Source organism: Periplaneta americana, chromosome 4, assembly GCF_040183065.1.
Source record: "Periplaneta americana isolate PAMFEO1 chromosome 4, P.americana_PAMFEO1_priV1, whole genome shotgun sequence".
NCBI classification, from domain to species: domain Eukaryota; kingdom Metazoa; phylum Arthropoda; class Insecta; order Blattodea; family Blattidae; genus Periplaneta; species Periplaneta americana.
In genome coordinates, this window is record NC_091120.1 from 37,418,674 (window position 1) to 37,707,031 (window position 288,358).

The 288,358-nt window shown below is 35.0% G+C and overlaps 2 protein-coding genes across 3 annotated transcripts in view; one reads left to right on the forward strand and one right to left on the reverse strand.

The window, feature by feature from the left end:
* The window catches only part of LOC138697713 (uncharacterized), a 36,864-nt gene extending 33,532 nt beyond the window's left edge, over positions 1-3,332 (forward strand). For both annotated transcript variants that reach the window (XM_069823193.1, XM_069823192.1), the window contains one exon: positions 2,278-3,332. In XM_069823193.1, coding sequence (XP_069679294.1) covers positions 2,278-2,457 — 180 coding nt within the window. In that variant the 3' untranslated portion in view covers positions 2,458-3,332. The remainder of the gene's footprint in view (positions 1-2,277) is intronic.
* A 12,598-nt stretch (positions 3,333-15,930) lies between these two features.
* LOC138697714 (uncharacterized) lies at positions 15,931-158,187 on the reverse strand. The gene is made up of 4 exons (XM_069823194.1): positions 156,980-158,187; positions 86,405-86,625; positions 49,154-50,142; positions 15,931-25,094 (listed from the first exon to the last, which is right to left on the reverse strand). The coding sequence occupies exons 1-4, from the start codon at positions 157,833-157,835 to the stop codon at positions 24,953-24,955; spliced, it is 2,208 nt and encodes a 735-aa protein (XP_069679295.1). The 5' UTR covers positions 157,836-158,187; the 3' UTR covers positions 15,931-24,952.
* Positions 158,188-288,358: the final 130,171 nt, after the last annotated feature.

A 288,358-nucleotide genomic window follows, 5' to 3' on the forward strand; every position in this document is an offset into this window, starting at 1 on the left:
CCCCACTTGGGCTGATTACCTGGTTGGGTTTTTTCCGAGTTTTTTCCCAACCGTAATGTGAATGCAAGGTAATCTATGGCGAATCCTCGGCTTCATCTCGCCAAATATCATCTCGCTATCACCAATCTCATCGACGCTAAATAACCTAGTAGTTGATACAGCGTCGTTAAATAACGAACTAAAAAAATTCGGGTTGTATTTACAGTATACATAGTACATATTTAGTTTATGAATTGTCAAATCATTTATCATTAAACGTATCCTTTGTAGATACAGGTATTTTAACTTACTGAATATCTCAGATTATGATATGAAAATGACACAGTTGCTAGAGATGGCTACAAGCCATTCTTTCAGCACCAAGGCCTTCTCTTCCTCATATGGACTACCCCTACTTTGCCGCGAACATCTATCCCTAGAGACAAATGTCTTCCAATTAGGATGACACCTATTGGCAGACCGTTGTCAGCAAAGCCGTACAAGGATAGGCTAACGTCATAACGTATTTCATCGGAAACTAAAAGAGCGCCTGTCAGCTCCCTTCGTGTAGCCTTCCTTCTCAATTCCCAGTACACATCAGTAATGATACAATGTACGAGTACACGGCCTTCAGGTAGCTCCCGCCATCTATTCGATTTTAAGACGACAGACACCATTGCAAGATGGCCTATCTTTGGGAATTTGTCCTAGTCCTTTTGGGATTAAATTATTCATCATCATCATCATCATCATCATCATCATCATCATCATCATCATCATCACCACCACCACCACCACCACCACCACCACCATCTTCACGGTAGGCCTTACAGATTTGTTCTGGCTCAGAGAGAATCTCTCCACTTGGTTTCAAGTCAGCTGACATCTCTATATCCCTATGTTATGCAAATTGAAATTTGTTTCATTATTTTATTAAGATTCATTCGTAATATTTGATACTGTCATTTTATTTCATTTACAATCATTTTTTCATGTAACTTATGTTAAATAGTTTTAACCTTTTACTAATTCCTTTACTATACACTTGATCGAAGAGGGTAAGACCAGCAACTCTACTTAGAAATTTTATTTGACTTAATTCAATCTTTCTTCCGCCATAATTATTTAAGACCCAATTTTTGAATCATACATCAGCACTTGAACGAATTCAAAATTTTCTATTGTTGCTTCAAACGTAACGCCAAAGGTCGGAATGAGACAAGTGACCAACAGGCTTGGAGCTCACATAGACACTTCTCAGCCTCAATTTCCCTTGCAAGGATACGTTTCCGCTTACCTTTTAAATGTTCTCTAGCTAATTCATTCATACACTTTAGACAGCATGAAGGCGCATGAGGGTACATTGGGAAACATTGCATAGAACTCAACGAATGAGTGAGTGAATGAATTAGTTAGTGAATGAATGAGTGAGTGAATGAACGAGTGAATGAATGGGTGAATTAGTTAGTGAATGAATACGTGAGTGAATTAATTAATTAATGAGTGAATTAGTGAATGAACAAATGAGTGAGTGAATTAATGAATGAGTTAATTAATTGGTGAATGAATGAATGAATGAATGAATGAATGAATGAATGCATTAGCGACTGAGTGAGTGTGTGAGTGAATGAATGAGTGAATAGATGAATGAGTTAGTGACTGAATGAATGAATGAATTAATTAATTAATTAATGAGTGAATGAATGAGTGAGTGAATAAATTAATGAGTGAGTGAATGAATGAGTGTGTCAGTGGGTGAGTAAATGAATGAATGAGTGAATGAATGCAGTAATATGCCGAATTAAATTTAGCAATTCAGTGAATTAAATCCGGCAAATAAGTCCCTAGCCAGTTGCTCTACCAACTGAGTTATCCGGTAGGATACCATTTCAGGTTTTAAAAAATATATGGCGTAATTACATATTTTATATCTTCAAAAGGAATGCTATTACTATTTTTTTTATTCTTTGAAATTCCATAAAATAGATCGTTTGTTGTTTTATGACTTTTATTTTTCCAATACTCCACATCAAATTTCAGTTCAAATTAACGCTTGAGAACATATTTCATGTCCGATGTCAAATTCAGAACATGAAGCAAAAAACAATCGCCTGTATAGACGTGTTCGCACAGTGTACACCTCCTGGCCATGCTTTTGTTCGTAACAACAACCTCTAATCATGTTTTTAGAGCTTCTTTCTGGTGCCGTCAGCCCAAGTTTAATTATCTTACCGCAGAGTCTCCTTTGTGAAGAATGGATCTACAACGGTGTGATGCAAATATTCGCTTCTCCCTCAGGACGAGGACGTGCGCAGTATTCCAGTACCGCTGCCCCAGCAGGACGGAGGACATGATCAACTACGACGCCTTGTGCCTGTGGAGAGAGATGGTTCGATGGCTTACAATCCACGTCATTGCCAAGGCACATTAATGCATTCTAAACGGACAATCTGGCAAACTATTTTCTACCCTGATTAGTAATGGTAAATAGAGCGGGTGACATGAGACGCTCTGGTCTCCGAGGAGAGAATTAAGGCTGTACTGTGCAACGTTCCCTCTAATATGCCCGGTGAGCTGTGGCGTAATAGGAACTTTAAATTTGGAAGCACAGCAGGAAGCTTTTTAAACTGCTGCAAATTCGTGAAGTTGTTTGAAAGTTATCTTCTCGGGGCAGAAGCAGTTACATACTGTTGTAAAATAGTACAGTGAATAATTGTCTTATGTCACTCATTCTATTTAATTTGTACTTTTTCGAATTTCTTAAATGTGAAACATGTACCTATTTAATTTTTTGTAAATATATCACTAGAAATTTCGTAATTTGTAGATGAAAAATTCTTATATCAGGCTATGAAAAAATGTATACAAGACAAATTGAAGTATGACTAAAATAAAAAAACTGTAACTCATTAAAAAGTGACAACAAAGAAACCTTATGGAGTTCCGTACTCTCTTTCTTTATATTGTTAAATAAAATTATAGTCCACTTCAACTTCTTTCAAAATATAAAATAATTTGATTTTTATCATGTATTACAACATACTTCATTGATCGTCCTATTACAGGCCAAAATTTTAAAGAAAAATAAATAAAATAAATAATTAATCACATAATTTCAATAATGTTACAAAATGCTCATATATATATATATATATATATATATATATATATATACACATACATACATAACACACACATACATAGGGTAAGTAAGATACTAAAGTCATCAATTCAAAAAAATGGGTTACAACTGACCAGAAATATGGACAATAATATTGATCTATTAGACGTTGATCATTTGTAGCCTTTCCTATAGAATATACGTTTCAGAAATTGTAATTGTGGTAAGGTTTTACAACAATACAAGTAAATAAAAGTATGACACATACTGGCGCTATTACCTGCAGTGAAGGTAATAACGCCACTTATTTTTTAGAACAAAGAAACATGTTTATAAGCAAAAGTGACAAATGTAAGATTATGTTATACAATTAAACAACTATAAATGATTAGGAACAACAAAAAAGATTCAATAATTATTACCACATACCTTTAAAAAATACAATCAAGGTCACTGTCATTGAGTGGTGCACAATAGACACCGGCAAATCAGACAAGACTCACGCCCGTAACTGCCTGCCATCAGGCTTGGGTTCCGGTGAAGCTACAAAGCAAGTTAAAGGTTAAGTCTGGCCCATTCAGTCCGGGATTTATAAGTCCCGTCCAGGCGGGACCCGAAGAAGTCTGCCTGTTTGCTCATATTATAAGGTAGAGTGACTTGTATTCACGGAAGCCAGTCTGCGCTGGTTAAGACGAAACAGTACTAGTTTGAAATCTATGTTCGTTGGCTATTTAGTCACTTTAAAAAATCGCAAAAATCGCGAGATCGCAAGTTTAATCTCTAGTAAGGCTCATTTAACAGTTTTGTGTTAACAGTTAAACTATATTATTGATGCAAGTCTTTAGAAAATTTCTGTAAAAGTATCATGCAGTTATTTAATTAAACTTATATTTTATTATGTACAGAGGTGTGAAAATTATTAGAATAATCTTAATTTTAAAGGTTTTTTAATAGTCCCTTCACAAATATTCATTGAATTGATGAATCTTGGTATATAATATTACTATACTGATGTAGGATATATTTACTACTAACAATGCCGGAAAGCATTGTTGTGCATTGGTATTTTTCTTATTTTACAATTGTTATGGGAATTCAGAAATTATTATATTATGTATTATGTTGGCGGAATTGGAAACATCAAAAATTAATTAGGAAATGCTTTAAACAAATTGTTCTTTGCGTTTACATTGATGTGAAGGTTCAAATGAACGTATACATCTGTTTTGTGCATATAATTTTTTATGTTTCCAATTCCGCCAAAGTAATATAATAATTTCTGAATTCCCGTAACAATTGTAGAATAAGAAAAATACCAATGTACAACAATGCTTTCCGGCATTGTTAGTAGTAAATATATCCTACATCAGTATAGTAATATATACCAATATTCATCAATTCAATTAATATTTGTGAAGGAACTATTAAAAAACCTTTAAAATTAAGATTATTCTAATAATTTTTACACCTCTGTAAATGCTTTACGGTTGTAAAATAAGTTATGCAAATTTGATATTTTTACTGGTAATTATTAGTTATTTTAGTGTTATTTGGGAGATCAGAGGGAAAAAGACCTTTAGGGAGGACGAGACGTAGATGGGAGGATAATATTAAAAGGATTTGAGGGAGATGGGATATAATGATAGAGACTGGATTAATCTTGCACAGGACAGGGACCGATGGCGGGCTTATGTGAGGGCGGCAATGAACCTGCGGGTTCCTTAAAGCCATTTGTAAGTAAGTAATTATTAGTTTTTTTATATTATTCTGAATAAGGTTTTAGCCTATAAACTGTAATGTTTGTATATTGAGCATGAAAAGTATTGTTCACTTAGCTTTTATAGTAGCCGATATAATATAAATTTCACTAAAATTTTGCAAGCCAATGGTGTTCCTTCCCATTAAAAACAATAATGTTTATAGCTTAATATGTCACTTGATTTATTTACCTATGTCTCCGTGAAGCGATAAAAATTCAGCGAGGTTTCTAATGAACGCCAGTGAACACCAAATCATTTTCGCAAGAGTGTGATATAAATGTAATTCATATTGTACAAGAGTGTCGGTTTTTTTTGTTGTCTACTATTCTAATTTTGAAGGAATGAAATGAAATATTCTACATTCAAAGCTTCTGAAAGCAATTAATTTAAAATTAATACCTCAGTTCTTTTTATTTTGAACACCTATGGATTAATATCTCAGTTCTTTTATTTTGAACACGTATGGAAAGCTCGTGAGAAGAATGTTCGGTTAAATTTCAATAGCGATATTTTTTAATTTCCGGAAACAAAAGAACGTATTACAAAGCGATATAAATCGTTTTTATAACGTACATTACAACAAAGACCTTTTATAATTTTAATTACGCACAAAATTAAATTTATAAAAGTTTTTACCTCTCTTTCGTGTTGGTATTTTCTTTCCAACTTCAGCTAATTGGCTCTAATAAAAAAAATAAAACCTATAATTTATTAATGCATTAATATCAGATATAAGTATTTTAGACAGGCGTAACTTTGAGCGTGTGAAATGGTGGATGCTGGATGCTTCAGATTATCTTGCGGTCGATGTAATTAGTCGAAAATTAAAACTTCATTACACTGGGAACTTTCTTTCAACTGAAACGAAATGCTTATTAAGGCTGCAAATTGACCAAGACATCGCCTTCAAGAGCAGACGTCGGCGTTGAATGAATTATACACCAGATTCTTCTCAGGAAGAATAATTACTCCGTTGGAAGTGAACAAGACAAAAGATAACGTAGTTTGATGCAAGTTGCTTGTTATCTAGCTTATTTAATGTTAGTCAAAGTGACACATGAATTTAAACTTCGTTTATGACTAATTTAGCATTAATTCATTTTTGAGGAAGTGTTGTAATCATAATATTTTAAATAGATTAATATTTTCGTTAAGAAAAATACTGGGCATCACGCTACGAGACAGAATGACAAACGAAACACTGCAAAGACTGACGAACACTACTGACGCAGCAGAACGAGCCACGGCAACGAAGTGGACCTGGGGGGACATGTGGCGAGACTACACCAGGCAAGATGGACCCATGCAGTCACGATGTGGGACCCCTACGTCGGAAAGAGAGGACAGGGAAGACCACGGCTCAGATGGTCTGACATGTTTACCAAAGAGGCGGGGGAACAATGGTCGAGGCCAGCAAAGAACAGAGTTTTGTGGAAACAACTAGGGAAGGTCATTGTAAATAGATAACGTAATCAGTAGGGAACGGAATTTGGAGCACTAAAAGGTAGTATTGGCATCTACACAGTCACTTGTTTACAACCCTTTATACCAAGTCCTCCCCTCCATGAGATACTCGCAGATCTCTGCACGTCAACAGCAGGTGAACGGGACAGTTGTTGCATAAGAACTTCAACGTGCAGGTTTGCAGTTCAGAGTAGTGAAGTGCGGGTGCAATGCCGAAAGTGAAACCAACTAACAATACAAAATTGAAATACTATATTTGTAAAAGCTCAGATCGAGTATCAAAATTCAGGAAACAATTCCCCAAATTGTCGCTTTCCCCATGCCCAGTTCTTAAGAGATGGGGGTCATGGTTATAAGCTTGCAATTATTACGCACATCACCTCCAATCTGTGGACAAAATGGTCCAGTCTTTCGATACCGATGACGCGGCTGCGATTCAAATACACCAGGAACTGCTAAATGATAGAACAATCTAAAAAGAAGTCATGGATATTAAGTCAAATTTTTTATATTTACCGGATGCCATTGTTCGATTAGAATAGTCAGGAGTAGAACTAGTTGAGAAAATAAATATTATGAGGACTATTGTAAATAAACTGAGTGCAGTAGAAGGTGAAGTAGGTGAAAAAATAAACAGAGTTTTGATTAAAAATGATGGGTACAGTATTCTAGGTCGGATTTCAGATGTACTAACAAAGACGTGTCCCAATGACGTCATTCAGCATGTGAATTTAATTGACGTGTCTTGTTTCAAGTACTCTCCAATTGTCTCTGCAGATGTAGAGCGGAGTTTTTCCATGTTAAAAAATTTGCTTCCTTGCAACAGAGCAAAATTGTATTTTGAAAATGATATTTATGATTTATTATAACAAGACACAGTAGGAATAATTGTTTCATCAACAAAACATAACATTAATTGAAAATGCCATTTCGTTTGGTTCAACATTTTGTTCAACATTTAATGATACTGTATTAGGCTAGTATGTTGCAATTATTGAAGTATATTGCATATATATTATAAATACTGTAGTATAAGTTGTATACGAGTATATATTATCATATTTCATGATATTGTAAATAAAGATTTTAATTTAACACGCTCCTGACAGAAAAACACACATATTCAGAGGCGAGTTCCATACAGAAGACAACTCTCTATCAACCATCACATTTCCATTGACACGCGAGGAGGCAGAGGTTGATAATTAATTATGTTTATTTGTAATGTTGTTTATTGGAGTCTTGTGCGTTGCCACGAAAAACACATGTAGTTCAAAATGAAATGCAGAGTATGTATGTAGGCCACTATATGTCATTAAACTATTCCATATGTTTATTCTGCAATACGTTTACAGAACATTGCGTGTAAGTTTGTATGAAGTGAACTGTACTCGTCCATGTAGCTCGCTTGACAGTCACTGAGCTACGAATATCTATACTACGTTTCACCATTCGTTATAATACTCCAAATCCCTATCCCTGGTAATCAGTGTTAAGATATTGTAAATAGTAAAGTCAGTATTAGTGAAAGTGTAAGATAAGTTTTGTAAATAGTAAAAGTCAGTGTTGAGAAGTGTCAGGTAAATAGTGTAAACAGCAATCAGTGTTTGTCAAAGTGCCAGTGTCAGTATAATGTGTGTAATGCAAGAAAAAAAATGAACAAAGAACAGAGTGCTGAGACTAGTTAAAGTTGAATAGGGTTATTAACCATGTCCCAAAAGTAGTATACACGACAAGCTCGCCTGGATTGGCTCACCAAGCGAGTACACTTGAGCCATCCCTGTCGAGGGGGTTCTAACCCCATCACAGGAGGCATGTGTCTAACATGGGACATCATTCATTCATTCATTCATTCATTCATTCATTCATTCATTCATTCATTCATTCATTCATTCATTCATTCATTCATTCATTCATTCATTCATTCATTCAATATTTTCGTTGCTGAAAATCGCCTGTTTACACATTGTAAATAAATGTTTTCAATCTTAGAATTCATCTACGCAAAGGACAAAATGAAGAATTCACAATAGCAAAGGAATCATTCTGAAGGTGAAAAGAACATCTTGAAACTTAGCCTAATAAAAAATGTGTAATAGCAAATTCGGGAAATAGTATGAGGGACAATCCTCCGTACAATGGAAGATACTGAAGCAACTACCGGCTGTAACTAAATTCAATACCCAAACTTCTAGTAAAAATTGTGATTTCCATACCTACGACACTCGTAACAAAAATAGTTTAACTATTCCAGCTCACCACCTTACAAACACTAGTAGAACATATATGGTCTTTGGTATCAAAATATACAACAGTTTGCCTGATGACATAAAATATACAAAAAATTCTCTGAAATTTAGGAATTATATAAAAACGAAATTAATAAAATTGTGTCCCTAGAGTCTTGAGGATGCACGCATGGGCCGTTGAAATGAATAATGTTTTTTTTATATTTGACTTATTTTACATTAAATTGTAATTGTATATATTTGAGCATGTCCATGCATACATTATGCCATCGACAATAAAGTTCTGTCTGTCTGTCTGTCTGTCTGTCTGTCTGTCTGTCTGTCTGTCTGTCTGTCTGTCTGTCTGTCTGTCTGTCTGTCTGTCTGTCTGTCTGTCTGTCTGTCTGTCTGTCTGTCTGTCTGTCTGTCTGTCTGTCTGTCTGTCTGTCTATCTATCTATCTATCTATCTATCTATCTATCTATCTATCTAATGATAGAAGAGACCAAAACAAATGCTGAGTCGTTATATTATTGTTCCAATCTGGTCAACAGACCCCAGAGATTTTAATACCGAAATAATTCCGCGCTGAATGATCGCTAAGCGGACTGTTAATTGCCCATGCTATTTTCGTACGGCGCCGTACTAATCGAAACCTGTTTTCACGCGTACACATGTTACATAATGATAAATTAAGTCCTTTTAAGAGTTTTTATATTTCGAAGTAGCCTAAAATGTGCATAAAATATTACAATGAATATTAGAAACGGGTAGTATTTAAAAAATAAGCATAATAAACGTTGTACAAATTGTAGTAGATCACATTACTCAATTTCGCTACGTCAAGTACAACACTATTTAAAGGGTGTAATTGATATTTTGTTATTTGAAATGTTGTATCAGTGAAGAAGTGTGTTGTGTCAGTGAAGTGTGAAGTGTGTAGTGTCAGTGAAGTCTGTTGTGTAAGTGAAGTGTGTTAATGTCAGTGAAGTTCTATAGTTTATAGTGGCAGTGCAAAGTAACTTATTTGAACAGTGAAATGTTTTTGAAGTGTTAGTGAAATCAGGACAGAATCAGTGTAGTGAGTGTATTGACAGCGAAATAAGTGTAGTGCTGAAAGGTACTTGTGCAGGTATGAACATATCATACTCGTGGGTTTAGTTCGAACTTGGGGTTAAGATACAAATTAGATTTACTTTAAATGTTATTTTAAGCGATCGTGCTTCATTTAATTTAGGATGCTCCTTGTTATTATTATTATTATTATTATTATTATTATTATTAATAGTAGTAGTATTAATTATTATTATTAATTGTCATTATTGAGTGTAATTAGTTACCACTGCCACCGGGTATATACCCATTTGCAGTGTGAATAAATACATACACTTGCTTATCGCCTATTTATATTGCAAGATAGGCCTAGTAGGAGTGTATACGGTCTGCCATAAAACAAAGTTTACCATGATATAAAACATTGGAAGAGAAGCTAGATTACCCCTTAATGACACTTGATCTCTTGTTTTATATGAGCTTGGAAACACCTTAATGGACGAAGAGAACAGAGAATCTTGGAGAACTTTGGCTTGTTGTGCACGAACACGAAAAGTTTGTCATTAAGCGAGCGAACAGCTGCCGTGTTAAATAAAGTAAGTTATCGAAGATCGAAAGCAAATACGAGAGAATATCTTACACAGAATACAAAGAATTTAACATCCCAAAACAATGCAAGTTGTACAACACAGTTCACTGAATGTAAAATTATTGTAACTTTTTATTCTAAACGTAAACGTTGACAAGACAAAAATGTTTATTACAAGTCTTATAGTCATCCAATTTTAAAAGCGTATAGTTAGAAATATTATTTATCTGAGTAAGATCACTGTATATTACGGTTAATATTTAACGAATTGCTAGCAGGAATGGTAGCATTAAATAGCTGATATCAGTTAGTGAGGGTGTCATTGTTATTAGAAACAGATATAAGGAGATTGGTGGATTTTCTATTCATGAACTTCGTAAGATTTATTTCTTGTCAAGAAGAGATAGCAGCACTTCACTTCAAGAAAACTTTCTTGTACTGTACAATATTATTTTGTTGGCTAATCGTAAGGATTAAAATACTGTTCTCCAACCAGGAGCTCAACCGTGAAAGGAATGTGCTTACTATTGCGTCATCTATTGGAGCGAAGTAGATATATAATATTATCGTTATAACGTCAGTTTAAAGACCATGCGCTCTCCTGCATATGTATGGAGAGATTGAAATACCAGGAGATTAACAGTGATCTAATTTTGTAACTAGGGTAGTATAAACATGTGTCTGTCAATGTTATTGTTTGTGCTGTGAGAGCTAGCCAATAGAGAAACGAATATCCACGTGTGTGACCTTATGACATCAACATTCATTCACAGCATCACCCCCCTGCGTTTCATTCCGGAAAGACTTTCTCGTGGTTGGAGCACAGTAGAGTGGGTTACCCCAGGAATTATTACAATCCATCCTAGAAAGATGATATTTTATAACATTAAAAAGTGTGGGATAAAACAATATAAGTATATATATTTATTCACTCACTCACACCTTTATTTATTTTTCTTTCTTTATTTCTTATCTTTCTTTATCTTTTATTTATTTATCTATCTGTCTGTCTGTCTGTCTGTTTTATTTATTTATTTATTTATTTATTTATTTATTTATTTATTTATTTATTTATTTATTTATTTATTTATTTATTTATTTATTTATTTATTTATTTATTTATTTATTTATTTATACAGAATTAATAATGAGTAATGTCATTAAGATCTGGGTTCTTTAAGATATTTCGAAGAAAAGAGTTTAATACAATTGTGCTCGTTTTTGCTTCCTTTCCGAGATGAAAATTGTTTTATATGAAATATTCCATAGCGTGTTTTGGGAAAGCCATTTTTTTAATTCCGAATATTCTCAGTCATTTTAAGAGAGCAGTGTATTACGGCAATAAATGATTGAAAGAATTTGAGTTTTATCCTTTAAATATGCAGAAACTTAATCTGAACATACGTAACATTTTAAAATCGGTGTTATGAACGAAAAATTACATTTCTTCGGTTCAGATTTCTGCACTACTAAAGGATAAAACTAAAATTCTTTCAATAATTTATTATGACTATTACACTCTTACTACGTCATACTACTTTTGACCAATAAAACGGTACGAAAGGACGTATTTCAACCAATCATGGCTGCTTATCGCACAATTTTATCGCGTCCCTAGCATTTGTTTAATTTTATCGCGTCCCTAGCATTTGTTTAATTTTATCACGTCCCTAGCATTTGTTTCTTTGTTTGCCAACATTTGAAACTGAGCTGGTCTGGATGTCAAAAATATATATAAAATTACAAATCACTCCAGTCGATGCACAGCAGTTTCAAATATGACTCGCATTGGCATTCAAGAACAAGAATTAATAAAAATCACTGATCATACCTATGCATCTTCTGAAATCCGATTTACAAATAAATGAAGAGCACCATTCGGAAATCCTCAATAAGTTGAATACACCATGTAGGCCTAAATCAACGAGTTCCACTTTTATTATGCACACGTCCCATATAACATCAATTGAACCACTAACCACATTCAAATTTGAAAATTGTACATTCAATAATTATTCCTTTTAAAATTATTCATTCGGAAATTCTGAATAAGTTGAATACACCATGTAGGCCTAAATCAACGAGTTCCACTTCTATTACGCACACGTCCAATATAACATCAATTGAACCACCAACCACATTCAAATTTGAAAATTGTACATTCAATAATTATTCCTTTTAAAATTATTCATGTTTATTTTTTATGTCATCGTCGTTAATTAAAACTTTTCTAACACTTGTGCATATTAGTTAGGTTATGTTATAGCTTCTGCTCTGAGAGGATAAAAAGAACTTCTGCTATATGATATTATGGATAGTCACGTATGAGAGATTGTTTAATATTAAGATTTATTGAATAGTAATCATTACAGTGTCTGTATAAAGACACTACTGCCATCTAGCATGCATCTAGCGTAATATTTGTAATGTTGAGATGGTACAATAATACATTTGAAGACAGTTGTATTTTCGTAAGTCAATTAATATTTTATTGTATTGGAGTACTTCGTTACCTCTAATCTTTATATACTTTCTTCTAATCATGTAATAGTCAATTAAATCCCACTCGAGTTTTGATTTTCTCTAGATAAATCTGCTCGTGTTCCACTCGCAGATTTATCGATAAAGTCAAAACGTCTAGTGAGATTACTGTTGATAATACACTGCTTTCTTAAATGTATTTGACTAAGCATATTGGGAATCCAATCAATGGCTTTCCCAAAACACGCTATGAAATGTTTTATATAAAAAAAATTATATGAAAAAGAAAGCAAAAACAATCGGAATGGTATTAAAATTTGTTTGAAATTTATCAAAGAATAACCCCCTGTAATTAACGACATTACTTACGGTTCATGCTATATATATTGTCTGGTATTGTTCAATTAATTGTGCCTTATCACAGTTATTTATTAGTAACCTTATGGCGTATACACCCTATATTCTTACGTCACTTCATCATTCTTGTCTAAATTTTATTACATCACTTCATCATTCTTATCTAAATTTTATAGTTTCTGCATTTTTAACTTTCATGTTATGATTTTTACTGAAAGATTTATTAATAAATTAATAATTTAAATAAATACAATGAGATTAGTTGGGGACGCTCGAGTTTTCGTCTAGAGCCGGCCAACACATTGATAGCGGGCCGGCTCCGAACAAAAACCCGAGCGTCCCCAACTAACCTCACTGCAGTAACACAATGATACACAATACAGTGCATTTTTCTGATTGCTCCTCAAGTTCTTTAATTAGAGATATACCTAGTCAAATTCCATGTAACAAACATAAACCATACTGTGATTACAGTGTTTACATTACCGCTTGCATCTGTTATCCTGTATCCAGTACTTTGAGTCTAGGTTTCACCAGTTCTTGTTTGTGCACCGCATTGAACCGTCAAAGGAACAGGCTTCGAATGAAATGTCCTGAAATTACATTACTCTGTTAAAATCAAAATAATAAAATAAATACATTGGAATATATCGAATTAATTCGCTTACCTTCACTTAAAATTGTTTTTGTGAAGAATAAAACTTCATTATATATGCGGACCATTCTTCTTAATTAAGAGAAGAACTTCCTGGATGAAACGCATGTGAGAACTGAATATTGTGATCTTGTCCAGGGATAACTTCTCTCTCACATATTCTTCTATGACGGCTCTAGTTGAAAGTCTAGTGAAGTCCTTTTGATTTCAATCAGGAAAACTGGAATTTCTCGTTCTCTCTCCCCTATGTGACCTGGTATATGTCCTTTCCTAGAGTTTGTGAAACAAAATCAATTAATAATACATTTCAAAACTATATTCATTTTCTTACTCATTTCTTTTCGGAACAATAGATCAAAGGGTTCACATTTCAAGCTGTTTGCAGTTTTGAACCTTCTCAGAACATTGCCAGATTGGAAGTTGTAGTAATAATACATATTGTGTGTGTAATCAATGCCTACCCACTTCACTTGCGTGATTCGGGTTCCGCATATTGCTGATAGATGGCAGGACTGTGACCCATTTTCTAGTTGTACACCACTTCGGCGGCTCACACTGATGTGTGTACGTGGAGAGTTATGTCGTGTACTAGGGTGAGTAGTATGTGTAAGTGTTCGTATAAGTGAAGTGTCTGGATGATGATGAAGATGAGGAAGGGAGAAGGGGAAACCCGGTGCCGGCACGTAGCCTACTCCTGTCGAATAGCACCAAGAGGGCCTTCAGGCTTAACGTCCCCATCCGACGGACGAATCACTATCAACAGTGACATATGCCTTCTCTTCATATGCACTGCGGAGAGATTTGGGATTTAACTCAGGCATATTGGTGCACAATCTAGTGATTAGAAGTTGTGCATCGCTATCTCTCCTAGTCCCTAGATAGAAATTTTTTCATGAAAATTTTTTACCTCGCCGGGAATCGAACCCGGGCCAGCTAGTCTGGAGGCAGACACGCTACCATAGAGCTAACTCGGAGGACTATAATAATACATACTTAATAAGAAAAAATTGTTTTGCATAGAAACACTCAGTATTTCGAAAGTTATATTTATGAAGCAAATATCAATAACTCAGCAGAAGAATATATTGAAAAATGTCTTGTTAAATTTCGTAATTAATTTTATCAGTATAATCGAAATGAAACAATTAAACTCAGCTTAATTAAGAGGTGAATTTAGGCTTTTCCGATGTTTGTGTTTCGGAGAAGGCTTTTCTGTATTGCATTGTGTGATGGAACCTAATTTCTCCAAAGTTTTATGAATGTAGGCTTATATGGGTACAATTCCATCTCCAGTACAGTTCAGCACAAGACTGTCTGATAAATCAAAGTAAAACGCTGGCCAGATATTCTCGAAAGCTATAGACGGGGAGACGAGACCAGGCATATGAGCTGTGAGAGAGGGGAAAGAATAAGCTATCATAAAGAGGGTTTGTTACATAACGGTTAATATTATACGAATCTACTGACACGGAAGTTCACCTCAGACTAAAGTCTATCTTCTCCCTCCATACCCATTGATATAGCCACGGCACATGATAAGTTCACAGGACAGGTCTTGCCTCCTCTGCTGTACTTATTAGTAAAGCGAGTGAGGGAGGGGGAAAAAAGAAACAGAAATTGGAGTGCGAGTGTTGTCCGATCCTCTGAAATTCGTACAATTTGGATTCATGCATAATTCGTAATATATCCAGGATTATATATTTTACATACACAAAATACATAAACTAACAACAAATATATCCTCCTTCATTGTTTTAAGATTGACTCCGAACGTTCTGGCAGTTTCTCGCCTGAAGAAACCCTGTAGTTTGAAGTTGAAGAAATAATCAGAACAATTAGAGTTTCCCCAAAATTTTTTTAATAGAGAGCGGGAAAGATGAAAATCTGAGAAAGCAAGATAGGGTGGCTATGAAATAGCCTCCCAACCGAGCTCTTGGAAAACCGCTTTTGTAACTTTAGCAGTATGCGAACAGGCATTTTTAGGTTTCAAATTCACTTTTTTTTAGTCTCCCCGATCGTTTTTCTTAAAATGCGACCTCCAGGAGACTGACTTGTTAACAATAAATCTCAGCACTTGTGGTTATGTTTCTCGGAAACAATTCACAGTAGATGACGCACTATTTGTTCCACCGGATGCACAATATTTAGCTTACGTGGATGGACATCAGGTCCTGAGTTAGTTTTGTACGTGATGGAACCAAAATAATGCTTATAAGAAGTTTTTTTTTTCTGTAAGAAATAAACCATGCAATAAAATATACTCTTATATTCGTTACACGTCACACAATAATTTATTTGTTATATTATTTTAAAATATTATATTAATTAAATTCACACATCTCAAATAAATAAATATAAATACATACTTTCTTATCTATGACACATGGTTAGAATGGATATAACCCATTAAATATTTGTTCAACATTCAAACAATGGAATATAACTTATACATAGATAAAATTCCTTTCACACACTACCACCTCTTCTTTTCTCCCTCCCATTCCTGTATCGGCGCTGTAAATAACTCCTTTGGAATAACTACAGCAATATGTTTCCGATTATATCCAATGTGGACGATACTTTGATGTAATACAATAAGTTAATAACAACAATTCAACAATTCACCCAGTTACAAGCAATAAATCACACAATTGCTCCCTTCCTACTGCCGATAAATTATAAATTTCATTCTGATTGCATAGCGGTGTCAAGTATTTGATATGTAATGAATTGACAAACAATTATTTGAAACTCTCAGCAGAAAAATTGTTCAGCGTTGCATTAATTCACTAAATTGATCCAATGGTCTGTTAGCACTTTTAGTGTATGCAATGACACCATTCCCCTACATTAAGCTTCATTACGTAAAGCTCAGTTTATGCTTTAGTCAGTAATGTACAAACACAATAATAAATATTTAGTTTTTAAATACAAACTTTAAATTATCTCTGAATATAATAAGTTATAAATAAAGTACATATGTACAATATATAATTATGTATTCTAATTACACTATATAACACGTTCTTCTATTAATAAGTTTTCATTGAGTATTCACATCGATTTGATTAACGTATTTAAACTTTCATGAAAGCGAGGATCGAAAACGATCCGAGTCCCAAGGTCGATATAATGCATATCGTATTCAAAACGATCTCAAAACACTAAGCGCGTTTCACATGCCAGCTGTTTTACCAACAGCGAGCGGAATTATGTTGAAAAGACGTGTTGTAACACATAATAATATTTTGTATTTCCTAAAAGCTATTAGGCCTATTACCATTCTTCATTAACAGCCAGAATATTAAGTTTTCATGTCCACACCTGTGGAGTAACGGTCAGCGCGTCTGGCCGCGAAACCAGGTGGCCCGGGTTCGAATCCCGGTCGGGGAAAGTTACCTGGTTGAGGTTTTTTCCGGGGTTTTCCCCCAACCCAATACGAGCAAATGCTGGGTAACTTTCGGTGCTGGACCCCGGACTCATTTCACAGTCGTTACCACCTTAATATCATTCAGACGCTAAATAACTTAGATGTTGATACAACGTCGTAAAATAACCCAATAAAAAATTAAGTTTTCATACGCTTCATTAAGAAAACTCAACGTTGTTTATAACCAATGCCTACAGAGTGGCCAACATGCTAACATGTCGATGACATGTTAACCAACATAACTAGGCCTACTTTCGAAACTTCAGCTTCCGTATTAAAATAGTTTTCAATACGTATCGAAAATTGCATGAAAACAGTACGGTAAACGTATTCAAATCGATTTCAATACTCTATAAAAACGTAGTAGGTATATTTTATTGAAGGATATCTAAAAATTTTAAATTATCTTATAAGAAAAATATAAATTAAAATTGAAATATGTAAGACTCTGCTTTTAAATTAATAGTATCTCTATTTTCATGAAGTGGTAAGAAATATATTACACTTTATTTTAAATTTATGTAGATATATAACGTAGCATTATACACTATATTTCCTTTCCAAGCGAGCAATTGTAAAAATAGAGATTCTTTATGGTATTGGCGATTCTGCTACTTTATAAATAGGGCAAACAAATTTCCCAAGTTTAGGTCTGAAAAACGCGATTTTATGATAGATAGGTTAGCAAATAAATTAATCGGAACTTTAGAACCCTGAGTTAAAGCATTTAGTAATAATTAAGAGACAGAAATATTCGTGCTTCTTAAAATCAAACACGAAATGTAATATTCGCTGAAATTGTGGTTGAGGTTTTATACAGAATGGAAGTGAAATAGACTTTACAGATTTTCAGAGTGAATAGTTCATGTTGTATGTAACAAAAACTATAACATCGTATTGGTGGGAAGGTCATAGTTTTTCCCAAATGTTTAACCACCTCTTATCCGGTAACTATTGCGAGTAGTATCGTGATTTTTGTCCATATCAAAAGGAAAATCAATAAAGAATAATTTATCTCTCTGGCGTATTTCAATAGTGTGGACGGTTTTCGTGTAAATTTAATTTAAAGAACCTCTAAATTCAAGCCACTGCACGATGTCGATTTACGCCCCATTTTCTGGCGCGAAAATACGACCAATCAGAAGTTGGAACGCGGAAGGATTTTGCGTTGTTTGCTGATACCCAGAGCTTTCTTGTACGGAATGAAGGATTAATTGCAATGGTGCTATATTATTTTATTTTCAATTATTGAAACAATAATTTTATTGTAATATGTGAAACATATTTATTTATAACGTATACGATATAACGTATATGTTAAAATTGCAGTGTGGATAACAGGTATGTTTACACATTCACAAACCATAAACATATCACGAAATATCGCACCCACATACATAGTTTATTAAATAAAACCTAAAAGAAATTCTTAAAACTTAAACATTTAAAAATATTAATTCAAATTCAGTTACGCAGATAAGCCTACTTTCAATAATTAAATTAAAAGAAAATTTAACAACAAAATTAATTAGTATATTATTACGATGTACCGAAGTACATATGATATTTCCGTGCATAAAATCTGCGTCATCATGTAATGAAGGATGAGTGGAACGGAGAAAAATTATCTCCGGCACCGGGATTTGAACCCGGGTTTTCAGCTATACATGCGCACACTCTATCCACTAAGCCACACCCTAATAATATTTATGATATGCGAAAAATAATCACTTAGTGATTAAAGACGGCGCTTACTCAGTCGGATCCCGGCCACTTAGTCACTCATAACGAGTGCACCTCTGCACATGTGTGGACATTGTGCATTGTCATACATCTATGACGCAGTGCATGAGGGTAGGCCACTAGAAGGAACCCAAGAGGTGGAAATTAAACTGAGAGGATTCGATCCGACATCGGGATAAGAATCCGGTGTAGCTTAGTAGAGCGTCAGCACGTAGAGCTGAAAACCCGGGTTCAAATCCCGGTGCCGGAGAGAATTTTTCTCCGTTCCCCTCATCCATCATCATAAAACTAATTAGATTATGTTTCGTTGACAATAATTGTTATTGGTGCAGCTTTGATAGGATATTATTAATTTTCAATCAAGTAGGCCTAAGAGTTCAGCTTCCAGTCAGAAAATGAGTCACTGGAGGCCGGGAGCAATTATTATTCATAGTTGAATAAATAGCAACAATTTCGACAGCGACATTTTCAACAGTAGTCTTTAAGAGTGTCATTTAAGGAACAAACTGTGAAAACCTAGCATGTCAGTTTTCAGAAAAGACATTTCAGATACCAAAATCTTATATCTCTGCAATGAATAAAGTATTTTCTGTGATGAAATATTAAAAATTACTTATCTTGCTATAGATCCATATGAATTTTTACCACCGAAGAATCTTTTTTGCGCTTTCTGAAAATGGAAATATCATGTTTTGAAAGTTTGCTCCCCATTTACAACACTGAGCACTTTTACCGTAGTTATTTGATTTAGAAGCGTGACATTTCCAACATGACCTGCAGGCATGTGACACAATCCGGTTGCTTTAATTTGGCGATTTTATTTTAAATAGTACTGGACTAAAAGGGTCCTACACACTCCCATTTAATTCCAATTACAGCTAATGACACAGTCGGGCATTTACGGTCAGAGACTTAACCTGCGCATGATACCCAGATTACGTTCGGAGCAGCGCACGGCCGATTGAACTTTGTAGGCTACTGCACTACGAGTATTTGTAGGAAGGGGGTGGGTTTATTTGTGTTTGTCAGTACTGTTTGTGTGTAGCATGCTAGAGCGCTCCGCTTCTTGTACAGCTTTAGGAAAATGGAACTTCTTCTGAAAGTATATCTACAATCACAACTATGGCAGGCTTAGTACACAACAACATCAACCATGTTTTCACTCAAAATAACTAGATAGTAATAAGCTACCCAAATATGAATAGAGATATTGCAATAACATTTACATCCATGTAATACAGGGTGAGCCGTTTGGGAAGACAGAAATGCTGTGACATGAGAACGGTTACTATTTATTTGTCTGTAATCTTTAAATATAGAGCATTTATTTTGCTAGGGCCCGCTCGCGGAAGCTCAGTATATGCGGCATTAAACGGCACAGTTGCGCACACCCGGCCCGCTGAGCGATCGGCTGTGAGAGGACACGCGAGATAAAACGTGGAATATAAAGACAGTTTTTTTTAATTCCGAAATTGTAAAAACGTTTACCATTTCAAAAGACGATATTCAAAGTGTTCCTCATTTGCTGCGAGGCAGGTATTGTAAGGTCTAAACACATTTTGAATCAAACGTTACATTCTGCTTCACAAATTTTCACTATTTTATTCTCTATGATGTTTCATGACGTCTTCGATTTGATGTCTTGTCCTATTCTGATCCCGTAGTTTTAGTTCATGCCCTTTTTTATGTAAGTTATCCTATTACGTGAATCAACCTCAAGGAATCATTCCTCTCCAATTCTCTATAACAATGGTCAGGTGGTTCGCTTTTTTTTTTAATTATAACAAATTAAAATTATTTTTTCGGCAACGAATTTTAGAACCACGTCGCAAACAGTAAACACAAACAGAGAACTGAAAACGTGCTGCATACATCTCTGAGAGCAACTGGCTCATGCGTCATGCTCTTTTATCCATCCATCTCACAAAGCTAACATTTTATAACATTAAAATAAAAGTGTGGGATTTCAATTTAAAACTTCTCACTCTAAGTAGCTATATAATTTAAATTGAATTTAATTAAACAATACAAAAAGACGTCAATTTAGATATTGAGGGGAAGGTTTAAAATCAGTCTTAGATATTGAGGAGAAGGTTTAAAATCAGTCTTCATTGCATATTAGGTTTTGCCCCCCTCACCCCCAACCACCTCCACTTTGAAATTTCAAATGGCACTTCAATCTCGTAATATTTAAATTTGAAAGAGTATTGAATTGTTTGTCCATCTTATTCATTTATCCTCTTTCTGGTCAGATACTGTCTGGAATAGTAGGTTTAAGTATCAGATAGTCTTCAGTGACATATTAAGCAATGGAAAAAATTGGAAAGCAATAAAAAACAATATCTAGTGACTTCTTTTTTACCACTTTGTATATTAAAATCGACTAAGTTATAATTTAGTGCTACACAACGTATCAAACTAAAAAAAACCTTATTATGGATATTACACTTAAAAATTGAGATATTTTAAATAATGTTAGCAAAATAAAATATTTTAAGTCGACGGGTGTAGCTATTTTCTAAACCTTTTAAAAGTGGGAGAAAAAACTTGCGAGATCTTTCTACTAATCTACTGTCACAAATGTCACACTGAATAAATATCTTTGGTATACTATAGCTATCTGCATTTAAGTGAGATCGTCGCTGAGTCATATTTACTACTGCTGGAGATGTCACTGTCGAAAATTGCACTACAGAAGTGGAACGTCACAAAATCAATAAAAATAAAACAACAACCAAAATATATTTTGAATTTCAAATGTAATACAATTTTCTATATGAGAAATATCTAAAATATCTGAAAATAATTGTTACTTCAAGATGTGGAATTATTTTCCATGGATGTTAACTATTCTTTTCACAGAATTAAACAATTTTATTCAATTTATGTGGAACAACTGATCATTTCAAAAACATTATATAAAGACATTATCTGTATGTATATGTCATGATAGGTTTATAGTGATAATGATATACACCCTACAGACTTTCAGTTCTGATAATCTCTTTAACACCTTACTTGGTACAGTCAATAATATCGTGGATCGATGGCCTTGTGGCACTGCTGTACATTTTAGAATATGTACAAGTGTTTTTTCTTGAAATTCTGGCACAATCCGGTTCTCCTGGCAAGGTTTCAAGTAACAGTTCCGAAATAACAGCTTGAAAAATTAACTGTGAGGTAGAATTTTCGGGTATTCTGATTTTGTAAATATAATTTGTTATTGATTTGATGGCTATTCACTAAAAAAAAGCACATATTAAAGTGAATAAATTTGTAAAATAATTCAATGCAATAAAAAAAATATAATGTTCTATAACATTTTCTATTCTCTTCCAAATTTTACAAAATGTAGTAAAATCATAAATTCAGACAGTTAATAGCAGCTGTGAGAGTGGAATGGAGACAAACTCTACATATATAGGAAAATCATATTTTGCCATCATTTCTTTATAATGTAATGAAATTTAGTGAATTTTGTTGCTACTTGTGTATATTTTAAAGCTACTAGTGTAGCAATATTACAATCTGATTAGATTAATGTGTTCAATAAGGAAGAAACACGAAAATCTGTTCGAAGCAGACTCTTGTTTCCCAATAAGATAACTAGGCTATCTGTTCAGAAATGTTATTTTGGAACAAGTTGTTCCGATCATATTTTCCGGATTTTCTCTATTTCTGCAACTGTTTCTAAAGGACTGATCGAGTATTTTCCTCATATCCAATCTTCAACAAAGAAAAGTCGTTACCGTACATTTGCCGCAGTAACTAAATTCATTATGTTAGCATTTGAGAAGAGTACTAGAATTCTATAGAGAAAAAAACTATGAAACGGTAACTATAATTGTAAAATGCTTAAAAAAGTATACGTTGATTAAACTATAGTTCATTGTTAAAAAATGCAAAATTTTCAACATGTTAAGTCGTCGAAGATAGAAAGCAGCTCTCTAGATATTTCGAACGACTTTTTTCACGACTTTCTAGAAATTGTACGAAAACTGGCAGAAGATTTTCATAGTTGGGGATGTACACTTCGGATGTATATAGTCCTATGCACAAGGTGCCACAATTAAATCTACTTCGATTGTAGTCCACGAAATTGTTGACTGCCTAAAATATTAGTAAGAACTAATGGCATTCATAGTATTAACGCCGTTAAGGTTATAATTCCGAAAATACTATTAAAATAATTAGTGTTTAAAGATAAATAGTGAATATTGGAATATAGTAAAATGCATGAGGCATACTTAAGGCAGAGACTGTTTGGCATTAATTCATCACTATACATTTATTATCTGAGTGAATAAATAAATAAATAAATAATTCATCTTGTGGTAAAGCAGGAAGTGTCTGTAAGCACTGACTTAAACCTTACAAGTAATAAGATGTTGCCAATGGCAACTACATGCCGAATTATAGTACAAGCACACTGTGATTCAGAACAGGGTCAAGTTCGACTGCTCAAGTAAAGGTGTTGTCTCACTTCCTGGCCTGTTTTTTACAGGGCAAGGAGAACAAAATAAGAGGAACTTTATTAATCACATGCGTTTGTCAGCTATAGTTGAGTCACCGTATTTTCCGGCACCCAATCAGTAAGCGATGCGAGTCAGCTGACTTGATGCTTGCGTGAGATTCGCTACTGGTGACGTTATGTTGTTGGAAGGAGTTACAGCATTGTCACATTTACTGATATAAGGTCAACAAGCAGCTTTCGCGTACAAATCAAAAGACTCGACGGCTACCGCGCAAATTCGGCAACCATGTAAGCACATGGTGCCAGCCTGTAACGACAGTGCGGTAGGCAGAGCCATGCCGGAAACTATGGCGACTCTATTATATATATATATATATATATATATATATATATACAAGCATTCATCCATCCAATGTGTCGTTCTGTACTGTACGTTTAGTGTATTGAACCCTATAAAGTCAGATTATGCTTTCATAATCAAGTTTTAAAAGAAATAATACATGTAATCTGTAGTAAATTTGGCTTACATGTTTCAAGGAAAATGTTTTCAGCTCAGGTAATATGCATATTGCATTCATAGTGACCAGCCGAGCAGAGACAGGAGGTGTGTCTAAGGGGAGTACTTAAATCTAGGACCAGAAAAGTACAGCATCATCATCCAAAACATGTAGACCTATTAGACCAGATGGTGTGTTACGATCTCACATCAGTCCATCTCTTAGCCTGGCGACTTACGAGACTTGAAAGCAAGTAAAATTCCTCCCAATGGTATGCTGGCCAACATCAGCACGACGCTCTAAGTAAATGAGCTATCGGGCTGCAATAAAATTATAGTATAGTGCCAAAAATCTACGGCACGTGAGCCACACTTTTTTTTTTCAGTCTCTGAGCAAGTCAAGCTAAAGGTTTTACGTCCTTTAAAATCCATCACCTTGATACGTTAAAATACTCATCTATTGTTGGGAGAAAAATATGCAATTTTTAAGGACTCTTTTTTTTTCTATAAAACATTTTTTTATTATATATAGGGCTACTTTCAACTTATCTGAAATATTAACCTCAATACGTATTTTTTTCCTGATTACTTGACACAACATTAAGGATTTTCACTCCAAATTAACCCCTCAAATATTTTTAAAGCAAAAACTGAAATTAGTTTGTTTTATTCCATGGCCCACAGATTAAAAAATTAATTTTGAAATTGTAAATTATTACGCCACAATTTTGTGTAATGGACACCCACATTTCTTCGAATAAATTTGTTGTTTGGATTTTAAGGAATTTGGGGAAGAAAAGATATTTACAAAACAATGAAATTAGATACCAGCTTAGAAAAATGCAATTCGGCATTAAATGAGAAGGAATGTGATATTTAAAATCTATCCCTATATTTGATTATGTTTTAATGTTCTTAGGCGATTTAATTTCTCCAAATAAAAATCATTTAAAATGTGGAACTGAACGAAATTAAATCGTACGACGATCCTGCTCTGAGTGACTTGTACTGTACTATGAATCGGCACGTATTCTACAAAAATGAGTGCCTCGAAGTTTCACTTGTGGTCCCATTTTTGCAATATTGAGCACATACAGGTGTCGAATCCTCCCCTAGGTTCCTCTCATTCCGTCTTGACCGTGCACGCTGGGTACAGCCTCAAGCAGTCTTTATGATCCTGTCCGTCTCTCGCTGCCTGCACGTACCGGTGGAAGCGGACGGACGCCGAGTTGGGTACTGCTGGCTTCTGGAGCTCACGAGAATCCCTGTAGAAAAACATTAAATAGAGTTAACACGGATAAAATATAAGTAGCACTAGTTTACGACTTCAAGATGTGAGTAATAACAATAACAATAACAATAATAATAATAATAATAATAATAATAATAGTGTTATTATTATTATTATTATTACCGTTCTTATTGTTGTTAGCTGTAGACGGAGATAGAACAATTTCCTTGGAGAGGGGGAGCACAATAGGATGATAAAACGAAATAATTCACAAATACATACTTTTATCATTAGCATACGAATGAGCCTACACGCATAAAAAGTAAAATATATACATAGCCTATACATAGACAATGAAAAATAAAAATTCATTATGCTCTCTGAAACCTATACCTAGCAAGGTAGCCTATAGAAAAATGAAGAGTCCACTGCAAGAATGATGGATGTCACTTTCTTGTCGAAAATGAACCAAGATTGTCAATGCGTAGCTTAAGACATATTGAATGTACATAGAGAGTTATATGGCATTAACACTAATAGTCATTGTCCAGTAATGGTCGAAAAATCACAGTTAAGCTTTGAGCGCTAAGCATTTCAAACTTTCAATTGCTTCTCCTGAAAAATGTATTCCAAATGACATCCAACATTCTTGCAGTGGACTCTTCAAATGTAATTACTAATTAGTAAAAAATAAATATTGTCATATACATCTTGATTACACAACTTTTAACACTATATAACTTAGGAATGCAATATATGGTGATTACTATTACTTTCCCTTGTTAATATTGAACTGAGTTTATAATTGCCTAGTTGACTAGTTCCAGCTTGGGGGCCATCTTCAGAACCAGTAAGGTCCTTGCGTTTTCCGATATGGCCCTCAAGTTTAAACTAGTTAACTAAGTAATTGGATACTTTAAAGTAGAAAGGTGCAAAGTGCCAAAATCATAGAAAACGAAATTATTACGCAGAGAAGTGCAACGTGCCTAGGAGGTTGATGTATGAAAGAGGTTACATCCAGTTGTGTTTTATAAAAGATATATTTAGATGTTACGTTGCCAGCACCATGCAGTTTCAGACGGTAAGCGCCCTCTTGAGCTGCATCATAGAAGGGCAAAGTGTGACAAAATATTATGAAGACTGACGCCAGTCTTTCACAGTTGCCTGATAGTAATGCTTGTTCCCTTGCAATGGATCTTCAATAGGTCATGTTTGTGCTCACACTTACACACAGCGAAATGTTTTGCAGACGTCAGCTTTTGTGTTATAACTTTGGAGTTTGTGTATGTGATACAATGCAGTCTTACATGTGTATGTGGGATGAAAGCATCGCGAGTAGAGGTGCCAATGAGATTGCCTCGTGTCTGCTGATTTCGCTTTGATTGAAAAAAGAAAGAAAGTGACAAAAGTCTTAAATCCTAGTGATCTACTTAAAATCGTACAAGACACTCAAGTTGTAAAACCATTTCAAACAGTTCCAATGCTAGAGTCGGATTTCCGTGATATCCAAGATGTTGCTGATCAACTAATTTCCAAAAAGAACTTGAATATATCTAAGGCATGTTGCATTCAGTATGATGTTAGTAAAGCAAGTAGTGTTTCTATGAAACAGTCCCATGATAATGAAGCAGTGCATACTGCTTAAAAGGGGGAGGGGAAACATGAAATGTGCAGTCAGCGTTTCTTCAAGTTAAAGTACAAAATAGGGAAATTACTGAAGAAAAGAAAATCAATGATTCCCAACCTTCCAAATGAGGAGCATAGGCAGTTCTACAAGCAGATATGTAAGTAAAACTTGCTCCAGAATAGGAAAAAATAGGTATTGGACTTTGCACCATTCTACTGCAACTGTAACCTTACTTAACCCTTTTCGCAATTTGTGTTATATAATTAAATCTGGAGAAGTAAGGTCTTTACATACCACTGTTATTAAAGAGTCAACACTGTACTATTGCTGTTTTCTATCAGTAAAAAAGACATGACACAAATATGTGTACAATTATTCTTATAGCTACATTTGTTTATCTTATCTCCAATGTTTCATTTTGGCACTTTGCACCCTTCTACTTTAAAGTATCCAATTATAAACTTATTTCAATATTAATACGTGAAAGTAATTTGCATGATATATTATCAATTTCTGTATATCTCAACTGCATATTTTGCTTAATTCTCATTATTATTATATCTCACTGACTGAATTGTTTATGCCTTTAAACTGAATTAACTTACTTGCTATGTATTATACTTTATAGCTCAACTGATGAATAATCGTTTGCGTTTGTAAATTTAATAATCTGATTGTTATGTACTGTATATTTTTAGTAAAGCCATCGATGTAGCTCAGTCGGCAGGATCGCTGGCCTGCTGATCCGGAGCTGTGCTCCGGCTTGGGTTGGATCCTCCCTTTGGTCTGATTGGTTGGTTTCTTCCGAGGCTTTCCCCAGTCGTGGGGCGGATGCCGGATGATCTATGGCGAGTCCTCGGCCTCACTTCACTTCATCCCTGTTTGGTCAGATTACCTAATTCGGTTTTTTCCGAGGTTTTACCCAACCATAACACAAATGCCAGGTAATCTGTTGGGGAATCCTCGGCCTCATCTTATCTCACTACATTTCGCCAAAAAATTGTAATGTTGTAAAATTTTTACTTGTTTTACATCTTAAAGCTTCAGTGCTAATGTAAGATTTATGGAATAGAATAAATGAAATGAAATGGAAAAAAAATATATGTTGTATTCCTAAATATTGTCATCTGCTTCATATTTTGTCCATTTTGCCATTTGTTATCACTTGTGTGGTCACTAATGGTTTGATTCCAAAACCTGCCATTTTGTTCAAAAGTCGATTTTTACTCAGTAACATTATATATATATATATATATATATATATATATATATATATATATATATGCTATCTTACACTGTGATTCCAATAGTAAAGTTTTTTTTTCTTCCAATTCCTGCTATTTGTCACTGAAAATGATATTTAAATTATTTTTTTTTCCAAAACCTTTTATTTTATGTTTTTTCAGACCAATACATGCTATCTTATATTTTAATTTAGAAACTATGAAATATTCTAGTACATAAAGTATATACTATTGTAGGCCTATAAAATATCTGTAAAATAAGGATAAATATCTGTTTTTCAAAATTGGATCGTTTGTTTTAAAGCTCCTTCCTGTAAAAATAACTGAAAGTGAAATGGCAGGTTTTGGAAACAAGCCATTCAATTGTAGGTTCAGTGCCATCACCCGCAAAAATAGCAGGTGCACCAACACTTACACTATTATCCGTAGTATTAGCAGGTTATTCATTATTACTAAAATAAACTTATTTGTTATAACTTCTACTTCGAAAAGAAACGGATATCTCGCGAACTCATTGTTACATGAAATGAACTTAACTCTCTTTAGAAAATGTTCCAGACTTCTGCTATTTTTTTCTTACCCATACTTACAAATGGCTTTTAAGGAATCCGGAGGTTCATTGCCGCCCTCACATAAGCCCGCCATCAGTCCCTATCCTTAGCCAGGTTGATCCAGTCTCTACCATCATATCCCATCTCTCTCAAATCAATTTTAATATTATCCTTCCATCTACGTCTCGGCCTCCCCAAAGGTCTTTTTCCCCTCCAGCCTCCCAACTAACACTCTATATGCATTTTTGGATTCATTCATACGTGCTACACGCCCTGCCCATCTCAAACGGCTGGATTTTATATATGCCGTATCTTTCTCAGAAGTACAACGTCGCTCTTAAACAATGGTCCGTCACTGGTTTGCTGTTTGGCAGTAGAGGTTCAATCACAAAATTCACATGGAATTATCTTAAGGAACTTCACATTCCTTTTGATTATGTAATGTCTATTCTCATAAATATTATCAAGGATTCTCTTCAAATATTACATCATCATCTCTATTTCAATTAATCAACTTATATTTGCCGTCAACAATTAACTTTGTTTTTTCTTTAATGTATCACATCACATTATTGTACATGTTTATTGTATTCAGGACCCTTGTGGTCACTCAAAATTCTTTGAGCTGATGTCTATAATTTATTATTATAATTTTATTAATTCGCTAATAAAATACTTCACAGCCTTAATATAATCAGTTCATACGTGCCCTTTTATGTACCTACTTATTAACTTTCTTTATTACTTCAAACTGGTTAGGCTACATCCATTGCATTGCCTTCTTGACCTTACAACTGACTTTGTATATGGAGATGGGGCTATGCAGGTCAATGGCATTGACTGTAGGCCTACCAGGGTACAGTGATCCTTTATATGGGACTATTACAAAGTCGTCATAGCACAGAGCACCAACATTCTCGGTGAAAACATATTTGGCCTTTCAAAATTATTTCTGTGTTTATTTTTCAATTTATTCACTAATTTGTCTTGGAATGGAATACAAAGTGCAGCTTCTCGTTGACCAAGTTTTCAAGTCTTTATACATCATAGTGTTTCACTGGAATATCTTGCATTTCACTGGAATATCTTACTTTATCGCATACTGTCTTCCCTCTAAGCATACTTTCGGCCTCCTGTCTTCTAAAAATTTCAAAGCATTATGGAAAGTCAACACAAGTATAAAAATTAAAACAGCAGTTGATTAAACTAGGTCAAATAAATTTCATTAATAAGCCAACTATTCGGGATCTATTAAAATAATTCCTATATTTAAAAAAGCCGCCCTAAATAAGGGTTCGAATAGATCAGGCTACTAATCAATTCATAAAGAATAATCATTAAAACCAATTGTGTGACAATTTGAATTGAAAAAGAAAACATTAAGATAAATGATACGAAAACATAGGAAATCATGTACAATAAATGTTTGTTGGGTACAAATGATTACTAATTATAGCTAAGGATGATTTTGACACATGAGATCCTATGGCATCAATTGTTGCATCAGAAATTTTAAATTGTTTAAGTTGATTTAAAGTTTCTCGTGGAATCGTGCCACGGGCAACGAACATGAGTAGATCTAGTAGTTACATTTTGTCGCATGTTATTTAATAATTAATTATGTTTATTTATGACCAAATTTAAATGCTTATAATATAATCATTGTTATCATACAAATTTTGTAGCTGTACAAAGTAGCTTAACCCTGAAATCGAACCAAAACAGCACTCTCAGATTAATTTTATACTTTACAAGACATATGATTATGTATGTCTCCAGGTTATTACTGTATTTTAAAGAAGAGATGATAAGTATTAGCTTACTTACTTACTTACAAATGGCTTTTAAGGAACCCGCAGGTCCATTGCCGCCCTCACATAAGCCCGCCATCGGTCCCTATCCTGTGCAAGATTAATCCAGTCTCTATCATCATATCCCACCTCCCTCAAATCCATTTTAATATTTAATATTATCCTCCCTCTATCCCTATAAGTATTAATATTTACAAAAATTGTAACGGAAAGGCAAAATTTTATAATTACAATATAAAGTTGAAAACCGTTCATAAATAAGCTACTGTAAACAGAATGTAATATTTAAATACGTGGAGCCTTAAATATTCTTCAGGGACCGGGCATAATAGATAGAAAGCAAGGCACAGAGATCCTAAGTTATGGCGATGACCTCAGTCCAAAGATATCACACTTAGGAAATGTGAAATTAAATATTTTAGTAAAACTGGAAACTAGTACAAAGTTACACTGACTGGCACAAAGTTACCCCAAATGACTGTAGGCTACTATCCCAAATTCGACTGAAGGGACTTGAGAAACCACGAAAAAAAAAAAAAAACATAATGAATGATACTGGACACCTGAAATAGAACCCACGAACCTTTCGAGTACGAGATGATAACCATTACTCAATCATGTTTCGCAAAACATCATACTTCTCTTTAAAGAAAATGCACAAAATCAGCTCCTTCCTCTTAGATATAACTTTTGCAATAAAACATTTTTCTTTTTCCTTCTCCTGTTTCTTCTTCGCAGAAAAGGCAGTGGATATTAAAACTGTATGTAAATAATATTTTACTCAAATTTCCCGACTCTACTTTGTTTATGAAGAAACTGAGTTCAGATTAATTTTCCCAGAAATATAGACTGTTGCCGCATGAAGGATCTGAAGAGAGATAGCCACCAAGAAAGACTTCATTACGTTTTACCTCGAATGGGTAACGTAAGACAAAAATACTTGCAAAGAAATGATCACGTACAGTATTGCCAACTTAAGGTCCAGAAAATCGCCAAACAGTATTAACTACTGTTTGGCGATTTTCCGCTAGATTCCTTATTATTAATATATAAAGTATGATACTATGTTAATCATCATTAATCCTCGACTTTTAACTGATTTTAACATGTGATTTTAATATACTTCTCAACTTTTATGAACTTATTTACGACCGCAACATAATGATAATGTGTCATATACTATTAATCTATCAATCTTCGGTACACAACGAACTTCTACGGCAATGTGAGATTGACAATAACAACTTGATATTATCCATCATAACGATACTTACTTGTAACAATTTGACTTTATTTAATATTTCAACCTTCACAATAGTGCATATTTACAACATATTTGTTTAATAGATTATCACAGCGTCACTTAAGTTTATATAAACTACATTTAACATTCATTTTATAATTCCAAACCTTTCGCCTTCAATCCACATCCTTTCTATTTACACCAACTTCAATTTAACAGTCAACTAGGACCCCTTACACCTTTCTGACCTTTTTTGATTTTTTTATGATTTTGAATTTTGATGTGTAATATTTTCATGTGACTTTCTGTTAAAATATGCACATTTAACCCAAGAGTCTTATTGTTAAACATGTATTCACCTTTGAGTCATTTATACAGTTTATTGATCCAATATAATAACTCGTTCGCTATCTCTAGCTGTTATGAATGATTATAATATGACATTAAATATGCATATTTATCATACAGCTACCTTTTGTTGCTATATTTTTAGTGTACCTTTTTAGAAAATGTTTCTAGTGTATTTATAAACTTCCATTAATTGTTTGTAGAATTTCAATATGTATAATGCAATTATGTACAGATATAGTTATATATAATAAAAGTAATATAATACAGTTATATGAATACTTTTTAATGACTGAATAAAATTAATAAAATCGGTTAAAAACCATACATGTTTCGGAGGAATGCTCCTCCATCTTCAGTGGTAGTACCACGACTAAAGATAAAACTTGTAATTTATATTAATAAGTACAATAAAAACTGAGTAGGAAGAATGGACAGAATTACAATCAAGATATTGAACTCACCGCTGGTGATTGTAATTGATTGTAATTCTGTCCATTCTTCCTACTCAGTTTTTATTGTACTTATTAATATAAATTACAAGTTTTATCTTTAGTCGTGGTACTACCACTGAAGATGGAGGAGCATTCCTCCGAAACATGTATGGTTTTTAACCGATTTTATTAATTTTATTCAATCATTAAAAAGTGTTCATATAACTGTATTATATTATTTTTATTATATATAACTATCTTACTCATGAACACTGTTGCATCTGACCTAACTTATGTAATTTAATCATGTGCAGATTTCTTTATGATCTGAAGATGCCCAAAATGGGCGAAAACGTTCACAAGTAAAATATTAAAATGTGTTAACAAACATACTTCTGGGTTAACATTAAAATAAGTCAAGACGGAAACAAAACTAAAATTATATTATTTCTTCATTATATTCGACTTATTTGACAGCTTTATTAAAATGAATTCAAAATTCAAAATTATTTTTGTCGCTACGCGGTGTTGAAAAAGTTTCTAAATCCCTATTTAAGCAATAGGGATATCTTATGCGAAGTTTTACCGTTAGATGGCAGGAGTGTTCCATGCGGTACAGGGCTCTATTATGTTATATGCTACAGTTCATTACGTTCTCCCGCTTCTTGGTTTTCTGTGCGTGTCAAAATTATATTTATAATTATTTTGTATAACGTAGTATACTTTAATATAATTCATTATTATCTTACCTCATAATTTAATTTAATTTAATTTACAATAAATAATAGCATAAACTTTTAAAATAGTAGTATTTAGTAGTATTTATTTATTTAACCTGGTAGAGATAAGGCCGTCAAGCCTTCTCTGCCCCTCTACCAGGAGATTCCAACTACAATATCAACAATAAAATTACAATTAGTATTAAATTTACAATTACAATTACAAACAATATTACAATTAGTATTAAATTTACAATTACAATAAAATCAAAGTACGAAAAGATTACCTGAATAATTAAAGCTAGATAATTTATCATAGAGAAACTAAGAATATTTTATATTTACTGAATTACAAATTAAATCTAGAATAACAAAATTGTATAGTGATGAAATACTGGATATTGAAATATTTTGTGATAGATTAAAGAAACTATTTACAAGTAATCAATTACTGACCAAGTGCCTAGTAAGTTTTCGTTTGAATTCAATTTTATTTCGACAGTCCCTGATGCTAGCAGGTAGCGAATTCCAGAGTCTTGGCAGGGCTATTGTGAAAGAAGATGAGTATGAGGAGGTGCGATGGGATGGTATTGTTAGTATTGTTTCATGACGAGAGCGTGTGTTCAGATTATGGTGGGAAGAAAGGTAAGTGAAGCGAGACGACAGGTACGAAGGAATAGAAGAGTTCAAGATTTCGAAGAGAAAGAGAAGTGAATGTAAATTTCTTTTCTTATCTAGTTTAAGCCAACCTATTGCTTCCAGGTATGGGGTAATATGATTATATTTACGAACATTGCTTACAAAACGTACACACAAATTATGAGCACGTTGAAGTTTCATTTTGTTGTCGCTGGAGAGGTCAGTCAGTAAAATGTCCGCATAGTCGAAATAGGGAAATGCAAGTGTCTGCACAAGGGACTTTTTTAAGCAAGAGGGGAGATGAACATTTATCCTTTTTAGCACATGGATAATAGAATATACTTTTCTGCAGGTTTCTGTGATTTGCATGTCCCAGTTGAGATTATTATCCATGTGAATGCTAAGATTTTTTACTGAAGAACTGAAAGGGATATGCACTGTACTTACTTTAACAGGGGAAATGTCGAGGTGTTTTACAGCGTCGGTTTGCCGTTTGTGTCCTAATATAATTGCTTGTGTCTTTCCAGGATTGATTTTAAGACGGATTTTCTTTGTCCATGTCACAATCGAGTCAATGTCTTCGTTCAATTTATCTATAGCGTCATTTACTCGGTCTAAGCGGGAAGAGATGTAGCATTGAAGGTCGTCAGCATACAAGTGATAGTTACAATGCCTTACAAGAGATGTAATATCATTGACATATATTGTGAACAACAATGGTCCGAGTACCGACCCCTGTGGTATACCTGATGTTATGTCAAGCCAGGAGGAGCTTCGATTCCCGGATACAACACATTGTTGTTTTTCCCGTAAGTAGGATTCGAACCAACTCACAGCAGTCTCTGACAAATACATATTTCTCAATTTATGGGTGAGCAGGTCAAAATTTACAGAGTTGAAAGCTTTGCTAAGGTCAAGAAGTGTTAGTATTGTTACTTTATTAGAGTCGATTGCTTCACGAATGTCTTCGGTCACTTTAAGTAGAGCAGTGCTTGTGTTGTGTCCAGCTCTGAAACCTGACTGATACTCGTCGAATAGTTTGTGTTCGTTCATGTAGTTAGTAATTTGTCTGTGTACGATTCTTTCCAGTGCTTTTGAAATGGCTGGCAGGATACTGATTGGTCTATAGTCGTTCGGGTCGGTGGGAACTTTGACTTTTGGAAGAGGAAGAACGAAAGCTTGCTTCCATATTTTAGGGAAAGTTGAAGTGATTAAGGAACTATTGAATATATGTGCAATCGTAGGTATTACTATCTCTTGTATTTTCTGTATAAGTATTATGCTAATGTTGTCCGGCCCTTGGGCTTTTGTCTTGATGCGTCGGATGGCGATTCCTCAAGAGGTGGATGGGGAAATCTGTGGTATTCAGAATATAGATACGAGTAAATGGAATATTCATGAACTTAAACGAGAACTTTGAGAACGAGATCCACGAATAAAAAAATAAGTAAATAAATGGGAACTTTGTCGGAGGTGAATATTACCTTTTTAATCATTAGTATTGTAAGTACCGTATTCTAAAAACAAGATATGCAGCCACCATATTTCATATTAAAGTAATTACCCCCAAAAGTAAATTCAGCTTGTTTTGCTATTAGAACTATGCAAAAGATAGTAAATATCAATACCTTAAAAACAATATACTTTGCATACGTCTTCCACTCGGTAATGAGTTTTGGAATAATATTCTGGGGAAATTCCACAGATAGTAACAGTATATTTCTATTACAAAAAAGAGTAATTAGAATAATAGTAGGTGCCAAATCTAGGGAATCTTGTAGGACTATTTTCAAAAAACTACAAATAATGCCCATGGCTTTTCAGTATATCTTTTCATTAATAATCTTCCTCGTATATAATCGTGAAATCTTTGTAACTAATTCAACAGTTCATAGCATATATACAAGTCAAAGAAATGACTTTCATACTCCTTCGGCAAGTCTATCGTGCTATCAAAAAGGAGTGCGTTATATGACAGTAAAAATTTTTAATAGCCTCCCTATCGATATAAAAAATGAATCTCAAAACATAAGATTATTTAGGGCCAAATTAAAGAAGTACCTAATTTCTTACGCCTTCTATTCTGTAAGTGAATTCATGACATTCAATAACACTTCATGAAATTGATACTAAAACTATGTGTTGTACTAGTATACTATATTGTAAATCTCGTCTGTATATATATTTCATCTAGGCTATGACTATAAATTAAGACTTTATAATAGTAATACATTTTTTGACTTGTTCCATATTCTAGCTGTAAAGCAATGTATGAATACCATGGAATGTTAATAAATACAATACAATACAATACCAATGTGTTTTTATAGGGAAGGGACTATCGAGATTGAATTCCTCGTATTTTTTTCTCTAGTTGCAGAAAGATTAAATGCAATGTTTGATAAGATGATATAATATGATCGCAGTAGTAGGCCTATCACGATTATTCCTGTGTTTTGTAGGTTAAGGATATGCAGTTTTGAATACTATGTAGGATAATTTTGAAATTTTGAAGTAAAAACATGGTTTTAATAATTAATCTACAGCACATTAAAAACATTATTCATGAAATGGATTTCACTACAGATAATAAACATCCCAGTTAATCGAGAGTTTATTGCAGACATAAATTGCTGATGTAAACTTCGGAGACTCCTAGAAGTACTGAATATAATCTAAATTAACACAGCTTCCTGTAGAGGTTGCATATATTTTTATTAATTTTTCTTTTCCCTCTTTCAAAATGAAACTGTAGCCAGCAATTCCTTACTTAAAGTAGTTATTTTTGTTTAATAGCTAGCACTTTCGAGGCGTAATTTAATTAGTTAAATTTTTTTAAGGTTTAAAGCATATATTCAGAATATTTCGGACTTGAATGAAGACAAAAGGCTTTTCCTGGTTTTTACATATAGGAACACAATAAAAATTTAGCATTTTGAGTTGTTCTTAAGAGTATTTAATGTACTAATACACTACGTAAATCCCCAATGTTTATATACCGGAAAACAAATCCACACGTAAAGCGCATCCCTCAAAGTACACGCGCGCTATCTGTTGGTGCTAGTTCAGGATATCCCTATAGAAAGCATACAAGAAATTTTCGCCGAAAAACACCTAAAAATCGCAAGATTTAGCAACAAAATCACTAAATTGGCAACATTGATCACATAGGAAAAGTTTCCGTTAAGGCTAATTCACACGGGAATAGTTTACATGAGTCAAGTGCTTGGAGCAAGTCGACTTTCCTTCAACTTTCCCCGTGTGATATGGTCGAGACAGTCAAGTTGTGACTTCGCGGTCAAGCAGAATTTGAGTCAACTTTTGTGTCCACTTTCCCGTCACGTGACCAAATTGACTCCACCACTTCCCGCGTGTGAATGCGAACTTGTAGCAACTTGGCAAGTAGTAAGTTTGTAGTTTTAGGCCTATTGTCGAAGTGGAATTCCAACGATATCATAAAGTTTTTGGAAGTGTATGAGAAGTCTATGGAATATACGTGACAAAGAATACCTCAATAAAAACAAGCGGGAATTATTATTCCAGAAACTAGTCAGTGAACTCATGGAATAAGGTTTCGAAAACACAGATGTAGAAGTGGTTCGAAAAAAGTTAAAACCCCTTAAAACAGGACTCATTCTGAGATGCTTCCTGTATTCTGCAGGATCTTCTTCAGCTAATTCTTTCAACAAGGTATTAGATGCACCGTGCATAATTCTTCTACGAATACATTTCTTAACCCTTGTTCTCTTTTCCTTTTTTTTTTTTCAAGAATATTTTATAATTCATACAATAACAAGGCGCCAATTAGCTGCACTCATGCTTGAATATGTTCTGGTGGCATCTTCAGTTTCACCAAACTAAAAATGTCAGTTCACTATTGATTTTTATTAACTGTAACAGAATATAAGAATTCAAACACCACTACGAATACAACATTCGGCGCGCGCTTTTTTTCAAGCACGGTTTCAAGTTTAATGTCTCCGTGTGATCACAAATACAGCATCAAGTTTAGAGGCTTCAAGCACTTGACTCCTGTAAACTATCCCCGTGTGACTCGGGTTTTACGTAACGCATAGGTACAAACACCACATCCCATTGCTTGAATTGAATTAAGCTTTCCTACTCGTTTTGCGCACAAACGGGGCGGATTGCTAATTACGAAGTCCTATGACAACTAGTACTGTCATTAACCGGCAGTGTTGAGGTTTATTCATTCCGTGTCACTGTACTCTCAAGGTTACGTAATTCCCTTACGTAAATGTTTTCCCCCGGAGGTGTTTTTAAACAGCTTGTTTGCCGTAACCTCAATCACGTTCATCGTGTTTGCATATGCGGCAATTCCTGGAAGCAAACATATCGTCCGAGGCAGGTAAGTAGGCAGTCTGCACTACACGATAACGGAACGCTTGCTTTTTGTTTTATCTGTTCGCAAGGATGTGGAACTGGGTTGCTGGGTTTCTAGACGTGCAGCAACCTGTAATTCTATATGTGTCGATGGCAGTGTCAGACTGCACAAGGACGGGGCACCATTCACAATCTGCACCTCTATTAAATATATTGTAAGCTTTTGAATGAACTGTAAATTAACTTGAGAAATGTGGAGAGGAAAAGACATAGCGTAGGCTCCGGTTGCTTTCATTTACAGGTGGCGAAACTTTATCAGCTCACGCAGTACGCCTATATGGCAGGAAGTGAAAAGAAATTCTTCTCTAGGTGCTGGGAGATAGCCTACGTGTTTGGTGTATTATTTCAGTCTCCATTGCTTTTTCATCGTGAGTGAAGACAAGATGAGCAAAGAAAGAAAAAGTCATTAAAAGAAACTTTAGGACTGCCACTGAAGAGCAAGCCGACGCTCTAGTTCACAAAGGAACTTCCAACAGACTATGTTTATTATTAAGCGACTCCGTATTTTAGTGGTTGGAATTTTATAGAGAGCTATATTGACTATTACACTTTTACTATACGTCATACTACTTTCGACCAATAAAACGGTACGAAAGGACGTCATTCAACCAATCATAGCTCTTATCGCACAATTTTATCACTTCCCTAGCATTTGTTTATTTTATTGCTTCCCTAGCATTTGTTTGTTTTTATCACTACCCTAGCATTTGTTTCTTTATTTGCTAACATTTCAAACTGCAAATTCTTTACGGTATCGTACTATAAAATATGCTTTGCGGTAGTCATTTGTTTCTCGCATAGATAGTCGACTGAAAATGGCGGTTCCGTTCAAACATTTTGGTGAAAGTAACATTAGTGAAATAGAATTTTAGTAAGTCAATTAATATCTATTTTATTGTATTAGAGTACTTTATTTCTTCTAATCTTTATATACTTTTTCTGTTTTTATCACCTACCTACTGTTTGTCTCTTGGTTTGCCAACATTTCAAATTGCAAATTCTTTATGGCAATATAAAACATGCTTTGCGATCGTCATTTGTTATCGCATACACAGTCAACTTAAAATGGCAGCTTCGTTCAAACGTTTTGGTGAAGCTAACATTAGTGAAATAGAATTTCAATAAGTCAATTAATATTCTATTGTATTAGAATATTTTATTTCTTCTAATCTTTATATATTTTCTTCCAGGATTGTTCCTCTTGAAGGCGAGAAAGATTAGAACTTCATCTGTTGAAGTTTGTGACGCGAACTGAGGAAGGGATAATAGTATCCACCCAACTGTACACTTTTATGTCTTTTAGGTTAGGATATATTATATAATGTGTTTTATTGTGCCATTTCCATTTTAATATATGTTCTTTGAGAGAGGAGTTGGATGTAATCATAGGTGGGGGGAAACCTACAAAGGAGGACTTGTTTTGGATACAAAGCACGTACGGTCAGGAGACCAGTGCATTGGATTTTAGACAAAATTACGATAATATAAAATCTGAATGTATAATATTACTCAATAAATCCACCTATCTATCTACTTTCTTCCATCGTGTAGTAGTCAATTAAATCCCACTCGAGTATAAAAACCTGTAATGAGATTACTGTTGATAAAACACATATATAAACCACGATATCAGTCAATTAGTTCACTGCAAAAATGTCTATCATCATTAATGATCAGTATCAAAAATGTCCCCAGGCACTAAATGTCCAGTATAAAATATGTCGGGATTTACTTCCAAACCTACTATCTCCTTACTTGCTTCAAGCAAAATAAAAATATCCCCCGTTTACACATTCAATCATACATGTATAAAAATTTATAATTTATATTTCCTTAGAGACAGAAAAAAATAGTTTCAGAAACAGATTAAATATTCGAACTACCACATGCGTCGTGCATGAGTAATGAGTCAAATTATTACTTTTCTCTTAAAGAACAAAAAATTGAAGGGTTTTTGAAAAAAGAACCATAGTCCAAAAATGCAAATTTGAAATATTAAGCATATGGTGAGTGTATTGTAGCCGTCATCTACTGAATTAGTTGTTAAGGAAAAAAACATTATAGACCTATGTTATAAGAGTGAAATTTTTAGTGTTTTCATAAAACAACCATAGTCCATGAATATTTTTTTGTGAAAACAATCTTTGTCCTGCTAGGAAGATGGTAGTATTTATAAATATCCCATTCATATCATGTTGAAACATTTATCCATGCAATTTTAAATTGTAGTAGATTCGCTGTACTGCTTCTTACTTACACGACAAAAGCCACCGCAGGTAAAAATACTTCAGCACGTGAATTTTTGTATTAGTTATGGATTCATCTTTAGGTGCAGAAGTAACTCCATGGAAGAAACATAAGCAATGAAAGGAGAAGAAACAGATACAATAAAGAAAAAGAAGATTAAAGTAGAGGCACACTTCAGCTACAACAGAGTATTTTTTTCTTAAAACAACCGTTGTCCACAGTTACCTACATTTACACATGTATTTCTATGAAGCAATTTAAGATATAAATGACCTCAGTTTTTCCAAGTTTCTGCAACACTTTAATAAATGGCATGATGAATTTCATACTTGAAGTTTCAACAACACTCATGTCAGATAATTTCTTGTTTCTCCTGAAAATTTATACATCCTGATTACACAACTTTTAACACTGTATCACTTCGAAATATGTATGGTAAGACTTTCCTGTGTTAAATTTCAACGTACCTCGCTTACATGTTTCGACCTATTTATGGGTCTTCTTCAGAACTGGTCGTTGTTGGTCTTGGCGCCACTTGTTCTGTTTCCTGTGAGGGTGTGTTCCTGTGGTATAGTGTAGAGTCAAAGAGTGTGTGTGTTTCTGAAATTGAGTTGTGTGTTGAGAATATCGTTGGGGTGTGTTTTTGTGTGTCTATATATTTCATATTATTCTAGTGTGTTTAGTTTTTGGCTTTTTGGTTGGATGTGTATTATCTCCATGTCTGTGTTGATGTCTCTGTGGGTGTGGTTAGCATTTGTGATATGTTCTGCATATGTGGAGGTGTTATGTAATTTTGTTATGTCTGTGATGTGTTCTTTGCAACGTATTTGAAACGATCTGCCTGCCTGTCCTATGTAGAAGTTGTTGTAGGTGTTACATTTGAGTTTGTATACGCCTGTGTGGTTGCATTTGTTTGTTTGTGTTGTTTGCGTGTTGAGATGTTTTTGTAGAGTGTTATTTGTTCTGTATGTGATGTTGTAATTTAATTTCCTGAATGAGGTTGCAATTTTATGTGTGTTTTTGTTTTCGTATGTTTTTGGACTATAATTGTTAAAAAAAAAATCCTTCAGTTGATCAAGAGATAAGCTAACTATTGAAATACAACATTTGTCTTATATGAATCAAGAAGTGAATTTGAATTTTGTTAGAAAGAAAAAATAGATATAAGAGACGAGTAAAATATTCGAATCGAATGTACAGAATTGAATTAAACTTTTTTTTTTTGGAGTTGCGGAGAGGAAGAATAATTAGCCCAGGCATCAAATTCGTCTCGCAAGTGTAAACGTATGTAGTTGAGTTGGATTGTAATGACACCCCACTGCAGGAAATCCGCCAGCGCTCACGATTTGATATCTTTAAAGCATGTAAAATATCACGGCTGTAATAGCCAGGATCACAATTAATATCTGGTTCTCGAAGAGGCTGTGTCTGATGTCTGCCGAGGGGATAACGGTGATGGAAATTTTCTAGTGTTGCGATTAGTTTCGCAACTCGATTTGCGTCACGCCTGGGGAAACGGCTCGCTTCGCGGCAGATGCTTCAGGGCGGTGCCAGGTGCTTGAACACAGCTCCGTGTCAAGGTTCAGGGAGCTGCAACAATCGCCCCGAATTTGTGACACTCACACTCACACTGCAGTCTGTCATTGCACAACACGCCGCAGTAATGGCTAATTCTCAAAACAGGAAAAACTGTTTATTTATGTTTAAACGACGGTTAAAACTACCACAAAATTATTCATAACGAAAGCTCACCAAGTGATAATGGATTCACAACGATTTTCCCCCCATACGTTACATTTGATAAGCTAAATGGCTGTATTAGGAGATACCTAGGAAAAAAACATGAGAACAGAAGTAAAGTTAAGGAAGTATAATGTAATCTCAAAACCCGCCCTACAATATGGGAGTGAAACTTGGGTTATGAGGGAGGAAGATAAGAGACGGATCGAGACTACGGAAATGAGATTCCTGAGATCAATACTTGGTGTAACACGGAGGAATAAACTAAAAAGCGAAGATATAAGGAAACAACTGATGTGTGAAAGGATGGTCGAAGAATTCAGAAGTACCAGAATACATGGTATAACCATATCAAGAGAATGTCCCCTGGACGTCTCCCGAGGCAAGCATACTTTTATAAGCCTACCGGCAGACGAGACGTTGGCCGTCCAAGAAAGAGATGGACGGAACAAATATTCCTTTAGTTTCGGAACGGGATAAAAACCCAATCCTTGAAAGGAAGAAGAAGAAGAAGACGTTACATTTGAAATAAGAAAGCTACTTCCAAATTTCTACATTCGGGGAAAGTCTAGTTTTCGAGATATAATTTTTTCAATTTCTTCAAACCAGAGCTATAACGGATAATGCAAATATTGCTATATGGTAGGCCTAAACGTATCAGGCAATAAATTTATTTATTTATTTATTTATTTATTTATTATTAATTTTTTATTTATTAATTTTTTATTTATTTATTTACTTATTTATTTATCTATTTATTTATTTATTTACTTATTTAATCCGACTTCATTAAGACCATAAGGCCTTCTCTTCCATCCTACCAGATAGCACATATAAACACAAAAAAGAACTGCAGACGCTGATGAAAATAATACAAAATAAATCTCATGTAGTTGCATAACATACTGTCAAAATCTCACTTAAATAATATTAATTATGGAAATGACATACCAGATACATAATATTCATGAAATTTATTACAGAATAGTCTATGAAGGAATGATAAGGAAATGTAAATATATCTTAAATTACTCACTGTACTGATCATAGCAGTGAAATCGTTGTAAAAATGCTGAAACCACAATGGAACTTTATACCACGGAAATTTCAGAAAAATAAGTCGCTCGCAGTTCTGCATATCAACGTCAAAACAAAATTCTACAAGAGTGACGAATTTATCAGGTTTGTTGCCAAGGTACCCGCCGACTTTATACCAGCCATATTTAAACTTATGGCCTATTCACATATCTAGGAGATGAAAACTCATTATGTGTAACTGATTACAGTATGTGTTGAGGACTGCAATTTTATCACATTATCTCTCTGATGCAATATAGGCTAATATTCGTGCCAGGTAACAAAACACTGACAGAGAACTTCCAAATGAAATTTTTCCAAAGCCTAAATCCATAAACTTGAAGAGGATGAACAATCGAAGCTGTATGCTTTTATTGTTAACACTTCCACCGTTTTATCTTCTGAAGTTATTCTTTCTGTCTACCTCGGTAACTGGTCCACGAATCTATCAAAAGATTGCTATGGTCACTGACATATGGAAAGTATACTTCTTGAAATAACTTGAAGAGGTGAGTTTTCATAAGCTTCCCTGATTTTGAGGGCAATGCATAAACATTTGGGGGCTTAAACATTTTCTTCTTCGCTATTATAGTGGAGATATGTGACATATGAGTGTCAAGCGATTATTAAAAAAAATATATACTTGAAGACTAGGCCTTCTCCGAATGTAGAAATTTATAAGGAGGTTTCTTATTTCAAATGCAACGTATGGGGGAAAAATCGTTTTGAAAATCCATCATCACTTTTGACTTTACGCATACTTTAATTCATTAAAATAGGTGAAAATTAATATCTAAGGAACTAATGCATGAAATTTCATTAAAATTTGTACTATCATTTAAATGTACAGATGCACCAAATCCACAGACTTTGAAAGCAATTGGTCAAAATCTTTAGAAGCTTCAAATCTCAGTTCCAGAGTCCCTTAAGAGAACAGCGTAGGCCTATTATGATAATAAATTATTGAAATAATTGTAGTTCTGTTCTTTTAAATATGCAGAAATTTGATGCGAACAAATGTAACATTTTGAAATTCCTTTTCAGAACAAACAGTTATATTTGTTCAAATCATATTTCTGCACATTTAAAGAACAAAATTAAAATTGTTTCAATCATATTTTATTTTCATATTACATTGCTATCTTAAACTAACTGAGCATATTGAGAATTGAATCAATGGCTTTCCCTAAACACGTTATAAACTATTTCATATGAAACAATGTTTACCTCGAAAAGGAAGCAAAAACGAGCAAAGCTGTTTTAAAACTTTTGTTCGAAATATCTCAATTCCAGTGTTGCAATATCTTAAGCAAATCTATCTTGGGCGTTGGATCGGTCGTGGTGGTCGTTTCTTGGCCACCGAGGTCTCCTCTTTTCCTGCCTTTTTATAGTCTCTGATGGAGTCAATATGAAGGTCCAGAATGTTGGATATCTCTGAACCTATAATACAGAGTGTAAAAAATCCCTCTCAGTATTTTAAGTAAGATTAACATTGGAGAGACTCCTGTGATATTTTTGTTATCGATTTTTTTAACCTATTGTTTACATTATTTCTGTCATCTTTACAGTCTTCTCTAGTTTTATTCTATTTTGTAGACTAAATACGTAATTACACGTAAGAACGGATATATTAATAGATTTTCTTTTCAAATTGCAGAGTCCTTATCTAGCCGTTATTCACCCCGACTCTAAGAACGTGACTCATAGATGTCGCCAGTGCCGAAAAGCTTAGACCACTTAGTTTGTCAGAGACTATCCAGAGTGCACCACAGACGGTGGGTCTACGTTGCTCTTGTAATGGATGATGATGATGATTATGATGATGATGATGATGATGATGATGATGATGATAGAGACTCGTTGAGAGGTCACAGAGGGACCCGAAGTACCCGAGAAAACATCTGTGTTGCCAGGATCACTCTCCTGTCCAACGCAAGCTATAAATTCAGGTTGTAGCGGGATTTGAACCCAAGCTCCATAGGTTATATGTCCAAAACACTAGCAGTGAGCCACAGAAGCGATTATGATTTTTGAAGTTAAAACAGGTGATATCGTCTTTAAGAGAAGTTGAGTTATTTATTTATTTTTGAAAAGCTGTGATTAAAACGCTGGATGTTATTCGTTGTAAAGAAGCCCAACGAGACGTTTTCAAATCATTTCTAAGGAGCTCTACAGAGGCACAAGGTATGCAATATTGCTGTATCATTTGTTTTCTGAGTTTCCAGCAAATTAGAGACAAGTAGATACTACGAGAAAAATAAAATGAAGACAAGAGAATTTAATCGTAGAAGCCAGGGGCATAGAAGTTGAGAAATTACATACATAAAGTACAAGAAAGAGAATGTCTTCCAACTAATGATTCAGAAGATGTAAAATGCATGCCGTAAATATAAACTGAAAGAAAGCACGAGAGAGTTCAAATTAAAAAGAAAACTAACTGTTGTGTATTCACAAACCACTTAATTAAATAAAAATAATAAAATGCGTGATGATATAGTGTCTCGAGAGGGTCAAGGGCAACCAGCCGACTGCTGGTATCACGTCCATGTGATACAGCGGAGGTGAACGATCATCCAACCAGGACGGAGGTACGATAATCTCTCCAGCCATTATAGCTGGATTTTGAAATCGGATTTCTCTACCTATCGTAGGTCCCCAAATTCATCAGTCATCACGATGTTGTGTGGACACCGGTCTCATACACTGGCCGAAATTTCATGAGGAAATTCTTTCCCCAGGAGCAGTTGAACCAGCTGCAGGTGCTGCAGATAAGGAAATTGAAGACGCATGGGAAATTAAGAGGCAATATAAGAGTGGACCAAAATGATAAGTCGAAATATCAGAAAGCAATATAATAGCAATAATAATAATAATAATAATAATAATAATAATAATAATGATAATAATAATAATAGTAATATAATAATAAAAATAATACTTACTTACTTACTTACTTACTGGCTTTTAACGAACCCGGAGGTTCATTGCCGCCCTCACATAAGCCCGCCATCGGTCCCTATCCTGAGCAAGATTAATCCAGTCTCTATCATCATATCCCACCTCCCTCAAATCCATTTTAATATCATCTTCCCATCTACGTCTCGGCATTCCCAAAGGTCTTTTTCCCTCCGCCCGCCCAACTAACACTCTATATTCATTTCTGGATTCGCCCTTATGTGCTATATGCCCTGCCCACCTCAAACGTCTGGATTTAATGTTCCTAATTATTTCAGGTGAAGAATACAATGCGTGCACTTCTGTGTTGTATAACTTTCTCCATTCTCTTGTAACTTCATCCCTCTTAGCTCCAAATATTTTCCTAAGCACCTTATTCTCAAACACCCTTAACCTATGTCCCTCTCTCAAAGTGAGAGTCCAAGTTTCACAACCATAAAGAACAACCGGTAATATAACTGTTTTATAAATTCTAACTTTCAGATTTTTTTGATAGCAGACTGGATGATAAAAGCTTCTCAATCGAATAATAACAGGCATTCCCCATTTTTAGTCTGTGTTTAATTTCCTCCCGAGTGTCATTTACGTTAGCACGTCTACCGCGAAACCAGGTGGCCCGGGTTCGATTCCCGGTCGGGGCAAGTTACCTGGTTGAGATTTTTTCCGGGGTTTTCCCTCAGCCCAATATGAGCAAATGCTGGGTAACTTTCGGTGGTGGACCCCGGAATCATTTCACCGGCATTATCACCTTCATCTCATTCAGACGCTAAATAACCTAAGCTGTTAATAAAGCGTCGTAAAATAACCTACTAAAATAAAAAAAAGTGTCATTTATATTTATTACTGTTGCTCCCAGGTATTTGAATTTTCCACCTCTTCAAAGGATAAATTTCCAATTTTTTATATTTCCATTTGATACAATATTCTGGTCACGAGACATAATAATAATAATAATAATAATAATAATAATAATAATAATAATAATAATAGGCTAATCCGTGGCGCTATAGGCCTTTAAGGGCCCGGACTGACTAGCCGGCTGCTGGCCTCACGTCCACATGCCGAAGCAGAGGTGGACGATCATCCAACCGGAATGGAGGTATCGTGTGATTGGGCACCGGTCCCATACACTGCACTGGCCGAACATTCATTAGAAAATTTCTTCCCCCATGAGATCTCGAACCAGTGTGCATTCCGTACCCAGACAGGATGTTTTAGACCACAATGCCAAAGCACGGGACATCGGACAGCAACACAACCGATGAAAGAATGGGTTAATAGACGAAGAGAATAACAAGGAAATATAGAATTGAAGACCTCGGTGCAAAAACCGGTGAAATCTAATTTTGTTTTGTTTTGTTTTTTTGTTTTGTTTTGTTTTGTTTTGTTTTTTTTTTTTTCAAAATCGACATTTAGTATGTACTGCATAGATAAATATATGCTGCATACTTTTGTGCAAGAATCCGTCAATTGGGAGACCTTTGTAGTTTCTCTCATTGCTAGATCCAGACATAATTAGTCTGCTATATGTCCAAATTCGTATCTCCTTAATTTGACTTCGCAGAACCCTACTTCCGGTCTGAATCTCAAAATAACTGGCACCTCCTTAAAGAATTACCCCAAGAAAGTTCCAAATTACATTATTTTTAATGGTTTATGAAACAATCTTTCCTAAAGTTAACTTCCATATTTCTAATTAGCCTTTAAGTACTACTAACATATTTAGTTCTCCAGATTTATTAATAAATATCACGCAAGTTGAGACTGGAAGACGGTTTTCAATTTCATCAAACTTCTCGTCTATTGGCGTCCGATTTCACCGTTTACATTTTAAGAGTAATTTTCCAAACGGTGCTAAGTCATTTATGCTATAAACATTTTTTTTATTTTATAGGTTAACGTTTTTATTTCCCATACATCTATACAGGAATACACTTGAAGCTTTTTAAACGGTGTTATGTTCCGTGTTATTCCAATTAAAATCTGATCGTTTTTTTTCGAAGTGTGCTAAGTCATTAGTATGAATGTTCCAAACTGTGCTAAGTCATTGTGATGTAATATTAAAATGATTGTTATTAAAACATTATCTACTTCCAGTTTTATATGTAATGCAAAATGTTCCAATAAACATACATAACTATTAAACAACATGTTTTCAAATTGAGCAGTGATAATAATATAGATTCTATTATTTGACACTCTATTATGTAGTATTAGCTATAAACATATTTCTTTGTGATGTAATATTAAAGTGATTATTATTAAGACATTGCCTACTTTCAGTTTTACGTGTAATGCAAAATGTTCAAATAAATATATATAAGTCAAGTGACTTAGCACATTTTGGAACATATCAAAATGTTTAACAGCAATGTTACCTAGCACAATATCAATTTCAAAAACTTAAATTCTATGAATAAAGCTCACATTCCATAATGTTTTAACTGCCAAATTCTCCTTTCAGTACATTCAAAATATTTTCATTTATAAGAAAAGTAGCTTTGTTGACTTAGCACCATTTGGAAAATCATTGTTCATTTACTTGTGTAAAATAGCCTATATTAGAATATATCGTGTTATTCGAAATTATAAGTAGGCTTATGGTGGACTTATTGAAAATGCGGGTGTTAGGAAAGTTTGTTTCCAGCAGCACAGTTTTTACAAAAAAATAGTTGATTTCCTAATAGGATATTTTACAGCATATATTTTGTCATTAAACTCTTGTTCCCTCTTTTGGACCTACCGGTACTATTTCTCCGATCCCTTTTCATACAATTTGGATTACGATTTTGTGGTTTCGTGATGATTTATTATATATATATATATATATATATATATATATATATATATATACATGATATTTGAACTATTACGCATGATATTTCTTTTTATCTAAATCTGTGTATGTAAATTATTAGGAACATCAGATAAAACTGAAAAGCCAGCATGTGAAAAACAAATTGCTTATTTCTCGAAAGGAGATACATTTTGGAGAATTTCACTACAGATCTATGACCGAGTGTAAGTTAGTTCTTAAAAGTATCATATTCATACCTGCTAAGCTCAGCCGATATCAAGTTGCTGTGTGGGCTGAACCTGGCTGGAGTCTTGTACATGCTGCAGACGAGTCTTTCCCGGCATGCTTCTTCGTTGAACCCGAGCTGGACAAACACGTTATCCATCTTCTGTAAGATCGGACTGTAGAAGGGGTCATAAGTGACAGGTATAGTGGTGCCCTCTGTGGGAGGTTTCGGTGTCAACGGCTTCAGCTTCAGAGGTTGCTGTTGCTGCTGTCTGATGAGCTGTTGACGCTTTTGTTGCTCCAAAAGTAATTGTTGCTGTTTCTGTTGTAGAAGCTGTTGCTGATTTAGCTTTTCATGGACGATATTCTGCGTTGATTGCTTATTTGGTGGCCCAAGTGATGGACCTGCCACCTGGATTACTTTCTGTTGTTGAATTGCATTTGGTACCGCGAATTGAACATTCTGTTGTTGCTGCTGCTGTTGCTTTTGTTGATGAAGGAGGAGAAGTTGTTGCTGTTTACGCTGAATTTCCAGATTTTGTTGTTGATTATTGACATATATTGGTGAAGGCTGTTGAAAGGCGCTGTTTGTCTGATATCGAGCAGGGGATTGTTGTTGTGATGGTGGCGGCGGAGGATAAAATATTCCTGTGGCTTCTGTCACAGGTAGTGCGCTCCTAGATACCCGCGGATCTTCCAGCATTTGGTTGTAGGAATTGTAAGCAAGTGAATGGGAGTTTGGATACATAGCTGCAGCAGGAACGTGAAAGGCTCCCTTCGACATGAGTCCCCAACTCTCCAGCTCGTTTTCCTGGGCGGGTGTCAGATATTCGTTTCTATTTGATATGAAATCGGGTGCTGATGTCTCCCAGCCTATACCGTGGCCAGATGGTCCTGATGAGCCGTAATGTTCAGGAGGCGTTGACGGCGGATGTGGATGGTCTATGTGGACTGTATGTGAGTGGTCAACATGAACTGGAACTGGCACGTGTACTGGTACATGGTGGTGGTGATGGGCGATCTGCAACAAAGAAAATCAGTCTCGTGAGTATAAGTTCCTAATATGTGACTGTAAATTTGAGAAATTTGAGTAGTTAGTGGTTACGGAGAGGTCATTAGCGAAATCTCTTTTAAGGGGTTAGATACAGCTTACAGCAGTAAAATTTTGGAAATATTCAACATTTTTTTCCTCTATTACTGTATCTTGTATGATAATGAAAATTAGTATTGTAAGACACTGTCCTTCTGCTATATGAAGAAAATATTTTTACAAAAAAAATATATATTTACATTTTTTTTTCAAAATTCAGTTCACTGTTGAAGCGTTTTCCACATAATTAAAAAATTATCCAACGTTCGGTGATGACATTTTTTGTTTGTATTTATGCATGTCATATTATCTACAATATGATGCAAGATCACTTGTCTGCCTTTGATAGATTGTCTGATAAAAAATAAATTCATTTTAAAAAATGGTCAAATATCAGTTCTTTCTTCTAACACAAAATAAAAAAATATATATTATTTATTAAGGAATGTAGTTGAAAGAGCACGATATTGTAAACATGACTTTCAGCAATGAAATAAAAGAGAGAATACTTGAAAAAGTTAACTAGTTTATGAGTTATGAGGGAAACGCTTCATCACTGCACAGTGAACTGCCAACATTTTGAATCCCGAAAAGAAAAATATAAATAATTTTTTAAGTCATAAAAATATTGTTTTCATATAGCAGAAGGGCAGCATTTTACACATACTAATTTTCATTATTGTACAAGATACAGTAATGGAGGAAGAAAATGTTGAATATTTTCAAACATTTTACTGCTGTAAGCTGCACCTAACCCCTTAAAGAAAGTGTGTCACGATTAAGTTACTTCTGTTCTTACTATCATTATAAGAACATTATAAATAAGTAATTACACACAAACTCCAATAACATACATAACCCTCTGCGGTAGCTAAGTGATCAGACCTTCGGCCTATTTTGCAGGAGGTCCGGGTTCGAGATCCAATGAGGCTTGGGATTTGTTTCAAGTAAAAAATCTGTTGCGACACTTGTGGCAGACAAAGTCGCAGTTAGTGTTCCTCTCGGTTTTCTCCCTTATCCCCATATTAGGCATCTACATCATTCCATCAACATTTTGTACAGGGTCATCAATTTATTTTTACTTCAATTTTTATTGTACCTGAGTTTTTGAATGTACTTCACTCCCACCCCTTCTACTAATGAAGTTCAACCGTTCTCCACACAGATCTAAGACCGCATATACAGTCATAGTAGCCTTACCGTCACAGTACGTTCCAAAAATATGTTCGCGTTTTCCAGTGACGAAAGAGCTTTCAATATTGCATCATTTTCCCACAGGTACTGTCATCCATTTGCCTACGTCGCATTCCGGTTTTCCCCACCAGCTTCTATTCGCCTCTCTGTAAAGGCTGTCTTAGCTCTTTTCTGAGAACATTAATTTCTGTTAGGAATTGGACATCTACGCAATATTATACAACTGTTTAAAATAACTTAAATAAAAAGGCCTCGTTAAGTAATTAACTGTCACGTGATTCCCCCACCCCCTTTCTACGATCCTGCGACATAACCACTTGGACGGACAGTAGATAGCATGTTTGAGTAATTTTATCTTTTCGGATCGAGCAGAAGTGAAGATTGAATTTACAGTACGTAAGGTACTCTTTTACAGAGTAGGTACAGAATTATTTCAACATGAGTTACTAGTACGAAGGACGAAATTGGCAATTGGAATTATACACATTAGAACTGAAGCCTGTATCGAAATGAACCGCCACCATTTTGAAAAATGTGTTTAAATATCCATATTATGATTATTTTTCAATTTAACTTAATTCTCTATAGTGTACGCTAATGTGCTGTAGACAGTATAATATACACTGAATAATGAATACGTCCGTATGGACAGCTCAGTTGGTGAGTAAAAACACTCATTGTTAATACTGTACTGTATTCTGATTAAACAAAAACCTAATGAAAATTATCAAACTCAAAAGCGTGATATTTCCTAGTTTACGTAAATGGATAAACTACTTTTCTTCCCTCCTATACCTAGTAAAGTGATTTGTTTGTATATTAAGCCATCGAACTCCAGTCGGGGAAGGGGGTAGCAACCGTTGATCCAAAGGTATAGCCAGGTTAATATCAGAAATGTTAGTAAAAATAAAATGATGTCCCTGTACATTCCGCTATCATTTCTCAGCATTCCCCGAACATCGACTGGCGACACACGGAAGGGATGGTATACGGGCGACTGGGGTTACCTGCTCAAGCCTGAGAATGCAGAGAACCTTAGTGTAGTCAACCGGTGTAGTTTGGGAATGCGCCTAGCTTGAGGGTTAGCTCAACAGATCTTGTAAGTTCGTAAAGCAGGGTCGCAGTACCCCTCCCGGAATTAATTTCAATTAAATTAAATACGGTTTTAGGCAATTTTTAACGGTACGTTCTTTGTACTGTTACTTCTAACACGAGTATATTAGATTTTCTACTTATACCGACGACAATTCTACAGTGAATTCAGAACAACTATGAACATGAGACGGGGCCAGAAGCGGACACTGTTCTACAAACAGTCACTGGGATTGCTGCAACCAACGAAACGGGCTAGTTTGATGTGACGAAGCCTTTTTATTTCTTTCTATACTTGTCTAATATGTTCAGTAAGACGGAGAGAACAGCTATTGCCATCCGTCTCTCTTGCTCTCGTTGTGTTGCTATAACTTATCTCTTTGGCAACAGTGCCCCTTAAGTAGCATTTCATTGCCTTATCCTATGGTCAGAGTTATAGATTTTAACTTTCAGATACATACATACATACATACATACATACATACATACATACATACATACATACATACATACATACATACACATATCATTACATAATATAATATCTTGATTATTTAACGGCGCTGTATCAATTACTAGGTTATTTAGTGTCGATGGGAGTGGTGATAGAAGATGAGGCCGAGGATTAGCTATAGATTACCTGAAATTGGTCTTACGGTTAGAGAAAATCTCAGAAAAAAACCTAACCAGGTATCGGCCCAAGCGGGAATCGAACCCGCATCCGAGCGCAACTTTGGATCGGCAGGCAAGTGCCTTAGCCGACACAGCTACGCCAGTGGCTATCGTATCGTATCGTATCGCATCATATATCATATCATATCATATCATATCATATCATATCATATCATATCATATCATATCTTATCATATCATATCATATCATATCATATATCTTATTATAATCTTGAAAAAAAATTACGGAATTAACTAGCATCGCCGAATTTTTTTCACAAGTGGATAGGCACGCTACTGTACAGCACAATAAACAATTGGATATTACGTTTCCAGTATACCTTATTTTATTTCAAGGAGTGCAGTTCGGGGTTCAAAGAAGCCACCGAACTGCACTCCTTGAAATAAAATAAGATATACATTCGTGAGGGAATTTATGCGCTAATCGCGAAAAGAATTTATTTATTTATTTACTTATTTATTTATTCACTTATTTATTTATTTACTTAATTATTTATTAGTTTACTTAGTTGTTTAGTTACATATTTATTTATCTATTTATTTCTTTGTTTCTTTATTTACTTATTTACTTAGTTATTTACTTATTTATTTACTTAATTATTTATTCATTTACTTAGTTATTTACTTATTTATTTACTTAATGATTTATTTAATTACTTAGTTGTTTATTTATTTATTTACTTATTCATTCATTCATTCATTCATTCATTCATTCATTCATTCACTCACTCACACATTTATTTATTTATTTATTGACTCATTTATTTATTTGTTGACTCATTTATTTATTGACTTATTTATTTATTTGTTGACTCACTTATTTATTTATTTGTTGACTCATTTATTTATTTATTTATTGACTCACTTATTTATTTATTTGTTGACTCATTTATTTATTTACTTATTTATTTACTTATTTACTTACTTACCTACTTACCTACTTATTTATTTATTTATTTATTTATTTATTTATTTATTTATTTATTTATTTATTTATTTATTTATTTATTTATTTATTTATTTATTTATTTATTTATTTATTTATTTATTTATTTATTTATTTATTTATTTATTTATTTATTTATTTATTTATTTTTTGGACGGTCAAAAGTGAATGTTGAAAAGTAATGAAATATTTGACTCCTGCTTAATCTGAAGTACCTTATGCAAATATTACGTATCATTCTGATTAAACTTCAAAATCGACATTGAACAGTTATGCAGTTGGCCAAGTTGTCAGTGAAGCGTGAAATGAATAAGCCATGCTATTAGTTTCACCTCCAGCCGACATTGTTTAATGCCCATTATCGCTATTATGTAACATTAATTATTTGCTGTCAGTTATCTGCTTGATATAACGACATGACGATGAAACAAACTACACAATTAATGTGAACTATTCTTTTCCGTTGATGGAAAGTATTTTCCGAATTCGGAAACATTGTCTACTCACTAATGCTGTCGGAGTGGATATCAGCATAGCCTGAACTGTGTATTAAATATCAGGAAAATCCATTCACTGACGCAATGATGCGACTGATTTCATTATAGATTATATGCTTCCAGCTCCACAAATTGTTGCATTATTGATCGGAACTGGGAATGCCGGGCTCAAACACCAACCCTCACATGCTCTAAAAATTGTATAACTGCATACAGGTATTTCTGTTTGTAATCCCTTAGGGAGAACTGGAATTTTTGTGAACTAAGAATAAAAGAGATCCCTGAAGGGAAAATATACTGAAAAGAGTAACTTCCACATTTTTAAAGCTATAGTCCCGTTCGCTCTAATTTCCGGCAGCCAATCACGTTGCAGGTCGGCTACATTTAAACGTGTGCGTCTTGTGATTCGCTGATGGAGATGTTAAGCATTTCCTAAAGCTGGATAAATACTTGTGTATATATATATATATATATATATATATAAAATCGCCCGCCATTTTGGCTCTTTCGTTGGCGTTCGCAGAAAGCACACGAGGACGTTATTTGTCGCTCATTATTTGCTGAATTACAGTGCGTTTGGTTTATTATCATAGGAGCTACGACATGATAGTGTGTAACGGTGTGGCAAATAGATCCCTCGTCTGGTAGCTCGGCAACGAATGAACAAAAATGGCGAAAGATACTACCTACCTAGACTTCATAGAGCCTTGACTTCCTAAGACGTAAGCAAAGAGGAGGAGTCACGCCGGGAATAACAGCGTCGCGACTTTAGATTCACCGAAGTTTAGTCACTGAATTATCTAGTTCAGTGGTTCCCAAACTGAAGGTCGCGACCCCCAGAAGGGTCGTGGAAAGAGCCGAGTGGGTCGCGAGAACAAAATGAGGCAAGAAACGCTGTATTAACATACACTTACTCTGTGTTCAGAAACCTAAACAACATAAATTCAAAATACAAATAAAGTTTTAGTAGTTATACACTAAAGTGAAAAATAAAATTATTAATGAGACAAATGTGCCTCTTTTTCAGAAATTAGCTCGCAAATCTGGTCTCTGTAGGGGAAAGGCCCCTATATTGAACCATTTAGCCTTTAACACTAAATTGTGGCAATAATCTCAAATCAAAGTTATCAGGAAAATTTGCATTACATTTCCAGACTCTTTGGCTATACATAGCCTCAACACAATTGTTAGTTAATGTTGCCATTATTTAAATAAAAAAATAAAACGAAGAAGGTGCGAAATGGTCCAAATTAGGAACATGGTCCTTAAATTGGACCAGCCTTACCTTAAAATGAACCACATCATCTTAAATTCAGAAACATTTTTACTAATATAAAATATAAGTATTTTTGTCCTATACTTAAAGCAATTATTTAATTAGCAACAAAAGTTTAAAAGAAGTTTGTGATTATAATGTCAATTTCTTTGAAAACTGGAGTTTTTAGATAATAATAAAAAAACACTTTCTTTTTAGAACATTTTCCGTTTAGCACTAATGTTTACACATTTTTAGTGAAGCCATATCCTACATTTCATGCACTGGATCATAGGCCTATCCATCATTTCCGACAATTCACACATTTTGTAGTACCAATTCTTGTCTTCATTTTCTGGTTGACCATATTGGAGCTTTCTCTTTAACGGTTTATTTCTTGGTGTCGATGTAGGCCTACCTGCTACTTTCTTGTTTTGTTTTTCCTACAACTCATTCTTGTATGGACTGCTTGTGACGATTGCAACCGACGTGGTTTTTTTGTTTCCTTCTTGTGGTAAGTTCACGAATAGCAGCTATTTCAGCAATAGTGTTAGGCCTACGCCTAGTCATATTTGGAGATTTTTATGGACAGTGAGGATTGGCCGTAGAAATGTCTTCAGAAGTGTAAGGCCTACTCGATTGAAAAGAGGAAACTGAATTTTGTGAAGGTGAGTTTGGAACACTTGTGTTAGGATCATTCTCATGGTTGATAGCAGTAGGAGCGAATTCGCTGTTTCTGTCGAGTGCCCAAATTCCAGTTTTCGCAAATCCACTCGTTGCATTTACCACTGTAGAAGCTTTATCATAAGCTTCTCCTATTAAAGCGGACACCTGAACTGAGTTATATTTCAAGATGGGTTACTTCGAAGCCATTTGTCTGCAGCCTGATTGTGGTATGATGACAAGGGCTTGAAGAAAGACACGTCACATGATTGAAGCCTGTGCGCTGTAGTATGTGCCGGCAAAGAAAGCATTACAACACCATTTTCCCGAGCAAGAATGATAGCTTCTACATTCTTGGTGTGGGTGGAATTGTCATCAAGTATAAATAACACTTTGTTATTAGTGCTGGGCTTCACTATGGCGATGACACGTTGTAACCACTTAAGAAATAACTTGCTAGTAATCCATCCACTTTCAGAACATGTGCATATTGCACCTGGTAGTGCACTGGTGTTCAGTCCATTCTTAAATGTCAGCCTTTTGAAGATCAACATGGGAAGAACGTAAGTCCCTGTTACAATAATGCAACACACACAGGTTGTGTTGGTGCCTCTTTCACCACTCGTCAGGTATATCTATTTGCAAGAGATATTCATAGTTGGAAGCTCCTAAAACAAAACAAGGTTTCCTAAATTGGACCAGTTCAATATATATGGTTCAAACGCTGGTTCAAATTACGGGCAAAGCCATTTCAGATTATTTAGTAACTGTGAAACACGGAAACGTGTTGATTGAAAAAGTTTATGCATGGATATTGTTGCTGTGTAACTACTTCACAACATGCAATAGATTAAGATTACCACAGTCTTACCTGATTTGTCGTACAAGCTTAACTAGGAGAGTCAAATATTACATCAGAAGCACCATAATCACACAACACTTATTACAGCTGAAACCATTGCTCCGAACGCAAGGTCAACTGTACCCAGCATTCACTGCGCTACACAGTACTCGTCTGCTTGAACTGTGGTGCACTCTGTCGAACAGTTTGGGAAATAACCGAGTGTTTCAATTTAAGACACGGTTCAATATAGGGACCTTTCCCCTATATGCTGTACACATAATGATATCACTTTCAACTTCACTGAGAGTTCTCGTCTTCGTTTTTATGGGAATCACAGATGAGAAGTTTATTTTGCATAAACATGACGTTCAAAATGTTATGAAAAATTAAGAGCTTCTTTTGCAAGCTCGGAGTAGCTATGCATTCTTTTAATCCAACTATTTACACTTTGAGGAAAATCCTAGCTTCAATATTCCATCGTAGGTATGTAGGGTAAGGTTACCTAATTCCGTGACATATTTAATAAAGTCTATACTTACGCCAAAATTGTAATAAAAATTTTCAAATAACACCGAAATGACGTTATTAGGACCTTTAGCTACAGTTTTTACAACATTCAGTGTCAACAGTTTCACAAGTTTGGTATAGGGTAGTCTAAACATTGGTAATTTCGTGGCAGTGGTTATTTCGTGATACTTTTTCTTTGCTCTTTCGTGAACTAACCAATGGTGTTACGAGATTCAAATTTCCGACAAGGGATTGCATATGTTGTCCAGTTTCCAGAAACATACAGCTACGCTTTGTGTGACTATTGTAGTTGCTTCAGTGAGCTTTTATGTTTGGAGAGAGCAAGTTAGCGTCGACTTCTCAGGCATACAAATTTTGTGAATGTTTGTAATTACATTACAGGCTTATTACTAAAGGTAAGCATATGATATTTGGTACAAAGATTTATTGTATCTTCATGAAATTTTAGGAAATGTTTTTGGAATTTTAGATACAGCTGTAGTCGCCATATAGGCTTAGCTTCACTGATAGAAATATTAGCTGTTTGAGGCGAAATTTTTTTGACCATTAAGCGTTACATTTTATACTATTTTAAAAATTGTATTACAATACGAATTTTTAGAAATCTGAAGATAAGATGTGATAACAAAAAAGAAAAGGGGGACGCAATGGGTTCAGTGTAGCTTCTGTTTATTTGTTATCATGCTAAGTGCTAATGATAAGTGCTAGATGACTTACTTTCAAGAATTGTGACAGAAGATGAAACATGTCTCCACCATTTTGGACCGAAGACAGAGGCAGACAATGGAGTGGCATCATGCAAATTCACCAAAGAAATAGAAATTCAAAAGTACACCTTCGGCAGGAAACGTAATGGCTACTGTGTTTTTCGATTCAGAAGGACTCTTGCTTGTGGACATCATGCCACACGGAATCACCATTAATTCTGACCCGTATGTGGCAACTCTCAAGATACTTCAAGCTCGACTGAGTCGTGTTCGACGACACTGGGAGAAGCAAGATGTTCTGCTATTGCACGACAACGCACAGCCATATGTCAGTCTCAAGACCACAGACCAGATCAGAAAATTCGGATAGACAACACTGAAACATTTGCCTTACAGTCCTGAACTGGCACCGTGCGATTACCATCTCCTTGGTAAACTCAAGGATCCCTTCGCGGAACGAGGTTAGAAGATGAGTCCCTTGTGCACGCTGCTAAAGAGTGGCTCAGACGTGTTGGTCCAGACTTTTACCGTGCAGGTCCACAGGCCCTCGTTCCTAGGTTACTTAAGGCATTTGAAAGGAACGGGGGATTATGTGGAAAAGTCACATTTTGTTCCTAAAGGATGTATCTACATTCTGTGAAAATAGCAAAGCTGTAGGATAAAAATATAATTTTTAAACATTCGTTATGCATTACTTTTGGAGTTACCCTAGTAATATAGGTTATAGTAAAGTCCGTAATAAAAGTGTTCACCTTTCAGGGCAAAGAATATCCCTTTTCAATTTCAATTTTCACTTTGATTTCATTCTTATTATGTGTTGATATGTATTTCTATGTTTTCTTGCTATGAATATTAGATGGAATTGCTATGTTTGAAGTCTTGTACCAATAAATGAGACTTTCATTTGACTTTAATGAATTTTTCCACATTTCTTCTGCCTCTCACGAAATTATCAATGTAATATCACGAAATTACCAAGGTTATCACGAAATAACCAACCTTTTAGCTCAAGTTGTAAAAGTGGTTTTTGGCATTTGTTCAAGAACGTGTCCAATCTTTTATGTCTCCAGATATGTACAGCAAATTATCGTCTTTCAGATGAAAAAATCGGAATAAGGATACATTTACACATTTGCATTTTAAATTAATTTTCATGAAATTATCACGAAATTACCAATATTTACCCTATAATATATGATTCTTCATTGTTATACAGTGGCTCCTAAATCCGTGATAGGGATCCAAATTCCGTGATAGTGGTTTCCTAATTCCGTGAGTGATATCCTAATTCCGTGATACTAAAATAATCCTCATTAACTCCTCACAAAACAAACGTGTATTTGAAAAAACACATTAAAGTCATGGTATATTGTTTTAATCTGGATTAAGCAAGAAATTACAACATAAAAAGTGCCTAAGTGACAAACTGAACTGAAAGTTGAATTCAACACAAGATTAAATTTGAATAAATTGAATTAAACACAATTATTTCTCATTATATATATTCCTAACAGCAGTAATTAAGTTAAAAATATGCCCTATTATTTTATTATAATTATAACTGATGTTTTCTATAACTTACTTTTATTATTATTTCCACGAACTATTTTTCTTTCATAGACATTAATTTTTACAATTTAGCGTTGGCATCACTGGTCGAGTGAGCCAGGCAGGAGAAATATGAAAATAAATCCGAAAATGGGAAAGCTCCTGTAGCATTGTTATTGTCTCACAATGTTTAAATAATTATACACATTGATTCAGCTGATTATAATCTACAGTAATATATCATCTTTATAATGCTATATTAATTCTTACTTATAATATAAAATATTTCTTCAGGAGCGGTCACAAGAGAAAGAAAAACTTACTGGTCCACCATCTTTCACTGAACAAAAGCTTCTGCAGTCGACTGCTTCTATTCAAAAGGCGGGTAGTCAATAGAATTGAAAAGAAGACATCTCCTGGCATCTGTTAGGTATTTCAAAAACTTAAAAGTCAGAGACCACAACTTCATGGCAGTCAATTGAAATTTTATCACGGGGTTAGAGGTATCACGGAATTAGGCACCTTTATTCTACTTATTTAAATTAATTTTTCCTTCACATTGTTTTTAGAATTTCAGCCAATTCAACACAACTATCTAAAAATGGATTTAGTGTCCATCTGTGGCTGTAGTATCATTTTGAGTGTTTTCCGGAAAATACAAAAAAAACTGTTCTTTAGAACTGTGCAGCGAAACGATAACAAAATAAAATAATAACTCGACCAAAACTCGAACTCACAACCTTCGAATCATTAATCGAGCACTCTACCGCTGCTCTACGACAAGCAGATACCGTACGACTCCTTAGTTCCGAAAGTGCTTCTACAATCGTATGCATCGTGTAACATCACCATGACCCGAAGTGGACTTACAGTAGAAAATATTCGCTGTTCACGAGTGCGGCCACTTTTTTTTTTTTTTGACAGCTGTACAAGGAACTTTTGTTAGCTATTCAAATTCGTATATATATAACATCATCTACTGTGAAATAATTGTATTACATTCATTAAAAGTTTGTGCTACAGGCTCATGTCAGTAGATTTACTGGCATGTAAAAGAACTCCTGCTGGACAAAAATTCCGGCACACCGGCGACGCTGATATAACCTCTGCACTTGCGAGCGTCGTTAAATAAACCATAATTTAAATTTAAATTTAATTTTTATTAAAAATTTGTAAACAAAAGTGAAACGAGTAATTGCATCTCGACTTTTTAACGTTAATTTTGTTCACCCTTGTCTTTTGGTAGCTTCTATTTGTACAGCATATACTACAACTGCTGCCAGGTAGCACGGGGAAGAACCTAAACTCGTTCCCGGGCTGTTTCTTATACATCCCTGTCTTAGTACCTTCGTGTTAAATTTGATTTTTTAATCACACTTCAGAAAATGAAAGTATTAACAGAGAATTCTTAACTACATTCTATCTATAAACAATATAAAGTGGAACTGAATAGTTTATCGAAAACTTATAAACATAAAAGGAAGTCCGTATACAAGTTTTTATACTATAACATAATAGGCTATATTGCTTCTTCTTTTTTATTGGTTATTTAACAATCCGTATCAACTACTAGGTTATTTAGCGTCGATGGAGTTGGTGATAACGAGAATGTATTTTGCGAGATGAGGCCGAGGATTCGCCATAGATCACCTAACATTCGTCTTACAGATGAGGTGAACCTTGAGAAAAACCTGAACATATAATCTGCCCAAGCGGGAATCGAACCCACGCCCGAGCGCAACTCCGGATCGGCTGGCATTCGCATTACCACCTGAGCTACGCCCGGTGGCTTTTTATTGTTTTTCTATGATATTAAATAAATCTCGCAAATTTTGAACACCACAAATAACAAATAACAATATATGGTCGATTTTAAGTTTCCTTCTTCCACATCCTTCTAAAGATTACTCAATGATTAAACAAAATTCATTTTTCAATTTGAAAGTTGTATAACCTGTTAATATGTCCTAGAACTCTGTCAATCGTCACATGATGAACGGTATGCTTTGACAAGTGGAATGAGGTTTTTAGTTATTTGAACTTCTCACAGAAACTCAACACGCCTCACCCAACAACGTTTGCAAACTTTACGACTCAATACATTATGAGAACCTAGATTTCAGTTTGGTGTTAAACTGCCACTCATAATTACTTGAACAAACACAAATGTGTGCTGTGTTAGTGTGCCAGATTTTGCTGTAGATTTCCCACTTCCGTCACAGTAAAAAAAGTAGATAATTGCCACATGGCATTCCCTTTAATGAAAGAAAATTGTAAGTAACGAAGTCTAGCAAAACTGTGACTTAAAAATTTCATTCCTTAATATCCGTAGGTAGGTACGATATGCAACAAGAAAAAGCTTCGGTGCAGAACAGGTGTCATTAAAAGGAGGGGGAAGAGTGAGATATTTCCCAACCTATAATTCTCAGCTATTTTCTTTGAAAATAAAATAAAAATAATTAATTACTGCATGCAAATTGTACTACTTAAGTATCACGTGTTAATGTTATAGTAAAAATGAAATGAGATTCCAGGTCATACTTTGACTCCGATTGGCGATTACTGATTCTGCATGCAAACTTGCGTGAGGTGGGGTAAAGTAAACGGACATGCTTTACGGTAGTTCTCCGTCATAATTATTTTTGTATGTGGCACACGTATAGTAACATAGAGCCCGGACGAGAAGTTATGGCATCGGCGCGAGGGACGCATTTTAGTTCGTTTGCTTGGACTCGCCCTCACACTCAACTGGAGGGGTGTTGGGTTAGTTGGTTACTAGCATTCCGAGTGTTCAGATCGTTCTGCTACTACCGCTATTGCTAATACTGAAAACATTGTCCTTCTGAGCGCCCTCATTATGGCATTGTCTAAGGTGTGAAATCATAGAGTAGTTCATAGTCAAGGACATGAAATAGCATACAATGTATGGAAATTCATGTCAGAAGAGGCTGTAAACGGAATACCAATCCCATTGAAAAGCGTGTGTGCAAGAGTACTGGCTGCCACTGGTATTTCAAAGCGAACCTTGGCAAGAATCAGGAAAGAAGGGAAAAATATTGAGGCAGGAACAGCAGATTCTTTCTCCAGTCCGGAAAAATCACAGCCGAAGAAGAAGATTGTTGCAGCTGTAGACAGTTTTGATGAGGAAGTCCTAAGAAGACTCATTTATAATTTCTACGCTACGCATAAGCAGAGGCCGACTCTGCAATCGCTTCTTCCAAAAATGGATATCAGTGTATGATTATGTGAAGAAAGTAGAGATTAATTACATTGAAATTGAGCACGTGATGGACAGTATTTTTTAGAACATTTCCATAAACTTAGGGACATCTGATTCCAGCACAGATCAGTCGTCTGATTCGGACGGAGAATAAGAATGTAAAGATGGAATAGCGGGCGTAATTCCATTAGGTACCTTCGGACTCTTGAGTAGGAAAGTGATGATACTAAGGTAAAACTAATGTTTTTAGAAAGAGATGAAACGGATATGCCTGTCGCTCTGAGCTTGAGAACCGTAACCCAAACAACCCCCACTCCTCTACCCTGCTGGCCGGCAATTTAAAACTTCGCGCATGTTGGTGCCATAACATCTCGTCTCAGCTCTACCTGACTAATGAGACTTGTTCTTCCTCTGTTATACATGAGTATCATCAAGAAACTGTTTATACTCGTATCTTCAAAATTCAAGCCCATTTCTTTAAAACATTCAGGAAATTAATTGATGATCTAGTGGACTTACTCGTGTTAAATATGTAATATTTTCCGGCTTACAGCTGTTTCAGTGCATCACGCACCATCATCAGAGCCTACTAGATCGAGGCGTCATCTCGAACTTCTCTGCCTGTTAGGAGGGTGTGTTTTATTGTTGGAATGTGTTGGATTGTCTGATGATGGTGCGTGATGCACTGAAACAGCTGTAAGCCGGAAAATATTACATATTTAACACGAGTAAGTCCACTAGATCATCAATTAATTATATTCAAGTGTTAAAAGTGGTGTACGCAAGATTCAAAAATGGATTCAGGAAATATTAATTTCGTGCCTATATATAGGCTACATACGGGCTTTCATGTCAAAACTTCCAGTCTAAATAACAAATTATTTAAATTGAATTAAATTTAAACAAAAAACATGTCAATTTAGATATTGAGGGGGAAGTCTGAAACCAGGCTTAATTGTATTTTAGATTTCACCCCCACCTTTCAGTCACCCCCACTTTAAAATTTCACATGGCACCCCTATATTTTTATACTTAAATATGAAGGAGCATTCAATTTTTTATACACCTCATTCATTTGTTTTCGCATCTTTTGTTTTCTATCGTCGCCTGGCAACCTGTATTTTTGTTATTGTCAGTTGGTTGTAGGTGAAAACACCGTTTATTTTGTGTAATTTCCTAAATTTAATCAATAAGGATTATTTATGTTTTCTCTTGAAGGGTATACACCATTTTAAAATAATTTAATACACAAACACAACTAATATATGAAATGCTCAATAAGCTTTTATAGCTTTAACGGTCAGCGCGTCTGGCTGCGAAACCAGGTGGCCCGGGTTCGAATCCCAGTCGGGGCAAGTTACCTGGTTGAGGTTTTTTTTCCGGGGTTTTCCCTCAACCCAATACGAGCAAATGCTGGGTAACTTTCGGTGCTGGAACCCGGACTCATTTCACCGGCATTATCACCTTCATTCCATTCAGACGCTAAATAACCTAGATGTTGATACAGCGTCGTAAAATAACCAAATAAAAAACTCTCTTCAGCTCTAATCAGCAATAACAACAATCCAGGTTGCCAGGCGACGATAGAAAACAAAAGATGCGAAAACAAATGAATGAGGTGTATAAACAATTGAATGTTCTTCCATATTTAAGTATAAAAATATAGGGGTGCCATTTGAAATTTCAAATTGGTGGCGGCTGGTGGTGGGAAGTAAAATCTAAAATGGAATTAAGTCTAGTTTTAGACTTCCCCTCAATGTCTAAATTGACGTTTTTTTTTTTTTTGTTTAAATTGAATTCAATTGAAATAATTAGTTACTTAGACTGGGAAGTTTTGAAATGAAAGCCTTGTATATAGAGGGCTTATAAGATACAGGCTGGAAAGAATGTCGATCCATTTTTGAGTAAACGTTGTAATTGCTTTATTGTTTCAGACTAATCTATTAGTACGCTGGGTATTGAAGAACGGGTGGCTATTGTCGGTGCCCGATTGCGCGTTTTAACATACGCAGAGATGCAACAGGAGTCTACACGTAAATTCCGAAAACCGACGCCAACACACAAAAAAAAAAACATCCGACTCCTTGTCAATAAATTTCAGAGGACAGGAAATGTTGCCGATGAGCCACATTCTGGTAGACCTTCTATGTCCTAGCAGATTGCGGAACGTTTTCGAGAAGCCATCGAGAGGAGATCTCAAGCATCGAGTTGTAATTTAAGTAGCCATCTAGATGTGCTAAGATCAACTGTTTTGAAGTTCACACCGGAAAAACAACTTATCACATTCAGGTGTTGCACGAACTAGACGACACAGATTATGCAGTTCGTAGGCAGTATGTTATGATTTAATTGAGGCCAAAAGTAAATATATGACTTAGATTCAGAAAAACCACTGTTTATGGTCCTTTCAAGTTCTCAGAAGCTAACATTACAGGCAACACTTACTTGGACATGCGGGAATAATTTCTTGAGTCATAGCCAGTGTTGCCATACCTACTGATTTAGCAGGAGATTTCCTGTTTTTCTATTGAATCTACTGCTCTACTGATTTTTTTTTGTCAAAAGTCCGAATTTCTCCTGCCTTTTTGGCATGCTGCAGTCACGTAGTTCTACGCCCGGATTTTCAACTCATTACTTTAGCGCACATATATTATGTCATCATGTCTTATTTTTGCATCTTATACACAAGTCAGTGTTTTCATTTGTCTCCCTGCTCATAATGCGTCGCCACAATGATGTTTACAAGAAGCAAGGAGTCGCCTCTCGTCTGGAGTCCAGCGGCGGATTATGATATCAGCACACAGCAGGTAAATACAAGGTTTATACACGTGGCTCATAGTTACGGGTCTCTCCAATCCACTCGATAGTCTAAACATAATTACAGAATGATAGAAAACGAATGTTTGAAACCATACTACGAAAGCACACACACACACACACACACACACACACTTTCTCTCTCTCTCTCTCTCACACACACACACACACACATTCACACTCACACTCACACTCACACTCTTCATGCAACGTTAAGCATGTGATAACTGTCGTCGATTTGCAAAAGGAGACATGTCGAAAAAAACACAGTGTTGGAAAATCGCAAAAACTATAAGTTAAATTAAAATGTTCATATAATTTTTTCTCAATAGATCACTATAGATACAAACATTCAGGATTCGTGACATTTTAATATTTTAAGTCTGTTATGATTTTTTATTGCCATTTTCCAACACTTTGTTATTTTGGACATGTCCCCTTTTGCAAATCGACGACAGAATTAAGTTATTTCATTATTGTTTTGGGGACTCGGGGAACAGAAGAAGAACGAAACTTATTCAGTAGTGAAGTTTGTTTCTGATTGCGTGCACGTGGAACAGTGAGAGAGTGAAGTGTAGGTAATGGATTTTTGTTTGATCTTTTAAAATGAGTGAAAGAGTCCCAGCAAGAAAGAAAAGTAAATAGGCTACTCCCAGAATATCAAATCAGAATGGGAAAATGATGAACAGTTTAGAGGATAGTTCTGTAAAAGTAAGAAAGGGAATAATTTTTCGTCTGTTATAGTCGCAGCTAATGCAGTACTATATTTAACATCACCTTTAAAATAAACCTCGTTGTATCGAAAATCTTTTGTGAATACACGAAAAATTCCTGATTAATACATTTTGATGCGACACATTGTCAATAAGACGTTACTGTGTAAAAACAAAATTTCATGACTTAGTTACGTAAGCTGAGTAGAGATGACAGTAATTATATTTAGCAAAATTGTTCCATTTCATTGGTTAGGGATGTGCTATATAGTAATACAACAGTATCATCTTTCTTACAGTACACTGTTTTGTAATTTAATATTATAATACAGCGAGTAAATTCATGTTTAATTAATCTACTGTAATCTCCTTTTTTTTCGATGATTTTCTCCTGATTTTCGTGAATAAGTCGTGGCAACACTGGTCATAACTACAGAAGGATGACATTGTCGATACCGTTAACTTTCAGAAAAATGGAGCATCCCCTCATTTTGCGTTAGTTGTGAGAACATACCTCACAACTAATGAATAGGTAGAGGTTCGACACAAGTATGGCCAACACGTTCACCTGATTTTACATCCTTAGACTTTTTTGATTGGGGGTTATCAAATCAGAAGTGTACAAAATCAAAATAAGAAATCTACAGGACCTAAAGAATCGAATTCCAAAAGCATCTGCAGCTAATTCTGGCGACATGCTTACGAACATCTTTAGGGCTTCATTCAAACGCTGGGCACAATGCTGTGAAATGGATGGCAGTCATGTTAAATTACGATGAATTACGTATGTACACACTGTAGCAACAGTCCTATATGAAGTTCATGTTCGAATAACCATTATTTCGTCCATCGTTGTGGCTGAGGGGTTAGCGAGTTTAACTTCGAACTCAGCGGTCTCGGGTTCTATTCCCGGTCAGAACGAGTTGCCTGGGTGAGATTTTTTCGGGGTTTTCCCCTCACTCCTATGGATTAATATCAGGTAACTGTATCAGGCTATTGGAACCGCACTCATCTTCGACACTTCCTTTCCTCCCTCATCATCCCGTTTCTGGTTTTTCAGATCACTCTACCGGCGGTCTCCCGAAGCTGCTGACTCTTTCGACCAGCCTCCGTGGAATGTAGTTCAGCGACGTTGGATGTGCTTCTGCAATGGACCTACTCTGGGGAGTAGTTTCGCCTCGCACCGACAGGGGGGCCTTGGGGGAATTTGCCGAAGCATATGGATTCTGTCGGCTGTAGGGACAGGTTGTTAAGGGAGTCATGTGGTTAGGACGGTGCGCGTAGGGGATCTGTGGTGCGCAACTCATTCCATATCGAGGGTTAGCTGGGCCATCCATGCCCCCCTCAGTTAAATTCTATTTCATTCTACCGTTATTTCATTAAAATGGGTCGACACTTTATGTCCATTCTGTACAGAGTGTTTAAAAAATACGGGGCATAATTTCAGGTATGTATTTCCCACATGTAGACAATCAAAATAGTTCATTGCAACATGTGTCCGGAAATGCTTTATTTCCGAGTTATGGCCTTCACAACATTGAAATTCACCGGAACGTTTTTCTTTCCGCAGGTCGTTGCCGTCAAAGGAGACATTAAGAGGGCACTCTGACAGTTCATTCCGAGGCGAAGCTTACATTCAGTGTTGTGTAGGCGTTAGACTGTGCGACATGTATTCAAATCAAGAGCAGGCAGAGATACACTTCATGTACGGTAAGGCGGACGGCAATGCTGCGCTGGCTCGTCGTTTGTACCAGGAGAGGTACCCACAGCGACAATGTCCAGATCGGAAGACATTTGTACGTCTCCATTACCGTCTGTGCGAGTATGGAAAATTCAACTCTCCTGGTTTGGGAAGGGGACGACCAAGATCTACAACTCCAGAAGTACAGGAGGAGATTCTGGAGGCTGTGAACATGACTCCTTCTATCAGCACACGAAGGGTAGCGTTGCAAGTCAATGTTCCTCATACGACTGTCTGGAGACTGTTGAAAGAGTATCAATTGTATCTTTATCTTTATCATTTGCAACGTGTACAGGCCCTGTCACCAGTAGATTACCCTGCACGAGTTAGATTCTGTCAGTGGTTCTTGCAGCAGTGTGGTGTAAATCCGAACTTTCCTGCCTTAGTATTATTTACAGATGAAGCACAGTTCACACGAGATGGCATAACAAATTTCCACAATCAGCATGTATGGGAGTATGAAAACCCACGTGCAACTGTTCCATCTCATCACCAGGTGCGGTTCTCCCTCAACATGTGGGCCGGTATCATTGGTGATCGATTAGTTGGACCCATGTACTTGTAAACAGACTTACGGGGCAGGCATACACAAACTTCCTGGAAAACATCATACCTCATGTTTTAGAAGACACTCCACTGATCAATCGTCAACACATTCACTTCTTGCATGATGGCGCTCCTGCACACTTCAGTCGTACGGCTCGCCGGTACTTGGATCGAAGGTTTCCTGATCGATGGATAGGTAAAGGTGGCCCAATTGCTTGGCCTCCACGCTCACCTGATCTGAACCTTCTTGATTTCTACTTGTGGGGCCATTTAAAATCATTGGTTTATTCGTCTCCGGTGCCTGATTTGGAATCCCTTCGGAATCGAATTGTGGCATGTTCTGAGGACATACGCAATACTCCTGGAGTTTGGGATCGTGTTCGCAGGTCAATGAGACATCGATGTGAGGTCAGTATTCAAGCAGGAGGTGGACATTTTGAACATATTCTGTAATGACAACGACTTGCGGAAAGAAAAACGTTCCGGTGAATTTCAATGTTGTGAAGGCCATAACTCGGAAATGAAGCATTTCCGGACACATGTTGTAATGAACTATTTTGATTGTCTACATGTGGGAAATACATACCTGAAATTATGCCCCGTATTTTTTAAACCTCCTGTATATAGAACTACAAATAATTATAATGCAAACCAGTTTAATGGTTGAAAGTCTGTGTTTATGGGGACGTGACAAATTTTACGTTGCATATGCGGGAAAACACGTTTTAAAATCGTAATATAAATCTGAAACTATCATGTATATCTTTAAAGAACAAGGTCCTTTAAATCAAAGTCGTATTTACTTCTGCTTTAAGTCTTTAGAACAGGTACATGACTTGTTGCCAAGCAACCGCTATTAAGGAAATGTGTCTACTTTGATATTAGCGAACTGTTTACGGAGTGCTTTGATGCGGAGGCAGAGATGAGACGTTGGCTTAATCCAATGCTGATTTTGTAATTTGGTTGAGTTCGCGAGGTTCCATTATTGTCTAGAATCTTCCTTACCCCACTTATCTCGTCAACAAAATATCACTTGCGATATTAATGCTACACACAAACTACCTACCTAATCTTACAAGCAAAGTCAACACTAGTGACATATAGTTATTAAGTGACAGTAATTACAAACCCGCTCTTCAATTTATAATCTTAAAGATTTGCGGTGGGTGATATTAACCACGATGGAACTAACTTTAGGAATGTCGAATGTTTAATCCTCCAGTACTCGCGCGACATAAATCTGTAATCCACTGCTGATCATTACGTCATCACATCTCCGCTTTCAATGTTGATACCGTGAAATTTTCAGGACCTTCCTGCTGCAGTTGAGCTCTGATTTTTGGATGTAATTGTGACTTTTTTCTGTGTATTTATATGTATTTAGAGTGGATTCAAAATGTAATCCGCGCGAGTGCTAACGCCAGTGATTTTAACAGGAGAGAATACAAGATAATATTTTCAATTTCCTTATTTGTAATTTGATTTATTCCTATAAGTCATTCGTAAGACATTTTACATCTATTTTCTATTGTAGTGATTATTTTATCCTACAGTATGAATGATTACGTGGCCATATTTGATAATACTCGTAAAACAATTACTTCTTTTCGATTGAAACATGTACAGTAGTGGCAAAAAAAAACCGGACCGACCCTTGTAGCTGATTTCAGAGCCTTGTTCACTCCAGAGCACGATAGACTGGTAACTAAGACTTTCATGGTTCGAATCCTGCCTGGGCAGGAAACTTTTTTTGTTCCTTATTAAAATTTATTCCCAATACTTTTCGATTGCAGCGATATTTTACTACTTAATTAACTTATTATTCCCAGAACATGAATGGCGGGCGATTATATTAAGTATTTATCGAGCCTTAGGAAATGAATAACGTCGCCATCAGCGAATCACAAGTCGCACACGTTTAAATGTAGCCTACCTGCAACGTGATTGGCTGCCAGAAATTAGAGCGACGGGACTATACCTATATAAGGAAGTGAATTTGAAGTTGCTGCAATTACATTCTGAAAACCATAAACGTAAACCTAAAAGTTCCTTAAATAAATTTGGCGGTTATTTGAGATGCTTCCATACCACGCAATACGCTACTTCAAACAACGTAACTTAATATCTGCCGGATGAAAACAAAACCTTTGAAATGCATAGTTGCAGTCCCAATATAGTAATAACAATAATGGGGACACAAAGTGTTGAAAACTCAACGTACATTGTACCGCATTCACTGCCGTGTCATTTTCAGTGCACGTTTCCATGGCTTCATATTTAAATTAACTATTCCATCAGCTCATAATTACATACAAAGCATTAATAAATCGATTCTTCACGTTCCACTAAATTTTAATATCTGTCATATTTCAATTTAAATACCCCTCAAGCTATTAAAATGTTTGAACTTGCCTGAAGCTATCGTGTAAATTATAGGACGGGTAAATCAATATTTCACAATAATCGATTTAAAATAAACACTTCCCAAATATTCTGAAATTATAACACATATTGGCATCAATAATCCCTGCGGACAACGTTGTTTGTTCGATAGATAATAAAATTACAAACGTAGAGAGGTGCTGGACCTTGACATTTTCATTCAAGCCTTGGTTTTTCTGAACCGATGCGTGCGAGGTGTGAGGTGCGAGGATCCACTCGCACAAACCCGGACTACACGAGAGATAGTGAGTGGTTTCTATAGCTGCGAGGTGCACAGACCTCGTACCTCGCAGCTATAAAAGTCTCTCGTGTAGTCCGGATTTGTGAGAGGCTGGCCTCGAACCTCGCATGCGTCGGTTCAGGAAAACCAAGGCTTAAAAGTAGCCGCGAAAGACTGAGAAGAAAGAGACGAAGATCCCCGATAGCTGATTACTAGAGAACGGACTTATCATTTAATAAATTTGGGTTTGATTTCCCCCATTTAATGAGGTCACACTTTTGACAGATAAGATCAAAGGATGACAGTTTTCTTTGGGTTGTTCCGTTTTCCTCAACGTTACAAAATATCTTTCACCAAAACTACATTCTAACACACTTTCTCCTCAATTCCAAAATGGCCTATTATTTTATAACATAATTGTACATTATGCAACGAGCCTATAACGATAGTAATTAAGAAGCGAGTATGGATGTTTATTTTCATACGAGCTTCTTAATTACCATTATAGGCGAGTTTCATACCACTTTTTATGCTCGACCATATTTCTAACTTGAAATTATTCAGATGTATACATTTTATTTGTATCTGACAAGATCGGAAGTGATCTTGTTCTAGGTCGTGAATTGTGAGATGTGGGCAGACGCGAAAGTATTGATTTTTTCCGAGGAACAATAATGTCATTGACCTTGATGTAATCCCGTTAAACTTGATATAACCTTGATTATTGAATTCGACATTGAAAAACGAGATGACAAATTGAATTTATTTGAATATTATTTACAATTAACGCTAATTATTATAGTAACAGAACATAACCTTCTGCGACAGTATTGGATTTCCAGCCTCCGTGACTTTTCGCTAATTCTCTTTCGATTGCATATCCGAGAATAATAGATACTTGCGGTTTTATAACGGTACAAAGCTGACTTGTCATTGGCTGAATGCCTGTAAGCTGAGTTGTCATTGACTGAACACCTGTACTTTAATGAGTAGGTGTACTTTAATGACATGCATTAAAGGACTGCTACTAGGTGTATAATTACTACATTTCGGCATGGTCGAGCATAAAAATAATATGGTACCGGTATTCTCTTTTTAAGTTTTGGGAGTTCTCATAATTACGTATGTATTTGAATAGGCCTATTGGGCTGTGTGAATTCCAGGAGAAATTTGTCGAAATTTAGCTTCTATGTTGAATTTCGATATTGAATAAACTCTGCAGTTAAAAATCGATGTTAAATAAAACTTTACTCGATGCCTGACTACTTCGTACATCCAATCTACAAGAGATGTCTTCCCCTATATTTCTTCTAGATTATGGCCTTCTTATTTTTTATTAATTGTGTTTATTATTAATTGTCATTATTGAGTGTAATCAGTTACCAATGTCACCGGGCATATACCCATTTGTAGTGTGAATACACACACACACACACACACACGCACACTCACTCTCTCTCTCTCTCTCTCTGTGGTGGCTGAGTGGTTAGTACTTAAGCCTGTCGAGTAGACGGTCCGAGTTCGAGTCCCGGTCAGGAATGGGATTTACGCTGCGTCCTAACTCGGTCCCGTTACCATGAGGAATAATTTGTAAACAACCCATCTCGGTCCCATGGCATGTATCTCAGTAAACCTAATTCGACCCCATAGTTTCGAGTGAAATGATTCGACACTTCGAGGAAATTTTTATTGTAACTTAACAAAAATCGATACTGTTGAGGGCGATGTAGTAACTTTGAGGGAATTAATTAACCGAGAGCCCGAAGCTGGTATCGGAAAATACAATACTGTATTTGAATAGTGAATATCGGAGAAAGTCTGAAACGGGCAGATTTTTTTAGGTTGATTTTCGACCTTCCTCGTCTGGAACCCAAAGATGTAGATAATATCTTTACTGATGAAATTATGCGGTTTCTGCCCCCGAACGACCACGTACTGTACTGCTGACTCTTGCGATTTTCTCCTTGACAATTACATTGCTGAAGATTCTGGTTTCCCTTCTACAATTTGGGCTGAGTACATTTCTTCATCATATAGAATTACAAAGAGTGTCGAATCATTGCAGTCAAAACTGAACAGTATGTTTTATTCCCCATATTCCAACATTATTTGTAGTACCGGTAGTCAAGACGTTTCAAAATATTCAGCGCCATTCTTACGTGAAATGTCGCACTCGCATGGTGAAGAGGAAGAGAAAAATGATAGATAAAGAGGATCTTTTAGGGAATTTATCACAAAACATGACACTGGCTTAATTTCTAAATTTGAATATGTTAAGACTGTTCTAGGAAGTTCTAGAATTAATTAATGATTTCTAATTGTGACAACTATTAGGCATATTATTTTAAATTTTGCATAAAAATCTAAATTGCGTAATTTTTAACCATACCTGTACACTAAAATCTTTTAAAATTGCGGAGGAAATTTATGCACTCTAGTATATTTCCCCTATCAACAAGAAGGACCGAGTTTGGTTGCGTAGGGTGCTATTCATAGACATTTCGCAGCACGCGCTACGAGCGTACTAAGCTAACCCCGGCTGTCCACTGGTTACTAGTACAGAATTCAAATCATATCCTATCGCTAACACTGATTTATGAATACGAAAAACGCTGATCATCCACCGGAAACCCGCGCTAAAAATGTCTATGAATACGGCCCTTAGAGTTTTCAAGGCGGGACTGGCATGTTGTCCCTCTCTTGGCAAGCGGGACTGATTTGGGATTTGAAACCAAGAAATGGGACCGAATTGTTCAATTAGTAGTAATATAAAGAAGCGACATTACAGGGCATTACGCTGAATACACAGGCATAACAGGTATTATTATTATACTTACTTACTTATAAATGGCTTTTAAGGAACCCGAAGGTTCATTGCCACCCTCACATAAGCCCGCCATCGGTCCCTATCCTGTGCAAGATTAATCCAGTCTCTATCATCATATCCCACCTCCCTCAAATCCATTTTAATATTATCCTCCCATCTACGTCTCGGCCTCCCCAAAGGTCTCTTTCCCTCCGGCCTCCCAACTAACACTCTATATGCATTTCTGGATTCGCCCATACATGCTACATGCCCTACCCATCTCAAACGTCTGGATTTAATGTTCCTAATTATGTCAGGTGAAGAATACGATGCGTGCAGTTCTGCGTTGTGTACTTTCTCCATTCTCCTGTAACTTCATCCCGTTTAGCCCCAAATATTTTCTTAAGCACCTTATTCTCAAACACCCTTAACCAATGTTCCTCTCTCAGAGAGTCCAAGTTTCACAACCATACAGAACAACCGGTAATATAACTGTTTTATAAATTCTAACTTTCAGATTTTTTGACAGCAGACTAGATGATAAAAGCTTCTCAACCGAATAATAACACGCATTTCCCATATTTATTCTGCGTTTAATTTCCTCCCGAGTGTCATTTATATTTGTTACTGTTGCTCCCAGATATTTGAATTTTTTCACCCCTTCGAAGGATAAATCTCCAATTTTTATATTTCCATTTCGTACAATATTCTCGTCACGAGACATAATCATATACTTTGTCTTTTCGGGATTTACTTCCAAACCGATCGCTTTACTTGCTTCCAGTAAAATTCCCGTGTTTTCCCTAATCGTTTGTGGATTTTCTCCTAACATATTCACGTCATCCGCATAGACAAGAAGCTGATGTAACCCGTTCAATTCCAAACCCTGCCTGTTATCCTGAACTTTCCTAATGGCATAGTCTAGAGCGAAGTTAAAAAGCAAAGGTGATAGTGAATCTCCCTGCTTCAGCCCGCAGTGAATTGGAAAAGCATCAGATAGAAATTGATCTATACGGACTCTGCTGTATGTTTCACTGAGACACATTTTAATTAATCGAACTAGTTTCTTGGGAATACCAAATTCAATGAGAATATAATATAATACTTCCCTCTTCTACTAATGTTACCCGTCCTGTTCTATAAAGATTATTATTATTATTATTATTATTATTATTATTATTATTATTATTATTATTATTTATCAGCAAGTGTTAGGCGTACCATTATTATTATATATGTGCCTGACTATATAAAAAAATATGGTTTATTTAACAACGCTCGAAACCGCAGAGGTTATATCAGCGTCGCCGGTGTGCCGGAATTTTGTCCCACAGGAGTTCTTTTACATGGCAGTAAATCTACTGAGATGAGCCTGTCGCATTTCAACACACTTAAATTCCATTGACCTCGGCCGGGATCGAACCCGCAACCTCGAGCATAGAAGGCCAGCGCTATACCAACTGCGCTACCGAGGGCGACTCGAGTGAGGATCCAGCCGGGATTTCTCACTGAAAAATCCATAGTGACACTTGTGGCTGACAAAGTCGCAGTTGTAGTTTTTCTCGGGGTTCTCCGGTTTCCTCACATTTGGCATCTCACTCTGTCACAATCCCATAGTATTTCCCAAACGCCGGCTGGCGACGCAAGGAGGGGGCTGGCCTAGGGACGATTGGGCTTGCTTTCTCGAAACCTGGGTACGCAGCGAACCTTAGAGGGTTAGCACAATAGATCGTGAGAAGTCGCAGTGCTGGGTCATAATCCCGCCCTCCTGAAATTGCACCCCATGGTCTTGTCTCGCTGATTCTGCTTTCCGTCTTATTTTATGTTTTGTCTGTTACACGCGGTGATCTGTTCGATTCCATACTCGACATTTTATCTGGGGTCACAACCTACTAGAGACTGATAAAATTGACAGTATCATAACGTTACAAACTGTTGTGCAAATAAATGGGTACACGCTCGATTCAGTTAATACTGTTTAGTAACAACTCAACCCTTAAGATAAGAGAGACTGGTAGCACAAGCGTGGTTCATCTTTCGGTTTGGCAAGGTGATCAGAATACTCGTTACTATCTACTCCCACACACCCCGGCACCCACATAAGTATGACCTACTTGTGTTTAGCGGTTTGTAGAGGACGTCATAACATTCCTAAACAAGCTCAACTTAAACGCAGAGTTTCCTTTTCTTAAATCGATTATTTTACGACACTATATCAACTATGAGCTTACCGACGGTCGGTGGAATTGTTGGGTCTTAGGATTTTCTATGGAATTACCTGAATTAGCTTTAGAACTGAGGATGATTTCGGTTCTGTGGAATACCACAATAAAATAAAATAAAGTAATGCGTACCTAGAGTAATAGGATTACCCATACATTTACTCATACACAATTCTTCAAGCAATAATTTTCATCACAGAAATTATCTTTTTCCAGGTCAACTCCATCTATATTTGAAGAAAAATAATAGACTGTCTCTTTAAATTTTTCTCTTTATGTAGAATAACTCAGCAACATACAGTAAGCTTACATTCAATAGATATTTTATGTAATCATCATATAGATAGTTATTAAAGGAGAAAAATTAGTTCCAGCATCCAGGACTCTCAGCTTGGTGCGATGAGTGCTCTTACCATCTGAGCTATGCCGAGATCCGATCCAAAGTGTCGACCGAACTCTCTCTATTTCATCTTGTGAATGAATACCCTAGACACAGATATTAAACAATATTTCATAAAATTACAATACAGGGCGTCCGGGAAAGGCGTGACGAAAAAGAAATAACTATATCTCTGAAACTATTGCATTTATTATCGTGGTGTTTTCACAGATATAAAGAGAAACACAAAAAGTTTTAATGTGCTTCTATATGAGCACCATTTGTGGTCCGGGCTATGCTACACACGCGAAAGCATCCCGGTGTAACTAGTCCTATTGCTTCGTAGATTCGGCCACGTAACTCTGCAATATCGATCACAGGAGTGCGATACACTTTAACTTTCACGAAACCCCAGAGAATGAAATCCAGTGTGGTCATGTCCGGCGACCGTGGTAGTCATCGTGTAGGTTCGCCTCTCCCAATCCAACAGTCAGAGAACGTGTCATCGACGAAAGCGCACACATTGTTAGTATAGTGTGGGGGGAGCTCCGTTTTGTTGAAACACGGTTTCTGGTGGTAGTTGTGAGACAGCGTTCACTTGGTACACGCACAAATTGCATTTTCAGCTCTCAGAGCAAGACTGACTACATACGCTGCGCAGAACGAGCTTTTTCTCGTTTTCTTCCCGCGCAATGGTATGCTGCGAGTAACATTCTGCTAAGTAACAAAACTTATTGATATTATTTTAATGTACCGAAGTACATATGATATTTCCATGCAGATATTCTGCGTCATCATACGGTGAAAGAGTAATGGAACGGAGAAAAATTCTCTCCGGCGCCGGGATTTGAACCCGGGTTTTCAGCTCTACGTGCTGATGCTTTATCCACTAAGCCACACCGGATACCCACCCCGGCGTCGGACAGAATCGTCTCAGTTTTAAATTCCAACTCTTGGGTTCCCTCTAGTGGCCGCCCTCTGCACTACATCATAGAAGTCTATGAACATAGGACTGTAGTCCATATATGTGCTAAGGTGCACTCGTTATGAGTGACTAGTTGACCGGGATCCGACGGAATAAGCGCCGTCTTAAATCACGAAGTGATTTACGCATATCATATATATTATTTTAATGTACCGAAGTACAGGGACATCATTTTATTTTTACTTGCATTTTTATTGTACCTGCATTTCTGAATGTACTTCACTCTCACCCCTTCACTAATGTCCTTGCTCCCGTTAGACACACAAACTTACGGCCGCTGTTGCATTCGAAGTCTTCAACCAGTGAAGTAAACACTGCAGTGTATAGTGTGTTTCAGAAATATGGTTGCGTTTTCTATAAAAGAAAGAACCTATATTTATAATACCGTACTAAAAAATTATATTCAAGAAACGATAAATTCAATTTCAGAGAATATGCTTCAAAATGTCTTTAATAATATGCGTACTGAATTGAAGCCTGCATTGTAATGAACGGCAACATTTTCAGCAACTTGTTTAAAAATTCAGATTAGCTTTTTTGAATTGAGGTGGCTAGAAGCAAAGGAATGCTAGTGACATTTGTAATAACATGAGTTAAGTGCATGCAGTGTAAGAAAAAGTATCTGAAATTTTAGTGGCAAAGGGATATTTTAATCGCATCACACATTAAAATTTAAATAAAAATTTCACCGATTTTACGAAAGCTTAAATATTTAAACCCCATTTTCTCAAAAGTAACTTAAGTGCACTTACAGCCCTTTACTTATGAGCCCCTCAATTTAAATGCACTCTCTATATTGTATGTTAACACCAATAATTAATATGCTAAATAAAGTAGACATTACATAACGAACATAGCCGCCTGGAAAGTTGAGTTTTTGAAAAAAAAAAATGTTACTACTCTACTGTATTTTGATAAATTCCGTAAAAGTGATGATCAAACTGAAAATCGTAATATCGTATTTCCCTACAACATAAATGGATACACTACTTTTCTCTCCTCCTATACCTAGTAAAATGATTTGTTTACATATTGCACTAGTAATATCAAACTCCTGTAATGGAAGGGGGCAACAGTGTTTCCGAGTATAGGCAGGTTAATGTTAAAAATGTTGGTAAAAATAAAGTGATGTCCCTGTACATATGATATTTCCATGCAGATATTCTGCGTCATCATGCGATGAAAGCGTAATGGAACGGAGAAAAATTATCTCTCTTTTTAACTGTGAAAGCATTGAGGTAATAACTATAATAGTTTCAGATATATAATTACTTCTTTTTCGTCAGGTCTTTCCCGGACACCCTGTAATTAACACTGAAAATTCGGGAATTTCTGGGGAAAAATGATAAAATCCGGAGACATTCCAGAGGTGAATTTTATTCTGAGACAAAAAGATAAATTCGGGTACTATCCTAGAAAAACGAGGACATCTGGGAATCTGTAGCTAAAGTAGATTTTTTGAGTCCAATCTCTACTCCTTCATTAGTGGTCTGCAACCAAAATAGGATCTTGTTTTAGTCGGCAATCATAACACGAATGTACCAGCCTCTAGACTGCTGTTGTCATATTTCGTGACCTGGTTACGCACGTACAAACAAACATCCGGGCCACAGAGGCTTTTTCACACAATTTGATGTTTATCCTTCCCTCTCAACGCTCGCTCCGAGAGCTCATTCACGCTACACGAGCGAAGAGGCTTCCTTAAACTGCGTTATTAGATCCGTAAACACAGAGACGCTAATTATAACAACCAGGACGCTATCACGCCTAACGCTTGCATGACAGAGGGCGTCACTTTCGAGGTTGCTTCAAGCCATGTAGTAGATTTTGAGTGCCAAAACATGAACATAACTCAATTACACTCCTCCGAGGGATCCTGTAATGTAGGCTTACTATTGAAAAAACTGATGGCATTAACATAAGGCCTGTACAAACTTTCTCATGCATTTTATGCGTTCCGCAACAATTCTCTTCTTTTATCTTAATATTCACGGTTTCTTTTCAACTAAAACTGAGACCACATATTTAAATGGAATCATTCGGTCTAGTGTGCACCTAACTTTGACGTTTTTCTTCTCACTAGATATGCGACGATAACTTGGGAATTAGCCATCACATAAAATTCACCCTTCTCTCAACGTCGTTCCCTTGTTCTCCTTGTATTCCGCTTGTTCTACTTGTCTTTCCCATTTTCTCCTTGTATTCTACCTCTTCTCTGCATATTTCCATTATTATCCTTGCTCCCCAGTTCTTATTGAAATCCCCTTGTTCTCCTTGCCTTCTCCTTGTTTTCCATGTCTACCCATTCTTCCCTTTTTATTCCTCTTCCTCTCTTTGTATCCCTCTGTTCTCCCTGTCTTCCCCTTGTTCTCCTTTTATTCTCCTTCTCTACTTTTATTCTCACTGTTCTTCTTGAATTCCTCATGTTTTTCCCGTCTTTTACTTTTTGTCGTTATATTTGTCTTATTCTTCTCGTATTCCCTTCATCCTCCTCATATTCTCCTTGTTCTCGTTTCATTGTCCTTTTTCTTTTTTCATTCTCCTTTTTCGCCTTGCATTCCCCTTGTTCCCCTTCTATTTCCCTTGTTTTCCTTTCTTTATCCTTTTCTCCTTCCATTCCTCTTGTTCTCCTTACATTCTCCTTATTCTCCTTGCATTCCCCTTGTTCTCCTTTCATACTCCTTTTTTCCCTTGCATTCCCCTTGTTCTCCTCGCATTCCCCTTCTTCTCCTTTCATTCCCCTTGTTCTCCTTTCATTCTCCTTTTTCTCCTTGTATTTCCCTTTTTCTCCTTGTATTCCCCTTGTTCCCCTTGCATTCCCCTTGTTCCCATTGCATTCCCCTTTTTCTCCTTGCATTCCCCTTGTACATTCCCCTTGTTCCCCTTGCATTCCCCTTTTTCTCCTTGCATTCCCCTTGTTCCCCTTGCATTCCCCTTGTACATTCCCCTTGTTCCCCTTGCATTCCCCTTGTTCCCCTTGCATTCCCCTTGTTCTCCTTGCATTTCTCTTTTTCTCCTTGCATTCCCCTTGCATTCCCCTTGTTCCCCTTGCATTCCCCTTGTTCCCCTTGCATTCCCCTTTTTCTCCTTGCATTCCCCTTGTTCCCCTTGCATTCCCCTTGTTTTCCTTGCATTCCTTTTTTCTCCTTGCATTTCCCTTGTTCTCCTCGCATTCCCCTTCTTCTTCTTTCATTCCCCTTGTTCTCCTTTCATTCCCTTTTTTCTCCTTGTATTTCCCTTTTTCTCCTTGCATTCCCCTTGTTCTTCTTGCATTGCCCCTGTTCTCCTTTCATTCTCCTTTTTTTTCCTTGCATTACTCTTGTTCTCCTTGCATTCTCCTTGTTTCCCTTGCATTCCTCTTGTTTTCCTTTCATTCTCCTTTTCCTTCTTGGATTCCCCTTGTTCCGATTGCATTTCCCTTCTTCTCCTTTCATTCTACTTTTTCTACTTGCATTGCTTTTGTTGTCTTAGCATTCCTCCTTTTAGCCGTGTATTTCCATTTTTCTCGTTGTATTCTTCTTGTTCCCGTTGTATTACCCTTGTTTTCGCTGTTTCTCCTAGTTTTCGTTGAATTCCCCTTGTTCGTGTTGTATTATCCTTGTTCTCCTTGTATTCCCCGTATTTCCCTTGCATTTCTCTTGTTCTTTTTGCATTCCTTTTGTTTCTGAATTTCTCTCCATTAATAACAAATGGTAAGAATCACAGATAATTCTGTAGCACCAAAAAATTAATTTTTACATACATTTCTATGCATTCATTTTATGAAATATCTCACTTATTAACTTTTAAAAATAGTTTTCAAATTTTGAATATGTTATTTTTCTATAATTTATAAAAATATTAATAAAATAAAGTAGCAGCATTTCTTATAAAATAAGTGTATAGAAACATGCAACTTCCTCATAAATACTTTCAGTAAAATTTTCATCCAGATTGATTAATATTTGGCATCAAAAAGTTGGTGTTGAGTCAAGAAAAGCAGACTAAACTTACGGAAAAATGGATTTTAAAGTAAAATGAATGTTTAAGGAAAACATACCTATTAAAATTTCTCCTCCGCTACATTGATCTAGTAACTTCAAGGAACCAACTTCAGAACAAAAGTTACAAGATTTATGACCAGAAATTTGTGAAAAAGAATTCTTTGATGATGAAGTAAAATGCCACGTCTTCATACAGCCTTAATTAAATTTTTTTGTATATTTCTAACCAGAATTGATCTAAATCCATTTTGAGTATGAAAATATACATTCTAAGTAAATGAAATAGTCAACAAATTATTTTGAAAAATTTCCATGATTTTCAATGGAGTATCCCCTTAACTGATGTCAAATTTTCAATCCTCTTTAAGTCGGTACTATTCGAAGCACGAAAGTTAATTACACTTTTGTGAATTATACTATAATTTCTAGAATGTGTCTAGTACTATAAATTACATTGAGGTACTTAATGAAATTGGTTTTCTGAACTTATGCCAATGCTTAATATAAGTTATCTAGTGAATTAAACTCTTCCGCTCTGATTTAACGATATCCTGTATTTTCGTTGACGCAATATCATGGAAAAAAGAGTAATAGGCAAAACAGAAATAAAAAAATAAACATAAAGAGGAATTCCAATTCAGAGTTTGATATTGCAAATCAGGATTTCAAATGCCAAATACATTGTTAAAAATAAACAAGAAATAAATTGAAATTGGCAGCATTACTCAGCCTCACACACTAGCCTGTTCTTCTGTTAGGAAATGACGTACATCGCACATGTTATACATGGATAAGGGATAAATGATTCTAAAACTTTGATCTCGTCATGTCCAACGCAATTATTTCCGATCTCTGAAATTAATTAACTCTGTGATTGTGGATCTATTTGCGAAAGATTCCGCAATTCCACTGACATAATGGGCTTATCCGCGATGAAATTGCAGTAGAAGGAATCATGAGTTAGAAAAGTGATTCAAAATAAACTAATTCCGAGATTCTGAAGTCCCTTACACCGAAATAGTCCATGTCGTTTATGTACAACGATTTATTTATTTATTTATTTATTTGTTTATTTATTTGTTCTTTATTTGTTTGTTTATTTATTTATTTGTTTATTTGTTTGTTTGTTTATTTATTTTTTATTTTTTATATTTATCTGTTTATTTATTTTTTTATTTATTTATTTACTTATTTATTTATTTATTTACTTATTTATTTACTTATTTATTTGTTTATTTATTTGTTTATTTATTTATTTGTTTATTTATTTGCTTGTTTGTTTATTTATTGATTTACTTATTTACTTACTTACTTAGTTATTTATTTATGTATTTATTTACTTATTTACGTATTTACTTATTTACTTATTTACGTATTTACTTATTTACTTATTTACTTATTTACTTATTTACTTATTTATTTATTTATTTATTTATTTATTTATTTACCTATTTTATTTATTTAGTTATTTATTTATTTACTTATTTTATTTATTTATTTATTTTATTTATTTACTTATTTTATTTATTTACTTATTTATTTACTTATTTATTTACTTATTTATTTATTTATTTATTTATTTATTTATTTATTTATTTATTTATTTATTTATTCTGGTGAAGTTAAGACCATGAGGGCTTCTCTTCCACAACACCAGGAATACAAATGCAATAGAAATAAACAGAATAAAATACATTATTTTAATGTACCGAAGTACACTATATACAAAGTAAAGCTATACAAGAAATAAAGAGAGAGAGGAAAAAACACTATAAACAAAGTAAAGCCACACAAAAATATACACAGGTTGCAGTCACACAAACTTTAAATGAGTGATTAAGTACCATAATTAATTGTATCCTAACTAATTAACTAACATAAACAAGAAACTTGCAATTTTAATCTAGATTAAAAAATAAAAAGAAAAAGAAAAAAAACACAAATCAATACTTCTAGCAATACTTAAAAGCATTAACATTAACTAAGACATCCATAGATAGAATTTCCTTCGTACTCAGTACCTGAGAGTTGATATTAATTTATCTGGTAATGATACATCTTATAAAATAGTAGCTATCATAACAATATCATTGACCAGAAACGTATGGACGTTGGAGCGAAATCGATTAGTGTGCAATGCAAGGTCTTCGTACCGAGGGAAGCGGGACAGAACCAGGAAATGGAAAACAACAATGCGGTGAAGAATGTGATGAGATCAACAATACAATAAGCGAACTTATGTAAATAAAACAGATAAGAGCGGCTTAAGTACAAGTGTAATAAAGCCAATGGTCACGATTAAAAATTTAAGTGGTTCGAGAAGTGAATTAATTAGCTTAGGAGGAAGGAAGGTTAGTGCCGAGAGGGGAAGTGAAAGTGTTTCTGTGTGCAAGGGCTGAAATGGGGAAAAGTGAAGAGAAGAAAAAAAGAGGACGAGTTTATAAGAGAATTGGATGAAGTGGATTTGTCTGGCCCAGAGACGATTGAGGATATAATATGAAAAATAAATAATAAATTTGATGAGTATAGTAGGAAGTTAAGTAAGGCAACAGAGATAATGAAAATAGACGATAAGTATGGTGAGGGAGGCTAGCTACGGTAGTGAAGCATAGTTTGTAGAAAATAAGTGAGATCAGAAAATGGAATGTACACAGGAAACAGATATAATAACGAACATATTGGATAATGATGTAATAAGGTTTAGTAACAAGTATTATTAGAAACACTGTGTTCGATTATAAGTGAATTGGAAATCAAGAAATGAATTGTAAAAGTGTCAATTTTGAATGAAGTCATTAGACTTTAGAAGGGAGGAATATGAAATAATTTAGACGGAATAGAAGCGAGAGGCTATAGTATATATTGAATGAGTGTAAGAGGATGAGAAGGAGAGGCTACAGTAATGACAATGTAAGTACGGGATATGAATCTAAATTGTAAGAGCGTCTACAAAACAAAAGGTATACATGTAGGCCCTAATAAATGTAATAGTGGCACCGGATACAACATTCTGAGGTCCACTTTACGTGAATGGAATTGATGGCATGAAATATATATCATATCATACTATGAAAATACAGTGGAATCTATTAAGTTCGACAGAAATCAAGTTCGACTGCTTACGTAGGAGGATTAGACACGCCCCCATACGGGCACTAAGAAATGGGTTGGCAATTTGAATGGGAATTGGTTCTGTGTCTTGTAGTGATATTTTTGTTAAAGGAAATCAGAATGTTTTATTGATTAGTACATCCGTATTCATCACTGATGAACTGTTCTTTTTCTATTTGAGAATTGTGCCGTTTGTGAGACGGAACTGTGGAAACCCACTGTGGTACTAGAAGCGCATACACAAGTCTCGGGGCGGGCAGGAAATGCAAGTACAGTACTGTATTCGTTGATGGGTAATCAATAAGAATTTGTTTTCATTTCACTTGCCACATCCACTACCTTTATTGGACTGAACTTTCAATTGTGTTCAGTCGAACTTAGGAGAATCCACTGTAATAATTGAATTGGTGAGACGTGAAAGAGATAATAACAGCTTGTGTGATTTGCGATAAATTGAAAAAAATTCTCGAAAGGTTAAATTTTTCATGTTAGCGTTTAATTTTATTTATCAGACTGGTAAAGAATGGGTCATTGATGTTAAAAATTGAATATAAATTACATTTTTAACTTCAGAATACTAGCCAATTAAAGAAAGTATTCATTCATTCATTCATTCATTCATTCATTCATTCATTCATTCATTCATTCATTCATTCATTCATTCATTCATTCATTCACAGTGTTCTGCCCAAGGACAGATATTTCACTGGAAACCCAGCACTCTCCAGTCTTTCTTATTTTCTGCCTTCCTCTTTGTCTCCACATATGATCTATATATTATCTTAATGTCGTCTATCATCTGATATCTTCTTCTGCCCCGAACTCTTACCCCGTTCACTTTAGTTGTGAAATTAACTAAGATCGAGTTGCTAAGTGGGTAAATGGAGGGAACGGCCTCTCGACTCCATCATTAGTACGGGAATCACAGATACAAATACTGAAATTACAGGCCTATGTAAATAAATAAAACAGAATATTGAGAAGGTAGGCTTCTTTAAAGAGTCTGATTATTAGACGACAATAATAATGCAATGTACTGACCTGGTGATGGTGGTGGTGATATTTCGTATGCGCCGCATGATAGTACGCGCAGAACTTGAAGATGTGTGCGAAGGCAGGAAAAACAAAGAGAAGTAGCTTGAGAAATATTTTCTTCGCCGTTCCGACTCCCAAGAGCATGGGCAAGAGGAACATGAGCTTCACTTTTATCATCTTTATCACCATCATCAACGCAAAGAAGGCCATCATCAGCTTCTTTTTATCTGTAAGCAACAAAAAAATACTTGTTACAAGATTTTACGTACTATAATGTAGAACTGCAGTAATCGAACAAGCTTGCCGCGTAATATCATGTAAGATTCGTATTTTCCGAAGCAAGGCTCCATGGTTTTCTTGTTTATGCATGAATAAGACTAGAAAATATTAATAAATTAGTTATAGACGCTCTTTGCAAATTTTGTTCCTTTCACGAAATGGTAACTATATTGTCTGCAGATGACGAGTAGATCCTAATAACTACACCCGAAATTAATATTAAAATAAGGGTATTGCGAATTTTTAACGTTTTCGTTTATGGATACATAGAGGTGAAACTTTGTTGAAAAAATTTGATTTTTCGCTTTTAAATTTTAAAAATTGTGTTTGGTTCAAGTCAGACTATCATTTCAAAACTTCTCATGCAGATAGGCCAATTCAATCAGCTGTTTCTTCCGACATGTATAACCAAAGCCACCGTTTCTGGCGTGTGAAATAAGTAGTGGGAATGTTGACAGCGAGTATCTTATCTTTGTCGCATTGTGTGGGAGAGAAAGCTGACAACTATGATTGGCAGACTGCTGACGTGACTTCTGTTTAGGAGGTGCCACCCTCTCACATCCGAAGTGGCAACAGATGCCACTGACTGGGCAAAGTACTCAAGGACACACCGCAGAAGCGCGAAGTACCTTTTCTGCTGTCAGTGGACAATAAGACTGACAACAAACACTATGATTGTTAGATTGCTGACGTGACGCGTATTTGGGGGGTACCGTTCTCAGCTACACTGGCAACAAATGCTCTCTGACTGGCTTTCTACTTAAGGACACACGGCAGAAACGCTGGCGCTGGCTATACTGAAAAGGTTGCACGCTCTAGTTGGCCTTTTATATTTTTTAACTCAATTTTTCTCCATTTGCATTCTCTTACATAGGCTGTCACTTTACTAAAATGATACTCCTCCAAATTTTATGTAATATGTACTGTATGATTTTTTATGCTCGACCATGCCGAAATGTAATAATTATACACCTAGTAGCAGTCCTTTAATGCATGTCATTAAAGTACACCTACTCATTAAAGGTCAGGTCTTTCAGCCAATGACGACTCAGGTTACAACTGTTCAGCCAATGACAGGTCAGCTTTCTACCGTTATAAAACCGCAAGTATCGATTATTCTCGGATATGCAATCGAAAGAGAATTAGCGAAAAGTCACGGAGGCTGGAAATCCAATACTGTCGCAGAAGGTTATGTTCTTTTACTATAATAATTAGCGTTAATTGTAAATAATATTCAAATAAATTCAATTTGTCATCTCGCTTTTCAATGTTTAATTTAATTTCAGTGTTATCTCTGTAGGTTCTTATGGCCTAGCAAGGTCAATGTTAACATCTGTTCCTCGGAAAAAATCAATACTTTCGCGTCTGTGCACATCTCACAACATACGGGACATTGGTCAAGGTCAGATACAAAGAAAATTGATAATACCAAGTTAGAAATATGGTCGAGCATAAAAAGTCGTATGAAACTCGCCTATAATGGTAATTAGGAAGCTCGTATGAAAATTATGAAACTCGCTTGCCTCGTTTCATAAATATCCATACTCGCTTCTTAATTACCTTCATTATAGGCTCGTTGCATAATGTACTATTGTAGGTCTTCTTGAAGGTGTGGTTAACAAAACTTCCTATCAGAATTTTCCTTAAACCTCAAGACTTTTGAGGAAAATATTATTTTTAATCTGATAAACATCACAGTTTTAAACTCTTCTACAATTTTTACTACATAAAACAAGTTTTTCTTAGCTCTTGAAGGATAATCTGAAAAAAAGTAAATAGCAAGTTATGATTTAGGAAGTTTGGAAGATATGTGGAGAATTTCAGGCAAACGTATTGAAATTTATAGGATTAGTAATGATCTTTCAAAATGTAACTCAAATTTACAAAAAAAAAAAAAAAAAAAAACTCTAATCATTTATATAATTATGATCCAAATGAGGTGAATACAAGACTCCAAAATCTAACAATACATGACTGAGTTACATGAACTAGAGAATGCAAGGAGTAAACTGCATACCGATGCTTAAGTGAGTTGAAACACTTAAAAAATATCATCAGTATTTTTTTTATATTGTTAACGCCTTGGACTGGTGTGATTGGAATGAGGAAGGAGATATGACAAAGCTAGTTGATTCAGAGCCAGAATTCCTCCAAGACTGATTTAGACTCTGACTGTATTTTGTATCCAAAGAATGAGATATGCTATCGTAAAATCGGTTATAACGAAGCACTCAGAATAATGAAACAAAGTTTCATAACCAAGAATGTAAAGCTAACGAAGTTTTTGCTGGACCAATATCCTTAATTGTACTATATGTTTATCGCAAAATATGACAAAGCAGATTTTTTGACATAATGTACTAATCCAATAAAATAAAACATACATTTCTAGATAGTATTTATATGAGAAAGGTTCTTCGGATTTTAGTATTGCTATCTGTTTTTACACAAAAAAATCCTTTATCAACTCATTTTATTAGTTACCATACGACAAACATAAAACTCTCATAAAAACTGCAGTACCGTCTTTTGTTTTGGTGGCAACGTTTAATTTGACACTAAGTGCTTCGATTGATAGAACTATGATGCCACTACCATTTGGTTCTTTTATTTTAGTTTGTTATTTAATGACGCTTTATCAATTGCTATGGTTATCTAGCTTCTGAATGAGATAAAGGTAATGATGCTAGCGAGATGAATCCTGTGTCCAGCGCCGAAAGTTACCCAGCATTTGCTCGTAATAGGTTGAGGGGAAAACCCCTGAAAATACCTCAACAGAAAATACCTCAACAGAACTTGAACCCGGGCCCGCTAGTTTCTCGGTCAGACGTGCTAGCCATCATTCCACAACGGTGGACATATTTGAAGAGATGGATTCCAAACTGGCTTAAGCCCAAATGACAAGTTATGAGAACATTGACAAAAACATATAAAATAAATTTTATGCCCTTACATCTGTTTCTAAAAACATATGTAGAGACTAAATCAAGACTTAGTAGAGTCTGTTAAATAAACTTACAGTTAGGCCTATAAATAAGCTTGAAAATGATAAATTAAAATGTGAATAAAACAAGTTAAAATCTTGAAAAAAGGACTAGGACATTTGGAATCTACCTCTTCATTTGGTTCTTTCCAGGTCATACACTTAAGTAAACTGCGCCAAGGTTGAAGAAAATTTTTGGATTCGTTCAAAAACAGATTTTTAGGCCTATATTGAGTCACGATTATTTGTTAACCGCGCCACGAGATATAAATTCATCAAAATCGAGATTGTATATTTTCCCGCATAGGCCTATGTATTCACGTCTGCGGATCTATGAAACTATTCTGAAATAAAACTAAGTAACATAGACTGAAATGGGAAATTTTTAAGTTTCTACCGTTTCTTAGTAAATACAAGATCATGACATTAGGACATACGTCCACAAACAAAACAGTTATTCACTTTTACCTAACCGTTTAAAGTTTTCGTAGTCACGGAAGTGTTCTCTTTTGAAATGTGAAGGAAAAATGAAAAAACAAAATCTGAAATCATAATTTACGACTCCAGATTCCTAATAAAACATAGGCCTAAAGCTAATGATAGTTGGCTTAGTGCTGTGTAAAGAAAATTTTGTCCCAGTAAAATCTGTACGTATGATGATGCACAACATGACACTGATTTATATAAATCAAATTTGGAACATAATTATAACTGCAATGTCAACTCTAACTATCAAATAGCGCACAATTATCTTAAAAAGAAATTTAACTCTTACTAAGAGAAGTTTCTAAGTAATAGAATGAAAGGCCACATGTCCATGATGCAATTTATACCATCTCGGAAACGAAAAATAATATATATGTGCATGACGCAATTTATACTGTCTTGGAGACACATAATACTAATGTCCATGATACAATTTACACTATCTTTGACGCGCACAATACACATGTTCGTGGCGCAATTTATTCTATTTTGGAGACGCATAATACATATATGTTCGTGGCGCAATTTATACTATCACGGAGATGCAATTTACACTATTATCTTCGAGACGCACAATACTTACGTTCGTGGAGCAATTTACACTACCTTGTAGACGTACAATACAATTGTATATAACTTAATTTACGCCATCTTAAAGACGCACAGTATATATATTCGTGGCGCAATTTACATTATCTTGTAAACGTAGAATGCATATGTGCGTGGCTCAATTTACAATACCATGAAGACGCAATTTACACTACTATCATCGAGGTGCATAATACTTATATTTCTGGCGCAATTTACACTATCTTGAATACGCATAACATACATGTCCATGACCCAATTTACGCCATATTATAGACGAACCATATAACTATTTCCTGCCATTTGGAATTCTAGCAACTCTGTCCCAGTGACTAAGGAACGGAATGCTACCATTCAGAACGGAGTTCGTGTGTATCCTTATGTGAGCCGGCTGACTTTCAGCCTATTTCTTTAAATTTCATTATTCGCTCAATTTCAAAAAAAATAAGAGTTTTCTTTTTAGTAAGTAATTTAAATTCGCTGATCTCCCTCTTGATATAGGTACTTGATGTCTAGTTTTTTTTTTTTTGCATATTTATCTTCTGCGGCTGATATTCACTTGTGTAATTCCTATTAATGCAACTATCTTATATGTATTAAGTCACGTATATTTGTCTGTTTGTCTACTAAATGCCTGTAATGTGGCTAGTCCTAAGGTATAATATTTCCGTAATGTTCACTTCATCTATCTCTATATTCTTCGCGTGTTATCGTACTTATCGCATGGTAAATTTATTTCTTTTTTCCAAGTACGTAGCGAATTTTTATTTTACTTCATTATTATTTTACTAGTAAGTTTAGGCCATTTCTATTAAATTGTTTATTTTGTGTAAACAAAGTTGAATATCATTTAAAGTTGTGATGGGTTATTAGTGCCCCCTACGTCAACAGGTGTATTAATTTCTTGTTTTCACAAATATGACGCTGTAGTAATTATCTGGTCGTAGTTACAGCGTTGGCCCTGTCATCCCAGAACACGCGCAGCGAAATGCATAGAGAAATATGCAAAAGTAATCGAAATTTCAATGCTTTCATTGCCTATTGATGGCAAAATTTCCATATACTTTCGTATATTCTGTACTACGCATATTTTAAAGTTGCAGGTTGAGTTACACAAGTATTGCCACAACGTCAAATGGAACTTAAAACTTCCCAGTCTTCTAGACCATAATCACTAAGGACCGGATTTTTATGTAATTACATATTGTATTCCTTTCAACCTAACCGTTATTAAATAACAAATCGTTGCGAATCATGTAATTACCGTTAATATATTAAAATTTGATACTACATATTTTTACATATTTATCCCACATTACATATTATAGCGTGGTATTACATAAATCCACATATTTAGGGGTTTTATTCACTTTTACTTCTCTAAAAGGAAAAAAAAAATCTGCTGGGGAAGTTTACAATTTGAAATAGCTACACAGATTTAGAAAGCCTTTTTACCTACCCAAGAAAGGATATATTTCGGGACGAACATAACATTCTTAGTTCCAGGAAGTAATAGAGGCACTGACCCCATACCACCCACTGTAAATATGAGTAAACAAAAGGCAACCTTTCTCATACAACTACCTTGTATTGTAAAAATCACTCAGAAAGTAGCGTTACCTTCATGCGGTGGAGTGGGACGAGGACGACATGATTTGTGTCGAACTATAATTGTTCTGCACACATCTTAACAAGCCGTTCCCATGTAATTTGCAACCTTACCCACCGTCTTCCTAATTCTTCCAGGGAACACCCGTGTCAAGTCTGGCATGCGCCGCAATAAAGTAGCCGACTTTTGAAAAGAAGCTGAAGTAAAGGAACAAACTGGAAAGATGTTGAAAGCTTAAAATAAATAGCTTTTCAGGTTATTTCTTGACCTCTTTACTTTAAATTTAGTAGACCTATACGGAAATGGGATTTTCCAAGCAATTATTAAGTATGGTTCTCGGCTGGAATAATCCTACCCTTCTGAATGAGACAGGAATGTCACTTTTCAAACAACAGTTTGTAAATGCCTATAGTTTGAGATTTTATTAGTTACTTTGTTTCTTACAGGGAGCACCTAAAATGCATGTGTCCTACATCTCCTCTTCTTTTCTCCTAATCCAGTAAAGCGAAACAGTGCTTGCAGTACTGTCGTGTCATTCACTTCACTCAATTCTCTAGTTTTAGTACTTACAGTATAAAGTGCAAATGAGTTCATCTACTGCTTTTAACTAAGTAAAATGGCTCCTGTATCTTCAACCCTAACGACAAAAATAAAATCATGGATTGCGATGTACGAAGCTTTCACTACAGATGGAAAAACAGTAATGTGTGAAGTGTGCGGTAAAAAAGTTGGGTGCTCTATGAAATCACAACTGGAGAGTCTTACCTATCCTATACCTGCCAAATATTTATATTAAATATTTTTATGATTTTACATATTTTGGTACATATTCAGCTTATTTTTCTTACATAAATATGTACATATTTCACACCTTGATATTACATAAAAATCCGGTCCCTAATAATCACATTTTCCAGACAGCAGTGTTTTATTTCTTAATTATACGATTCTACACAGAATGAGTGTACGAGAATTTTTCATTTGTAAGCTGAAGATATGAATCTATAATGGATAATTAATAACACATTATGTGTGGAAGATATCTGTTATAATTTTAATGGCATGAGACAGCGGATTAAGCAACCCTGGTTACATAACGCTCCAGATCCCTCTGGCTCGGAGGTAGTGCCTTGTAAGGGTCCCTCCCCAGGGTAACCTGACGAGTAGACAGGCTTTATTAGCTGTGTCAAGACAACTTGTCTAGACGGCGGGAAATCTTAAGAGAAAAACCACAGCCTTCTGGTAAAAGTTACATAATGAGCAGGTACTCATCTCACGGAAAATGTCTATGCTTGCAGTTTGCGCAGAAAATTTACAGTAGACGTAAATAAAGAAGACGCGTTGAGAAAATGATACGGACCACACGGTCGAAACAAATTTTGAATTACTAAACGAAATGGAGAAGACTTTTGAAAATTTGGCATGCGTCTATTGAAACCGCAAATGAATGCATGGGATGATTATTAATGATGATGATGACGATGATTACTATTATTATTATTAATATTACTATTATTATTATAATCACATCTGTGGTGGTAATAATGAACTTTAATGGCCCAAATTATTAGCGTCAACTACCGTAGTTTCTTATGTTGAAAATAAATTATAACTTTGATATTTGTCACATTAAGAGTTGGACTCTGTGAAGAATAACAGAGATAATAGTGATGATTATGACGATTATGATAGCAATAATAATAATAATTAGGCTTCATATTGCAGCTACCTAAAGACTAAAGTTACAGACACATTGGGTATACAGTAGCCGAACACAGGTAATGCAACGGATAAGGATATAAACAAACAGGTCATCACTGAGTGTTCGTGGAGTACAGTCAACTCTCGACATTCTGAAGCTATGCTAGTAAACACATGTTTGAGTCGTGATGTTCATGAATCATGATCTTTGCAGTGAATAATAACGTGCATTCGTAAGTTAAGGAACTTGAATACATGCGGACGTCACTTGAAATTATTTTATATTGCAAGAAATTCTTTCAATAGCACATGACTTTATTGGTGCATGATGTAGTACAAGATATTCCTGTTATCTGATATTTTTTCTTGTTTCATTAGGATATTGCATATGTCGCTCATCATGAAAATCCACTAATTTCTATGTACGGTACTTTTCTAGAAATTTCCTAAAATTTAGATTATTTGATTTATTAACTGGGATGTTGGCACTGAACATCGTGCTAGGCTACACAAATCCACGCTAAACGTCGCGTTAATAACTTAATAATCTTCAGATTTTGATGGTACTGGTTTTTTTTATTACGTTCGACACACTTTCTGTGTCGTTTGGTATTACAGTGTCTTTCAGTGCACTGTTTTTTTATCACTTTTACGTTTATTTTACAAAATTTTTAATATGTAATGTTGTCAAATATTATAAAGGTTCAAATATCCTCAACTATGCCCTGCAATATCACACGCTTGAGCGTCTTACCTAAGGCATTTTACCTCTGCAATGAACCTTCAGTCAACCACAAAGATGTAGTTATATAATTAATACGACTAGTAAGAGCAGTGAGACTACTCATTATGACTGAGTTCCTATTTTGTCTTTCTAGAGGAAAGTACCTGTACTGCGCTGTGACGTCACATATACTTTGAATCGGGCAACTTCATTCCAGTTTATAGGTAGCTGGAATACGAAGCATAATAATAATAATAATAATAATAATAATAATAATAATAATAATAATAATAATAATAATAATAATAATAGTGGGATGTCACCTTTCATTATCAAACAATCGAAGGTGATGGATTTTAAATGGTGGTTTCATCTGGAAGAGAAATAAATCTCGGAGATTCATACCATAAATTCGCGATAAGTAAAATAATCCACAAAGTAACAGGAAATTCAGCACATGGAGGCACTGAAAGTCAAATGGAACATGTACTCGTAGATCGAAACATCATCAACATATCATCAATGTCACAAACTTACAAGTGTAGAGTGTGGCTCTGGTCATACTGTAATTCGACTTGAGCTAAAGTTAAACAAAGACCCAGGATGCAAAAGAAGTCCAAAGGTCCCAAGAAACCCATTTTCTATAATAAAAAAATGAAAGAAGACAATATGAAATTTGAATACCAGCAATCGAATTAGATTGATGGAAAATATAAATCATAGAGAAAATATTGATGAAAACAACATATTGGAATTACATAAAAAACACTATCAAATATAATATATTATAGCTGAACAATAACTAAGGGGACAAAATTTATGGTTAAAGGAGAAAGGATGATTCACAAAACAATGCAAGTAAGGCGTACACATCAGCGAAACATGATATATTTCCAGTAATAAAGACAAATTTTGAGTTGTTGCTCTTTTTAAACGGAAAAGAAACCCATAACCCTCCGAAAATAGTACTATTATTTTAGTGACCTGATCCAGCTATCTTAATAGTTGGAACATTGAACAAAAGATAGCGCCTATAAAGTGAAAGTTTTAATTTCCGGCCAGAAGACAAAAGTCGTGTTGGTGAGAGAACACCTCGGTGTCCCGTTTGGGGGTTAAGTGCCGTGTTGGTTGAGAGAGCGCCTCAGCTGTCCGGTCGGAGTTTGTGTCCAGTCGGCGCAGTGGATGTCGTGATGGTAACACAACACCCTAGGTCGGGGCATCAGATGTCTCCGGGTTAGAGAGAACGTCGAACTTCAGAAAAAATTATATCACATTCATAATGAAGTCGCGATATGACCATTTTAGTTAAAGCGACTATGAATTAAAAAGAAGTCATTAAATTTAGATACACCAGAAAATAGAGAAGAATGTAAATAAATAAATAGATAGGCCTAGACAAACAAAGTACTGAGAACCGAAAAAGGAACCGACATAAAAATCTTAACAAAAGTATAAACATATGGAAGAAACTGGCCACCTTACCCATTACCTCCTGGCTTAATTGCCTCATGAATGATGCCCCTTTTTTGTGTAACATATCGTCGTTGTTCCTGCAATAACTCCTATGCAACATATTTATCGATTTTCAGATTTTTGCTTTATTAAATAACTTGAATATTGAAACGGCAAATAATAAAATATCCTATATGTAATTATAACTTATTTGTTTCTTTCGAAAATGTAAGAATTTACAATCTCCTATGTACCACTGCCATAGAATGAATAAATGTGTTTTTTTTCTTCCTACTGAAAATTTTTATATTTTGCACATAGAAGTTATTGCAGGAACAACGAAGATATGAGGATCAAACCTCTCTTCGGAAAGTTTACTAAGCAACAAATAATAATAATAATAATAATAATAATAATAATAATAATAATAATAATAGTTTTATTTAAGCGTATCTTCTTGTCCGTGTTTTCTGAACTTTTAATTAAAATTATGTTATAGTGTTCATTTTCAATTTTCCAAGATTTTGTTTAACGTGAAATGAGCATTGCTCATTCTCCGTTCACTAACACAATTTAAACACAAAAATTAAGCGTTATATTATCTGTATTTTTATTTTGAGTTTAAAAACAATGTACATGACAATGACCATCAACAAGCCAGATGAAGGGGTTGTTCAGGCCAATACAACTTAATGTATACCCCCTGCTGATTATAGCGTTACACGATACTATAATTAAAATTCACATTTTTCTGGAAAACTGTTCAAAACACAGCAAAATGGTATGTGACATTTTGTTGCACTTTACTAAAGGAATCGTCCACCAGAATTAATAACATTACTTACGGTTCACTCTATGTACTGTAATACAGAGTGCGTCAGAAAGAACGGATGGATTTCACATGGCAAGAAAATTGTAAAGATTCATCAAATCAAAAATTTATTTTATCAACATATTCACCAATACATGCAGTTTATTTATGGAAAACAACATTATCCATATGATGTCCTTGGCTTTCAATACAGGCATCGAGGCGTTTTCTGATGTTCGCCATCACTTTCACAGTCATAGCTGGTGCAATTGCCACGATTTCTTCACGAATCGCTGTCTTCAGTTCGTCCAGTGTATGTGATCGATGTTTACAAACTTACGCCTTCAAATGGTCCCAAAGAAAGAAGTCACAGGGCGCGAGATCTTACCGTAGCCTCGGACAATCTCAGTGCAATAGAATTTCGTCCAGATGATTTCTTCTTTAATGTTGAACCTGTGATACGAAATGAAGCCACCCACCGCAAAATTGTATTCCGAGTTGGAATCCTAGCGTGACATCCGATGTCGAAATGAGTCCTGAGTGGCGATCACAGACTCTTCATTTTTCAAAAATGTCTCTACGATGAAAGCACGTTGTACACCAGACCAACTCCATATTCTTAACTGAAACTGCATTCTATGGCTGACCCAACAGTCGTGGTCCCCCTCACTATATCTCTCTCCTCGTTGCGTATCGATAGTTTGAAATCCATCCGTTCTTTCTGACGCATCCTTTATAATGAAACCGTCCATAAACATTTCCTCTCTTTTAAACATATCGCAGGAGTTCTTTCAGAATTGAGTAATACAATTCTCTTCAGAAGTTTATTCCTATATTTTTGTTGTACTGCTGAGTCCATGCAATACTGTCAAACTTCCAATCAGATAAACTAATATCAAATGCTATTGTTTGTGAATCACAGGTCCCACTCTCCGTCCTTGAAGATGCCATATTGTTGTGACCTACATAAGTGAACAAATGTGATCGAGATGTATTCGCACACTCAATAAAGTTGCTGAACGTTCCGCGGGCCGAGCTTTGTAGATCGTCTGTCGAATCCGATCCACATTACGACATCAATTCCACGCTACACTGACTGCTCTCAATGGTATTTCGTGTTTGTGCTATTTATTGCTTCGCCTGCACAGTGTAGAAGCTATTCTTCGGTCGTTTAAGATCCACAGACTTATATTCCTGACATCTCCGAGAATCTGGTCGTCATAATTTGATTATACCAACTTCTTTAATGCCAAAACTGAAGCCTTGACAGTAAATAATTTGATATAGAACTTTTCTGTTGTTGCAGAAGACACAAGTCGCATACGCTTCAATTCTGATTATTATCATAGTCTGGTACATACAGTCAAGAAGTTTGAGGTGAATTTTTGCATTTCTCGAGATACAATGCTCCAAGCGGTTAGCAACTGAGAGTAGCCTACTAGGAACAATACCACAGTCTAGTATACAAGGTGTATCTAAATTGGTGTCAAATATTTCGGAGACATGTTCATAACATCAAAACATTACAAAAAGTTCATATGAACATTGGTCTCAAAATAAGTTATTTCAGAGTTACAAGACAAAATTTAATGTTACAAAAATTGCTCGGAGTGGCTTCCTCCTCCCTCGATGTGTCCCCTAAACTTGCGTTACATGCTCTGGCGTACTCTGTTGAAAATTCCTGGAGTGTTTCGTATTTCGTGAAATCCAGTTTGGATACGCTCTCAGAATATCAACATTAAGTACAGGAGTCGCATAAACCAGGGACTTTAAATGTCCCCAGACGAAGAAATCCATTGGATTCAAATCAGGCGATCGAGCAGGCCATGCAATGAATCACCTTCGACCAATACATCTTTGGGGAAATCGATCATTAAAAAAATTACGAACTATCAGACTGAAACGTCCATAAGCACATCATCAATTAAATGATGCAAATCATTTCGTTCTGTTCACTCACAGAATACATTTTCTTCTGATTTCTTTGCTCTACAAAATACAAACAAACAAAAAATCATCAAACAATCAGCGGTCAATGAAGGGACAAATCCTTTAATAACTCCCTAACGAATGGTTTTCAGACCATGTTCTTATTAACTTTTTTAATAGTTTTGATGTTAGGAACACGTCCCCGAAATATTTGATACCAATTTAGATACACTCTGTATACAGTCACGAAGCTTCAGTTGTGAGGGTGCTAGGAACAATAACTATTTAGCATTGTCTGTAATGAGGCGATATTAGCAATCCTAGTGGTGAACAACTATCTATGGATGCATATTTACTACGTATTGAGCTTCGTGACTATATATATTGAATAGATAGAGTAATATTATACATATAGATTTTATATTATCATAATATTCTCTAAAATCGAATGCACGGGTATTTCGACAGTACGTGCTTCGTACCTAAAACAAGTCTTACTGTGAAGGTTTCAACCCCTCACGTATGATTATATTCAACTACTAACTAAAAGAACACACATATGAAAATGAAAATGACACAACAAAACATATTATATAACATATCCTAACCTAAAACAGACATAAAACTATATAATTGGGTAGATATCATCATCCCTTCCTCAGTTCGTGTCACAAACTTCAACAGCTGAAGTTCTAATCTGTCTCGCCTTCAAGAGGAACAATCCAGTCTTTTATTCGTATTCTCTATTCCCCATGAGGTCAAGACATGCAAGCGAACTCCTATTCTCACTTAGGATCGAGGGTGGTAGATATTTCTCCGTACATGTTCCAATTCGACACACTGTAATAAAATATGTTTATAGGAGTCCTTTTCATGCACAGTGGACAAAGGCGGTCTCCTTCTTCGTTGAAAATGTTATTACCCATCCATGCCCCCAAACTTAGCCACGCTTAACCTGCTCTGCTGTCTTTGTTACAAGAATTTATGTAGTCACACCTCCCCCAGTTAAGCATGAGATCTGATTGTAAATGTAGTGAGGATTTTTCCAAACATTGGAGCTTAATCTCTTGCCTCTAGATATCAATTAATCGCATCTTCACATTACGCCATATATTCCTCCTGTTATTCTCTCCTTTCTCCCACACCCATCCCATTCCTACATAATGCAGCCATCTCTGCAGTTTATAAACCCACCCCTTTTCCCAACCCTCTCTTTGTTAAACTTTGTAGCAAATCGACGGTAGAAGCGACTGATCCCCAAATATAATTTTTAACCAGTATTTTATCAGCCTAACTTTCATATGAAATACTTCGTTTTGAAGTCCAAACTCCTTTAGCACCCCGCAATTAGACTGTGATAATACTCTGTGCGATCCTAGTGGATAGCAACTAAAGATCAACTGTCATTGGATGCATATTCTCTACGTATTGAGCTTCGTGACTGTATGTAGCCCTACTAGACTGTGTAGCCTATTATGCTCATCAGTAGTCGTGTATTCACTAAGGCACGGAGTTCAATGAAGCGTGCAAATCACGGTCGTGACTTGAGATTCTTCCAGTCCCTACAGCATTCTTGCTAATCAATTGTGAATGTCACATCCTTTGTTATTTTTAACGTGGAACGTGTAACTTGGTACCTATTCGGGAATAATATCCGTTTCCATTCTGTAATACTCTATACTCATCTTTCTCCTTAGTGAGATATAATTATTTAAAAAATAAATGAAATCTGAATATTTTTGTATAGGCCAGGGGTCGGCAAACTATGGCCAATAATGTACTTCTATCCGGCCCACTGGCGAAAGGCAAAAAAATATATAAATAAAATAATAGATTTAAAAAACTATGTTTTCAAATGTCTTGGAGCAACAGTAACAAATATAAATGACACTCGGGAGGAAATTAAACGCAGAAGAAATATGGGAAATGCCTGCTATTATTCGGTTGAGAAGCTTCTGTCATCTAATCTGCTGTCAAAAAATCTGAAAATTAGAATTTATAAAACAGTTATATTACAGGTTGTTCTGTATGGTTGTGAAACATGGACTCTCACTTTGAGAGAGGAACAGAGATTAAGGGTCTTTGAGAATAAGGTGCTTAGGAAAATATTTGGGGCTAAGAGGGATGAAATTACAGGAGAATGGAGAAAGTTACACAACGCACAACTGCACGCATTGTATTCTTCACCTGACATAGTTACTTACTTACTTACTTACTTACTTACTTACTGGCTTTTAAGGAGCCCGGAGGTTCATTGCCGCCCTCACATAAGCCCGCCATTGGTCCCTATCCTGAGCAAGATTAATCCAGTCTCTACCATCATATTCTACCTCCCTCAAATCCATTTTAATATTATCTTCCCATCTACGTCTCGGCCTCCCCAAAGGTCTTTTGCCCTCCGGTCTCCCAACTAACACTCTATATGCATTTCTGGATTCGCTCATACGTGCTACATGCCCTGCCCATCTCAAACGTCTGGATTTAATGTTCCTAATTATGTCATTTGAATAATACAATGCGTGCAGCTCCGTGTTGCGTAACTTTCTCCATTCTCCTGTAACTTCATGCCTCTTAGCTCTAAATATTTTCCTAAGAACCTTATTCTCAAACACACTTAATCTCTGTTCCTCTCTCAAAGCGAGAGTCCAAGTTTCGCAACCATACAGAACAACCGGTAATATAACTGTTTTATAAATTCTAACTTTCAGATTTTTTTACAGAAGACTAGATGACAAAAGCTTCTCAACCGAATAATAACACGCATTTCCCATATTTATTCTGAGTTTAATTTCCTCCCGAGTGTCATTTATGTTTGTTACTGTTGCTCCAAGCTATTTGAATTTTTCCACATCTTCGAAGGATAAATCTCCAATTTTTATAGTTCCATTTCGTACTATATTCTGGTCACGATACATAATCATATACTTAGTCTTTTCGGGATTTACTTCCAACCCAATCGCTTTACTTGCTTCAACTAGAATTTCCGCGTTTCCCCTAATCGTTTCTGGATTTTCTCCTAACATATTCACGTCATCCGCATAGACAAGAAGCTGATGTAACACGTTCAATTCCGAACCCTCTGTGTTATCCTGAAGTTTCCTAATGGCATATTCTAGAGCAAAGTTAAAAAGTAAAGGTGATAGTGCATCTCCCTGCTTTAGCCCGCAGTGAATTGGAAAAGCATCAGATAGAAACTGGCCTATACGGACTCTGCTGTAAGTTTCACTAAGACACATTTTAATTAATCGAACTAGCTTCTTGGGAATAACAAATTCAATAAGAATATTATATAAAACTTCTCTCTTAACCGAGTCATATGCCTTTTTGAAATCTATGAATCCTGACATAATTAGGAACATTAAATCCAGACGTTTGAGATGGGCAGGGCATGTAGCACGTATGTGCGATTCCAGAACTGCATACAGAGTGTTACTTTGGAGGCCGGAGAGAAAAAGACCTTTGGGGAGGCCGAGACGTAGATGGGAGGATAATATTATAATGGATTTGAGGGAGGTGGGATATGATGATGGAGACTGCATTAATCTTATTCAGAATAAGGACCGATGACGGGCTTATGTGAGGGTTCCTTAAAAGCCATTTGTAAATAAGTAATTAAGTTGGAAATGTCATGAAAGATATTCATGAAATGACCCTTGTAAGAGAAGACACTGTTCCATCTAAATCCACGGTTTCCGAACATTTCGATTCACACATCCCTGATTAGAAAGCTCTGGTACAGAGTTCAACCTCTGCTTTTAGTACGAGTACGTATTCGCAGACAGAATATTTGTAGAGAGAGAAATTTAATGGGTGGTGTATACAGTGTTCACGTGGGAACATTTCGCCCGTCCCTGGTACAGTACAATATTCGTCAATAAATATAAAATTATTATTATTATTACTATTATTATTATTATTATTATACCCATTCATTAAGAATGCTTGGTCTAATTAGGTCTATAACTTATTCTTTTTCCACTCCTATGTGTTTATTAATTTTATACTATACGTTGGTTAGATCCAAGCTTGAATATGCATCTGTTGTATGGAACTCCATTACTTCCACTGACTCGGCTAAATTGGAGAATATTCAAAGAAAATTTATTTCCTTGTGTTCTTATAGATTTTTACCAAATTCCGATTATAACTATGAGATTAATTGCAAATATTTCAATTGCGGTAGTTTGTTCACCAGACGTCAGGATCTTGATTATTTATTTTTTTGTAAAGTCATTAAGGGTGATATTGATTGTGAATCTTTCATAAGCAATATCAGTCTTCGTATTCCTGCTAAGGGTTTAAGATTTCATAAATTGTTTTATAATAGGAATCCTAAATCTCTCTCTCCGGTCTGCAGATGTATTAAATAGGCTAATTTGCATGGATTCAACTTGGATCCATTTAATGTGTAGTATATCTTTGAGTTTTTATGTCAGTATTATTAATAATGCCATTTGTTAAGATATGTATTATACTATTCTTGCCAATTCATATCTTTACAATATTACTCATATTATTCCAGGCTTCATTTTTTTTAATTAACTCACTGATCTAATTTTAATTGTCCATTTATTTGTTGCATTTGGTCAATTGATTAATGTAGACTATTTCATTATTTCAATTATCTCATTGTACTAATTTTATAATTATTTATGCTATTCTACTCTGTTGCATTTGATCAATTATTGATGTAGACTATTATATTGTTTGTATTTCATCTGATTGCCATTTCTATCATTCATTCTTATCATCATTTGTTGTTTTGTTCTATTTTGTATCGTGCTAAACTGTAATTGGCCTTGTGCTGTTGTTTTGCACGTAAATAAATAAAAAATAAAATTATTATTGACGAAATTTCACGACAAACTTGCATTCCTGTGTAGAAATGGCAAGGGACATAGCTGTTACTGAATCTACAATGGAATAATAGAGTTTAGGGACTTGGGAGTTCGAGTTCTGATAAGTGTTTCAGTTTTGATTATGAATATACTGGAAGCTGTCCCCATCGCACAGGGTACGTGCTATTGTTTACAGGTCTACAGTATTCTGCGTCGAGTTTTATTTATTAGGTGGTTACAATATTGAAACTGCTTGATGAGAGAAGAATTGGAATGGCTTCGTAATGGACTGACTCTTTTCTTGTGTTGATTACAATGGCTTTATGTGACATATTCAAAGGAGCAGAGAACCTTGCTTAATCTGAATTCAGGACGGAATGCGTTCCATTGTAAAGAAAAAAGTACTGGAGACTGGCATTGTTCGGATGTCTTGTGTTTTTGTTTCAGACGTCTGGTTTTATATAAGCCATTAAATCGTAGTTGCTTCTAAACAAATGAGACAAGCTCACAATGTACTATTCCTTATTTTTTAGTAGAATGATGTCTCTACATAAAGATTTACTTGAAAATAAAATCACGGAAGTGTAGCTGAATTGGTAGGAAAAAACAATGGGTTAATTTATATATTTCTTATAAATCTCACTCCCAGTAAAATAGTGTTGTAACTCCAAAATTGTTATTTGCAAAGATATGCTATTTCCTTATTGAAATACTGCTGTGAAAATATTTTAATAAATAGGTACCAAAACCTTTGATAATTTACTATAACTTTTAATATTTACTTACTTACTGGCTTTTAAGGAACCCGGAGGTTCATTGCCGCCCTCACATAAGACCGCCATTGGCCCCTATCCTGAGCAAGATTAATCCAGTCTCTACCATCATATCCCACCTCCCTCAAATTCATTTTAATATTATCTTCCCATCTACGTCTCGGCATCCCTAAAGGTCTTTTCCCTCTGGCCTCCCAACTAACACTCAATATGCATTTCTGGATTCGCCCATACGTGCCACATGCCCTGCCCATCTCAAACGTCTGGATTTAATGTTCCTAAATATGTCAGGTGAAGGATACAATGCGTGCAGCTCTGCGTTGTGTAACTTTCTCCATTCTCCTGTAACTTCATCCCTCTTAGCCCCAAATATTTTCCTAAGAACCTTATTCTCAAAAACCCTCAATCTCTATTCCTCTCTCAAATGAGAGTCCAAGTTTCACTGCCATACAGAACAACCGGTAATATAACTGTTTTATAAATTCTAACTTTCAGATTTTTTGACAGCAGACTAGATGACAAAAGCTTCTCTACCGAATAATAACAGGCATTTCCCATATTTATTCTGCGTTTAATTTCCTCCCGAGTGTCATTTATATTTGTTAGTGTTGCTCCAAGATCTTTGAATTTTTCCACCTCTTCGAAGGATAAATCTCCAACTTTCATAGTAATAATAATAATAATAATAATAATAATAATAATAATAATAATAATAACTAGTAAAACAGTTTGGAAAAAAATTACGTAAGTAATATACGATTTTCGACATACAATATTTTACTGGGAGTGTGAAATGAAATATGATTATGAATAGAATACTGAATATTGATGGACATTAGATCTACTTAATCGAAACTATGAAATTCAAGTTTGTGAAACAACAAGAAAACAAACTACATTCACAAGGAATAACACATGAAGTGTGAAAACTTAGTATTGAGACTCAAGCTGAGAGACTAATGGTTAAAATATAAAGTTAGCCTCACAAAGGCGACACAAATTTCTTTATTAATTCTTTCATGCGTTTAGAAACAATTCTATCTCTTAATCACGCTATCGAATGACATTACCTTTCATAGTTTATATTCTTTAATTAGGTATTAATCAAAATGCATTAATAATAGACAATAATAATAATAATAATAATAATAATAATAATAATAATAATAATAATAATAATAATAATAATAATAATAATAATAGATCACCGGCGTGTCTCAATCGGCTAAGGTACTTGCCCGTCGATCTGAAATTGTACTTAGACGCGGGTTCGATTCCCACTTGGGCTGATTACCTGGTTGGGTTTTCCGAGATTTTTCCCAACCGTAAGGCGAATGTTGAATAATCTATGGCGAATCCTTGACCTCATATCGCCAAATGGCATCTCGCTATCACCAATCCCATCGACGTTAAATGATCTTGTAGTTGATACAGCGTCGTTAAATAACGAAGTAAAATAATAATAATAATAATAATAATAATAATAATAATAATAATAATAATAATAATAATAATAATAATAATGTACCCTACAAGCCTTAGAGGACCAAAATCTACCAGCTAGCAGCTATTAGCCTCACATCCACATGCCTCATGGAAGATGAAATATGGGCCAACCAATATGGGGGTAACATGTTATCTGAACGATCCCCTCAGTCGTTATGGCTGGTTCCCAGAATCGGATCGCACTATCTGATGTTTCCCTCCAAATTCATCATAAAGCTGGGTGGGCACCGGTCCCATACGCTGGCCGAAATTTCAAGAGAAAATTGCTTCCCTCATAAATACTGAAACTAGCGCTTATTCCTAAAATTATTTCAAAACATGACGCCTTAGACCTCAATGGTACAGCGCGGGATAATTGGAAACAGTACTTAAATAAAATTATTTATTACAGACCCAAAGAAGATAACACTGTAGCATTTTCTTAAAAACTCACAGATATTTCTATTAATTTATAAACAGTACGGCTTAAGTAGATATACAGGGTGTATCTACATAATGTGTCCATCAATGCGGGGGCATATTCCTGACACAAAAACATAACAAAAACTTCATATGAACATGTGTCCGCAAACCCTTCGTTAGGGAGTTATGAAAGGAATTTCCTGTAGTGACCATGATTATGTAATTCACCTAAAACTTGAATTTTTCCTACTTTCTTCATTACAGTTGGTCATGACATTTGTTTTGTTTTATTTTATTGCCTATTCTGTTTTGTATTATTCACAGTAACATTCATCACATCACAAGATGTATTCACTGAGAGAAATGACGGATATGCGTATCCAAAATGGATTTGATGAAATCCGTAATATCCCAGGACATTTGCATAGAGTAAGACAAAGCGCGGAACACAGGCTCAGGACATGCATCAAAGCAGGAGGAGGTCACTTTGAGCAATTTTTTTTGTAAATGTGTGTTGTTAAATGTATCACATGTACCATTGCCAATAAACCCATAACTCCCTAACGAAGGGTTTGCGGACCCATGGTCATATGAACTTTTTGTTATGGTTTGGTGTCAGGAATACGTCCCCACATTTATGGACACATATATAGATACGTCCACACCTGTAGAGTAACGGTCAGCGCGTCTGGCTGCGAAACCAGGTAGCCCGGTTTCGATTTCCGGTCGGGGCAAGTTGCCTGGTTGGGGTTTTTTCCGGGGTTTTTCCTCAATCCAATACTTTCGGTGCTGGACCCCGGACTCATTTCACTGGCATTATCATCTTCATATAATTCAGACGCTAAATAACCTAAATGTTGATACAGCGTCGTAAAATAACCCAATAAATATATATATAGCTATAGATACACCTTGTATATTGGCGTTCAAAGATATATGACCTACAATTTTCTGATCGTGTGAGCGTATTTTATAACCACGGGACAAGTTAGAACCAACGACACTCTCCGCATTTCACGAGAAGATCCGAGCAAGGAATGCGAGTTTTTCCCCCACTCTAATAACCTATCCTCAACTCGGAACTGGCCGGCCATTGACTGAGTAATGTTTGTCTCAGCCGGCCAATTACATCACCCCCATCCACCTGCTCCTTCAAGAACGCCGAATTATTGGGAACCATACTCCCCTCGCAGAGATCCTCCCGTGAAATTTGGAAAGTATAAACCAGGGTTGCCAAACACCACGAAATTTTGACGTAATAGAAATGCAACCCGCACACTACTATCGCAGGGAGAAGGGTGGAGTGGGTATCTCCTCAGGTAAGGCAGTGAATAACAGTGCAGAGATGGACTGTGACCAAAAAACAAAAGCAATATAATATGCTTCTTATTATTAACTATACACACTTTTTTCCATGTTAATTTTTTATCCTCCTATTCATTATTTTTGTATTATTAATAAAATAAAATAAATATATTTTCTTATTTACCATATTAGAAAAACGTACCAGGCTGTTCACGAAATTATAAATTACACTATATACGTCGAAAGAAAACGTCGAAGTATTTTACCCCGATTAAGACATAGAAGCAGATACTTTTTATTGTTCGTTTATTAATGAAATATTCAAGTTACAGGTAGGGGCGTGGTAGTCTTTATAACAAGAAGAATAATATATATTATTTTAATGTACCGAAGTACGTATGATATTTCCATGCAGATATTCTGCGTTATCATACGATGTAAGAGTAATGGAACGGAGAAAAATTCTCTCCGGCGCCGGGATTTGAACCCGGGTTTTCAGCTCTACGTGCTGATGCTTTATCCACTAAGCCACACCGGATACCACCCCGGCGTCGGACAGAATCGTCTCAGTTTAAGCTCCAGCTCTTGGGTTCCCTCTAGTGGCCTCCCTCTGCACTACGTCATAGATGTCTATGAACGTAGAACCGAAGTCCACACCTGTGCTGAGGTGCACTCGTTATGAGTGACTAGTTGGCCGGGATCCGACGGAATAAGCGCCGTCTTAAATCACGAAGTGATTAACGCATATCATATATATTATTTTAATGTACCGAAGTACGTATGATATTTCCATACAGATATTCTGCGTCATCATACGATGTAAGACGTAGTGCAGAGGGCAACCACTCGAGGGAACCCAAGAGTTGGAGCTTAAACGGAGACGATTCTGTCCGACGCCGGGGGTGGTATCCGGTGTGGCTTAGTGGATAAAGCATCAGCACGTAGAGCTGTAAACCTGGGTTCAAATCCCGGCGCCGGAGAGAATTTTTCTCCGTTCCATTACTCTTACATCGTAAGAAGAATAATGACAACGTACATTTTTCTTTTATACTTCATTTAAAATTTTACAACAAACTAAGTATCTCGTATTTTTGCCATCTGTACAAAATAAATACTTTTGCTCCCATGCTCCTTAAAATTAACTTTTTACTTATTATCTGTTTTCGAAAAGACATTGAAACATATTATCCTACACACTTGTAACATTACGTCCGCTGCTGATGAATGTCTTTACTTAGGCTGTGAACAGAGGGTGGGGGTATGATGCCTTGGTTATGCTTGAGGCAGGGGCAGGGGCATGTGTCGCGACACAGCTTTTGGCGATCACTATAAACACTCGACAAATTTTCAAATAGTTCTGCTAGTTCTCAATAGATGACACTATTATTGGAACTTGTAAAAATGTGTTTGGGAAAATGATGATGTAAGTTCAGTATACAAATTATTCTCCCGGCTTTCCGCTAAACCTAGTGCTTTTTACAATAATTATTAGAGGAGGATCAAATTTTGAATATTATAATGCGGGTATATTTATGTATTATTGGCGACACTGACAGTTATCTTCGCCATCTATTCATAGAAGTAACAATTAAAAAAGACACACTTATAAGAACAAATTATCGATCACTATCGATTAGTAGGGATCTGGTATCTTTGAACATAATAATTCAGAAATTTACATGGAATACAGTAACCACACATACACACGCACGCATGCATCACAAACATTGTGTATGTGTATTGTGGTTATCTCTAATATTAGATTTCTGAAGAACGACATTGTAACATGAAAAATACGACATTGTTATAGTTACAATATACCTATATCAGTTCTGTCCGCTAATGTCTCCCAATAGTATTCCCCCTCGTTTTATACATGCAAAAAAATTTTAAAAATTGTAAAGTGCCGATTTCGAATGACTCCCATTTCCGTTTTTGATTTCAAATAATTAATAAACTAAATTTTCTCAAAAATATATTTCATATAGGCCTAGGTATATCATTCCGGAATAAATTGAATAGTAGATACTGAATATGAATGAAATCTGTACAATAATTATAAGAAATCCCTGTACGTAGACTGAATGAGAGAAAGACAACATGATCATACCCAAGTTGAAATCGTTAAAATTTTGAATTCCATATTTGCAAAACCTCAATATGTTCTCTTCATAATTCATGCAATAATAAAGTAAAGAGAAACTTCATATATCTATCTGTAAAAGAAACGTTCAATGTCTACAGTTCTACATAATTATGCCTTCAATTTAAAACTAAGTGCAGCAAAATTTTCGGACTCGCAAAACATTTGTAGACATTTCCTTGTAAAGCTAACATAATTTCAATTACGAACTTCGCATATTAATCTAAAACCTAGTACTGGCAGTGACTATTTACCCAGGTGTCCTCTTTGTTTCAAAAAGTTAACAAAATTGACATGCATTAAGTTATAACAGAAGCAGAATTACATACTTGTTTTGGCTGAACACCTGTTTGTTCTTGTAAACTCGTACAACTCAAGCACGAAGCCTCTTCTGCTCTGTTCAACACATCAAATATACAGTTACTATCTGAAACAAGACACTCTCCTATTCTACGAATCACCCAGTTTTTAGTAGTACAATGACTTCGCAGAATTCTCATGTTCCACTAAACTTCTGCCGAAGACTGAAAATGGGTTGCCTTTAATAAAACTGCTTTGCTATTCATATTTTTATCATAATTTATACCACACAAGGAAATATTAAGTCTACAATTCGATATGATTTTCAACGTGTTTGATGAATACGAACGTGTGCCTGTGTTTTAAAACTATAAGTGCAACCTTTCCTACGAAACATTAAAGTACTTCCCTCATTTAATGGGTATGACCTAAGTTTCACCGATCACTTTTTATCCTCTTTTCTTATTTCTTCATTACGATATTAAAGTTACTCTCCAATCCCTATAGAGTAAAATTAGTTCCTGAAAATTGAGGGGTTTGGGCGTAAAACATGATAACTCACAATCTGGTAAAAAGTGAGATATGTAGCATATAATAAGGTATCTTACATTCTGCGTCAAATGCAGTAGTTAGTTTTCTAACATCTAAATAGATGGCAGAAGTATACAGATTTTACTTTCATGCTAACTACACAAATTGTTGCATGTATAAAATATATTTACCTACCTAATAACTAAACACTAAAACGTTACTTACCATGTTTTACTCCCGAACCGCTCAATTAGTGATCCAAATAGGACAGACTTTATTCCGGGATTTATATTTGAGAATTCGAGTGCCTTTGCTAGATTTTATTGTAGATCATACAACGAAATTTTATGTTGATTTTCGAGTTCATCATTTTTTTTCCTGGTTATTATATGCTTATTTAAGTTGTGTTAACTCTCGCTAAGTGGTTTGATATTTTATTTTATCCATCTTAGTATTTATTTTTATTATTGTAAATAGTTTTGTTTTATTACTATTATTATTATTATTATTATTATTATTATTATATTATTATTATTATTATTATTATTATTATTATTATTATTATTATTAATTTGTATTACTATATTTGTATCATCTTAGTCATGGTTATTCTTTTATTATTATTATTATTATTATTATTATTATTATTATTATTATTATTATTATTATTATTGATGTTACTATTATTTCTATCATCAACATTATTATTGATATCTGTAAAATTTATGTAGACTACTGGACTGTACCCGAGCACGAGCATATGCTCATTTCGGGTATCTATTCATATGTATTCATTTAAAATGTAAATTGTGAATAAATTTGAAATCTGAATTTGAGATCATGGCCTGGAACTTGTTTTGTACTTCACTTACAAATTTACAAGAACGGGTTAATTTTTTTGAAGCACAAAAATGTGTGAATATATAGAATTGTAACTTTTTTCCTCCTGTAATTTGTACTTTCGTGAAACAAGGCCCAGTTCTAAGATTTGTTACGCGTAATATTAAAACTGCACACCCACTGAAAATTGGGCATATGTTTATATAAAATTTTTACTCAGAACAGTCCATACTACCACATCCTAAATATTTACTGTTCCTTCTGAATCACTTTGTATAACAAGCACATACTCATCAACATGGCACCTACTTTTCTGTCCGGTGAAAAGCACGCTATGAATTATTATCGGTCTCCCCCGGATTTGAACTCGGATGTAATGCAAGCTTGCTAACTTCTCGACTCGCAACGAGTGGCTCATTAAATATGAACTTAAAAATTAGAGATCGGTCCAGTGGCCTTTTAACTCCCCTGCGGTCACTGGGAGTACATCGTGTGAAGTCCACCGCTGCAGGCACTGTACACAAGCGACATCGTGTTTACGCACTTCAGAGTAATGCACGGTAGCCCACAGCTCAGCACTGCCAGCCTGCACGCGTCAGCAACCCAGCCCAAGACCAACATCGCCTGACGCGGCCGTTTCCTAGCCCATCACACTGGGCTTCGAAGTCCACCATAGCCCACCGCACTGATCAGCACTGCACTGACATCAACCATCCAGTTTGTTTTATTTCACTGCTTTTCCGCTTGCGCGCATTGGTTGTGCTTTCGCTTCGCGTGTGGCATGAGTATACAGTTCCCCGTATACCATACAACGTACAAAATTAAATATTATTTTCCACTGCTGTCGAACACAAATTTAAAAGCTGTCCCAATAATACTTTCTTAATTTCCATCCGACTGTGTTATTTTAAATTCTCTAGCAGCGATTTTATACGAAATACGAATACGAAAAGCCTGAAATCCCATAAGGGCAACGGCAACTAATACATGAACTCTCCTACAGGAGAGTATAGGGTGAGCTGAAGGTCTACTACACTTGGGGAGCCAGCCCAAGAGAGCTTACACTATATATTTTTTTATTGGGTTATTTTACGACGCTGTATCAACATCTAGGTTATTTAGCTTCTGAATGAAATGAAGGTGATAACGCCGGTGAAATGAGTCCGGGGTCCAGCACTGAAAGTTACCCAGCATTTGCTCGTATTGGGTTGAGGGAAAACCCCGGAAAAAACCTCAGCCAGGTAACTTGCCCCGACCGAGATTCGAACCCGGGCCACCTGGTTTCGCGGCCAGACGCGCTGACCGTTACTCCACAGGTGTGGACACTTACACTATACACTTACAAACTAAACACATGAACAAATTATACCAACTAAACACGAAAAAACAATATAGACTAAACACATAACTTATGCAAACTAAACATCCACAAAAAATATGCAAGCTGAACACATAAATTATAATCTGAACACAACTGTCCACACTAAACTCACGGGGGGGGGGAATACACAAACTGAACACATACCTAGTCTTAACTCACACACAATCTAAATACACAAAAACCTATACCAATTACACACATAAATTGTACAGCCTAAACACACATACTATCTAAACTAAACGCACAAAACGATACAATTGAACACAAAAATTATACTAACTAATACATGAACTATACCACTATACACGGAGTCAAACTATCCAAACTAAAACACACAAAACCATACAACTGAACACAAAAAAAAATACATGAACTATACCAACTACACACGGAGTCAAACTATCCAAACTAAAACACACAAAACCATACAATTGAACACAAAAATTATACTAACTAAATACATGAATTATACCAACTACACACGGAGTCAAACTATCCAAACTAAAACACACAAAACCATACAACTGAACTCAAAAATTTATGCTAACTAAATACATGAACTATACCAACTACACACGGAGTCAAACTATCCAAACTAAAACACACAAAACCATACAACTGAACACAAAAATTATACTAACTAAATACATGAACTATACCAACTACACACGGAGTCAAACTATCCAAACTAAAACACACAAAACCATACAACTGATCATAAAAATTATACTAACTAAATACATGAATTATACCAACTATACACGGAATCAAACTAACCAAACTGACACACACAAAAATAACTATATAAACAATACATAACTATACATAGTTTACATAGTGTCCATAATTTCTTCCAGTCTTTTTCATGCCTGCCTGTCCCTCGCTGTTCTCGTCCACTGCGCTCCAGTCTCTCTCCGGAACACGTCCGATCACCTTCTCCTTTGACGTCTTCTGCTTCTTTTCCCAATGCGTGGGTCCCACACAGTCGAGGCGTACGTCCACCTGCTGCAGTCCATCCTACTCACGTGTCCGCCCCATTTCCATTTGAGACGTAGCGCCAGCCTCACTGCATCCTGCATACCGCTTCTTATTCGGATGTCGGTGTTCCTTATCCTGTCTTGCAGTCTTAGCTGTAAGACTTTTCTTTCCATTTTCCTCTGGCACACACGAAGCAGGTTTTTCTGTTGCTCTGTCAGAGACCAAACTTGGCATCCGTACAACATTACTGGGATTACGCAGGTTTCCAGAACTTCAAATTTAAGTTTGGTGATGATGTTTTGGTTTTGCAGAATGAATTTCAAGCTCCAAAATTTTTTCCAAGCCAAACATATTCTTCTTCGTATCTCTTTCTCTCTCCTATAGGAGAGTGACACAATTTGTCCCAGGTATACATACTCGTCGACGTATTCCAGCGTCATGTTGTTAATCGTTATAGGGATGTTGTCTGCATTTGTCATTAGTTTAGTTTTCTCAGGGTTCATTTGGAGCCCAACTTCTGAGCTTTTCTCGCAGAGTTCAGTCATCATTTGTTGTAGTTCCTGTCTTGATTTGGCGAAAAGTACAATGTCATCCGCAAAGCGTAAATTTGATAGTCTCCTACCGTTGATGTTCAGCCCGTATCTCTTTTTGCCCCAGTCCATTTCTCTAAATAGTACTTCTAACAGACAGGTGAATGATTTTGGTGAAATGGGATCTCCTTGTTTCACTCCCCTCCCTAATTTAAATGCTTCTCCTTCCACCTCTGTTCGGATTTTTGCGTAACTGTTGATGTAGATATTGCCCAATAGTCTTATAATTTTGTGTTCGACTCCCATTGTGTCCAGAGCTTCAAGAACTTTAGAATGCTCCACTGAGTCAAAGGCCTTGCTGTAATCTACAAATGCAATATATACTTTCATGTTGAACTCGTTGACTTTTTCTGTTATTTGATTCACTGTTTGGAGATGGTCGATGGTACTGAAACTCCGTCGGAATCCTGCTTGTTCTGGTGGTTGATTTTCGTCCAAAAGTTTTGTTACTCTACTTGTCAATATCTTCGTGAATACCTTATATAAGCTGGACATCAAACTGATAGGACTGTAATTGTTCAGGTCATCTTTTGTTCCCTTCTTGTGCAGAAGTATTATGGTGCTTTTATACCACTGGCTGGGGAACTCTTCCGTTTCTAGTATGGTGTTGTATAATTTTGTAGCTGCTTGGACTACTACTTCCTGGCCCCACTTCAGGCATTCGTTGAGTATTCCGTCTTCTCCTGTCATTTTCCCATTCTTCAAGTGGCCTATGGAGTTTCTGACTTCGCTGATTAGAATGGGTGGAATTTCATCATCCCTTGCATACATGGTTTCGATGTCGCTCATCAGCAATTGGGCGCCTGTATACAGAGTTCTGTAGAATTTTGTGGAGGCTTCTATTATATTTTTCCTCGAGGCTTGCCTGTCTCCATCGGTCCCCTTCACTCCTAACATCCAATGTTTGCCTTCGCTCAAGTGGATCCTTAATTTCTTTACCCATCTGCATTCCTCCAAGATTAGCCTGGTCTTGTCTGTAGTATACTCTCTTAGATCCTTTCTTATTTCTCTCTTCGTTCTTTTGTTTAATTCTGCATATTCTGTTAACGAGTACTCTTGGGCTGCTTTCATTCTTCCTCGTTCTTCTATTAAGCTTATTGCTTTTTCGCTTAGTTTATGTCTATTCTTTATCTCACTATTTATGACTAGTGAATCGGTCGTAGCTTATAAGATACTGTCTTCCGTGGTGTTATAGAGACTCTGAACTCGTGATTCCGCGATATGATATTCTTCAAGTTTCTGTTGTAAAACTATCTTGTACTTCTCTATGTCGATGTATACTTCACTAATTTTTTCTCTAAAGAGAGACTGTATTTTTATACTTCACTAATTTTTTCTCTAAAGAGAGACTGTATTTTGGAGTGTGTGCTTCCACGACCGGTGTCTGTGATGAAAATTTTCCGGGCTGAGATGCCGTGTCTACCATACTACCATACTACCATTCTACCAGTCTACCAGTAGACCACGGCATCTCAGCCAGGAAAAAATTCATCACAGAGACTGTATTTTCTTTACGAGGCACCATTACTTAGACCAGGGCTGGGCACATTACGTGATTCTGAGAAATGAGCGCTGTGTGCTTTAAAGAGCAGGTCTTCCGGGCGCTGTGACGTATGCATACTGTACGTCATTCAGTGTCGGTGCAGTGGTGACTCTGCAGTAGGGATGGCGAACGTTGAAGACGGAGCTCATAGACTAAAGCGTCCCGCTATTCCCAATGCTTTTAATATATCATGTGAAGAGGAGTTCTTTTTGGTAGAGAGCAGTGGATTAGCAAAGTGTTTAATTTGGCATAAAATACTCCAACTGATTAAGAAGTTCAATATCCAACGACATTATTCTTTACAACATGCTACTGAATATGACAAAAATATGTTGGCAATGAACGCCATGAATTAATACAACTTAAATAAAATGTTTCTCAGGTATATTATATTAGAGTAGGCCTATCTATTTGATATTTACATTGCATTATAAGATATTATACATTTAGTAATATATAATTTTAAATTAGGGCCTATACAAGTATTATGATATATCATAGGATAGTATGCTATACTATGATATATCATAATATTCGTATAATTTAAAATTATATATTATGAAATGTACTATAATAACTTATAATGCAATACAAATATCGAATAGATACTCTAATATAATGGACCTGAGAAGCATTTTCTTTAAGTTGTATTAATTTATGGTTATATATCATATAGTATGGTATCGTATTATATTATATTATATTATATTATATTATATCATATTATATTATATTATATTATATTATATTATATTATATTATATTATATTATATTATATTATATTATATTATATTATATTATATTATATTATATTATATTATATATTAACAGGATGACAATAATGCACTTAGTGAATCGGCTATGAGAATTAGCTACAAAATTTGCCACGAAATTGCAAAGGAATTGAAAACATTCCACGAAGGTGAATTCATCAAGCGATATTGGCAGATGAACTCTGTCCACAGCAAGTAGGGGAAGTGGAAGCCATACACCTGTCTCGTAGAATCGTGGTAAGGAGATTGCAGTATGTGCGTATGGGTTATGTAAATAAGCCTAATGATTTGTGTGTGTGATAGAGCGAAGTTTATTTCATTAAATTAATAAGAGTGTTATAAAGTCTGTACTGTACAATGGATTGATGTAATATTCTTATAAACTATTATGTACTGACAGACCGAATGACTAGAACAACCGTGGCTCTTGTTATATTAATGCAGGGAAGGTAGCTGTAATGCGAGTCCGCCACTGCGTGAGCGTTCTGCTCTGGCTTGGAATTGAAGTGCCTTGAGGAGCGAGAGCAGCTCTGGTCGACTAAATGGAGCCGCTCTCATGCCCGGCCCTGACTTAGACTCATCTTGAAAAACAGGAACCAAAAACTAAAACAAAAACGTTTGAAACAGTAGCTGATCGTTGATTGAACCACACACGCAAGCACAAGTCCGCGCAAACTCAATGAATAAGTAACTGATAGAAAAGGAGGCTTGGGCTCGATGCTTAGATACAGGCCCACAGCACAAAACCGGTATGCAAGCAGCCCGGTCCTGCCAGTGCAGTGCAGTGTGGAAGCAGCTCTCGGGCTGGCCGTTGCGTTGTGCAAATCTCTGACGCAGTTGGGCCTAATCGTCCGTCCTCCAATAGGCCTACTCTCGCACACCCTCACTTTTACCACAACATAACCCAAAACTTCTATTCCTTCACATATTGTCATATTAACGTCTACATTCAATGTTGTTGCTTTGACTAATTGGACGAAGTTACGCAATAATAGACCAACCGACAATTTGAAAAAAAAAAATGAGATATTTGCACAAATCTGTTCATTGCAGGCTAATTTAAGGGGTTAGCTACACCTTAAAGGAGTAAAATTTAAGAAATATTCAACTTTTTTTTTTCCTCCATTAGTCTATCGTGTATAATAATGAAAATTAGTATGAGTAAAACAATGTCCTTCTACTATATGATAAACATATTTTTACGATTAAAAAAATATTTATATCTTTTTTCAAAATTCAAAGTTCACTGTGCAGTGATAAAGCGTTTCTCTCATAACTCAAGAAGTATCCAACGTTCTGTGATGAAATTTTTTGTGTGTATTTATGCATGTCATATCTACAATATGACACAAAATCACTTCTCTACCTATGATAGATTGTTTGATAAAAATTAAATTCATTTTTAAAAATGGTCAAATATCTAACACAAAATAAAAAAAAATATTGTTTATTAAGGAATGTTGTTGAAAGAGCACGATATTGTAAACATGAGTTTCAGCAATAAAATAAAAGAGAGAGAACATGAAAAAGTTAACATGTCTATGAGTTATGAGGGAAACGCTTCATTATTGCACAGTGAAATTTGAATTTTGAAAAAAATATATATATTTAAGGGGTTAGGTACACCTTAAAGGAGTAAAATTTAGGAAATATTCAACTTTTTTTTCCTCCATTATTCTATCTTGTACAGTAATGAAAATTAGTATGAGTAATCGTAAAAATATTTTTTTTTATATATATACCAGAAGGATAGTGTTTTACACGTACCAATTTTCATTATTGTACAAGATACAGTAATAGAGGAAAAAATGTTGAATATTTTCAAAAACAATTACTGCTGTAAGCTGTACCTAAACCCTTAACTCGGAAAAAATCAAGAATTCGATATGTGAAGTTGCTGCTATTTATAAGTAAATATTCGTTTATTGCATCAATTTAATTTGTTTATTTTGCTTTGAAATATTAATTGAACTGCTGGTCTCTTATTAAAAATCGGCTAGCCTCTTTTGGTATTATTTGTGCTATTTTTGTAATAGTATGAATATTGTAATAAGTTACTTCTTGCATAAAATGTTTTATTAAAACAAAAATAGATTTATTTCAATGGCCAATATCTCGAAACAGGTTTTTGGCGCTTGGTCTCTTATTGCGTAACTCCATCCAATTAGTACTTTCCACTTCAAATGTTCTTCACTTCCCACGTAAGTAACCCTAGGTATCTCTTTTTTTGTGGAATTAATACGGGTATCATAATAAAGAAACACCACCGGTGATAAAACTGTCGCTGTGCGGATAGAATTATACACTATCACACATGTTTCCATTCCCGCAAATTAAAATCTTGATTATGAATTATTACTATTATTATTATTATTATTATTATTATTATTATTCCCTATCGGATGGGCTTTACGACAGACATTCCTGGGACGGATCCCTATATTTCGGCTTCTACTGACCTGTATTAAAGACATTCGTCTTTGCCGCTCTCAGTTAACTAATTCAAATAACGTATTGAAATAAAATCTATATATTTTGCAATGGCCTAATATTTTAGAAGTCTTCAACAAACTAGGCTAAGCTATACTTTTCGCCAGATAAATTACCACGAGAAAGAAATGCAAAAAAAAGTAAGGTATGAGAAGGTTAAATAAAATTAAAAAAGACTATGAAAAGTCTGACGTAAAAGCCTGACATGACAAGATTGATTGCCCATATAAAAAGTCAATCCGTCATTCATACGTGCTCTACTTTTTCACTTCCATTCAATATCAACCAAATCATTTAAAGATGTTTTTTAGAGTACCTAAGTATCTTACTGAAATTTATTTTAATGTAAATCACTATCATATAAAATATAGGACAGAACATTGATTTCTTAATTAAACTGATTGAATTATTTATGCCTTAAATTTAATTAACGTACTTGTTTTGTATTATACATTTAGGTCAACTGATGAATGATCGATTGCGTTTGTAAATTTAATAATCTGATTGGCTATGTATTGTATATTTTCAGTAGAGCCATCGATGTAGCTCAGTCGGCAGACTCGCTGGGCTGCTGATCCGGAGCTGCGTTCGGGCTTGGGTTGGATCCCCCTTTGGTCTCTTTGAATGGTTTCTTCCGAGGTTTTCCCCAGCCGTGGGACTGAAGCCGGATGGCCTATGGCGAGTCCTCGGCATCAACCCCTTTGATTTGATTACCTGGTTGGGTTTTTCCGAGGTTTTCCCCAACCAAAAGGCAAATGCCGAGTAATCTTTTGGCGAATCCTCGGACCTCACCTCATCATTGTAGAAAATTACTACATTGTGAAGCTGTAAAATTTGTAAAATATTGTAAAAATTTGTAAAAATTGTAATTGTAATATTGTAAAATTTTTTTACTTGTTCCACATCTTAAAGCTTCATTGCTCATGTAAAATCTATGGAAGATAATAAATGAATGAAAATGAATGAATGAAATTATATGCTTTTTAATTCAAACATATACGCCTACAAAGCAAGTTATAACATTAAAAGACGTCTTTTTCCGCAGAGCATGTTTAGTATCGCAAGCAGAAGGTTTATAACGTCAAGGTAAAAGATCTCTTTGTACACATATATTATGATAAAATACGTTCAAAATGACCGCAGGCATCGTTGCATCTAAAAAGTTTTGCTTTATATTAAAAAGTTGAAAATGTTCGTAACGTCTCTTTAACGTTTTTTTCCTTCTTTTTTTTTTTTTCAAGGAAAATACTTCATTTGAACTTGTTTTTAGTCAAACAAGAATTAACTTTGTTGTAATTACATATGCTATTCTGACTTCCGCATTGAAGGTGCCTTGTTTGCGAGATACGGGTAGAACAAACACATTTTCTGTAAAGGTCACTTTCCACACTGTGAACTGGAGTACGACTGCAGTATGTCTGCAGCATGGTTTGAAGAGACCATCTCATACGACTCAAAGCAACACTCGACCGCCATGCTGCATCCATTGCATTATATACAGGCTAGGTCTACATTTGACGTAAAAAAATAAAGTAATAGCCAGATCGGTTTCTGTATCTCTTGGCTTAACTTTTTGAGGGACAGATCCAGGACGGAAAAATCCAAAGTCTGACCGGGACTCGAACCTGGAACGTCTAGGAGACAGGTTGAAGGTCTGACCACTCAGCCACCGACCTCAGGGGACATACACACAGATTTACATTGGCCCATTGTGTGTCCTAAGCCGTATATAGTGTATCAGGAAGAATAGTAACAGAAGAATAGTATTTTGAGTAAAAATGCCCATATAAGCACGTGTGCAATTTCCAATGTGCGTGGAGATACCAGTGTTCCCAGCTTACAGACAAGCAATACTAAAATGCACCCACTTAACAACCAAATTCGACACAATTCCACACATCACTTTAGATTACATTTTTGTGCACAACAATCACGTATAATATAGGCTATATTCTATATTCTATGAATTTTAGTGTTGCTAGTCTGTATTATATACTGGGTCATTTACGAGGATTTACTGTCCCTTACGGATCTTATTTCCGAAGACATTCTGAGCAAAAAATATCATATAAACATGTGTCGTAATCTCAATATTTTCAGAGTTACATTAATTACAATACACGCACGCGCACGCACGCACACACACACTGCTAATTCCCGCCCTTTGCGAGAACCAATCAGAAGCAGAACGCAGTTTGTTAATTCCCGCCCTTTGCGAGAACAAATCACATTCAATGATGGATGTACTGTCCAAATTTCACGAGAGGATCCCTGCGAGGGGAGTATGGTCCTTGCGGGGTAAGAGGAGAGAGTAAGCCAGTAACTCAGCGTTCTTCAAGGAACAGGTGGAAGGGAGTGATGTCATTGGTCGGCTGGGACAAACAAGACTCAGTCAATGGCCGGCCGGTTCAGTGTCGGGGATAGGTTATAAGAGTGGGAGAAAACTCGCATTTCTTGCTCGGATCTTCTCGTGAAATGCGGACTGTAGCAGCCATCATCCATGACAATCACTTCTTGTCTGTTTTGCTCGCCGAAGTGTGTGGTGTTCAGTATTAGTATAGTGACAGTGAAAAGATGGCAATTTTCATCATTACTGTACATATCACTAGAAAACGATGGTCACAAAAATAAAAACGCTTTTTCTCGCGGAAAAAGTTAATTTAATTCGTAAAATGGAGAAAAAAAATCCAAATGCTAAGATATCCGAGATGGCGAGAAGACTTGATTCACTTCCCTTTGTGTTTTTCATTTTTTGTACAGTATTGTCATTAATTTATTTATTGTAGCAGATAAATTGCATTTTTGCAAAAATATTGAAACATATCCTCTTGCTTGCTGTAGTCTGAATGTCCTTCAGACATTAACAACGGGCTCTTGACTTCGATCCTCATTTCGGAAGAATATTTTTTTGACAATCTGTATGACTATCTAAAAGTAGAAACTGCATTTACACTTTAAGATTTTGATTTAGCTTCCAGCTGTTCAGATATGTTTCTCATATATAGTAGGTACTGCAAGTCGTACAATCCATAGTAAAGTAACCTTAATAGCACAACTGGTCAAGCGATCAGAGAATGTAAATATCTCTTTTGCATAAAACGGGTTTCCTCAAGAATCGGTACAGCTGGTCGTTGTTAATGTAAGTCATCAATAAAACATTTCCTGCTTGGTGATCTTGCGTTTAATACGAGTTCCAAAGAATCTGAGGTCGGCGAGTCTGCAAGCTCAAATTCATCGCGTGCGATCGATAAAGAGTATTGAATTTTTTTTTTTTTTTCGGGAAGCAATAAAGCTGCAGAGCCATGTGGTAGTGGTACAGTGCGTTCAAAAATCTGAATTTCAAATAACGCCACAAAATGAAATCTCGAACTGTGACTTTTTTTTTAATTCCCAAAGAAGTCATTTACATGAATGTATACATTCGCACGTCATGAAAATTCATATAAAATGTTTCTATATCTATTGTAACAATGCAAAACACACATTTTGTACCGTGTCTAAAGTAATTTATTTGTATATACTTAACTTTAAAATATGTGTAAAGGATCTATTATCTTAAATACTTTTAAAAATTGTATATAGATAGTATTTTCATTTCAATAATTTATACAGCGACATCATTTTATTTTTACTGCAATTTTTATTGTACCCGAGTTTTTGAATGTACTTCACTCCCACCCCTTCTACTAATGACGTTCCAACTGTCCTCCACACAGAACCAAGGCCCCATATAGTAAACTTCACTGAGTTTGTGAAGTATAGTACGTTCCAGAAATATGTTCGCGTTTTCCAGTGACGAAAGAGCTTTCAATATTGAATCATATTTTCGCACAGGTACTGTCGTCCGTTTGTCTACGTCGCATCCCGATTTCCCCCACCTGCTTTTGTTCGCCCCTCTGTAAAAGCTGGGTTGTCTTAGCTATTTTCTGAAAACATTAATTTCTGTTAGGAATTGGACGTTTACGTAATATTATACAACTGTTTAAAATAACTTAAATAAAAGAGCCTCGTTAAGTAATTAACTGTCACGTGATTTCCCTCCCTTTCTACGATCCTGCGGCATAACCACTTGGACGGACAGTAGATAGCATGTCTGAATAATTTTATCTGTGCGGGTCGGCAGAAGTGAAGATTGAATTTACAGTACATAAGGTACTCTTTTATAGAGTAGATACAGAATTATTTGAGCATGAGTTACTATTACGAAGGACGAAACTGGCAATTGGAATGAGATGAAATAGTCTATAGCGCAATAATATGCAAAATAGAACTGAAGTCTGTATCGAAATGAACGGCCATCATTTTCAAAAATGTGTTTAAATATCCATATTATCATTATTTTTCAATTTAACTTCTTTCTCCATATTGTACGCTAATGTGCTGTAGACAGTATAATATACACTGCATAATGAATACGTTCGCATGGATAGCTCAGTCCGTGAGTAAAAACACTCATTGTTAATACTGTACTGTGTTTTGATTAAACAAACCCTAATGAAAATTATCGAACTCAAAATCGCGATATTTCCTAGTTTACGTAAATGGATGAACTACTTTTCTTCCCTCCTGTACCTAGTAAAGTGATATGTTTGTGTTTTACGTCAGTATCATCGAACTACAGTCGTGGAAGAGGGTAGCAAACTGTGTTTCCGGTTCTCTAAAGTTATAGCCAGGTTAATATTAAAAATGTTAGTAAAAATAAAATGATGTCCCTGTATTTTATTTCACGTGTTCGACATAAATCAACGCCATCATCTAAGATTTATTCCAAACTGTATTCTTTTACTTTCTGTAATTGAAATGAATAGAATTTCTGGAGGGGGCACTAAGATCCATCACCGCAACCTGTTAAGATCTATTACCTTAACCCTCAAGCTAGACGGCGCATGCCCCAAACTCACACCGGCTGACCACGCTAAGTTTCGATCCGTACCCAGGTTTCGAGCAGGCAACCCCCCTCGTCCATAGACCAGCCTCGTAAGTGCGTTGCCGACCTGCGTTCGGGAATTCTATGAAAAGATAACGAAATGGAGAAATGTTGACGGAATGAAACAGACGCGTAATATGGGGAAACGGGAGAACCCGAGAAAAACCCCAATTGCGACCTTACCCGCCATAATTGTCACTATGGTTTTTTCAATCAAACATTCCAGACCTTACCGGGACTCGAACCAGGACCGCCTGCATGACAGGCTGAAAGTCTGCTCACTTAGTCACTGAAAGGTTAGTTGTTGTAAATATCAACGCTACTTCACTCCGGTGTAAAGAAAAACTTTTAAGTGCTTCATCGTCTTTTAAAATCATTCTTCTCCACCGGGTTTCAATCCGGGTTCCTCTGATATAATAGCACTTCAACACAGATGGTGATGTAACACTGACATCGTTAGACAAGTTTTTATTCAGACTATCCTTTGCAGTTATAAAATATGAAGGCACTGCATCAAGAGCCCAAGCATTATTTTTTTAGTTCATCGTAAAAGCATGATGCTTTCCTTTTCGTTTCATACAGGTACAATCAAGTCCATTAGCGATGTATGTCATTCGTAAGCCCCTTGTGCTTGTCTTTGTACAAGAGCATGTACTTCTCCTTAGGGGTCAGAGTACAGCCATAGTCAATGCATCTGCGACCATTGCGTATTAGTATACTTTTAAGAATGCAGGTGCAATTATATTGTTAACTTTAGTCCTTCATATGAAAAGGGTATATAATTTATTACTGTAAAACATCAGTAACAAAGAAACTCATGAACACGGCTATTTATAGTGTTACTTATACATCAGGACAGTTTTAACTCCCTGAAACATAGGCCTAATTAAGGTCTACATAAAAATAAGAACACTTTTATTACTCAAATAATGGAGCTTAGCATCATGATTCTTCTCTTCTATTGTTTCATTTTCATTGCTTGAGCAAAGTCTGGAATTAAGAGGTACAAGAGCACGTTTCCTCAATAGAATTTCTTATTGTTCGTTGTTTCATCTATTAAACAATCAAAACTTCACTACTCTCAAGTGTAAAATATGATTTAGGCCTATGTATTTATAGTTTGATCTCACTTCTCCCTTGATTTTACTATTTGTGTGCTGTTATTAGGTCTAAGGCATCCTGCGCTACGAGTCGAGTCATCATGGGAAAAAAATTGTCTCACAAATTTAAAATTGTTTAACGACACGTTAAAAGTGTTAAAATTTAAAAAAATGGTTATGTACCTTAGACAGACGGTCCGTTTCGACGCCGGTGCTGCGTCATCTTCGTGTCCTACGAACTACTGATCTTCCTGTTGATCTTGCATTCTCCCATTTTCATTAATTAGTTGTTATAGGGGTGGAGGTGTGTTGCTCCTATGGTGGGGGGTGGTTGTTTGTGAGCTATATATCATGATATCGAATAATGTGTGAGTATTGAACTGTAATTGTGTATTAAGTATACGTTATGGGTGTGTTATTGTATGTTTGTATATTTCGTATTGTTCTAAGATGTTTAACTGTGGACTTTTCGGTGTGATGTGTAGAATTACCATACCTGTTTCTATATTATTGTAGTCATGATTATTGTTGATAATATGTTCTCCGTAATTTGATGTTATGTATGATTTGGTTATACAGGGACATCAGTTTATTTTTACTAACATTTCTGATATTAATTTGCCAATACCTTTGAATCAACGGTTGCTAACCCCTTCCATGACTGGAGTTCGATGGCGTAATATACAAACAAATCACTTTACTAGGTATAGGAGGGAAGAAAAGTAATTCATCCATTTACGTAAACTAGGAAATATCAAGCTTTTGAGTTTGATAATTTTCATTAGGTTTTTGTTTAATCAAAATACAGTACAGTATTAACAATAAGTGTTTTTACTCACGAACTCAGCTATCCATGTGGACGTATTCATTATGCAGTGTATATTAGAGTGTCTATAGCACATTAGCGTACACTATAGAGAATGAAGTTAAATTGAAAAATAATCATAATATGGATATTTAAACACATTTTTCAAAATGGTGGCGGTTCATTTCGATTAATGTATGTAATTCCAATTACCAGTTTCGTCCTTCGTACTAGTAGGCCTAACTCATGTTGAAATAATTCTATACCTACTCTATAAAAGAGTACCTTACGTACTGTAAATTCAGTCTTCACTTCTGCTCGATCCGAAAAGATAAAATTACTCAGATATTCTATCTACTGTCCGTCCAAGTGATTATGTCGCAGGATCGTAGAAAGGAGGGAAATCAAGTGACAGTTAATTACTTAACGAGGCCTGTTATTTAAGTATTTTAAACAGTTGTATGGGTATAATATTACGTATATGTCCAATTCCTAACAGAAATTAATGTTCTCAGAAAAGAGCTAAGACAGCCCAGCCACTAGCCTTTACCGAGAGGCGAAGAGAAGCTGGTGGGGAAAACCGGAATGCGACGTAGGCAAATGGACGACAGTACCTTTGCGAAAATGATGCAATATTGAAAGCTCTTTCGTCATTAGAAAACGCGAACATATTTTTGGAACGTACTGTGACGGTAAGGCTACTATGACTTGGATCTGTGTGGAAGACGGTTGAACTTCATTCGTAGAAGGGGTGGGAGTGAAGTACATTCAAAAACTCAGGTACAATAAAAATTGAAGTAAAAATAAAATGATGTCCCTGTAGCTTTAATGTGGTCATTATACCTTGTTTGAAAGGTTCTTCCTGTCTGTCCTATGTAAAAATGTGGGCAACTATTGCATTTTAGTTTGTAAACCCCAGTTAAATTATATTTATTTGAACGTTTGATGTCATTATTTAGATATTTCTGTGTTATGTTATTTGTTTTGTATGATACCTTGTATTTTAGTTTTCTGAATGAAGTTGCAATTTTGTAAGTATTGGTATTGTGATATGAAGAGTCCACTGCAAGAATGATGGATGTCACTTTCTTTTCGAAAATGAACCAAGACTGTCAATGCATAGCTTAAGACATATAGAATGTACATAGAGAGTTATATGGCATTAACACTGATAGTCATTGTCCAGTAATGATCGGAAAATCACAGTTAAGCTTTGAGCGCTAAGCATTTCAAGCTTTTAATTGCTTCTCCTGCAAAATGTATTTCAAATGACATCCATCATTCTTGCAGTGGACTCTTCATATAATAATGTTATGTATTTATTCGCACGCGGTATTTGTGTTGGTTTCTTCTGTTTTTGTTTTGCCTTTTTTATTAGTGTGTCTGTCATGTAAGGTTTATATCCCTTGTCTTGTGCTATATATTTTATTGTGTTTAGTACTTCAGTATAGTTGTCTCACAAAATTTCGGCCAATGTATGGAACCGGTGTCCATCCAGTATCGTGATGTACTCTACGAAAGGAAGCGAATATAACCTTTTCACCTAACAGACGCAGCATTTATTTATGTATTTTAGGGGGGGGAGGCTAATTGGAATATCCCGATCTCTGATCGCTTCATAAATCCTGTAGAATTGATATTTAACACTTGCGGTGAATTTTGGTGAAATCCGGAGAGCCTAATTAATCAAATTCACTCTTCTCACTTTGAGAGCCTATTCAGTCAAATCCACTTTTCTCACCTCTACGCTGGAGCCACCTGGGATCTTTAAAGATGTGAAAGAGAGAGTGGTATGCGCAAAGCAAAGGGAAGCTACCGCATTTATATATTTCCCAAAAATAACTGTAAACATTGCATGATGAGTCTTTCCACGGTAAAAGATGTCCCGTAGGGCGATGCTGAGGAAGGACACATTATGAATTCTATTTCAGGATAGGAGAAGAAATGTCAGAAAGAAGCGAAATATGTAGAGGAGTACGTCAAGGATGCCCTTTATCACCTACCCTGTTCAAAATCTACTTGGATGATTTAGTGAAGAACTGTTTTCGGAACATGGGAGGGGTGACAGTAAGAAGAATAAGAATGTAGTGCGTAAGATTTCCTGATGATATGGCGTTGTTAGCAGAATAGGAAATGATACTAAGGGATATGCTACTGAAGCTAAACAACAGCTGTGAGCAGTATGGAATGAAGATAAATGCCAACAAGACGAAGATTATGGTCATAGGAAGGAAAGAAAAGAAGGTAAACTTACGAATTCTAAATCAGGTAATAGAGCAAGTGGACAGTTGAAATACTTGGGGTGCACTATAAGCAGTAACATGAGCTGCTGCCAGGAAGTCAAAAGGAGTGTAGCAATGGCAAAGGAAGCCTTTAATAGAAAAAGGAGCATCTTCTGTGGACCTCTGGAGAAATAATCTAACTAAGGAAGAGACTAATGAAGTGCTTTGTGTGGAGTGTGGCATTGTATGGGGCAGAAACGTGGACATTACGACGAAGTGAAGAGAAGCGAATAGATTTTTAAATGTGCATATGGAGAAGGATGGAGCATGTGAAGTGGACAGACAGAATAAGAAATGAAGCTGTGTTGGAAAAAGTGGTTGAAGAAAGAATGATGCTGAAACTGATCAGAAGGAGGAAAAGGAATTGTCTGGGTCACTGGTTGAGAAGAAACTGTCTCCTGAAGGATGTACTGGAAGGAATGGTGAACGGGAGAAGAGTTTGTGGCGGAAGAAGATACGAGAATATAGACGACATTAAAGTATAATATGGATCATATGAGGAGACAAAGAGGAAGGCAGGAAATAGGAAAGATTGGAGAATGTTGGGTTTGCAGTGAAAGATCTGCGCTTAGACGGAACACTGTGAATGAAATTAATGATTTTTTTTTTTTTTAGTTTCTTGTCTTTATTTTTAGTTTTTTTTTCTGAATGTAAGGAAGAGACTAGTGAATTACTTTGTGTGGAGTGTCTTAGCATTGTATGGGGAGAAACATGGACAATACGACGAAGTGAAGAGAAGCGAATAGAAGCATTTGAAATGTGGGTATGGAGAAGGATAGAGCGTGTGAAGTGGACAGACAGAATAAGAAGCGAAGCTGTGTTGGAAAGAGAAAGGATTATACTGAAACTGATTAGAAAGAGGAAAAGGAATTGGCTGGGCCACTGGTTGAGAAGAAACTGTCTTCTGAAGGATGTACTGGAAGGAATGGTGAACGGGAGAAGAGTTCGTGGCAGAAGCAGATATGAGAATATAGACGACATTAAAGTATAATATGGATCATATGAGGAAACAAAGAGGAAGGCAGGAAATAGGAAAGATTGGAGCAAGTTGGGTTTGCAGTGAAAGACCTGCGCTTAGAACACTATGAATGAAATGAATGAATTTTTTTTTTTTTAGTTCTTTGTCTTTATTTTTAGTTTTTTTTTTTCCTGAATGTTTTACTCGTATTCGTATATCTGGTGGCGTGGAAGAGAAGGCCTATTGGCCTCAACTCCGCCAGGAGAGATAAATAAATAAATAAATAAATAAATAAATAAATAAATAAATAAATAAATAAATAAATAAATAATGATTCATTCATTCAAGCCTACGACACGAGATCCACAGCTTTACTCCCTTCCCGGAGAAATCTATCCACGTGAGTAAGCTAAGTTTAGACAGTTTAAAGATCTTTCAGACAGACGGGCACCTGAGAACTGGGGTAGCCAGTCATTACGTCACTCGAGTTTTAGGATACTACTGTTAAATCATACAGTAAGCTTGAAAACCTTATAAACACTGGGAAAAAGCTAATTGCCTCTAGTTGCGTACACTTTGTCTGCCTGCTTTCTCACTGCAACGTTAAGCATAATGTTTGTCTCATCTCGTAAACTGCTAACCTCTTAACGATGACACGTCCAAACTGAAAAATGCTGCAGCAGTTTGCTGGTGCACGTGAGCTTGCATTATTGCACAGATTTCGTACCATATGTTCGTGTTGCTGTGTTTATGATGACATCACTTAAATTGTCTACTGCCTGTTGTTACCATCATGGCGTCGGCTATGACATAACTTGCATGTTAAACGTGACATAATAATCTACATTCTGTGCATGGAACAAGCTCGTTAATGCCAACAAGGTGTACTTAGAGATTAATCTTTGTGCTAATACTTCTCTTCTCAGCTCATGCAGTTCGCTTAAGCCAATGCATTATATTGAAATTAGCGGACTCCTGTCTTCGATGAAATCAATATCGTGGTTGTGTCTGTCATATTAGTTACAGACCTACAGGATGAAATGTAAGTAATGTCATTAATTTTAAGGGGGTTATTCTTTCTGATAATTATTTCAAACAAAAAAGTTTAATGCTATTTTGCTCGTTTTCGCTTCCTTTCCAAGATAAAAACTGTTTTATGAAACATTTCAGAGCGTATTTTGGGAAAGCTATTGATTGAATTCCCAATATGCTTAGTAAATTTACTACAAAAAAGAATAATTGTTTGAAGAAATGTTTAGATTATCCAACTAAATTAATTTATCCTGAATTTGATGTATTTAATATTGAACAAATTTATAAATATACTCTGTTAAAATTTTATCATAAAAATCGTAATAAGTTTATATTACATAAACTAATCATGACACAAGACGAAATAATAATTCAACATTAGTAGAACCTAAACGTTTCACATCTGCTGGTCTAAAGCATAGCATTAATTTTGGCCCTCGTTTAATTTTTTAGCTAAATTACACCCAGAACTTATAATATGTAATCCACTAACATATAACAAGAAAATTAGAAACGTGTTAATGTCTTAAATTTGATTAAATAAATGTACAGCCTATGTGTATGAATTAATCAGCCTATATTATATTTTTATTCTATAATTTTGGAATATATCTATATTTTTTTCATAAATTGCCTACTTCATTCACGCACGATATTATTATTCTCTATGTTAATATTATACACGTATTATATAATTTCATTGCCGCTCTAATTTTAATTTTAGTTCCTATTTTATTTTATTTTGTATATTCTCTTATAGGCCTATTAATAATATATCTGAACTGCGACCCAACACGAGCGCTCCTCATTCGGCCCTCAAATTTTGTTAATATTACTGTATCTCGTTTTTTTATTTTCATAACTTCCTCAGACAAAGAAACAAGTAACTTATAAACATCCTTTACACTAACTTCAGGTTTCCCACACTCAGTAACATTTTTATCAATGTCCGTTGTTTTACTGTTACTTTGCTCCTTAGAGAATTTACATTCTTCCCTGAAGGAGTAAAAAACTCGTGCTCAGGGAGATATCTAAACACAAAGATAAACACAAAGATAATTATTTGACACAAACTGGGTCAAGAAAAAAAATTACTGGAATAAATTAAATTTAAAAATACAATTTCAATTTTAACAATTTAAGTCATACAAATACATATAAGTATTAAATCAATATATATTCTTTAAAAATTAAATTCCTAACGCTATTTTTGAAATTTCCGATACTAAAATTTTCCAAATTTGGGTATTTATCAATTATTTTATTGTATAATCTCGGACCAAAGTAGGTACCATGGCTCAGAGCTGTGCTTGTGAAACACTTTGGTTCCTCTAGTCGTATAAAATCGGATCTTTTAGTTCCATATTTATGATGATACAATTTGAATTTATTACGATTTTTATGTATGAAGATTAATAAGGCAATATAATAAATCTGTTTAATTTTCAAAACATTAAAATCAGTAAACAAAAGCTCAGATGAGTAATCAATTGGATTATTAAGGCATATTTTAATAATTCTTTTCTGAATAAGTATTAGTGGAGTGAGATTAGAAATACATGCATGTTCCCACCCTAAAATCCCATACTGGAGAATGGATTGAAATTAAGCTAAATAAATGAGACGTAAAATATTAATTGGTAAATATGACCGAAGTGTAACAAAGATATAAATTGTTTTACGTAATCTATTGCATAAATATGTAATATGTTTGTTCCATCGTAAGTGTTGGTCGATTGTAATGCCTAAATACTAAACTTCTGAGGATTCGGTTAATATGGGACATTCACAATTTTGAGAAGAACAATCTGAGTGTATTATTTTATTTATATTTCTCTTGTAATTATAGTCTGTATTCTGTATATTTAAATTTAAATAATAATTGACAAATAATAATAAATTTAAGGTAACAGTGCATTAAGATAATAATTTATTGAAAAAAAAATTAGTTGAAATGTACAGAAATTTGATCTGAAGGAATGTAACATTTTAAAATTTCTTTTCAGAACGAAAATTAGAACGACTCTTACGACTTTATACATCTAAATTGTAGGCCAATATAAAATGTACTTTTCATTCCCTTGGTTATTATGCTAATTTGTTATATACAAGCACTTTTGTATATTTATTAATAATTAGATTCGATCTCCACAAGAATATCGATAAAATACGAATACTCGTATGCCTTAAACAGAGAAAGCGTTATTTGCCTTGAATTTAAAATGTTATATTCCTTAGGCTGAGTTAACGGCTAACAGTGAAGAAAGACTCAGGAAATCGCGGTCATCTTAGCACCTGGTAAGGTCTGAATTGGAACCTCCGGAAAGATCGGAGGTATTACAAAACACAGTGTTTGTCAGAACCTGTTTTAGACATAATGAGAGCAGAATTCTGTTATAAGCGGACAATTTGCAGCGCAAGAGTGACATCCGTGAAATAATTCGCGAAACAACTGTGGGGTTCAGATCTGTCTTCGGATAGTTGACTAAACAACAATGTCAAATATAAGCAGGATGTTAATGAAACATTACTTAGAGAAACTGATCACTAGTATTTCATAGAGACTGACAACTTTTGATTTGTTTACCTCTGGTTGTGACAGCGCTTCCTCAGGTTTATGTCTGGAGTACATTATTTACGAATCAGCACACTTTTAATTACTTCTACATATGCGCTATTCCATATGAAATCGATCAGTAAAAAACCTCGCATTTTTTATACTATAATTTTTTCCCTGTTTATACAAGGTGCTGAGGAGAGTGCATTTTCAAAAATATACTATCGAAAGTCAAACACTTTTCGTATTGTTGAGCGACAAATTTTGCGTATTTTATAAAAACAAGCCTCTTTCAGCGCTCAGAACTCTGGAACCATTTACCGCAGAACATTGAACGGGAGCTCATTTTGAAGCTGACATTTGGTAGGTTATGTTAAGAAGTAATCCTTATTTTTATTGCACACAGAGATACAGATAATCTGATTTTACTTACTTTTAGGCTTTTTGACAATTTGTAAAAATGTAAAAAAATATTGAGAAAAAACCTTGCATTATTAAGAGGGATTCGGCATTGTTTGCTTAGTGGTATGGCAATAAGTTTCGAGGGTATTAAATAGATTATTTTCACACGCCTGGACTTGAACGGCGCAGTACCGCACGCACTGGCCGAAAGCTGAAGATAAGCGAGCGTTGGGCGTCATTTTACTCCTGTGTTTATGAAAACTTGTGATAAAGATAGCCCAGTTATGCGCTACTAGACGAAACATCACGTGTTTGTCTCCTGGCCTTGCTTGTCTCGGCTAGCTCCCGTCTCACAGTCAGCTGGTTAGTTCACGCGCGTACTATTTATTTTCTTTATTTGATATTTTCAATACTTTCTTATTAACATACCATCAGTAAAAAAAATGTGTTTATTTGTACTTTCAATGCGGAATCTAACTATATATTTTAAAATTATTTTTTTCGGTGGCAAAGCCGTCTTAAGGGTATATGTACGTGAACGACCACAAATATTATCAAAAATGCAAGCTCTAAATTTCTAAAATTTTTTAAGAAAATGAACTCACAATAGGACAAAAATTACAAGGTACCACAACAATACTTATTAGAACTTAAATACCTGATAAAAGTATAAAAAAAGGTTACTAATAATATTTTTCAAACCAGTTTTATCAAAGTATGAAAAAAAAAATAAAAATCTGCAGTTACATCATTTGGTAACCATAACATTCTTATGGTCTGTCTGACATCTTTAATATTTTTCCTGCATGTAATAAACACTTATTTCTGAAATGTGGATTACTCTCAGACATTTAGAGTTGTTTATTTTAATACAATTAACTTTTTATTTGTCCCATATAAAATATATTAAAATTTACATCATCTTTTGTGAACTAATTTTTCTCTTTTCAAAGAAATGGGCATTATTGTAGTCTACCTTTTGCATAAATGCATGTTAAATCAGTGTACAAAATTTCAGTATTCTATCTCTAATGGTTGTGGAGTTATGAAATAATATGTGTGAAAGTCTTCAAATTTTGGAAAATTTAATTTAAAGTAAAAAGTGAATTCTAAACAGTATTATTAGTAACCATTTTTATACTTTTATCATATATTTCAGTTCTAATAAGTCTTGTTGTGGTACCTTGTAATTTTTGTCAAATTGTGAGCTCATTTCCTTACAAAATTTTAGAAATTTAGAGCCTGCATTTTCTGATAATATTTGTGGTCGTTCACGTACGTATACCCTTAATGAGGAAAAACCTAAATTTTTCCATTTTCATAAAAAGTAAGAAAATGTGTTTATATGTCAATATAAACTTTAATTTCTCAGCATCAAAATAAACCATGATTTTGATTATTGGGTGAAAGGGTTTCGGAGTTACAACAGTTTCAATTTGCTAATTTTATGAAAATACGATAAATTTAAATATTTTTAATTCAAAAACTATGAAGTTCTCATGCCTCAAACTTTGCACAAAGCATTGTATTACAGTTCTCTAAGTAGAAAAAAAGTTTCATTGTATTTAGAAATTGTACGGTCAATTTTCTCTATGTTTCGGTCGATTTGAGCTGGAATAGTAGCTCATATGTGCTTGTGGTCGATAAAGTCTCGTGTGTCTAGCGGTGCACCGTAGCATCTCAGACAAGTTAAAGCTCGCCGCGAACTGCTCTGCACGCCGCAACCTCATTACCCCTCTCCATAATGAGGCACACGCAACAATGGCATGGGTTAAATGTGCCTTTACTTAGTCCCCACTTTAATCAACGGAGCTGGTTTTTGAGGTTTTACTTTGCTGGGGAAACCTGTTGGAGCATTTCCTCTACATATGCATGTGTACTGTACTGTCGAAAGAACAGAGACCAGACATAGCGACTACTGCAAGGAGACTTGTCAACAGTATCCTAGTCACGTAAACCAGCGAGAGTGGAATTCAATGCTAGGCAAGTCTGTTAGTCATTTAATTAATAATCCATAATTAAATATAATTGGAAAGAGACGAGGCTGTTCCAGTAATCTTTACATGAAACGAGTCAAAATCAGGACAGGAGAAGAAATATCATAAGGAAGTGAAATAGGGAGAAGAGTACGGCAAGGATGCCCTTTATCACCTATCCTGTTCAACATCTACTTGGAGGATTTAGTGAAGAACTGTTTTCAGAACATGGGAGGAGTGATAGTAGGAGGATCGGCATATAATAATAATAATAATAATAATAATAATAATAATAATAATAATAATAATAATAATAATAATAATAATAATACTAAACTGCCCCCCATTGAGGGTAGCCCTTACGGACTCAGTATATCCTCAAAAAAATTATTATAGGGGAGACTGTTGTACCTTTAGCATAGTGTACCTTTGAACATTCTTTGTTCTTTAATTTTTGCTGCTACCTAGAGGACTCAAACTGAAGTAGATTGTAGAGAAAGCCGCTAAGTAGCTCTGGTCGTAGTTTCGGTTTGATTTATTGCAAAGTGTGAGTTCCGTGGACAAAATAAGTTTTTTTAGTACCAACAGTAAACATTTCGTTCATTGATGTATGTTTTCTAACACAAAACCAGATTGTATTTGTTAATATCTTTCAAGTACGGTGTGTTCCCTATCATCTAGTGAGTAATAAGATGTTTTAATGTCCATGATTTATTTGACTCTCTAGTTTTCAGAGCCTTATTTGTTTAAACGTGCACCCTTTTGTACCTTTGAACACAAAACATCTTGTACCATGGAACATGTTCCAAATTACACGATACTATCGGTTTTTGTTTTTCTTTCATTTTAAAATCATGTCACGAAGTAAGTCTGGAATTAAAGAGGTCCTCAATTGATTCGGATGTCTTGAAGAAAGTTGTTGAAGCAGTTATTACTTCTCCAGGAAATAAAATCTAAATCAGATAAGCCTGCTCTGGTTTATGATTGAAAATACATTTTAAATATGATTGTCAGTTTTTGCAGCTATATTCCCACCTATATTCCATGTGTTCCAACTTACAAGAGGGTATGTTCCAAGGTACATGATCCTGTTGTACCTTTGAACACATTACGTATTCCTTCATTTTATTTTTTCCATCCTTAATAGATCTGTAAACCAGGAAAATACATACAGAAAGTTGTAAAGGAATCTTCAATAATTATTTCAAGCATTTTTTCATTTAAAAAATTCCATTTCCCAAAATAAAAAAAAATAAAATGTGAAAAATGTTTAAAAGTACAACAGTCTCCCCTACATATGTAAACATAGATATTAAATTTTAAAGAAGGGAAACAAAGAAAAGGGCGTGAAATGTTACAATTGCTATTAATGTAGCACCATGTGATTAATTAGGATTTGGCAGGATTTTTTTTAACACAATTATCACAATGTCATCCCTCAGAGATGTTGGCACAGCAAACTGCCGTCGAAATTCTTCGAAAAAAAGCTGTTATAGTCCCTCGAGCACCTATGAGCAAGCCGAATACCTCAACGTGAATTAAGGCATATTTCAGCTTGAAATAGTTGACTGTAGGCTCATAGATCGACTTATTCTCAATGTGGACTACTGACATTTTAAAACAATATGATATGACATCCCAAGACATTAAAAATATTTGTTTAAATATCTTAAAGAAATCCATAGCCATTTTACATAATCATTTATATAATGTTTAATCTTTTAAACATTCTAAATTGCATATTGTACTATGATTCCTGCCTACTGTGTTTATTGTGTTTCTTTTTTCTCTCTCTCTTTATTTCTTGTATAGCTTTACTTTGTATATAGTGTATTTTTTTCTGTTTATTTCTATTATTGTATTTGTATTCCTGGTGTTGTGGAAGAGAAGGCCTGATGGCCTTAACTACACCAGAATAAATAAATAAATAAATAAATAAATAGTGTATTGATTTTTCTATCTATTCCATATATGCATTTTTTAAATTGTTTTCCGGACCTATATGGTCACCTGTTATGACAGGCGGATTTTATTATTATTTATTATTATTATTATTATTATTATTATTATTATTATTATTATTATTATTATTATTATTATTATAAAGTATATAAGATTTGCTGATGATATGGCGTTGTTAGCAGAAGAGGATATGATACTAAGGGATATGATATTGGAGCTAAATGACAGCTGTAAGCAGTATGGAATGAAGATAAATGCCAACAAGACTAAGACCATGGTCATAGGAAGAAAAGTAAAGAAGGTAAACTTACGAATTCTAAATGAAGCAGTAGAGCAAGTGAACAGCTTCAAATACTTGGGGTGTAATATACGCAGTAACATGAGCTGCTGGAAAGAAGTCAAAAGGAGGATAGCAATGACAAAGGAAGCTTTTAATAGAAAAAGGAGAATCTTCTGCGGAGGAAAAAACTAAGGAAGAAACTAGTGAAGTACTTTGTGTAAAGTGTGGCATCCGTATAGGACAGAAAATGGACATTACGACGAAGTGATGAGAAACGACTAAAAGCATTTGAAATGTTGATATGGAGAAGTATGGAATGTGTGAAATGGACAGACAGAATAAGAAACGAAGCTGTGGGTGAAGAAAGAATGATGCTGAGACAGATCAGAAAGAGGAAAAGGAATTGGTTGAGAAGAAACTACTTTCTGAAGGATGCGCGGGAAGGAATGGTAACGAAAGAAGAGTTCGGGGCAGAAGAAGATATCAGGTGATAGACAACATTAAGATATATGAATCATATGAGGAGACAAAGAGGAAGGCAGAAAATAGGAAAGACTGGGGAATGCTGGGTTTGCAGTGAAAGACCTACCCTTGGACAGAATACTATGAATAAATGAAATTAATTAAATGATTTTTGCATAATTGATTAATCAGTTGCACTTTCAATAACGCATCACAATTCAATGTCTTTGCTATAATTATGGATAAGTAGAAAGTGAAATCCTATATTCAATTTCTACAAAACGAAATACATGTGTGTAGGCAAGAAAGAGTTCGTCCAAAATTAGGAACTTAAGGTATTAAAATAAATAATACCTCTAAATACTACGGTAGTAACAGGCCCAATAAAGAGATCCTGCGATGACTTAGAGAAAATGAGAGCACATTCCTACTTAAATAGGGTAAACTGTATAGTGATTGACCACTTAAGCTAATGAATAATAAAACAATGAAATAGCGGAAAACAGTGGTAACTTATTGAGAGAATTTTAAAGGCCAAGTGAAGATTCAGAAACAAATCAAAATCAATAAACAAAAGAAAAAATAAAATTTTAATGAAAAGATAAATTAAATAAACACAACAAGTCCACTTTTACAGTTATTGACCGTCTACTGCACAGTTATTGACCACACGCTTATTAATGATTGACCGTCTACTGCACAGTTATTGACCACACGCTTATTAGTGATTGACCGTCTACTGCACAGTTATTGACCACACGCTTATTAATGATTGACCGTCTACTGCATAGTTATTGACCACACGCTTATTAATGATTGACCGTCTACTGCACAGTTATTGACCACACGCTTATTAATGATTGACCGTCTACTGCACAGTTATTGACCACACGCTTATTAATGATTGACCGTCTACTGCACAGTTATTGAATACTCATTTATTAGTGATTGAACAACACATTTTCACAATTTTCACTTTTTTCTTGTATGTTTCGTTTCTCTTCTTCTGATCTTTTTCATTAAGAACTATTCGCCACCGGCGTAGCTCTGTCGGCAAAGGTGTTTGCCTGCCGATCCGAAGTTTCGTTCGGGCGCGGGTTCAATTCCCGCTTGGGCTGATTACCTGGTTGGGTTTTTCCGAGGTTTTGCCCAACCGTAAGGCAAATTTCAGGTAATCTATGACGAATCCTCGGCCTCATCTCGCCAAATACCATCTCGGTATCATCAATCCCATCGACGCTAAATAACCTCGTAGTTGATACAGTGTCGTTAAATAACCAAGTTAAAAAAAAATAAGAAAAGAACTCTTCTCGCTGCCTTTTCTTTCATTTCTTATTCGCTTCCTTTCTTCTCTTGCCTCTTTTTCCATTTTTCTCTTTTGTGCCTTATCAGAAGCAAGTGTGTGTCATTTCTCTGATGTTATTACAAATGGCTTCACCCAGCACTGGACGAGGACCAAAGAACACTTTTCCTTCAACGGGATATTGGTTTCTGGACGCTAAGGTTGCTTTTAGGACACTAAACTTCTTGGCAGCTTCATTTAAATCAAATCCACTGCGGACAGGTTCTGTAGCGTTTCGCAAAGCTTCCCCTGTATAATGCACTTTACCTGGCTTAGGCATTATAATATAGTATCAATCCTGTAAAAATCCCCATCATTTAACCGATAACATATATAGAATTGAAGCACATTGGTCATTATTCTAACAAATAATTTATGAACGACCAATCACTGTAGTTTGCGGACATACACTTTATAGTGATTGACCACGGGGCATTTTTATGTCATATAAAAACTTTTACAAAATAATATTCTGTGGACGGAAACCTTATACCTTTTCTCACACTGTGAGTGTAAAAACGAGCACCAGAATTTATGTATCCTTTGCAGAATAAATAAATTATTGCGTGCATTATTCTTAGCAATTTCTCTAGTTACTTACACTTGTTTAAGTTCAGTTGCATTTCCAATCGATTTCAGTCCTCTCAGACAACAGACACTAACTCAGTGGGATGAACAGCGACAACTAACCACAAATAAGGGTTGTTACTAGAGGTATATGCAGCAAAAAGTGAAATCACGATCGTGGTTTATTCACAATATACTTGAAAAAAGGAACAGGTCAATCACCGTATACTGGTCAATAACTACCTAGTTTACCCTACATTCCAAATTTCCAATATATATTTGTCAGAAATATAGGTTAAAATTGAGGATACAGCAACAATGTAATTAATTTTACTCATTCTACTTTCACTGGTATCACAATCCAGCTAAGTTCTTTGGGTGAATGGTTACAGTTTCGGCTTACAGTAACAGAATCCCAGACGTCGCCACTAACTTTCTTATTTACTTTGACGTAGATCTACGTCTTTCTTCTCACTAGGTATTGATGGGGGGGCTAACTTGGGAACTGATACTTAAAAATTCAAACACCTCTCCTCGTTCGCTTAATATTCCCCTTGTTTTCCTTGCCTTCCCCTCGTTATCCTTGTATTCCCCTTGTTATCCTTGTATTTTCCTTGCTCCAAAGTTACGCTCGGGCGTAGGTTCGATTCCCGCTTGGACTATTTATCTGACTGGTTTTTTTCCGTGTTTTTTCCCAATCGTAAGATGAATGTGAGGTAATCTATGGCGAATCCTGGGCTTCTTATCAGCAAATAACTTCTCGCTATCATAAAGCTAGTATATTTTTATATAACGTCGTTAAATAATTAACTAAAGGTATACTATTAAAGGAATTTAAGGGGAACAACTCGTGTGTGGTGCACCGTGGTCTCCACAGTCTCGTTAACTTGCGTAGGCCTACTTGTAGTCAATCGATACATAATCCTTAAACACCCCTACATCAATCACTGTCTCAGAAAAGCGCACCAAGAAACGTCGGAGAAGCTTTGACTCTGAGTACAATGACATGAGCGACTTAACGTTTGAGGGCTGAAGAATGTCGTGAATGATGTTACGTCTACCTAGAATTTCGATGGATATTACGATAGGAGATAAATACTTTCGTGGAAACAAAATGCAGTTACGCAAACGTCATTGATTATTTTCATCTACTCTTTTCTAATAAAATTAAGGCAAATCTTCACTATTTCCTTAAAGAAATTAGATGATATATTCAGTTTTGCTTAAAGTAATTTTTAATTCCCCTGATGTAAATTAATCAATAAGTTTATGTAGCATGTATTCAATATCTTCTCAATTTTATACCAAAATGACTTGATAACACTGAACAACAAATTTTTACTTGTTGTCTTGCTCCGAAATAAAAATAGGTACATATTACTAATATGTGTGTCCTAAATCTGAATTTAACATCCAAATTGTCCCATCACGTACCATTTTCCGGGGAAAATGAATTGAATTTTTTATGACAAAACTTATTTGTTTTTAATTTTTCGCCGCCACTGATAAAATTACAACACACTACGGATTCAAAATTCCTCATAATACTTGAAAAATGTGTACTGGATACAAAAATGATGTAACATAGTTTAAAACACAACAACAATAAAAATATTTCATACATATAATGAGAAAAATCTCGGAATTTTAACTTACATTTAAAATAATTTTCTGGATGACTTCTGTTTATAACTAGACCCGGGACTATATTTTACAAGGAATCAACAATAGTCTACAGGCATGATGATCTTCCTTTATATCGCCTTTCCATTTCTGATATTTCTTGGTGAAATCTTTCCCCATGCTCGTCGTTAACCGCTCCAAAGTTACAAGGACAGAAATCCAAATTAGAATGTAAAAAGTGTATTTTGAGAGACATATTACACTCCATTTTGTCATATGCACTTAACATGATTTCCACAACAAGTTTTATGTAGTTCTCTGCCCTAGAATTTGCAAGGAAATTTGAGCAAATATCTTTGAAAGCGCGCCATGCCATTCTTTTTGTAACGGAAAGTTTTTCCTCAAACAAAGAGTCAGCCATAACTTTGTGAATTTGTGGACCGATGAAGATGCCCTCTTTTAATTTTTCTTCACTCAAACTGGTAAACGTTTCGTTTAAATACTGAAAACCACACCCTTGTTTGTTAATTGTATAGACCTCACTTTGAACTCTTATGAAATTTACTTAATAGAAGGGACCAATATCTGTTTATTTAATAGAAGTACAAAATAACATACCAACAACCATAATAAACCGCAAATAAGTCATAAACTCATAAAATACATTACTTTTGTTTTGGTTTATACCCCCATCCGCGCCAGATGTTTCCTGGGGGAGCGCTAATCGAAAAGTGTAATCATAGTATATGTTAAAAACCTTATGTGATACGAAGAAAAGAGATACATTTTCGGATTCAGCGCACATCAAACCGTAAGGGACACACTGTTTTAAGTTGGAGCAAAATTTTTGTTGTTCAGTGTAATCAGCAAGTAATATATTTGTACCATTCGATTATTAATGTCCACACAAATATTTTCTGACATACGTTATTCTAATATTTCAAGTCATCTTCTAAAAACATTTAAAATAACGTTGGCTACAAAATTTTGAGAAAACTATAGTACCTATCACGATGTTCCTTGTGGAGCAGATAATGTTCTGACAATGTAGATTAAATCAATAAAGTTCTCAGGAAATAAAAAGTATTTGTCAGCGGCTGTTTCTTAATCATTTTTACAGCGACTTGTGTACAAATTTATGACATTAGTAAAAGGTAATTTAGAAAAAAAAAAGTTACTTTATGGCTTTTTTAGGGTATACAGTAGGCCTACAGTACATGCTTCATTTGGGTGTAACATTAAGTACGCAACTACAGCCTCTTTTAAAACACTGTGCCTTTTCTGTACACGAGAGATTTCTCATGTTCATTAGATACCGTGCTCCTAGCGGCGGAATTGAGAACTGAAGCACATAGCCAGAATATCTGAAAATCGAGCTCTTTATACAAAATTCTGGCTGACCTCACACATCAACGATTCCTTTCTACGGTAATATCACAGTTAAAATAATTGCCTACAGGGATTTCAAATAAAATCGTTATGAGAGATGCTAGTATTCATCAAAAATGGTAATAAATATGTCTTAAAATTAATATCTTTCGAGGTATGAATGCTTATTCATCAACATCATAGGAGATGGAGGATGTGATTTTATTTGAAGACAAAAGCATTCATTATTCTGAGAGGTAGAAGTACTTATTAAAACAAGGAAAATGTGTAACAAAGAACGTAAGTCCTGAAATTAAATTTTGTATGTATGAAATTGGTATTTTATGAAAAGCATATAATTGTCTTATCTTAATGTGAGTTCTTTTTTCTTATTTCTTATTGAGCATACAGTATCTTAAATAGAAAAGCAATAAACAAAAGGGTAACAATATCTGGTTCTTTAAGATGTAGGGCAGAAAACTGCGTTACAATGAATGGAAATCATATAAAGGGTGAAAAGTAATTAAACCGGCAAACTCCTGGTGGATGTACGAGACAACAAAACAAACGGTTTTCTCTAATGTCATATTTTCCTCAGAAGGTTTATTAAACCGGCAGAAGCGTATGCGTTCTTCAGTTCATGACGACTCTACAAATTCACATTTTGTTGTACGTCTTGGCTTTATTAAACCGGTCTGGTGGAGTGGATATTTGCTGCAGCAGGAGAAATAAACGATCATCCTGAAGTCTTTCAACGCGTTAGGCAATCTATGTCCCGCCGATGTAACCTTTGTGTACAGGTCAATGGAGGTATTTTTGAACATCTTTTACAGTGATTTTGATGTGTAAGTGTTTTTGAACATCTTTTGCACTGATTTTGATGTGTAAGTGTCTTTTGAACATCTTTGCAGTGATTTTGATGTGTAGGTCTAAGTGTTTTTGAACATCTTTTGCAGTGAATTTGATGTTTAAGTGTTTTTGAACATTTTTGCACTGATTTTGATGTGCAAGTGTTTTTGAATATCTTTTGTAGTGATTTTGATGTGTAGGTCTAAGTGTTTTTGAACATCGTTTTTTTAGTGATTTTGATGTGTTAGTGTTTTTGAACATCTTTTGCAGTGAATTTGATGTGTAAGTGTTTTTGAACATCTTTTACAGTGATTTTGGTGTGTAAATGTTTTTGAACATCTTTTATAGTGAATTTGATGTGTATATATCTTATAAGAGGCTCAAGCAATAAAGCATGGCAATGTTTTGTGTTACATTAAGATCTGGTGTTCTCGCGAAATAATGCCTCACAGCACAATATGACATTAAAGAAAAGTGTTTGTATTGGTTTCTCATACAACCTCTCCGGGTTTGTCGGTTTAATTACTTTTCACCCTGTAGAATAGATCATCTCCTATTATGTTAATGAACAAGTACTCAAATCTCGGAAAATTTTATTTTTAAGACCAATGTTTATTAACCTTTTTGTTTTATTTGGATGGATAGTAGGCCTACCACCACTCAGAATATTGAATGTTTTTTAAGAACAATCATATTGATAATATCCTATGATATTGACGAACAAGTACTAATGTCTCGGAAGATAATTAATTTTAGGACCAAGTTTACCTTTTTTCTTGTTTTGGTGAATACTACCAACCATCAAAATATTGAATGCTTTTCTTAGCACTCTGTATGCGCGAACCAGTCCGTCTCTGCGAGATGAGTAGATAAGGTCAGAGTCGAAGATGACAAGTTGAATGAAATATTCAAAGAGGTGACTGCATGCATGTGTTTGTTCATGAAGGGTGCCACCTTCACTCGGTGTTTGAACTCGTGTTCTAATTTTTAACCTAAACGTCACTCACGTACCGTTAGTCCGCGAAAGAATAAGTGTGGCGGTACTAAATCACATTCTTGTGACTCAGTCGCATTGCCTCAGGTAGTGATAGGTTAATGTTCTGTCACAAAGGAGCAGCGTTCGAGGAATTCGAAAGCCAAGTTCTTGGCTACAACCCCGGATATTTGTCATATTATCTCCATGTTATACTTCACGCTGAGAAAAACTTACTGTACATGATAGAAGCACTCCTGTACGTATAAATACTGAATTGCTTCAAAGATTTCATACTCTCAACTCATTAGATTTTCTTTTTGACGCGGAGAATTTTTCTCTACCAGGATTGACCACGAGATCTAGGATAATTATAAGCAGGCTTCTGGGCACAGAAACGCACGAAGTTCAGAACGCATGGACGATAGTGTTCTATTGGTCGAGTGGAGTGGGAGATGAAGAGCGCCATTACTTCGTGTCTCAACATGTAAACAGTCCGTCACAGTACGGCACAAAATATATTTCACCCTGTACAGATGCAGTATATACAGTACATTCCTAGTGTAGACAATAAATGTCTGTGATTAAAGTATTAACGTGAGTTGTAACCTTCAATCAGATGTCCCTACGCCAAAGCCTGTTACGCGTACCACAGCCAAACAGCAATACAAACAACGGTAATGCACATTACGGACTCACCTGTGTTGTTGCAGTCGAGTGACTGCACACGGGTCATGACGTCATTTATACTCCGTGTACTCTAAACTGGTTACTCTATGTCCCTAGGCCGAAGCCTAGTCATAACAAAGGATTACATATGAAATGCAAAAAAGCAACCGAACAGTGTTGCTAAAACATTAAATAATTTCTAAAACAGACTTGCGTTGTTTGGAAGTGACTGAGAGCCATTATGAAACCTTCTGTGAACTGATATTAACAAATAAATCAATTGGAGCATTTTTAAGTTGTTTTGGTGGTTTTTCTTCTATAAATTTTATGCATTTTGTTAATATTTTGGCTAAATTTCAATGGTGCATGTCAATTTTCTAAGCCACCAATGTGTTTTTATTTATTTATTTATAAAAGATTTGTAATTTTTTGTATTTTATACGTTTTGATATCTGAAGAATCCAAAAAAAGAAAAAAAAACAAATACTATAGTTCAGAAAATAGGCGTCTTCCTAGCGGACATCTCCCTCTTTTGTAATATGACTTAGGCCTATTAAGTTGTTTACATAATTTCTAACATGTACAGGGACATCATTTTATTTTTACTTCAATTTTTATTGTACCTGAGTTTTTGAATGTACTTCACTCCCACCCCTTCTACTAATGAAGTTCAACCGTCCTCCACACAGATCCAAGACTGCATATACAGCCATAGTAGCCTTACGGTCATAGTAAACAGTACGTTCCAAAAATATGTTCGCGTTTTCCAGTGACAAAAGAGCTTTCAATATTGAATCATTTTCGCACAGGTAGGCCTACTGTCGTCCATTTGCCTCTTTTATTCGCCAGCTAGTGGCTGGGCTGTTTTAGCTCTTTTCTGAGAACATTAATTTTTGTTAGGGATTGGACGTCTGCGTAATATTATACGACTGTTTAAAATAACTTAAGTAAAAGGGCCTCGTTAAGTAATTAACTGTCACGTGATTTCTTCCCTTTCTACGACCTTATGACATAACCACTTGGACGGACAGTAGATAGCATGTCTGAGTAATTTTATCTGAGTGAAGATTGAATTTACAGTACGTAAGGTACACTTTTATAGAATAGGTATAGAATTATTTCAACATGAGTTACTAGTACGAAAGACGAAACTGGTAATTGGAATTAGATACAATAGTCTATAGTGCGATAATATGCACATTAGAACTGAAGCCTGTATCGAAATGAACGGCCACCATTTTCAAAAATGTGTTTAAATATCCATATTATGATTATTTTTCAATTTAACTTCATTCTCTATATTGTACGCTAATGTGCTGTAGACAGTATAATATACACTGCATAATGAATACGTCCACATGGACAGCTCAGTTCGTGAGTAAAAACACTCATTGTTAATACTGTACTGTATTTTGATTAAACAAAAACCTAATGAAAATTATGGAACTCAAAAACGCGATATTTCTTAGTTTACGTAAATGGATGAACTACTTTTCTTCCCTCCTATACCTAGTGAAGTGATTTGTTTGTATATTACGCCAGTATCATCGAACTCCAGTCGTGGAAGGGGTAGCAAACGACGTTGATCCAGAGGTATAGCCAGTTTAATATTAAAAATGTTAGTAAAAACAAAATGATGTCCCTGTATAAGTAACAGATGTAAATCTCCCATTTTTTCTATTATTGGAAATACAAATAAATTAATATATAGGGAGCTAACTCTATTTATAAGCGGTATAATTAAATAATTCATTTTAGTTATATTATAAAGGGGAGAGAAGTCCGCTATGATGCCTATACGGGTGGAAGTGAAATAGTCTTGCAGATTTCCATAGTTCATGTTGTATGTAACAAAAAACTAAAATGCCATATTGGTGGAAAGTTCAAAGTTTTTTTTTTTCAGAAAAAATATTTTTGTCCCAAATGTTTAACAATCTCTTACTCGGTAATTAATTGGAGTGGGATCGTGACTTTTGCCCATATCGATGGGAAATCTAATGAAGAATAATATCCTTCAGGCTTATTTCGGGGGGCAAAGGCTAACTGGGATTTCCCGGTCAAAAACCCTGATATAACTGATATTTAACCGTTGCGGTGAATTCCGGTGAAGTCCGGAGGGCCTAATAAGTAAACTCCACACTCCTCACCTCCACACTGGGGCCCTCTGGGATCTTTTTAAGATGCCAAAGAAAGAGTGGTGTGTGGAAAGCAACGGGAAGCTACTGCTTTTATCTTTCCCAAGAAAAACTGCAAACATGGCATGATGAGTCTTTCCACGGTAAAAGATTCCGGACGTAAACTATCCGCCCCATTCATGAAGATGGGGTTAATGATCTCAAATAATGCTGTTGGCACTCTGAGCCACTTTTGCATTGACTGCCTTCAGTCGTACTCCAGGTTTCTTTGAAGTGTGTCTATTTGTATACGATACAGTTTAGTCCTCTGAGTATCTTAACTAGATTAAACACTTTTATATGATGTTTATCAAAGTAATTAACATCAGACAAACAAACGTTAGTCTTCTTAAGTTGAAGTTAAGGCTTTAAGTCAATGTAAATCATCCCTTAACTACAGCCTACCGGCCAGAGTTGTTTGAAACGAAACAGACAAGAAGGTGCTCTATTCGCCTTTATTTTTATTGACGACTTATCAATTCAAATATATAGAAAATGAAAAGAATATCTAGTTTTTCTTTCTCTTCAATTATGTCAACGTAAGTACTCTACAGTTAAGGTAGGTATACCTGACATGGCCATGCTAAGGTTTGAGAATTTTTCTAGCCGCCACTTTGAAAAAAATTTAACCACTTTTTTCTTACTCGTTCTCAGTCTAATGGACTTTCTTAAAACAATTTCCTTTTCCTATAAAAATAGCCTTAATTGTCCAAAAAGTCCCAAATTCCAAAAGTCTACCTAGTGGCCATATCAGGAACATGTGCACATGATATGGCCACCTTGTTCCATGTTCTACAAATCGTGATTATTTTCAGTTTGATAGCGCAGTTGTGCTAAAATTAAATAATTTTGGTGTAAAATGAATAAAAATGACACTTAATAATCTTTTTTATAATTCAAAAGTGTAGTCAAAACAGGTTTTTGCATAAAAAAATTACTTGTTTTTCTTAAAATACAAAATTTTTGCGTAATCCCAGCTATAAGGCATGTAAATTTGTCAGGTGAAAAAATAAAAGTGAAATGAACTTGATATGGCCATGGTGCATTTGATATGGTCATATCAGGAGCAGGTAAGCTTTCACGAAAATCGTTTGATTATGAACAACTCGTAAAAGATACGCCATCAACTACAACACCAATCAACAGAACATTAAAAACTGGATGGAGTACGTTGGTTTTCATTAAACAAGTGTTTGAAAAACATGCATAAAACAAAGGAGACTTACCAGAGAAAAATAAGAAAAGGTTACATGAAAACCGCAAAACAGGCAACTGACGCCATACTGCTCAACCTGACTGGATGGAAAACGATCAAGTGACATACCAGGATGCCCTTTCACTGGATGCTGCTGCAATTTAGCGGATTGTTTGGTTAACTAACTCACAATAGGTAGGTGGCCATATCAGGAACATGGCCATAACAGGAGCAGCCACCTTATGTACAAAACTGTGAAACAGTACCATTATTTGATTTTATGTCTGAGTAACCATTTATTTATTTATACAAGCACACGTACTGTATTTGTAAAAATAAAAAAAAATAAAAAACATACGTACCGGTATTCTAAGAATGGTATTAAAATATATTTCTGCACGATCGTGTTTTCTGTTGTATTTACAGCTATTGTTGTTAGGCCTTGAAAGTTAGATTAACCCACAGAAATTTGTTGCTAGAGAAACCATTCTTCATAACATAAAATGAGCTGTGCTCAGGTGCTGTGTTGCAATCAACTCACATTGTGAAGTGGCTTGAAATTAGGGGTTTCTTAAATTAAATTTACACGAAAACCGTCCACACTATTGAAATACGCCAGAGAGATAAATTATTCTTCATTATGCAAAACTGTTCTTCATTAGTTTTCCTGTCGATATGGACAACAATCAGAATCCTAACAATAGTTGCCGAATAAAAGGTTGTTAAACATTTGAGAACTTTCCACCAATATTATATTATACAGGGACATCATTTTATTTTTACTAACATTTTTAATATTAATCTGGCTATACCTTTAGAGAACCGGAAACACAGATTGCTACCCCCTTTCACGACTGTAGTTCGATGATACTGGCGTAAAACACAAACAAATCACTCTACTAATAATAGGAGGGAAGAAAAGTAGTTCATCCATTTACGTAAACTAGGAAATATCGCGATTTTGAGTTCGATAATTTTCATTAAGTTTTTGTTTAATCTTAATACAGTACTGTATTAAGAATAAGTGTTTTTACTCACGAACTGAGTTAGCCATGCGAACGTATTCATTATGCAGTGTATATTATACAGTTTACAAAAGATTAGCGTACAATATAGAGAATAAAGTTAAATTGAAAAATAATCATAATATGGATAGTTAAACACATTTTTTTAAAATGGTGGCATTTCATTTCGATACAGACTTCAGTTCTTTTATGCATATTATCGCACTATAGACTATTGCATCTAATTCCAATTCCCAGTTTCGTCCTTCGTACTAGTAACTCATGTTGAAATAATTATGTACCTGTGCTATGAAAGAGTACCTTACGTACTGTAAATTCAATCTTCACTTCTGTCCGACCCGTACAGATAAAATTACTCAGACATGCTATCTTCTGTACGTCCAAGTGGTTATGCCGCAGGGTGGAAATCACGTGACAGTTTTTTTTTTTTTAAGCAATATACATTTTGGTGAGGCGGCTTCACATTAAATGTGACAGTTATTTACTTAACGAGGCCCTTTTATTTAAGTTATTTTAAACAGTTGTATAATATTACGTAAACCTCCCATTCCTAACAGAAATTAATGTTTTCAGAAAAGAGCTAAGAAAGCTCTGCTTTTACAGAGGGACGAACAGAAGCAGGTGGAGGAAATAGGGATGCGACGTAGGCAAACGGACAGTACCGAAAATATGATTCAATATTGAAAGCTCTTTCGTCACTGGAAAACGCGAACATATTTCTGGAACGTACTATACTAACTCAGTGCTGTTTACTATATACGGTCTTGGATCTGTGTGTAGAGGACAGTTGAAACTTCATTAGTAGAAGGGATGTGAGTGAAGTACATTCAAAAACTCAGGTACAATAAAAATTGAAGTAAAAATAAAATGATGTCCCTGTAGTTTTTGTTACATACAACATGAGTTATTCGTTGTAAAAATCTGCAAGGCTATTATTCAAAGTGACCAAACGCAGAACTCTAGTTGTCACATGACCTCCACATTGGCCAAGGAAGCATTTGTACACCCGAAGAGCATGAACAAGTTTATTTTTCCTTTAAACCCATAGGCCTATTTACTTTACGGAATTTTTATCAATATCAAAGCACAGAAGAGATTTCTAGTCCACGGGCTACGAAATAATCAGCTGCCATGTACAAGCTGCGGAGCCAGCCGAGAGCACAGGTTAAAAAATCAGTACAGCAATTACTGGAAGATCTTGGAAAGCTGAGCTACCAATGAACTTCACCGACGAAAGCAGAAAGAAAGAAAGAAAGAAAGAAAGAAAGAAAGAACACATGAATACAACTCAATCCTGTAACGAGCTGTTATCGAATATACCATCTCTTTGTCAATAGTGAGTATAACTGACATTAAATGACCTCGCAGGAAGTATATACCGAAAAATGAATTTCACCTTTTTCATTACACGTTTGATTTCTGGGTCAGAGATATATACAAAAAGCTTTACAATCTAAAAAAAATGAAATATTTATAAACGAAATGTTTTTAGTGCCGTTCCAACAAACAAAAGATGTTCTCTTTTGTTATCCAAAGCAACGAATTCGAATACATTCTGATACAATAGCTGCGAGTGGAAATATGAATCCATATGTTTTATAGTCCCTTGTGTAAGCCACAAATATTCTGCGGTGGGGATTATCTCGTGTAACACTGTTATTACATACGAAATATATTGCTTTTCTGCGCAGTAACAGAATGAAATAAAAGGATAATAAAACAAAAATAACAATTAATTTATTATCATTATTATCAACGTCGTCGTCATCGTCATCATCGTCATCATCATCATCATCATCATCATCATCATCATCATCATCATCATCATCATCAATGAATGCAGGATAATTTCCCTAGGCATTACAATAAATATTTATTGAATAATAATAATAATAATAATAATAATAATAATAATAATAATAATAATAATTTATCATTACTATTACTATTGTTATTGATAAAGAGTGGATTACTCTTTCACAGGATAGGGACCGATTTTTATTTTACTTTAGTAGGTCATTTTACGACGCTTCATCAACATCTTAGGTTATTTAGCGTCTGAATGAGATGAAGGTGATAATGCCGGTGAAATGAGTCCGGGATCCAGCACCGAAAGTTACCCACCATTTACTCATATTGGGTTGAGGGAAAATCCCGGAAAAAAAACCTCAACCAGGTAACTTGTCCCGACCGGGAATCGAACCCGGGCCACCTGGTTTCGGGGCCAGACACGCTAACCGTTACTTCACAGTTGTGGACATAGGGACCGATGGCGGGCTTATGTGCGGGCGGCAATGAACCTTCGGGTTCTTTAAAAGCCATCTGTAAGTAAGTAAGTTTTAAGTATTATTATTATTATTATTATTATTATTATTATTATTATTATTATTATTATATGATGCTAGGGACTGGATTGATCTTGTTCAGAACAGGGACCGATGGCATGTTTGTGTGTGAGCAGCAATATACCTCCGGGTTCTATAAAGGCCTTTTGTAAGTAAGTAAATTGCAAAATTGTTCTTTGTTAGCCTTACAATAGCAGATTGGAACAGCTTACCTACGGCAGTCTTTCAGGGTGGTCCTCTCAAAATCAATACATTTAAGGAAAGGTTGAAAAAATTGGGCTGAGATTTAATAGTAATGCAGGTGCAGTGTAATTATCTAAGTTCTATCCTGTAATGAAATAAGATGATACCTATTTAATTAATTAAAGTGACTTGTAATTACTTAAGTTGACAATAGTTGTGTCAACGGGTTAATATAAATTCTTATAAGTTTGGTTTACTTTCGCTTAGGTACCAGGTACCATGAATTTATTGTCATAGCCTTTTTATTGTGAATTTTATTTAATATTCGTATTTCTTTTCATTTCTATTATTATTTTATTACATTCCATTTTTTTATATTCTACCTTACGTTTTCCATATTAACCATTTGTAATAAATGAGTTGCTTTTACTATATTCCAATGTATTTTACTTCCTTTTTTCTATTATTGTATTATTTTCATGTTGTTTAGTGTCGATTTTATTATGCTATTATTATTATTATTATTATCATTATTATTATTATTATTATTATATTTTTGTAATATGTTAGTATTCTAGTCTTTAACTTTTTGTTAAATTTTAACTGCTTGTATACTTTGTGACCTGGTAGAGTGTAAGCGAAGGCCCTATGGCCTTAACTCTGCCAGTATAAATAAAGAATTATTATTATTATTATTATTATTATTATTATTATTATTATTATTATTATTATTATTCTTATAGTAGATGTTATTTATGACATAGTCTTTATTTATAGTCCTAGGTTTATTTATAGTTACAATTAATTTTACGTCTAATTTATCTATGTTATTTTATTACTGTAATTATGGTAAGTTTATTCCTGTAATTATTGTAACGTTATTGTATATTATATATCACTGCCACCGGATGTATACCCAATTCCAGTGTTAAGTGAAGGTCCTTGACTTCCTTCAGACTAAGTAAACACTAACCCCTTCTACTAGCTAGAACTATACTGCTGCGAAGAACGCTCCCCACCCCCTAAAACATCAGTGAATGGACTGTACAGCCAATAGGAAATGAATATACGTCGTCACTACCGTCGGCTGGGGGACAAACGCACAGACTAAAGATGCCTATCCTGATACAGCTACTTTATCGAACCTTAGTTATGAATAATGTATAACGAAGATAAGTAAATTGGATGCAAAATAAACATTCTTTCCCTAGTCGTGTGAATTAGGCTCTGCTTGAATTCGACATACAAGCAAACATTCTGAGGAGGGGGGCAGGTAAAAAAGTTAATTTTGTTTCTTCCACCATGTTAATAATGTCAAAAGAAGTGCTTATACAAATTTTGGTCACTCGACTGCAATTACGAGGCCGTCCAGAAGTAATTTTCCCTGGAGCCGTTTAGAGAGAAAAAAAGCACAACTGCATAGAAAGATTTATTGAAATAAATACAGCAATTGTTGCGCAATTTGTCAATATATCCCCCTTTGAATTGAGACATCTGTCATACCATGGGATCAATTTTTGTATCATTGTGTCGTAGAAGTCAGCCGCCTGGGATCGGAACCAGCGTTTGGCACCCGTCTGCAGCTCTCTGTCGATCCTAGGATATGACAAAATATGTCTCAATTCCGGTGGGGAATATGTTGAAAAATAGCTCAATAATTGCTGTGACTATTCTTATGAATTTTTTTAATGAAATTATGTTTTCTTTCTGTTAACGGTTCCTGGCGAACTTGTTTTTTACGGCCCTCGTAATTGCGGTCGAGTGGCCAAAATTTGTACAATCACTTCTTTTGACATTATTAACATGGTGAAAAAAATTGACTTTTTTATCTGCCCCCATCAGAATGTTTGCTTGTTAGACAAAATCACGCTACAAGACAGCTGTCATTTTTATTGTGTCTATTGCTGTGAATTAAAGTGGTGTAAATTTGACCATAAAATTAAATCTTATCAGCTCTATTTGTGATTTAAAATAATATAGTATATTTAAAAAATGGAAAAAAAATAATTAACTTTAAAGATATGAGCATCTGAAATCATCCCCCTTTGGCAAACTAGGGAAAGAGACAAATAGCGAATCTGCACTGAAGGTATACAAAGTGGACCGTAGGTAAAGTCTTTCATTTCTGGGGCTTATTCTTAGAGATATTTCAAACAACAGATTTTAATACAATTTTGCTTCCTTTTCGAGATAAAATTATTTTATATAAAATATTTCATAGTGTGTTTTGGGAAAGCCGCGGATTTAATTCCCAATGTTCATAGTCAGTTTAAGAGAACAGTGCATTGCAATGATAAATAATTGAAAGAATTTTAGTTTTGTCTTTTAAATGTGAAGAATGTTGATCCGAACAAATGCCACTCTGAAAAATTCCTTTGCAGAACTAAAAGTTACATTTGTCCGGATAAAATTTCTGCAAATTTTATGAACAAAACTACAACTCTTTCAATCATTTATTATGATAAAAATACTCTGCTCTCTTAAGGGGAGGTAGAGGTGAAATTTTCGAACAAAATTGAAGAAAAAATGAAAATTTGATTTTTTCCATTTTTATTATCTTTATTTTGATATTCCGATATTAGTTTTTGATTTTGTGCCCTTAAAAGTATGAAATTAAAACCAAGATAACTGTATTACTATATTATTCCCATAATAAACTAATACTTATCATTATTTATATACCTTCTCTGAACATATAAATAAAAAGAAATATTGAAAATTTCTTACAATATGGTGCATGGAGCATTTTATATCAAACGATATAAAGTTTTATAAAATTATTAATATTTACAGAACTATTGTACTTAGAAGTTGAAACTTGGTATGTCCATTACTAATAACATACTTAGTATTCATGATCAATTTCAAACAAATCGGATAAATTTTGTGGATTTTGAAATATTCACCTCTGCCTCCCCTTAAACTGACTAAGCATATTGGGAATTAAGTCAATGGTTTTCCCAAAACATGCTGTGTAAGGTTTCATATAAAATAATTCGTACCTCCAAAAGGAAGCAAAAATGAGGAAACTGTATTAAATTGTCTTTGTTTGTTTGAAATATATAAAAAAACTAACCCCCAGAAATTAATGACATTACTTACGGATCATTCTGTATATAGGACTATTTATATAAGAACTACCCTCTGGCAAAGCAAAACTACTCTCGAACATGGTAAATTAGTTTCTAACACACAAAACCTACCACGTAATATAACAATGGAGTTTATATGAGCAATCCATATTTGTTTTAGCTCTCCTGAAAAAGTAACAATTTGTACTTTCGCTAGTTTTCCTTTTAGTCGAGTTTACTCCACTTTGCTGTAAGGAAAATAGTTTATTTCATAGGAAACATGAAGGAAGTATGCCACTCGATATACCAGCCGTGGCGAAAAGGCCATGGTGCGCCGAGCCACTGTGTAAGCTGCAACGTGCATAGCACCTATGGAGGGAGGCGGACAACCGAAGGGGAAGTTAATGTTTAGGACAAGAAACATAGGACACATTATCACAACCTAAAATTAACTATCTTCAGAATGTCTCTGCGACAAAGTTTCAAAATAAGGAATTATGTCACTTACTGCCAATCGTAGTTGATCACAAAGGTATTTGTCTGTCAGTCGTGATCTAAATTTGATTTTTACTATTTTCATTGTTGAAAATAATTTTTCACAAACGTAAGTTACAGCGAACATGGCTTCAACAGAGCAAGCGAAAGAACGAAGCTTCAAATATTTATTTTTTTCCAAAGATTTGAAAAGTTCAATATCTGTCAAGTCCTTACATTTAGCTTTCATTTAACGTCACATTGTAAATCTGTGAGTTTAAATTGAAAATCTAACCGCATTATTCGTACATCTGCTGTAAAAGAATCGACGTACAGAGATGATAATGATAATAATAATTTTATTTTTATTTTATTTTTATTTTATTTATTTATTTATCTATTTAATGTGCTGTACAACAGCCAGTGGCCAATAATAATAATAATAATAATAATAATAATAATAATAATAATAATAATAATACTTAACCTTTTAATGTTTCATCAGTAACATGTAGTAACTTATAATGCCGTTTTATGTTATACAACCGTTTTCCTAGTAATATTTGTGAACAAATCATACATTTAATATTTTCATCATATTGTAAGCAAAAGAATGCATCCTCCCATCCTACTTGAAACTTTTGTTTTTTATAGAGGTACATGGTTTCGAGAGAGATATTGCGACGATACGCCACTTGCAGGTCCGAGACAAATACAAATAGAACGGAGTTTGACTCCAGTGAGTAAGAGGGTGGGGGTTGTAGGTAGGAAGCGAGAGAAAAGCACTGCGAGCCACAATGTGCTCGTGAGTCACATTTTCGCCGCGGCTGCGATATACGATATAAGGTCTTTCCTAAAAAAAAAATCCTTTCCCCCAAGCAAAAGCTGAACTGTCCCTCCCAATTGGTGAATGGAGTTCGAAGGATAGTCGATAGTTCCCCGTCCCTGTTTATTTAGCCTATACTGTATTTGTTTGAATACTGTCTATACTACTAACAGTTACATTCATAACATTATAACTTACGTTTCTTGAAAAATATTCGTCCTTCGCCGGAATCATCCTTCTTCCGGTTTACTTCTAATTTCAAAAGTGCGCCGCCATCTTCCTCCAGCGCCTTCGGTGAAATCCGCACAACAGCGCCATCAAACAGCATCTCTGGCAGCTGGAGTTCAAGGTCGTGAGTCATGACGAACTTGACACCTTTATCATAAAGGACGTTCGTTAAGCTGTAAAACGAATCGAACGAGCGTTGTTCCGAATCCTCATTGTTCACCACGCGTTGCCCTTCTTCAGATTTACTCAACTCTTCAGTACTATTAGTACTATTATGATGGTGCGAAGCGTTGTTCAGATGTCTATCGTATTTGTTTTCAAACGTATTCTCATTTTTAGTAAACACTAAACTGTCAGTGACTTCAAAATCCCCGTCAGTTGCAATGGAACGATCTAGATATTCAAACACATTTTTCTTAACGCACGTTAAAGTTGTTCTAACACCGCATTCCTTAAACAACCCGTCCCACATCGGATTATCTCCGTACATTTTAAATGTCCTGTTGTTCTTATCTAAGAAAGAAAACATTCTCCCTGAATCAGTCTTGTTTGTGTATGGCAGCCAATGTTTAGTTGAAATAGTAACTAAGGAGTCCACAACTCTGCCCACTATATAACCTCCGAAACTGTTTCCACGAGGATCAGCGATATTGTCTATTTCATAGTCCATTAGGTTTTCTGGTGTTACGTCATTTTCCGATGGAAGAGTATCACCACTTTGATCAGTAGCGTTTACAACACACGCACTTAACAACACATACACACACGCACCTAGAACTACACAGACAGTCCACCTCTGCTCCGTCTTTCTTTTCTTTGACTCCATTTTTGGATGATTTTGAGCACTATTAGATTCGCTGCTTACATTTTACTCCGGCACTGTTGAGGTTAGGTTACAAGACGTTTAGAACACGTGACGACCCGGATCGAATCCTTCATGGAAGCTGCATTTCCGCGACACTGCGCCCCCTCACATTGGCACATTGAACACGTCTGCCTCCGCGGTCGGCCCCAGTACCGACCGGTTCCGTCTGAACGCCTCTCTCGCAACCGATGATGGAGGAACCAGCAGCATCGGCGGCACTGCATGGAATGAGCACAGGTTTTGAGGTTGCCGTTGCTTTTATCGAAGTTGCGCTAGTTGCTTCGAGGAGTTCATTTGCCACGGTCACTCCAAACTCCTCGCAGGTTGCTTGAATGGCTGCCTGGCTGCTTCTGCAATAACATCGCAGCTGAGGGCAACAACGGCACAAGAATGTGTCCTTGTATCTCTCATGGTTCACAAGTTATGGGCAAGTTTACATTTTTGGTGGGCGAAAGACTCAAAAAATCCCTTGCTTAACAATTTTTTTTTTTCGGTCTGTAATTTGTGAATAGACACAACACACATATACAGGGACATCATTTTATTTTTACTTTAATTTTTATTGTACCTGAGTTTTTGAATGTACTTCACTCCCACCCCTTCTACTAATGACGTTCAACCGTCCTCCATACAGATCCAAGACCGCATATACAGTCACAGTAGCCTTACGGTCATAGTAAACAGTACGTTTCAAAAATATGTTTTCCAGTGACGAAAGAGCTTTCAATATTGCATCATTTTCGCACAGGTACTGTCGTCCATTTGCCTACGTCTTACCCCGGTTTCTCCCACCAGCTTTTATTCGCCAGCTAGTAGCTAGGTTGTCTTAGCTCTTTCCTGAGAACATTAATTTCTGTTAGGAATTGGACATCTACGTAATATTATACAACTGTTTAAGATAATTTAAATAAAAGGGCCTCGTTAAGTAATTAACTGTCACGTGATTTCCTCCCTTTCTACAATCCTGCGACATAACCACTTGGACGGAGAGTAGATAGTATGTCTGAGTAATTTGATCTTTTCGGATCGGACAGAAGTGAAGATTGACTTTACAGTACGTAAGGTACTCTTTTATAAATTAGGTACAGAATTAATTCAACATGAGTTACTAGTAAGAAGAACGAAACTGGTAATTGGGATTAGGTACAATAGTCTATAGCGCGATAATATGCACATTAGAACTGAACCTGTATCGAAATGAACGGCCACCATTTTCAAAAATGTGTTTGAATAACAATATTATGATTATTTTTCAATTTAACTTCATTCTCTATATATTGTACGCTAATGTGCTGTAGACAGTATAATATACACTGCATAATGAATACGTCCACATGGACAGCTCAGTTCGTGAGTAAAAACACTCATTGTTAATACAGTACTGTATTTTGATTAAACAAAAACCTAATGAAAATGATCAAACTCAAAAGCGCAATATATCCTAGTTTACGTAAATGGATGAACTACTTTTCTTCCCTCGTATACCTAGTAAAGTGATTTGTTTGTATATTTCGCCAGTATCATCGAACTCCAGTCGTGGAAGGGGGTAGCAAACGGCGTTGTTCCAGAGGTATAGGCAAGTTAATATTAAAAATGTTAGTAAAAATAAAATGATGTCACTGTACTTCTTTAAGTAGCGCTGGATTTCATGTACAGCTGTCAAAAAAAAAAAAAAGTGGCCGCACTCGTGAACAGCGAATATTTTCAAAGTCCACTTCGGGTCGCGGCGATGTTACACGATGCATGTGCTTGTACAATCAGTTCCGGAACTATGAAAGTGTTCCATATCTACGCCTCGTAGACCAGCGGTAGAGTGCTTGTTTAATGATTCAAAGGTCGTGGGTTCGGGCCTTTTTCAAGTTTTCATTTTATTTTTTAATCGTTCTTTAGCGATGTAAATGATATTCAAATTATCATTTATATCCAGTTATCGTTCTTTATGCATATCACGTTATTTATATTTTGTTATCGTTCTTTAGAGATATGAATAAAATTCAGGTCATCATTTGTATTCTGTTATCGTATTATAACGATATGAATAATAATTATTATTGTATCTCCAATGGGGGTTAGCCCTATTTTACATATGTATGTTAGGGCTATAGTTTTATACACAAAAAAGATAAGCATAAAGAGAAATGGAAAAGAAAATTAAATTAGCTTACGCGATGTAAACAAAACATAAACAATCCGTAAATTAGGCATTGCGATTGCAAAACAAATATCAGGTATCAATTTGAAACATACAAAAATATTAACAACACACATACGTAACACTTCTATAACACAAATATGCAGCTTTCCGTACCATACATCATAAATTAATACACAATAGTCACACAAACACAATCAAACTATAATTACGACATTGCGACGGCATCAAGCATCCCATAACTGACTCACATACATAACAAATCAAGCATCCGTTACAACACATACACTTCAACATAGTAACCACACTTTTAAAAGTTACAAATTTGGCTCCAAGAAGAATAAATAGGACACTGTTACTAATTAATATTCTTTTTCAATTTCTTAAATACATCTGTAATAAATCTGTGAAATTCCGATATGAATAATATACACGTTTTTTATATTGTTATCGTTCTTTAGCGATATAGATAATATTCAAGTTATCATTTATATTCTGTTTTCCTTCATTAGCATTATAAAACAATATTCAAGTTATTTATATTGTTATTGTTCTTTCGCAATATATTAATTAAACAAACCGATATTTATCATTTATATAATGTTATCGTTCTTTAGTGATACTGTATAAATAATATTCAAGTTATTTATATTGTAATCGTTCTTTAGCAATATAAATAACATAAATTTAATATTAGGTTTGGAAAAATCCAGTTGCATAATACTGGTATTACTTTTTCTTTTTGTATTATTACATTATACTATCTTGAACCACAATAAAATGAAAAGGAGTAACGAGGAATTGAACCTGAGACGTTGACATCTAAATTCCGACGTTCGTCCGCTGAGCTACGAGAGCAAAAGTGTGGAAACATTTTCGGAAAAATTGGCCCAATCACACTCTAAGATTTTCTGATGATTCGTAGAAGCTAGTCCAGGATGCGGGGGGCAAAGGCTAATTGAGATTCCCCGGTCTCTGACCGGGTCAAACATCCTGATAGAATTAATATTTAACCCTTGCCGTGACTTTCGGTGAAATCCGGAGGGCCCAATTAGTCAAATCCACTCTCCTCATCTCCAGGCTTGGGCCCCCTGGAATTTAATAAGATGCGAAAGAGATAGTGGTGTGCGGAATGCAACGGGATGTTACCGCATTTAGGCCTATCCTTCCCAAGAAAAACTGCAAACATGAACAAAGGAAGCTTTTAATAGAAGAAGAAGGATCTTCTGCGGACCTCTGGAAAAAGAACTAAGGAAGAGACTAGTGAAGTGCTTTGTGTGGAGTGTGGTATTGTATGGAGAAAGAACATGGATATTACGACGAAATGAAGAGAAACGAATTGAAGCATTTGAAATGTGGATGTGGAGAAGAACGGTGCGTGTGAAGTGGACAGACAGAATAAGAAATAAAGTTGTGTTTGAAAAAGTGAGTGAAGGAAGAATGATGCTGAAACTGATTAGAAAGAGAAAAAGGAATTGGTTGGGTCTCTGGTTGAAAATAATAATAGACGACATTAGGATATGTGGATCATATGCGGAGACTAAGAGGAAGGCAGAAAATAGGAAAGATTGGAGATTGCTGGGTTTGCAATGAAAGACCTGCCCATGGACAGAACATTTATGTATGTATGTTCAGAATGCCTGGAATATCGTGTCTAAGAACAGTCGCCATTTGCAAAGACTAGTCAATTCCATGCCTACTCGACTGCAAGATGATCGAGATAAGAGGAAGATAGACTAAATATTGAATTGTGGCTTTTTGTCTTGTTTTTTGAACGCTTAATTGTTTGAATGTTTTAAGGCCGACGCCAGTAAATTTGTTATGTTTATGCCACGAAATATATTTTATTGAGAATAAAATCTTTTTTCTTTCCATTTGCAGCCACAATATCATAATGATAATGATAAAGTCATGGCATAATATATTAATGAACCTGATGTTAATTACTAAAATAATCATAAAAGAGAAAGGAACCATTAAGTCTAGTTTGTCTCTCTCAAAAACAGAACAAAAAAGGACATAAAAAGCACGAAATTGTAGTCGAACGCAGGACCTCATGAATAAGGGGCCTGAACGCTACCATTATGCTATCGAATAACACACAGTATACTTCAATTATAACTGTAGGTATCAGGCAACGTGGTGCAACAACATGTAACATCGCCTGTCTCCGAATTGTAGCGAAGATACACGAAGGGAACTTGGTTTCAGGAGAGCGGCCACTTTTTCTTTTGACAGCTGTACATAAATTAGAAAAGCTTCAAGAGTTTTTTTACTATTGTACATTTTATTTTCCTTAAAAATTAAAAAAATATATATATATTAATATTTATTTATTTAATTTGACAGGATTAAGGCCATAAGATCTTCTCTTCCATCGTACCAGATAGCACATATAAATACAAAAAAGATATACAAACTTATTTAAGGAATCCGGAGGTTCATTGCCGCCCTCATATAAGCCCGCCATTAGTCCCTATCCTCAACAAGATTAATCCAGTCTCTATCCTCCCTCAAATCCATTTTAATATTATCTTCCCATCTATGTCTCGCCCTCCCCAAAGGTATTTTTCCCTCCGCCCTCCCAACTAACACTCTATATGCATTTATGGATTAACCCATACGTGCTACATGTCCAGCTCATCTCAAACGTCTGGATTTAACGTTCCTAATTATGTCAGGTGAAGAATACAATGCGTACAGTTCTGTGTTGTGTAACTTTCTCCATTCTCCTGTAACTTCATCTCTCTTAGCCTCAAATATTTTCCCAAGCACCTTATTCTCAAACACCCTTAATCTATGTTCCTCTCAAATTGAGAGTCCAAGTTTCACAACCATAAAGAACAACCGGTAATATAACTGTTTTATAAATTCTAACTTTCAGATTTTTCGACAGCAGACTGGATGATAAAAGGAATACAAACACTTATGAAAATAATACAAATTAAATTAAAGCTTTATAGTGGGTCAACAGGGTCAGAAGAACACTATAGAGCTCTCATCGAGCTAATACAAGAAAAAAGGAAAACAGAGATACCAATGATGATAGTGATAACTGATAATAATAATAATAATAATAATAATAATAATAATAATAATAAATACATTACATATTAATTGTCAATTTTACAACAGCATAGGTATAATATTTATTACATGTCATGCGTTAAGCCGAAGTTGCGCAACCTGACATGTGTTCAGCAAGCAATTCCATGAACTGGGATGTGATTCTTTAATTTAAATGTGAATTTTGATATTGTCCGAGAGCCTCTGGCATGATTAGGGAGAGAATTCCAGAGGCGTGGAATCGATATGCTGAAAGATGATGAGTAGAAGGATATTCTGTGCAGAGGAATAGAGAGAAGCTACAAGCCACCGACCTGGCTCAGTCGGTTAAGGCGGCTAAAGCGCTTACCTGCAGGTCGATGTTAATGTTATGTTTTATTTAACGACGCTCGCAACTGCAGAGGTTATATCAGCGTCGCCGGATGTGCCGGAATTTTGTCCCGCAGGAGTTCTTTTACACGCCAGTAAATCTACTGATATGAGCCTGTCGCATTTAAGCACACTTAAATGCCATCGACCTGGCCCGGGATCGAACCCGCAACCTTGGGCGTAGAAGGCCAGCGCTATACCAACTCGCCAACCAGGTCGATCGCGGGTTCGATCCCCGCTTGGGCTGATTACCTGGTTGGGTTTTTTCCGAGGTTTTCCCCAACCGTAAGGTGAATGCCAGGTAATCTATGGCGAATCCTCGGCCTCATCTCGCCAAATACCACCTCACTATCACCAATCTCATCGACGCTAAATAACCTAGTAGTTGATACAGCGTCGTTAAATAACCAACTAAAAAAAAAAAGAGAGAAGCTACATGTTCCGGGTTCGAGATAGTGAAAGGGAAACGAACAAAACGAGATGCTAGGTAAGAGGGTGTGGAGATGGGAATGATTTTAAATAGTAATAAGAGGGAGTTGAAGAATCGTCTTTCTTTAAGTGGATTCCAAGACAATTCTAGTGACGATGTTACATGATCGAATTTTCTAATGTTACAAACGAAACGTACGCAGATATTGTGAACACGCTGTAGTCTGTGAGCAAGATCAGTATTTAGATTCGTGAATAGAGAATCGCAATAATCGAAGTGGGGCATCATTGAAGTTTGGATCAGGTTCTTTTTAAGAAACTGATATATATATATATATATATATATATATATATATATATATATATATATATATATATTAAAATTGTGTTCACTATAAAACCAGAGCTATTTTATTCACTACTATACATATCTGTGAACTTAAATACAAAGCTTGAATTGTCTATTACAAAATCTGTTTCGCAAGGAGCATTTTATAGGAATGAAAATGCTTAAAATTTAAAGCGTGAGAAAACAGCTGTGAAATATTTGAACACATTATCCATATTAAAATTCTCCTGGTTCACCAGTAAACTTACGAAAACATCTAACAATCAAAGTAGCGCAGTATATTGATACAGAAGTCAATGAGAATGGAAAAAGTCCGAATTGCTCAGTATAGTGTACAAAACTGAGCATGTCGCAGCTGCTATTTAAAGCACCACGGGACTTTGACGTATGGACTTTGAAAATGGCGGTACCGTACTAGTGGTGTTCGTTTTTTAATGGAGGGAAGTATGTAATATTTTGTAATGTGAAAAAACAAAATTGTGATTTTTGTGAGATTTTTTTCAAAATTCACTCATGGGTACACTTAAGGGGACACTATGGCGAAATAATGCTGAAAAATTAAAAAGGATTCACTCATGAGCTTCTGTAATGACAAAAAGCCTACTTCCATCTAAAGGAACTAGGCTACATTTTCCAATGATGAAAGAACTTTAAAAATGTATTAAATAGTTTCCTGTGATTGCCTCATAAAAACACACAAACACTCTCTCTTTATAATAACATTTAGTATATTATAAACACATAGAGTGTTTAGGAGACTATGCCTGTGTAGTAACGGGCGCGAAACCAGATAGCCTGGGTTCAATTCCCGGTTGGGGTAAGTTACCTGTTTGAGGTTTATTTCCGAGATTTTCCCTCAACCCAATATGAGGAAATGCTGGGTAACTTTCGATCCTGGACTCCGGACTCATTTCACCGGGAGGCGGAAGTAGAACCCCCTTTCTGAACGTGGTTGCACCACACTCGTCAAATTTAATTTATTTTAAGTGACTTATTTTATAACCTAGGAATACAGGGAAGAAATATGATGACTAGGCTATAGCAAATCAACATTTTAAAATATAAAGTCAAATGACGGAAGTCGGAGACACACATTAGAAAGGATATCAGAAAATAACATTACTGGCAGTAACTATAAGAAACCCCCCAAAGGGAAAAGGAATTTGGGTAGACCGAGGAAGAAGCGGGCATTGGAACAAGCTAAAATACACTAAATTTTGAGGAGCAGAAGAATATACCTTTTTAATTCAATTTTTTTTTAATTCCAATTAAATTCGCATAAATTATCATACAGTATTTCAATCAAATATTTACGACAAAAGGCAAAATAGACTATATATAAACAGAATGTGCTGATATCAGTAGTTCTAAAAATGTGAACATGTTTGAAGATTTATTTTAATCACGCTTTACAACATATCATTACAAGTCTTATTAAAACAAGTGAAGTGAGTTCCGTTGTGTCTACATTAGTATCAGGAACTTAGCCTCGACCACTACAGAGATAGCTATAAAACAGTAGATTGTGTACAGTTTAAGCCTACTTTCCAATTCCTACATTACTGTGATGTATTGCGAAAAAAAAAGAAGAGTATTGATATCTGTAGGCTATATTATGTCAGCAAAACTGTTTGCGACACGCGTTCCCAAGCGACGATTGTGTACATTTCAATTTTCTTCACGGCCTCTCCCAAACCTTCCTTCCAAACCCACTCTATTCCAACTACGAACTGCGCAGGTTTTCAGACGGAATTGCTACTCCAAAATATCAGTGTACAAGTCATAAAATAGAAGTTTGGTAGATAACTTTGTGGCAACAAATTCTGTAGATTTGTAAATGATACTGATAATTATGCAAAATTACATTTGTAGGCCTATGTATTAAGAAAAACAAGATATGGCGAACAATACAAAATCACTACTATGTCCAACTTACCTATTCGTAAGTAAATGACAATTGGATTAATATTCAAATACGTGTTCAAATACACAAATAACCATACATGTACATACACAAACATGCACACACAGTACATACATACATACATACATACATACATACATACATACATACATACATACATACATACATACATACATACATACATACATACATACATACATACATACATACATACATACATACATACATACGCCTACCTGGTTAAGTGTGCTTAAATGCGATAGGCTCATGTCAGTAGATTTACTGGCATGTAAAAGAACTCATGTGGGACAAAATTCCGGCACATCCGGCGACGCTGATATAACCTCTGCATTGCAAGCGTCTTTAAATAAAACATAACATTACATACATACATACATACATACATACATACATACATACATACATACATACATACATACATACATACATACATACATACATACATACATACATACATACATACATACATACATACATTATGAGGCACTCAATTGTGTAAAAAATTCATAAGTGCATTTTGAGTACCGTCATTTCCCGTAACTATGGTCCTGGAACACAACTATGGTCCAGGATACAACCATTCAAATGTTGTACTCCATAACATAGTACCTCGTTTATCTATATATATTCTTGCTGTACTGTAGTTTGAAGTCAAGTCACTGCAGCTATCTACGAACGGTCTATGTTACTTCTACAATGTTCTTTGAATGGTTGTATCGTGGACCATAGTTGTGTTCCAGGATCATAGTTATGGGAAATGACGGTATGTTGTATAATAGTGAAAATTTTTCTGGTGAGATAAGATACTGGGTTTTGAATTAGAAATTAAGGGGAAAGTTAAACCATATATTAACAGAAGGGAGGATAAATTTTTAATTTGAAACACCAAAAGTATTTACGGTTATTCATTGCAATCTGTAGAGGTTCGTGAAGGGAACAGTTAATATAATCTGTGTTATTTCATGTTTGTACTGAGACTTATGTTTTTATAAATAATAATTCCAAACCTTAACTGGATATAAAGTATCCAGAAACATTTTACATTTTATAATTACCAAGGGTAGTCGAATCCCTGAACCACCAGATAACCATAGCGAAATAAATATTTTATACACGTTCACGTGGCGTCTATATATTACAGGTATATTGACTTAAAATTTTTTTAAGAATTCGATTTAATGTATGTCACTACAAATAAGTTAATATGTAATGTTAACAAAAGTGGTTGTAGGAAGATAATCGCACGTGCTTTCTAAATTAACACTGTAACGGCTATATTTATTCGCATGTCAAAGTATTTGAAACCACACTTCAGTGAACAACAAAGAGATCTCCGAGAACGGGCGTTTTCACTAAATATTAGTTTAATGTTGTTTAACCCTTTCAATTGCGAATTATGTGTTTTGTTTAGAAAAGTCTAATTGTTTGTTCGTGACTTAAGTTTTTGTGAGTTGCCCACAGTCTCATTTTTACTGCATGATGCTTGGATTTCCAGATATGAACTATCCATTTGAGAGGACAAGGTGTCTAAAAGGACTTCATTCATTTATTTAGCTACATTTAAATATTCGATCTCAGATCACTGGCACATTGAGTATACATCATCATAACACTTCCCGATACTTTTCATCATTCATCGTTTCAATTTTTCGTCATTGGAACTCCCTACCTCATACCTTAAGGGGCTAGAGACATTTGAAGAGTCCACTGCAAGAATGATGGATGTCACTTTCTTGTCAAAAATGAACCAAGACTGTCAATGCATAGCTTAAGACATATAGAATGTACGTACAGAGTTATATGGCATTAACACTGATAGTCATTGTCCAGTAATGATCGGAAAATCACAGTTAATCTTTGAGCATTTCAAACTTTCAATTGCTTCTCCTGCAAAATGTATTCCAAATGACATCCTTCATTCTTGCAGTGGACTCTTCATTTACTAATTTCAAAACCCAGTTCTCAAATAGACTGGTTAAGCTTTGAACTTTCCTAAAATATATTTTCTCAAATATATGATTCTTCTATGTTTAATACAGGGACATCATATTATTTTTACTTCAATTTTTATTGTATCCGAGTTTTAGAATGTACTTCACTCCCACCCCTTCTCGGTACTAATGAAGTTACAACTGTTCTCCAGACAGAATCAAGGCCGCGTGTAGTAAACAAAACTGAGTTAGTGAGTATAGTACGTTCCAGAAATATGTTCTCGTTTTCCAATGACAAAAGAGCTTTCAATATTTAATCATATTTTCGCACAGGTACTGTCCGTTTGCCTACGTCGCATCCCGATTTCCTCCACCTGCTCCTGCACACCCCTCTGTAAAAGCTGAGCTGTCTTAGCTTTTTTCTGAAAACATTAATTTCTGTTAGGAATTGGACGTTTACGTAATAGTTTACAACTGTTTAAAATAGGCCCCAACTTAAATAAAAGGGCCTTGTTAAGTAATTAACTGTCACGTGATTTCTCCCCCCTTTATACGATCCTGCGGCATAACCACTTGGCCGGACAGTAGATAGCATGTCAGTAATTTTATCTGTGTGCGTCGGGCAGAAGTGAGATCGAATTTACTGTACGTAAGGTACTCTTCTACAGAGTAGGTACAGAATTATTTCAACATGAGTTACTATTACGAAGGACGAAACTGGCAATTGGAATTAGATGCAATAGTCTATTGTACAATAATATGCACAAAAGAACTGAAATCTGTATCGAAATGAACGGCCACCATTTTAAAAAATATGTTTAAATATCCATATTATGATTGTTTTTCATTTTAACTTCATCCTCTATATTGCACGCTAATGTGCTGTAGACAGTAAAATGTACAATGCATAATGAATACGTTCGCATAGATAACTCAGTTCGTGATTAAAAACACTTATTCTTAATACAGTGCTGCATTTTGATTAAACAAAAACCTAATGAAAATTATCGAACTCAAAACCGCGATATTTCCTAGTTGACGAAAATGGATGAACTACTTTTCTTCCCTCCTGTACTAGTAAAGTGATTTGTTTGTGTTTTACGCCAGTATCATCGAACTCCAGTTGTGGAAGGGGATAGCGAACGGTGTTTCCGGTTCTCTAAAGGTATAGCGAGGTTAATATTGAATATGTTAATAAAAATAAAATGATGTCCCTGTATAATATATAAATTTCTTCTTTTAATTTAAAATTATTATTATTATTATTATTATTATTATTATTATTATTATTATTATTAATTGCATATTCTTCCCCTATTAATGTCATATTTATATTTCCTATTGTTCTTATACTGGTTGGGTTGAAGAGAAGGATTTATGACCTCAACTATGACAGTAGAAATATATCCATTAAATAAATAAGATAAATACCAATGAAAATTAACTACAACTCTATTTCACAGATATGTCTTTGTGTGATGATTAAGTCTGGTGAGCTATCAAGATTGAACTTACAGGATGACGACCAAGAATTCTCACAATGTATCGTGGAGTTTAGTAAGCAGATATTTGAACTACAACATAATCTCGTCTTCTACTCTCCTCATCAGTTTAACATTCATCACATTTCTCCTGAAGAGGATAATGAAGACAAGTTTGTACCTTTCACACTTCAAGAAAACTCACAATGTTCCCTGAAGAAGAAAGTAGTGGGAATTTTTGTGACTGAAACAAAGAGTGAACAGAAGTATTTCTGGTTGCACCAGTATTTTGAGATGAGTAACATACGCGTCAGTAACGGCCCCAGATATGACGAGAACTCAATACTAATGCATCTTTATAATACGGGGAGATGGACTCTGACAGTTTCCCCATTACACAACACTGAACAGAAGTCCATTTTTGTTCCATACACAGGCTATATAATAATGGTACCGCTTAAGAATAATGACCTTGACGAACTTAGAAGGCAGCTTGAAAAGCATATGGCACTCATACTTACAAATATTCATATGGCGCCATTAGCACGGTACTTAATAGTAGTTACTGGAGATCCCGGATCAGAAATAGAAGCTGAGTTTATTTTACAGTTTATGCAAAGATATTTCTTTAGAGACGTAATTGTAGCTCTGAAAAGAATTGAACAAGATAAAATCAATTTCTACACTTGGTATCCTTACAATTTACCTTCAGGACATTGTGGGCAACTATTAGAAGTTTCTGTAATCGCTACTTGCGAACATGGAAACCTTATCGAAGAATTTAATCGACTTTCATTACCAGACAACATTCATGTTCCAAATTTGCAAGGATGTTGTCTCAATCTGCATCAGGATTATTTCACTTATGTGCAATTCACAGCACAAAACACAGAGAATCAAGTGATCACTTCGAGTAATTACATGCATGTATATATTGAAATATTTAAAATAATGTTACAATTTTTCAACACTTCTGACAAATATTGTGATGATTCTAACACTTTTTCTAGTATCGATTTCATGACTACAAGGTTTGCTGAGAAAATGTTTGGTAGCCATAGCATAACCAAAGGTTTCTACTCTAACAGTTACACATTCTTCTTGCATTTAGCCGAGGAAAATCCTAGACGGAATAATATGATTCTCATATTCAATACAACAGTTTGGATGTTAGGATTTATGTCCCTTTTATTCCTAGCTATTTTCATGAGATACGTGGGTGTACCACTGGTAGAAAGAAATGGGAGAAAGAATAGTGATACGGCGAGATATCTCATGAATGTATGGGCACTAATTCTTGGTGTGAAATTTGACAACACACCTCGAAGAATATCGCTTCGAATTCTTTTCTTGATCTGCGTTTCTTGGTCCCTATGCATCAACACAATTTTCTGGACATATGTTATCATTTACCAAATAGAGCCAGGGCGAATGCAATAAATCAGTACAGTCGAGGAACTAATCGAGAGAAAAATGTTGTGGTTGTTTTGTAATGAAGAAGCTTATGATACTATGGTAAATATGTACCAGTATTACAGTTATTCATATTTGTTCTCGTATTGCGATGATGCCTCACAGTTCCTCATATCAAATCAAAACGCAGCTTTATTCTCTCATCAAGGATCGTTTAAATTCCAAATAAATAATTTGTGTAATATCACCAACACTCCTATTTTCCACAAATTCTCACATACAATCATGGAAAGGTACCTAGGGTTTTATTCTCCTTACGATGTTCTGCTTCAGAAGCGTATCAATGAACTGATTTTCGACTAGTAGAGTCTGGTATTCCTGGAAAATTTATGAATTATATGGAACATGTTAATGTTCTGAAACAAGAAAATCGTATTTATATGAAAAGAAATGACATCCCTTTGTCTTTCATAAACTTTCAGTCAACATTCTTCGTTCTTTTAATAGGGTATATTCTTAGCTTTCTTGTCTTTTTGGGCGAGAAAATATATTTCTGGAGGAGTAAGATGAAGGAAGTGAGGCGCTAACATCAACGTTATAACTAGATTCCTACGTTTGGTTATATTGATCACAAGTTAGGTATACAAGGATCATAATAGGTTCGGTCTAGAGATGGGAGAAAAAATCACTAGCAGCGATTTTTCACCGGTGATTAAAAATCACTTTCACTCCAGTTTATGAACTGTTCGTTAAGCAGTGAAACAGTGATCATTGCACCAGAAACAACTGTAAAGAATCACTATTTCCTCAGTGATTTCAACATACAGCTCAATGTCTTACATTGCAATCTTCTGCCACCTGTTGAGAAATTTTTGAACTGCTTGACATTACATGGATTTTTGTTCTTTGTAAGCTTGTAATGATTTGTGATGAAAGAAAATACTGCAATTTCAGTGCTGAGTTGAACAACTTAGTGATGTGGCATAACTTTCTTTGGTTGATTTTTAAGAACTAGGTACTTTCAACATAAAAATACTTCTATTTTTAGCTATATATTCTAATGCACTGTTATAGCCCATCTGCCCCCTACTTGTTTCAAATATAACACTCTAGAGCTCCATGACGCAATTCTAGAGAATGATCATTTCTCTGTTTTTTTCGTCCTGGACCTCTCTCATGTTTTCTTGGTAATTAGAGGGGTTGACTCTACACTACGAACGGACCCACACAGGAAACAAGAGGCGCCAAGACCAACAACGACCTGTTCCGAAGATGACCGAAAATAAGTGGAAACATGTTAACAAAGTACGTTAAAATTTAACACAAGAAAGTTCTTATCATACATATTCCGAAGTGATACAGTGTTAAAAGTTGTGTAATAAAGATGTATGTGGAATTCATTTCTTTAGGCCCCTAAGAATGAAGTTTTGTTTTCGAAATGTGTGAGACTAAGGATAAGAATAAGTCTCTTACTCTTTTAGTCGTAAATCCTGTATTTGTCATTTACATTTTTCAGGCAATTTGCTTGTAAAGGTGGATTCATTTGTTGTGAATGACAAAACGGTTGAAATTCCAAAACTGAGGTCGAATAGACATTACTTAACGCCTGTATATTTTGCACCTATATTTATCATAGTCAATGACAGCTAGAATCTATAGTTACAATTATAAATAAACAGGGTTATATTTGTTTCGAAACTCGTATCTTACTATATGATTCTCTCTGTTCCTTGCGTATTTGCACAACAACAAACGATATGGCACCTTAAGATAAATGGCTCCAAGTCGCAAGCAATTGTTTTCACAAGCAGATTTCCGCGGCAATTTCAGTCCCTCAGCATCCGGAATGAAAATATACCATTCACAACTACCGTCAAGTATCTTGCAGTTTTCCTTGATAAGAGACTTACTTTCAACATCACGTCACACATATTCGTAAGAAAGCCTTCCAACGACATAATATGCTTCTATACTCATTCTTCAAGAGCTATACATCTTTAAAGGTCAAAACAATGGTGTACAAATTTTAATTCGTTGTTAAATGAAGTTCTGCTCTGAACTATGGGCTCAAGCACATACACGACATCTTCAACGGCAAGACGGACTTCAACGAGCCATCTGTAGAACAATCACTGGAGCTGACTATCTCATCCGAAATAGCCAAATGTATGACGATCTTGGCATACTATACTTCTCAGCTTATATCAAAACCTTCGAACAAAATTTATAGAATTCCTCCACAACATCCAAATCCACTAGTAAGTAAAAATATACCGGTTCCTTTTACATGACATTATCGATTTGCCCACTCTACTATTGGCAGAGTTACGTTGCCTTGGAGTATTTTAAGCTCTAACTTGCCACATGATCTCCTACAGCTCCTTTAAAAAGCAAGGGTCCAATTCGACCTAGTACTTACGAAGAAACAATCATTGAAAAAAAAAAGCAACTAGCGATACAAACGCCACGCTGCGTCGGGCCATGGAAAGTCCGCTAGTGATCTCACTTTCTATAAGTTATACTACTCCCTCTGGTTGTACGTATACTAATAGAGCTGCACTGAACTAGTGTAGGACTGATCCATTGCGACTTCTACAGCGCATGTTTGTGACAAATAGAGTATTACTGCATTGTCTAAGTTATTCTATATAATATTAAAAAAGTACGGTAGTATAAAATAAATCCGTTATTGCAAGTTTAACAATGTCTGTGCTTGATAAATGAAATATTACTGCAGAAATAATAAAGTTCTACAATATTAACAAGATAACACTAACCTACTCTACTCTACTACAAATTAAGAGCATATAACATGTATGTCAAATTGAATATTGCTGCAAAGAAAGACTTATTCTATAAAGTAACAGAAAATTGGTATAAAATGGGTTCTTTATTTTAAATCTAATATGTCCATGTGTGTACCAAATGAATTATTTACCACAGATATTAATGTTCTACGAGTATCAATAGGAAAAAACTAAACTAGTGTACTCCGTTGTCCTTTTCAAATCTTATATTGTATATCTGCCAACTGAGACATTACTAGTTGGTAAGTTAATGTATATAATAACAATTATTATAAAATAATGTCTTTATTATGAATTTAATGAGTTCCGGTTTGTAATAAAGTATTACTGTCCAGATATTTTACCACAGATATTGTAGATGTGTATGTATTAAGATAATTAAACTACGCAAGTGCACTGTGTTGTAAATATTGTGTACTGTAGTTTCTGTCAATAGGAAACTAGTACAAAGGATACTTAAAACCCTTATTGTTAATGTTAAAAATTTTTAATTGTACTTCGTACTAAAATGGAATATTATGTCCTACACCAAATGATTAGCTACACATCTGAAAACGTTTTGTGTTTATTAAATAGAACATTCCTGTACACTACATGTTTTTATTGAGAAAATGAAGATCTTTAGTTATGTTTTGAAAACCCAGAAACCGTACGTAAAGGATTTTTCTCTTATGCTTCAACGTGTTTTCCTTTATATTTAGCAGAATGTTAGTTTACCTTTCAAAAAAAGTTTTTATTCTACATTGTGTATTAACTTTATATGAAACAAAATGGTGATAGATTAAATGTTTTGATTCCTAATTTCGGAGTGTTGGTTTAATTATTCGTAGGGAATATCAGATATTTAAATAAGGTGGATGCTCCTGTTATGGCCATGTTCCTGGTATGGCCACCCCACTGTTGTGAGTTATTTAACCAAAAAATCCGCTAAATTCAAGCAGCATCCAGTGAAAGGACATCCTGGTATCTCACTTGATCGTTTTCCATCCAGTCAGGTTGAGCAATATGGCGTCAGTTGCCTGTTTTGCGGTTTTCATGTGACTTCTTCTTATTTTTCTCTGGTAAGTCTCCTTTATTTTTTTGCATGTTTTTCAAATACTTGTTTCATGAAAACCATCGTATTCCATTCAGTTTTTAATGTTCTGTTGATTGGTGTTGCCGTTGATGGCGTATCTTTTACGAGTTGTTCATAATCAAACGATTTTCGTGAAAGCTTACCTCCTCCTGATATGGCCATATCAAATGCACCATGGCCATATCAAGTTCATTTCACTTTTATTGTTTCACCTGACAAATTTACATGCCTTATAGCTGGGATTACGCAAAAGTTTTGTATTTTAAGAAAAAGAACTTAATTTTTTATTGAAATATCTGTTTTGACTACACTTTTGAATTATAAAAAAAACATTATTAGCCTAAGTGTCATATTTATTCATTTTACACCAAAATTATTTAATTTTAGCACACTGCCCTATCAAACTAAAAAAATCAAGATTTGTAGAACATGGAACAAGGATGGCCATATCATGTGCATATGTTCCTGATATGGCCACTAGGTAGACTTTTGGAATTTGGGACTTTTTGGACAATTACAGCTATTTTTATGGGGAAAGGAAATTGTTTTAAGAAAGTCCATTAGACTGAGAACGAGTAAAAAAAATGGTTTACATTTTTTTTCAAAATGGCAGCTAGAAACATTCTCAAACCTTAGCATGGCCATATCAGGGACACCTATCTTATTACGTTTATTGATTTCTGATTACATTGCTTTAAATACTGGTGAGAATAGTCAACTTTCAAATGTTATATAAGAAATAAAGCAATAAAGTTCTAGCGGATTTTTTTTTTCTGGCGACTGTTCTGTCCATATCCATGACTTCCTTTCCCAAAGTATTAAATTTACATGGTTCACTAGAAACAAACTAGTCATTTTAAAGTATATTTTCAGAATAAACCATTGTTTTGACATTCGTAATTATTTACATTTGTTAAATAATATATAGTTACCTTTAAATGTAGTAAGGTAACATAAAATAAAATGAATATAATATATCACCTTTGCAGCAACACCAACTGTATGGACTAATGGACATCTATCATGTCTACAACTGCCCTACAGTCAATAGTATATTGTACTATATATATTACAGAACATAATAGTAAACAAATGTTTTAATTTAGAACAATATTATCTAAAAAACATATCAAACTGTCTTATACAAAATAAACTTTAATTCAATTTTGAAATTAAATTAAACAATTGAGTAAGGGGGGAACTAGAAATTAGCAACAAAACTAAAATATGCGAAAAACTGTCTACAGTTCTACACGAAATAAAATATTTCTTCCAACGATTTAGATTCTGGAGAAGTCCCCATAACACTTACAGAGTTCCCTCGTTGAATGGCAATACTAATTCTTTGGCGGAGGAAAGCCATAGAGCGAGAGTCACCAAAAGTGCTGATAAATACTTGCCGATATCAGAAGTTAACAACTTCGCCTCGGAACACCATGGACCCATAGATTCTACAGCGAAAACGACAAAATTATATCGATCCAGAAGATCGAGATAGCCTACTTATTGCGCTTAATTGTCACAGCAGATGCAGCGGCTGACCCAGCGAGTTTGGAAGTTTTGGGCAAATAACAAACATGATATACATTAGCTGTAAATACACTACGTAATTATAATTATATATATTCAATTAATTCATATGGATATGGAGAAGAATGGAGTGTGTGAAGTGGACAGACTTAATAAGAAATGAAGCTGTGTTGGAAAGAGAGGGTGAAGAAAGAGTGAAGTTGAAATTAATCAGGAAGACGAAAAGGAATTGGTTTGGTCACTGGCTGAGAAGAAACTGACTAGCCTAAAAAGAATACACTGAAAGAAATGGTGAACTGGAGAAAAGTTCGTGGCAGAAGAAAATATCAGATAATAGATAAAATTAAGATATGCGGAGCATATGCGGAGACAAAGAGGAAGGCAGAAAATAGGAAAATTTGGAGAAAGCTGGATTTGCAGAGAAAGATTCAAACTGTGGCAGAACACTATGAACGAATGAATTGTGACTACATTAGTAGCAGGAACACAGCCTCTTTTATTACAGAGGAATAAACAGTAAATTCTGCACAGAAAGGTCAACTTTCCGATTTCTACAGTACTACAAAGAATTGCGAAAAAATAAAAGGAGTATTGATAACTGTATATTACGTCAGCAAAAGTGTTTGCGAAACGCGTTCCCAGGCGACGATTGTGTACATTTCAATTTTCTTCACGGCCTCTCCCAAACCTTCCTTCGAAACCCATTCGATTCCAGCTACAAACTACGCAGGTTTTCAGACGGAATTGCTACGCCAAAATATCTGTGTACAAGTCATAAAGTAAAAGTTTGGTAGTTAAGTTTGTGACAACAAATTCTGTAGATTTGTAAATTATACTGATAAATTGTACCGGTGCAAAATTACATTTGTATGTATTAACAAACACAAGATATGGCGACCGATACAAAATCACTACTATGTCCAACTTACCTATTCGTAAGTAAATGATAATTGGATTAATATTCAAATACGTGTTCAAATAAACAAATAACCATACATGTACATACACAAACATGCACATACAGTACAACATACACATACATACATACATACATTCATACATACATTCATACATACATACATACATACACACATACGCATACACTTACAAAAAAATACATACACACATATATACATACGTACATATGCACATACGCATACACTTACAAACAAAATACATACATACATATATACATACATACATACAACATACATACATACATACATACATACATACATACATACATACATACATACATACATACATACATACATACATACATACATACATACATACATACATACATTATGAGGCACTGAATTGTGTAAAATATTCATAAGTGCACTTTGAGTACCGCCATTTCTCATAACTATGGTCTTTGGAACAGAACTATCTTTCACGATACAACCATTTAAATTTTGTACTCCATAACGTAGTACCTCGTTTATCTACATATATCTTTGCTGTACTGTAGTTTGAAGTCAAGTCACAGCAGCTATCTACGAACGATCTATGATACTTCTACAGTGTTCTCTGAATGGTTACATCGTGGATATAGTTGTGGGAATTAACGGTATGTTGTATAATAGTGAAAATTTTTTCAGATGTAATAAGATACCGTGTTTTGAATTAGATACTAAGGGGAAAGATAAACCATATATTAACGGAATGGAGGAGAAATTTTTCATTTGGAACACCAGAAATATTTACGGTCATTCCTTGCAATGTGTAGAGGTTCGTGAAGAGCACGGTTAATATAATCTGTGTTATTTTATGTTTGTACTGAGATTTATGATTTTTTAAATAATAATTCCAAACCTTAACTGGATATAAAGTATCCAGAAACATTTTATATTTTGTAATCACCAAGGGAAGTCGAAGCCCTGAACCAGATAACCATAGCGAAATAAATATTTTATACACGTTCACGTGGCCCCTGGATATTACACGTATACTCGTATTGCCTTCAAATTTTTTAAGACTTCGATTTAATGTATGTCACTACGAATAAGTTAATATGTAACGTTAACAGAAGTGGCTGTAGGAAGAAAATCGCATGCGCTTTCTAAATTAACACTGTAACGGCTATATTTATTCGCATGCCAAAGCATTTGAAACCGCACTTCAGTGAATAGCAAAGAGATCTCCTAGAACGGGCGTTTTCACTAAATATTTATTTAATGTTGTCTAACCCTTTCAGTTGCGAATAATGTTTCTTGTTTAGAAAAGTATAATTGTTTGTTTTTGTGAGTTGCCCACAGTCTCATTTTTACAGCATGATTCTTGGATTTCCAGATATGCACTGTCCATTCGAGAGGACAAGGTGACTAAAAGGACTTCATTCATTTATTTAGCTATATATAAATACTCGATCTCAGATCGCTGGCACATTGAGTATACCTCATCATAACACTTCCCGATACTCTTCATCATTCATCGTTTCAATTTCTCGTCATTGGAACTCCCTACCTCATACCTTAGTGTGAGAAACTGAGCATGTCGCAGCTGCTATTTAAAGCACCACGGGACTTTGACGTATTGACTTTAAAAATGGCGGTACCGTACTGTGGTGTTGGTTTTTTAATGGAGGGAAGTATGTAATATTTTGTAATGTCAAAAAACAAAATTGTGATTTTTGTGAGATTTTCTTCAAAATTCACTCATGGGTACACTTAAGGGGACACTATGGCGAAATAATGCTGAAAAACTAAGAAGGATTCACTCATGAGCTTCTGTAATGACAAAAAGCATACTTCTATCTAAAGGAATTACATTTTCCAACGATGAAAGAATTATTCAAATGTATTAAATAATTTCCTGAGATTGCCTCATATAAACACACAAACACTCTCTCTTTATCATAATTTTTAGTACATTATAAACACATAGGAGCCCACACCTGTGGAGTAACGGCGCGAAACCAGGTGGCCCGGGTTCAATTCCCGGTTGGGGTAAGTTACCTGGTTGAGGTTTTTTTTCCGGGATTTTCCCTCAACCTAATATGAGGAAATGCTGGGTAACTTTCAATTCTGGACCTCGGACTCATTTCACCGGGAGGCGGAAGTAGAACCCCCTTTCTGAATGTGGTTGCACCACACTCGTAAAATTTAATTTATTTTCAGTGATATATTTTATTATTTTATAACCTAGGAATACAGGGAAGAAATATGACGACTATAGCAAATCAACATTTTAAAAGATAAAGTCAAATGACGGAAGACGGAGACATACATTAGAAAGGATATCAGAGAATAACATTACTGGCAGGAGCTATAAGAAACGCCCCAAAGGGAAAAGGAATTTGGGTAGATCGAGAAAAAGCGGGCATTCGAACAAGCTAAAATAGACTAAATTTTGAGGAGGAGAAGAATATACCTTTTTCATTCAAGTTTTTAAATTTCCAATTAAATTCGCATAAATTATCATATGGGGTAAAGTATATAGTCATGGGCACTTTAAGCACATTGCAACACATATTTGGTTGGGAACATCTAATTTACAGAGGTAGATTTCTCATTTTTTTTCAATAAAGAACTGAATATATTTGTGACTCTTTTACACAAGAAAGAACTTACAATAATGTGTCTGATTATTTTGAAATTACATCAATATTGAAATAGGAGAAAAACATAGTGATGGGCACTCAAGCTTCTGACTCGGGCACCTAAGTATACAGTGATGGGCACTTTAATATTTGATACAAAAGTGGGACATTTACCTTCAAATTAACACTAATTTATTCGTTTCCAATTTCTAAGATGCCCTTGCCTCTATTAATTATGAGTCTAAATGTTTTTCTTTCTTACATCAATCTATTAGGCTTAATCACTTTCACTGTCGTCTAATTCTCTCACACATTTGTTGCAAAAGTATACATTCTCATCTTCTGAATCATTATCACTGAATTCGTTTTGAAGACACTTCTTGTGAAATACTTTAAGACATTTTTTGCAGGAAATACAAAGACAATTATTATTTAAACACCCGCCGCACTTGTAACAGAGTCCTGATGAAAGCAGCTTATTTGGCTCTTCTGAAGTGTCCTTTCTCTTTTCTAATGTGTTTGTACCAATACCGGAACTAGTAGTTGCTTGAACATTTTGGTCATATGAAAGGCTCACAGTTATTAAACTACTGTCTTTTGGATTCTCGTGAGAGCTCAATGTTGACAGTTCAGTAACTTTTCTTCCATGTTTTATGTGTTTTGTTGATTCAACACTTCTTTTACGCTTAGCTATTTTCCCTCCATTATTCATCTCCCTTTTCCTTTTTCTCTCTTCCTTTTTCCTTTCTTCTTCTGCTTTCTTTTCTTCTTTATTCCTAAAAAGAACTCTCCATTACTTCGATGTTAAAACGTATGGCATTCTTTCAGTTTTACGAATGTTTTTTCTTTTTGGAGTTTCAGGCCATATCAAGCAATCCTCCAATGTACGGACTTCTGATCGTCTCAATGTTTTCTTTTCTTCATTGCTGAGGTTGTTTGCTGGTGTCTTCAGTAGATTATCTTCTTGAATACCCACATTAGCACCCACTTCTTCTGTCTGGAAATGTTCGTTACTTTGCTATTTCTACTGCATCCACTTGACTTTGACTGCTTAACTGTCTTTCAATTATTTCTTCGTTATCTTCTGGCTGATCTCTTTCTTTATCTGTCACTACTTTCATGCTATCAACCGTTATTTCTTCTGGTTCTACAGGTGTCCCCTTTCTTTCAAAATATTTTTCATTCTTTTTAGCAAATACTTCGTACAGTCTAAAGAGAACATAGAACTCTTCACTGTTTTCTTCCTCCTCGTCACCTGAGAGAACAGACTTGGGACCAAATGTAGATTTATCCTGCCCCTTAATGTACCGTTGGAGTGTTGATCTTGGTACACCAAACTTCTTAGCAGATGTTTTAATTCTCTCACCATCTCGAACTGCTGCAACTGCTGACATCAACTGATCTTTAGTGTACTTAATTTTTCCAAAATTAGGCATTCTGAGACTGAAAGAAAAATAGGCATAAAATAGAGTTTGACTAAAGCTGTAGATCTACACGTCGGACTTTTATTACTATATACATATATGGGAATCATTAAATTTATGATATTGCATTTTTAAAGTTTACTGCAACAGGAACAAGTTGGAGGAAATATTTTTTAATTTAAATCTATCGTTTGATGATGTCAATATTTCTGAACTCAATAACATAAAATAAAAGTTCTCTATATGTTGATTATTTGTTGTCATAGAATTATTGCTGTACTATGCTTTGGTGGAGAACAAGATAATGTCTCTAAAGCATTGTTATGATATTACATTTTCTTCCCATGTGACATGTCCTGACTAAGCAAACTATAATTAGAACGACTTCTTAGAAGTTATACCATGCAATTTATGAGTGTTTTGTTTTGTCGTGAACCCTTGGCCTGCAGCGAATGTTTCACTTCGATAACACAGTGAACTTAATCATTCCATGCCTGGTAACCATAAGCAACTCGGAAGATGAAACAAGGCTCCTTAGTAAACATATCGCTACGTAATGCCGTCAGTATGAAGTATAGTCAACGTAGGAATTTTCTACTACTGACATCGAAAGTAGAGAAAATAAATGTGATTTAAATTAAGATAATAGCCTATATTTAAATTTTTTGTGTATAGTTACGTGAAACGAAATTGATTAGATCAGCACAATCTACTGTGTATTTAGCCTATGCATTGTATTCCAAAAGTGGAATGAAATTATGTGTGTAGCTTGTTTCCAAAAGGTACCAAATCCAAAATTTTCGAAAAATGAGTTACATATGGTAGCGCATATCTACTAGGTTTCGGAATCTGAAGCGAAAGAATTTTTGTCAAAAAGTACCTAATCCGGTGTATAGAGGTAGTCTAAATTTACATTTCACAGGAAAACATACCATATTCACTTCAGCTTTCATAGCATAAATATATCGTATATATCTTTCATATCAAATAACGTGAAAACAAGCAATACTGGTCCAATACAGATGCTGTAAGTCAAACAAAATTTTTAATTGGATACAAAGACATAAAATCTCTTAAAAGACACATCCAAGGGCTAAAAGTTTTGGAAGTAGTGAAGCCAAACGACCGACTATTCACCCTACAACAGCACTAGTAAGTGTACATTCTGCATATGCAGTGACACCAAATGTACGCACAAAATGTTCACCAAATGGGATAAGATATGATCGTATTTTGGTTGAACCGAAAGAAATACTGAACTGTAGGCATGTAAACCCAAGTAAGAAAAATGGCTTGATATCTTTACTTTCTGTTTAGGGGTGTGAATTATAGAACATTTCACTTTACAAGAGAGTCCTGAAAGTAAATAACATTGGCATCAGATGCACCTTTATTAATGTTATTAACGTTCACTAGGATGTTTGATATGTTTTGCTTTTGTTGCTGCTGAGACAAGATGTTAATTCTAAATATTGTCTTATAAGTGAAACAACATTGTAATTAATGCTAAATATCACAAAATATATTATTATTTAAGTTATTTAGTCATTAAGTGCATTGTATATAAATCTTCTCGAATTTTTATGCCAAAACGTACCAAATCCAAAATTAAATTGCCAGTAACTTTGGAACAAAATGTGGAATAGCTAAAAATTTGCTATAAAAAACTTCAAAAAGTGCAGATAAACCCTATGCCAAATATTAATATATTACAATAATTATTGTAGCTTCAGTACGTTTTTTTGCTCTCCTGTAAAATCTGTCCAGTTGGATTTGGTACCTTTTGGAAACAAGCTCCACATATGAAGAAAGAGCATATTTATAAGAATGTGCGCTTCTATTGAAACACAATGCATATGACATTAATGCGTTAATTTTTACCATTGGATATTTAAATTTTTAGCTACTCAAAGCGGTTCGTCCTGACTACGGAAATTACTCCAGAATCTTCCGACATAAAAGGATTCTAAACATGAAGTAGTCTGAGTTTTATGTCATTGCTGTAGTAATGGGCACTTAGAAATATTTAGTGATGGGCACTGTGCCCATTACTGTTTAGAATAGTTCTAAAACATCCGTTTTATAATATTATATTCGTAGTACCAAGATCTACAAATATGCATGATGAACAACTTAAATGATGTAAAATTACAAAAACAGTGATGGGCATACTGTGACCATCACTGTGTATTAATTGATTTTAGTACATAGTGATGGGCATGGGCCATTAAAGCACTACAAGATAATTTTTGTCGTTATAAACACTTACCTTTACTGAGATACACTGGACGGAGCTAATAATCGAGCTTCGAATACAGCACAAGTAACAACAGAACCTCCAAACACTATTTATGACAACAATGAACCTTAACGAATTATTAATTTTAAGCGACAATAATCATGGGTATGCACATGACCACAATCAATTCGAAAATGAAGCTTCCCACATTCTCTCAGGACACAGGTCATGCGCTAGAAAGATTGCTAACAGTACTGCCAATGATATAGAACAAAAAGTAACTACATACTAACCCGCAAATCCTTATTATTACAATAAATAATTCACTGTGCCCATCACTGTAGGGGTGCCCATCATAGGCGCCAGTACCCTGGTCTTTCAATCAAATATTTAAGACAAATGGCAAAATAGACTCAATATAAACAGAATGTGCTGATATCAGTAGTTCTAAAAATGTGAACATATTTGAAGGTTTATTTTAATCACGCTTTACAACATATCATTACAAGTCTTGTTAAAACAAGTGAAGTGAGTTCTGTTGTGTCTACATTAGTATCAGGAACTTAGCCTCGACCATTACAGAGATAGCTATTAAACAGTATCTTGTGTACAGTTAAGCCTACTTTCCAATTCCTACATTACTGCGAACTATTGCGAAAAAAAAAGAAGAGTATTGATATCTGTAGGCTATATTATGTCAGCAAAACTGTTTGCGACACGCGTATCCAAGCGACGATTGTTTACATTTCAATTTTCTTCACGGCCTCTCCCAATCCTTCCTTCGAAACCCACTCCATTCCAGCTACAAACTACGCAGGTTTTCAGACGGAATTGCTACGCCAAAATATCTGTGTATAAGTCATAAAATAGAAGTTTGGTGGATAAGTTTGTGGCAACAAATTATGTAGATTTGTAAATGATCTGATAATTATTGTACCGGTGCAAAATTACATTTGTATATTTTAACAAAATCAAGATATGGCGACCAATACAAAATCACTACTATGTCCAACTTACCTATTCGTAAGTAAATGACAATTGGATTAATATTCAAATACGTGTTCAAATAAATAAATAACCATATATATACATACACAAAAAGGCACACACAGTACATACATACATACATACATACATACATACATACATACATACATACATACATACATACATACATACATACGGTCGACCTGGTTGGCGAGTTGGTATAGCGCTGGCCTTCTATGTTCAAAGTTGCGGGTTCGATCCCGGGCCAGGTCGATGACATTATTTAAGTGTGCTTAAATGCGACAGGCTCATGTCAGTAGATTTACTGGCATGTAAAATAACTCCTGCGGGACAAAATTCCGGCACATCCGGTGACGCTGATATCACCTCTGCAGTTGCTAGCGTCATTAAATAAAACATAACATAACATAGCATACATACATCCATATATGCATGCATACATACGTCTGCTTGGTTGGCGAGTTGGTATAACGCTGGCCTTCTATGCCCAAGGTTGCTTGGTTCGATCCCGGGCCAGGTCGATGGCATTTAAGTATGCTTAAATGCGATAGGCTCATGTCAGTAGATTTACTGGCATGTAAAAGAACTCCTGCGGGACAAAATTCCGGCACATCCGGCGACGCTGAGATAACCTCTGCAGTTGCGAGCACCGTTAAATAAAACATAAAATTACATACATAAATACATACACACATACATACATGCATGCATGCATGCATACATACATACATACATACATACATACATACATACATACATACATACATACATACATACATACATACATACATACATACATACATACATACATACATACATTATGAGGCACTGAATTGTGTAAAAAAATTCATAAGTGCATTTTGAGTACCGCCATTTCTCGTAACTATGGTCCTGGAACAAAACTATCATCCACGATACAACCATTAAAATTTTGTACTCCATAACGTAGTACCACGTTTATGTATATTTTTGCTGTACTGTAGTTTGAAGTCAAGTCACTGCAGCTATCTACGAACGGTCTACGTTACTTCTACAATCTTCTTTGAATGGTTGTATCGTGGACCATAGTTATGGGAAATGACGGTATGTTGTATAATAGTGAAAATTTTTTCTGATGTGATAAGATACCAGGTTTTGAATTAGATATTAAGGGGAAAGTTAAACCATATATTAATAGGAGGGAGAAGAAATTTTTAATTTGAAACACCAAAAATATTTACGGTCATTCATTGCAATGTGTAGAGGTTCGTGAAGAGCACGGTTAATATAATCTGTGTTATTTTATGTTTGTACTGAGATTTATGTTTTTTAAATAATAATTCCAATCCTTAACTGGATATAAAGTATCCAGAAACATTTTATATTTTGTAATCACCAAGGGTAGTCGAAGCCCTGAACCAGATACCCATAGCGAATAAAAGCATTTTATACGCGTTAACGTGGCGCCTGGATATTACACGTATACTCGTATTGCCTTCAAAATTTTTAAGACTTCGATTTAATGTATGTCACTACGAGTAAGTTAACATGTAATGTTCACAAAAGTGGTTGTAGGAAGAAAATCGTATGCGCTTTATAAATTAACACTGTAAGTGCTATATTTATTCGCATGCCAAAGCATTTGAAACCACACTTCAGTGAACAGCAAAGAGATCTCCTAGAACGGGCGTTTTCACTAAATATTAATTTAATGTTGTCTAACCCTTTCAGTTGGGAATAATGTTTTTTGTTTATAAAAGTCTAATTGTTTGTTTTTGTGAGTAGCCCACAGTCTTTTTTTTTTACAGCATGATTCTTTCAGATATGAACTGTCAGGTTCACTCAGTCTCCTATAAAATTGAGTACCGGGTCTTTCCCGGGGGTAAAAGGCGGTCAGAGCGTGGTGTCGACCACACCACATTCTAGTGCCGAGGTCATGGAAAGCATAGGGCTCTACCTCCATGTCCCCCAAATGCCTTCATGGCATGTTACGGGGATACCTTTTTATATATTAACAGAAGGCAGGAGATATTTTTAATATGAAGCACCAAAAATATTTACGGTCATTCATTGTAGTCTGTAGAGGCTGGTATAGAGCACAGATAATATAATCTGTGTTATTTTATGTTTGTACTAAGATTTACATTTTTTTATAATAATTCAAAAACTTAACTGAATGTAAAGTATCCAGAAACATTTTACATTTTGTAATTACCAAGGGTAGTCGAATCCCTGAGGCTGATAACCATGGCGAAATAAATATTTTATACACATTTACGCGGCGCCTGTATATTACACTTACAGTGAGTTCAATTTTTTTTAAGGCTTCGATTTCATTTACGTCACGACAAATGAGTTAATATGTAATGTTAACAAAAGTGAATGTAGGAAGAAAATCGCATGTACATTCTAAATTAACACTATTAAGGCTATATTTCTTAGCATGTCAAAATATTTGAAAGGACACATCTCAGTAAACAACAAAGAGATCTCCGAAATCGGGCATTTGCATTAAATATATATTAATTTAATGTTGTTCAACCCTTTCAGTTACGAAGAATTTTTTTTTGTTTAGAAAAGTCTAATTGTTTGTTCGTGACTTTTAAGATTTTTTAAGTTGCCCACAGTCTCATTTTTGCAGCATGATGTTTGGATTTCCAGATATGAACTATCCATTCGAGAGGACAAGATGACTAAAAGGACTTCATTCATTTATTTAGCTATATTTAAATACTCGATCGTAGATCACTGGCACATTGAGTATACCTCAAAATAAAACTTCCCGATACTCTTCATCATTCATCGTTTCAATTTCTCGTCATTGGAACTCCCTACCTCATACCTTAATGGTGGGTTTACATGTGCATGGATTCATTGGCGCCAATAGCTATTGGCGCGCAAGTAAATCAACTTTCACATGTAAACACCTTTACTGGCGTGCAAGTTTAAACATTGCATGCAAGGTTTCGAAGAGTTAGTGGCATTCTAACTTTTCAATGTGCCAGTGGCGACGCATGCGCAAGGGGACATTTCTGTTGCACGTGTAAACATGAAGTTTGTCATCGGCACGCCAGTATTGTACAGTACATAGTCCGCTGATGTCTTTGCATCAAGTTTTATACAGGGACATCATTTTATTTTTATTTCCATTTTTATTAGGAGACTGTTGTACCTTTAAACACTTTTCACGTTTCATTTTTTTTTAATTTTGGGAAATGAAAGTTTTTAAATGAAAAAAATGCTTGAAATAATTATTGAAGATTTGTTTACATCTTCATGTATGTATTTTCCTGGTTTACAGATCTATTAAGGATGGAAAAAATAAAATGAAGGAATATGTAACGTGTTCAAAGGTACAACAGGTTCGTGTACCTTGGAACATACCCTCTTGTAAGTTGGAACACATGGGATATAGGTGGGAATATAGCTGTAAAAGCTGACAATCATATTTAAAATGTATTTGCCATCATAAACCAGAGCAGGCTTCTCTGATTGAGATTTTATTTCCTGGAGGAGCAATAACTGCTTCAACAGCTTTCTTCAAGGCTTCCGGATCAATTGGAGGCCTTTTAACTCCAGACTTACTTCGTGGCATGATCTTAAAATAAAAGAAAAACAAAAACCGATACTATCATGTACTTTGGAACATGTTCCATGGTACAAGATGTTTTGTGTTCAAAGGTACAAGAGGATGCACTTTTAAACAAATATGGCTCCCAAAACTAGAAATTCGAATAAATCATGGAAGTTAAAGTATGTTATTACTCACCAGATGATAGGGGACACACTGTACTTGATAGATAGTAACAAATAGAATTTGGTTTTGTGTTAGAAAAAATATATCAATGAACGAAATGTTTACTTTTGGTACTAAAAGAAGAACTTCTGTCCACAGAACTCACACTTTGCAATAAATCAAACTGAAACTACGATCAGAGCTACTTAGCGGCTTTCTCTACAATCTACTTCAGTTTGAGTCCTCTAGGTAGCAGCAAAAATTAAAGAACAAAAAATGTTCGAAGGTACACTATGCTAAAGGTATAACAGTCTCCCCTACCTGAGTTTATGAATGTACTTCAATCCCACCCCTTCTACTAATGAAGTTCAACCGCCCTCCACACAGATCCAAGACCGCAATACAGTCATAGTAGCCTTACGGTCATAGTGAACAGTACGTTCCAAAAATATGTTCGCATTTTCCAGTGACGAAAGAGCTTTCAATATTGCGTTATTTGCTTACGTCGCATCCCAGTTTCCCTCACCTGCTTCTATTCGCCTCTCTGTAAATGCTAGTGGCTGGGCTGTCTTAGCTCTTTTCTGGGAACATTAATTTATGTTAGGAATTGGACATCTACGTAATATTCTACCTATACAATTGTTTAAAGTAACTTAAATAAAAGGGCCTCGTTAAGTAACTAACTGTCACGTGATTTCCTCCCTTTCTACGACGCTGCGACGTAACCACTTGGACGGACAGTAGATAGCATGTCTGAGTAATTTTATCTTTTCGGATCGGGCAGAAGTGAAGATTGAATTTACAATACGTAAGATCTCTTTTATAGAGTAGGTACAGAATTATTTCAACATGAGTTACTGATACGGAGTACGAACCTGGTAATTGAAATTACGTACAATAGTCTATAGTGCGATAATATGCACATTAGAACTGAAGCCAGTATCGAAATGAACGGCCAACATTTTCAAAAATGTGTTTAAATATCCATATTATGATTATTTTTCAATTTTACTTCATTCTCTATATTGTACGCTAATGTGCTGTAGACAGTATAATATACACTGCATAATGAATACGTCCACATCGAAAGCTCAGTTTGTGAGTAAAAACACTCATTGTTAATACTGTACTGTATTTTGATTAAACAAAAACCTAATTAAAATTATCAAACTCAAAATTGCGATATTTCCTAGTTTAAGTAAATGGATTAACTACTTTTCTTCCATCCTATACCTAGTAAAGTGATTTGTTTGTATATTACGCCAGTATCATCGAACTGCAGTCGTGAAAGGAGGTAGCAAATGGTGTTTCCGGTTCTTAATCGTTGATGCAAAGGTATAGCCAGGTTAATATTACAAATGTTAGTAAAAATAAAATGATGTCCCTGTATATCTGATTTATAAGAATGAGTAAGCGGAATTTTGAGATAGTTACAGAGTTTCTTTACGTTTATGAAAAACACCGATGTTTGTGGAATCTGAACTCTAATCTTTATTTAAAAAAAAGATAGAGATGCCAGAATAAAGGCTTACGAAAACATAGCAAGGGCAATGAAAGTTAATGGATTCGGAATTGCCGAGGTGAAAGCAAAAAGAAAATTCATACGAGATGCGTGCACTCCGGAGGTAACGAAAGTAACAAGAAGCATGAAAACAGACGGTGGTGCAGATGACATCAAAAAACTTAAAGTAACATGGTTTCCAGTTGCTGTTAGGATTTTGAATCAAGTGGTGCAAATAAGAGAAAGACAGTCTTCAGAAATTTTGAGAACTTTGTATAAAAATATTACAATCTTAATTTATATACAATTTAAGACTGGAAAATCAAAAGGGGTTAAGCGCCATCTCCTAGAACATGAGATTTTGACGTATGCGCGTGCTGATTACCTATGCAAATACTATACTCATTCATTTATGCATAGTTTTCTATCTAAGGGTAGGTCTTTCACTGCAAACCCATCAATCTCCGGTCTTCATTATTTTCAGCCTTCCTCTTAATCTCCGCATATGATCCATATATGTTAATGATGTCTATCACATGATTTCTTCTTCTGCTCCGAACTCTTCTCCCGTTCACCATTCCTTCCAGTGCATCTTTCAGTAAGCAGTTTCTTCTTAGCCAGTGACAAAGCCAAAATATTTTTCTCTTCCTAATCAGTTTCAGGATTATTCTTTCGTCACACGCTCCATTCTTCTCCATATTCAATTCCAGTCGCTTCTCTTCATGACGTCGCAATGTCGATGTTTCGGCCCCATATAATGCCACACTCCACACAAAGCACTTCACTAGTGTCTTCCCTAGTTCTTTTTCCTGAGGTCAGCAGAAGATACTCAATTTTCTGTCAAAAGCTTCCTTTGCCTTTTGACTTCTTGGCAGCAGCTCATGTTACTAATCATAGTACACCCCAAGTATTTTAAGCTGCTAGCTTGTTCTACTTAGTGCAGTGTAGATGATATCTGAACTTCCGGCTAGAAGTTTATATTGTAATTTACACTTTGGAACAGAATACAAATATTAATGATGATGATGATAATAATAATAATAATAATAATAATAATAATAATAATAATAATAATAATAATAATGATAGTAATAATAATAATAGTAATAATAATAATAATAATAATAATAAATTTATTTATTCTGGTGGTGTTAAGGCTCCTCCACATCACCATATATGTAGGCCTATACATGTAGCGTAAAAACGAAAAATGTTTAATGAAGCAAAATAATTTTCAGGTGCTAAATATACCAATGTAATTTCCGATTTCAATTTTCGAATTAAAGCATCTCTTATGTCGGTAGCAAACTTTTGAATATAATGATACTACTAGATGTTGTAGTGATCTAAGGCATCCTGATTAGGACTCACGTTACGGAATGCGCGCTGGTTCGGGTCCTCATGGAGGAAGAAACTTTTTCAAGAAATTTCGGCCAGTGTATGGAACCTGTGCCCACCCAGCATCGTGATGCAATTTGGGAGTTACGATAGGTAGCGATATTCGGTTGCTAAAGCCAGCTATAACGGCTGGGGACTGTCGTGCTAACCACATGATATATCCATTCTGGTTGGATGATCGTCCACCTCTGCTTCGGCATGTGAACGTGAGGTCAGCAGCCGATTGATGGTTTGGGCCCTTCATGGGCTGTGTCGCCACGGATTATTATTATTATTATTATTATTATTATTATTATTATTATTATTATTATTATTACATGTTGTAGTAGATTATCAGATTTGTCTGTTGTCATCTGTAACATTAGTAGGTATCTGTTCAAAATTTTGTTTTACAATTCTCGTAGATGTATCTCAATTCTCCCTCTGAACAATCCATTTTTTCACCCATAATATGCAATCTTCTTCTATGTCTTTTCTTTATTCCAAGTTAGAAATCATCTCCTCAACCAACAAAGTTACGACTATCAGGCAAGCGCTATGAACAAGTTCAACTTTACTTGACATGTTATGTCCTCGTGTAACATTCAGGTAGCAGCCACACTTGAAAATGGCACTGGCGAGGCAAAATAAAGAAACCCCTTGTAAACCTTTACTGGCGTAAAAGTACGACTGGCGTGTTAACTGGCACCAGTATAACCATGCAAGAGTAAACCCACCATAATGGGCTACAGACATTAACTAATTTCAAAACCCGGTTCACAAATAGACTGGTTAAGCTGTGAAATTTCCTAAAATATATTTTCTCTAATATATGATTCTTACGTTTAATATAATATATAAATTTCCTCTTTTATTTTAAAAATTAATAATAATATTACTATTATTATTATTATTATTATTATTATTATTAATTGCATATTCTTCCAGTATTATTGTCATATTTATATTTGCTATTGTTCTTATATTGGTTGGGTAGAAGAGATGGATTTATGGCCTAACTATGACAGTAGAAATATAGCCATTAAATAAATAAGATAAATACCAATGAAAATTAAATACTACAACTCTATTTCACAGATATGTCTTTGTGTGTTGATTAAGTCTGGTGAGCTATCAAGATTCAAGTTACAGAATGACGATCAAGATTTCTCACGATGTATCGTGGAGTTTAGTAAGCAGATATTTGAACCACAACACAATCTCGTCTTCTACTCTCCTCATCAGTTTCACATTCATCGCATTTCTCCTGAAGAGGATATTGAAGACAAGTTTGTACCTTTCACACTTCAAGAAAACTCACAATGTTCCCTGAAGAAGAAAGTAGCGGGAATTATTGTGTCCGAACCAAAGAGCCAACAGAAATATTCCTGGTTGCACCAGAATTTTGATTTGAGAAACATACGCGTCAGTAACGGCCCCAGACATGACGAGAACTCACTACTAATGCATCTTTATAATACGGGGAGATGGACTCTAACAGTTTCCCCATTACATACCATTGAACAGAAGTCCATTTTTGTTTCACACACAGGCTATGTCATAATGGTACCATTTAAGAATAATGACCTTGACGAACTTCGAAGGCAGCTTGAAAAGCATATGGCACTCATACTTACAAATATTCATATGGCGGTATTAGCACGGTACTTAATAGTAGTTACCGGAGATCCCGGATCAGAAATAGAAGCTGAGTTTATTTTACAGTTTATGCAAAGATATTTCTTTAAAGACGTGATTGTAGCTCTGAAAAGAATTGAACAAGATACAACCAATTTCTACACTTGGTATCCTTACAAATTACCTTCAGGACATTGTGGAAAACTATTAGAAGTTTCTGTAATCGCTACTTGCAAACATGAAAACCTTATCGAAGAATTTAATCAACTTTCATTACTAGACAACATTCATGTTCCAAATTTGCAAGGATGTTGTCTCAATATGTATCAGGATTATTTCACTTCTGCGGAATTCGCAGCACTAAACAGAGAGAATCAAATGATCACTTCGATTAATTACATGCATGCATATATTGAAACATTTAAAATAATGTTACATTTTTTCAACACTTCTGACAAATATTGTGATGATTCTAACACTTATTCCAGTATCGAGTTCATGAGTACCAGATTTGCTGAGAAACTATTTGGAATCCCTAGCATAACCAAAGGTTTCTACTCTACCAGTTACACATTCTTCGTGCATTTAGCCGAGGAAAATCCTAGACGGAATAATATGATTCCCATTTTCGGTACAACAGTTTGGATGTTAGGATTTTTGTCTCAATTATTCCTAGCTATTTTCATGAGATATGTGGGTGTATCACTGGTAGAAAGATTTCGGAGAAAGAGTAGTGATACGGCGAGATATCTCATGAACGTATGGGCCCTAATTCTTGGTGTGAAATTTGAAAACAAACCTCGAAGAATGTCGCTTCGAATTCTTGTCTTGATCTGCTTTTCTTGGTCCCTATGCATTAACACAATTTTCTGGACATATATTACCAGTTACCAAGTAGAGCCAGGACGAATGCAACAAATCAATACCGTCGAGGAACTAATCGACAGAAAAATGTTGTGGTTGTTTTGTAACGACGATGCTTATGATACTATGGTAAATATGTACCAGTATTACAGTTATTCATATTTGTTCTCGTATTGCGATGATGCCTCACAGTTCCTCATATCAAATCAAAACGCAGCTTTATTCTCTCATCAAGAATCGTTTAAATTCCAAATAAACAATTTGTGTAATATCACCAACACTCCTATTTTCCACAAATTCTCACATACAATCATGGAAAGATACCTAGGATTTTACTCTCCTTACGATGTTCTGCTTCAGAAGCATATCAATAAACTGATTTTTCGATTAGTAGAGTCTGGTATTCCTGGAAAATTTATGAATGATATGGAACATGTTAATGTTCTGAAACAAGAAAACCGTATTTATATGAAAAGAAATGACATCCCTTTGTCTTTCATAGACTTTCAGTCAACATTCTTCGCTCTTTTAATAGGGTATATTCTTAGCTTTCTTGTCTTTTTGAGCGAGAAAATATATTTCTGGAGGAGTAAGATGAAGGAAGTGAGGCGCTAACATCAACGTTATATCTAGATTCCTACGTTTGGTTACATTGAGCACAAGTTAGGTATACAAGGATCATACTAGGTTCGGTCTAGAGATGGAAGAAAAATCACTAGCAGCGATTTTTCACCGGTGATTAAAAAATCACTTTCACTCCAGTGAATGAACTGTTCGTTAAGCAGTGAAACAGTGATCATTGCACCAGAAACAACTGTAAAGAATCACTATTTCCTCAGTGATTTCAACATACAGCTCAATGTCTTACATTGCAATCTTCTGCCACCTGTTGAGAAATTTTTGAACTGCTTGACATTACATGGATTTTTGTTCTTTGTAAGCTTGTAATGATTTGTGGTGAAAGAAAATACTGCAATTTCAGTGCTGAGTTGAAAAACTTAGTGATGTGGCATAACTTTCTTTGGTTGATTTTTAAGAACTAGGTTACTTTCAACATAAAAATACTTCTATTTTTAGCTATATATTCTAATGCACTGTTATAGCCCATCTGCCCCCTACTTGTTTCAAATATAACACTCTAGAGTTCCATGTCGCAAATCTAGAGAATGAGCATTTCTCTGTTAATTCGTCCTGGACCTCTCTCATGTTTTCTTGGTAATTAGCGGGGCTTTAAAAATATTATAGTGGGTCATTAGTGAGGCAAAAATTTCACTAGTCAACTAGATGAAATTACAGAAGCACAATTAAAAAATCGGATATTTTTTTATTCAAGAAAAAATTAATCAGCCCTAATAACAAGAAAATGGTCACCGGGGTAGCTCAGGCAGTAGCGCGTTTGCTTGCCGGTCCGGAGTTGTACTCGGGTGTGGGTTCGATTCCCCCTTGGACCGATTCCCAGATTTTCTCAATCGTAAGGCGAATGTCAGGTAACCTATGGCAAATCCTCGACTTCATCTCGCCAAATACCTTCTCATCACCAATTGCATCGACACTAAATAACCAAGTAGTTGATACGGCGTCGTTAAATAATCAAAAGAAGGGGGCTACAACAGTGTATTAGAATATACTGGCAAGAATATAGCGATTTATATTTTGAAATATTTGTACCTGCAAACTGAAGTCAATTGTTTATCATCATATATAGGCCTATATCACGGAAGCCAGTTGAGCTAAAGAACATTTTGCCTTCGTAGATTCCTGGAGGATTACCACTAATATTTACCGTATATTGTAGTAGTTTAACCATACTATAACTGTGGAATGTGTGAATAAAAAGAAGGGAGAGGCTACAATTATTATTAAGGTTGATGTAACAATGCAGGCCTACATATATCACTTTGTTCAACCACACTTATCAGTTTATCACCTTTATTATACATGCAGCCAAAATGAAAATTACATAGGCCTAATACCGGTATTTAAGTTAAATATTCCTATTTTTAAAATCCACAAATAATCTCAACTATGTGTCCGATTTCATCATAATATATTTCTTCTGCGTTAGTTCTGTTTTTTCTTGCACGGTCAATGCACCCATAATATCTTATTCCCTCCATTATTTTAACACCAATGAATCTACGATCATAATCATATTCACCAATAATTCAAAACAGTTGAATGCTCGCACTTCGTAGTGAGAAATCACTCCCAATCGCTCCCATTCACTAGATCACTGTTCAGCTGATCCGGTCTCTTGTCGTCATCAGTGGTAACTGGAAATCACCTCTAATCACTGGATCACTGATTAAAATCACCGTGATCGAAAATGAGCTGTCACTGCTTCACCGGTGAGTGAAAAAACACGTTTTACCCCATCTCTAGTTCGGTCTGCAAGTCAGGCCTGTTCAAGACTGTAATGAGACCATCTCCCCGCTTCGTTTCGTGTGATTATACCTGCTTATTTGTGTAGTCACTGAACAATGATAATAGTTCTTATATACTGTCACAAAGATTTCATAACAATTTTAATTATTTGTTTAAAACCACTTTTTGGGCAACAGAAAATTTTTCTCGCAATAAGTAAAACGCATCTGGATTCTACATATATTATGTTTCATAAAATTTAGTTAATTCAAAAAGTAAAAAGAAACAATGCTCATTATTTTATTCCTATTTGAAGAAATTCGTAATATTAAACTGTACGTTTTAAAACAAAAGATTTGTTTATGAAATTGAAAATAAATTTTGAAGTAAATAATACAGGTCATTGGAATCATTGAGATTTGGATGTTCACAATTGAAAATTAGTTAATACTCGAAAATATAAAATATCTATATACACATTTATAGGTAAACAACTAAACAAACAGATAAACAGACAAACAAAAATCAAACAAATAAAGAAATAAAATAATACATAAATAAAAGATAGCAAATAAATAAACAAGTACATAACGAAATACCTAGGCAACTAAATAAATAGATAAATAAAAAAAAAATATATATATAGATGACCCTGAATACATAGCCACATAATCTAATAAAGAGACAAATAAATGGACAAATCGACAAAAGAATTGAACAGATTATTTTCGAAAGATCACATGTCCACTTCTGTTAATTTTTACAGGAGAAGCAAATAACTATTTATTTTACTAATGGTAGTTTGTAGTGTAATCGGATATTTTTTATTCGACGAGAAAGGTGTAAAGTAACATTTACATGCATAAACTAATGATAACATCACTGAAAATTAACTGTAAAAAAAGAATATTTATGATGGACTTGTGCCCTTTTAATAATTAATAGTACGTAAAACACAATTAAATGAATTTTTATGTTCTTAAATGTGTTTTAACTATTATTGACTAAGAAATACTTAAGAATTTAACTGTGAAGAACATTATTTTGATAAGACAATATCTCTTATTTTTTAAGTAAAGCAATTTAAAAGCACAAATGCTTTAAGTTTTTTCATTAAACACTTCCTCTGAAATTTTCAGTTATCCTCATTGTTTTTTCTTTTATCGGCACTGGAGAATTTCTTCATAAAATTTAACAGTGCTCAGTCCAGTTTTTCAACCGTAATGCCACGTATAAAGAAACTCTGTGCAGCCCACCAATCGCAGACTTCACATTAATTTAAATAGGCGAGTTTTCGAAAACGATAATCTTTTATCGGACATCCAGCATAGACACTTGTTTTCGCTAGAAGATTTCTGTGGAAATTTCAGCCCCTCACCATCCAAAATGAAAATATACCATTCACAACTACCGTCAAGTATCTTGGAGTTGTCCTTGATAAGAGACTTACTTTTCAACATCACGTCACACATAATCGTGAGAAGGCCTTCCAACGAAATATGCTTGTCTACTCATTTTTCAAGAATTATACATCTTTAAATATCAAAACAATGCTGTACAAAGTATTAATTCGATCTTACATGACATAATGCTGTGAAATATGGGCTCAAGCAAATACACGACATTTTCAACGACTAGACGGACTTCAACAAGCTTTCTGTAGTACCATCACTGGAGCGGACTATCTCATCCGAAATAGCAAACTATATAACGCTCTTGGCATATTATACTTCTCAGCTTATATCAAAACTCTTCTTACCAAATTTCTAGGATTCCTCCACAACCATCCAAATCCACTAGCAAGTAAAAATATATATGTTCCTTTTACATGACATTATCAATTTGCTCACTCTACTATTGACAGAGTCCACACCTGTGGAGTAACGGTCAGCGCCTCTGGCCGCGAAACCAGGTGGCCCGGGTTCGATTCCCGGTCGGGGCAAGTTACCTAGTTGAGTTTTTTTCCGGGGTTTTCCCTCAACACAATATGAGCAGCTTTCGGTGCTGGACCCGGACTCATTTCACCGGCATTATCATCTTCATCTCATTCAGTCGCTAAATAACCGAAGATGTTGATAAAGTATCGTAAAATAACCTACTAAAAAAAACTATTGATAGAGCTACGTAACCTTGGAATATTTTAAGCTCTAACTTGCCACGAGATCTCCTACAGCTCTTTTAAAAAGCACGGGTCTAATTCGACCTGTTACCTACGAAGAAACAATCATTGAAAAAAAAAAAAAAAACTAGCGATAGAAACGCCACGCCGCGTCGGGCCATGGAAAGTCCGCTAGTGATCTCACTTTCTGTCTTCTACTCTCTCTGGTTGTACGTATACTAATAGAGCTGCACCACAGTCTACTATATACAGTCACGAAGCTTAAGTTTTGAGGGTGCTAGAAACAATAGACTGTGCCGGTACTATTTTGCATTGCCTGTAATGAGGCGATATTAGCGAACCTAGTGGTGAGCAACTATCTAATGTTTGCATATTTACGACGTATTGAGCTTCGCGACTGTATATACTAGACTGTGGCTGCACTGAACTAGTGTAGGACTGATCCATTGCGACTTCTAAAGCGCATATGTCTGACAAATAGAGTAGAGTTATTCTATAATGTAATATTTAAAATGTACCTTAGTATAAAATGAATTCGTTATTGCAAGTTTAATAATGTCTGTGCTTACTAAACGAAATATTACTGCAGAATAATAAAGTTCTACAATACTAAGAAGATAACACTAACCTACTGTACTCTACTACAAATTTAGAGCATACAACATGTCTGTCAAATTGAAAATTTCTGGAAAGAAAGACTTACTCTATACAATAACAGAAAATTGGTATAAAATGGGTTCTTTATTTTAAATCTAATATGTTCATGTGTGTAGCAAATGAATTATTTACCACAGATATTAATGTTATACGAGTATCAAGAGGAAAAAATCTAAAAATGTACTCTGTTGTCCTTTTCAAATCTTATATTGTATATCTGCCAACAGACACATTACTAGTTGGTAAGTTAATGTATATAATAACAATTATTATAAAGCAATTTCTTTATTATGAATTTAATGAGTTCCGGTTTGTAATAATGTATTACTGCCCAAATATTTTACCACAGATATTGAAGATGTGTATGTATTAAGATAACTAAACTAAGGTCCCTGAGACAAATAACGCCATGTATACCTTTAACGCCACCCTATTAAAATTTGTTAACGACACAAGTTTTCGGTAGTGCACTACTGTAGCCTGCATTCGCTTGCAATCTAGTGATGAAATGAGTTACTAGCTGTCCGCTGACATTTACGAGTGACATTATATTCCATCATTTTCCTGTTGTGTGTTGATAGTAAATGGCTGTTCTTATATCAAGGTAAGAGGCAATATTTTATTTTGTGTGTTGAGCAAATAATAACTATATTAAACTATATATTTTCGTGATCCTTAAATATTCTTCTATGTATAGAAAGTATATGCTATCTTTAAAATTTGAAAATGTTAGAGAAACAGGCATATCATGTTATCAAATACTCAGTAGCGCTTTAACGCCATGTGGCGTTAAAGGTCTTCAGATAAAATTTTAGGTTATGTTAGTACTAAGGCTGACAGTACAGCATCAGTATGAAAACATCAGGAAAATCACTAAGCTTTCAACTTACAAATGTTCAGAATGTGCAGTGATGATATTGGTTCAATTGCTTATCGAACTCTTAATTTTTTTTTTACATAACTTAATTTTTTTGTTTTACTTATTGGAAAACATTCATATTAAATTGAGGTAAATGCTTTTATGTTTAATAGCTTTCTACTGTGTCTCATTGTCTCTTCTTTTAAAGTCAGGAGTCACTGGAAAACATATTTTCCTAATCCATCTGGTGTTTCAGTTTCAGATCATGAATCTTTCATTAGTATTGAGTGATTTTGTTTTTTTTTTATTATCAGAAAATCAAATTTAGTCGCTTAGTTCAATTTGTGTTGCTTAGGAAAAATAATTCACTGACAATTTTTAAGTGTATAGGTTACTAGAAAATAGGTGGCGTTAATTGGGCAACCTGTTCCTAGTAACGCCAGTTTACAAAGTTTTCCTATTTGAGTTCTAATTCTTGTTTGGTATATAATATATCCATTTTCATTGTGCTATTTTGTAAAGATAAGATTACAGTTTCTATTTCATAATTTTCGTGTTTGTACATAACTTATTTCCAGAGCAAAAGTTAGCGAAGTGTCAAGGTGGCGTAATTTGGTACGTGTACCTTACGCAAGTGCACTGTGTTGTAAATATTGTATACTGTAGTTTCTGTCAATAGGAAACTAGTACAAAGGGTACTTAAAATCCTTACTGTTAATGTTAAAAATTTTTAATTGTACTTCGTACTAAAATGGAATATTATATCCTACACCAAATCATTAGTAACACATCTGAAAACGTTTTATGTTTATGAAATAGAACATTCCAGTACACGACATGTTTTTATTGGGAAATTGAAGATATTAATTATGTTTTGAAAAACCAGAAACCGTATGTAAAGGATTTTGCTCTTATACTTCAACGTGTTTTCCTTTATATTTAACAGAATGTTAGTTTACCTTTCAAAAAAAGTTTTTATTCTACATTGTATATTAACTTTATATGAAACAAAATGGTGATAGATTAAATGTTTTGATTTCTAATTTCGGAGTGTTGGTTTAATTATTCGTAGAGAATATCAGATATTTAAATATTACGTTTATTGATTTCTGATTACATACCTTTTAATACTGTTGAGAATAATCATCTTTAAATGTTATATAAGAAATAAAGCAATAAACTTCTAGCGGATTTTTTTTTCTGGCGACTGTTCTGCCCATATCCCTGACTTCCTTTCTCAAAGTATTAAATTTACATTGTTGACTAGAAACAAACTAGACATTTTAAAGTATATTTTCAGAATAAACCATATGCAGATGACCAAGTGATAATTTCTGACAATGAAGACACGCTACAAAGAGCATTATTTGAACTCCATAAAATAACTCTTAATTACAATCTTGATATATCAAAAAACAAAACCAAATCTATGGCATTTCAAGGAACTCATCCGCTAAGATGTAAATTTGTATTAGACAATAATATAATTGAACAAGTAAATACATTTAAATTTTTGGGATCTTCAATATCATATATTAAAGAGGTAGATATTGGAAATAAAGTTGAAATTTTTTCAGAAATATGCGGAACAATTAAAAGAACTTTAAAAAATAAATTAAGAAAAGATACGATGATAACATTTTATAAAACTATGGCAGTTCCTGCAGCTCTATAGTAGTGAAACTTGGACAATGACAAGTAGAGATAAAAGTATACTACAGGCAGCAGAAATGAGGTTTTTAAGATCAGTTCTGGGAGTCACTAAAAGGGACAGAATCAGAAATGAAGATATAAGAAATCAATTACAGATTTTTAACCTAAATGAAGAAATAGACCATCACAGAAAAAATGGCTAGATCACGTAGACAGAATGGATGAGAGAAGATACCCAAAGAAAATATTAAATTATATACCAGAAGGAAAACGAAACATAGGAAGACCAAAAAAACGATGGAAAGACCAATGAACTAATAATTTGGAGCGCGCAACAAGCCTTAGTAGGGCTTAATGCATGAAGAAGAAGAAACCATTGTTTTAACATTCGTAATTGTTTACATTTGTTACATAATATTTAGTTATCTTTAAATGTATTAAAGTAACATAAAATAAAATGAATATACTATATCACCTTTGCAGCAACACCAACTGTATGGACTAATGGACATCCATCATGTCTACAACTGCCCTACAGTCAATAGTACACTGTACTATATATATTATAGAACATAATAGTAAACAAATGTTTTAATTTAGAACAATATTATCTAAAAAACATATCAAACTGTCTTATACAAAATAAACTTTAATTCAATTTTGAAATTAAATTAAACAATTGAGTAAGGGACAAACTAGAAATTAGTAACAAAACTAAAGGATGCGAAAAACTGTCTACAGCTCTACACGAAATAAAATATCTCTTCCAACGATTTAGATTCTGGAAAAGTCCCCATAACACCTATAGCATTCCCTCGTTGAATGGCAATACTAATTCTTTGGCGGAGGAAAGCCGTAGAGCGAGAGTCACCGTTAAGTACTGATAAATACTTGCCGATATCAGAAGTTAACAACTTCGCCTCGGAACACCATGGAACCATAGATTCTACAAAATTATATCGATCCAGAAGATCGAGATACTTATTGCGCTTAATTGTCACAGCAGATGCAGCGGCTGACCCAGCGAGTTTGGAAGTTTTGGGCAAATGAGGAACATAATATACATTAACTGTAAATACAGTACGTAATTATAATTATATATATTCAATTAATTCATATGGATATGGAGAAGAATGGAGTATGTGAAGTGGACAGACAAAATAAGAAATGAAGATGTGTTGGAAAGAGTGGGTGAAGAAAGAATAGAGATGAAAGTGATCAGGAAAACGAATAGGAATTGGTTTGGTCACTGGCTGAGAAGAAACTAACTAGCCTAAAAAGGATACAATGGAAGGAATGGTAGGCTCGAGAAAAGTTCGTGGCGGAAGAAGATATTAGATACTAGACAAAATTAAGACATAAGGATCATATGCGGAGACAAAGAGGAAGGCAGAAAATAGGAAAATTTGGAGAAAGCTGGATTTGCAGAGAAAGATCCAAACTTTGGCAGATCACTATGAATGAATGAATTGTGACTACATTAGTAGCAGGAACACAGCCTCTTTTATTACAGAGGAATAAACCGTAAATTCTGCACAGATAGCTCTACTTTCCGATTTCTACAGTACTACAAAGAATTGCGAAAAAATAAAAGGAGTATTGATATCTGTATATTACGTCAGCAAAACTGTTTGCGACACGTGTTCCCAGGCGACGATTGTGTACATTTCAATTTTCTCCACGGCCTCTCGCAATACCTTCCTTCGAAACCCATTCGATTCCAGCTAGAAACTACGCAGGTTTTCAGAGGGAATTGCTCCGCCAAAGTACCTAACTGCATACAAGTCATAAAGTAGAAGTTTGGTAGATAAGTTTGTGACAACAAATTCTGTAGAAAATTATTGTACCGGTGCTAAACTACATTTGTATGTATTAACAAACACAAGATATGGCGACCAATACAAAATCACTACTATGTTCAACTTACCTATTCGTAAGTAAATACCAATTGGTTTAATATTCAAATACGTGTTCTAATAAACAAGTAACCACACACACGCACGCACACACAAACACACACACAAAAAGGAGTTCATAAGTGCATTTTGATTACCGTCATTTCCCATAACTATGGTCCTGGAACACAACCATTCAAATTTTGTACTCCATAACGTAATACCTCGTTCAACTATATTTTTGCTGTACTGTAGTTTGAAGTCAAGTCACTGCAGCTATTTACGAACGATCAATGTTACTTCTACCTTGTTCTTGGATTGGTTGTATCGTGGACCATAGTTGTTTTCCAGGACCACAGTTATGGGAAATGACGGTATGTCTATGTTGTATATAGTGAGAATTTTTTCTGATATGAAAACATGCCGAGTTTTGAATTAGATATTAAGGGAAACATATATATATATATATATATATATATATATATATAGATGGCTACGGACTGGAAGGTCCGGGGTTCGATCCCAGGTCGTGAAAGGAATTTTCTCGTTGCCAAACTTTCAGAACGGCCCCGAGGTTCACTCAGCCTCCTATAACATTGAGTACCGGGTCTTTCCCGGGGGTAAAAGGCGGTCAGAGCGTCGTGCCGACCACACCACCCCATTCTAGTGCCGAGGTCATGGAAAGCATGGGGCTCTACCTCCATGCCTCCCAAATGCCTTCATAGCATGTTACGAGGATACATTTTTTTTTTATATATTAACAGAAGGCAGGAGACATTTTTAATATAAAGAACCAAAAATATTTACGGTCATTCATTGTAGTCTGTAGAGACTTGTAAAGAGCACAGATAATATAATCTGTGTTATTTTATGTTTATACTGAAATTTATGTTTTTTTTTATAATAATTCCAAAACTTAACTGGATATAAAGTATCCAGAAAAATTTTACATTTTGTAATTACCAAGGGTTGTCGAATTCCTGAGCCAGATAACCATGGCGAAATAAATATTTTATACACGTTTACGTGACGCCTGTATATTACACGTACAGTGAATTCAATTTTTTAAGACTACGATTTCATTTACGTCACGACAAATAAGTTAATATGTAATGTTAACAAAAGTGAATGTTGGAAGGAAATCGCATGTGGTTTCTAAATTACCACTATTAAGGCTATATTTCTTAGCATATCAAAATATTAGAAAACACACACTTCAGTAAACAGTAAAGAGATCTAAAAAAACGGGAGTTCTCACTAAATATACATTTAATATTTTTTAACCCTTTCAGTTGCGAATTATGTTTTTTGTTTAGAAAAATCTAATTGTTTGATCGTGACTCTTAAGTTTTTTTTTTTTGTGAGTAGCCCACAGTCTCATTTTTGCAGCATGATTCTTGGATTTCCAGATATGAACTGTCCATTCGAGAGGACAAGGTGACTAAAAGGACTTCATTCATTTATTTAGCTATATTTATATACTCGATCTCAGATCACTGGCAGATTGAGTATACCTCAAGATAAAACTTCCCGATTCTCTTCATCATTCATGTTTCAATTTCTCGTCATTGGAACTCCCTGCCTCATACCTCAAGGGGCTAGAGACATTTACTAATTTCAAAACCCGGTTCTCAAATAGACTGGTTAAGCTGTGAAGTTTCCTGAAATATATTTGCCCTAATACATGATTCTTACGTTTAATATAATATAAATTTCATCTCTCATTTTAAGAATTAATAAGAATAATAATAATAGTAATAATAATTATATTATTATTGCTATTATTAATTGCATATCCTTCCCGTATTATTAGCATATTTATATTTGCTATTGTTCTTATACTGGTTGGGTAGAAGAGAAGGATTTATGGCCTTAACTAAGACAATAGAAATAAATCTATTAAATAAATAAGATAAATACCAATGAAAATTGAATACCACAACTCTATTTCACAGATATTTCTTTGTGTGATGATTAAGTCTGGTGAGCTCTCAAGATTCAAGTTACAGAATGACGACCAAGAATTCTCACGATGTATCGTGGAGTTTAGTAAGCAGATATTTGAACTACAACACAATCTCGTCTTCTACTCTCCTCATCAGTTTAACTTTTATCACATTTCTCCTGAAGAGGATATTGAAGAAACGTCTGTACCTTTCACACTTCAAGAAAACTCACAATGTTCCCTGAAGAAGAAAGTAGCGGGAATTATTGTGTCTGAACCAAAGAGCCAACAGAAATATTCCTGGTTTCACCAGAATTTTGACTTGAGAAACATACGCGTCAGTAACGGCCCCACACATGACGGGAACTCACTACTAATGCATCTTTATAATACGGGGAGATGGGCTCTAAGAGTTACACCATTACATACCACTGAACAGAAGTCCAGTTTAGTCTCACACACAGCCTATATCATAATGGTATCGTTTAAGCGTAATAAACTTGTCGAACTTCGAAGAGAGCTTACAAGGCATAAGTTACTGATACTTACAAATATTCATATATCGGTATCAGCACGGTACTTAATAGTAGTAACTGGAGATCCCGGATCAGAAAGAGAAGCTGAGATTATTTTACAGTGTATGCAAACTTATTTCATTAAAGACGTGATTGTAGCTCTGAAAAGAATTGAACAAGATACAACCAATTTCTACACTTGGTATCCTTACAGTTTACCGTCAGGACATTGTGGGAAACTATTAGAAGATTCTGTAATTGCAATTGCGAACATGGAAACCTTATCGAAGAATTTAGTCAACTTTCATTACTAGACAACATTCATGTTGCAAATTTGCAAGGATGTTGTCCCAATCTGCATCAGGATTATTTCTTTTCTGTTGAGTTCACAGCTCAAAACACAGAGCATCAAATTATCACTTAGCTTAATTACATGCATGTATATATTGAAACATTTAAAATAATTTTACATTTCTTCAACACTTCTGACAAATATTGTGATGATTCTAACACTTTTTCCAGTATCGAGTTCATGACTACCAGATTTGCTGAGAAACTATTTGGCACACCTAGCATAACCAAAGGTTTCTACTCTAACAGTTATACATTCTTCGTGCATTTAGCCGAGTAAAATCCTAGACAGAATAATATGATTTCCATATTCAAGACAACAGTTTGGATGTTAGGATTTATGTTTCTTTTATTCCTAACTATTTTCATGAGATATGTGGGTGTATCACTGGTCGAATGAAATCGGAGAAAGAGCAGTCGTACAGCGAGATATCTCATGAACATATGGGCACTAATTCTAGGAGTGAAATGTGACAACACACCTCGAAGAATGTCGATTAGATTTTTTTCTTGATCTGCGTTTTTTGGTCCCTATGCTGGAACACAATTTTCTGGACATATATTACCAGTTACCAAGTAGAGCCAGGACGAATGCAACAAATCAATACAGTCGAGGAACTAATCGAGAGAAGAATGTTGTGGTTGTTTTGTAACGACGAAGCTTATGATACTATGGTAAATATGTACCAGTATTACAGTTATTCATATTTGTTCTCGTATTGCGATGATGCCTCACAGTTCCTCATATCAAATCAAAACGCCGCTTTATTCTCTCATCAAGAATCGTTTAAATTCCAAATAAATAATTTGTGTAATATCACCAATATTCCTCTTTTCCACAAATTCTCACATACAATCATGGAAAGATACCTAGGATTTTACTCTCCTTACGATGTTCTGCTTCAGAAGCATATCAATAAACTGATTTTTCGATTAGTAGAGTCTGGTATTCCTGGAAAACTTATGAATGATATGCAACATGTTAATGTTTTGAAACAAGAAACTCGTATTTATACAAAAAGAATTTATATCCCTTTGTCTTTGATAAACCTTCAGTCAACGTTCTTCGTTCTTTTAATAGGGTATATTCTTAGCTATCTTGTCTTTTTTGGCGAGAAAATATTTTTCTGGAGGAGTAAGATGAAGGAAGTAAGGCGCTAAAATCAAAGTTATAGCTGAATTCCTGCTTTTCGTTACTTTGAGCATGTTAGGCATACAGGCATACTAGGTTCGCTCTGCGAGTCAGACCTGCTCAGGGCTGTAATGAGACCATCTCCCCCTTCTTTTCGTATGTTTAAACCTGCTTATTTGTGTAGTCACTGAACAATGATAATAGTTCTTATAAAACTGTCACTAGAATTTCATAACAAATTTAATTATTTATTTAAAACCACTTTTTGTGAAACAGAAATTTTTTCTCGCAATAAGTGAAACGTATCTGGATTCTACATATAGCCTATTATGTTTCATAAAATTTATTTAATTCAAGAAGTAAAAAGAAACAATGCTCATTATTTAACTTCTATTTCAAGAAATATGTAATATTAAACTGTACTTTTTAAAACAAAAATTTATATATTGTATGAAACTGAAAATAAATTTTGAAGTAAATAATACCACAAGTCATTCGAATTACATAAAAAATTTGGATGTTCACAATTGAAAATTAGTCAATACTCGAATACAAAAGTTATCTACATACACATTTATAAGTAAACAGCTAAACAACCAGATAAACAAACAAAAATCAAACAAATAAAGAAATAAATAATACATAAATAAAATATAGCAAATAAATATACAACTACATAACGAAATAACTAGGCAACTAAATAAACAGATAAATAAAAAACACATAAATGACTAAATACATAACCAGATAATCAAATAAACACACAAATAAATGGACAAATCGACAAATAAATTGAACAGATTATTTTCGAAAGATCACATGTCCACTTCTGTCAATTTTACAGGAGAAGGAAAAACTATTTATTTTACTATAGGTAGTTTGTAGTGTAATCGGATATTTTTTATTCGATGATAAATGTATAAAGTAACATTTACATGCATAAACTAATGATAACATCACTAAAACTTAACTGTAAAAAAGAATATTTATGATGGACTTGTACCTTTTTAATAATTAACAGAACGTAAAACATAATGAAATTATTTTTTATGCTTTTAAATGTGTTTTAACTATTATTGACTAAGACATACTTAAGAATTTAACTGTTAAGAACATTATTTTGCTAAGACAATATATCTTATATCTGAAGTAAAGCAATTTAAAAGCACAAATGCTTTAAGTTTTTTCATTAAACACTTCCTCTGAAATTTTCAGTTATCTTCATTGTTTTTACTTTTATCGGCCACTGGAGAATTGCTTCATAAAATTTAACAATGATCAGTTCAGTTTTTCAACCGTAAGGCCACGTATAAAGAAACTCTGTACAACCCACCAATCGCAGATTTAACTTTCGTGTTCTTTCTAATGCCACTCAAGTTGCTGCTTGTTCTTTTAGAATTTCCGATTGCGTGTTAACATCGACCTATATACAAAACTATATAGAAGTTGTTATCAATGTTTTTTTTTCCTCGCGGAACGCACTGGAACGGCGTTGCGGCACTTTTTTTTTTTTTTTTGGATTTTTCATCATGGAACCGAAATATGTGTGAATAACATGTCTATCCCACAATAAATAAAAGATTAAGTATTTTACCTTAATCACGTATTCTTATCTTAATTTACAATGTAATCACCATGAATAACTGTTTCCTTAATTGCTGAAGGCTGCAATTGTGGGATTAAGTTTGTGCAGCATATGGACTTAACCATTCTTAGTTGAACTCAAATCTTAAATATGCTGCAAAATATTTCACGTTGATTACTCATGTCTGGTTTGAAAGCATTGAAATATTTTACTATTTTACCGTAGAGAGTATGCCGCACGCGCGTATTGTAGTGATTTTTTTTTTGCCGTACATTAAATCACAGCCTACAAATCAAGTCAACTTCTATTATTCTAAATACTAAATATATGCCATAATTTCATATCATATTGAACTAAGTACAGCACATAATCTTAAATACTAGCATAGAAATTGCCAACATATATTATCATTAATATTTTACAGTATCTCACCTCACTATATCCTAATATATCACATTCATCACCTTCCATATTTCCTGTCACATCATATTAACAAAAATATATCACATAACCTCATATGCACTTAATTACATCACATTCAATTGTATCATTTTTTAAGACTCTCTTAATACACATGATTATCCCTGTATTTTCTCATTACTTACATTATAATAAGCTAAATGAAAGACCGATACTCCTGAATGAAATTCAGTAGTGCACAGTCCATTAAACCAGTCTCCTGTCATAGTTGTTAAAAACGTTAAACTGTATAGGAAAATTAAGAGTTAATACAACCAAAGCATCTAATTGTAGGACATGATATTTGATAATTATACAAATGAATTTTCTTTCCACTTATTATCTATTCAATTGTAATAGTTTGAGTTCTTTTAGGATCCGGGATGACTTATCGTTCTTCGTTTCCAGTCTGGCAGCCTCTTCTTTCAACATATGTAAGAATTCTTCCATTTTGTGTAGGGGCTTTGTCAACTGGTAGTGCAGGAATCCTGAAACAAGCCATACTGTTACAAATTTGTTTAGTTTTTTTGGTGGGTCTAATATCAATAACGTTTGGAAACAATCATTTAGTTGCGAATCTGGCCTAATTTTTACTAGTAAAGCTTTTGCTCCTTCCCATATGGTTTTCGCAGCACCACAATTTGTGACATGATGTTTCAGTGTGTCTAACCACCCACACCTTTTACAGGCAGGGGAGTCTGTTAAATTATGACGATGACTCTTTTCTTCAGTTGGTATAATATTGTTGAGATAGCAATATACTGTTGTCTTCAATGCAGTTGGGATGTTCGCCATATGCATATTGCGCCATATATTCCACGATACTTGGAGTTTGCACGGTTTTCTTCATGAGGTAAATGTAGATAATCTTCGTGTTTTGATTCCTGTCATTCCTGACTATTTTTGGGAAATATGACTCTATTGCTTCCCAAATTATTTTCAGCGAATGCGGTAAGATGGTTGTTTACTGCAATGCATATAGAGTGTTAGTTGGGAGACCGGAGAGAAAAAGACCTTTAGGGAGGCCGAGACGTAGATGGGAGGATAATATTAAAATGGATTTGAGGGAGGTGGGGTATGATGATAGAGACTGGATTAATCTTGCACAGGATAGGGACCGCTGGCGGGCTTATGTGAGGGCGGCAATGAACCTTCGGGTTCCTTAAAAGCCATTTGTAAGTAAGTATGTAAGTGGAATGTAGTTTTGCCAGAATTTGTTGTCCATGGGATCGCTTCCATCGTGTTTCGCACGAAGAATATTCCTTGTCAAAAGAGCCTGACTTTTTTCTTTAATTGCAGTCAGCTGTATTAATGTGAATGGCTCTGCGGGAAAGACAGAAACTACGGCGTGATGATCACTTGTTCTTGCAAGTTCAGTTGGTTTCATAATAGTGACGTGTTAAAATGTGTTTTATACTATATTGTCAATCGTATATTTGTGTCTTTTACCATTTGAATTGTGTTTTTCCTCTAATTCGTAGTTTTTTGTGAATGATATACATACATTATAAACTGTGTGTGTTGAAATAAACTGAAATTCAGTCCTATTTTGTGCCAGGTTGTAGGAATGGACATGACAAGTATTCAAAATAGGAATTCATTTCCTCAGGCCCTCTAAGAATGACGATTTATTTTCGAAATGTGTTAAGATAAGAATAAGAATAAGTCTCTTACTCTTTTAGCCGTAAATCCTGTATTTGTCATTTACATTTTGCAGGCGATTTGCTTGTAAAGGCGGATTCATTTGCTGTGAATGACAAAACGGTTGAAATTCCGAAACTGAAGTGGAATACACATTACTTAAATCATGTATATTTTGCACCTATATTTATCATAGTTTATGACAGCTAGAATCTATAGTTACAATTATAAATAAACAGGGATATATTTGTTTAGAAACTCGTATCTTACTGCATGATTCTCTCTGTTCCTTGCGTATTTGCACCACAATTAGCGATATGGCGTCTTAAGATAAATGGCTACAAGTCGCAAGCACTTGTTTTCACTAGAAGATTTCCGCGGCAATTTCAGCCCCTCACCATCCAAATTGAAAATATACCATTCACTACTACCGTCAAGTATCTTGGAGTTCTCCTTGATAAGAGACTTACTTTTCAACATCACGTCACACATATTCGTAAGAAAGCCTTCCAACGGCATAATATGCTTCTATGCTCATTCTTCAAGAGCTATACATCTTTAAAAGTCAAAACAATGCTGTAAAAAGATTTAATTTGATCTTAAATGACATTCTGCTGTGAAATATGGGATCAAGCAAATACACGACATATTCAACGACTAGACGGACTTCAACGAGCCATTTGTAGAACTATCACTGGAGCTGACTATCTCATCCGAAATAGCCAAGTATATGACGATCTTGGTTTACTATACATCTCAGCTTATATCAAATTCCTATCCCTTCGTACACAATTTCTAGCATTCTTCCACAACCATCCAAATCCACTAGTAAGTAAAAATATACCGGTTCCTTTTACATGCCATTATCAATTTGCTCACCCTACTATTGATAGAGTTACGTTGCCTTGGAGTATTTTAAGGTCTAACCTTAAGGTCAGACCTGTTCAGTGCTGTAATGAGACCATCTCCCCCTTCTTTTCGTATGTTTAAACCTGCTTATTTGTGTAGTCACTGAACAATGATAATAGTTCTTATACGACTGTCACCAGAATTTCATAACAAATTTAATTATTTATTTAAAACCACTTTTTGTGAAACAGAAAATTTTTCTCGCAATAAGTGAAACGTATCTGGATTCTACATATAGCCTATTATGTTTCATAAAATTTATTTAATTAAAAAAGTAAAAAGAAAGAATGCTCTTTATGCAACACCAATTTGAAGAAATTTGTAATATTAAACAGTACATTTTAAAACAAAAGATTTATATATTATATGGAACTGAAAATAAATTTTGAAGTAAATAATACGACAAGTCATTCGAATCATAGAAATTTGGATGTTCACAATTGAAAATTATTTAATACTCGAATACATAAGATATCTAAGATATACATTTATAAGCAAACAGCTAAACAAATAGATAAACAGACAAACAAATATCAAACAAATAAAGAAATAAATAATACAGATATAAAAGATGGCAAATAAATAAACAAGTACATAACAAAAAACTAGGCAACTAAATAAATAGATAAATAAAAAAGTATACAGATGACACTGAATACATAACCAGATAATCAAATAAACACACAAATAAATGGACAAATCGACAAACGAATTGAACCGATTATTTTCTAAAGATCACATGTCCACTTCTGTCAATTTTACAGGAGAAGCAAAAAACTATTTATTTTACTAATGGTAGTTTGTAGTGTAATCGGTTATTTTTTATTGGACGATAAAGTTGTAAAGTAACATTTCCATGCATAAACTAGTGATAACGTCACTGAAACTTAACTGAAAAAAAAGAATATTTATGATGGACTTGTGCCCTTTTTAACAATTAACAGTACGTAAAACATAATGAAACGAATTTTTATGTTCTTATATGTGTTTCAACTATTACTCTCTAACAAATACTTAAGAATTTAACTGTTAAGAACATTATTTTGCTACGGCAATATCTCTTATTTCTGAAGGAAAGCAATTTAAAGGCACAATCATTTAAGTTTTTTTATTAAACACTTCCTCTGAAATTTTCAGTTATCTTCATTGTTTTTTCTTTTATCGGCCACTGGAGAATTTCTTCATAAAATTTAACAATGCTCAGTTCAGTTTTTCAACCGTAAGGCCAAGTTATAACGAAACTCTGTACAACCCACCAATCGCAGATTTAACATTAATTTAAATAGGCGAGTTTACGAAAACGATAATATTTTATCGGACATCCAGCATACAGCGTATTTTGAATCTCACAGGACCGGTGGACAACAATGACATCACGCTGCAGCGAAATAGGAACGAATCTGCTGGAGGGATCGATGGCTGTCATGGCGACTGTACAAGTTGTTGTGTGTGCTACGCTAGTAAAATTTTGCGAAATTTCCGTACTGTCATCTTGTTCAAAGAAAATAGAGCATAAACAATTTATTTCTTGAACCGGTAGTAATAACTGGTCCCTTGACATGTTCGCTCATAAGCCATTAACATATTGTTTTTACGTTGTGCTCATTACAAACAATACAGCAGAACTAAAGCAGAACACACCGCAATGACACAACAGTGCACGATGTCATTCGTCTGCTAATTCCCGCCCTATACAAGAACCAATCAGATTCAATAATGGCGGCTGATGAAGATTGCCAACACCTCTGCAAGCTGATGGCACCGGTGCGACACCGGTGGAGCATCAGTGACTCCATCGGTGAAATTCGGAACACCGTGATGCCATCAGATTGGTCAGCGCTGAGATTCGGAATACGCTCATTGATAGTTTAGGATTTTTGACACATACTTTTGTTTTCTTTCTAATGCCACTCAAGTTGCTGCTTGTTCTTTTAGAATTTACAATTGCGAGTTAACATCGACCTATCTACAACATTACATAAAAGTTATTATCAATGTTTTTTTTTCTGGCGGAATATACTGGAACGGCGTTCCGGAACTTTTTTTTTTTTTTGCATTTTTCATCATGGAACCGAAATATGTGTGAATAACATGTCTATCCAACAGTAAATAAAAGATTAGACAATTTACCTTAATCACGTATTCTTATCTTGATATACATTGTAGTCAACATGAATAACTGTTTCCTTAATTGCTGAAGGCTGCAATTGTGGGATTAAGTTTGTGCAGCATATGGACTTAACCGTTCTAAGTTGAACTCAAACCTTAAATATGTTGGAAAATATTTCACGTTGATTACTCATGTCTGATTTGAAAGCATTGAAATATTTTACTATTTTACCGTAGAGAGTATGCCGCACGCGCGTATTGTAGTGATTTTTTTTGCCGTACATTAAATCACAGCCTACAAATCAAGTCAACTTCTATTATTCTAAATACTAAATATATACCATAATTTCATATCACATTGAACTAAGTATAGCACATAATCTTAAATACTAGCATAAAAATTGCCAACATATATTATCATAATATATTTTATAATATCTCACCTCTCTATATCGTAATATATCACATTTATCACCTTCCATATTTCCTGTCACATCATATTAACAAAAATATAGCACATAAACTCATATGCACTAATTACACCACATCCAATTGTATCATGTTTTAAGACTCTCTTTATAGACATGATTATCCCTGTATTTTCTTAATATTTACATTATAATAAGCTAAATGAAAGACCGATACTCCTGAATGAAATTCAGTAGTGCACAGTCCATTAAACCAGTCTCCTGTCATAGTTGTTAAAAATGTTATACTCTATAGAAAATTAAGAGTTAATAAAACCAAAGCATCTAAATGTAGTACGTGATATTTGATAATTATACAAATGAATTTTCTTTCCACTTATTATCTATTCAATTGTAATAGTTTGAGTTCTTTTAGGATCCGGGATGACTTATCGTTCTTCGTTTCCAGTCTGGCAGCCTCTTCTTTGAACTTATGTAAGAATTCTTCCATTTTATTTAGGGGATTTGTCAACTGGTAGTGCAGGAATCCTGAAGCAAGCCATACATTTACAAATTTATTTTGTTTTGTTGGTGGGTCTAATATCAATAATGTTTGGAAACAATCATTTAGTTGCGAATCTGGCATAATTTTTACTAGTAAAACTTTTGCTCCTTCCCATATGGTTTTCGCAGCACCACAGTTTGTGACATGATGTTTCAGTGTGTCTAACCACCCACACCTTTTACAGGCAGGGGAGTCTGTTAAATTATGACGATGTCTCTTTTCTTCAGTTGGTATAATCTGGTTGAGATAGCAATATACTGTTGTCTTCAATGCAGTCGGGATGTTCGCCATATGCATATTGCGCCATATATTCCCCCATCTTTGGTTTGGAAACTTTTCCACGATACGTGGAGTTAGCATGGTTTTCTACATGAGGTAAATGTAAATAATCTTCGTGTTTTGATTCTTGTCATTCCTGACTATTGTTGGGAAATATGACTCTATTGCTTCCCAAATCAGTTTCAGCGAATGCGATAAGATGGTTGTTTTACTGCATAGTAGTGGAATGTAGTTTTGCCAGAATTTGTTGTCCATGGGATCGCTTCCATCTTGTTTCGCACGAAGAATATTCCGTGTCAAAAGAGCCTGACTTTTTTCTTTAATCGCAGTCAGCTGTATTAATGTGAATGGCTCTGCGGGAAAGAGACAAACTACGGCATGACGATCACTTGTTGTTGCAAGTTGAGTTGGTTTCATTTTAGTGACGTGTTGAAATGTGTTTTATACCATATCGTCAATCGTATATTTGTGTCTTTTATCATTTGAATTATGTTTTTCTTCTAATTAGTAGTTTTTTGTGAATGATTTACATACATTATAAACTGTGTGTGTTGAAATAAACTGAAATTCAGTCCTGTTTTGTGGCAGGATGTAGGAGTGAACATGACAAGTATTCCATGAAAGGAATTCATTTCTTCAGGCCCTCTAAGAATGAAGATTTGTTTTCGAAATTCGTGAGGATAAGGGTAAGAATAATTCTCTTACTCTTTTAGTCGTAAATCCTGTATTTGTCATTTACATTTTTCAGGCGATTTGCTTGTAAAGGCGGATTCATTTGTTGTGAATGACAAAAGCTTGAAATTCCAAAACTGAGGTGGATTACACATTACTTAAATCATGTATATTTTGCACCTATATTTATCATAATATATGACAGCTAGAATCTATAGTTACAATTATAAATAAACAGGGTTATATTTGTTTAGAAACTCATATCTTACTGCATGATTCTCTCTGTGCCTTGCGTATTTGCACCACAACTAGCGATATGACGTCTTAATATAAATGGCTACAAGTCGCAAGCACTTGTTTTCACTAGAAGATTTCCGCGGCAATTTCAGCCCCTCACCATCCAAAATGAAAATATACCATTCACAACTACTGTCAAGTATTTTGGAGTTCTCCTTGATAAGAGACTTACTTTTCAACATCACGTCACACATATGCGTAAGAAAGCCTTCCAAAAACATAATATGCTTCTATATTCATTCTTCAAGAGCTATATATCTTTAAATGACAAAACAATACTGTACAAAGATTTAATTTGATCTTAAATGACATTCTGCTGTGTAATATGGACTCAAGCAAATACATCTTATGTTATATGTAGTACTTACAACTCTCTGTCTTTAAACTGTGATTCTCAATTGGATTTCAGTTTAACAATTGAAAATTTTCATACAACATTAAAAAAAAAAATGTATATCCTTAGATATTTGAATTATGAAGAAGTGTATTATAATGATTTTACTCTAGTTTTTAAATAATTTTGCTACATTATATTGACATTTGGCACTATATTAAATGTAATATTATATTCTAGCATCTATTACCAATATATATTTTCTTTCTTTCGTTTGTGTTGTTTGTTTTGCAGTTTTTTCTCTTATTATGTATTTTGTGTATATATCTATGTAATCCACCTGTAATTGGAAGGTCGCTTCTGTTGGTGGTGGATTTAAAATAAAATAAATCTTCAACAACTAAACGGACTTCAACTAGCCATCCATCACTGGAGCGGACTATCTCATCCGAAATAGCCAAATATATGACGATCTTGGCATATTATACTTCTCAGCTTATATCAAAAGCCTTCGTACAAAATTTCTACAATTCCTCCACAACCATCCAAATCCACTGGTAAGTAAAAATATACCGGTTCCTTTTACATGACATTATCGATTTGCTCACTCTACTATTGAAAGAGCTACGTTGCCTTGGAGTTTTTAAGCTCTAACTTGCCATATGACCTCCTACAGCTCTTTTAAAAAGCAAGGGTCCAATTCGACCTGGAACTTACGAAGAAACAATCATTGAAAAAAAAAACAACTAGCGATACAAACGACACGCTGCGTCGGGCCATGGAAACTCCGCTAGTGATCTCACTTTCTATAGGCTAAGTTATACTACTACTTGTTCCACTTCCCGTTACCTCTCGGAGTGATGTCGCTACCGTCTCTGTTTACATCAGAACTACGGTGACTTGCGTAGCAAGCGGAGTAACGGGGGTAGGAAACACGGATGATTCACGAAGACGCCGCGGATAACGTGAGCTGAAACGGGTTGTACTCTCTCTGGTTGTATGTATACTAATAGAGCTGCACTGAACTAGTGTAGGACTGATCCATTGCGACTTCTAAAGCGCATATGTCTGACAAATAGAGTATTACTGCATTGTCCATGTTATTCTATAATATGATATTTAAAAAGTACATTAGTATAAAAGAAATCCGTTATTGCAAGCTTAATGTCTGTGCTTGCTAAACGAAATATTACTGCAGAAATAATAAAGTTCTACAATAATGACAAGATAACACCAGCTTACTGTACTCTACTACAAATCTAGAGCATATAACATGTGTGTCAAATTGAATATTGCTGCAAAGAAAAACTTACTTTATACAATAACAGAAAATTCGTATAAAATGAGTTCTTTACTTTAATTGTAAAGTGTCCATGTGTGTACCAAATGAATTATTTACCACAGTTATTAATGTTCTACGATTATCAAGAGGAAAAAAATAAACTTGTGTACTCCGTTGTCCTTTTCAAATCTTATATTGTATATCTGCCAACTGAGACATTACTAGCAGGTAAGTTAATGTATATAATAACAATTATTATAAAATAATTTCTTTATTATGAATTTAATGAGTTCCGATTTCTAATAAAGTATTACAGCCCAAATATTTTATCACAGACATTGAAGATGTGTAGTATATATTAAGATAATTAAACTACGCAAGTGCATTGTGTTGTAAATATTGTATACCGTTTGTTTCTGTCAAATAGGTTACTAGTACAAAGGAAGCATCTCTTTTATGTTAAAACCCTTACTCTTAATGTTAAAAATGTTGAATTGTATTTCGTATTAAAATGGAACATTATATCCTATACCAAATTATTAGCCACACATCTGAAAACGTTTTGTGTTTATGAAATAGAACATTCCTATAGTACACGATATGTTTTTATTGAAAAATTGAAGTTCTTCAGTTATGTTTTAAAAACCCAGAAACCGCATGTAAAGGATTTTGCTCTTATGCTTTAACGTGCTCTCTGCTTACAAATTTTTTTTTCTATTTTGTGTATTAACATTATGTGAAACAAAATTGTGATACATTAAATGTTTTGATTTCTAATTTCGTAGTGTTGGTTTAATTATTCGTAGAGAATATTAGAATTTTAAAAATTACGTTTGTTGTTTTCTAATTACATACTTTTTAATACTGGTGAGAATAATCAACTTTCAAATGTTATTTAAGAAATAAAGTAATGAAGTTCTATCGGATTTTTTTTTCTGGTGACTGTTCTGTCCAAATCCCTGACTTCCTTTCCCAAAGTATTAAATTTACATGGTTCATTAGGAACAAAGTAGTCATTTTAAAGTATATTTTCAGAATAAACCATTGTTTTAACATTCGTAACTATTTACATTTGTTAAATAATATATAGTTATCTTTAAATGTAGTAAAGTAACATAAACTAAAATGAATATACTATATGACCTTTGCAGTAACACCAACTGTATGGACTAATGGACATCCATCATGTCTACAACTGTACTATATATATTATAGAACATAATAGTAAACATGATATACAGGGCATATCAAAAGTCCTGTAACACATTCAATATTTTATTACACAAAAACTGCAAATGATAGCACTTTCAAACACACGTCAGTTTAAAGTCAAACTCTCAAAGTTGTGTTTACACCATACAGAGATTCAATGTGTAAACCACGAGTGACTCGGCAGATGTCCAAACGATAATCAAACTCTTCCCATACCCTTTTTGACATATTCTCTGTGACCGTGGCGGCTGCTTCTCGAATTCTGGTTTTTAGTTCCTCTAAATCACGTGGCAAAGGCGGTACAAACACACGGTCCTTTAAATACCCCATTCAAAAAAGTCACATGCAGTCATATCGGGTGACCTTGGTGGCCATATCATGAAACATCTGTCCCTTACTCCAGCACGTCCTATCCAACGATCAGACATTTCCGTATTCAGGTAAGAACAAACTGCATTGTGGAAATGTGGCGGAGACCCATCTTGCTGAAAGATGAAATCGTCATCGAGATCTTGTCTAAGTTGAGGCACCAACCATTGCTCCAAGATGTCCAGATATGAATGTCCAGTCACAGTAGCCTCAATGAAGGAGAAAGATCCGTACAGTTTTCGTTGTGAAAACGTGCAGAAAACATCAACCTTTGGTGAATCACGCTCATGTTCAATGATTCTGTGAGGATTCTGTGTACCCCAAACACGACAGTTGTGCTTGTTAATTTTCCGAGTCACTTGTAGTTCACACATTGAATCTCTGTAAGGTGTAAACAGACCTTTTAGAGTTTGACTTTAAACTGACGTGTGCTTGAACGTGCTATCATTTTTAGTTTTTGTGTAATAAAATATTGAATGTGTTACCGGACTTTTGATATGCCCTGTGCATTAACTTTAAATACACTACATAATTATAATTATATATATTCAATTAATTCATATGGATATGGAGAAGAATGGAGTGTGTGAAGTGAACAGACAAAATAAGAAACGAAGCTGTGTTGGAAAGAGTGGGTGAAGAAAGAATAGAGATGAAAGTGATCAGGAAGACGAAAAGGAATTTGTTTGGTCACTGGCTGAGAAGAAACTGACTTGCCTAAAAAGGATACACTGGAGGGAATGGTGAACTGGAGAAAGGTTCGTGGCAGAAGAAGATATCATATAATAGATACAATTAAGATATGCGGAGCATATGCGGAGACAAAGAGGAAGGCAGAAAATAGGAAAATTTGGAGAAAGCTGGATTTGCAGAGAAAGATCCAAACTTTGGCAGAACACTATGAATGAATGAATTGTGACTACATTAGTAGCAGAAACACAGCCTCTTTTATTACAGAGGAATAAACCGTAAATTCTGCACAGAAAGGTCAACTTTCCGATTTCTACAGTAATACAAACCTTTGCGAAAAAATAAAAGGAGTATCGATATCTGTATATTACGCCAGCAAAACTGTTTGCGACACGCGTTCCCAGGCGACGATTGTGTACATTTCAATTTTCTTCACGGCCTCTCGCAATACCTTCCTTCGAAATCCATTCCATTCCAGCTACAAACTACGCAGGTTTTCAGACAGAATTGCTCCGCCAAAGTACCTAACTGCGTACAAGTCATAAAGTAGAAGTTTGGTAGTTAAGTTTGTGGCAACAAATTCTGTAGATTTGTAAATGATACTGAAAATTATTGTACCGGTGCTAAACTACATTTGTATGTATTAACAAACACAAGATATGGCGACCAATACAAAATCACTATGTCCAACTTACCTATTCGTAAGTAAATGACAATTGGATTAATATTCAAATACGTGTTCTAATAAACAAATAACCACACACACGCACGCACGCACACACACACCCACACACAAAAAAGAGTTCATAAGTGCAATTTGAGTACTGTTATTTTCCATAACTATGGTCCTGGAACACAACTATGATCCACAATTCAACCTTTCAAATTTTGTACTCCATAACATAATACCTATCTACGAGCGATCTATGTTACTTCTACAGTGTTCTTGGATTGGTTGTATTGTGGACCATAGTTGTTTTCCAGGACCACAGTTATGGGAAATGACGGTATGTCTATGTTGTATATAGTGAGAACTTTTTCCGATGTAAAAACATACCGGGTATTGAATTAGACACCAATATATATACTTGGCTATGGACTGGAAGGTCAGGGGATCGATCCCAGGACGTGACAGGATTTTTCTCGTTGCCAAACTTTCAGACCGACCCCGAGGTTCACTCAGCCTCCTATAAAGTTGAGTACCGGGTATTTCCCGGGGGTTAAGGCGGTCAGAGCGTGGTGCCGACCACACCACATTGTAGTGCCGAGGTCATGGAAAGCATGGGGCTCTACCTCCATGCCCCCCAAATGCCTTCATTGCATGTTACGGGGAAACCTTTTTATATATTAACAGAAGGCAGAAGATATTTTCAAGATGAAGCACCGAAAATATTTACGGTCATTCATTGTAGTCTGTAGAGGCTTGTAAAGAGCACAGATAATATAATCTGTGTTAAGTTATGTTTGTACTGAGATTTATGTTTTTTATAATAATTCAAAAACTTAACTGGATATTAAGTATCCAGAAACATTTTAAATTTTGTAATTACCAACGGTAGTCGAATCCCTGAGCCAGATAACCATAGCGAAATAAATATTTTATACACATTTACCGGCGCCTGTATATTACACGTACAGTGAGTTCAATTTTTTTAAGGCTTCGATTTCATTTACGTCACGACAAATGAGTTAATATGTAATGTTAACAAAAGTGAATGTAGGATGAAAATCGCATGTGCTTTCTAAATTAACACTATTAAGGCTATATTTCTTAGCATGTCAAAATATTTGAAAACACACACCTCAGTAAACAACAAAGAGATCTCCGAAATCGGGCATTTGCATTAAATATATATTAATTTAATGTTGTTCAACCCTTTCAGTTACGAATATTTTTTTTTTTTTGTTTAGAAAAGTCTAATTGTTTGTTCGTGACTTTTAAGTTTTTTAAGTTGCCCACAGTCTCATTTTTATTGCATGAAGTTTGGATTTCCAGATATGAACTATCCATTCGAGAGGACAAGGTGACTAAAAGAACTTCATTCATTTATTTACCTACATATAAATACTCGATCTCAGATCACTGGCACATTGAGTATACCACAAGATAAAACTTCCCGATACTCTTCATCATTCATGTTTCAATTTCTCGTCATTGGAACTCCCTGCCCCATACCTTAAGAGGCTAGAGACATTTACTAATTTCAAAACCCGGTTCTCAAATGGAGTGGTTAAGCTGTGAACTTTCCTAAAATATATTTTCTCCTATATATGATTCTTACGTTTAATATAATATATATATATATATATATATCCTCTCTTATTTTAAAAATTATTATTATTATTATTATTATTATTATTATTATTATTATTATTATTATTATTATTAATTGTATATTCTTCCCGTATTATTGTCATATTTATATTTTCTATTGTTATTATCCTTGTTGGGTGAAAGAAATGGATTTATGGCCTTAACTATGATAGTAGAAATAAATCTATTAAATATATAAGATAAATATCAATGAAAATTAAATACTACAACTCTATTTCACAGATATGTCTTTGTGTGATGATTAAGTCTGGTGAGCTATCAATATTCAAGTTACAAAACGACGACCAAGAATTCTCTCAATGTATCGTGGAGTTTAGTAAGCAGATATTTGAACCACAACACAATCTCGTCTTCTACTCTCCTCATCAGTTTAACATTCATCACATTTCTCCTGAAGAGAGTATTGAAGACAAGTTTATACCTTTCACACTTCAAGAAAACTCACAATGTTCCCTGAAGAAGAAAGTAACGGAAATTGTAGAGTCTGGACCAAATACTCAATACAGATATTTATGGTTACACGACGATTTTGAGTTGAGAAACATACGCGTCAGTAAAAGCTCAAGACAAGACGAGAACTCACTACTAATGCATCTTTATAATACGGGGAGATGGACTCTAACAGTTTCCCCATTACATACCATTGAACAGAAGTCCATTTTTGTTTCACACACAGGCTATGTCATAATGGTACCATTTAAGAATAATGACCTTGACGAACTTCGAAGGCAGCTTGAAAAGCATATGGCACTCATACTTACAAATATTCATATGGCGGCATTAGCACGGTACTTAATAGTAGTTACCGGAGATCCCGGATCAGAAATAGAAGCTGAGTTTATTTTACAGTTTATGCAAAGATATTTCTTTAAAGACGTGATTGTAGCTCTGAAAAGAATTGAACAAGATACAACCAATTTCTACACTTGGTATCCTTACAAATTACCTTCAGGACATTGTGGAAAACTATTACAAGTTTCTGTAATCGCTACTTGCAAACATGGAAACATTATCGAAGAATTTAATCAACTTTCATTACCAGACAACATTCATATTCCAAATTTGCAAGGATGTTGTATCAATCTTCATCAGGATTTTTTTACTTCTAAGGAATTCACAGCTCAAAACAGAGAGAATCAAGTGATCACTTCGATTAATTACTTTCGTGCATATATTGAAACATATAAAATAATGTTATATTTGTTCAACACATCTGACAAATTTTGTGATGATTCTCATACTTTTTCCAATATCGAGTTCCTGACTACCAGATTTGCTGAGAAAATGTTTGGTAGCCATAGCATAACCAAAGGTTTCTACTCTACCAGTTACACATTCTTCGTGCATTTAGCCGAAAAAAATACTAGACGGGATGATATGATTCGCGTTTTCATTACAACAGTTTGGATGTTAGGATTTTTTTTTCTTTTATTCCTAGCTATTTTCATGAGATATGTTGGTGTATCTCTGGTAGAAAGAAATCGGAAAAAGAGTAGTGATACGGCGAGATATCTCATGAACATATGGGCACTAATTCTTGGTGTGAAATTTGACAAAAATCCTCGAAGAATGTCGCTTCGAATTCTTTTCTTGATCTGCGTTTTTTGGTCCCTATGCGTGAACACAATTTTCTGGACATATATTACCAGTTACCAAGTAGAACCAGGACGAATGCAACAAATCAATACCATCGAGGAACTAATCGACAGAAAAATGTTGTGGTTGTTTTGTAACGACGATGTTTATGATACTATGATAAATACATACCAGTATTACGATCATTCATATTTGTTCTCGTCTTGCGATGGTGCCTCACAGTTCCTCATATCAAATCAAAATTCAGCTTTATTCTCTCATCAAGAATCGTTTAAATTCCAAATTAACAATTTGTGTAATATCACCAATACTCCTGTTTTCCATAAATTCTCACATACTATTATGGAACAACATCTAGGATTTTACTCTCCTCCTGATGCTCTGCTTCAGAAGCATATTAATAAACTGATTTTTCGATTAGTAGAGTCTGGTATTCCTGAAAAATTTATGAATGATATGGAACATGTTAATGTTTTGAAACAAGAAACTCGTATTTATATGAAAAGAAATTACATTCCTTTGTCTTTGTTAAACCTTCAGTCAACATTCTTCGTTCTTTTAATAGGGTATATTCTTAGCTTTCTAGTCTTTTTTGGCGAGAAAATATTTTTCTGGAGGAGTAAGCTGAAGGAAGTAAGGTACTGACATCAAAGTTATAGCTAAATTCCTGCGTTTCGTTACTTTGAGCATAAGTTTGGTATACGGGGATGATCAGACCTGTTCAGGGCTGTAATGAGGCCATCTCCCCTCTCAGTTTCTTTTGTTTACACCTGCTTATTCATATAGACACCAACAATGATAATAGTTCTTATGTACAAATTATACAGTCACGTTGATTTCATAACAAATTTAATTGTTTATTTAAAACCACTTTTTGGACAAAAGACGATTTTTTCGCAATAAGTAAAATGCATCTGGATTTTACATACATTCTGTTTCATACAATTTATTTAATTAAAATGTAAAAAAACAATGCTCACTATTTTTCTCCTATTTGCAGAAATTTTTAACATTAAACTGGACGTTTTAAAACAAAAGATTTATTTATGAAACTGAAAATAAATTTTGAAGTAAATAATTTGACAAGTTATTCAAAGAACTGAAATTTGAATATTCACAATTCAAAATTAGTTAATATTCGAATATATAAAATATCTATGTACACATCTATAAGTAAACTGCTAAACAAACAGATAAACAAAGAATCCAACAGATAAATGATTAATACACAAATGAGAGATAGCAAATAAATAAATAAGTAGATAACTAAATAACTAGGCAACTAAATAAATGGATAAATAAATAAATATGTAGGTGACTATATAAATAACCAAATAGCCAAGTAATCAGATAAATAAGTTGACAAATCGACAAACGAATTGGCAAACAAATAAATAATGAACAAACGAATAGTAAACAAATTAATTAAATAAAGAAACAGACAAAAACAAATCAATGTATACATAAAGAAGTAGATAAATAAATAGATATATAAATAAATATATAAATACACAAATAGATATAGTACACAAATATATAAATGGAGGAAAATGTTATAACATTAAATTGGGGTACAATTATGAAATAGTGTGATATACGATCTGAAGTTGCTATTCACCGATACTCTCTTTCGCGAGAATGTTGTTAATTTGGAGTTAGAAGCTGAAATGCTGAAACGCTTATCATTATTGCGTTTTGGAGGAAAGTGAAAATTTTGGCTGTAAGTTCTTCTCTGGAATATAAATTATTATTTCTCAATGTTAGAATTATTAATTATATCATATTCTTAAAGATAAATAATCTACCTTTCATGCAGTGTATGTTTGATTTTTTAAATTACATTCTTTGAGGTTATGAGTTGTAACATAAGTGTGTCACAAATATGAAATACTAGTATTATTAGTATTCCATCTTTATACCCCGATTTTCTGCTTCGTTACTAAAGTTGGCACCTGTAGGAGAATGTGAATCTCACCGTCTAACAAATTTAGGAAACAGTGGAATCAAAAGGCAATGCAAAAAGCCATACAAACAAGTACGAGAAAAGACGTGAGAGACTATTCATCTGGATTTAGTATGACGATTGAGAAAACACTCTCTAATGAAAAATTACCAGAAGTTCCCGCTTCCTGGGAACAGTCTCCATATTGTTCTTTCTGCCCCGGAAAAAATCCTCCGCGGAACGTTCCATGTTTTTTACTTAAATTTAATTAATATATTTCAGTTTTAATTTTTTTAAATAAAATTATGTATATGAGGGAGATAAAGGGTAAGGTTGCCTATATCTCACCACCTTAGCATTTATAATATTTATTGAACAATACAATTTTTATTTTCTGCATTCCTTTACAGAAATACATTCCCAGAGCATTTACCTTTCATGTAAAAAAGAATCCTTGAATTTCATTTAAAATTTTTTAATTAAAATGACATTTTCGAAACACATGCAGTGGTGCCATTTAGTCAACTAGTTTCCTAAATAGCACCTGCGGTTTCTTAAATCGCACCTCTTTATCTGCAGGGAACAGGATGAAGGAAAGCTTTTAATATTGAACAAATTGAAGGGTATTTGACGGAATAATGTAATAAATGCAAATTACAAGTTTATTGAAATTAATGAAAGAGAGTAACGCATCTTGAAATGAAATTGAAAAAATAGAGTGTAAATTACGTAACATTTAAACTTTTTTGAATGCGTTTTTTATTGTTACATATTTGCCATGTGCTTCACCAGGCAGTTCAGACTGTAAACTGCGTCACATTTTCTCCACGGTTATCTCGAAGCCACCTAAGAACTGCTTCATGATATATCTGTCTGAAATGATTTGAAGATAGAAACAGCTAAAGGCTGGGCCTATGAGTATTGAGACGAGGAAGCTGAAACAGGAACATACCATTTTCCCGAGATAATCTAGCTTCTAAATTTTTGGAATGGTTCGTATAGGTGGGCATACAGAAGCAGCACTTTTTTCTATGGCAGGTTTGAGTGGCAAATAAAATGTTTGAGCTATTCGACAAATAGTTCACTGTTGATGTAACCGAACGATCCTGGAGGAGCACCAGCTGATAATGAAGGATGCTCTGTTTGACGTTTAAACATTATCACAGGTGGCATAAAATACCTGGCGAGCTTGTACAACACACACTTGTTGTATTAACGTCCTTTTCACCACTTGATATTGCACCCACCTGATGCATTCCTCGTTCAGTTAAAATTTTTGGGGCCTTCTTTTGTACAGTTAGAATTGCTACAGTTGCTCATATCGCACCGGTGCGAATTAGGCACCTACAAAGTGGTGCGAATTGAGAAACTACGCCATAAGTTATTATTTCCTTCATTCTAGCCTATAATCACCACATGTTCGAAAATCCTACGAAGTTAAATGTTCTTTAATATCTCTTTAAACGAATAACATCTTAAGATTATGGATTCCTTTGCATACAAATCCGTTATTTAGTTACAAAATGTTAGCTAAATATACATCCACCTGAGCGATTATATTAGATACACTATCACCACGCTGCTGACACAAAAAAGTGGCAGAAATCAATTGACATGGTGGAAGTTCATACGGTAGATTGTAACAATACCACTAGATGCCATACTACTACAGTAATTTGTTTTAAACTAGAAGTGGCGCGATTTAGGAAGCGGTGCGATTTATGCTACTCTACCCTATAATGTAAGAACTGGAATATATCTGAAAATATTGTGTGTAAGTTGTAAAAATTATAAACTGGTAGGTTCAAATGTTGAAGAGTAATAGCAAAACTTCTTCACTTACACACCAACCATACGTCAGACTACACAGTTCCCTTGTTTTGTAGTGTGTGTACCAAATAAAATAATACTAGTCAAATGAAAGGTTCCAAGCCAGACATGCCGTCCCACATTAACTAAAAAATTAACTCTTTTACCTTAAACACACCTTCGTGACCTAATCTACCTTGTGTTAAACATGAACAACTGTTTCCCTAAATGCTTGACGACTGCAATATTGTGAGATTGAATTTGGCAGTAAACAGATTTAACCATTCCCAATTGAACTTAAATGTTGAATATCTTCATAACCATTTCACGTGAATTATATGCCTGTGTTGAAACCCTTGGAATATTTTACCATTCTTATTAAAGTTGTATGTATATTAATAGGGCTTCACTGGACTAGTGGCCTATTCCATTTCGAGTTTTAAAGCATATATTTCTACCAAATAGTGTATTACTGCATTGACCAAGTTATTGTATATAATATTACGAAAGTAGTATAAAAGAACTTCGTTGTTGTGAAGTTAATATGTTCATGGTTGCTCAACGAAATAGTACTACATAAATATTTTACCACAAAATATTAAAGTTCTACTATATTAAAAAGATAGCATTAAACTCCTGTATTCCAGTTCAAGTTTAAAGGATATAATATGTCTTTCAAATTGGATATTACAACAAAGAACCACTTATTCTATGCAATAACATTGCATTCTGTGTTTTAAATGTAATGTGTTGTTGTGTGTACTAAATAAAGTATTGCTAAGTAAATATTTTACCACAGATATTAAATTTATGTGTGTATTAATAGGATAACTCGAAACTTGTGTATTCCATTGTATATTTTAAATCTTATATTGTATATCTGTAAAAATGGGACATTATTAGTAATGGTACGTTATTCTAATTGACAATGAAAATATTATTACAAAATATCTTCTTTGTTGCAAATAATATGAGTCCCTATTTGTAACAAACATTTCACCATATATATATATATATATATATATATATATATACATACAGAGTGTTTCCGGGCTAGTGTTACAAACTTTCAGGGATGATGGCGAAGAGCACATGTATCAATTTGAGATAAGGAACCCTGGTCCGAAAATGACTGAGTCGAAAGTTATAATCAAAAATAGTTGTGTGGAAATGGAAATGTAATTTGGCACCACGTGCCCTCCTTCCCTTTACCTTTGGAACAGTCGTGGAAATATGGTATGGGCCGGATGTCTCCTACGTGGGTTCTTGCCCTGATACAATCTGTGAGCTTATCTACTGTTCCCATTTGCTCATCCGTACTCGAAAATCAGGTCTGTATATTCCGCTCTCGTGTACTCCTCCATTTCATTAGGACTGATCGACTGGACACTGCAACTTGTACACATACACTGCTGTCTACAGGCGTGCATATCAGGACCGACCATGTCCGTTACACATTATACCATCTGCATTGCTTTAGTGTAGTTTCCTGTCCTCACCCCTCAGACAGCGCACTGAATGGAATGCTGTAAGTAGATAACGTAAACGTAAACAAAGTCAGATGAATACAGTATGTGTAAGATGTACAGATAAATACACATAAATAAGATGTACAGAAGAATAAAATTATATAATTTCCACACAACTAGTTTTGCTTGTAACTTTCGACTCAGTCATTTCCGGACCAGGGTTCCTGATCTCAAATTAATACATGTGCCCTTCCCCATCATCCCTGAAAGTTTGTAACACTAGCTCAGAAACACCCTGTGTGTGTGTGTGTGTGTGTGTGTGTCTATATATACAGTTTTCGTATATATTAAGATATATTATCAAACTAAACAAGTGTGTTGTAAATTTTAAAACTTGTGTGTTTTTCAAACTGCATACTGCTACAAAGAACACATATTTTTATGTTAAAGCGTTACTGTAAATGTTAAACATTTTAGACAATAATAATTTTAAACTGTACTTGGTATTAAATTTAATATTAATTCCTAAACCAAATGATCAGCCACACTTCTGAAAACGTTTTGTTTTTATGAAACAAAACTTACTATACCTGACATCTTTCTATTGAGAAATTTAAAAATTCTAAGCTATGTTTGAAAATCACAGCTACTATAAAGGATTTTGCTCTTCATGTTTTAATGCGTTTTCCTTTACATTTAGCAGAATTTTAGTAAAGTTTACCTTTAAACATATTTTATTTCACACTGTGTATTAACTTCATGTGAAACAAAATGATTGTTCAATAAATGTTTCTATTTCTAATTTCGGAGTGTTAATTTAATTCGTAGAGCATATCAGATATTTTAAAATTACTTTTTGTTGTTTTCTGGTGACATACGTTTCAATACTTGTGAGAATAATCAACTTCCGAATATTATAGCAAATAAATAAAAATTAAATAAAGTTCGAGGGAGATTTTTTCTGTCGACTGTTCCTTCCATAGCTATCCGTAGCTTGCTTTCCCACAGTATGTAATTTATGCCATTCACTAGACACAAACCAGTCATTTTGTAGTATGTTTTCAGAAGAAACTGATATTGTAAACTTTGAAATTTTTATTTTTGTTAAATAATATACAGCTCAACTCTTCAACATAAACTTCGGAAAGAAAGCATACGGGACCTATGACATACTTTCAACGATATGGGAATTCTGTCACTGATTATAATTATATATTTTCGCAACCATGATAAATGCGAATAAATATTTTATATTTGAAAAGCATGTTAAATATATTACCATAGTTTTTAATGCGCTATGTGTGTTTCTGCGAAATAAGATTGTAATTACAGTTTTGAGACATTTTTGTGTTTTAATAAGAAGAATCTGTCCAAACGTGCCGTCACATACAGGTTGTTACATACATATTTTCCAATTGTTTGGTCGTACCTCCATGTTACCTTTCACAGTATTGTATTGTATTGTATTTATTAACATTCCATGGTGTTCATACATTGCTTTACAGCTAGAATATGGAACAAATAAAAAAACTTAATACTATCATAAAGTCTTAATTTATAGTCACAGTCTAGATGAAATATATGCAGACGAGATTTACAATATAGTCTACAAGTACAACACAAAGTTTTAGTATCAATTTTATGAAGTGTTATTGAATGTCATGAATTCACCTGCAGAATAGAGTGCGTGAGAAATTAGGTACTTCCTTAATTTGGCCCTAAATAATCTTATGTTTTGAGTTTCATTTTTTATATCGATAGGGAGGCTATTAAAAATTTTTACTGCCATATAACGCACTCCTCTTTGATAGCACGATGGACTTGCCGATGAGTATGAAAGTCATTTTTTGATGTGTATTTATGCTATGAACTGTTGAATTAGTTACAAAGTTTTCACGATTACATACGAGGAAGATTATTAATGAAAATATATATTGACAAGCCATTGGCATTATTTGTAGTTTTTTTTAAATAGTCCTACACGATTCTCTAGATTTGGCACCTACTATTACTATCTGTGGAATTTCCCCAGAATATTATCCCAAAACTCATTACCGAGTGGAAGTATGCAAAGTATATTGTTTTTAAGGTATTGATATTTACTACCTTTTGCATAGATCTAATAGCAAAACAAGCTGAATTTAGTTTGGGGGTAATTTCTTTAATATGATTTTTCCAATTTAACACTTTATCTATTTTTAAGCCAAGAAATTTGGTTGTTGTCGTTTCTAATAGGGATCTATTGTTAATTATTGCGCTAGAAATTTGCGAGGTTGAATTTGCAAAGGATTTAAATTGAATTATATTAGTTTTGTTACAATTTAATACAAATTTATTGACTGAGAATCAGTCACAGTATGAAATAGCACAGGAATGATTCTGACCTACCCGATGCCCTCTTTTTTATCTGTACCAATATCTCGAAATGCAACTAATCTGTCTGGTGCTGGTGGTAGAATATTGGCTGCCTATGTGATCTCTGTAGGTCGAGTGTTCGCTCACAAACAAGTTCGTGTCTGGTAACGAGTGATTGTGATGACGTAACAAGATGGGTCAGTATAAAAGTACACCATATCTTTTTTCTTAATATCTTAATATTCACAATTTCACAGTAATTTTATATGTTCCTTTACTTATATATTTTTCAAAAATTTAAACTCCAAAGTGTCAGTGGGACTTAGAAGTTCTATAATGAGTAGATTATAAACAGGATTGTAATTCGATATTTTGGAAAATATAAATACTCAATAATGCAAAGAACGCCTTCCTGAATTTGCATAATACTGCCAAGTATTACGAAGTGTAGGTCAAGTGTTCGCTCACAAAGAAGTTCGTGTGTGATAGCGAGTGATTGTGATGACGTAACAAGATGGGTCAGTATAAAAGTACACCATCTTTTTTTTTCTTAATGTCTTAATATTCACAATTTCGCAGTAATTTTATATGTTTCTTTACTTATATATTTTTCAAAAATTTAAACTCCAAAATGTCAGTGGGACTTAGAAGTTCTATAATGAACAGATTATAAATAGGATTGTAATTCGATGCTTTCGAAAATATAAAAACTCAATAATGCCCAAAACGCCTTCCTACAAATACTGCCAAGTATTACGAAAATTTCGACGTCGATATCCCTATACTGTGTAAATAATATTATTTGCGACACACATTCACAAGCGACAAATGTTTACATTACAATTTTCTGTATTACAATCCACCTTCCATTCCAAGTTCATACTACGCAGACATTCAGATGGATTTCTTCTGCCATACGCCAAAATGTGTTCAGGTAGTGAAATGAAGCTTATTTACCAGATATACTCTTATCTGTGGCAGTAATATCTGTGGACATGTAGAAGATATTCAGAACCATTGCGAGGCTGGAGAAGTTTATTTCTTTAAAGAACAAACTATGGCGACCAATACACAATCAACACTGGGATCAATTTTATTATTGGTAAGTAATTGAAATATCGCTTTAATTTTCATATATATATATATATACTGATTATTTTTCACAATTCCAAGTTGCAATTCCACGTTGTAGATTATCGCAAAATATCCGCCGAAACTCGTGATATACTATACGTAAAGATTAATTTTGGCCCTACAGAATACGTCTGTTACGGTAACAATTAATATTAGGGGATACAAATTCACTCCGGCGCGGGGGATCGAACCGGGTCCTTGGTTCTACGTACCAAGTGCTCTAACCATTGAGCTACACCGAAGTTCAATCCATAGCACGGGATCGAATCCCCCTCCTCCAATGCTTTTCCCTTTGTGGCCTGACTCCAAGTTCGATATGTATGAATAATTTCAAGGAAAAATTGTTCCGGGGCCGGGTATCGATCCCGGGACCCTTCGCTTAGCGCACGAATGCTCTCCCGACTGAGCTATCCCAGGAACTATACACGACACCGTCACAATTTTTCCCTTATATTCACAAAATTCAAATGGGCTGACAAGACGCCAGAACCCAACCTTGAGTGCACACAAATTCTGTGTGACTTAAATTGTGGTTTCCTGTTAACGTACCTCCAGTAACGAATATATTATACAAATCTGGCTTTCAGGTAGTAGCTCCCTGTAAAGCAGGTTCGAATAATTTCAAGGAAAAATTGTTCCGGGGCCGGGTATCGACATGTATGTTGACATTATATATATTATTATACAAGGAGCGCACTCAGTTAAGTGACTTGGTGGCCGGGATTTCACAGTAATGTGCACTGTTGCTCGAAGAATCTACGTAAAGATTAATTTTGGTCCTACAGAATACGTCTGTTACGGTAACAAAGGGAAAAGCATTGGAGGAGGGGGATTCGATCCGGTGCTGTGGATTAAACTTCGAAGTAGCTCAATGATTAGAGCACTTGGTACGTAGAACCAAGGACACGGGTTCGATCCCCGGCGCGCGGAGCGAATTTTTCTCCTCTAATATTAATCGTGATATACTGCCTCAATTGACTTGCTTGATAAATAATCTATGCAGAAAATTCGCTGCTGCGAAGGCCAACGTTTCATGACTAACTAAATGCAAGGCCATGCTAGACCCAATCGCAATGATCAAAGCCTTCCCTCTTAAATTATGCATTCATAATTACCAACTTAAAATGGGAAACGTTAATTGCAGGACTCTGTATAAAATGAAATAGTTAAAAAAAATTGGTTGTGCAGTTTTGGGGTTAGTACGGGTTACCGATTCTGATATGGGAAGAGCTTGAAGCTCCGAGTCCTGGGCTTATCAGTATTCATCTAAGGAGATACCTGAATCTTTGAGGGATGACGTAAAAGGGCCATCTGTTAGCATCGGATTCACGAATGTCACTCCACCCACCTGTCAGACTCACGAGAATCATCGCATATACCGTACATTGTATAGAAGTCACAATGGGCGAAAGCTAGAAAAATTGTAAGGATCCCTCCCGAGTTCGGTCACAGACAAGCCATAATTGAAGGGTTCAAAGCCATAGCGGGCGAAGTGCCATTCATTAAAAACGGAGAAAGCAAGGGTTGAAGTTAAGTAAATACCATAATATAATGAAAATTGACATATCATTTAATTTTAATGCGCATACTTCATCTTACTTGCTATATGTTTCGTTAAACTATGGTAATCACTTAATTTTAAATCTTGTTTTCTCCGTTTTTAATAAATGACGCTTGGCCCACTATAGCTGCGAATCTTTCAATTATGATCCGAAAATATATACGTTATAGTCAGTCAATCAGTAACAAACTGAAGTAACGACCTTCATTTTATAACAAATCGCTATCACTACTAAATGACAGTATTATCGATGTGAGCACAATTGAAACAAATAAGCAGTAGTTGCAAGATGGCGGTACCTCTGCACATGTGTACCATTGAAGACTTGATGAGCATTGACACACGCTTTGCCTCGGCCAAGTAATGTTACACCCAAGAATTATCCCCTTGATCCTGTCTGCTAGGATCCTGTTTGTTGCACCTTTGTCTCCATGGCAATCTCCACTGGCCGGCCAACTCGGTGTTCGATACTTTAGATAACCTCTGTACTCAATATTATAGTCAGCTTGATATGACAGGCATTGCTCACCATACACGGACAGCATTTCGTTATGTTTTTCCTTTGATACTATAGCTTTTGCCTATAAAAATAAAGAGTTCAGAGCCATAGCGGGCCATTTATTAAAAACGGAGAAAGCAAGGGTTAAGGTTAAGTGAATACCATAGTTTAATGAAGATTGACATATCATGTAGTTTTAATGTGTATAATTTATATTGCTTGCTATATGTTTCCATTGAATTATGGTAATAACTTCATTTTAACCCTTGTTTCCTACGGTATTAGTAAATGGCGCTTGGCCCACTATGGTTCTGAACCCTTCAAATATCACAACTGAGAGCTACTTAACAATTTTCACTGGTGCAGAGCTACGGTCATCCTGCAACTGTTGCTTCTTTGTTTCTCTTCTCCCGCTTGTAGACATATCGTTCATTTTGACACCTGGTTAATACTACCGTCTACTGGTGATAGCTTCAGGCGTCTCATTTAAGAATGATGATTGATAATTCGATTTGTAACTTACTTACTGACTATGCTATGTACATATAAATTACTTACACGCACACACGCAGTAAAGAAGAAATGAAAGACAAATATCTAATGTTCATCAAAATAAAGGACTTCTTGCTATGAAATCTACTGCAATTAGTGTGCTTGACTATAAATTACTAAATTTACTATACGAATCTTATATCTTACAGTTTCTTTTCTGCTTGATGATTCATTATCAACCAACTTCATCGAGCCTCAAAATGTTACACGATGATCAAGACTTCTCAAAATGCGTGGGAGAGTTCAGTAAGAAGATATTTCCACCAGGACAGCAACTCAACGTATACTCTTCTCATGTGTTTGTGAGTGAAATAATGCTCATAGGGAAAGCTTTCGTAGACATAAAGAAAAATTTAACACTAAAAAAAAATCCCCAGTGCTCTTTGCAGGAGAGAACAACGTCATTTAGAATGTCTGCCGGAAATATTCAAGATGAATCTGACAAGAAACTAACTTTGAAAAAAGAACACGTGGGTAACATTCTCAGTCACGATGAGAACTTACTGCTGAAGTATCTTCACAATTATCAGATATGGACAATATCCGTTTCTCCAATAGCCACACGTAAGGTAGCCCCGGTTTTTTCTACCTACAATAGTTACATCTTACTGACCTCATTTGAGAATAATGACGTTATGGCACTTAAGCGAGACATTGCAAAGCTGCTGTCAGCTTTTGTTAGATGTATTGACATCAATATATTAGCAAGATATTTGATAGTAGTGACAGGAAGTTCCGGTTCTCAGGAAGCAGCACTAGTTATTTTAAATTTAATGGAAATTTACAATTTAAAAGACGTGGTTTTATGTTTCAAAGGCCACGATCCACACGTTGTCCATTTCTACTCTTGGTATCCTCATAGGTTACCTTCAGGACAGTGTGGGCATCATCAGAAAGTTGCTCCAATAGTTACATGCCGCGATGGAAAATTTGACAAGGAATTCAATAATCTTATATTACCGGACTATAAGTATATTCCAAATTTAGAAGGTTGTTGTATGAAGCTTCCTCCATACAATTTGAATGCTCCAGCTTTCATGATTGGAAAGAGTGAAAACTTCTCAAATTCTAGCAAGATGTATATAGGAGGTGGTGTTAAAATATATCAGAATATTTTAGAATTTTTCAACACGTCTGAAAAATATTGCGATTATAATAATTCTTATATTATAAAACTTATGACTACTACAGTTTCAAAGAAAACAAGCGGTATTGCGAGCATAACCGAAGGTTTCTATACGGTTAGGTACACCTTCTTCGTGCATCTAGCTGAGGAATACCCTCGATGGTTCGCCATGACTCGCGTCTTCACCTCAGCAGTTTGGTTTTCTGGTTTCTTGTCTCTTCTATTGTCAGCCTTTCTCATGAAATGTTTCTCTGCTATCAAGTGTCAGATTAAGGACAGAGAGAGTAGAAACTTACCAAGATGTCTCATGAACATGTGGGCAGTAATTCTTGGAGTGGGAGTTGACGATAGTCCTCGTAGGATAACGCTTCGCATCCTTTTCTTGTTCTGGCTGATTTGGTCGCTATGTGTGAACACAATTTTTCAGACATATGTTACCAGTTACTTCGTAGAACCTGGACGACTACATCAAATCAATACCGTTGAGGAACTGATAGACAGAAAAATGATTTGGTTGTTTTGCAACTACGAAAATTTTGAAGTCATTGTCACTATGTATCACTATTACAATTATTCATATTATTTCCAATCATGCGATGATGCAATTCACTTTTTCATAACAAATCCAAAGGCAGCTTTATTCACTGATCAAGATTCGTTTACTTTTCATTTTAATAACATATGTAATGTGAAAAATATCCCAATTTATCATAAATTTACGCAAACTGTTATGGAATTCAACATGGGCATTTACTTCTATAACGATATTCATCTTCAGAAACATGTAAATAAAATGATTAGTCGACTGGTAGAGTCTGGTATTTCTGCAAAGTTTATGAGGGACGTTACAGATCCTAAAGGCTTACAACAAGGAACACTGCGTGTGATTGATAACAGCAAGGAATTCGTCCCGTTCTCAATGGTACATTTACAATCTCCGTTCTTTGTAATGTTGATAGGACATCTGTTTAGTTTTCTGATGTTTCTTGGCGAAGTAGTTTTCTACTGGTGGAATCATAGGAATGCATAAAGATGACAGTAAGGTAGTACTGAATACAGTACTTCATTGGTTTTATTCTCTAAACCCATTTAATTTTTTTAATATTTCAATAGATAATTACGCGCTGAAATTTAGATATGACTTCTTGCAAATACAGTTACAAAAGTTACCAGAGTTTTATCAGAGCAAATCACAAGATACGTTTATTGGTCAAAATGCTTTCAGCAACAAAATCTTTCTAGAGTTTCTCTATCATACTCAGCTAATAATTGGACCTTATTAGCACATCACCAACTGTTTACCTTTGGAAGTTAGATCTAATTCCAAATTTGCTTTAAACCTTTGACGACCGGTGTATTATGTTAAATTTGATATCTTGAAGCATTTCAAAGTTAATAAACAATATTAATCGGGGAAAATCTGTTAGTTGTATTTGTTTAAAATTTCTATACATTTCAATAGAAATGTTTTAGTTGTATAGTGTGTTAAGATATATCTGTGTGTGTGCGTGCGTGCGTGTGTTATTTTTAACGCAGGAGACACCGATGTCTACTAAATGCAATGTTACTTTAATACGTAAAGTACACTAAAAACATAATGTGTTTTTATATATAAATTAATAAAACCATTACAAACTAATTTAGTTTTAAATTTAAAATGATTTTTTTACTATTAAAAAAATTATTCCTTAAAAATACTTGCAATTTAAAATATGTCTGTGTTTAAAATATATTACCCTGTAGAAGCCATTATTGACATGAATACAATTGTTCTTTGTGTAAAATAAAAGTATTATTGCATGCGAAGGTTCGAAGATTAAACTGTAAATTATGTCTTCATGAAATAAAGCTATAGGATTAGGATGGTACGGCACTTACTTGAAACTTTTAACATATTTTCACTAGATTTGTTGGAAAATTGCTATGTATGAAGTGCTGTCCATGAACTTGTTCTGTGATTTGTGTTTATACAGGACATAGGGGAGGTCGGGTAGTATCGGACATCGGGTAATATCGGACAGTGAGTTTCTTTCATCTACCACACGATGATAGTACCTGATTGACATGGTTACGTTTCTGTGAAGTCGCATAGAGAAACGTAACCATGTCATTCAGGTACTACAATATGGTGGTAGAAGAAAGAAACGCACTGTCCGATACTACCCGATGTCCGATACTACCCGACTCTCCCCTATATATGCAAAAAGGATTTTCTGCATTTTTATAATGCAATATTATTATGGAAATAGTTTAACTACCTATAAGTTAGTAAAGTTTCTCTGTACTTAAGAAACTGAATACTTATTGCTATCAAAAGAATATTTCCATTTTATCTCTTTCTACATCATTGTAATTGTGGTTAGTTGATATTGATATGTTTTGCATAATACGATTTGTTGTGTGGTTGATGAATGTTTTTAATATGTTTATTGATTCTTGTTTGAAATTATTCGCCTCTTCATATTTTATAAAAATATTATTTCGTAAGAGATATGACAAATATAATGTTCTTACTACCTCTTACCGATGCATTGTTATGTGGTTGATTAATGGTTTTAATGTGTTTATTGATTCTTGTTTGAAATTATTTGCCTCTTCATATTTTATAAAAATATTATTTCGTAAGAGATATGACCAACATAATGTTCTTACTACCTCTTACCGACGCATTGTTATGTAGTTGATTAATAGTTTTAACACAGATATGCCTGAAATATTGTTTTGCAATTTTTGTGTATTTTACAAATTGTATTTAATTCAGTATATATTTGAAGTACATCTATGGTGTCGAAACATTCTAGTTGTAACTGGTTGAGCTAGAAACAGGTGTCCTTTTAAAAGGACAGTAGGCATACGAGCATACATTTTGAGGAAGAATTGTAAACTATGCTTACATGAAAGGAAACAATGTAATTGTTATAATTTCTTATTATTATTATTATTATTATTATTATTATTATTATTATTATTATTAACAAATTATTACGTTGTTATTTTATTATAGTTTATTATTATTACTCATATTATTCTGAAGAGCGATACATTGTGGCTACGTTCATTTTATCTCTAGAATGCTATCGTCATTGAGTAGTACCGTACTGCTATTGATACGTAAAAATACGTAATAGGCGAAAAAATGTTGAAGTTTCGAGGAAGAGGTAATGAGAGAGAAAAGACGATACATATAATGAAACATTTGCTGTGGCAATGGAGAGAGACAGGTTTGAGTTTATTTTCTCAAATCTACATTGTTATACAATGACAATTTAGATAGAAAATAAGACCTCTTCCAAAAATAATGAATGAAAAACAATAGAAACTTACAGCATATCCAATCAATACCTCCCTCCAGAACCTCACCAGTCTTCCACTTGTAAACAGATCTTGCTGTGCAAATCTGGCTTTCAGGTATAGCTCCCTGTGAAGCAGATTTGAATAATTTTAAGGGAAAAATTGTTCCGGAGCCGAGTATCGATCCCAGGACCTTTGGCCTAGCGCACCAACGCTCTACCGACTAGCTACACAGAGTTTGTGTGCACTCAAAGTTGGCTTTCAGGCGTCTTGTCAGCCCACTTGAGGTATGTGAATATAATGGGAAAAGTTGAGATGGTATCGGGTGTAGTTCCTGGGTAACTCAGTCGGCAGAAAGTTGATGTGCTAAGCCAAAGATCCCGGGATCGATACCCGGCCCCGGAATAATTTTTCCCTTGAAAGTATTCAGATCTTTCTGTGTTCGCAGAAACATTGCTATGACTTTGCGTCTGGTCTTCACATGTAAAAAAATTTGTCACCCCAATCCTAAACCCTCCCTCTCCTCTTCAAGAAGGCTATGCTGAAATATTTCTGCTCCTGCTGCAAGCTGTGAATCAGATAGATTAGTAGGTGTTACATCACGTTTTTGCCCTGAATCCTCGTCTGTTACGTCTTCAGTGGTATTTGTAGGCTGCATTATAGCGACATGTCTGTATTTGAGATGAAATTTCGCTCTTAGCATAATTTTCAAACGTAGATAGCATTTCATGCACGGAAAATCCACTAAAATTTGAAAAAGCGAAACAATTTCAAAATATATGGGAATATGCCTACTGTCCTTCTAAAAGGACACATAAGTTTTCGTCATTGTAATGTCGCAATGAATAGATATTTCGAACGCATTGTGGTTTCACGTAATATTTATGTTTATTAGGAGTCATTTGATCTACAACATTTTTTTAAATAATTTCGCACTCTAACACTATTTAACTTTCATATCTGATTTGCGTCTCCGATGCGACAGCTGAAATAAACAAACAACTCTCACGTCCACATCTCAAACTCAACGATGACCAGAACTCTCATTACCAGCCTTACCACACATAGCAAGCCTCTAATTAAGACCAGTAACAGTGACACCTGTGAAAAAGCAAATGCGTTAACTGTAGAGAGGATAATTTGAAACATTGACCACTGTCCTTGTAATAGGACGGTAGGCATATCTGGGTTGTGTTTATTGATTCTTGTTTGAAATTATTTGCCTCTTCATCTTTTATAAAAATATTATTTCATAAAAGGTAAGACCAACATAATGTGCTTACTACGTCTTGCCGACGCATTATTTGTACGGAACTATAGGTCTAAATCAGCGCCATTCACCGTCGATTCATTTTCCCTATTGCAAGAAAGCTATCGGATCTCCTCACTAAACACGCACAATATCACAAATGCATCTACAACTGGTCAAAATCCAGTAAGTTGTGTAGGCCTATGCCGCGCACTGTAGAAGAGAATGCCTTCTTCTAGTACTACAGTCTAATTATTGCAAAATAGATTTCCTTTCCAACATGACCAGAAAATGTATTACACAATAATACACTTCTTATGTTATTATCGTCGGCCTGGTTGGGAAGTTGGTATAGCGCTGGCCTTCTATGCCCGAGTTTGCGGGTTCGATCCCGGGCCAGGACGATGAAATTTAAGTGTGCTTAAAATGTGACAGGCTCATGTCAGTTGATTTACTGTCATGTAAAAGAACTCTTGCGGGACAAAAATTCCGACACAGCGGCGACGCTGATATAACCTCGGCAGTTGCGAGCGTCGTTAAATAAATCACAATACTTTTTAATTTTTTAACTCTTCGACAATCCCTGACATGACGATATATTTCACATCAGAAAGGAAAACCTTTCTAACTTTGGGTGTCCATAAGAAATAGATTTATGTGCTCTTCTGTTGGGAACATTACCGGCCTACGTTTGGTAGAATTAATTACCAGTTTGATAAAAATGAAAACGATGACATCGTGCCATCGTAGATGAAGATCAGCTTCATTCTTCAGTTACTTCATTACATTACTTTCATCTGACGTAGTTTATCAATTTCTCTCGTTTTAATGCAATTAAATGTGTAATAAGTACAGCAAATCAACATAATCAACAACAACAATGACGACGTAACGTATGATGGCAAAATATCGTAAAATATAACTTCAAGTTTCACTTACTCTAACAAATGAAATAAATCTCACATTGAAAGTTATATGTTTGTTATTTTGTACAATGTTTTCACTTGTCTAGAGGAACGTCGAGGAATTTCGTCAGGGCGGTAGTGACATTTCGACTTTTGTGCTTTTGTGTTAACAGCACTGAATGTAACTCCTATTACTTAATACTCTTACTGTAAAATAGAACCCTTTTCTTACAATGCTGATCACTGTTATTGTCGAATAGACTCCCTTTCTGATTTTACGTATCACATTTATTGCATAATAGAACTTCTAACTTTATTGTCTATCACTCTTAGGCATATTGTAAAACAGAATCCATTTCTTATATTACCTGTCATCCTTATTGTTAAATAGAATTATTTCATTTAAGGTTGGTAAAATAAAGTAATTTCTTATCCTACGTGTGACGCTTATTGTAAAATAGAGTTCCTTTCTTTTATTACTTATTAAGGTAAGTGCTCCAAATAAGGTCATGTAGACCAATAAGGCCAATGACACTTTTACAAATAACTGTCAAAGACCAGCACCTTCCTCATCCGCATGCTCTGCTGAATGTGAAGTCATATTAACCATTCGCTTATGGTCATTTGTAGTGTATGCATAGAGGAAGAAAGCTGTGCGGCAGAACCTTAATTGTGTTGAAACTACTATGCTGCAAGTATGTTTTTTCCAGAATGTGAAAATGATTAAGTTCATGCAAATCTAGCCTTTCAGGTAAAGCTCCCTGTAAAGCAGATTTGTATAATTTCAAGAGAAAAAATTGTTCCGGGATCGATACCCGGCCCCGGAACAATTTTTCCCTTGAAATTATTCAAATCTGCTTTACAGGGAGCTTTACCTGAAAGACTAGATTTGCATAATATATACGTCACTGTGTACGTTAACAGAAAACCACAATTCCAAGTCACACAGAGATTGTGTGCACTCGATGTGGGTCTCTGGCGTTTCGTCAGCCCACGCGAGTTGTGTGGATATAGAGGGAAAAGTTGAGACGGTGTCGGGTGGAGTTCCCGGGTAGCTCAGTTGGTAGAGCGCTGGTACGTTCAACCAGAGGTCCCGGGATCGATACCCGGCCCCGGAACAATTTTTCCCTTGAAATTATGATTAAGTTCAGTTACATTTTGAAACATTTTATATTATTCGTAATGTAAAGGCCATTTTTTCAGTGACTTACAGTTTTCTGTGTTATATTAAATAAAATATATTTATATTCAATCATTTGTTCCATTATACTCCCGTCGCTCTAATTTCCGGCAGCCAATCGCGTTGCAGGTCGGCTATATTTAAACGTGTGCGTCTTGTGATTCGCTTATGAAAACGTCATTAATTTCTTAAGGCTCGATAAATACTTAATATAATCGCCCGCCAGTTTGGCTCTTTCGTTGGCGTTCGCAGAAAGCACACGAAGACGTTATTTGCCGCTCAATTATTTGCTGAATTACAGTGCTTTTGATTTATTATCATAGGAGCTAATGTTTAACGGTGTGGCAAATACATTCCTCGTATGGTAGCTCGGCAACGAAAGAACGAAAATGGCGAAAGATACTACCTACCTCGACTTTATAGAGCCTTCCCTACCTAAGACGTAAGCAAAGAGGAGGAGTCACACCGGGAATAACAGCGTCGCGACTATAATTGAAAAGTTTATCAACTCTGTTTACTTCTAAAAATTATAATTCAGAGCTGGTCTTATTTGGAACCCCTGTAGCTAATAAGGACAATAATATTATTCTTTGGTTAAATTGTCGACATTTGTAACAACAAATAATACAATTTAACAGTAAAGCTGTATGTTTTTCATTTCCTCATGAGTCAATTTCTAATTGTGTTGAATTTTAAAAAGATTAATTGAAAAAGAACAAAACGCCAGCGCGCAAACCTTAGAATGGCCTTATTTGGCGCACTAACCTTATAATATAAAGTTTCTTCCTCAGTATAAAATATGTCCTTTCTTATATTACCGGTGCCTATTGTAAAATAGAGATGCTTTGTTACATTGCCTATCACGCATATTTCAGAATGGAACTGTTTGTACCAGGTAAGCATAACGGATTATACAGAAGAGGTGACTCTCATGTTTTAGCCGATACACCCCCAAGAAAATATAACATGCAAGTTTTTAAAATTATAATAGAAATAAATTATTCAAACGCGTTTCGAAACAAACAGTTTCTTCACTAAAACATCCTATTTATTTTCCAGTATGGAAGCTGTGCTATAATGAAATCGTGTCTTACAGTGTTGCCGGCTTTTCAAAGAGAATGAGGAATGCTTTGTAAAGACTGCGACGTCTTGGTTGAATCCAAGTCGCTCGAAACAGCTGGAGTCTCCTTCATTCCATCCAACTTCCGTGATGCACAAGTTTAATATTCTCCGAGTGGGTCCATTCTCCTTCATACTTCAATTCACCTAAGTCTGGAGGCAATCTACGGATCCAGCAACCCGTCTCACAGGCTTCTTTGTCTACCCCATCTGCATAGACTGGAGTGTGATTCTCGGAAGAGATCTGCAAGCGGACAATACATTTCAAAGGGCCGCTCTGACGTCTTGTATAAATCGGAAAAAAAAAAATCCATTATATTGGCAACAATAAATAAGATGACACGAGAACTAGTGAAAATATTTGATTTTATGAAATCGATATGAGTAACTACTAAATCGATTAATATTATAAAAAAGACTAAATCATTACAAAGTAAAGAACGGAATTATGAAACTACACAACCTTTAGCCTACAGTGCTTCCAATTTATTTTGTCTATAAGTATTTTCGTAATTTTATTTTTCCAAATAAATTCATATTTGTACATGCGCTTCCAAAATAAATAAATAGTCAAATAAATACGTAAACAAATATTTATTTATTTACTCGTATTTATTTGCTCATTTTCTTATTTACTCATTTCTTTACTTACTCATTTCTTTATTTACTCATTTATTTATTTATTCATTTCTATATTTACTCATTTATTTATTTACTCATTTATGTATTTATTTATTTACTCATTTATTTATTTACTCATTTCTTTATTTATTCATTTCTTTACTTACTCATTTATTTATTTATTTACTCATTTTTTATTTACTCATTTCCTTACTTACTTATTTCTTTACTCATTTCTTTATTTACTCATTTATTTATTTATTTACTCATTTCTTTATTTAATCATTTATTTTTTTATTTACTCATTTATTCATTTACTCATTTATTCATTTACTCATTTATTTGTTTATTTATTTACTCATTTATTCATTTACTCATTTATTTGTTTATTTATTTACTCATTTCTTTATTTATTAATTTTTTATTTATGTATTTACTCATATATTTAATTACTCATTTATTTATTAATTGATTTCTTTACTTACTTATTTCTTTAATTATTCATTTTTATTTACTCATTTATTCATTTACTCATTTATTTGTTTATTTATTTACTCATTTCTTTATTTATTCATCTTTTATTTATTTATTTACTCATATATTTATTTGTCCATTTATTCATTTACTCATTTATTTATTAACTGATTTCTTTACTTACTCATTTCTTTAATTATTCATTTTTTATTTACTCATTTTTTCATTTACTCATTTATTCATTTAATTATTTACTCATTTACTCACTTACTCATTTATTTATTTATTTATTTATTTATTTATTTATTTATTTATTTATTTATTTATTTATTTATTTATTTATTTATTTATTTATTTGTGTATTTATTTATTATTTATGTATTTATTCAGAACAATTTATGCATCCATTCATTTATTGTACAGGACTTTGGTTAACCATCCGTTAAAATTTGTATTTTACATTTCTCACAAGCTGTATATTCATTAGCATAGTAGAGAGTACTGAGTTTCATGAGTCTTCAGAATTTGCTTCAAATATAGAGAAATTATAGTACCTCTGACCTCCTGACAAATATCCGCACTCCACTAAATGTAGACTTCTGTAGCTTTCAGTCTCAGTGCTTCAAAGGGGAGGTTGATGATTGATTCTCCAGTCTCTCACACGTGTAACACTCTGCTGTTCTGACACTCAACCGGAGGCCAGCTGTTCTTTATAATAGGCCTACACAAAACCGTTGACTTTACTTCGCGAAGTTCTACTACTGTAGGCTTTCTATATAATAGCAGGCTTGTTTTTGGGTGAAATGTAATTATTCTCTCCCTTGCCTGCTACCCCATTTCCTTATTACGATCAGATCCAACTCATGTAGGCCTACATTTCCTTCCAGATAACACAGCTAAGAATCCGAGAAATTACAACATAAGGTAGTATTTTAAAGCTGAATAACAGTTATCTACGAGTCTATGCTAGACATAAAATGTAACTACCGTAAGTCTTGCAAGCGAGTATCACTGTTACATGCAAATAGTTCAGTCAGTGCCTGTGAAAGACAGACACCGCAAGTCTGTACACAAATTAAACAGAAAATAAAGAGCTTTCCATCCATATCATTTACTACAGTAGAGTCCCTTCTTTATTCATATATGGGGTAAAAACTATTAACCAATCAAAGTTCATTTAATATATTTGTGGATACTGTGTGCTACGTTATTGGTCTTAAGTGTCCGCCCCTACCTCGGCGATGCAACCACTACCGAGCAGTGATTCGTAGACAGAGTACAGGGTGTAAGCAACCGGGTGAGTACAAACACTATTTGCTATTTTAATACTGTGACAGCGACGTGAGATTCGAACTCACGACCAGCGTCCCGCGAGAGAGAGCATATCGCGCGGGCTTCATGAAGCATGAGGGACGGCGCGCGGCGGAGAGGGGAAAGGCCCACGCGACGAGGGGAGAGTGCACGCGCAACTGCTGCATGCAGAGTAAGGGGGACCCTTCCAGAAGTGCGTCGAAGTGGAGATATCCAGATAATTCTCTACACACCTGTAGAAATTTCTCGCAACTATGATTTTACTATAAAAGAAGAAGCGCCAGCGAACTCGAGCAGTTTTTCAGTTATTCAGTCAGTGAGTAAGCCAGAGCAAGCAAGCCAGTCAAGCAAACCGGAGTTCGACTCGAGTGTGCGTCCGCATCTGCGTCAGCATCCTAAGGCCTGAGTTCGAGTGCAGTGGACCGCAGTTGGAGGGACCTGAGTTCGAGTGCAGTGGACCGCAGTTGGAGGGACCCGAGTTCGAGTACAGTGAACTGTCTCTGAAGGTCTGTGGTTCGAGATACTGTGAACTCGAGTGACTGAGATAGAAGAACTGTGAACTGAGAACTGATAGTTCTGATTTGTAAATAGTGCTTTGTAAATATTAGTTAAGATTAACAGTTCATTGTTCGTACTAGTCCAAGTAAATTGTCATTGTCGTCGGTGGAGTTTTATAACGAATATTGTGTTGAGTGAAAATCCAATTGTTGACGAGAGCGTTTAAGGCGAATTGTAGAAAGGAAATATTGTGTGACGAATAAATTACATTGTTGTTACTAATAAAATTTACAATACTATGTATTACTGAGGATGATGTACTTGCCTTTAACCCTCAAGCAGGGGCGCCAACTTCTGTAACACGATCAGGGGCGCGGCGCAAATTTGATACCACTCATTTATTTCACGTATAACTGTTTTAATATGATGTTTTATTGACTTCTTGCTTATCGAAATAATGTTATTAGTGTTCTAGTTCTTTTGTTGACGTTCTCCAGTAATTTAGTTAAATTTTCAATAGTTTTAATGAAAAGAACAAAGAAAAAATTTAATAATTTTTATCTATTTATTATATTGTATTTTTATTTTCACTATGGTAATTACACATTTCCTTACAAACATTATCAATATTGTTGTACATTTCGAGATCTATTTGTCAATAACAGTTACTACATTACTGGTACATATCAATAAGAGTTTCTTTTTAGCTTGATGAAACCTATCAGTTTTTCGCAACACACGAATCTTAGCTTCCTTCCCCACACTCCTCACACACAATTATCATTTTTGAATGGTCCCGGCAAACAAACTTCTGACAGGTGTTGCATTTCATCTGCGTCCACTTATTCTTACTTCTGCCGCAAGGCACACACCAACTCCTTTTCTTCATTGGCGGTTCGTCTGCATTCTGATGTAGTTCTTTTTCTGGAGGTTTGTACAACTGCAGAAATGCTTTGATGTCTGAGGGTAATTAAGCAGTCATTGACCTCTCAATGAGCAAGGGTTTCATCAGTTAAAGGGCTAAATTCTTCAAAAATTCTCTCCGAATAACTGACCTATTTTCCAAATTAGCCTTAAAAATAACATACGCATTGATACCTGCCACATTTAGCAAAGCATAAAAAAGCGCTAGTGGCCACCTTCTTGTTACACGTGAAACAGTGTATGTTGCACATAACTGGTCCACGGTATCCACACCTCCCTTTGTCATGTTGTAATCTAAAATTACTTCAGGCTTTTCGGTTTCATTGTCAATCACTCCTTGATCGTGCATAGTGGACAACAGTACAACTGATTTGTTCCTTTTCGGAACATAAGAAACGAGTGTAAAATCTTTCTGATAGCCAAATATGCTTGAACCTATCTCCCGATCTTTGTGTGGCAGAAATTGAGGTGGAATTTCCCTTTTATCTTTCCGCAAAGTTCCTACAATTGTTATGCCCTTCTTCAATAGAGATAAACCTAAGGGATAGCTTGTGTACCAATTGTCTGTTGTTAGGTTCCTATTGGAATCAGCAAATGGGAGCACCAGTCTTTCTACAATGTCCAGTGGCTTGTTGGAAGCATGGAATGATCCATCAGGTTGTTTCCCCACAGTACACCTCTATGTTGGATGTGAAGAAAGTTTTAGCGTCGCATAGGGCAAAAATTTTAATCCCATACTTAGCGGGTTTGTTGGGAATGTATTGAATGAAATTACATCTGCCACGAAACGGTTCCAATTTTTCATCAATTGTGATGAATTCACCAGGGTTGTAACACGTTTTGCAGTTCTCTGTGAATGAATCAAGTACTGTACGAATGGCAGCTAATTTATCAGTTCTGATACGCTCACTTCTCGTGCTTTTGTCGTCGAATCTGATGGACCTGAGAATCTGCAAAAATCTGTCGTAACTCATACAGGCTCTCAAAATTTGTATGCCAGTTCCATCAGATGACCATAGTTCTAGCACGTTTGTGTGACTTCCTTTCTTTGTCCCTATCAGGTACAATAAACCAAGCAAAGCAAGTATTTCACTTCTCGACACTTCCCTAAATCTCCTATCCCTGGCGAAGTTAGTATCAATTTGTTTTCTTTCAATAAACAGGTTCGTACAGCGAATAATATGATCAATTATATTATCATCCATGATGCAAGAAAAAGCCTTCATTTCACTGTTTACTACCCTCGCATTCCCCTTCGGTCCTGGAAAAATCTTCACGATGTTCTTCTTTTTTGTTTTGCTTGATGTGGAATATGAAGTCTTACGCCACATGGTCACTTTGTCTCGCCCAACATAAAAATTGTCATTATCCTCTAAATCCTCATCGGAAGAGGAGCCTGTGTATCCTATTTCAGAGTCTGAATTGTGATCTGCATCGTCATTATTGATAATTTCCCTCTCATCTACATCAGAAGGAGGATCGTCATTGTCATCTGACACTTCATTCATCACTGCCTGAATTTCTTCATCAGTCTTTAGAACTAGATGCTGAGTATTTGTAGGCCTATGTTTGGATATGAATAAAATAATATATAAATATATAATAACAATAAATTATATATAATATGTATTGTAAAATACAGGCCTACAAATATGTATTGTAGAATATATAATATAAACTATGTCATATACAATATAAAATATATGATATATAATATAAAGTATATTATATATAATATAAAATATATGACATATTATATATAATATATATGATACGTATATAATATATATTGGATACTTATGTTTAATGTAATGTACTATATACGCACACGCAGAAACATGAAACAAGGTAAAATTACTAGTTTACATGACACTTACTTGACCGGGGGCGCGGCGCAGATTTGATCCATTTGCGTCGTCTCTGTTTCAAATGTCAATCACTACTTATGTATCGACACAGACACGTCAGAATCTTAACTGACACGCTTGTTAAGATTCAATTTGAGAATAGATGTAGTGTTGCATTTCCCTTACCATTGTTGCGTCAAGAATTCGAAATATATTAACGGTGGTATCATTATTGCGCCAGCGCCCCTGCTCGAGGGTTAAGCGTTAGAGGGACCACACAGCAGATTTCCTACAAGTTTCAACTTAATTTTTTGCCTGAGTAAATGCACTATGAAAGGGTACCAGTCTAAATGACTTAAAATGTTTTTGTCGTTAATGTTAAAACGGTTACTTTATTTAGAGGAGTTACCACTGTAATTATTTACTCTTAATTGTGTATGTGTTATTAAAAAATCTTCTCCTTATATTTGTATGTGTATATATTTAGTTGCTAAAATAACTCTTATTTAAGTTTCTATCTTCATATATAAGTGGAAATGAATTTCTGTTTTCTTCTTTACTGTATCTTTTGATGTCAACGTCGAGCATGAGCAAAGCGATCGCCTTATCAGTAACGTATTGAGTGGTATTCTTGTAGTGGGCAGAGTCAGCTGCTTTCCAAATTAGAAGTTTCCATAACAGAAGATTCCAACGGAGGGACTCCACTGTATATCCCAAAATTAAAATTTTATATGTTGTTACATAATTACTGAAAACATACAACAATTTACGCCAGCCGTAGCGAAAATCTAATCGTTCGCCGAGCCACTGTGTAACCTGCAACGTGCATAGCAACTATGGAGGGAGGCGGACACCCGAAGGAGAAGTGAAGCAACTGTCTGACTTATTAACGGATTTTCATTTTCTTTACGTCAAGCCCTTAAATATATTTTATATAGTATAAGGTTACAAACTAATGTTTAGTGCGTGTCACGAAGAAAGAAATGAACAAGAAAACATAGGACACATTATCACAATCTAAAGTTAAGTGTCTTCAGAATGTCTCTGCGACAGAGTTTCAAAATCAGGAATTATGTCACTTACTGCCAGTCGTAGAGGATCACGAAGGTATTTGTCTGTCAGTCGTGATCTAAATTTGGTTTTCACTATTTTCATTGTTGAAAATAATTGTTCACAAACGTAAGTTATAGCGAACATGGCTTCAACAGAGCAAGCGAAAGAACGAAGCTTCCGATATTTATTTTTTTGGCAAAGATTTGAAAAGTTCAACATTTGTCAAGTTCTTACATCTAGCTTTCCTTTGACATCACTTAGTAAATCAGTGAGTTCAAATTGAAGAGCTAACCGCATTATTCGTACTTCTGCTGAAAAAGGATCGAAATAATAATAATAATAATAATAATAATAATAATAATAATAATAATAATAATAATAATAATAACACTTAACCTTTTAATGTTTCATGAGTAACATGTAGTATAGGGTGCGTCAGAAAGAACGGATGGATTTCACATGACAAGAAAATTGTAAAGATTCATCAAATCAAAAAATTATTGTTATCAACACATTCACCAATACCTGCAGTTTATTTTATGGAATACAACATCAGCCATATGATGTCCTTAGCTTTCAATACAGGCTTCGAGGCGTTTTCTGAAGTTCGCCATCACTTTCACAGTCATAGCTGGTGGGATTGCCGCGATTTCTTCACGAATTGCCGTCTTTAGTTCGTCCAGTGTATGTGATCGATGTTTACAAACTTACGCCTTCAAATGGTCCCAAAGAAAGAAGTCGCAGGGCGCGAGATTTTACCGTAGCCTCGGACAATGTCAGTGCGATAGCATGTTTGCGGGCTGATCTTTGAGGTAGCTGGAAAACCTAGTGTCTCTCTCCACATTTGCAGGTGATTTCTTCTTTAATGTTGAACTTGTGTTACGAAATGAAGCCACATCCATGAGTCCTGAGTGGCGATCACAGACTCTTCATTTTTCAAAAATGTCTCTACGATGAAAGCACGTTGTACGCCAGACCAACACCATGTTCGCAACTGAAACTGCATTCTATGGCTGACCCAACAGTCGTGGTCCCCCTCACTCTATCCCTCCCCTCGCTGCGTATCGATAGTTTGAAATCCATCCGTTCTTTCTGACGCACCCTTTATAATGCAATTTTATGTTATACAACCGTTTTCCTCTTAACACTTGTGAACAAATCTTACATTTAATATTCTCACCACATTGGCAGCAAAAAAATGCGTCCTCCTATCCTACTTGAAACTTTGGTTTTTGTAGAGGTACATGGTTTCGAGAGAGACATTGCGACGATACGCCACTCGCAGGTCAGAGACAAATACAAATGGAACGGAGTTTAACTCCAGTAAGTGAGAGGGTGGGGGCTGGGGGAGCAAGAGACATGCACAGCTATCATTACGAGCCACAATGTGCTCGTGAGTTACATTTTCGCCACAGCTGATTTACGCTCACTTCTCATCTTCAATTGTTTGCCACGAGAAATGTATATTACGAGTGAAATCTGTATTCAGATTTTAACTAGTTTTTATGATTTGAGAGTTTTGGTAAAAATTTATAAATGAAACTTTGCTATATTGAATAAGACTGTTCCGTAGTCCGCTCTGACGTTATCTGAAGGTCTTCAATTATGTTTTCTTTATATAAAATTTTCAGCAATGTTCACCTATGTCCAGGTTTTGGACTCCCTTGCTACTCCACCTGTGATCATTGACGACGGACAATCCTCGTATCCTGGTTTAACAATCTACTGCTACGCTTTGGTCCACTTTATAATCCATCCAGTTAACATGCAGTACATCGATAACTAGATTAAAATCAGTGTCAGAATACACATGAGTACACTCGCACTGGTTTAATTTTAGAGTTGATTGCATTTTAAAGGTTCAAGAGCAACGCTGCGTGCCGGTCATTCTGATCTGATATATAGGCTAACTCGCATGAATTTCGCGGATCTCATTAAGTTACTCACTCAATGAGACACACAGTAATAGATTCATGCCACTTTCCGAGATGAATTCAAAGATCTCAGATAGTATCTACATTACATTATCTTTGTCATTATCAATATCATCGTCTTAAGGATACACTGAGGGGTAATTTTGTCAATTGTGTTAAAATTATATTTTTTGTTTGTTTTATTAGGAATATTCCATTATACAACGGGTCTCCTTGAACCCAAACAATCTGCAGTTGCCAAATCTTCCTGTAATCATATATAATCATATAATTAATCAACATAGAACGTTACTATTACTCGTAAAATGAATAACATTGGTTTACAGAAGGTATTTTGCCCCTACAGAGATCAAAGCCTGTGATCGCTCCTGTAGGGAGACAGTATCTTGTTCCTATCCTGTATGGTCTTAACCAGTGGACTTCCATCGTCTTAAAGAGATTGAGCTCCAATGTTCGGAAAAGTCCTCACTACATCTGCAATCAGAGCTCATGCTTAACTGGGGGAGGTGTGAATACATAACAAGGACAGTAGAGCAGGTTTAGCATGGCTAAGATTGGGGGCATGGAAGGGTAATAAAATTGTCAACGTAGAAGGGGAGCGTCTTTGTCCGCTTTGCAAAGAAAAGGATTCTTATATGCATATTTTATTACTGTGTGTTGAATTGGAACTTGTACGGAGAAATATTTACCACCCTCAATGCTAAGTCAGAGTAGGAGTTCGCTTGCATGTCTTGACGTCATGGGGAATAGAGAATGGGAACAAAAGACTGGATTGTTCCTCTTGAAGGCGAGAAAGATTAGAACTGCAGCTGTTGAAGTCTGTGACGCGAACAGAGGAAGGAATAATAGTATCCACCCAACTGTACACTTTTAGGTTTTTTAGGTTAGGATATATTATATAATGTGTTTTATTGTGCCATTTCCATTTTAATATGTGTGTTCTTGTAGAGAGTAGTTGGATGTAATCGTAGGTGGGGGGGGGATCTACAAAGGAGAACTTGTTTCTGGTACAAAGCACGAACGGTCAGAAGACCCGTGCATTGGATTAGACAAAATTATGATAATATAAAATATGTATGTATAATATTACTCAATAAATCTATCTATCTATCTATCTATCTATCTATCTATCTATCTATCTATCTATCTATCTATCTATCTATCTATCTATCTATCTATCTATCTATCTATCTATCTATCTATCTATCTATCTATCTATCTATCTATCTATCTATCTATCTATCTATCTATCTATCTATCTATCTATCTATCTATCTATCTATCTATCTATCTATCTATCTATCTATCTATCTATCTATCTATCTATCTATCTATCTATCTATCTATCTATCTATCTATCTATCTATCTATCTATCTATCTATCTATCTATCTATCTATCTATCTATCTATCTATCTATCTATCTATCTATCTATCTATCTATCTATCTATCTATCTATCTATCTATCTATCTATCTATCTATCTATCTATCTATCTATCTATCTATCTATCTATCTATCTATCTATCTATCTATCTATCTATCTATCTATCTATCTATCTATCTATCTATCTATCTATCTATCTATCTATCTATCTATCTATCTATCTATCTATCTATCTATCTATCTATCTATCTATCTATCTATCTATCTATCTATCTATCTATCTATCTATCTATCTATCTATCTATCTATCTATCTATCTATCTATCTATCTATCTATCTATCTATCTATCTATCTATCTATCTATCTATCTATCTATCTATCTATCTATCTATCTATCTATCTATCTATCTATCTATCTATCTATCTATCTATCTATCTATCTATCTATCTATCTATCTATCTATCTATCTATCTATCTATCTATCTATCTATCTATCTATCTATCTATCTATCTATCTATCTATCTATCTAAGTTATCTATCTATCTATCTATCTAAGTTATCTATCTATCTAATCTATCTATCTATCTATCTATCTATCTATCTATCTATCTATCTATCTATCTATCTATCTATCTATCTATCTATCTATCTATCTATCTATCTATCTATCTATCTATCTATCTATCTATCTATCTATCTATCTATCTATCTATCTATCTATCTATCTATCTATCTATCTATCTATCTATCTATCTATCTATCTATCTATCTATCTATCTAACCACGTAATGTAGGTGTCCCACTGCTTATAAAATTGCAGTATTGCTTAAGATGAACGTAAACGCAGGGGAAAATCCTTATAAATCTGCTAATATTTAAATTGCAAATACACAAAAAATTTTCCAAAAATATGACATAATTTTTACCTTATTATAATCTGTCATTTATGTACAATTCAATTTTTGTGACGTAACTTCTAGGTTTGAAGTTTTTTACTGACTGTTACATAGAATGTAAAAATATGTTGCAATTTTCATCTATATAAATGAATACACGTACCTCAAAAATAAACTATATAAGGAATCAAATGTTTTGCTGAAAATTTTTAATAATATAGTATTCAAAATACACTACTGTAATAGTGTTCCATGATTACATAAGTTGAAAAAAAAAATATTTTCAATTAATTATCAAGAATTGTTGTAATTAAAATTCGTAGTATCTACAAAAGTGCTTGAAATTCTTAATAATAATAATAATAATAATAATAATAATAATAATAATAATAATAATAATAATAATAATAGCCTACTTTTCACGTACAGTATTTGAGTTCTGTACGTCCACATAAAACATATTTGAGAAGTGTGCATCCATACACAAAATTTAGAATATTTTTCTACACTGTTAGTAAAGAAAACTCAGTGCACCTCAAAACTGTATCTCAAATCTTAGAATATTCTTACAAGATCCATCTCTATCTACATTAATGACGTATCAAAGAACTTACAGTATTGCCGATATCACCTCTATGCCGACGACCTACAACTTTACATACATTCCAGACCCAATACGATCAATGAATCGATTGACAAGTTAAATTGTGACCTAGCCACTGTCTCTACTTGGGCGGCCAATTTCGGACTCGCACTTAATCCAAGTAAGACTCAAGCCATAATTATTGGACATAAGCGTTTAGTTAACTCCCTTAATAACAGTAATCTTTCAGTTGTTACCCTTAACAACACGCTAATCCCTTATTCATCTGTCGTAAAAAATCTTGGCTTCTTTTTTGATAATAATCTAAGTTGGAATTTTCAAGTTAAAGAAACGATAAAAAAAATCTGTTCCTCCTTTCACTCTTTGAGTCGCTTGAGAAACTTCTTGCCCCAGCAACTAAAACTTACCCTAGTACAAACCCTAGTAATGCCGCACTTCGATTATTGTGACGTTTTGTTAAGTGATCTAAGTTCTGAACTATCAGTCAAGTTACAGCGAGCTCAGAATATGTGCATCAGATACGTGTGCAACATCCGACGATATGATCACATATCACCGTCCTTCGCAAGTCTCTCGTGGCTCCGACTTAAAGAACGCAGAACTTTACACTCTTTGTCTTTACTCTTTCGAATTCTGCACACCTCAACACCAAATTACCTTTCGTCTCGTTTCTCTTATCTATACTCTAACCACGACGTAAATACCAGATCACTTATCTGTGGCACGCTAAATATACCTCTTCATAGAACATCTTGTTATTCCTCATCTTTTACAATATCCACCTCGCGTCAATGGAATTCCTTGTCACAAAGTATTAGGGGCTGCAAGACAACAAACACCTTTAAGAACAGCTTAAAAGATAACCTTATTAGCATTTCACTCCAATCATACTGATTTAAAATATTACAGACTACACTGTTGCTTTTTTTCTTTAGACATCATCCTGATTGTGCTGCATTTTCAAAATTGTCTCATAATAATCTCTTTCTATTATCTAATATAATTTGAAATATATTAACATTCTATGTATTTTAGTTTCATTCTGCTACACAGTTTATTTCAGTGTTTAATTAATAGTTCATAGTATTTTGTTGTTTAATTCGTAAATAACTCTTGTATATATGTAACTCTCATCTAAATCAAATTGTTGAATTCTTTGTAAGTTCATGCATATGTATATACACTTTTTGCTGGTTGTGTGGAAGAGAAGGCCTTACGGCCTTAACTCTGCCAGCTAAAATAAATCATTATTATTATTATTATTATTATTATTATTATTATTATTATAATGCTGTAAAAATTACATCAAGACATGGGTGGAACTTTTTTTGTGCGTCTGGGGTTTAAATATTAGCAAATTTTAATCCCCCCCCCCCCATGTTTTCACTTACAAGTCATCTTAAGAATTTGAACGAGTATGTTCAACAGCAATAAGTGGTAATGTCTTGCAACATAATATTCAATATTCAGAGAGCCTAACGCAGTAATACTGTATAAGAGACAATATTGAGAAAGAAATATGTGTTAAGAAAATGTAATAAAAATAATAGTAATAATAATAATAATAATAATAATAATAATAAATACATAACGTAGTCCAACTCTTTGGATTAACGGTTAGTATGGCTGACCGTGAAACGAGTGATCTCGGCTTCAAATCCCGGTTGAGACAAGTTACCTGGTTGAGGTTTTTACTGGGACTTTCCTTCAACCCTCTAAGAGAAAATGTCGAATACCTTTCGGCGCTGGACCCCGGACTCATTTCGCCGGCATTATCACCTTCATCTCATTCATACGCCAGAAAACCACAACATTGATAAAGCGTCATAGAATAACCAATTAAAAAAATTATGTAAGGAATAACAGAATATGAACTTAAACCTTTCCTAATTATGATGATCTCGTGACCTAAGATAAAACAGATTTGTGGGTAATTAACAATTCATATCTCACGGAAGAGAGAGCCAAAAGAGATTGAAATGATATATGATCATCGAATTAAACTGCAAAATACAAATACGAAAGCAAAGTAAGTTACCCAATTAAAATGTAGGTAGCAATGGTGTTGCTTTCTAAAAGCTGTAAAAACTTTAAGTGTCCTTAAAAGATTAAGAACATTCTCTGAGAAGAATCTTCAGTGCATACAATCGATTTTCAACGCTGTACCGAAGAGATGAAGGATTAGCACTGTCCGCTAGTTTCTCTCAGTCCTTGTCAGTGCCTCGCGACCAGACTCGATCCTGGCACGCTTTCATGTTGTATTGGCAACGTTTTTGTTTATGACGGGTAGGAAATGCAGAAACTATCACGGTACTGAACAAGTAGGTGAGGCGTTTCATTGAGTATTCACATCCTTGAGCATCTGTTAAACAATGTTGGAGGTTGGAGGTCAGAATTCCATTCAAAACTTCCGCTTTGATTAAGAAACGAGAGAGGCGTTCCTAGTACACGAGGGGTTAGATAGAGTTCATATTGAGATTTTTATCTTTTGCACTTTCGTCAATGCAGCAAGGCGTTGTGTCGGTGTAAGTTGTAAGGTCGCGGGTTCGATTCTCGCTAGGATCATGATTTTTTTTTTCCATTGATTTAATCATTCCAGCCACACTATGACCCTGGGGTATAATCAGCGTCTAACGGAAATGAGTGCCAATGATATTTTTTGAAAGTAAAACTGGCAAGCACATAGTACTGAAATCCCCATTGCTACTAGTGCCGATTATCCTTGAGAGTGGAAACCTTGACCTCCCGCTACACTGTTATATGAATTACGTAAATATTATACTTTGAATAATGTTGCACAAGTGATATGGTATCGATGGTGTAGGGTAAAAGGGGTTAAGTCATTTTTTGTGCAAATCTGTTTCGTTCACCAGAAGATTACACAAGTTAAATTCTACAAGTTAGATTGCAAAACACAAAAGAATACTAACATTTCCTGTGTCGTATTTGTGTAGAAAATTATTTGCAATAAGGGTCCGATTTTTAATTTTCATTTAACTCAAAACTCATTTTTATGACTTATCTCTCTTTACCCAAACACAATCAAAATTGTGTCTATTGGTTATGCCAAAAAATGTAATAAATAAAAAAAAAACATACAAATACCGAATTATTACATAAGTAAACAAATAAGTAAATAAGTAAGTAAATAAGTACATACATAAATAAATGAATGAACGAACAAATGAATACATACATACATACATGCATACATACATACATACCACACCTGTGGAGTAACGGCTAGCGCGTCTGGCCGCGAAACCAGGTGGCCCGAGTTCGATTCCCGGTCGGGGCAAGTTACCTGGTTGAGGCTTTTTCCGGGGTTTTCCCTCAACCCAATATGAGCAAATGATGGGTAACTTTCGGTGCTGGACCCCGGACTCATTTCACCGGCATTATCACCTTCATCTCATTCAGACGCTAAATAACCTAAGATGTTGATAAAGCGTCGTAGAATAACCCACTAAAATAAAAAATAAATACATACATACACACATACATACATACATACATACATACATACATACATACATACATACATACATACATACATACATACATAGTGTAAATGGTATAAACTGCCAAAATTATACAGACTGTAGAATAACTCTTCTCGGGTTCTCAGCCAGGTGAGTTGGAGATTAGCTTCCAAGCTTTCGACGGCTAGCTCTGCCATCTTCTTCAGGGACGAAGTGATGTGGGAGAGATGAATGAAAGGGGACGAAGAAAGAATGAATGATGTTTAAAATGGCAGGCAGGGTAAGCATCCCATGCCTCCATTGGTTCCCGACTTGCAATTCACTAACTTTAGATCGAGGTTCCCAGCTAAAAGCCGTTTGCCCTCTCAACTAACAGTAGTGTATTTTCCCCTGTAAATGATTATATGAAAAATGTACACGCTAACAGTTGAATTGTGAATGGAATGGATGAATGAAGTTAGCACCATGCCTCGCAGATGTTAATGAGAGGTGGAGAGTCCAGTGCTCTGGTCAGTTCTGTCCTAGTCACGTTTTTGTAGTGGCGCTAGGGAGACTCGTAACCTGTTACCAACAAAGTGGTGGGCTACTCGTTTCCGTAGAAGCCGTCTGGCTGCCTGGTTGGCTGTGGCAAGTGTCGTGTGTCGTTTCGTGGGGTTTGTGTCTGTAGTGAGTAAGGAAATAGTGAATGTCACTATTTCGTCCTGTAGTCTGTTTAGTTGCCGGTCAATGTAGGATTCTATTTTCTGCATAGCAGAACGTAGAACCCTCTCGACCAGCTGTTCCGTGGTTGTTTTGTCTGTCTGTGGATCGTCTGTAGTGGTTGTCTTGGTTGTCGTAGTCTTAGCTGCATCCGCATAAGGGGCAGAGGGGCAGAGAAGGCCTGACGGCCTTATCTCTACCAGGTTAAATAAATAAATACTAATACTAATACTACAATTCGGGTTTGGGAAGTGTTGGTTTGAAGACGGACTGTGATGGTTTGGGTATAGGTGGCGGTATTGGTTTGTGAGTGTCTATGGGGACATGCGTGGGATCGTTGGAGGTTATGAGATTAGTCCTTGGATATTTTGGACAGCGAGCTTGGCCCGTATAATGGGTGTCGCTGTTGCACGTGGCGCAATACCTAATCTGGGATAGGCGGTTGTGGTTGCAAAGGTCGGGATTCTTGCCGCACTTAAAGCAAGTCTTGGGCTTGTCACAGTTTGTCTTTCTGTGGCCGTATTGTGCACAGTTAAGGCACGGTCGGTGGAAGATTGTCTCGTGTGATGGCTCTACTCTGTAGTATCGTCCTGCGAGTTTAATTCCTTCTAGTAACTTGTCTGCTGTGGTGATGTCTTTTGTGAATATTCTAACTAAGTTGGTGGGTTTGTCAGTCTGTGCGGAGATAATTCTCGTAATGCGTGTGATACCTGAATGCATTACAGCCAGGATCTGCATTAGTTCGTCCTCAGAGATCAGCGTGTCGACATTTTTCATGACGACACTGATCTCTTTATTTCTGGTCTGTTTCTGTCTTGTTTCACTGGGCGGCGTAATGCTGATTTCTGCGGACGGGCCGAAGTTGTACTGGGGAATTGCTCTAGCGAACTTCTCCGCGTCGTCAATCGTGGGGAATGTAAGTGTTGTTGTCTTGGTAGTGTGTGCCCAGAACTGTCGTGGGGTTTGAATGTCGAGTCGGTACTGTTTTATTAGTCGCTCTATGTGTAGTGGGTTGTTGCCGTTTTTCGTGTGGTTCAGTATTTTCAGTACTGTCCTTGTCTTGGGTCCTTGTGCGGTTTGACGTGTGGTATTAGAGGGAGTGGGAGAAGTGGGGCTTGCCGGAGTCGAACCGGATATACTTATGGAAATTGGTTTGCGCCTGATGGACCGTTTCCCTTCTGAGGATTCGTGAGACGACGCCTCAGAGCTGGGAGGTGGCCCGTTGGGAGACTTCTCTGCTGTGGGTTTAGGGACAGGAGACCTCTCTGCTCTAGGTTTTGGAGTCGGCCCTTCTGAGGGCCCCTCTTGTGGATTGGAAGTAACCTCTGCCTCTTCCTCAGAAGAAGAAGAAGAAGAAGATTCACTGTCCAATAGAGAGTGGGGTGGGGAGGAGGAGGGATGGGATGGGTGGCCTGGTAATTCCCAAGGTCCGAGGAGAGTGGCGGTTGGTGAAGTTTGGTATCGGGCGTGCTTCCCTAATTGTCGTGGATGCATTAATGTCATCTGACGTAAGTTTTCTCGTGAGGCAAATACGTAGGCTCTCGTGGTGGAGTTTATAGTCAAGGTCGTTGTGGGTTTCCGTGGAGTCACTGCGTCCAGTAGGTCGGGGTCAGCGTTTCTAGCCGGTATATATGCAAAAGTAGGGCTTCCCGCTGCGGGCCAATCAGGAGCTAGTTCCTAGTCCCGACCGCCAGGCGCATTCTGGTTGGTGGACACGTCAGCCAATCAGGAGCTACTTGCTGGTCCCGACTGTCTGCCGTGTGCTGACGTGTCCACCAACCAGAATGCGCCTGGCGGTCGGGACTAGGAACTAGCTCCTGATTGACCCGCAGCGGGAAGCCCTACTTTTGCATATATACCGGCTAGACATGGTCCCAATCACTTCGTCCCTGAAGAAGATGGCAGAGCTAGCCGTCGAAAGCTTGGAAGCTAATCTCCAACTCACCTGGCTGAGAACCCGAGAAGAGTCATTCTACATCAAACGCCGGGAAAGCCTCAAGTCATACATTATACAGACTGTTACATCTCGGTCTACTGAACATGATATGTAGTGAAATTTTGCTTTTTTCTTCTATTTTGGTTTTTAATTCCTAAACTACCGTGTTTTTAGGATTGATAGAAGTCTAATATTTACTGTTCGAGTAAATGTGTATGTCATTGCCAATGACCTTTCGTGCAACACACGCTAATACCACCACAATAAAGAGACAACAAAATATCCTGATTTGTAAACAAGGATATCTCCGCGGACCGAAATAAGTAATGACTGTCTACTGTCATTTCCAAAAACGTTAGACTCATAGATAACTTTTTTTTTCTAGGGAAACCACAAAAGTTACAGAAAAATGTTATTAGACTTTTTTGTTCAGTAATTTATGATCTGCCTCCAGTATTATTTTGACACTTTATATTGTTTACACCATATATATATATATATATACCCCACTAAATAATTATACATACATACATGCATACATACATACAGTACATACATACATACATACATACATACATTGTACGAGTGTGAGTGTGTGTGTGTGTGTGTGTATGTGTGTTTACGTGTGCGCTGAATATTAAATATTTGTATCCTGCTGTATAAACTGAGAGATTTAAAATAGGCCTATTCAATCTGAAAAAGATCTTCCCTTTTGAAACTCATTTTATTCTCGGGACATAATACCTCAGACATCAGTGATAATATTTCGATGTTCTTTGGCATATATTTTATAACCAGTGTTGTATAGGGTTATATGTCTGCCCAGAAATGTGTTAATACTTTCTATAAGGCGCTACAACTATAATACGAATGCCGGAACTGAAAATAACAGCAATAAAGCGGTTGACAAGAACATTATTTGGTCCATTAAGTCAACTGGAATTCGGCAGATTCTGATATAAGACTGCAGGATATGTGAGATAGTAAATATCTTTAATCCGTGAGGCACGGACACTCTATGAAGAAATCTTTATTTAAAGTAATTAGTTTTAATAGCAGCTCCCTTCTTCCTTTGCCTAAATTACTTTGAAAGAGGTCACTCAGTTGGACCATACGGCCACTTCTATGCCGACATTCCTTTTATTGCAATGTCCAAAGCGCACAAGGGTTAATAATGCTGGTACCAGCATGCCAACTTCAACACAGAATTTCTCTAACATAATATCATTTTTATAGAAATACTGCAATGCAGTGCAAGGTTAAAGCTTCTAATCGCAGAACAGTTATTTAGGTTCCAGATTAGTATCAGTTCTGTGTAGACTAGCATTTCTGATCTTACGTTTTCTGTCAGTATTTTGTCCTAAGATGGTTAACTTTATATTGATGAAACTTCATACCTATAAAATATTGGGTTATTTTACGACGCTGTATCAACATCTAGGTCATTTAGCGTCTGAATGAAATGAAGGTGACATTGCCGGTGAAATGAATCCGGGGTCCAGCACCGAAAGTTACCCAGCATTTGCTCGTATTAGGTTGAGGGAAAACCCCGGAAAAAAACCTCAACCAGGTAACTTGTCCAGACCGGGATTCGAACCCGGGCCACCTGGTTTCGCGGCCAGACGTGCTGACCGTTACTCCACAGGTGTGGACGATATATTTTATTTAGAAATATAAACAGCTGTCCGAATTCTAAATAAGACAGTAGAGCAAGTGGACAACTTAAAATACTTGGGGTGTACTATAACCAGTAACATGAGCTGCTGCCATAAAGTCAAAAGGAGGATAGCAATGGTAAAGGGAGCTTTCAATAGAAAAAGAAGCACCTTCTGCGGACCTCTAGAAAAAGAACTAAGGAAGAGAATAGTGAAGCGCTTTGTGTGACATCGTATGGGGCAGAAACAAGGGCATTACGACGAAGTGAAGAAAAGCGACTGTAAGCACTTGAAATATGTATTTATGTATTTATTTATACATTAATTTAATTTAATTTAATTTAATTTTATTTTATTCAATTTCATTCCTCCATTTATTTATTTATTTATTTATTTGCTAATAATTGTAACATAAATTATAAAATATACAGAGAAACTCTCGCCCCTGAAAGAGTAGAACTCGTGGTCAGGGGCGGATTCCTGAATTGAAATTAATAATTATACAATACAATTATAATTAATAATTATACAATACAATTTGTAATTATAATATATAAATTTAAATTTACAATATGAATATGGAGAAGACTAGAGCGTGTGAAATGGACAGACGGAATAAGAAATGAATCTGTGTTGGAAAGAGTAGATGAATAAATAAAAATGCTGAAACTGGTCAGGAAGAAAAAAAGGAATTGGCTGGGTCGCTAGTTGAGAAGAAACAGCCTACTGAAGGATGCGCTGGAAGGAATGGCGAACGGGAGAAGAGTTCGGGGCAGAAGAAGATATCAGATGATAGACGTCATTAACATATATGGATCATACACGGAGAGAAAGAGAAAGGCAGAAAATAAGAAAGACTGGAGAATGCTGGGTTTGGAGTGAAAGATCTGCTCTTGGGCAGAATAATATGAATGATTGAGGCAGTTCTCTTCCCTCCCGTTCTTAAACCCAGATTTAACGACCAATTTCAATGTCAGAAATATACAGAAATCCTATTATTAGTACCGAACACAACAACCAAATAACAGATCATACAAATCAGTTTATCGAACGTTCAATTTCAGTGACATTTGTGACATAACAAATTCATTAGTTAAATTTAAACCAAAGCTAGTTTTTATTGGGTCAAAGACAATAAAGTTTGCGTCAATCACTCCAACTCGTCCTGGTACGTGACATCAACAGTGGAACAGAATAATTATTCACTTTAATTTTTATCAGATTTAATTCGGTGCGGTTTTCATTGTTTTTTTTTTTAATTTACTTTAACAACTAGTTCATTTATAAATCATTATGACCTAAGTAGAATGGTGCAAGATATTAATTATCACAATAACGCTTTTGAATAGGCCTACTTCAATTTGTTACTAAGTTGCAGTCAGTATCGAAGCTAGCGGCCACCAGTCGGTTAAGGCTCTTGCCTGTCGGTCTGAAGTTGCGTTCGGGCGCGGGTTCAATCCCCGCTTGAGCTGATTACCTGGTTGGTTTTTTCCGAGGTTTTCTCCAAAAATAATGTGAATGCAAGGTAATCTATAGCAAATCCTCGGCCTCATCTCGCCAAATATCATCTCGCTTTCACCAATCTCATCGACGCTAAATAACCTTGTAGTTGATACAGCGTCGTTAAATAACCAACTAAAATTAAAAAAAAAATAAAAATAGAAGCTAGCACAAACGGAATATTTTTAATATCCTACATATTTAGAGATAAACGTAAAACTGAAAAAAAAATAGTCCTTGATTATAATTATTTTCTACACGTTAATCGGATACCAAATAAACAAATGATTCTTACTATGCACCAAAGATTCTGGGCTACAGGATCTCTCCATCCTAAAAGTATTAATGGATCTAAAATAAAAAAGTCGACCTGGTTGGCGAGATGGTACAGCGCTGGCCTTCTATGCCCGAGGTTGCGGGTTCGATCCCGGGCCAGGTCGATGACATTTAAGTGTGCTTAAATGCGACGGACTTATGTCAGTAGATTTACTGGCATGTAAAAGAATTCCTGCGGGACAAAATTCCGGCACATCCGGCGACGCTGATATAACCATTGCAGTTGCGAGCGTCGTTAAATAAGACATAACATTTAACATCTAAAATCAAGGAAATTTTCATGTCCAAAAATAACTTCGAAGATTGAGATTTTTTACATAGTGTGGTTCAGTATACAGGGTGATTCAAAAGTATGCACACAAACTTAAAGAGCTTATAGAGCGATCGAAATACAACAACTTTCGAATAGGTACTTGTGGTGTAGGAATTAATCCTGAGTCAGTGCATGCTTGGGAATGTCAGGAACTACATTGTAAATATAAACTTACTTTGCAATGAAGCACTTGTTCGTTACACTATAAAATGATCAAGACGTTCCTCTGCCACCACGTTCGAAGGGTGTGAGGTACAAGGTCTTCATACGAGACGTTCTTCCAGAACTGTTAGAGAATATACCTCTTATCGTGCGTCGTCAGATGTGGATGCAAATAAACGGAGCACCTGCACACTTCTCTCTTCAAGTACCAGATGGCATACGGTACTAAATGACACATATCCCGGGCGCTGGATCGGAAGAGAAGGTCCAATTGATTGGCCACCCCGCTGTCCTGATCTGACGCCTCTTGATTTCTTCTTCTGGGAGCATATCAAAAGCCTCGTGTAAGAGACACCAGCTCCCTAACCAAGAAACACTTCTCGCCAGGGTACACGCAGCATTTGATGACGTTCGCGAGATGCGTGATGTACTTGGTAGCGTGCGTCAGAATTTCCTACGAAATACCTAGAAAAACACCCACAACTTTGGCTTTTTTTAGTTGGTTATTTAACGACGCTGTATCAACTACGAGGTTATTTAGCGTCGATGAGATTGGTGATAGCAAGATGGTATTTGGCGAGATGAGGCCGAGGATTCACCATAGATTACCTGGCATTCACCTTACGGTTGGAGAAAACCTCGGAAAAAACCCAACCAGGTAATCAGCCCAAGCGGGGATCGAAACCGCGCCCGAGCGTAACTTTGGCTTTGTGCACCACGAGTCATAGCCAAGATCCGAACTCGGGTCCACATATCGTTGTAACCCAGCCATTTATCAACTGAGTTAGCAAGGTGGCATATAAATGGCTCTATGTCTGCAAAACTAAAAGACCTCACCGCCAGCCCCCCCTTATGTTAATATCATATTATTTTTGTATGTAGGCCTAATGGAACAAAGCCACGCATATGAACCTAAGCCGTTCCCTAAGGTTACAATTTAAATTGCAACCTCTGTTTACATAGCATTCCTTTCATTGAATAATTCATATCATGCGTCGAGCATTGGCACATACACAGACACTTGCTTTACGCTAACCCACATGACCCTGCGATTCAGTGCCCCTATTTTAAATGACGTGGTTGTCTTATTTCTCATTCAACAGCCGTCATTGTTAGTCCGAATCCGCATGGTCGAGCTTATGAATGCTCCCCGCATGCTAATCAGGACTGAAAGTAATACATACCACCCATTGTTCATCATAAGGATTTTCAAGTCTTTCTAACGCGGAGCTGTAAGTACAGAACAAACACACAAATATTGTTTCTGATATAGGCTACTTATCGTAACAGTTCCTAACAGACATAATTTTATTTTTACTTCAATTTTTATTATACCTGAGTTTTTGAATGTACTTCACTCCCACACCTTCTACTAATGAAGTTTCAACTGTTTTCCAGACAGAATCAAGGCCGCTTATATTGATATTGATATTTATTTGTCATTCAACTTTACAATTCACAGTTATGGTGGACCTTCACATTTCTGTTTTTCGATCCACCATCCCTTTAATACATATAACTCTTTTCTATTAAGGTATTCTTTGCCGAGAATTTCTTGATTGCTTTCTAATGTTCTATTATGACTGAATTGCTATATGTCCTTCCCCCTTTATCCTCTTCTATTCTCTCCCTCCTACCTAGACTGTTTCCCTTCCATTCCTAAATTTCCTATTTTATTACCCCTATCCATATATTTATTTCGATAATACTCCTACAGTTATAGTACCCCTGCTACTACTCCCAATCCAAAACATTGAAAAACATCAAATATCTAATTCACTTAAATTACCCTTCCAATTTCTCTCTCATCCCACTTCACATTTGTTCAGATATCATTGTATTCATTGTTTGATAGTTTATCTTATTACACACTTACCCTATCTTCTTACACTAACCCTTTCTTCTCTGTTCCTTTTCTTACACTTTTGCCACCCCTAACTTTTCTGCACTCACTTTTTAGCACTCTTCTTCTTCGCTATAACCTCTCCAACGCCCTATCTATTCAGTCCTCACAATCACTAATATCTGTTGGTCGCTTCCTTCCTACACTCGTTCTTCTCATGTCTTCTCTTGCATTTCCTCCATTAGTCTTGTCTATGCTCCTGACCTCAGACACTACCAGTTGTTTCCCTAATCCTTCGTCCGCAGAGGCCGCTTATAGTAAACAGCACTGAGTTACTGAGTATAGTACGTTCCAGAAATATGTTCGCGTTTTCCAGTGACGAAAGAACTTTTAATATTGAATCATATTTTCGCACAGGTACTGTCCGTTTGCCTACGTCGCATCCCGATTTCCCCCACCTGCTTCTGCACGGCCCTCTGTAAAAGCAGGGCTGTTTCAGCTCTTTTCTGGAAACAGTAATTTCTGTTAGGAATTGGACGTTTACGTAATATTACACAACTGTTTAAAATATCTTAAATAAAAGGGCCTCGTTAAGTAATTAACTGTCACGTGATTTCCCTCCTTTCTACGATCCTGCGGAATAACCACTTGGACGGACAGTAGATAACATGTCTGAGTAATTTTATCTATGCGAGTCGGGCAGAAGTGAAGATTGAATTTACATTACATAAGGTACTTTCTTATAGAGTAGGTACAGAATTATTTCAACATGAGTTACTAGTACGAAAGACGAAACTGGTAATTGGAATTAGATGCAATAGTCTATAGTGCGATAATATGCACAAAAGAACTGAAGCCTGTAGACTATCGAAATGAATGGCTACCATCTTCAAAAATGTGTTTAAATATCCATATTACGATTATTTTTCAATTGAACTTCATTATTCTCTATATTGTACGCTAATGTGCTGTAGACAGTATAATATACAGTGCATAATGAATGCGTTCTCATGGATAGCTCAGTTCGTGAGTAAAAACACTTATTTTAAATACAGTACTGCATTTTGATTAAATAAAAATCCTAATGAAAATTATCGAACTCAAAATCGCGATATTTCCTAGTTTACGTAAATGGATGAAGTACTTTTCTTCCATCCTATACCTAGTAAAGTGATTTGTTTGTATTTTACGCCAGTATCATCGAACTCCAGTTGTGGAAGGGGGTAGCGAACAGGCTTTCCGGCTCTCTAAAGGTATAGCCAGGTTAATATTAAAAATGTTAGTAAAAATAAAATGATGTCCCTGTATATTGGAAATACGGTAAGAAAATTTCAAACAATGTAATTTTAGGATAAATAATACGAATAAACTTTATACGAAACAATAATTATTCGATAAAAATGTTAATTATTAATCACCTAGGATGTAATGTAAAATCTCAAAATAAAATGTTTCTTAAAAGACGATGGCGAAATGAATCCGAGGTGCAAAGCCGAAAGTTAACCAGCAATTCTGCTTAATTTGTTGAAGGAAAACTCCGGAGAAAACCCAAATCAAGTAACTTGCCCCAACCGTGATTTGAATCTGGGCCCGCTCGTTTCACGGGCAGACGTGCTAACCGTTACTCCATAGTGGTTGAGTATAACAAGGACTGATATGTTTCGACTTATCTGTAGTCAAGTTTCTCCTTTATTGAATTAAATGTTGTAAATACTGTAGGATAGGAAGCTGTGTATTATTTTGCACAACACTCTATTTTCTTCAGGAAGAAATTCTAAATCGCTGTGTTTACTTTGAATTTTAGGAATTCTGCTCTTCACTACAGTTGACTCGTACGTGGCGTACATTCTTTAACAGAAATGTAATTTACTTCCACCTACTTTGAATTTTATTGCAGCATTTTGACTCGTACATGAGAGGAATCGAAATATTCGTATGAAATGTTAAGAAACTGAACACTTTATTACTGTAGTTCCTGATGACCTGGTCACAGAGTAATTTCCGTTTCTATGCAAGTTTTGAGACATAATTTTCTTCAAAATATAATGCAATTATTTAAATAATTCATAATTTTTATTCAGCCAGAAAGGCAGTAAACCCAGTGAGAAATAAAATTTTACTAGATGACAAAATTAGGCCTATTAAGTTAACATATTTCGATATTTGAGTTATTTTACCTCAGATGTTGGTAGAACGATACTTAGACTGAAATGATACATAATAAACTTAGGCCCAATTTTTTTTTAATTATTAGATTTATAAATTATTAGATGAAATCCAATCAAGGTTTGAGATGTTAGAGGGTTCCCGCACTTCACCCGTCCGTAATTTGTTAACGCTATCGTGCTGTAATTAATTGAAGAGCCAATCAGAATCGAGATCCTCATAATATTCTAATAGGCAAAGCGACTATTGAAAAGTTGATATCGTGAACCATAACGCTATGGTGAAACGATGATTTCTCGTTTGAGATTCTGCAATTCTATCAGATACAATAGTTTTGATCACAGAAAAATGTCGTTCTACATCAAATGATGTAATTGGAGCATGTTAGAAGCAAGCTAGTGTGGAAAGTCTTTTGTTTACCAGAACTGTAGTATTACTTTTTGTTATTTGATAGATGGGTCTTTTTATTTGATTTACTGTAAACCAGATTTAAAGACAATACATATTTTCACATTTCGTTAATGACATTTAGGTTAGGTTAGGTTAGGTCACGATGGCTACGGGCGGGTTAGGACGACCCTTTACACGTCGGCCATACTGAGGCCTATTGTGCACTCCGAAGTGTATGAGATGAATGAGGATGAGGGTGTACCAGCCCACTGGCCGCATGTGACCCCTCATCCGTTCACCCAATTGGGGCCTCCTACCCTCCCCCACTCTAAGTTCACACCGCCAAGATGACCAAGCAGCACAGGATCCATTCCAACGGCCCTTCCAAGGTATCGAAGCCCCCTTGGAAGTACTCTTAAGGAATGGATCCTGGCAGAGATATTGCGGAAGGCTAGGAACTCAGGAACGGGTGTAGAGAGGACGCGTCATGACCTGAATATTGCTATTGAATGAGATGAGAAAGATGAATGATATGATATGAAAATCTGAATTCTTCTTTCTACACGGGAGGGGAAGGGAAAATGGACCATGGCAATGAAAATTCCAATTCGTCATTTGCCTAAGTAACTGTTGAAAACTACGGAAAAACCACAGTCAGGTTAGTCGGTCCGGGAATCGAACCACGGATCTCCCGAATCAGAATCCCATGCGTACGCATGAGCCAACTCGTTCAGTTAATGACATTTTTTTTTTTTTTTTTTTTTTTTTTTTTTTTTTTTTTTTTTTTTTTTTTTTGGATAGGGGGAGATTTTAAGCTTAATAGTAATTATTAATGTTCGGATAAAGTAGCTGTATCAGGATAGACATCCTTGGTCCGTGCGTTTTGCTTACAAACATCAACTAGTTATCATGTGTCACCCGGTCGATAGTAGTGACGACGTATTATGCAATCAAGGTCGGAATAGGATCGGTGAGTTTAGGAACTACGACCTGCGTCGGCGCATGTAGGCTACGTTACAATTCAGTCCTCTTGCTCGCTACAGTAGCGCCGCCAGTCCATTCTATCCCTAGCATGGTTGAAGTTCCTATCGGCTGTTCTGTCCATTCACTGAAGTTTTAGCTAGGGGAGGGGAGCGCTCTTCCCAGCAGATAGAATTTTATTTAGTGGAAGAGGGTAGTGTTTACTTAGTCTGAAGCAAGTCAAGATCTTATTCTATACAGCTATACAGCCTATCCTGATACAGCTACTTTATCCGAACCTCAGTAATTATGTTTGAATAATAAAATAAGATCTATAAAGAGTTACAATTGTAGGATAATCAACATTAAACTCACACACGAGAAGGTAGATTGAAGTCAATCCAAATGTTGTTATAATCATTTAAGATAACATATGACTAAAATTTTTAAAGCATACAAACAAAGAAGGCAAAAATTGAGACTTATTTTTGAAATTGTCAGCGAGAACAGAAAAGGTAAAAAAAAAATTGGAACCTATCATCCCTATACAAGCAAAATAATCGGAAAGTATAATAATAGTTCACCGCTGTGGAGTAATGGTTAGCATGCCTGACTGTGAAACGAGCGGGACCGGGACCAAATTCTGGTTGGGACATGTTACCTGGTTCAGGTTTCTTCCGGAATTTTCCTTCAACTCATTGAGAGCAAATTCTGGGTAACTTTCGGCGCTGGACTTTGATCACATTTCGCTGGCATTATCGACTTAATCTCATTCAGATGCTATATAACTACATAATTTGATAAAGCGTCGTAAAATAATAAAGTAAAAGAAACAAAACATAGCAAAAGAAGAAAAAGAATCATTCAGCCTAATAATAATATTCCAAGCTCGAAGTACGTAGATGAAAGTTATTTTACAAGGAGACTCTCGTCGTTTCTATCTCTGAATGGCAGATATTTGAATCGTGGTGGAATGACGATAAAAGGAAACTTGTCTGTACAAAGTTGAGATCTGCACATCTGTGTAAAAAGTCAGTGGATTTCAATTACCAGCTCAGACTTGCGGCGGGAAGAAACACAATGCTTCGGAATGTCAAGTCCATCGGGTACGCCGTGCTCGAAACCCATTTCAGGTCGAATTAATTTCCTTCACGCATGAACGACTACACTTTCAATGACTGATTTCAATGAGATGCGATTTTTCTTCCGTTAAATTCTAGTGGATTTGTTGTTACGTTGAAATTGTAATATCTCAATTCTTAGGATAAATAAATATTGCACAAAATTGTGATCTGGACTACGATCTTTTGTATAGATTTCTCACAACTTTCCGAAACGCGGATTTAGCAACGACCATTGTGAGTAAAGACTGCATAGTGAACCATGAACGTAAGTCACAAATGTAAGATATGATGATAATATTTCTGTATACGGGTTCCACCATAACTTTCTATTACATTTTGATACAATTAATATATGAAATCCCGACAGTTAATTAAACTAATAACTCCATTAATCTTGATATTAACTTAACTCCACACAGTCCATTTCTCATTACTGAGCTTAACGTGTTCACGAAACTTCAACGTGTTCATAATTTGTGTATAACTTACGTTTTGTAAGCAATGTTAGCAAATATGATTATATTACCCCATATCTGGAAGCAATACGTTGACTTAAACTAGAAGAAAAAAATTTACATTCACTTCTTCTTTTCTCCGAAATGTTCAACTCCTGTATTCCTTCCTACCTGTTGCCTCGCTTACTTACCTTTCTTCTCACCATAATCTGAACACACGCTCACGCCATGAAACAATACTAATAATACCATCCCATCGCACCTCCTTATACTCATCCTCTTTCACATTAGTCCTGCCGAGACTCTGGAATTCGCTACCTGCTATCATCAGGAATTGTCGAAATAAAAATTGAATTCAAACTCAAACTTACTAGGCACTTGGTCAGTAATTGAGGCACGTTTAGACATGGTTTCTCGTAAATAGTTCTCTTAATCTATCACAAAATATTTCAATATCCGGTAATTTCATCACTATAGAATTTTGTTATTCTAGGTTTAATTTGTAATTCAGTAAATACAAAAAAAAACTTTCTTTGTTCTTAACTTCTATAATAAATTGTTTAGCTTTCATTAATCAGGTAATTTTTTCGTACTTTGAATTTTACTGTAATTACACTTGTAAATTTAATATCAATTGTAATTTTATTCTTTATATTGTAGTTGTAATCCCATGCCAGAAGGGCAGAGAAGGCCTCACGGCCTTACGTCTACCAGGTTAAATAAATAATTACTAAATATACTAAACTTACTTACTTCCTTACTTACAAATGGCTTTTAAGGAACCCACAGGTTCATTGCCGCCCTCACATAATACCGCCATCGGTCCCTATCCTGTGCAAGATTAATCTAATCTCTATCATCATATCCTACCTCCCTCAAATCCATTTTTATATTACCCTTCTACGAATCAGCTCCCCAACTTCATCCCTCTTAGCCCCAAATATTTTTCTAAGAACCTTATTCTCAAACACCCTTAATCTCTGTTCCTCTCTCAAAGTGAGAGTCCAAGTTTCACAAACATACAGAAAAACCGGTAATATAACTGTTTTATAAATTTTAACTTTAAGATTTTTTGACAGCAGACTAGATGACAAAAGTTTCTCAATCGAATAATAACAGGCATTTCTCGTATTTATTCTACGTTTAATATCCTCCCTAGTGTCATTTATATTTGTTACTGTTGCTCCAAGATATTTGAATTTTTCAACCTCTTCGAAGGATAAATCTCCAGTTTTTATGTTTCCATTTCGTACAATATTCTGGTCACGAGATAAAACTTAATCATATACTTTGTCTTTTCGGGATTTACTAAATACTAAACACTAATACTAAATATCAACATCTTTTATTACTACTCTCACATCACACTTCACTCCAGTATTCTTTTCTTCCTAACATAATTAATCTATAATTACGGTCCTAAAATATCCCATCTTACTCTTCCTAATTTATCCTTTTATATTTTGTATGTTTCAACTGCGCGTTCCTTAAAAGCTTTTTCTAAGTAAGTATATTCTATTGTTCCTTATTACTTTCTCAGAATATCGTTCATAAATTTTAACTGTCTATTCTATTTACAATCACTATGCTAAAACTTTACTAACTCCCCTCCCTAATTACACAAACGAAAAACAATCAATATATCTATTTAACACTCAACCTTCGTACGGTTTTACTCACTGGGATCTTCTTAATACACATCATTTCAGTAATCTTGATAAATCTTGACACGAGTTTCAAGTTCACTTTAGTTTATTCATCCATTCCTTAACCTCAAGCAACACTCATGATACAAGTACGATTTACCAACAGCACATAACAAAATTACTATATTACCGTATGTTAATTTTATGTCATATTTATTTCTGACATTTTTATTTTATGCCGCTCATGCACCAACTTCCTAGATTGTAACTTTTTTGGCCCATAATTATACTCATCAGCGATAAAATACTGCCCTGTGGTGATGGAAGTGTAATATCTTCTCCGCTCCTTCTTGTCGAATTCTGAAGTCTACTCTGAAAATTATCCGTACCTTTCCTTGACTTCCTATAAAGCTCGCTTATTCCTGCTTCGTGTCTTCTGCTCCCTGCTGACTCGTGTTGTCTCTTTGACCATATGTTGCTGAGTTGTCCCCATCGATCGACTACTCCACTTGCCTCAGCAGATTCTTGACTGGGTCCTGCTAAATGTAAGGTATGATTTTTGCAGAGTGAATCGGGAGGAGATGACTATCGGGGGAAGATGCTTATTTCTTTGTAGTTTCACATTCTTCCAAAAGAGAACGCCACCCGCATGTCTTCATGATCACTGAGACAGTTGAATATGTTTAGAGTGGAAGCTAACTCATTTTGCCACGTGTTCTTGTTGTGAGGAGAAGAAGAATAGCAAGAAAACAGCCCATTTTTCTGCTATAAAATAATTGCAAAGGTATGTTACAATTTTAATACATCATTGAATTCGTAATAACTGTCAAACTTGTGTAATGGATATTGTAGTAAAGGTTCTAAAGTTTGTTTTGTTAAAATCAACGACCTTGTTTCGCCATTTTATGTTGCGTCACAGCACTAGGCATCCTACCCCGATACTTGGGGAAGATGCTCACTTTTTTGGGGGGTAAGAAGACAACTTGTTGCAAGAACTTTATTTTTTTTTTGTTTTATTGCAGGGAATGTGTAAACATTACGTAAGATCCTCTGATAGAAGTCAGTGGATTGAAGACAATCTTCAACTTGCGATGGAACATGTTATAACTGAAGGTATGAACTACTTTAGAGCATCACAAGCATACGGGATTCCTTAGTGTACCCTTAAACGCCGCCAAAAAAGACTAATGACAAAAAAATGTACTGGATTGCATTCATTGTGTGCAAGAAGTGATTTCACGAGTCTTGCACATGGCAATAAAATATGTGCAATGACTGTGTTGCTAAGTTGTGATAAACGAGTGAAGAAGTGTCCATGAGCTTTAGATTAAGTCAATTTTATTATATACAGGTATCTATCCAAGTTCGGGTAAAATACATTTATCAGTAAATGTGTTAATCGCATTTGCCATGTTACCCGACTATCGGGGAAAGATGCCTACAGTGCAGGCAAGAAGAAAACCTGTATCTATAAACAAGGTAATCAATGTTTTCTGTTTGTACCAAAAATATAGTTTCAAAATACCTTCCAGACTTTGATATTTCAATATTAAATTCAAAACTAAATGAACAGTATCTTAAATTTTCAATCGAAGAAAAAGTCAGGCATCTTCCCCCGATCCACTCTAATATTTTCAAGTCTAGTAAAAAAATTATATTTGTTTGTACAAAAAAAAATTATAAATGCACAACATTATATTTTAATTTCAAAGGCATATTGGTTCCGTTAAGTTCAATGTTAATTGAAAAATGAGTTCTATTCAGTCAATACTGAATATTGACTGAATAGAACTCATTTTTCAATTATATTTTAAGCTTCTCCATATGCGAATCGCCTCTGCGATTCTCAATGCCGTTTTTCTTGTATGCCTAATATTGTCATAGCACGTTCTTGAGTAGACTCCCTAGTTTCAAAATTAAAATTCAATTGTCATGCGTTACGACTATAATGTGATCAATTTGTAACACATCCGGTAATGAACGTTCTCGCTAGTGTAATAAATATATCATCTGAACAGCTTGATTGACAAGCCAGGTCGCATATATCTTCATTTATTCCTAATCCCACACATCAGCAGGTGGGTAATGGACGTCAGTAAAGTAAATTTACAGTTCCTCATTATTCAGAATTAATCTTGTAATGTAGAGACCAATCAGCCTGAATGTGAAAGATTGCATCGTTAAGCATAACATATAGGATGGGATATTTCAGCACATAACAAACCTGTCTCAGAAACAAGTGAGCAACGTATCACTGTCAGTTAGATTTTGTGCACGAGATACCAAAATTGATTGGTGTCGTGTAAATACAACATCGATGGCTAAGAAGTGATACTTCGTATCTGTAAACTTGCAGGTGAATAAAAAATTGCGCTAAACTGAAGAATTAGCGACAGCAGCTTTCAACTGTGCCGTTACGGTTACGACCAAATAAAACTAAATAAACAATGTCGCCAACAAAAGGGCATGACGTTGGCCTGTGGCGTCGTTAGAAGGAGAAATCTGTTTTTTTTTTCTTTCTCTCTACCTCCTTCGTTCTGAACATTACTGACAGATAGCTCCACTGTTAGTTACAAGGTTAGGTAGAGTTTGATGAGCAAATACATATGTTAGTCTAAATTAGACACACGGACAGTAATAAGGTAGGCTATATTAATATTTTAAAATACACTCTCGTTAGGATTATGTTCTTCTTTAAAAGTATTTTGAAATATATTTTCATTAGAATTATTATTATATTGTTCCTTATCAGTTCTTTTAAATATATTGGCGTTAGCATTAGTTATTACATGTCCATAATCAATATTTCTGGGAGTCCTTGCTAAATATGAGTAAATTCGGTAAGAGCCGGTAAGGTGGCTTACTGTATGTATCTGTTTCTCGGTGTCTCTCTAAAAAGGAAAGTATTTTTAAAATATGATAAACATGCTGAGGAGCAATAATGACTGATACCGGTGATAATATTAATAATGGTAGTAGTAGTAGTAGTAGTAGTAGTAGTAGTAGTAGTAGTAGTAGTAGTAGTAGTAGTAGTAGTAATAATAATAATAATAATAATAATAATAATAATAATAATAATAATAATAATAACAATAATAACAACAATAATTCCAATTTCATTTCTTCCAAGGGACAATTTTACTCATGATTGCTGTGATCGAATATCCCCTCCAAAGGGTTATATTAAGTTAAATGAGGCACTGGATGCATGCAATAACAGCTTAAGTTGAAAACACATGTTTTGAGAAAAACAATGTCAAAGTTTCAGAACAATGTAGAAGTTTTATTAGTATTTATACTCGTATCATTTCTTTTGTATAATATTTTAGACTGTATAAATTATTCAAATTCACTATCTGTTATAATTTTAATACAACCCATTCTTAAGTACGGTATTTGCAAATAAATTATGGGAAACTTAAGTCATTATTGGATAGAAAATCTGAGACATCTTAAATTAGAGTCCCTAGGCAGTACCAATAAAAAAGTGTTATTTCATTAAATACACGAACTTTATTGAATGAATAATAAGAAATAATAGTACATTAAGGCTTCAGATTATCAAAATAACACACAATAAGAACTTTAGCTGATAACCCTTACATTTTTTATGTAAGTTAAATATACTGTAGAAACAAAATAACATTTGTTTTAAATTTCTAATAAAAATAGAAGATGTATTACGAAAATCAGTTCTGAAACTATGCTACAGATGAAAACTCTTGTACAGTACTATAGTGTCAAATATTTCTGTTCATGTTCATCTAATTTCAATATCAAGATGATTTTTCATCCAGAACTGGTTCAGAATCCAAAATATTTTGAAGGAAACATGCATTTTCTAGTTTCAATAATTTCAATAATTAAATAATATCATTTTTCTTTGATAATTTTAAGCAAGGATGAGGGGGATTTTTTAGATTAAGCTCTTCCTTTGGTGGTATATTATCTCCTACTGAAAAACTGAATGGTTGAAAAACGATATTGTAAGTAATGGATACTGCCAAAGACCTTGATGTATGAAACATGAGCGTAACATAATGGCGTAGGCTTCCGCGTAGGCTGGTGTACATAGATTGTGGAGAAACTTCGGGACTTATACCACGTTGTCTTGGTGTTGGTGGCTGACGTTTCGACCGCTGTGTTGTGGCCATCCTCAGAGCAGTGGATAAGGAAATGGTGTGTGAGCTTATATATATATATGAGGTACAATGGGAGAGGACTTTCAATTATAGGTCGTAGGTTCTCCTTCTGGTATCTGATTGGTTTTTCGTTGTCCAATCAGATGCCAGAAGGAGAACCTACGACCTACCATTGTACCTCCTATATAAGTTGTATATACAAGCTCACTTATCATTTCCTTATCCCTATAAGAAATGGGCCACGGACCTATATGCCCTTCCCCATATATATTCCACCTTTATTATAAATTATGTATGCCCTAGTTCAGATAATATTAATAGTCTATTAAACATACGAGGTCACTCAATAAGTCGCAAATTGAAAGGACAGGGAACTCTCAAATTGCAGCTTAGATTTCACGGCGCTTCTTCCGACGGCCTTCACCTGCTTTGTCATCGAACAACAGATGACGGCGTCTTGCCATCCTAACGGCAAACACCAGCCAACTCCTCCTCGCCCCGTTCCGTGATCAATTGATCAATCTCAGCCCCCCTCGCGTATGTGGTACCTAAGAGGTTACGTCCAATTTCGGCTTCCCCTTCAAAATTTTCTAGAGCTCCTTCAGGGGAGCAGCGTAACCCGGAGTGAGACTAGTGGCTAACAGGCTTGGAGCTCACATATTTAGTTTTGTACAGCCCCCAACCCCTTGCAAGGACGCGTTTTGCGTACCTTTTAAATTTTCCTCCCAATTCTCCTTCGATTTTTCGATTTTTTCGATCATTTCCTTATCCACTGCTCTGAGGATGACCACAACACAGCGGTCGAAACGTCAGCCACCAACACCAAGACAACGGACTATAAGCTCCGAAGTTTCTCCACAGACCATGAGTGTAACATATTTTTATATTGCGAATTTTGAACCTTTTGATTTAGCACAGCTCCACATAATGAACTCTTCTGCCATTTACAGTCAATGAAATGAAATACAACTTTTACAGTCGATAGAGTAGACATGGGAGATTATGAAAATCCAATCACCGGATTAATGACCTAAGTAGAGTTAAGCTGTTATTGCACGCAGCGTCTCAATTTAAACTTCTTCGTACATATTAAACGTTGCACTTCTTTCAAATTCAACAAGGAACATTTCTTTCAAATCACAATTAAAAATAGGCATGGTAGATCTTCGATTATCGCTTGGAATTCGTTGAGACAGATGTAGTGGTTAACGCTGTAATTCCCTGATCTCATGGCAGCTGACGTCACACGAGACAGCCAGACAACTTTTAAAACGCGATTGTGCACGGGTATCCACTAAAGAATAATCGACCTTGTAACACTGCACTTTAATAATATATGCTCTATACATTTCTGCTCTTAAACGTCATAAAATAAATCTCATAAAAGTTCGCTAAGTTCTTTATAGGATCTGTATGTAGTAGAAGTTTGTTCAATGTTGCCTGTTGAAGAAAATGAGGCAAACCTATTCATAGCTCGAGGTTACAGCATGAACTTACTTACTAAGGTTTTGTTCCGCAGTCACAATGGGTGCTTTGACTTCAGTATTGATTTAAAGGTTGAAGTGGCAACTTCGTAGGAAGTCACAGAATATAATTTATGAAGCAATTCGGTTTATATGGCGACGCTTTTTAATTTTATCCTACATTCGCATATAGACAACACACTAACTTGCTAATTAGTGCTCTAATTAAGTTATGTATCATAAATATTTATGGTTATTATTAAGGAGCGGATTTCTATGTAATTAAATATTCTTTTTGCGTGTGATAAACACAATTAACAAAGTTAAAAATTCCGAACATGAAGTTTCAAGTTTAAAACCCGAATTTTATTTCACATAAAAACACATATTTTCACAAAAAAAAAATTATGTAAATACATATTTTCAGGAAATCTATTGTAAACACATAAATATTGGAGTTTTTTTAATTAAATAATTTTTTTACAAGAACTTTTACGTATTTTAAAACTAAATCAATTATATCACTCAAAAGTACGTTATCTTTTTAAGAATTCTTGGTTGCTTCGTGTTTCTATGCGCTGTGTGGTGTATCCGTGATCCATTTTCGTAATAGTATCGCCTCAAGTTCTGAGAACTGCTAGGCAGCATATCAATGTTATTATTAGAGAACAAATTAACATGGACAAGGAGGAGAGATCTTGCAACACATAATTAGTAATGTTTATTGTTGCTGAAGATGATTTCATTCCATGCTTTGTTTGTGAAACACAACAGATAAGAGCTCGGGTATGAACATTATTTAATTTAAAGAAATCTCTCGCCTCTCGCTCATGTCTATCAAGTAAGGCAATATATCTTGTTGTATTTCCCTGTTATCGGGCTTCGTCAATCGATATTCTTCAAGTTATACAGAAAGATGGTTATTTAAAAACGATTTGGCTTTCCTATTAGCAAATTTAAGCTTTTTGTGTGATACCATAAAAAAACTCGAAACATCCAAGAAACCTGTTGTCTGAAACAATGAGGTGCGTGCCGTGGAAATTAAACTAGACTCGCTACCAGGTTCAGAAGCACAATTACTAAGGGACAAATTCAAGAATGTGTTTGGGAAAAATAGTGGATATAAAAAAATGTGTAAAGTTGCTCAAGTATTGGAGGATGTGCCTGTAGGTGAAATTGACGGTGTTTGTGTTCGTGACATTCACCTCTTTAAATATGCTCGTCTGTCGTCCTGTGATGTGGAAAGATCGTTTTCACAGTATAAGTCGTTGTTCAGAGATAATCGGTATGCATTTGTGATGGAGAATTTGGAGATGATCTTTGTTGTTCACTGCAATTCTCGGCCAACTACTAGCACTCAAGTGTGGTTGGTGAGTACCTAGTAACATTTTTTTTTTCAAACTAAGTAAGGTATTTTTGCAATATTTAATATATATATATATATATATATATTTTAGCAAATATTTTCGTACTTTTTACCACATAAAAATAAATATATTTAAATTTTTTACCACATAAATATCCGCTCCCCAGTTATTATATTCGTTACATTCTTCTGTATATTGTAGTCTACATTTCAACAAACAGCAAGTTGGTCGGTATTAAAGTATTGATAAGATATAGCACATGAGTCACAGCTGATTCTCTGCTTATAACTTAACACACGTTAGATTTGATATAAGATAATAATAATAATAATAATAATAATAATAATAATAATAATGATAATGATAATAATAATCCGTGGCGCTACAGCCCGTGAAGGGCCTAGACCGACCAGCCGGCTGCTGGCCTCACGTCCACATTCCGAAGCAGAGGTGGACTATCATCCAACCAGAATAGAGGTATCGTGTGGTTAGCACGATGATCCCCCCAGCCGTTGTAGCTGGCATTCGCAACCGGATTTCGCTAGCTATCGTAGCTCCCAAAGTGCATCACGATGCTGTGTGGGCACCGGTCCCATACACTGGCCGAAATTTCATGAGAAAATTTCTTCCTCCATGAGGACTCGAACCAGCGCGCATTCCGTAACGTGAGTCCTAGGCAGGATGCCTTAGACCGCGATGCCACGGCGCGGGACAAATTTGATATAAGATGCACAATACAAATTAATTTAACACTACAATGCTATCGTCATTGAGTAGAACTGTATTACTAGGCCTATTGATACGTAAAAATGACGTTATAGATGAAAAAAGTGTTTTTGAGCTATATTTTAGTTTCGGAATATAATTTTTACTTCGTTCTTTGTAGTTTTATTTGTTTAGGTCTCTTTTGTTCTCAAATTGTTATTTTCATGAAAATAAACTTATATGAACACAAAACCATATACACCTAACTATAAGAAAATATTTCTGAATATAATTTTTATTTTTTCTGTTTTAGTTTTATTTTTTTTTTTTTTTTTGTTAATTCTATCGTTGATTTGCAAAAGAGGGCATGTCCAAAATAAGAAAGTGTTGGAAAATCGCAAAAACTATAACTAAGTTAACAAATTAAAATGTTCATATTTTTTTTTCTAATTAGATCGTTATGGGTACATACATTCAGGATCAATGAACATTTTAATTTTTTAAGTCTGTTATGTTTTTTTTTTTTTTTTTTTTTTTGCGATTTCCCAACACTTTGTCATTTTGGACGTGTCCCCTTCTTGGAAATCGACGACATAATTATTCCCAACAAATGACAATAGTATGATGACAAATCGGGGCTGTATGCTGCATGACCCATTCTCCAGTCTTTTCCTAGTATAGGCATTCTAGACACTTCTACTTTGTACTGATTTGGAATAACATTAACCGTGTTAACAGTCGCCTGACACACTCTTTCTGTGTAAACTGTTCTCGATTGCTATACGCAAGGAGACTATTTTGCCACATACCACGTGAAAATACTCGAAGGATAGCAGACCACATGAGGCGGGGTAAACTAATCCTTTTCACTAATATGGTAAGAATGTTATTTTCAAATAATCAGCAGTAACGTGAATCGAATCTTTCAAAGTTGAGTTGTAAATTTAAGTAGGGTACTTGTGTGGAAATTAACTTAGCATAACAAAGGAAGTTCGTGACTAGTGAGCATTATTTCTTTACGAAAGAGGACCCTTGCCTGTCTGTATATTTTCCTAAGCCGGAGCGGTGAAAACTTAGACTGAAAGTGTAACATAATAAAAAAATATTGTCTTTAATAATAATTACTCCCTCGAGCTTCGCGAGTTTATTCTACGTAATAAACCAATAGGAAAATATTTAATAGCATTTGTTCTGAAAGAGCAGGAAGTAATAGGTTTGCCTCATTTTCTTCAACAGGCAACATTGAACAAACTTCTACTACACACAGGTTATTCGTAAGAACACAGAATGCAGAATATAATTACAACAATAGAAATATAAATAATATAATACAATCAATATAAAAAAGAAGATACAGTTGCATTAACAAAATCTGAGGAGCGAATGAGCAGCGCTCGTGTTCGGTCGCAGTTCAGATATATTATTAATAGACCTATAAGAGAATATACAAAATAAAATAAAATAGGAACTAATATTAAAATTACTGTACAGCTACAGTGAAATTATATAATATATTAATGAAAGAGGAATAGACCTAGTATAGAAAATAAAATAAAGTGGGAACTAAAATTAAAATTACAACTGCAATGAAATTATATACGTAATATAACATTAACATAGAGAAGGATAATAAAAGAGATAAAGATTTTGACTTTTTCCATTGCTGATAATGATTATAGAAAATCACTGCGTTTCGGAGGTTGTTCGTACCTTCGTCTACAGGAGAACAAATGAGGGAAACGAGAAGGGTATCATAGGCCTACTATTTGGGGTCGTCAGAAACGGCTAAATTCACCTGATTGATCCTGATTAAGATTAATCTCCATTGTGTGTTGCTATTTTCAAAAACATGTCCTTTACTTTTACATAAATATTACCGTATAGTTAATGTGTATTATTTTTAACAGGAGTTCCCCCTCTTCATTGGTTGCCTTTTATTTGTTTTCCAAAATTCGAGGGTTCAAAATTACAAGGTTCTCTTTAGTGTTTAGTAAATTTTACAGGACAGCATTTTAAAAGATTGATTGTTAATAAAATCAATGCAGATAAGAATCTTTTCAAACTAACTTTATCACGAACAATAATTGAGATATCAACATATAATTTATATGGTAGATAGCTGTGTAGTAGTAGGATTCAATGCAACAAAAATCTTAATTTTGCTAAAAATGTCAGATAGAACCTTGTCATTCTGAGCCCGCGAATTGTCGGCCTTGTCATTTATGTTCTTCTAAACCTCTTTTTTCGTGGCTTTAGCAATTCGCCCAAGTCATGTTATATGGGCCCCTTCACTTTATTTTCCTGCCGGCTGGTAACTAATTAATACATATTTTATTTCACAATCTATATCTATAATTCTTCTTACTTGTCTATAATTGGGATGCCAAACATGCGCTCCTACCATCCCTACTTCCTCCACCTCCTGTCCGCGACTGTTTTCATTCTGTTTAGTCAGTCCTTAGCTGAAGAATCTAAATCATACCTGCACAAAGAGCTCTCAACGAGCGCGCGCGCTCCTTCGGAGCGGGAGAGCCATGTTTACCGCTCATCGAAACGTAGAGGAAGATATGTCAGAATGACATAGACTTGCTATAGGTAGAGGAGAGGGAAACGACCACTCAGTTCTCTAGTGGAGTGCAGTGTGTAAGCCTATTTTCAGTAACTGTTTCACGTTGCTTACCTACTCGTTACGGTACATTATGGAGGAATCTAAAAGACGGAACATAACATTTAACGATTTACAGCTCGAACTTACAGATCTTCAATGTGACCTAAGGGCTGAAGATCATTTGAATAATACTACTAGCCTGGTTGAGTTTTACAAGACTAAACATTAGCAATAACATCCACGACTACACAGGCTGGCTGTGAAAATGATTGCTATGTTTGGCTCAACATTTATATTTGTAAGCAATTGTTTTCTATAATCAACTTTAATAAAGGCAGACATCGAACATCTGTAATTGATGTTTCATTACGATCAGTAGGCTACTATTCCTTTCAGCTGCCAACAGCATAAAATCTCGTTTTGATGTACTGATAAATAAAAATATAACAAAATAATATTGTATATTTAAGTAGCTATAGGATTTCTATTATTTCTTTAAAATAAATATTTCTTTATTAATTAATAATAGTCCAAGATATTTTTGCAAACACTGAACGGGAATTCATTTCATAAACACTCTTAATAGTACTTCCTTTACTGTATATTTTGTACGAGATCACCCCTCCCTCCGGTCCACCCTTATACAGAGCGCAGCTAATATCTGCATTCCGCTCATGAGCTGTGAGCCGGCTCGGAGAGCGCAAACCTTGTGCAGGCCTGATCTAAATAATCAGTGGCGAACATTTAACAGAATAATTAAAAATGGTGGTGTCTAAAGTACCAAGATACAGCTTCAATAAGGATTCGAAATATGGTTAGTTTGTTGTTGAAGAAGATAATAAAGCTAATATTGTATTTTATGTTCCGTTCAATATAAAATATACAATGTGTAATAATAATAATAATAATAATAATAATAATAATAATAATAATAATAATAATAATAATAATAATAATAATAACATTAATATAATGTATAATATGTTATTTCAATGCTATTCATGATAAAGATTAGGGGGAAAAACAAACTTACAAGTATATAATTATGTGAAATCGTTCCGTTGCTTATTTTATGGAATTTTGTTTTTCTTTGGGATTTTTTAATTTCACAAATGACAATATGATTGAACAATTTATTTCCAACAGTTTCATAGAAACATTAGGGAAATGTAGTCGAGATTTATATTCTAGTTATTGACAATAGAATTAATGTATTTTAACATGAAATATATTACAGGTCGTATAACCGCAATGTTTGGATCGACATATTCTTGTGAACAGTTTTCTTTAAATGAACCAGAGTAAATCAGCTGCACTCTCTAGGTTAAATTATTGTCATCTTGTCTTTTTTCTGCGTCTATGTACTAACACAATCAAACCGAATATTGACACATTAGCGGAAAACAAGAGGTATCTGCGATCAGTTAATCATTAAATAGATGAATGTTAACTAGTTTGTATGTGGACTTATCAATCTTACCCTAATTTATGTTTAAAGCGGTGATTGGTTTTACAACATGAGTTTATGTAAACCTACTAACCGTCACTGAAGCAAGTTTGAGATTGAGAGCGATGCATGGAAGTCAATAATGTCTAAAAATTTGGAGTGAGGTTGACGTCATACTTCCCCTTTCAACTGACTTTGACATGCCTGGTCTGTACTATTGTAGAGATATATTTTCTAATTCACATCTTGTCTTCTCCTCTACTATCATGCTGTCTAACATGCTTCATTATTGAAATCTGCAGACTTCTTTGAAGATCATCCATTTCAGCAACTCTAATATTATGTTCATGTAACTTACAATTAATATCAAACTTTCTGTGTGTCACAATACCTTCTCTATATACCCTATGTTCTTGAACACAATTTTATTTCTAACGCAGAGGTTTTGAAGTTCACCACACTTTATTGGTCGCTGATATTGATATCCACTATTTAATCATTTATTTAATATTATCTAGATTTATTACAATAAAGTGAATGTAACAAAATTGGAATCGCAATTTTATTAGTCTACAATTTTTCTTTTTTTTCCGAAAAATGTAGCCAATAAAATATCAAGGGTACAGAGAAAAAACAGAGTCATAATTTTCTTAAGGGTGATGTCATCATCTAATTCAGTATATTACTGCAAAATTTATTGTTGTTCCTAATGAAAATGTAGGAAAGGATGATTGTATCTGTAGTGATAATTCTCCTTTATCAGTTTTGATAAGAAAAACACATAAATTTTGCAGTAATATACTGACTTAGATGATGTCGTCACTCTTATGAGAAACTGTGACTCTGTTCGTTCTTTCTCTGTACCATTCATATAGGATAATTTTCATTTAAGGTTTTTTCATTATATTACACAAAAGATAGAAATGGATCAAACAAATTCCACCACAAATATATGAAGACTTCAACAGAAAAATAATTGTAAAGAGAGAGCGACAATGGTGTTAAAATGAGTGACATACTTTATTCAGCTACAGAAATAATCCAGATTAAAATTTTATACAATGTAAGCTTACATGTTTTTTAATGAATTAGTGGCTAGAATTTAGTTTTCAAGTTCTCTTTGAGAATGAAATTTAATTAAAAGCTTCCCTGAATTAATTTAATTAAGACCGACACCATATAATGGCTCCGGAATTAGAAATTAAATATTCACTTCATTAATTTAATAAAAATATTGCTTCCAGTAGAGATGAAATTGCGTTTTGAACCAAGAAAATGTAGTATCATAGATATATTGCAATTATGTAACATTAAGTACGATCAAATCATTTACTAATTATTTCGGTGCACCGTTTTGTTTTAATGATAGCTTATACAATATTTTGGATAATTGTGTTATAGATATTTCAAAAATAAAATCTAAAATCCTTTGGGGTAAACAACCTGTGGCAAGTAAAATAGTAGTAAGGAAAACAATATTCCAATAAGAAAATGAATTCAACTATCTACGCTGCCAATATTATCGTATTATGAAGATGAAGTTCTCCAAATAAAACCAACAAATATCGAGTATATTGAATTATATTTTGAATCTAATTAATTATGAACAAGAACAAGACCTAAAGTAGGCCTATATAATACCTTAGCAATTCCAACTTTGCTCTATGGTAGATAAATTTTGACACTTCGAAAACAATATTTAAGAAGATTAGAAAAATGCTTTAGAGATTTTTTTTTTAGAAAAGCAGCTAGATGGCTATGCATACTTTGTTAAGGCCATAAAAGAAACCAAAACATTTTGCAAACATCAGCAATTACGTCTAGCGCAAAAAACACAAACTACATTACAATCAAAATCGTAACTAACGATATCCCTCATGTTACTTGCCGAAACGGACCACCTGGTATAGGATCTTGAAGCTTGGCGACGACGACGACGATGATGATGACGACGACGACGACGATGACGATAATGGAGACGAGAGAAAGAGGAAATGTGTTCTAATTTTTGTTTAAAATATTCTATAACAAAATGCTGAAGTAATAACAGATATGGGCAAAGCGACTGGAGAACAGTCACCAGCATAGTGTACCCTCCCGCTAGCGTGCATCCGTAGCTGCTGGCGGGAATGTTTCGTACCTCTCCCTTCTGCACGACTCTGCATATTCATATACATTTCTTACCCATTACCCATTTCAGCAAATGTGACGACCATTGATTTACTACATATATGTACAAACAACATTTTATTTGA

Coding starts and splice junctions, on each gene's coding strand:
- LOC138697714 (XM_069823194.1), bottom strand. CDS start 157,835: ATGGAGTCAAAGAAAAGAAAGACGGAGCAGAGGTGGACTGTCTGTGTA. Junction 50,143..86,404: donor ATCACCACCACCATCACCAG/GTCAGTACATTG, acceptor TCTTTGTTGCAG/ATCGCCCATCACCACCACCA. Junction 25,095..49,153: donor ATATCGGCTGAGCTTAGCAG/GTATGAATATGA, acceptor GTTTTTCTACAG/GGATTCTCGTGAGCTCCAGA.